Raw genomic sequence first — 288358 nt, forward strand, 5'->3', positions numbered from 1 at the left:
CACCAAGGAGATAAAACATTTCTTGGGTTGCTTTCAGGCCAGGCCCAGGGACCAGGTATGCTAGGCTCTTTCATACCAATCTCATCTCAGGTGACATTGCTTTTCCCTCCTCTGGGCTTTCGCAGGCTTCTGTCACCACCCTAGTCATCTGGGACTATGAGTCTGTTTATACCTGTCTCTTCTATTGCACTGAAGGTAGGGACAAGGCTAGAGCCAGCTTTGTGGCCCATCATAGGGCTGGACTTCCTGTTCAACCCCTCCACTTAGCACTAGAGATGCAAAGTCCCAAAGAGGGAAGACATGCCCAAAGTCACATACAGTCAGCTTCCTCCTCATCCCCTGGGCTGCCTCCCCTGTGGCAATGACATCCCAGAGGACAGTCCTGTCATTCCACTGATTCTAGGTGCCTGAAAGGAGGCTGCCTGAGCTGGCTCGTGTGCTCTGCAGCCTCAGTTTGGTTGGGGAGGTGCTGCTCAGAAGTCATCAACCCCTGGACCAACGTCCCCATAAGACTGCTGCTGCTGCTGCTACTGCTAAGTCGCTTCAGTCATGACCGACTCTGTGCGACCCCATAGACGGCAGCCCACCAGGCTCCTCCGTCCCTGGGATTCTCCAGGCAAGAACACTGGAGTGGGTTGCCATTTCCTCCTCCAATGCATGAAAGTGAAAAGTGAAAGTGAAGTCGCTCAGTCATGGACTGTAGCCTACCAGGCTCCTCTGTCCATGGGATTTTCCAGGCAAGAGTATTGGAGTGGGTTGCCATTTCCTTCTCCACCCCAAAAGACTAGTTTATGCTAAAAGTGTACACAGCCCTGAGCACCATGGGTTGGGGATGTCTGGTAACGTGCACAAGGGATGGATCCCACACCTAACCTGGCTGGCTTTCTGTAAGTACGTCCCCTTGGTCTCACTGTTCCTTGGCTTCCTGTCCATAACACAGTGCTACTGGCCTTCACCACCTGTGTCCTTCCCCATGATAACTACCTGACATCTCCAGAACTAGAAAAATCTCGCTTAATCATTGTCCACACCTCTGGCACTACAAGCAAGACCCTGGATGCCAGACTGCTTGAAGAATGGTCTTGGAACTTGGAATCTCTGAGTCGAGACCCAGGATGCCTGGGTACAAATCTGGTCCCCTCTGTGCCAGTCTCCTCATTCAACAAAGAGCCGAGTCACGGGCATGAGTGTGCAGGGGGCTCCGGAGCATGCAGGACCCTGCTCCCTGCCCTGCCAGCCTCCTAGGCCCAGAGCCCTGCCTGGGTTTGGTATGCAAATTCCCTCTGAACAAGATGACCCACTGCCCTGGTATTCTGTGCAAAGGGGCAGGACACACCTGTGGGAGGCCCCAGGTAGGGAAGAATCCCTCAGGCCCACCTCTGCCTTTGAACTGCCTTCACTTTCCCAGTTAGACAACTTTCCATATTATGTTGTTGTTGTTTAGTCACTAAGTTGTGCTTGACTCTTAGTGACTGCAGCACGCCAGGCTTCCCTGTCCCTCACCATCTCCCAGAGTTTGCTCAAATTCACGTCCACTGAGTTGGTGATGCTATCCAAACATCTCATCTTCTGCCGCCAACCCCCTACCCACCCCCCCCCACTTCTCCATATTATGTACATTGAGTTTTTAAAAAAATAATCTACATTGAGAATAAAGCTGTTGAATTGTTTGTTAAATTTCCGGGGTGCCATTCATTAAAAATAAGTCATCCTCTCTAAAGTTTAAAGTAAAGAGATTTTTCCTTGAGCAGAAGTTGATAACAGACAACTCTTCAGAAGCCAGTAACCTATACTAAATTTTAACTTTTTGTTATCTACTATTAATAAAGCACCTAAGAAATAATTCTCATTGGACCCTCACATGGTTCCACAAAATGTCAGGATGGACAATATCATTTTTCTCATTTGAAAAACCAAGGATTGGAAGCACATGAAATTTTGCAGGTTCAAACAACTCATAATGATGGAGTCATGACTACAGTCTAGATTCCTAACCTTTAAGTGCTCGTAAAATAAAATAATAAAGATCTTGAATTCTGCCATCAGAGAAAATGAGGTAGAAAACTGGCTGTGTTTTAATTGTTGGCAGACTCTGGACAAGTTATTTAACCTCTTCTCCAGTAATTTGTTTTTATCTTTAAAATAGGGACAATAGGGTCCACTTCATACCATGGACATGAGAATTAAATGAATGCTTACATGATGCTTGGCTTGTAACAAGTACTCAATAAATGCTTGTTAATGTAATAAGCCCTGTCCTACCCTATGGAGGCAGCTTCAGTAAAGTGGTCAAAGCTTGGCTTTGGAATGAGCCAGATGATTTCTGATTTATCACATGACCTTTATGTGAGTTCCTTCCCTGTAGACTCTTCTGGCCAGTTTTTTGGGGATACTGTAAGGGATACTCTGAAAATTAAAGTCTTGGTCTGCAGAAGAGAAGGCTTAAAAATTTATTTTATTCCACCTTGAACCTCTGCCAAAAAGTTTACTTACCAAGTATTGATTTCTTTACTCTGCATTTTGCCCCTTGTTTATACTTATTATTGTTGTTCAGTCACTCAGCTGCATCTGACTCTTTGCAAGCCCATGGAATCCAGCACACTACGCTTCCCTGTCCCCTCACCATCTCCTGGAGTTTGCTCAAACTCAGGTCCATTGAGTTGGTGATGTCATCCAACCATTTCAACTTCTTACACCCCGCTTCTCCTGCATCAGGGTCTTTTCCAATGAGTCGGCTCTTTGCATCAAATGGCTTAAGTTTTGGAGCTTCAGCTTCAGCATTGGTCCTTCCAATGAATATTCAGGGTTGATTTCCTTTAGGATTGGCTGGTTTGATCTCCTTGCAGTCCAAGGGACTCTCAAGAGCCTTCTCTAGCATCACAATTTGAAAATGTTTTTGTTTTTATAAGCCATATAATTCAACAAAGTATTACCAGAACCTAGTACAGTGCCTGCATCTTTTTAGACATCCAATAAATTCATGTTGAGCTATGTAGCTCATGCTGTAGGGAAGAGAATTCTCTGCAGCTCATGATGACCAGAGAAGACTTCAAGAAGGAGATGGTAGGATTTAAGTGCATGTTGAGTAATGTTTGGGAAAGATAGTTACCCCTGTGTGAATGGAGAATGATATTCAGGAGACCTGCTCATGATGAGAAGCAGCCCATAGAACCAACCTTTAAATATGGGCAAAAACGATGACTCTTGTAGAAGATCTAGAGGCAGTATTCTTCAAACCTGACCCAAGAAATATTGAGCGGTCCAAGACAGAAGTGATACATGGGACTTCCCTGGTGGTATGGTGGATAAGAATCCACTTGCCAATGTAGGTGGACACGGGTTTGATCCTTGATTCTTGAAGATTCCACATGCTGCAGAGCAACTAAGCCCTCATACACAACTTCTGAAAACCTAGAGCTAGCGCTCTGCAATAAGAGATGCCACCACAACGAGAAGCTCGACACGCTGCAACAAGTAGCTCCTGCTCTCTGCAACTGGAGAAAGTCCCTGCACAGCAACAAAGACCCGGAGGGACCAAAATAATAGTAATAACAATAAAATAAATTTTAAAAATAAAAGAAATGATACATATCCTGGAAGGAACCCAGGGAAAAGCGAGTTTCTAGTGGTGGTTTTAGAAATGGGAAAAAGCAAAAAAGTTATCTTCTTCATGTTTTGAAGGTGGTGGAAGAATGGTTTATTAGGCTGCATTCATAATTCTGATTTCTGATATAATAAAATTTGGTCAAAGCCAGGTTTCCTTCCATACGTTTTCCTTACTTTGATTTTAACTTTTCTGTTTGCATTAGAATCATTCCATTGATGTCAATATTATTCCATACATGTGTAGAAAGAAGCCTTGGAAACATTGCTATCTTGTAACTATAGGCTGCAACACTGTCAGAAGATAGCCTTTTTAACAACAGGAAAAAGTACAAAGGTGTTGGTATTCTCCTAGATGGTTATGTTGTCACTGGGGGTGTCAACAGGTGGGATCTTAGTTGGGGTGATAGACAAACAGCTTCAGATATTTCACTGAGCTTTCAACTCTGCCAGGCCCCTTGTCTACAGGTACAGTCCCTTATTGCTAAGCGAAGGCTATGTTTGGCCGGAGGAAAATGCTAAAGACGTGGACACTGTGGGTGCTGCCAGAGGTTTCTCAAGGGTGTGGGTCCAGGTGTCTTGATTTTGAAATATCCTTCTGAGGCTCCCTCCTACAGAGTGAGAGGACAATGACTGCTTTCTCTGTTTGTTCTCATGCTTGAACTAGAAAGGGATGAGGTTGATCTGAGAGTTTCAGGTGCCATTTTGACTACTTGTTTAAAAAGACTCTCTCTATTCATACACTCTCTTCTTTATTTCTTTTGTAAAAGCAACTCATGTCCAATGATCACCCTCTAGACCTTGTCACCATGAAGAACTTGAAATCTTCAACTCAGTCATCCTACCCTCTGGTGACAATGTCTTTGTCATTTACACTTCCATTTTCCATTCTGGGATCTTCAGAGAACTTGGAATTCCAGGACACTTTTCCTTTGTCTTCACCTATCAATTTTTCTCCCAATAATTCAACCTTCCCCTCCATCTGATTACATGATTCACATTCTAACATTTTCTTTGGCTGATAATCTACATCCCAATCTACTCTTACCCCTGCCTGTGAAATTCCAAGCATGGATGAATATCACGTTTTCAGCACTGTACCAGCAAAGTAAACTTCTACTCAATGCCTCCCCAACTTCCCCCTTGTTCTTAGAGCATTTTAACGCCTAATTCTGAAGGAAATATATGCCATCAACTAAGAGACCTCTTAACATCATGTTTAAGTCTAAAGAGTCGTCTGCATCCATACTCACTTTTCTCTTTTGATTCTTTTTTAAAGAAATGGTGTTCCTTTTTTTAAAGTTCATCTCTGTACCTGACAGGCCTTTGCTTCTTCACCTGTTAATGGGCCACCTCTCTCCTACCACATTTTCATTCCGTTCTTTCTATCAACCTTGCTTCAAGCTCTCCTGTTTTAAGATCAACAAAAGCTTCTACTGTTATCTTTCTTTCCTATTAAGTACATCTCTTTGAATGAGTGATCTACTCTCACCACTTTCAACAACCCCTTAGTCTTCATACTTTTCTATATGGCTTCTGCCTTTACAAGTCTATTATAATAAATTTGTTCTAAGAATTAGTGATTTCTTATAGTTAAATTCAATGGATAATTACTATTCCATATAGTTTTCGGTAGCATTTAACATTGCTCCTTTGTTCCTTCCTCTTGGAATCTTTCTTTCCTTGATACTGTGATACTACATTCTCCCGTTTTCTTTTTTCCTCTATTATTTTCCTTGCTGATTCTTCTTAAGCAGTCTCTTTTGCCAGCTTGCCATCTGTTGCCCATTTCTTACATGTTGGTGTCTCTAGGGGCTTTATCCTTCCGTTTCTTTACTACAGATACTCTTGCCAGTCAATCTCATTAAGTTCCATGGTTTGATTTTCCATCTGTATACTGATGACTCCCAAATCCACAGGTCTATTCCAGCAGCTCTTTTGAGTAACAGATTCATGCACACAGCTCCCCTTGTATTTCCACAGGGACGTATTTGCCTTAGTCTGCTCCTGCTATCATAGCAAAATACCATTGAATAGCTTCTTTTAAACAATACACATTTATTTTCTTATAGTAGTAGAGGCTAGAAGTCTGAGATCAGGGTGTCTACATGATTGGGTCCCAGTGGGCTCATCTGCTGATATCTTTTCACTAGGTTCTGGATGATCTATGATGGTGATCTGGAGAATCTTTTTCTTCCTTTTCTTATAAAGCCACAGTCCTTCAGATTAAGGTCCTACCCTTATATTCTCATTTAATCTTAAACATCTCCACAAAGGAAAGGCCCTATCTCCAGATACAGCCACACTGGAGGCTGAGCTTTAACATATGAATTTGGGTGTGTGGAGGAGGGGGATAATTCAGTCCAAAACAATGTCCAAGACTGAACTCATCAGTTTCATACTAAAATCTGATCCATTTCCTATGTTCTCAATTTTAGTGAACTGCACCAGAGATGGTATAATATAGAAATAAAGAAGTGGTTGCTAGAGCCAGTCTTCTTGGGCTCAAATCCAGGTTCTTATCTTATACTAACAAAATTGCCCTTGGGTTTCATGTTTTTCATCCATGAATGGGATTATTTTATAGTATCTGTCTTATAGGAGTATGATGAGCATTAAGTGAGTTATAATTGCTCACTTATAGCATTAAGTGAGTTGGTATAATCCTTGAAACAGTGCCAGGCACCTGGATTTAATTAGGAAAACAGCACTCAGGGCTTCCCAGGTTGCTCAGTGGGGAAGAATCAGCCAGCCAATGCAGGAGATATAGGTTCAATCCCTGGTTTGGGAGGATTCCAAATGTTGCCGTGCATCTAAGCTCTTGTGCCACAAGTATTGATCCTGTCCTCTTGAGCCTGGGAGCTGCAACTACTGAACCCATGTGCCACACAACTACTGAAGGCTGCATGACCTAGAACCCAGGCCCTGCAGCTAGAGAAGCCACAGTGAGAAGCCAGTGCACCCCAACTAGACAGTAGCCATGCTGTCTGCAACTAGAGAAGAAGCCCATGCAGCAATGAAGACCCAGCACAACCAAAAATGAATAAATAAAGTTAAAAAGTGCCTGGTAAACATCCACTATTATTATCATCTACCTAATGGATTAAACCAAATGCCTGCATGTCATCTTTGATCTCCTTTCTCTCTGTTGTTCAGTGGCTAAGTTGTGTCTAACTCTTGGCAACCCCATGGACTGCAGCACACCAGGCCTCCTTGTCCTTCACTGTCTCCCGGCCTCTGCTCAAACTCATGTTCATTGAGTTGATGATGCCATCCAAGTTTCTCATTCTCTGTCGCCCCCTTCCCCTCGTGACCTCAATCTTTCCCTTCTCTATTTATTTTCTCTCTAGCATTTCCTTAATTTCTGAGTTCTATAGTTTCCATTTCCTTAACATCCTGGAACTGATTCACACTCCATCCCCTTACCTTTTTCCCTGTCCAGGAACCACTACTCTTTCCTGAGTTGCTATGATAGCATATTGACTAGTCTTCCTTGGCTGACCTTCCAGGCTAGCCTTGCACAGTATACAGAGTGTTTTTTCAAAAATGCAAATCTCTTCATGTTAGTTCTTTGCCTATATCTATTAAATGATTCCCCCCAAATCTTTCTAATGATTTACAGACCTTTCACGATATTTCTATGCTTTACCACTGTTATCCTCATTTCTCTCCACTCATTAATTTTTACTCCACATGGTAGCTACACCTTAAACTATTTATTTTAAGGCAATACTTCCCAAGAAATTTTATAATATGCAGAAAGTGATATTGTATGTATGGCACATCGTGGTGAACCGACACGTTTACTTGTGTCTTAGGACAACTGGGCTGAGATCTCATCTAGAACCCTCAAGGGTAAGGGAATCAGGATTCAAACATATCTGTAACTCTTTCACAACATAGCAATTTAACTAGGGTACATTAGCTTGAAAGCTGGGTCTAATTACAGATTGCCACACCAGGGCCATGAATTCCACTGTCCCTTCCTAGAGTCTAATGTGTCTGTGTGTGTGTGTGCACGCGCGCGCTTAGCTGCCCAGTCATATTTGACTCTTCATGACCCCATGGACTGTAGCCCTCCAGGCTCCCCTGTCCATGGAATTTTCCAGGCAAGAATACTGGAGTGGGTTGCCATTTCCTCCTTCAGGGGATCTTCCTGACCCAGGGCGTGAACCCGTGTCTCCTGGATTGGCAGGTGGATTCTTTACTACTGAGCCATCAGGGAAGCCCCTCCTAGAGCCTAGAGCCACTACCCAAACTCCTCTTGAGTGCAGAATCTTCACATTCCGCTCTAGAGGGCCCTTCCTCCTGGAGCCCTCACTTGCCCTTCGTGTTTGTTTTTTTGGTTTGTTTTCCTTTCTGCTCCAAATAGCAGCTATGTATTCTCTTCCACGCTGCTGTTGTTGTTCAGTCATTAAGCCGTGTTCATCTCTTTGTAGCGCCATGGACTGACTGTAGCCCACCAGGCTCCTCTGTCCATGGAATTTCCCAGGCAAGAATACTGAATTGAGTTGCCGTTTCTTCCTCCAAGGGGTCTTGCCAACCTAAGAATCAAACCTGCATCTCTTATGTCCCTTGCATTGGCAAGAGGATTCTTTATCACTGAGCCACCAGGAAAACCCATCCCCTCTCATACCTTGTACAAAAACATGTTTCTGAGGAACTTCCACCATATAATAATAATTCAATAACAGATAAATGCTTAGGATCCAGTGGGAACATAGAAAAATCTGCAGAGTTTGTAAGAATCGGATAGTAGCATAAAATTAATTCTCAACAGTGCCTAAAAATTCTGACCAATGCTGTTACTTCTTATACTTAATTAGGTAGATTCTTCACTGACATGATAAAACAAACACTTTTTACATAATAAACCAACTCCCATTTTAGCCAATGCAATTGCCTACCTTAGGTACCAGCATAAACAAGCAAGATAATTGATTTCCTGAAATGAGGCAGCTGTAGCTCTGCCTAAGCCTGGTTTTTGGCAGCAGCACCAAAGTGAATCTAACTAAAAGGTAGATATTTACACTGTAGGTTCATTTTGGGGAAAAATCTACATGCTCCCAAGCATCAGAATCTCTATATACAAATGTAAATTCCATGATTATGTTCCAGAAATAAAGGTGTCTTAAATGCATGATTCTTTTACCGTTTTAGATTCTTGGCTCAAGCCTATTTCAAACTCTGTGAATAATGGAGAATTAGCTTGACATTTTAACATCTCTGTTCTTGGAAATAACAATGTTCCGTTAGTCCCAAAGTGCTTTCTAGAGATAACTCAGTTTCTCTAAATTTCATATCTTGTTACAACTTTGGGACTAATAATATAAAGACACAAACATAAATTAATCCCTGTTCTTCCTTTAAGCTAATTTACCTGATTTTTGAATTATAACCTATTTTTAAATAAAACTTTAACTTAAGAGGAACATTTGTGGTAGGAGAAAAGTGGTTATAGGAACTTAAGGTTATAAAGATAAACTCTTCAAAATGAGATAATTTGGGCTTTCTACTAATATATATCAAAATAATTTCTTTAATGGACTCAAATTACACAAGTAACAGCACAGGAAAATTTAAGAAAACTTATTAGGTAGAAAATTAAAGCCAACTAATTAGTTAACAAAATAGATTTGAAACCTTCTTTATTTCCCATATTGGCTGCACCACACAGTTGGCCAGGGAACTGAACCTGGGACTTGAACCTGGGCCATGACAGTGAAAGTTGAATCCTAACCATTAGGCCACCAGGGAATTCCCCAAACCTATTATTGCTTTAAGAGTCTGATTTGGGAGTTTCCTGGTGGTCCAGTGGTTGGGACTTGGAGCTTTCATGGCCATGGACCCTGTTTCGATCCCTGATCTGGGAACTAATAGCATGCAGGCTGTGTGGCACAGCAAACAAAAAATAAAGGTCCTTCCCTAGTAGCACAGTCAGTAAAGAATCTGCTTGCAGTGCAGGAGACCTGGGTTCGATCCCTGGGTTGGGAAGATCCCCTGGGGAAGGAAATGGCAACCTACTCCAGTATTCCTGCCTGGAAAATCCCATGGATGGAGGAACCTGGCTGGCTATAGTCCATGGGGTCACAAAGAGTTGGACACAACTGATCGACTAACACTGACCCTTGAAAAAGGAGAATATCGACCAGATGACACTCTGAGTCTCTCCCAGTGTTTTTCTCTTGGTGTCCGTCTCCCTTTAGGAAACTTTTCTCTGCACCCATCCTTCTTGACACCATATCCTCTTTTCTGACTTTCCCCTTAGCTGCTCACATATACAAGTGACCCAATCATCAAATAACGACAAACTAACATTCCTGGTCCCTACTTTCTGTTCTGGTCACCAGCCTATTTCCTTTTTCTCCTGAGCCATACTTACTAAAACGGCAACATTTCTCAGTCTTCTATATCTCCTCAACTTTCCTTTAATTTTCCACACCCTATAGTCTGCCTTTCACCTATTTTTATTGCTGAAACTGTGGTCAGTAATTTAAATGGACATCTTTTATTTCCATTAGCTAGGAAATTTATCTGAATCCTCTTCTGCCCTCCACAGCAACTTGATACTATGAATAACACCCCTACTTCTTGATTTTGGCCCTTAAAATGGTAAAAGGCAATGCCTCTGGATTCAGGCCCATCAGAAATGGTAGGACAAATGGTTGCTGATAAAATACCACACTCAACTGGACGGAGGACTGCAGTGCCATCTGTCCTAGTGTGGCCTTTGCAGCATCCAAGCCACCCCTCTCATTTTCCGATTGATTTCATGTTCCTAAAGGAGAGAACATGGAAAAGAGAAAAGAGAACCTGGTAGGGGAAGGGAATCGAGAAACTGTATGCGTGTGATTTGTGAGATTATTTTCTGTTCTATTTATTTATGGGCTTCCCTGGTGGCTCAGATGGCAAAGAATCCACCTGCAATGTAGGAGACCTAGTTTCAATCCCTGGGTTGGGAAGACACTCTGGAGAAGGGAGTAGCTACCCACTCCGGTATTCTTGCCTGGAGAATTCCATGGACAGCAGAGCCTGGTGGGCTATGGTCCATGGGGTCACAAAGAGTGGGACATGACTGAGTGATGAACACTTTCACTTTTCACTTTGTATTCCATTTGTTAGTCTAGGGTGAGCCGAGGTACACCCAGGTGCCAATATAACGCCCCAGGGCCACAAAGATGCTTCTATGGCCCCCACAGCAAATTCATGGAAACTATGTAAAATTATACTACCTATGACCAAAGACATTGGATTTATCTTCTTTAGTAAATTTATTGCCACTGCTAAAGACCTCCTTCTGTCCAAGAGTCTCATATGATTTATTCAAGCCTGCATCAATCTTGACTTCTCACTTAAATATTCCTTGTAAATTGAAGGGCTTGACTTTACATTTGAAACTGACAATGATTGCAACCTATTTCTCCCTCTTGAGCCTCCCTCCCCTCCCCTCATCCTACCACTATTCTTTCTAACTTTTCCTTAACGTGTTAATTGCTCACTCATATCTGACTCTTTGCAACCCCATGAACCATAGGCCGGCAGGCTCCTCTGTCCATGGGATTCTCCAGGCAAGAATACTGGGTGGGCAGTCATTCCCTTCTCCAAGGGATCTTCCTGACCCTGAGGTTGAGCCCTGGTCTCCTGCATTGCAGGTGGATTTTTTATCATCTGAGCCATCTGAGGGGAGCCCAACTTTCCCTTAATCATCCTTTATTTTTAGACTTATTAAATATTTTTTCTCAAAGTGTTTTTCTCAAAGTTCCCATTATTTTAACAATCTCCTTTTCTTTCTTTGTATCATCAATCCAGGCAAACTCATTGTTTTTATTCTGTTTTTATGGCTCCATCCCAGATCTGTCTTCCAAACTTCTGGCCAAGATGGCCCACTGAATATTAAACATATCTACTGTATGTCCAATGGAGCCCTCAAGTAAGCATAGCCAAAAGAGACTTCCTGTATTTTTGTCTCTGATAACACAGCAGACTGAGTTAGTAGGAAACCCTCTTAATTTAAAAAAAAAATGTGGTATAGAATACAAAAAAATATATCAACGTACTCTATACATGACTGCTCAAAACAAATAAAAAGAAAATCCAAGAAATGAAAAGAGCATTCACCGTCAGTAATAACAAGCTCATGCCTTTTCCAATATGTCCTTAGAAGATCTTGAATCTGACTATTTGCTTAATGATAACTAGCTGTTATTTTAATGTCTATGAAGAAAGCAGGGAATTCCCTACCGGTCCAGTGGTTAGAACTCTGTGCTTCCACTGCAGGGGGCCTGGAATTGATCCCTGGTCTGGTAACTAAGCTCCTGCATGCCTGATGGTATAGCCAAAAGAAAAAAGAAAAGAAGAAAGAAAGCAAACAAATAAAGCCTTGAACCTGCATGAGGCAAGCAAGCAGTTGAAAATGAGATGTATGCCTATAAGCAGGACACTGGAGAGAGTACCGCCTTGATGAGAAAGGGAACAGAGCAGGAAAAACACAGACACACATGGGAATTGTAAACTTGCCATGTGGAACACAGATGGTGCAGTAGTACCTCAGCTGAGAAGTAGTAAAAACTGGTTCTAGAACAGTAAAATAAGGAAATTATTGCAACATTTCAAAAACTAGGGGTACCTTGGATTCCTTAGAAAACAAGTCCTACTGAAGACAGTTCCACTATAAAACTAACAAACCACAAACTGGTGACTCAGGGGTTCAAGATTCATCTATCTGGAAACACTACCATCCTAAGAGTCTGTTCTTTCAACTGGATGGACAAAAGTGGGAGTGGAGAAAGTATTTGTTGTGGTTGTTTAGTTGCTAAGTCATGTCCAACTCTTTTGCAACCCCATGGACTACAGTCTGCCAGGTTCCTCTTCCCATGAGAATTTCCCAGCCAAGAATAATGGAGCGGGTTGCCATTTCCTTCTCCAGGGGATCTTCCTAACCCAGAGATCAAGCTGGCAACTTCTGCATTAGCATGCGGATTTTTTTACCTCTGAACCACCATCTGCTCTTAATTACCTTGGACTAGACTGACACATAACTTTTACCTATATTCCACAGTAAGAATTCATCATACGACACCACCTCGATACTTGTACCAATATTTAGCAGTGTGCCCAGAAGAACGTAATGGTTTTGTAAACATATAGCAATTATCTTTGCCACATTGTCCTATCAAATAGATCAGTAAGAGTTATTGATTCTGCCTTGGATATCAGTAACTGATCCATCTTCTTTTCCTTCTCCATGTCTTCAAGCTTGTTTAGACTGTCATCCTCTTTCACTTGGAATACTGCAATAACATTCTGACTTGTCCTATGACCTGATTCTCCCTACCATTGTTAAAATACTGTGGCTGTAAATAATACTAGCTCTAGATAACTTTGGAAAAATTGGGAACTTATTATACAGGGCTCTTTATTATCTTATGGACCCTGAAACAATAATAAAGCTAGGTCCAGGAAAGTTCTGGGAAAAGAAATTGAAAGGGTGTCAGGATTGCAGCCAATAGTCAGGTATTCCCTGTCGGCCTTTATTTTATTTGGCCTCTCTTTAAGAGAAAATTTTTTCTCCCAATTCACAGTGGGGTTTCCTATCTTTTTGGGGGCCAGCACCACGAGGCATGTGGGATCACTGTTTCCTGACCAGGGACCAAACCTGTACCCGCTGAGTTGGAAGCCCAGACCCTTAACCACTGGACTAGCAGGGAAGTTTATCTTAACATTGCAAAAAAATATTCAGTGTCTTTTCCATCCTCCTTTATGGCTCAGCTAGTAAAGAGTCCACCTGCAATGCAGGAGACCTGAGTGCCATCCCTGGGTTGGGAAGATCCCCTGGAGAAGGGAAAGGCTCCCCACTCCAGTATTCTGGCCTGGAGGATTCTGTGGACTGTATAGTCCATGGGGTCACAAAGAGTCAGACACGACTGAGCAACTTTCACTTTCACTTTCCCTTCAATATGCTACCACTCATAGACAGCTTTGGGGTGAAAGTATTTTTTTACGTCTGTCTTCTGTCTACAAGGGCTAGGACCAATCGAAGTCATCTACTTCTTTTTATCACCCATGGATCTGACCCTGATGTTTTATACAATCCAGGCAGAGTGATTGTTCAATAAATATTCAACAAACCAGTGAATGACCAGCAACATTATTCTATTTTATTCCATTCAGCATATTGTTAGCCACCTGTAATTTAAGAATTCATGTTCTGATTCAGTCAAATTTTTCATCCCTCAAGAAAAATTTGTCATGATGACTAAGCCTCAAAAGAAGGACAATTGCTCCCTTATTTTCTTGATTTTATGCTTCAGGACTTGTCTTATCTGGCTGTGGCATCATAAATCGTCTCCATCTCGTCCTCTGTTCAGCTTCGCAGACAGGTTCTGTGTATTTGCCTTCCTTGTAGATCTCTGTTAACTTGGAGCTTACTAAACACTTTTGCTCCACACCCACATATTAATTATTCTGATTTTCAAAATTCTTGTAAAAAAAAGGTACAATATGAATAAAATTCAGCTTATAGATGATTGTATAGTGTCTTAGGAACTATTTTATTTGCACTAACAACATGCATTTGTTCTTTGTTTGTTTTGGTTTTACAAAACAGCCCCATAAATAACTAAGGATGGAACTTTTTCCCCAAAGCTACCAAATCCCACATGATTTTGTTATCAGATCCCACAGGAGATGATTGTCTCATGTAGCATTCAGTGAAACAGCTTTCTTGGAAGCAAAAACAAATGTTGTCAAGAAAAAAATGGACTGCAGGCAAACCCCTGGCCATTGAAAACTGGCAGCTGCTGGGGAGCTGAAGGCCATTTTAAAGGAAACCCGGGGAAAAAGAGAAGTATTGCGGTATTTAAGGGCGAGGATTTGAGCTGAAGTTTTCAATGCCCTTGCTGATAAAAGGGAACCCTGACCATCATTGTCTCATGAAAATCTTCTAATTAATGAGTTAATTCGGGAGTATTTGAAATTCAATATGAGTATACAAGTCTGCCCCTCAGGAGATTCTGGTCAACCTGTGGTTCAATTGGACAGTTTCTCATCTGTGAACTAAGTGATTTTGAAGAATCAAAGGATAATACAATACCTCTTTTTTATCGAATTTCGCTCATTTCTTGCATGAAACTAAGGATAACATCCGAAATACGCTTCTAAAAGGGTCTTCAGCTGCCAAACTCAAATCTTGGCAGACAGTTTAGTGGAAGAAAGCAAATGGTCTCCCAACTAGGGACTGAACCCAAACCCTCACAGTGCAGGTGCAAAGTCCTGACCAGTGGACTGCCAGGGGATTCCCAGAATGAATATAAATCTTGACTGTTGTAATAAACTTTTAAGAAACATAAAAAAATAAAAACAAAAGAAAAATGGATTGTAAGTAAATTGTATGCCAGTTTTTATAAAAAGAAAAAAAAATGGAGCATGGTTTACAGGCAACATCAGTTGGTGGTAACAATTTTGAGGCTAAAACCAGACTACCCAAGATTAAGTCTAAACCTCCTAATTTTTTGGCTGTGGTACTTTAGGCAGGTTAATTTATCTATAAAAATAGATATGATAATAGTACCTACTTCAGAGTATCACAGTTTGTTAAAAGGATTAAATGATGTAATGGATGAACAGTATTTGGTAAACTGTTTAAATTTACAGTAAACACTTATGCCCACTGGAAAGGTAGAATGGGTGTTGGTATAGACCCCAACTCTGGACCCATGACACCAGAGTTCAAATCCCAGCTCTACCTTTTACTGACTACGCCACCTTGGGCAACTTCCCTAAATTCTCTGTGCTTTAGTTTTCTCATCTATTAAAATTGGGACCACAATAGTACCCGCCTCATAGAATTGTTGTATAGAATAAATGAATTAATGCTTGTAAAATGCTCAGTAAATTTGTTATAACTGAAAATTGCTTCTTGTTTGGGGAGATGCTCAAGATATTTTCCAGGGTTGAGTACTCATTACAGTTAAGCCTGACCAGTTTTATTGCTGTTTTCTTTGCAGTTGGCAAGTTGATATGTGTGTATTTAAATAAACTCCAATGTTTTCAAATAAATTTATCATTTTTATTGTTGACATTTATTAAACTCCAATTAAAGTTATTGACCTTACTCTAAGCAAAAAGAAGCTACAGAAAGGAATCATCAATGACTAAACTAGCATTCCATACAGAGCTACTCACCTACTCAGTAGGAGTGGCTTTTGTTACTAGAAACCAACATTTTCCTATTCTTGAAACTAATATTTTGGTCTGGGGTATCAGACAGATGCAGGTCGCTGCATCCCAGATTCATTCAAACCACTCCAGATCTGGTGTTTCTGTCCCTTTATCACCTGCAGTGTGCTAAGAAGGTGGACAGATGTGTGTTGCCCTGGGGGATTAAATATAAATAGATAGATGATAGATAGACAGATTTTCAGCTCCGCTATTTTATTTCAGATTTTTGGATGTGCTGGCTCTTCACTGCTGCGTGCAGTCTTTCTCTAGTTGCGGTGAGTGGGGCCCACTCCCTTGTTGTGGTGTGCGAGGTTCTCATTGCAGTGGTTTCTCGTGTTGCAGAGCACCAGTTCTAGGTCAATAAGCCTTCAGTAGTTGCAGCTCAGGGGGTCTAGAGCCAGGCTCAGGAGTTGTGGCACATGGACTTAATTGCCACGCAGGATGTGGCATCTTCCTGGACCAAGGGTGGAATCCGTGTCTCCTGTATCACCGTGCAGATTCTTATCCACTGTACCACCAGAGAAGCCCTTCAGCTCTGTTACTGAACAAAGCTATTTAAGCCAGTTAAATGCATGTCCCCCTTTCCCAAATAGTTCTCCAATTGAAAATATAAATGTAAAATTTTTATTTGAGTGTACGCTACATTTATCTGGAGTACTGAAATTCTGTAGTACAGGTCCATTTACGAACAAGTGCTGCTTTGGGGGAAGTAATCCTTCCAGAGATTCAGGTTAATGTAAATTATGTTTGCAGTTATGTAAATCACTTTTGAGATAAGGTCTTTCCTTCTATTGTTCTTCCTCTCTTTTCCCCTTTCTCTTTCCCTCTTTCCTTCCTTCAATCTCCATTCAGGTCACACTAACCTCTTTCCTCTTCCTGCAGCACACTAGACATGCCCACTTAGTCATCTATTTGGTTAACTCCCTCATAACTAAGGCCCGGCACATCCAAAGAAATAAATAAAATAAATAAATGTTTTTCAAAATGTATTATTTTCTTTTCTATCTTTGCATAATCAAAAATAAGGCAGAGACTAGGCAATAAAATTTCCTTTAATGAAAAAGGTGTCCTTGCTAACATATGCAGTTCCTCACTTGGAAAGACAGTGGGAAGTTGGTTGTTTCTTGCTGCTTATGTAAGACTTAAAGCTCAACATTCCAAAAAGAGATTGTGGCATCCGGTCTTATCACTTCATGGCAAATAGATGGGGAAAAACTGCAAGCAGTGACAGATTTTATATTCTTGGGCTCCAAAATCACTGTGGAATGTGACTACAGTCATGAAATTAAAAGACACTTGCTTCTTGGAAGGAAAGCTATGACAAACCTAGACAGCATATTAAAAAGCAGAGACATCATTTTGCTGACAAAGGTCCATATGGTTAAAGCTATGGTTTTTCCAGTTGTCATGTACGGAAGTGAGGGTTGGACCATAAAGAAGGCTGAACACTGAAGAATTGATACTTTTGAACTGAGGTGCTGGATAAAAGCCTCTTGAAAGTCCCTTGGACTGCAAGAAGATCAAACCAGTCAATCCTAAAGGAAATCAGTCTTGAATATTCATTGGAAGGACTGAAGCTGAAGCTGAAGTTCCAATACTGTGGCCACCTGATGTGAAGAGCTGACTCACTGGAAAAGACCCCAATGCTGGGAATAACTGAAGGCAGGAGGAAGAGTTGGACATGACTTAGCAACTGAACAACAACAACAAAAGGCTGATTGCAGACAGACTCTGACCTGAAGGACTGTATCTTTTCCTGTCTTGCTCTCTGGGCTCTGTAGGCAAGCCATCTATCCTGAGGGATCTTAAGAACCACATAAAATGATGAAAACCAGTCAGGACTTTCAGCACAGAGCAAGTACTATGAGATCTTGCACTCTGAAGCTTGAAAGGAATCTTAGAGTAATTTAGTAAAAGTCTCCATTTCTCAGATAAGGAGATTGAGATCCAGAGAAGGTAATGAGTTGCCCTCAGCCACATGGAAAGTATGTGGGCTGACATGAGCCTCGAGGCCAGTTTTCTTCTCTGGAAGTTAGTCTTCTCCTCCTTTGCCATTTTTGTTTACTCATCTTCTGCAAGGATCTATTGGCTGGTTTCATAATTGTGGAAGACAGCTCTGAGGTTAGCAATCACCCTTGTATCTATTGGAAATTCAGATCTTTAGCCAGGCTGGCATAGTGGAAACTGTGGATTCTAGAGTGAAATTCTAGTGCTGCCGCTTGCTAGCTGTGTGAGTTAGGGTAAATAACTTTATCTCTTTAGGTTCAGTTTCATCATATATAAAATATAAGCATCAGAGTTACTGTTTCCATCAATCCAGAATATTCAGTATGATTTGGTTCCTTCCCTCGCTTTGTTTCCCCTCCACAAAGTTCCATGTCTTTTGTCACAGCTTCTTGAAACAAAACACATTAATGTTATGAATATACTACTTTAAATGGTTGCCCTTGGGTATAAATCTAAGGGGAACTATACTTCTAAATAATCATTTAATAATTAATGCACATTTTCATTTTAGACAAGGCTGAGAGAAAACATCCCTGCTCTGTTTTTTGCTTGAGTTTGTAGTATAAGTGACCCTGAGTCTAGTTATAAAAGGCAACTGGAATGGTTTAATTATTCAGGTATAAATGCAAGACAAAGCCTGCTGCTGCTGCTAAGTCGCTTCAGTCGTGTCCGACTCTGTGCGACCCCGTAGACGGCAGCCCACCAAGCTCCTCTGTCCCTGGGATTTTCCAGGCAAGAGTACTGAAGTGGGGTGCCATTGCCTTCTCCAAGACATAGTCTAGATTCTTCTAATTCCTTTAATAAGCTCCTATGTTTTAGGAATTTGTGTTGTTTTTCTCAGAAAAAATGCCAACATTAAGCAAGTTGAAACTTTAGGCATACCTTGTTTTATTACACTTCCCTTTATTGTATTTTTTTTTAAATAAATCAAAGGTTTCCAGCAACCCAGAGTTCAGGATGTCTATCAGTACCATTTTCCCACAGCATTTATTCATTTTATATCTCTGTCATATTTTGGTAATTTTCAAACTATTTCAATTATTGCTATATTTGTTATGGTGATCTATGGTCAGTGATATTTGATGTTAATGTCATCAAAGGGACATTGGGTGCTCCACCCAACTGGCTATTCCCCCATCTCTCTCCCTTTCCTCAGGCCTCCCTATTCTCTGAGACACAATATTGAAATTAGGTCAATTAATAACCCTATGATAGTATCTAAGTGTTTAAGTGAAGGCAGGAGTCATATGTCTTCCACTTTAAATCAAAAGCCAGAAATACAATTAAGCTTAGTGAAGAAGCTATGTCAAAAGCCTAGCTGGCTGAAAGCCAGGCCTCTTCGACCAAACAGGTAGCCAAGTTTTAAATGCAAAGGAAAAGTTCTGTAAAGGAGATTGGAAGTGCTACTCTAGTGAACTCATGGATGATAAGAAAATGAAATCGTCTTATTGCTGATATGGAGAAAGTTTCAGTGGTCTGGATGGAAGATCAAACCAGTCACAACATTCCCTTAAAACAAAGCTTAATTCCAAGCAAGGCCCTAAATTTCAACTCTCCCAAAACAGAGGTGAGAAAGCTGCGGAAGGAAAGTTTGCAGGTGGCAGAGATTGGTTTATGAGGTTTTAAGGAAGAAGTCAATTCCATGCCATAAAAGTTCGAGGTGAAGCAGCAAGTCCTATTGCAGAAGCTGCAACAAGTTATCCAGATCTGACAAAGATCCTTAATGAAGAGGTACACTGAGCAGATTTTTCAATATAGATAGAACAGCTTTTATTGGAAGAGCAAGTTGTGTAGGACTTTCATAGTTAGAGAGAAGTCAGTGCTTGGCTTCAAACAGTTTCAAAAAAATAGGCTGACTCTTGTTTGGGGTGAATGCACCTGGTGACTTGAAGTCAATCCTCATTTACCACTCTGAAAATCCTAGGGCCCTTAAGAATTATGCTAAATCTACTCCGCCTGTGCTCTATAAATGCAACAACAAAGCCTGGATGACAACATACATGTTTACAACATGACTTACTATTTTAAGCCCACTGTTGAGACCTACTACTCAGAAAAAAAGAGGTCCTTATCAAAATACTTCTCATTGACAAGGCACCTGATCACCCAAGAGCTCTGACAGAGATGTACAATGAGATTAACGTTGTTTGCACGTCTGCCGACACAAAGTCCATTTTGTAACCCAAGACCAAGGAGTTATTTCAATATTCAGGTCTTTTAATTAAAGAAATACACTTTATTAGGCTATCGCTGCCATAGATGGTGATTTTCTCTGATGGATCTGGGCAAGTTTAGTGGAAAACCTTCTGGAAAGGATCCACCACTTTAGATGCCATGAAGATCATTTGTGATTCATGGGAAAAGGTCACAATATCAACATTGACAGACATTTATAATAAGCTGATTCCAACTCTCTTGGATTAGGTTTAAGATTGGAAGGGTTTAAGATTTCAGTGGAGGAAGTAACAGCAAATGTGGTAGAAATAACAGGAGACCTGACTTAGAAGTATAGCCTGAAGTTGTGACTGAATAGCCGCAATCTCATGATAAAACTTAAATGCGTGAGAAACTGCTTCTTATGGATGAGCAAAGAAAGCAGTTTCTTGAGGTGGAATTTACTCCTGGCGAAGGAGCTGTGAAGATTTTTGAAATGACAACAAAAGATTTAGAATATTACATACACTTAAAGCAGAAGCAGTAGTTTGAGAGGCTTGACTCCTATTTTGAAAGAAGTTCTACTGTGCGTAAAATGATCTCAAACAGCATTGCGTGCTGTAGAGGAATTGCTCATGAAAGAAAGAATCAATCAATGTGGCAAACTCCATTGTTGTCTAATTTTAATAAACTGTAACAGCCACCCCAACCTTTAGCAAACACCACCTTGATCAGTCAGCAGCTGTCAACATTAAGGCAACACCTTCCACCAGCCAAAAGATTATGACTTGCTGAAAGCTCAGATGATAGTGAGCTTTTTAAAAACTTTTATAACAAAACATTTTTTAATTAGGTATGTACATTGTTTTTTAGATGTAATGCTATTGCATACTTAATAGACTACAATGCAGTTAAACATACACTTTTACGTGCATGGGGAAACGGAGCAGTTCATGTGATTCACTTCTTTGCAATAACCATTTTAGGGCGGTGGTCTGAAGCTGAACCCACAATATCCCCAGGGGATGCCTGAAGGTCTTGCATGCTTCTTTGATTGTAAACATTGGGTACTGATTTATTGTTTCTTGATTTGAAAGGAATGTACAGAATGCAATCCTTACCTGTTTCTACTCAGTTTCTGTTTCTTAAAAGATACTTGTGTCTTAAGGCTTTCTTCTGTCTGGCTCCATCAGCTGGCCTTTATGTCTTCATCTTCTTTCTTCCCTTTTGCCAAGGAACAGGTTAACTTTTCATTTAATCTAAGCAAAAATAAAATTAAGCCTTCCCTTTTCTTTCACACACCATTCATGCATCATCTTTTTTATGTCCTTCCCTTGTTTTTCCTACTCTGAAGTCCATTAATACTCTAACCTCAGCCTCAAACCCTCCACTAAACTCTGCTTGTTAGATATTGGAGACACTGCTATTGCCAATGAGTCTCTCCAGTCCATTTACAGGTTGCTTTCTCCTTGTGCATTTGACACTCTTCCCTTTCTCTTAATTTTTTTTTTGAAAGCTTTTCTTGAAAACAAAACCCCAAATCTCATTTTAGAAAATATAAAGAAGCAAAAAGAAACAAAGATCACCCACATTCCATTACCTAAGACAAACTACCCAAAGCAGTCCACTATGAGCATACACACACAGACACACACACACACCCCTCGTACATCCTCCTCCTCCCCCCATGAGAATATGCTATTTATTATACTTGGTACTGTTTTTTCATTAATATATTGCAAACTTTGTTCCATGTCCAAAGACTTAATTATAATGGTATCAAAGTTTTAGAAGTTATTTTAAATTTTTGTTTAGTTTTGGCTGTGCTGTCTTCACTGCTGCTGGAAGGCTTCCTCCAGCCGCGGCGATCAGGGGCTGCTCTGCGTGGTGGTGCTTGGGCTTCCCACTGCGGCGGCCTCTCTGGTCGTGGAGCACAGGTCCTAGTCGAGCAGACTGCAGTACGTGTGGTGTGTGGGCTCACTTATCACAGCTCTGGGCTATAGAGCACAGGCTCAGTAGCTGTGACGCACACACGGGCTTAGTTGCCCTGTGGTATGTGGGATCTTTCCAGATTCGTGATTGAACCCACGTCTCCTGCATTGGCAGGTAGATTCTTTACCACTGAGCCATGAGGAAGCCCCTAGAAGTTATTTTAAAATGAACCAAATAAATCTAATGAGTAGTTTCTTCCACATTTTTTAGCTAATTGCACACAACGGTATGCAAACAACAACACGATAAAACACATATAGCTACATTTATATTATATCAGATGAAATTCTATGATAAAATAACACTAGAGATTAAAGTTCATTTTATAATGATTAGAATTAATTTCTTGATTTAATCCATCAGAAAAATGTATTAATATTTAATTATCATGCTAAGCAAACTGTAACCTCAACAACAGAAAAAGTAAAGTCGAAACTATAAAGAAACAGAAAAGTCCACAACCACAGGAAGACATTTTAACACATTTCTCACAGTATTTTGTAAAACAAACAGGCACATACAAAAAAATCAGTATGGAGATACAAGATTTGAATAATAAAAGTTAAAAATTACCTACTGAGCAAATATGGAACACGGCACACATGTGCAGAATAATGTATGTTTTGTAAGTACACATAAAGTACAAAAAGTTCACTGTATTCTAGGTCATAAAAGAATCTCAAAATTTCAAATACTAAAACATATCCTCTGACCTCATATTAAGCTATTGATACAGTTAATAATAGCTATTTTTTAATCCCCACATGTTTGGAAATTAATGTATAAATCAAGCACGAGTCAAAGGCAACTGCAAAATAATCACAATAAGCCCAGCTACCAGTTATCACCAGACTTCCCAGGTGGCGCTAGTGGTAATGCAGGAGCCCAAGAGATAGGGGTTCCATCCCTGGGTCAGGAAGATCCCCTGGAGGAGGGCATGGCAACCCACTCCAGTGTTCTTGCCTGGACAGAGGAACCTGGTGGGCTACAGTCCATGGGGTCGCAAAGAGTCGGAGAATTGAAGAAACTTGGCATGCGCATAACACTCATCATCAAGTGAGAGTGAGTGCTAGTCACTCAGTTGTGTCTGACTCTTTGCGACCCTGTGGATTGTAGCCCTCCAGGTTCCTCTGTCCGTGGGATTCTCCAGGCAAGAACATGGTTACAATTTTTCTTTTCTCTTGTGATAAAGACTTTTAAGATTTATTCTCCTAGCAACTTTCAAATCTGCTGAACAGTATTATTAACTCTGGTCACCATCCCCCTCACTGTAAAAATGGGAAGAGGAAGAGGAGGACGGAGCGGGGGTGCAGGGAGGAGGTGGGGGAGGAAGGAGTAGGGGAGGAGAAAAGGGGAACTGATAAGATGATTTGATTTCCCAGAGTTTCCCAGGCTGGCTCTTCTACTGGACTTCTCAGCTCTATAATTCAATAAATCCCCTTTTAAAATTAAGCCAGTTGAGCCAGGTTTCTGTCACTTGCAAACAAAAAGAGCCTTGATCCACTCAAGGGTTAAAGGCACAAAGCAGGAAGTGAGTAAGAACTCTCTGCTTTCCAACCTCATGTCTTATGTCTCTCTTCTGTTTCCTGCATTGGCAGGTGGGTTCTTTTACCCCTTGTGCCACCTGGGAAGCTGTATTATTTTTATAGTGATTATTGCAAAAAATAAACAAAGCCTGGTATACGTAGATATGGCAGTGTACTGCCACAAAAGATCCAGTGTCTCAAAGCAACAAAAAGAGCATAGATTCTCTCTTGTCTTTCCAGTCTGATAGAGGGAGGGAAAATGATTCCACACCCATGACATTTATTTTACAATCACATGATAACTCAATCTTTTTGAAGAACTTATCTATCTTATGAAAAAAATTCCTTTGAATACCTTTTACCCATAGTTTTATTGAGTGCTTTTTTTAATTATTAAATGAATTCTTTATGTATTCAGTATTAAAGATAGTAATCTTTTATACTATATGTTGTAAAAGTTTTAATTGTCATTGATACTTTTGATGTATAATTTTTTTTGATGTGTAATGTTAATTACTTATTTGTATGGATTCCTGCAGTGTTGTGACAATACAGCATTTTAGAAGTAGATTAAGAATATTAAGCAAATATGCCAAAGCTTAGACTGAGATTGGGTATTAAAAGGTAGAATATGTAACAGATAAAGTGCTCTGCCAATTGAGTGCTTTAGGCACTTAATATCAATATATCAAAATATATATATATCAATATATCAAAATATCAATATATCAATAAGGAGATACTGCATGTGTAAGAGCATTGAATTTAGAGTCGGAACTGAATCTCAGGGCTGCAATATGCTTGCTGTGTAACTTGGCTAGGTCAGTGCCTCTGCCCAGTGCGTTGAAAATTGCTACTTACATACAGTTAGGGGCATCCCTGGTGCTCCAGTGGTTGAGAATTTGCCTTCGATCCTTGGTGGGGGAACTAAGATCCCACATGCCTCCTGGCCTAAAACAAGCAAAAAAAATCAGAAGCAATATTGTTGCAAATTGAATAAAAGACTTTAGACATGGTCCACTTTAAAAAAAATTTAAAAAATACAACTAAAGTCTCTAGTTTATGCGGTCTTTTATCTCTTTAGAAAATAATTTCACTTGAGATTCAATCTGTAGAAAACTTAGAAATGTCAATATTACCAGCTGTAATGCAATCTTAATTTCTCACCTGTGTAAACAATAACTGTCTGGAGCATTCCTTTCACTAGATGGCAAATTTTTTCTGCATAACTTAGCTTTCCCTCAGTATCTACACAACTTACTTTTCAAGAAGAAGATAGCTAAAGCTAAAACAATGGCTATTATACCAGCAGAAGTAAGGCATTTCAAAAATCATGGTCTTAAACAATCTATTAATCTGGCGCACACAAATGTGTGCATTGTTGCTTTTATTTTTTTAATAAAATTTACTTTCTTTCTTTATTTTTGGCAACTAGACAGGAACTTGAACGCTGGGCCTTCAAATTAAAAGTCTAATGCACTACTTGCTGAGCTAGCCAGGCTGTGATGTTCATTTTAGATGTGTGGAAGGATTTAGAATTTCACCTAAACGTGAAACACACACACACACACACACACACACACATCTGTCAAATGATAGAGGTTTAAAGAGTCTTTTTAAAAAATGTATACACGCAAGACGTGTTTCCTCTTACAACTCAAAGACCTACCTGCCATAAACCAGATCTAGAGCTAGAGTTCTTAGGTGCTAAGTTAGAGGGCTTTTTGTAAAGTACTAACTAAAAACAGGAAAGGAAAAAAATACAGAAAAAATAAGAAAAATATTATGAATATTACACAAACTCTTTCAGATAATAAAAGATAATAGAGGTAGTATTTCCCAGCTAATTTTGTGAACTCTGTGTAATTCTGATACCAAAAGTGCTGAAGACATTACAAGAAAAGAAAAATTATATATTAACATTTCTTATACAAACAATTCTTAACAGAATATAAGCAAATCAAATATAGCGACAGAGAAAAGGCATAATACATTGTTGGTTTAATGTAAAAGTTCAACAATGTGATTTTAAATATTAATTAAGAAGAAAAGTTATATAATGCAAAAGATGAAGAAAAAGCATTTGTCAAATTTCAGCTCTAAATTATGATAAAAACTCTCTGCAAAATAAGAATAGATGAAAAAGTTATCAGAAAGGCATATATAAAAATTTCTAATATCATTCTTACTGATGAAATACTGGATGCTCTTCCTCAAGCATAGGGAGAAGGCATGGGTGGCCACATTTTTTTTTTTTTTAAAATAAGGTAGTTTTAGGCTTACAGAAAAATTGAGGAAGCTACAGAGACTCATATACCCCTGGTGCTGACTTATGCACAGCCTCCCCTATTAGCAATACCTCCCTCCAGAAAGGTATGATCTGTTACAATTCATAGACCTACACAGACACATCATATCACCCAAAGCCCATGCTTTACATCAGAATTCACTCTGGGTGTTGTACGTGCTACAGATTTTGATGAAAGTATAATCACATGTATCTATCACTGTAGCAGTGTACAGAATAATTTCATGGCTAAATATCCTCTGTACTCTCCCTATTCATCCTTCCTCCTTTCCCAAACTCCTGGCAACCACTGGTCCTTTTAATGTTTTGATAGTCTTCCTCTTTCCAGAATGTAATATAGTCTGAAGCATATACTATGTAGCTCTTTCAGATTGTCTTCTTTCATTTACCAATATGCATTTTAGGTTCCTGTATTCTATTCATGGTTTGAGCATATTTCTTTATTGCACTGAAAAGAAAATAAAGTGAAGTCACTCAGTCATATCCGACTCTTTGCAACCCCATGGACTGTAGCCTACCAGGCTCCTCCGTCCATGGGACTTTCCAGGCAAGAATACTGGAGTGGGTTGCCATTGCCTTCTCCAGGAGATGTTTCCGACCCAGGGGTTGAACCCATGTTTTCCACATTGTAGGCAGACGCTTTACTGTCTGAGCCTGAATAATATTCAGTTGCCTGGATGTATCACAGTTTATTTATACACTCATCTACCGAAGGACGAGGGCATCTTGGTTTCTTCCAAGTTTTGGCAATTATGAATAAAACTGCTATAAACATTCTTGTGTAGGTTTTCATGTGGCCATACATTCTCAACTCATTTTTGGTGAATGCCTAGGAGTGCAATTGCTAGATCATATTAGTTTTGGAAGAAACTGCCAAACTGTCTTCCAAAGTGACTGCACCACTTTGCATTCCCACCAGAAGTGAATGAGAGTTCCCACTGCTGCACATCCTCAGTAGCATTTGGAGTTGTCAGTGTTTAGGGTTATAATCGGTATAGTAGGTTATAATAGGTATAATATGCCTATAGGTATGTAATGATATCTAATTGCTTTAATTTGCAATTCCCTAATACTTTGGCCACCTGATGCAAAGAGCTGACTCATTGGAAAAGACCCTGATGCTGGGAAAGACTGAGGGCAGAAGGAGAAGGGGACAACAGAGGATGAGATGGTTGGATGGCATCATCGACTCTATGGACATGGGTTTGGGTGGACTCTGGGAGCTGGTGATGGACAGGGAGGCCTGGCGTGCTGCGGTTCATGGGGTCACAAAGAATCGGACACGACTGAGCTGAACCAAATGCCATTTGATGTTAAGTCTCTTTTCATATGCTTATTTTCCATCCATATATCTTCTTTGGTGAGGTGTCAGTTGAGGTTCTCTGTTTATTTTTAAAGTGAGGTTTTCATTTCCTTATTGTTGAGTTCCATGATTTCTTTGTATATTTTGAATAATAGTTCTTTATCAAATACATCTTTTTCAAATTTTTCTCCCAGTCTAATCTGCCTTCTTAGTCTCTTACAGGATGTCCACTTTTATAACTTTTATTTAAAGTTGTAATTGAGGTCCTATCTAGTGCAATACAGCAAGAAAAAGGAATAAAAGACATACAGATACAAAAGGAAACAATAAACCTCTCTCTGGGTGACATGTTTGAACTTGTAGAAATTCCTATGTCTATACAAAATCTACTAGAACTTACAGGTAAATTTAGCAATATTTTAGTATCAAAGCCAATATGCAAAACTAAACTGCATTTTCATGTTTTTAACATTGGAGAGTAAAATTTAAGATAGCATTTATTTCAAAATTATAAATACTTAGGAATAATGAACTGTAAGATTCAACATGACTAAATGTACAGTTGTCCTCAAATTGTTCTATTGATCTTTTTTTTTTTTGACAAATATACACTGCATTATTGATCTGTGGTTGCACTGGGTCTGTTGCTGCAGTGGGATTTCTCTACTTGTGGTGAGAAGGGGTTACTCTCTAGCTGCAGTGCATGGGCTGCTCATTGCAGTGGCTTCATCAGTTGTGGAAGATGGGCTCTAGGTGCACAGGCTTCAGTAGTTGCAACAGAGGGGCCCATTAGTTGTGGTGCAAGGGCTCTAGAGCACACGCTCTGTAGTTGCGGCACACCGGCTCAGTTGCTCTGTGGCATGTAGAATCTTCGAAACCAGGAATTGAACCTGTGTTCCCTGAATTGGCAGGCAGATTCTTATCCACTGCACCACTGTTAAAATCTGGTCTATTGATCTTTGTAATCACATTCTTAGCAGACTTTTTTAAAGTAGCAGTTGAGAAGATAACTGTAAAATTTGTGAAAGTAATTCAAAGAACCTAAAAAAAGCAAAAATTACTTTTAAAATAAATGGTGCTAAAACCAGTGGGTATCCATGTGGGGAAAATTAAAAAAAAAAAAAAGAAACACCAAAAAACAGACTTGACCTTTACCTCAAGTCATATGCAAACATTAATTTGAAATGAATGATAGTCCTAAATGCAAAAGCCAAAACTATGAAGCTCCTAGAAGAAAAAAGGGGAGTATACTTGCAAATTTGTATTGAGTAAGTATTTTCAGAAATGACACAGAAATAAAGGTAAATTTAAAAGAAATAATGATAAATTGAATGTTAATATTCAAAATTTCTGTTCATCAGGAGACATCACTAAGAAGATGAATATACACACCATAGGCAAGGAGAAAAATACTTGCAACACATATATTTGAGAAAAGGACTGGTATTCAGAATATAGAAAGTTAGCTACATTTCAATAATACAAAAATAACCAGCTAAGTATAAAAATGACTAGCAGACTTGCATATACTTCACAAAAAAGGTATACAAATGGTCAATAGGCACACGAAAATATGTTCAGCATCTTTAATCGTTAGAAAAATGCCAGTTAAAACTATCATGTGAAATAATTACATGTAGCCACTAGAAAGGTTGGGCTTCCCTGGTAGTTCAGACAGTAAAGAATGTGCCTGCAATGTGGGAGACCCAGGTTCGATCCCTGGGTCGGGAAGATCCCCTGGAGAAGGGAATGACCACCCATTCCAGTATTCTTGCCTGAAGAATTCCATGCACAGAGGAGCCTGGTGGGCTACAGTCCGTGGGGTTGCAAAGAGTCAGACACAATTGAGTGACTAACACTCACTCACTCACTAGAAACGCTAAAACAGAAAGACATAATCAAATGTTGATGAATGTGTAAAGCAAATAATAGAATATTGTTGGTGGAAGTGTAAAATGGTGTATCTATTTTGGAAAACTGGCAGTTTTTGAAACACTTAAACATACTTCTACCCTATGATCCAGCAAGTCCAGTTTTATTCAAGAGAAAGAATAATATGTCTAAGAAAACTTGTACAACAATATTCACAGTAGTTTTATTTCTAATAGGTCAAACCAGGAAACAGACTAGATTTCCAATAATGGAAGAATAGATAGACAAATATACAATGGGATACCACTCAGCTATAAAAAGGAATAAATTACAGATGCACACAGAAGTATTATACAGAATGAAAGAATCCTGACATAAAGGAATATATGTTTACATAAACTGGTAGTACAAAAAAATACTTTTTAATGGTGATGAAAAATATGAAAAAAAGCTATTCCTGCCGAAAAGCGATTGACTAGAAAGAGGCATAAGCAGAATTTTCCGGACCCATAAAAATGTTTTATATTTGGATAGGGTGTAGATTACATGAGCTAATCCATTTGTCAAAACTGTATCTTTGAAGTCTATCTACTTTGCTACAGTAAAATAAATCTCAATAAAAAAGGTTTAATAGCACAAACCAAATACTAATGGCAAACTGACATTCACAATACAAGATAAGTTTTTCTGTAGATATTCTACTAGGCAGGCAAACTGTCACAAAGAACTTTCCTTGACCCTCCCCACGTGGCCCAGTGGTAAAGAATCCACCTGCCAATGCAGGAGATGCCAATTTGATCCCTGGTTTGGGAATATCCCCTGGAGGAGGAAATGGCAACCCACTCCAGGATTCTTGCCTGGAAAATCCCATGGACAGAAGAGCCTGGCAGGCTACAGTCCATGGGGTCAAAAAGAGTTGGATACGACTGAGCGACTGAGCACCCCACAAAAATGCTTGACTTCCCCCATTCCAAACCTTTCAGGATTTTGTTTTCCTTTCTTCTTGTCCAGTATGAGACCTATGCAGAAGACAGTACAGCTGACATCCCCACTGGAGGTCAAGATATAGTCCACTTTAGTGAGTCAGTGGAAATGTGAGGATTATGTCATTTGTTCATATTGTTTTCTGATTCTACTAGTCTATCGTTACAAGCTAACTTCAACTCTGACTCAGCACACCTCTATTATATTACAAAATGCAGTTGCCCAATATTATCCAGGGATTGGTCACTGAGTCTGCTAAGACACATTTCTTCCTGGTCCATAGATTGCTACTCTTTCGTGATCACAGTGGTCTTTTGACATGACATTTCTTTTGCCGGAAATTTTAAGGTCACTAAACATATGTATAGTTTGTGATGCAGGTTTTTGTTATTAATAGAACAACTTGTTCTTGTTACTTTGATCCAGTGGTGTGCAAGGAGAAATGAATGGCAAGCTTTTCATTTCCTGGATTACAATAAAAATTCGACTTTAGTACACTCTCACATTTTTTTTAAATTACATTTTTCACGTTATTATTTACTCATTGTGTGAGATTGATGGAACAGTACTAACAAGTGGCCAGCAGCGCCATAAAAACTGCGCCCTAGGTTAATGGTATTTATGAACTCTGTCTTGGACAGTCTAAACCTTTTTTTCTTTTTTCATTTTGCACAGATTTAGTCTATAGAGAGAAGATTGGGAATTTGATTGCTGTAATTTCTGAGCATAGGCATTGATAAAAGAGACCGCATTTCCTACTGGATAAGTTTGACTATGGTACCAAAGTGCTCAGTATTACAACAGTTTCCAGGAGGCATTTCCTGTCTTTAGTGCGCTACGTAATATTGTTTAGGTTTTCAGTATGTGAGCAAACATTTGGAGACCTGAATTGTTTTGGTTACACAGTTAACAACCAGATAAATGAAGTGGGTTTTAAAGACTACTTATTCAACATCCTGTGAGAATAAAATGTTTGAGAGGTTCTTGTCTCCTGGCAATTCTTGTATTTATGAGTCTTTGAAGAGAGAAAAAAATTAAAAAATAAAAAATACATCACTGAATAAACTCAGGTGTAGCTGACCTGCTGTAATGACCTCTGTTAGAGATCTAGTTGGGGAAATTGGATTTGCCCGAAGCTTAAACTCCTGGGAATTATATGCTTGAAAGTTCTGGAACATATTTTCCATTCAACACTAAACACTATGGTTATTTTTTTTTTAATATTTATGTGTCTGGGCAGCCAAAACCTGATGAAACTGACTCCCAAGGTGTCGACAGATAAGGTTGGGTGAAAGGCAAGTAATTTAGACTTCATTCACATCATCTATCCCATTAACTCTGTTCCATGCCTTTCCTCAGTCCTTGCACCCCTACATTTTGTACATATTATTAGATTTCCACTAGCTAATATGTTGTATTTATTTTTATAACAGTTTTTAGATATAATTCATATACCACAAAATTCACTCTTTTAGTGTACATGCATGGTGGTTTTTCATACATTCTGAGAGATGTGTAACAATTACTAGAACCTAACTTTCAACATTTTAAGCATCCCCCAAAGAAACCCCATTGCCCATTAAGTAGTCACTCTACATATTCCTCTTTTTTTTTTTTTCATATTCCTCTTTTCCTCCAGCCTCTAGAGCTACTAATCTAATTTTGGTTTCTATGTATTTGTCTATTCTGGACATTTCATCTAAATAGAATCATATATTATTTGGTCCTTTGTAATTGATTTCTTTCACTTAATATATTTCTAAGACCCATACATGTTGTAGCATGTATCACTTCATTCACATTCATTGCTGGATAATATTTCATTGTATACCACATTTTGTTTATCCATTTATCAGGTTGATGGGCATTTGGGCTGTTTCCATGTTCTGACTGTAATGAATAAAACTAAATATGTATGAATTTTATGAATGAATATGTATGGATATTCATGTACGAGTCTTTTGTGAACCTCTTGAAAAATTTCTTTTGGTAGATACCTATGAGTGAAATTTCTAGGTAATATGAGAACTCTGAGTTTAACATTTTGAGAAACTACCAAATTGTTCTAAAAAGGGACTGCTTCATTTTACATTTCAGCCAGCATTATATGAGAGTTCTGATTTCTCCACACCCTTGTCAACACATGTTGTCATATTCAGAATCAGAAAAAGCCATAAGTTTGAATGAGGACTGTGAGGAAGAAAAGGGCAGTTAAGAAGGCTAGAGCCGAGGTGATCTGGAGTTAGGTCAGTCAGAACTTCCTAGAACATGTCAAGGAGTCTTCTCTTTACTTGAGAAGAAATGTATTACTTTTGAAGAGTTTCCCAAAGTGAGATAATGTGATAAGATTTATATTCTAATGAGCCCCCACAGATGGCTGGATCAATGGTAAGAAACAAACAGAAACTATATGGGAAACCAGATTGGGGGGGTACTCTATGAGACCTTGTTTGAATTACAGGTGGTGACAATGGAAAGCAAGAGAGGTATACATAGATTTAAGGGATATTTTTAAAGTAATATCAACAGACCCGAAAATGGAGGTATCAATGGTGACAATTGTCAAGGATGACTATCGAATGCATACGTCATTCACTGAGAAAGGCGGCACTAATCAGGTGTGAGACGAACGTTGTGGTTTTAAGTGCTGTCACACTGAGTTTGAGGTACCTTTGAGAAATCTAAGAGATGTCAAGTAAAGTTGGATACATAGGTCCAACTATGTATCTAAAATTCAAATTTTAGATAGCGTGAAAGGTAATCTGGGGGAAAGAATTTTAGTCTATAAAATCTTCTAAAGAGAAAAAAAAAACACCCTGCTTATTACAAAGAGTATCTTATCAAAATTAAGTACAGGACTATAGTCATTTACAAAGTTATAACAAATTTTCTACGCTTTCATGTGAGGATGTAAGAATAAAAGAAGACTATTACAAATTACTACCTAACTCCTTCAGAGAGCTTGGTCAAACTTTTTGACCAAGTTTGGCTCGGTCTCTTTCTTTCTTTCTTTTTTTTTTTAAACTTTTTAATTTGTATTGGAGTATAGCTGATTAACTATGTAGTGATAACTTCAGGTGGGCAACAAAGGGACTCAGCCTCACATATCCGTGTGTCTATTCTCCCCCAAACTCCCCTCCATCCAGGTTTTGGCTCTGTCACTTTAATCACGACTGTAGAAAATTCCTTCAACTTCTCTTCCCAACCCGCTAATTTTTTCTTTGTCTGATGGCCAAGTATTTTTATGCTGCATTCCAGAGCTGTGGTCATTTATGAGTTTGTGCTTGGGTCATGTGTGTTTCTGTTTGTGTTTTTCACACTTTTTCCTTCTATTATAAACTGGAGTATAGAGTAGCAAAAGTTTCTACTTACTAATAAAATTATGTAATCATAAATAAGCAAAAGACCCCTGAGCAAAAAATTAGAATTTCTCAAAGTAAAACTAAACAGAAATCCAATAGGTTGTGTATCTCAAGAATCTTTATAGTTGTATTACTATTGTACTTAGACTATCTGCTCGCTCACTGAACTCAGACTGCTTTCTGGTTTCCAAAACATCAGTAAACATTTACTTACCTTATTCTTTGTTAGGTTCTAAATCCCTTGGGTGGAACAGTCCCTTTCAAAAGATTCCTTATCAGCTCAGAGCCTCTGTGGGAGTTTGAATAGGAAGTCATAACTCATTTTAAATTATGTCATTTGGATTTACAAATGGAACTCTTGACAGGGTTCAACAATAGGAAATTTCACAGGAAGCCAGCATTTTAATTCAGCCAAGAGATGCTAATAGAGTGTTCTGTTAAACTTCAGTATTTGTTAATTTGGAAGGATGTTTTTATTTTATACTGCACAATAACTCAATTTCTATAGTTTAAAAATAAAACAGCTAAAGGAAGTTGCTGTGGAAATGAAGAAACAAGTAAGATAGTCTGAGTCATTCAGATCGGGTGAGAAAATCTAGAACTATATGTCAGATCTTCGTTCTTGATCTAAAACTCTTTCCATAGTGCCAAACAGTTTCAATAATTAGTAAGACTGTGGCATAAAGACTAGGGGCTGTGTATAAATGTGTTAGATACATCTCTACACAGTGCATCACAAGCTACCACTTGGTATTTTCGCCACTGCTTCTACCAGTCCCAAGCCCTTTCACCCAAACGATGTTTGAAATGTCATTCTATTTCATTTCTTTATACTCAAGTTTGTGTTTTTTAAAGGAACTTTCCTACACTGTTGATAAGAAACTGGGAAGACCCAGAGGGATGGGATGGGGAGGGAGGCGGGAGAGGGGATCGGGATGGGGAACACATGTAAATCCATGGCTGATTCATGTCAATGTATGGCAAAAACCATTACAATATTGTAAAGTAATTAGCCTCCAACTAATAAAAATAAATGAAAAAAAATAATTAAAGAAAAAAAAAGAATGTCAACTGACACAGCCACTATGGAGAACAGTATGGCGTTTCCTTAAAAAACTAAAAATCGAACTATGATGTGATCATGGGTCACATGATTCCACTCCTGGGCATATATCCAAAAAATAATTATTATTTAAAAAGATACATGCACCTCAATGTTCACCGCTGCACTAATTACAATAGCCAAGACATGGAAGCAACCTAAATGTCCATCAACAAATGAATGGATTTTAAAAAAATGTGATATATTTATATGATGTAGTATTACACAGCTATGAAAAGAATGAAATAATGCCATTTGCAACAACATGGATGGATCTAAGATTATTATACTAAGTGAAGTAAACCAGACAGAGAAAGACAAATACCATACAATGTCACTCATATGTGGAATCTTATATATATGTATATGTGTGTGTGTGTGTGTATATATATATATATATATATATGCACACAAATGAACTTATTTACAAAATAGAAATAGACCCACAGATGCAGAAAAGAAACTTATGGTTACCAAAAGGAAAAGAAAGTGGGGAAGGATAAATTAGGAGCTTAGACGTAACATATACACAACATTACTATATATAAAAGATAACCAGCAAGAACTTACTGTATAGTACAGGCAGCTATACTCAGTATTTTGTAATAACCTATAAAGGAAAATAATCTGAAAAAAAATGAGTGTATATACATATATACATATTTTGTGCAATGGGTCTTCGTCTGTGCTCTAATTGACGTGTATGGGCTTAGTTGCCCTGCTGTATGTGAGATCTTAGTTCCCTAATCAGGGCTCAAACCCACAGGCCCTGCATTGCAAAGCAGATTCTTAACCACTGGTCAACAGGGAAGTCCCCAAAAGGATATATTTCTTGATGCAAATGCTTTCAGGAATGGTAATCGTGGCTTGTTAGTACAGAATCCGCCTACAATGCAGGAGATACAGGAGACACAGGTACACTCTCCGGGTTGGGAAGTTCCCTGAAGGAGAAAATGGCCTGAAAAATCCCACGGAAAGAGGAGCTTGGTGGCTACAATCCAAAGGGTCTCAGAGTCAGAGACGACTGAGCGACTGAGCACACACAATCCTTCCAATACACTTTTATGTGACTCTATAAATCAGATAATATCCTCATGGAGTTGTTTGACCACTAGATGGTAAGAAATAAGTGTCTGCTGGGGTGGTGAGGAAGCCAGATCAGAGAAAGAGGCACCATGAATGAGGACAAGTGCAGAGGGGATCAGGTGACTGTGGACAGGCTTCACAGTAATCTTGCCTGAAATCAGGGCTTTAATTTTCTTATACAGCACATTCCTCACAAATCTTTTCATCTTTTATCAATTTCCATATTCCACGACCTCCAGTTAAGAGCCTCACAGACAACTCAATTCATAAAACAGATACAGATAAGCTCTGTGCAAATATCTCTCACTATGACCTCATATATCATGTCAGATGAAACATCCTTCCATTTAAGAAATACAGAACATTTTGAGCAGATATTATGAGAGGAAATAACAGAGAACCAGAGGTCTTACCCTTTGTTTCTGTTCCCATAACAGATTTGGTAATGATGGAAATGTCTTTTAAGCAAATGAGATTTTATACATTCAGACTAATTCTCCAAGTCAGGCTTCAACAGTACATGAACTGTGAACTTCCAGATGTTCAAGCTGGACTTAGAAAAGGCAGAGGAACCAGAGATCAAATTTCCAACATCCGCTGGATTATCGAAAAAACAAGAGAGCTTGAGAAAAATATACACTTTTGCTTTATTGACTATGCCAAAGCCTTTGACTGTGTGGACCACAACAAACTATGGAAAATTCTTCAAGAGATGAGAGTACCAGACCAACTTACCTACCTCTTGAGAAATCTGCATGCAGGTCAGGAAGCAACAGTTAGAACTGGACATGGGAAAGGAGTACGTCAAGGCTATATATTGTCACCCTGCTTGTTTAACTTATATGCAGGGTACATCATGAGAAATGCTGGGCTGGATGAAGCACAATCTGGAAACAAGATTGCTGGGAGAAATATCAATAACCTCAGATAGGCAGATGATACCACCTTTATGGCAGAAAGCGAAGAAGAACTAAAGGGCCTCTTGATGAAAGTGAAAGAGGAGAGTGAAAAAGTCAGCTTAAAACTTAACATTCAGAAAACTAAGATCATGGCATCTGGTCCCATCACTTCATAGCAAATAGATGGGGAAACAATGAAAACAGTGAAAGACTTTATTTTGGGGGCCTTCAAAACCATTGCAGATGGTGACTGCAGCCATGAAATTAAAAGATACTTGCTCCTTGGAAGAGAAGTTATGACCAACCTAGACAGCATATTAAAAAGCAGAGACATTACTTTGCCAACAAAAGTCTGTCTAGTCAAAGCTATGGTTTTTCCAGTAGTCACATATGGATGTGAGAGTAGGATTATGAAGAAAGCTGGGCACTGAAGAATTGATGCTTTTGAACTGTGGTGTTGGAGAAGACTCTTGAAAGTCCCTTGGACTGCAAGGAGATCCAACCAGTCCATCCTAAAGGAAATCAGTCCTGAATATTCATTGGAAGGACTGATGCTGAAGCTGAAATTCCAACACTTTGGCCACCTGATGCGAAGAACCAACTCATTTGAAAATACCCTGATGCTGGGAAAGATTGAAGGTAGAAGGAGGAGGGGATGACAGAGGAGGAGATGGTTGGATGGCATCACCGACTCAATGGACATGAGTTTGAGTAAACTTTGGGAGTTGGTGATGGACAGGGAGGCCTGGCATGCTGCAGTCCATAGGGTCACAAAAAGTCAGACACAACTGAGCGACTGAACTGTACTGAACTGATCTGATGATTTAACTCTGCATCATTGACATGTGAAACATGTTCAACTATTAGAAGGATGCAATAAAAGAGAAAGTGGAGTAGATAAAAAATATTCATCTCTCTAAAAAGAAATAATACAAATTAACTTACAAAACAGAAACAGACTCACAGACTTAGAGAAGGAACTTATGGCTGCCAGAGGGAAGGATAGAGGGAAGGGGTAATTAGGGAGTTTGGGATGGACATGTACACAGTGCAATATTTAAAATGGATAACCCACAAGGACCTACGGTATAGCACATGTAATTCTGCTCAATGTTATGTGGCAGTCTGGACGGGAGAGGAGTTTGGGAGAGAATGGATACATGCATATGTACGGCTGAGTCCCTTCACCATTCACCTGAAACGATCACAACATTGTTAATTTGCTATACCTCAACACAAAATAAAAAGAAAAAAAAAATTTATTCATGTGGAGTCACTGATGACATTATTGTTAAATAATTTTTTATTTGTTTATTTTTAAATTTTTATTGGAGTACCGTTGATTTACAATGTTGTGTTAGTTTCATGGTACAGCAAAGTGAATCAGTTATACATATAGTATATCCTCTCTTTTTCAGATTTGCTCCCTGTATAGGTTATTACAGAGTATAAGTAGAGTTCCCTGTGCTATACGGTAAGTTCTAATTAGTTATCTATTTTATATATAGTAGTGTGTATGTGTCAGTACCAATCTCCCGATTTATTCCTCTCCTCTTCTCCCTATGGGAACCACAAGTTTACTGTTAAATAATTTTAAAATAATGCCACATGATCAGTAATTACTGAGCTGGAAGATTCAGGAGTTGCCTAGTGTCTTTTCACATCTTGAAGTTGACCATAGCCATTGAGTAAATAATACATTTTTATTTACTCATAGTATTATAAGGTCAATACTATAATTTATAGTGTTATGAAGTTTCTGCCTTATTTTTTAAAAGATTCCTGTTTATTGTCTCTGAATTGCCTTATTGTGCTTTTCTTTACTTCTCTTCCCTTTCTTCTCCTTCCAATTTATTCCCTCTCCATTTCTCCTCCTCTTTTTTCTTGAACTGATCTACTCTTACAATCACACTATGTCAAGTTATTTGTCTATTCATAGATTCTTGTTTATTTTTTTTGCCTATATTTCCCCTTCTTGTATGTAGAAAATATTCTATGTGAAAGATAGTAAAATAAAGAAAACACCTTTTATTTTTATTACAGCTTTATAAAAAAAATCATGAATATTCTTATTTCATGAGTCTTCATGTTACAATGCAACCAAGGGTGTTATTGTCTAATGAGTTTGTAATACTTTAGCACAATCCATAGACACATATTCTACAAATAGTACATGATAGATGAAGGCAATTTTAATTGCAATATTATATAGTTATTGCATGATATTCAAAGCATTGAAATGTAGATCGTAATGTTGGACTTTGGTCAACACACCTGCAAATTTTTTTGTGTATCAAAACATGACAAAGACTAGTTCATTCCAGTTGTTTTTACTTGTTACCAGTTTGTTGTTTTAAGGACAATTAGACTGAAGGAAACGTGTAGAGATTTATCATGCATATAAGATGTTATTGCTCTGTTCATTTCATTTTTATTCATATTCTCCAGCTCTTCTCCCCATTGTCTTTAGGACTGTAGATATCTACATCCCCAAATTCACACCAAAGACTCCAAGCTGCCCAGTCTAACTAAAGATGCTATCATGTTTACTGAGTTCAATTAAAAAATATTTTAAGACAATATCTCTCATGCTATTTTTGTGCTTGCCAGGTAAGATTTTATCTGCTTGATGACATTCAATTTGTACAATTTGAACTGATTATATTTTTGGGAAATCTCTAGACACAGCTGTAATGTGATAAAATTCCAACAATTCTCAACTTCCTCTACATTTCAAATCCCTTTCCTCCTTAACCCTGGCTTATAGCAGACACTATTTCAAGAATATTAAAAACTCTTGAGTCTGTACTCCTAACAGTCCTATGATGTTGAGTGTTATCTTTTAGAGACTTAGAAAGATATTTGATTCTTGAATAGTTACCTAATACTCCAGACCTTGAAGATTATCAACTCAATGTTATTTAATTAGTCTTTTCAAGTATTTTTGTAAAATGTAAGGTTACTTCACTAAACTGTAAAAAATTACAAATATTTAAATATTACAGTGTATAAAAGCCTTTCAGTCTCCTCTGTCCATGGAATTCTCCAGGCAAGAATACTGGAGTGGGTGGCTATTCCATTCTCCAGGGAATCTTCCTGACTCAGGGATTGAATCCTGGTCTCCGGCATTGCAGGTGGATTTTTTACTGTCTGAGCCACCAAGGAAAGCCACATAAATATAAGCATATATATTATGTATGTATTTTACATGTGTATATAATAAATATATACATAATAAGTATATACACATTTCCAGTTTTATTGAGATATCCTCAAAGATGATGCATTAAAGTGCTGAACTCAATATGCCAGCAAATTTGAAAAACTCAGCAGTGGCTACAGGACTGGAAAAGGTCAGTTTTCATTCCAATCCCAAAGAAAGGCAATGCCAAAGAAAGCTAAAACTACTGCACAATTGCACTCGTCTCAAGTGCTAGCAAAGTAATGCTCAAAATTTTCCCAAGCTAGGTTTCAATACTGTGTAAATTGAGAACTTCCAAATGTTCAAACTGGATTTAGAAAAGGCAGAGGAACCAGAGACCAAATTGCCAACATCTGTTGGATCATAGAAAAAAGCAAGAGAATTCCAGAAAAACATCTATATCTGCTTCATTGACTACGCTAAAGCCTTTGACTGTGTGGATCACAACACACTGTGGAAAATTCTTTAAGAGATGGAAATACCAGACCACCTGATCCACCTCCTGAGAAATCTATATGCAGGTCAAGGAAACAACAGTGAGAACAGTACATGGAACAACAGACTGATTCCAAATAGTGAAAGGAGTACATCTAGGCTGTATTTTGTCACACTACTTATTTAACTTATATTAACTTAAATAAGGCAGAGTACATCACCCAAAATGCCAGGGTAGATGAAGCACAAGCTGGAATCAATATTGCTGGGAGAAATATGAATAACCTCAGATATGCCGATGACACCATCCTTATGGCAGAAAGCGAACAAGAAACTAAGGAACCTCTTGATGAAAGTGAAAGAGGAGAGTGAAAAAGTGGGCTTAAAACTCAACATTTAGAAAACTAAGATCATGGCATCTGGTCCCATCACTTCATAGCAAATAGATGGGGAAACAATGGAAACAGTGAGAGACTTTATTTTTGGGGGCTCCAAAATCACTGCAGATGGTGACTGCAGCCATGAAATTAAAAAATGCTTACTCCTTGGAAGAAAAGCTATGACAAACCTAGAGAACATATTAAAAATAGAGACATTACTTTGCCAACAAAGGTATGTCTAGCCAAAGCTATGATTTTTGCAGTAGTCATGTACAGATGTGAGAGTTGGACTATAAAGAACGCTGAGTGCCGAAGAATTGATGCTTTTGACTTGTGGTGTTGAAGACTCTTGAGAATCCCTAAGACTGCCAGGAGATCCAACCAATCCATCCTAAAGGAGATCAGTCCTGACTATTCATTGGAAGGACTGATGCCGAAGCTGAAACTCCAATACTTTGGCCACCTGATGCACAGAACTGACTAATTTGAAAAGACCCTGATGCTGGGAAAGATTGAAGGCAGGAGGAGAAGGGGATGACAGAGTATGAGATGGTTGGATGGCATCACCGACTTGATGGATGTGAGTTTGAGTAAGCTCCAGGAGTTGATTGTGGACAGGGAAGCCTGGTGCGATGCAGTCTACGGGGTCACAAAGATTCAGACACGACTGAGCCACTGAACTGAACTGAACTGAACTGAAATCACTGCAGATGGTGACTGCAGCCATGAAATTAAAAGATGCTTGCTTCTTGGAAGACAAGCAATGACAAACTTAGACAGCATATTAAAAAGCAGAGACATTACTTTGCCAATAAAGACCCATATAGTCAAAGCTGTGGTTCTTTTTCCAGTACTTCTGTATGGATGTGAAAGTTGGACCATAAAGAAAGCTAAGCATCGAAGAATTGCTGCTTTTGACTGTGGTGTTGGAGAAGATCCTGGGAATCCCTTGGACTGCAAGGAGATCAAACCAGTCAAATCAGTTCTGAATAGTCATTAGAAGGACTGATTCTGGAGCTAAAGCTCCAATACTTTGATGACCTGATGCGAAGAACTGACTCACTGGAAAAGACTCTGATGCTGGGTAAGATTGAAGGCAGGAGGAGAAGGGGATGGCAGAGGATGAGTTGGTTGGATGGCATCACCCACTCGATGGACATGAGCTTGAGTAAGCTCTGGGAGTTGATGATGGACAGGGAAGCCTGGCGTACTGCAGTCCCTGGGGTTGCAAATAGTCGAACATGACTGAGTGACTGAACTGAACTAATAGCTTTAAGGTGTACAACATGGTAATTTGGCTACATACATCATGAAATGATTACCACAGTAGGTTTAGTGAGGACTCATCATCTCATATAGAAACAACATCAAAGCAATAGGAAAAAAAAATTTCCCTATGATGAAAAATTTGAGGATTTATTATGTTTTAATATAAAATTAATATACCATGCAACATTAAAATTATTTATTGAAACATGTTCTTTGGTTGTCTTCTGGAGTCTAAACAAGCCCACAGTTGAACAGTTGAATAAAATAAAAAGGAATATAAATAAATGAGAAGAAATTATGAAACATGGCTGGTACATCAAAAGAAAAAGAATTAAATTTAGTTAGTTAAAAACATATTGGAACTTCCCTGATGGTCTAGTGGTTAAGATTCCAAATTTCCTCTGCACCTGGCATGGTATTGATCCCTGGTCAGGGAACTAAGATATCCCTCATGCCTCATGGCATGGCCTAAAAAAAAAGAAATCAGTGATCACTTACTAATTAGGTTGGATTCACCACATAGTCCATCAATTTGTTTCCTTCACTTTATTATATTATTATTATAACAACAATAACAAACCTTGAATGGAGAGGAAGTTATTACAGGCAAAACATGGAAGCACATACAAAAGAAATGCCCAATAAAGTGCCTACATGACCATAGATTGTAAAATGCTGGAAGATACTGATGATGTAGTCTCTTTATGTTCCTCACTTGCCCTGCAGACCAAAGGAATACTTCACTTGGGATATATCCTAAATCTCCTTTTTGATGGCATATTTGAGGAAGGTCAGGAGAGACTGTCTTATCTTTATTGAACTCGAAGAGAATATGTTTTGTGTTTTTTTTTAAAGATATCAAAATATTAAGAACTCTAAGAAAAAAGTATCAAGCAAAAATAGTTTTTTACCATTGTTTCTTGTATATTTTATTCAAGATAAAATTAAGAATAATTGTCAAACATCACTCCTACTTCTTCCTTAGCTCTCTGACTGTGAGGTTGCTTTCCTTATTGGAAAGATTTTTTGTTTTTTCCAACCAGTTATAACTTTTCTTTCTCATTTGGGATTCTGAGAGACAGGCCTCTTCTTTTCTCCCATAGAAATATTAGATCAGCCAGTGACATCTTGTTGTTCTCCTCTTCTTCCACGTGAAAGAAGAAACTTGTATAGAAAATGGCTGAGACCGTTGCTACAGATGTATTTGATGGAATTTTCTAAGAGTCTTCTGGAATATCTCCCAATGCAGAGATGTGGAGACCAGACATTCCTGGGTAGTAATGTTATGAAATAACTCTTGTTCACTTCCAGCCACTGCTCACATTGCCTTGATCTGTCCTCCATGAGGGAAGTTTTATTCATTCATCCATTCATTTATGTATGTATTTTTCATTTTCACTGAAGCATAGTTGATTTACAATGTTGGGTTAGTTTCTGTTGAATAGCAAAGTGAATTTGTTATGCATATACATACATCTACTCTTTTTAATTTTTTATATTTTTATTTTATTCTTTTTCAAATTCTTTTCCCATCTGGGTTGTTACACAGTATTGAGCAGAGTTCCTTATGCTCTACAGTAAGGTCCTTTTTGGTTATCCATTTTAAACATAGCAGTATGTACGTGACAATCCCAAATTTCCTTCCCCCATCCCTTTCCTCGGTAACCATGTTTGTTCTCTAAATCTGTGTATCCACTCTTTTTTATTCTTTTCCCACATAGATCATTACACAGTATTGAGGAGAGTTCCCTGTGCTATACAATAGGTACTTATTCGTTGTCTGTTTTATGTATTATTATAGTGTGAATATGTCAATCCTAATTGAAGTTTTGAAAGTAACATTTCTGTCACTTTGTACTAACCCTTTGGGACAAGACGCTTTGCTGAGTGTCTGACATACACTGGTTGGGCACCTACAACATTTCTCCAATCATGGGATCATGCTGTTAAAGGCAGGTGCCGAGTGTGGCTATGTCTTTATTCCTGCTGTTACCACCTGGTCCAGCTCCTTACTTCTCAGATGGAATACTTTAACATTCTATAAATGAAAAAGTATGAGTATTCAAGACACATAGATCAGGGAGAGCTTTGAAATGAGAGCAGATTTTGGATTCCTTCAGCCTAAAGTCCTTAGGGCAGAAGAAATAGTGGAGTTGAACGGAGGAGAGGGAGGCACTGGCGAAGATGAAACTTAAAAAAATAAAATTATCAAAAAAAAAAAAATAAAATAAAATTATCTATTTGGCTGCACCAGATCAAAATCTATAGTTGTGGCACTGGAACTCTTAGTCGCAGCATGTGGGATCTAGTCCCCTGACCAGGGATCAAATCTTGGCCCCTTGCATTGGGAGCTCAGAGTCTTAGCTACTGGACCACTAGGGAAGTCCCAGCCCAGGTGAAACGTGTGTAGTCATTAACATCTTTCATTCTAATTCCTTTGCATTCTACTTTTTATTGCCTACAACACTTTTCAAAGAAGGGGCCATCTATGGATTACATTGGTTACTCGTAGAAGTGAAGAGATTGATGGGAATGAGTGCATATACTTCTTTACTTATTTTCAGGTCTATTCCTCTTTCCTTAATGAGAGATGAGATTAAATTGTGTGGTCCCAGTGGGTACCAGAAAGAATAAATACTGCTGAAGTTGAGGGGATAATAATGAATAGGAGTTTGGAGAGCCTTTAAAACAAACATCTAAGCTTCTCATTTGGAAATTTTGCTCATTGCTGTTTGTTGTTAACTTTTGGAGATAAAAATAATTTTGTCTGGCTTTTCTGAAACAATATCGCTGAAACCATGATGTGAACTACGAGTATCTGAACTCACTGATGTCTTGGGGTATCATAAAATGTGCTGGAAATGAATAAGCCACATTTTTTTCCAAAATAGTCTATAAATTAAAGTATTTACGAAAGTGCACCAGAGACCCCATTCAGAACAAGGGAGCCGCCTGCACAATTATCCTGAGTGAGGTTTTCCTACTCAGTATGTTGTCAGAGGCCTGGGTCCTCGTAACAGGATTTTGCAATTTGGTAATTCCCTTGGGAAAAAAGGAAATAATAATGTTGTTACTCTTTAACCATGGACAAGTTTTGAAATGACTGAATAGAGCTTTCAGAAACATAATCAACTATGCTGTTTCAAGGCTGGACATGGTTATTACGCAGTCATTTTCTGAAGGGCATACAAGGTTATTCACACCATTGCCTCTTGATTACCTACTCTCCCTAGCCCCTGGTTGTTGTATTTTAACCAATATCCACACTGGACACACATAAGAGTGGAGATTTTGAGTGCAATATAAGTGCTTTGAAATAACTAGTTTCTAGCAACGTGAACATAAATCACCCAGGATGTGAACTTTCTTTCAAACATATAATGAATCAATTTGTCATTATAATATCACCAGGCACCTAATATTTTTACTTTTCACAGTTTCAGGTTTTGTCATCTATGTTGAATAGATAGAAAATATATATTACTTAGGTTGACTGTGTGTATATAGGTAAATTATTGGATGCAAAGGTAGGATAAAATTAAAACAATTCTGTGCCATACTTATAGATTCCTTTTCTTTGGAAATATTCACCTTTGTTCTGTAGAGAAGCGAAATTTGCCACCCCCAAATATCTTTTCAGTATGGATAATATTTTGAGCTGAAAATAATCAAGGCCAAAAAACAGAAAGAAACTTTGATCTCCCCTCTAACTGCTTAGAAGAATTTAAGTTAGAATTTAAGTTAGAAGAATTTAGAAAGAAGGTCTATTCCTCAAATAGAGCTACCCCTGGACATATTTGCAAAGAGTTGGGTTAAATGAGCTTCCCTGAGGGCTCAGTGGTAAAGAATCTGCCTGCCAATGCAGGAGATGTAGGTTCCATCCCTGGGTCAGGAAGATCTCCTATAAGAAATAGCGACTCACTCCAGTATTCTTGCCAGGGAAATCCCATGGACAGAGGAGCATGGTGGGCTAGAGTCTGTGGGGTTGCAAAAGAGTTGGATGCGACTTCGTGAACAAGCACCACCACCACCAACAGGGACTAAATATGGTGGGGGAAACTTCAGGTAGGGCCTGGAGATCAGAGGCCGCTCTGTGTCTCCTTGTCTCCCATGGCTCAGCATGCTTTTGTTTACCAAACATTTGTTTGTCCACCTCCATGTAAATTACCTTCCTCCTACTTGAGGTTCCAAACCACTACTTCCTCTTTTGTATTTAGCTGAAGGTAGTATTTAAGTGACTTGCTTATCCATTTTAGTAACTTGCTCAGTCTTGGGGTATCTTTCCCATAAATACACCTTATTAAACTTCTGTTAGTTAATCTGTCTCCTGTCTTTAAAAAAAATAATTTCATAGATTGATTGATTTTATTTTTGGCTGTGCTGGGTCTTCATCGCTTTGTGCAGGCTTTCTCTGGTTGCGGTGTGTGGATTTCTCATTGTGGTGACTTCTCTTGTTGCAGAGCACAGGCCTAGTTGCTCCAAGGCATGTGGGATATGTCTTGGACCAGGGATCAAACCCATGTTCCCTGCATTGGTAGGCAGATTCTTACCCACTGCACCACCATGGAAGTCCCCGTTTCATGTCATTTTAATTTTTAGACCTGTCAAAAGAACCTAGAAAGAGAAGAATTTCTCCCTCCCTGACAGTTTAAAAGTTCATGAATTATACCAAGCCACCCCTGGATCCAGACTGCCTGGCCCACTTGAGGAGGAAAATAACCAAGCTGATGAAAACTGCTTCTGCAGTCAAAGTCATGACAGGGTCAGAGCTGTGTTTATCTATAAACGCAGAAGACAGTACATAATTAACTTAATTTCTACATTCTCTTAAACACAGGAGTTGCTAAAGTTGATTGAGTTGCAGTCATCTGGGGGAATCAGTCGTTGGTGAGGACAACTGTCCAGATCCTAGCTGTGACAACAGAAAGCATAGCCCAGCATCCTGGTTTCCATTAGTGCACAGAGTGAGTAGAAGAGTGCAGGCTTTCCCCTTACTAGCTCCTTCAAATAGCTTTTTGCCCCATGAATTTTTTTAAGACTTTAAAAAATTGCAGGGTTGGGGAGGGAAGAATTGGGAGTTTGGGATTTGCAGATGCAAGCTATTATATACAGGATAGGTAAACAACCAGGTCCTATTGTATAGCACAAGGAACTATACTCAACATCCCCTGATAAACCATAATGGAAAATAATATGAAAAACAATGTATATGTGTGTATAACTGAATCACTTTGCTGTACACTCTAAATCAACTATACTTTAATAATATTTTAAAAAATAAATTTTAAAATAAAATTAAAAAGAAACAAATTGCAAGCTGTTTTATATTTGCCTCTAAATAAGCATTTCAAATATCTTCTTTTTTTTTAAGCAATTAAAAATGGCAAAATCTCCTAAAGCCATCTCTTCCACACTCATTCCTTACCTGAACTGATACACTTGCCCTGACTGTGTGACTCTTTACCAGCCTCCCATACGATATGTTGTGCCAAGATGCAACTCTATAGCATGATTTGTGTCTCTTAATACTTGACTTAAATTTTATTGAGGAAAACTTTGCTTATTTATTAGCAACAACCACTATTCTAAAGTTCTTCTATAGTTACAGTCTGTAATGCTACATATCACTTGAGGAATTCTATAGTTTTTCCTGGGCTGACTGATTTTTTTCTGCTTTTTAAAAATTTTTTTTAAAGAATGAGAAATTTGCTTCGATTCTGTTTTAAAATAAGTTGATTTTTGTGACAGTGATTAAAACCTAAGGACACGTTTGTAAAATATAAGCTGAGAATTTTAAATAATTTTGTTGCAATATTGTGATTTATAAGAAATATTTATATTTGGTCATATATGTGTGTGAGTGCTGTGTACTCAGTCACTCCAGTCATGTCTGACTCTGCGATCCCATGGGCCATACCTCACCAGGCTCCTCTGTCCATGGGATTCTCCAGGCAAGAATATTGGAATAGGTTGCCATTCCCTTCTCCAGGGACTCTCTCTGACACAGGGATCGAACCCTGGTCATATATATATTTTTGGTTAAATATGTTTCTCATATATATTTTGTTTTCATGTATGGTTTCTGACTCATAATTCTCAAACCCTTTGAAATTTCCTGAAAAATAAGAGTATCTTTGGGAGTATCTTTGTTAATCATAATTGCTCTCTTGTGCTCAGTTCCTGAAAATGCTTCTTTGACCCAAAGGTGAAATGGGTAAAATGGGTGTCTTGCTATTCCCAACAGGCTCTAAATAAGCATTTTAAATTTGTTCTTTTAACAATTAAAATTTAAAAATCTCTGAAAGCCCTCTGTTCATCACACATTCCTTATCCGGTCATAACAAGTTCTTATAAGAACACTTCCATGTACCACTGTGTCAGGCCCCATGCTCCACAAGGACAACGCCTCCTTGTGTGGGACCCCCTCCCCACCTCCTTACCACTGTATGTTGCTCTTTGTCTGGCTGGCTCATATCCTTTAATATCCTTTGTAATAAATCAGTGATTGAGTGAGTAAATGGACTTTCTTGAATCCTGTGCGCCATTCTAACAAGCTAATGAAACCCAAGGATGGGGTCGTAGGAACCTTTGATTTATTACCAGTTGGGCAGAAGCACAGGTAACCAGTTGGACCTGACGCTGACATCTGAAGTGGAGGGGGTTACTGCGGAACTGAGTTCTTTACCAGTGGAATCTGATTCAATCTCCAGTTAGATAGGGCCAGAAATCAATTCATCTGAGAATTGCTCATTGGTTTGGGAGAGCCCTTCAACCCCCACCCTGCCCACACACAGATGGGAACTGAGTCCAGGAACAAAATTTATTTATGCAGCAATATATTAATTTTCTACAGAAGTCTAGAAAGATAGTTCTGAAAACCATAAGGACACATTAGATGAATGCTGCTGCTGCTGCTAAGTCTCTTCAGTCGTGTCCGACCCTGTGCGACCCCATGGACGGTAGCCCACCAGGCTCCTCTGTCCCTGAGATTCTGCAGGCAAGAATACTGGAGTGGGTTGCCATGTCCTTCTCCTATGCATGCATGCATGCTAAGTCTCTTCAGTCGTGTCCGACTCTGTGCGACCCCATGGACGGTAGACCACCAGGCTCCTCTGTCCCTGAGATTCTGCAGGCAAGAATACTGGAGTGGGTTGCCATGTCCTTCTCCTATGCATGCATGCATGCTAAGTCTCTTCAGTCGTGTCCGACTCTGTGCGACCCCATGGACAGCAGCCCACCAGGCTCCTCTGTCCACGGAATTCTCTAGGCAAGAATACTGGAGTGGGTTGCCATTTTAGAAGGGAATAAAATGAGAAGGGTCATGGTTGTCCTGGATGAATTTCATTGGAATGCTTTGTTCATTCAAAGATCTCTTCTCCAACTACAGGAGCTTAAAGGACGTCAAGAAGGCTGGTGAAGTGACACCCCCTGCTGACCTGTGAGAGAATGCTATGTCATTTCCCTGCGTTTCATCTGACAGGCCTTTTTCCTGGAGATGATGATGATGGAGGACACATTATGTTCCATCCTCCCAGGTTACAATGAAAATCAGTAACTGCAGGTAAGTTTAGAGGTTGATTGGGACCTTTGATCCTTTTTTCTGATATTCTAATGATTTATTCTGATCCTTTGCTCTTAGAGTCTATGACACCAAAACTGTCCTGTAATTTGACTCATTCTAGCCAGGAATTTGCTGTCTTGGAATTCTACTATACTGACAGCTCTAGATAATCTTAAGTCATTTAGGCCAGTATTATTAGATCAGTTTTACAGAACAAGAAACTAACTTTTAGCAAACAAGATAAATAAAATGGTATAGAGCCAAGTCTAGAGAAACGTTTTCCATTTGTTGTTTTTTCTTTATTACTTAGACTATCTAGATTAGTGTGGTTGTTACTCATTGATGTCTCCATGAGACCTAAAACTCTTCTATTTTCCAATGGCAAAAAGTGCCTTTTTTCCAAATGCCCTCTTACTAGCCACTTCCATAGGAGAATGTCTGACTGAACAATCCTTCTTAATAACTCTTGCCGTAGAATTTGAGCAGGTTTTGGGTTTTCTTTTAATGGTCCCAGACCTGAAGTCATTTTACATACTTTAAAATTCTTCCTTTAATACTCCAGCACCCCAAAAGTTAGTGATTTGCATTATGCACCACAAAATAGCAAACCGTGGACTAGAATCTAATTCTAAGCTTAAATACATTTCTTGAGGCTAGAAACTGGGTCTTCCTAAAATTGAAGTGAAAGAGGAGAGTGAAAAAGTTGGCTTAAAGCTTAACATTCAGAAAACTAACATCATGGCATCTGGTCCCATCACCTCATGGGAAATAGATGGGGAAACAGTGGAAACAGTGTCAGACTTCATTTTTTGGGGGCTCCAAAATCACTGTGGATGGTGACTACAGCCATGAAATTAAAAGACGCTTACTCCTTGGAAGGAAAGTTATGACCAACCTAGATAGCATATTAAAAAGCAGAGACATTACTTTGCCAACAAAGGTCTGTCTGGTCAAGGCCATGGTTTTTCCAGTGGTCATGTATGGATGTGAGAGTTGGACTATAAAGAAAGCTGAGCACTGAAGAATTGATGTTTTTGAACTGTGGTGTTGGAGAAGACTCTTGAGAGTCCCTTGGACTGCAAGAAGATCCAACCAGTCCATCCTGAAGGAGATCAGTCCTGGGTGTTCATTGGAAGGACTGATGCAGAAGCTGAAACTCCAGTACTTTGGCCACCTCATGTGAAGAGTTGACTCATTGGAAAAGACCCTGATGCTGGGAGGGATTGAGGGCAGGAGGAGAAGGGGACGACAGAGGATGAGATGGTTGGATGGCATCACCGACTCGATGGGCATGAGTTTGAGTGAACTCCGGGAGTTTGTGATGGACAGGGAGGCCAGGTGTGCTGCGATTCATGGGGTCTCAAAGAGTCGGACACGACTGAGCAACTGAACTGAACTGAACTGAAAATTGTTGTAACGCCAAGTAGGCATAATTCTCTTTAAAATCCTTGGTTAATTGTTTTGCCAGTGGGAGAAACTGGTGCTAAGAACTGGGGAAATTTCATTCTACTTACAGTCCCACAAAAATGTTGGTTTATTACAGTTTACCAGTGAATATCATTTAAAAGTATATACTTTAGATTTCAAGTTACTGAGAGAGCAATACGACAAAGCTACAGTAATCAAAATAGCATGGTACTGGCACAAAAACAGACATACAGATTAATGGAACAGAATGGAGAGGCAGAAATAAGCCCACACAGACAAAGTCAGTTAATCCCCAACAAAGGAAGCAAGAATGTACAGTGGAGAAAAGAAAAACTCTTCAGCAATCAGTGTTGAGAAAATTGTACAGCAACATGCAAAAGAATCAAACAAGATTACTTTCTTATTCCATGCATAAAAATAAACTCAAACTGGACCTAAATGTAAGATCTAAAACCCTAAAGCTCCTGGAAGAAAACAAAGGCACACATTATTTGGTGTTGATCTTAGCAATAGTTTTTTGGATATACATCCTCAGGAAAGGGAAACAAAAGTGAAAATTTTAAAAATGGGATCATGTCAAACTAAAAAGCTTTCGTACAGTGAAGGAAACTATCAACAAAACAAAAAAGCTGCCTATTGAATGGGAGATTTTTGCAAATGATATATGCAATAAGGGGTTCATATCCAAAATATACAGAACACTCATATAATTCAACATCAAAATAACAAATAACCTGATTAAATAATGAGTAAAAGGAAAGAATAGACATTTTTCCAAAGAAGACACACAGATGGACAACAGGAACATTAAAAGATGGTCAGCATCACTAATCATCAAGGAAATGCAAATCAAAACCACAATGAGATATCACCTTACACCTGTCGTAATGATTATTATCAAAAAGATAACAAATCACAAGTATAGACGAAGATGTGGAGAAAAGAAAACTCTTGTACACTGTTGGTGGGACTATTGGTGCAGCCACTACGGAAAACAGTATGAAAGTTCCTAAAAAAATTAGTTTGCTGTAGTCCCATTTGTTTATTTTTGCTTTTGTTTCCCTTGCCTGGGGAGATACATCCAAAAAAGTATTGCTAAGACTAATGCCAGAGAATCAATCCAGCCAATTTATTCCTGGATATTTATACAAAGGGAAAAAAATTAATTCTAAATGATACATGCACCACTAGGTTCACTGCAGCTTTATTTACAACAGCCAAGATATGGAAAGTAACTAAGTGGCTGTAATAGACACATGGATAAAGAAGATGTAGACTATATAGTTTCAGTCATGAAAAACATAGTCTTGCCATTTGTGAAAACATGATAGATAGACCTAGAAGGTATTATCCTAAGTGAAATAAGTTTAACAGAGAAAGACAAATACTGCATGATCTCACTTACATGTGAATCTAAAAAACAAAACAAATGAACAAACATAACTAAACAGAAGCAGAATCATAGGTACAAAGACCAAGTAAGTGGTTGCCAGACAGGAGGGGCTGGAGAGAGGAGAGAAATAGGTAAGGGGGATTGAGAAGTACAGACTTCCAGTTACAAAATGAATGATGGCTACAAAATGTACATTATGGGAAATATAGTCAATACTTATACAGTATCTTTGTATAGTGGTAGATGGTAACTAGACTTAACATGGTGATCATCTTGAAATGGACAGAAATATTGAATCACTATGTTGCATACTAGGATCAAATATAGTGTCGTAGGTCAATTGTAAGGCAAAAACAAACAAAACTCATACATAAATAGATCAGATATATGCCTGTTAATGCAGGAGACATAGGAGATATGGGTTTAATCCCTGGGTAGGGAAGATCCCCTGGAGGAGGAAATGGAAACCCACTCTAGAATTCTTGCCTGGGAAATCCTGTGGACAGAGGAGTCTGGTGGGCTGCAGTAAATGGGGTTGCAAAGAGTTGGACATAACTGTGCATGGGGTAAGAGGCGGGAGAATTGGATGAAGGTGGGCAAATGGCATAAACTTCCAGTTATAAGATAAACAAGTACTATGGATGTAATGTACAACATGGTAAATATTATTAACACTACTGTATGTTATATGACATTTAAGGGAGCAAATCCTGAGTTCTCATCACAAGCGGAAAAAAATCTGTATTTTTTCTATATCTTTAATTTTGAATCCATATGAGATGATGAATATTCTCTACACTTTTCATGATAATCATTTTGGGATGTATGTGAGTCAAATCATTATACCATACACTTCAAACTTACACAGGGCTGTATGTCCATTTTCTCAATGAAACTGTACGGGAAAAGAGTTGCTGAGAGCATTTACTGGACGTATTTTGTTAAAAAGTATTACATTCTTCCACTTCAACACAATTAAAATTCTCATTGAAGTAAAAATGACATCACATCCAGATTTAAAATAACTCAGTGCTTAGAATAGGTCCTGGCATGTAGGAAAAGTCCATAAGCATCAGCTACTATCAGATATTCTAAAGCAACAGTACTTAGGGGGTCCCCAAAATCCTATATAGAAGTCCACAAGGAGAAACATTTTCATAACAATGCTAGGGTATTAATCGCCCATCATTCATTTAACCGTTGTGTTTAGTCACTAAGTTGGGTCTGACTCTTTTGCAGCCCCCTGGACTGAAACCTGCCAGGCTCCTCTGTCCATGGGATTTCTCAGGCAAGAAGACTGGAGTGGGTTGCCATTTCCTTCTCAGGGAATCTTCCTGACCCAGGGGTCAAACCCGCATCTAGGGTGGCTGGTGGATTCTTTACTGCTGAGCCACCAGCAAAGCCCTATTTAACCATTACTAGAAATCACTGTACTCTTCACCGCTAGGACTAATACTCATTATAGTCACTGAATCCTTTACTGCCACACAATCTCAGTTAAAAAAAAATGTCACCATTACTTAAAAATGCCCTTTATGAAGTAGTAAAACATAATGATTTTGTTATTAATAAACCTCAACTTTTGAGTATATTCCTTTTTAATATTTTGCATGATATAAACAGAACACATAAAACACTTCTATTCCCTGAATATGATGGTGTCTCAAGGAAAAAGCATGCATACAGTTGTCTGAGTTTTGAGATAAAATAGTCACATTTTTTAATAAACTACCATTTTTTTAATTGAAAGGCCCACTGACTGACAGATTGTGGTTATTTTGACTTTAATTTTCGGCATTCACTCTCTCAAAAATTAATGAAGTGACACCATCACCTCAAGGAAAACAGCTAACAGTGTTTGTTGACAATAACACTTGAAGTTTCATATGAAAATCAGAATTTTGGAAAACTTATATCCAGCACTGTGAGCTTAACAGTTTCCAAATACTTAAACAATTTTCTGATGAGATAGGTAGTCATATTAACAAATGTGACCTTTCATTTTCTATAATGAAGTGTGCCAATGTTTTACAGAGTGTGTGACTCAATCAACCAATATTTTCCAAAGACAAACACATGTGCCACAAAATCATGCATGAGTAGAAAAACCTATTCAAACATAAGACAAGCCAATACATTTGAATATTTAAAAAAGTACAAAAAGTTTATTGATTTTGGTTTCAGAGTCCACATTTCAACTCACATTTAAGAAACTACCACTTCCTATATTGTGGTGTGGTAGCAAAGGTAATTGTTTGTTTAATTTCATTTATTTATGTGTTTTTGGCTGTGCCGTGTTTTTCATTATTTTTTTTTTCTTGCTGCACATGAAATTTCTCTAGTTTTGGTGAGCAGGAGCTATTCTCTAGTTGCAGTGCGCAGGCTTCTCATTGTGGTGTCTTCTCTTCTTGCAAGAGCAAGTGCCCTAGAGAGTGGGTTCAGTAGCACAAGGGCTCAGTTGCTCCATGGCATGTGGAATCTTTCCAGAGCAGGGATCGACCTGCATTGGCAAGTGGATTCTTAATCACTGCACAACCAGGGAAGTCCAAAGGTAATTGTTAAAGAGCTATTAAAATATTTCTCTTTTCCCAATGGCATATCTGAGTGAAGCTGGATTTTCTTCATCTACCCTAACTGAAGCAATATATTGCAATGGACAGACCAGAGATAGTACAAGAATCTAGACATCCTCTCTTCAGCCAGACAGTACAGAAATTTGCAAAAATGTCCAATAATGCTACTCTTCCCACTAATTTTTTTTTTGGCTGGAGAATCTTATTTGTCCCTAAAATATATATTTATGTTCTTATTAATGAAGCTATTATTCTTATTTTTAGATGAATATATAGATAATTGTCTTAAATGTTTCTGTTTTAGTGGCAAATGCTTTGGTTTCCTCATATGTAAAATGGGCAAGGTAATACCATCCATTTCACAGGATCATTGTAGGATCAAAGAAGAGAACATTCCCTAACAATGGTAAATATCCATAAGAATGTTATTATTATTGTTATAACTATTATCATTACTTTTTTTTCATGCATGTATGTATTTTTATATCCTCAATTAGATTACAAGCTTTTGAAAGCAAACTATTGAGTCACTCTTTACTTCAATATTCCTCCTTGGTTACTGGTATGTAATAAAAATTTGAATAAGGCTTATTGAATGCATGAATAAATTTTTGCAAAAACGGAATTAAGAGGGCTGTGGCAATACATAAATACATTTTTGTTGGGTTAAGAGAGAAAATCCAGGGTGGCAGTCTAGTAATGTGAAGATTATACTCCTTTCGTTGAGAGATTGCCTCATTGTGATGAAAGTAGTCTTACTACTGAAATCTTTTGAGCCACAAGAATTTTTAAAGGATTCCAAGATAAATAATTCATAGCTCCTTAAGGGAGACTGAGGTCAAAATTCTACAGGGAAAGAATGAACCCAAAAAGAAGAGACTTGAGTATGAATCAACATGAAAAATAGAACTATAACAGAAAATGGTGGTTTGGGATTACTTGCTAAGTCATCTCTGACTCTTGCAATCCCATGGACTATAGCCTGCTAGGCTCCACTGTCATGGGATTCTCCAGGCAAGAATACCCGAGTCCTGGACCCAGGAATCAAACCCGAGTCTCCTGTGTTGCAGGCAGATTCTTTACCGACTGAACTATGAGAGAAGCCCATAATATAAAATAAGTTTAGCTAAATTCCGGGACAGTAGTTTACCTCTCATACAAAATAATGTAAAAGAGATTCAAGTCATCTATATCAATGGTCCCCAACCCTCCAGGCACCAAGGATTGGTTTCACAGAAGACGACTTGTCTACGGACTGGAGAATGAGGGTAACGCTCTTGGGATGATTTTCATAAGGAGCACGCAATCTAGATCTCTCACAGCTGCAGTTCACACCAGGTTTCAAGCTCCTGTGAGTAGTGTCTTCTGCACTGGCTTGTGGATTCTTTCCCACCAGCACCACCTGGGAAGCCGGGTCTGTATAGTTAAGCTCTTAATACTCAATCAACTGAACGATTGGCAGGTTATATGAAGAAAAGCTATGACCAACCTAGACAGCATATTAAAAAGCAGAGGCATTACTTGGCCAACAAAGGTCCACCTAGTCAAAGCTACAGTTTATCCAGTAGTCATGTATGGATGTGAGAGTTGGACCATAAAGAAAGCTGAGCACCCAAGAATTGATGCTTTTGAACTGTGATGTTGGAGAAGACTCCTGAGAGTCCTTTGGACTGCAAGAAGATCAAACCAGTCCATCCTAAAGGAAATCAACACTGAATATTCACTGGAAGGACTGATGCTGAAGCTGAAGTTCCAATACTTTGGCCACCTGATGCGATGAACCAACTCATTAGAAAAGACCCTGATGCTGGGAAAGACTGAAGGCAGGAGGAGAAGGGGATGACAGAGGATGAAATGGTTGGATGGCATGAGCTTGAGCAAATTCTGGGAGATAGTGAAGGACAGGGAAGCCTGGCATGCTGCAGTCCATGGGGTTGCAGAGTCGGACACAACTGAGCGACTGAACAACAACAATGAAGGTTTATGGTTCTATAAGGAAACCAATGTTAGACGAATAAATTTTCAGTGCTTTCAGAATTACAAGAAATCGTCTTAAGTTTCTAATAAGAAAATACCATCTTGAGTTAATATAACTAAAATTAAATTCTGATCCAATGAGAATATTCAAGGTTAAGATCAGGCTTATAAGAAAAGGAGTACAGCACCATACATGTGTATGTAAGTGGGAATAGAGAAGAGCAAATGGACCTCATAAACACAGGGATCAAATGAGTATGATCCAACCAGAGGATGCACCCAACAGAATAATATCCTGCCTGTCTCCTTCTCATTGCCTTTTTACAAACTTAATAGCTGGACCTTTTTGACACCTACTGCTTGGCTCTGCTTCAGACTCTGGAACCAAATTAAGGAAAACATAATAAGCACTAAAATAATAGTTTGTTAGGTCAGCCTCCAGTAAAAAATGTTGCTAATTTCTCTCTGACTTTGAGAATTACCTAGTTCTTCTGCCTCTTACTATGATTGAAGTGGGCCCCTCCTTTGTTTCCCCTCCTGCTAAGCCCTGGCTGAGTTGGGGTCTTATACAGTAACACGTTACTTTTCACCACTTATCTGTCACAAACATATCATTGATTCTTCTAAATCTGGGGTCTTTTTGCCTGCCACACAATATGGGAAAATAAATTACAAAACTGTAAACAAGCTACATTGAAAAAGCACCTAAAATATTACAAATTTGCTTTTCTGCCTATTGAAGAAAGAATGGACTTTCTGTAATAACAAGTAAAAGAAAGCTAAGAACAGTGGACCTTTGATATTTTGGTGCTGAAGCAATGATACCCACAAGCACAGCCATCTAGAACTGACCCACTGAGCAAGCACAGTCCATCTCTGTGACAATTCCACGGAAGCCAAAGCAGTGGGTCCAGCACTTCAGGGTCACAGTCTAAGCTGTTGGTGGAGTGAAAGAGCTAAGCTGTGCTCCACAACAACCTTTGGAAACATGATTAATTTATTTTGGTCTTCAGTGACATTAAAAATAAATTCATATTCTAAAGCTAAGATAATGACTTGTGTTAAGGGACAAGGATAAACATTAGTAAGTTTGGCTGAATGATGACAACTAAATGCTGTTGGCTAAAATAGAGGGGTGGAATTGCTTATTTAACAAAGTATGAGTTAAGGATTGGGATGGGGAAGATAATGGATGATCTTCAGTTATAGGCGTATGTGGATCTAGGGTCTTTTATGGCAACCAGTGGGGTAGATCATAAAGAGAAAACTAGGAGTTAACTGAAAGAAAAAGGGAATCTTATTGGCTTTGAGAGTCTGGAGAGCTTATTGGCTTTTAGAGTCAGTTGATAGAGATATTCATTCATCCATTCATTAATCTTATATTTACTGATAATTTTCTATGTTTCAAAAAATGGTCTGGGCACTGTGGATGCAACAGGGAGTAAAACAGACATAGCTTTAAACTTCATGGAACTTACATCTTAGTGGAAAGAGTCAGAAACAGACAGTAAACACATGGGGAAAACATACCAGATAACAATTGCAATGCAGAAATTAAAGTGAATATTATGAAAGAGACTTTGAGTTTTTCTTTTAAATCTGGGGATGGAGAAGGGAGGTGAGTAGGGGAGGGCCCTTTGAAGATGTGATATTTAAGCAAAGACCTGATGTCAAGAAGGAGCCACACACATACCCTGAGGGATGTGGGGCTGAAATGAACCCAGTCTGGTGGAAAAATTCCAGCAGACAGACTAATTCCGAAACCCTGGGAGGCCAACGTGGCCAAGAAGGAGTAGACAAGAAACAAACGGCTAAGCAAGCAGGATAAGGACCCTGTGAGGAAGGAAGGGAGGAACTTAAACCACGATTCTGAGGTGTACAGAAGCAGAGAACCAGTTCAGAGAGAATATGTCCAGAGCTGGGTATGGGGGTAGGTGTGGGGTTCAGTCACGGATAAACCGGGCAAAGTTAGAATTCAGTACAGCCTGCTATAAGTAAGGAAGCAGAAGTTAACTTGGATCTGAGGCAGTGTTTTCCGGTGGAGATCTCTATAATAATAACCACACTGACAACCACATTGTCACAGTAATCTACCCATATACCTCTGACAGCCTTTTGCTCTCTGATTGCCTTTACAACTTTAACTCATTTTTTCCTGTTGATTAAAATCAGGTGTCCCATTCTCTTGACCCATACTTCAAAATTTTAAGCATTTATTTACTTACTCATTTGGCTGCACTGTCTTAGTTATGACACGCAGGCTCTTTTGTCGCAATGCACGGACTCTAGTTGTGTCTCGCGGGCTTCAGAGCACAGAGGCTCGGTAGTGCTGGCATTTGGGCTTAGTGGCTCTGGGTATGTGTGATATGTGTGATCTTAGTTCCCTGACCTAAGGGATCAAACCTGAGTCCCTGCATTGCAAGGTGAATTCTTAAGCACTGCACCACCAGGGAAGTCCCTCAACTTTCGAATTTTAGTTGAGTTTAAGATTCTACCCTCAGGGATCCACTAACGCACAGTGTACTACCATTCTCATATAGGTGCATTGCTTTATGTTTATATTTTTACATTTTGATACTATGTGAGTTTTTTCAGGGTGAGGGACTACGTTTTATTCTTTATATTACAAACAGCTGACATAATGTCTGGCACAAGAAAGTATTCAATATATTTGCTTAAATAAATGAATTTAAAAATGAGTAGATGATGGCTTATTCAAATCCTTTGTAAAATCAAGCAGGGCAAATATATAAGATTAAAGCTGTTAAAAGTGTGAGTATGTTTAATACATGCCAGGTGCTATACTTGTGTTGTTGTTGTTCACATGCGACTCTTTGCGACCCCATGGACTGCAGGTTTCCCTGTCCTTCACTGTCTCCTAAAGTTTGCTAGAACGAATGTCCACTGATTCAGTGATGCCACCCAAAAATCTCATACTTTCATTATGTCTGTTAATTCTCACAGCAAGTCAATGTGGTGGAGAGGGAAATCATTTACAAACTGCAGCTCAGAACGAATAAAGAGCAGCAGCAAGGTCATACAGGTGTATGGGCAAGGCTGGGAAACAATGTCTAGGTTCTTTCCACTGCTGTGCTTATCTTATCCAGTTAGCCCAAGGTCACAGCAAGGATGGTGTTGAACTCACAGACATGTGTGCAAGCAGGGGAATTTTCTGTCCCGGGTGCAGATAGTTCCTGATTGCTATGAATGTTTTCATTTTACTAGGCAATGGAGAAGTATTTAAGATTTTAAGTGATACAATAACATGTAATATGCTATGATGGAAATGATCTTTGAGATAATTATTTTCATTGCTTTGGCTACTTTGTACAGGCTGACCCAATAGAGAGATCAGTTGGTGCTTATCACAGATCTCCTATATGAGGAATTATGGAGAATTAGAATAGAAGCTGTAGAACTAGAAAAGAAAAGAATAATATAGAAGATATTAAGTAGGGAAAAAAAAATGACAGAATCTCATTAAATGTAGGATAACATGGAGAGAGTTCTGACAAATTTAACTCTAGGAATATGAGCCTATGGATCTTAAGAGCACTAGGGAATTTGGAATAGAATCCAATTTTAGGAATGTGCTAAGGGCTGCTTAAAATTCAGTACATTTTTAAGGTATCCTAATGGTTCACTTGGGCTTCCCCAGTGACTCAATGGTAAAGAACTTGCCTGCAATGCAGGAGATGCAGGTTTGATCCCTGAGTCAGGAAGATCTCCTGGAGAAGGAAATGGCAACCAACTCCAATATTCTTGCCTGGAAAATCCCATGGACAGAAGAGCCTGGGGGGCTATAGTCCACAAGGTCACAGAAGTGTTGGATATGACTTAGTGACTAAAGAATAAAATGATCTCTTTATATATCATGGACTGGGTGAATGTAAGTTAGAGCACAATTCATGTCTCAGTTCCTCATATTCAAATTGATGAGAATTTTCTTAGGTGATTTTGAAGGTCATTGTCCCCTAAATTTGTAAGTTTCTTGTGAATTGAGGCAGTTTCCTTCTTTTACATGCCCCTCCCCTTCCTTCCCTCTTTTTATTTCAAAATGATGATCCTGAAAGTGACCATTATCTGGATGAACAAATATGTTTAAAAACAAGTATATAATCAGAAATTTCCCCCAGGTTTTACACACAATAGTGAATTATTTTAGTTTTCAAGGCCTGAAAATGTTTGTGATTGCTTCTTCTCCTCAGTAAGCATTGCTCCACACAACTGCCTACCATTTTTTCTTTTTAAAAATTTAAACATTTAAATTTAAATGACAACTTAATCCATAGTTATGAGATGGTCTTCTATTGTGGTTTCCTTTTCCTCCACAGTAATTATTTGACAAAACACTTTTTCTGTTTACTTGCAACCATTTCACCATATCACATCCTCAGAAATGACTAAGAAGCCCTACCGTCATCAATCATCCTGTTGAGGTATGTGGCAGAGTCTTAAGACTTCATTCTAGAACCTTAATATGAGAAATAGAAGCATACTAGCTTGTGTCATTTATGGTCCTGTGTTCATTGCATCTTATCTTAAAAAAAATAAACCAGAATTTTGGAAGCATAACTCAGAATTTGGTAACACAAAGAAGAAGAAATGTTACAGGAAAACATGTTATCATATATTAAATGCAGAGTAGTAAACCTTGGAAAATGGGATACTGATTCATCACATTGTCTCCTGGATGAATTAAGATCAGTTATTAAAACTAATAGAATAGAAAATAATCTGACAAAAGAGCTTAGAAAGCTAAGAACAGAGAATTCATTCATTGAAAATATTTATAGAGTTAATTAATAAATTATTGAGTTAACTTAATAAATAAGTTAATATCAACTTATTTAGGTATCATGCTTTACATTGGTTCTATCAGTCAGCTCAGTCACTTAGTTGTGTCTAACTCTTAGCAACCCAATGAACTGCAGCACACCAGGCCTCCCTGTCCATCACCAACTCCCGGAGTCCACCCAAACCCATGTCCATTGAGTAGGTGATGCCATCCAACCATCTCATCCTCTGTTGTTGCCTTCTCCTCCTGCCTTCAGTCTTTCCCAGCATCAGGGTCTTTTCAAATGAGTCAGTTCTTTGCATCAGGTGACCAAAGTATTGGAGTTTCAGCTTCAACATCAGTCCTTCCAATGAATATCCAGGACTGATCTCCTTTAGGACGGAGTGGTTGGATCTCCTTGCAGTCCAAGGGACTCTCAGGAGTCTTCTCCAACACCACAGTTCAAAGCATTAATTCTTTGGTGCTCAGCTTTCTTTATAGTCCAACTCTCACATCCATACATGACTAGAAAAACCATAGCCTTGACTAGACGGACCTTTGTTGACAAACTAATGTCTCTGCTTTTTAATATGCTGTCTAGGTTGGTCACAACTTTCCTTCCAAGGAGCAAGTGTCTTTTAATTTCATGGCTGCAGTTAGCACCTGCAGTGATTTTGGAGCCCCCCAAAAATAAAGTCTCTCACTGTTTCCACTGTTTCCCCATCTATTTGCCATGAAGTGATGGGACCAGATGCCATGATCTTTGTTTTTTGAATGTTGAGTTTTAAGGCAATTTTTTTCACTCTCCTCTTTCACTTTCATCAAGAGGCTCTTTAGTTCTTCTTCACTTTCTGCCATAAGGGTGGTGTCATCTGCATATCTGAGGTTATTGATATTTCTCCTGGCAATCTTGATTCCAGCTTGTGTTTCATCCAGCCCAGCGCTTCTCATGATGTACTCTGCCTATCAGTTAAATAAGCAGGGTGACAATATACAGCCTTGATGTACTCCTACCTATTTGGAACTGGTCTGTTGTTCCATTTCCAGTTCTAACTGTTGCTTCCTGACCTGCATACAGATTTCTCAAGAGGCAGGTCAGGTGGTCTGGTATTCCCATCTCTTTCAGAATTTTCCACAGTTTGTTGTGATCCACACAGTTAAAGACTTTGGCATAGTCAATAAAGCAAAAGTAGATGTTTTTGGAACTCTTTTAACTTACATGCAGAGTATATCATGAGAAACGCTGAGCTGGAAGAAGCACAAGCTGGAATCAAGATTGCTGGGAGAAATATCAATAATCTCAGATATGCAGATGACACCACCCTTATGGCAGAGAGGGAAGAGGAACTAAAAAGCCTCTTGATGAAAGTAAAAGAGGAGAATGAAAAAGTTGCCTTAAAGCTTAACATTCAGAAAACTAAGATCATGGCATCTGGTCCCATCACTTCATAGGAAATAGATGGGGAAACAGTGTCAGACTTTATTTTTGGGGGGCTCCAAAATCACTGCAGATGGTGATTGCAGCCATGGAATTAAAAGATACTTACTCCTTGGAAGGAAAGTTATGACCAACCTAGACAGCATATTAAAAAGCAGAGACATTACTTTGCCAACAAAGGTCCATCTAGTCAAGGCTATGGTTTTTCCAGTAGTCATGTATGGATGTGAGAGTTGGACTATAAAGAAAGCTGAGCGCCAAAGAATTAATGCTTTTGAACTTTGGTGTTGGAGAAGACTCCTGAGAGTCCCTTGGACTGCAAGAAAATCCAACCAGTCCATCCTAAAGGAGATCAGCCCTGGGTGTTCATTAGAAGGACTGATGTTGAAGCTGAAACTCTAATAATTTGGCCACCTCATGTGAAGAGTTGACTCACTGGAAAAGACCCTGATGCAGGGAAGGATTGGGGGCGGGAGGAGAAGGGGACGACAGAGGATGAGATGGCTGGATGGCATCACCGACTTGATGGACATTGGTTTGGGTAGACTCTGGGAGTTTATGTAGCCTGGAAAGTCTTCTTTCTTGATGACAACACTCATTGTGAGATTGTAAATGTTTGTGTTGCTAGAAGCATTTTAAGAAAGCAAGATTTTCTAGCCTTTCTGGAAAGGGTTCAAAATTTTGGTTCTCAGACCTTTGGATATCAGGGATCAAAAATTATTTATCTCTCCCCTCCAAAAAACAAAACAAAGCAATAACCCCAATAAAAATTTGGATTGCTATTTTTAACGCTAATTTTTTAAAAAATTTACTTTATTAATGATTTTTATATTGGATTTTTTTTTGCCACACCCCACAGCATGCAGGATTTCAGTTCCCTAACCAGGGACTGAACCCACACCCCACGCAGCACAAGTGTGGAATCCTAGACACCGGATGGCCAGGAAAGTCCCTAACACCAAAATTCAAAGAGTATAAAATCTCACAGTAAATAGTAAGGCTTCTTATTCCTGTGAAAGGACAGTTAATAACATTTTTGTGTATATGATTTTTCTAGTTATGGTATAGTTCACAAAGCTATAATGTTTTGTCTTATTCACAATGGCCCAAAAACTGAATTTGTGTATGCCTCAGTTCTACCTACCAGAGAGACAGGATAAAAACCAGTGTTGCCTTTACTTGTGGATCAAACATACCCTAAGTCAGTTAAGGGCTTGAAATACACCTTAGGTCCACAGCTGTGTCTTTTAGGATAGACTAGAAGGGGCTTGGGGCTTTCCTGGTGGCTTAGTGATAGAAAAATCTGCCTGCCAATGCAGGGAATGCAGGTTTGATCTCTGGGTCCGGAAGATCTCCTGCAGAAGGAAAAGACAACCCACTCCAGTATTCTTGTCTGGGAAATCCCATGGACTGAGGGGCCTGGCGGGCTATGTATGGGGTCTCAGGCCATGGGGTTGCAAATAATCAGATATGACTGAGTCACTAAATAGCATCATCGACCAGGGGATTAACCTTTCTTACCCAGAAAGCAGCATTAGTTGCTTATGCGCTGGAAAACATCAGATGTTTCTGAGTTTTCCTTTGTTTGATAGCTACTAGATTTGTAAATTTACCTCTGGGAGACACAACACAATTCTGATGAGTCATCGTGCTTTCATTTAAGGGTGCTGAAAAGTAATCCCAGAATAGGAACAGAAACTTAAAACCTCTTATTTTAAGACTTCCGTGACTTGTGGCATTTTTCTAAGGAACTGACACATAAAATAGCTGCATATATAGTAATTTATATTGAAAATATTTAGAAAATAAAGATCCAGTGAGTGAGCATCTCTGAAAATGTTTATTGACATTATATTTTCACTTTCCTTTTATTCTTAGCTAAAATAGTTCATCTGGTGGAAAAGAGCTTTGGAAACATAAACATGTAATTTCCATCTCTATATAAAGCAGGCTTAAGAAGGTCTATGTGTTTAGTCTTTACCTGGAGAGGAACATACAAGCATCCCTCTACTAGCCCACCAAGAAGAGTATTTCCAGAAATTTGAACTTCCTGCTTCCTTCATCATTTCTTACATATTTTAGAGCAAAATAAATGCTATTATTATTAGCTAAAATCATGCCTACGTACAATGTTGGTCAAACTTGTTTTAAGTTATCCATGTTAAAAGAAAGAGAAAAAAAACAATTAAAAACCCATGGGCTTTGAAATCAGGAAGACTTGAATCTGGATCTCCACTCTAACACTTAGTAACTTAACCTTGGGCAATTTAGGGAAACTGTGCCTTAGTCTTTCATTTATATGGGCATATTATTAATTATTAATTAATGTGGATAATACCTTTTCGCAATGCAACTGAACATGAATGAAAGAGCATCAGTATGTTTTCTGGACCCTCAATAAATGATTGCTATTCTCTTCTCAAGTTCATTCTTCCAGTTCTAGTATCTAATGCTTCATTTCCACTTAGATCCCTTTGAATATATAGGATGGTGGACATCCATCTGCCTGATCTAGAATGTTCTCCACAAGGAAACATGCAAATGTTAATTTTCCCATTGCTTCTCAAATCAAAGCTTGCCTCTTTGATTAATTCTGGATTTCAATTGAGTTTTAGTTACAAAAAATTTATCAAAGCACTGTTTATAACAGTGAAAAGTTGGAAACAGCATACCCTAAAATACTTATCCTTTAAAAAATTCTAGTGTACCATATATTGTAATTCTACACAATTGTTAAAAATTGTCATGTTAAATATTTCCAACATGCTGTGAATAGGGAGAAATAGAAATAAAACAATGTATACAGTATAATGATATGAAAAAGCACATGTACAGGCATAGAATAAAAAACGAGAATGATAATACAACAAATGTTAACCATTGTTAACTCTGGGTGTTAGGGTGTATGATTTCTAATTTTTTCTTCTGTATAACTAGGCCAGTGGCTATGACTTCTATAAGCCAGGATGTAAGAAGTATCACGTTTCTTCTATTTTTATAGTCAAACTGTTGAATTTCCAGTACTGTTGAAACTTATTTCCTCTTAAAATTCTCCAAGTTTGTGCAAATGTCCTGTGGATATTGTAAAGTTCCAAACTTTTTAATAGAATCTTCAGCTTTTGGCATATTCTCATCATCTATGATAAGCCCAGCATGCCTTTAAATCTAAGAATTGTTCTCGTGCCTCTGTGCCAAGTTTGAGTCCTGTGAACTCCTGCAGATATAGTCCAATGTTAACCCCATCATTGTGCATTTTGTAATCCCAAATCTCTTCATTCTTCCTCAAATTGTTTTTCTCATTTCTTTTTTTGGTGGTGCCACATGGCATGTGGCATCTTAGTTCCCAGACCAGGAATCGAACCCATGCCCCTTGCAATGGAAGCCCTGGGATGGTAGAATCTTAATTACTGGACCACCAGGGAAGTCCTGTTTTTCTCATTTTCACATGGTAAAAGTGGCTCCCACCAAGAATAAACTGGCTTTCTTGTTTAAGAATTAATTCATGATGTGTGTAAATTTAAAGATAAAATCTAAAAATACATGATCAAATGCATACTATTGTGTATCACTGTGTATTACTTATGTACTACTATGTAATAATATCTATTACTTACTATGTATAAGGTGCTAAAGTCCTTATAGAGTCTCTGCACAGATGTACAGAACAGACTTTTGGACTCTGTGGGAGAAGGTGAGGGTGGGATGTTTCGAGAGAACAGCATGTATATTATCTATGGTGAAACAGATCACCAGCCCAGGTGGGATGCATGAGACAAGTGCTCGGGCCTGGTGCACTGGGAAGACCCAGAGGAATCGGGTGGAGAGGGAGGTGGGAGGGGGGATCGGGATGGGGAATACATGTAACTCCATGGCTGATTCATGTCAATGTATGACAAAACCCACTGCGATGTGAAGTAATTAGCCTCCAACTAATAAAAATAAATGAAAAAAAAAATTAAAAAAAATAAATAGAGTCTCTGAACCAGCAATCCTACACAAATGATCTTATATCATGCTGCCAGGTAGCCATTCTGCAGAAGTCTTGATACCTGCTCTTTATCTGAGGCATGGGTCTACCAATTCTCTGTAAATAGATAAATCAACTGGATCCCTTCTACCTTGTCTTCATGTTTGCTCCCTTTCATAATTCCCTACAAGAGTTTGTGCTTTTCAAACATAGTTGGGAAAAGGCATGGAGGAAAGTGGGGAGTCCACAGCAGTAATCTCCATGCTTTATGGTGGTTGCTTTTACTTCTTAAAAGATTTTTTTATTAAGGGAACACAAAATCATGACTTGGAATAAAAAAGAAAAAAATACCCACAATCATGAGGGTTAAACACAAAAGGATGGAACATATACTTTTCTAAACATTCAACAATGGAATTGTTACCTTTCTAATGTGAAATTTTTTAAAAAAAGTTATCAGGGACCAAAGAAAGCAGCTGTAGACAAAAACTCAGAAACGTTTCAATTTCCTATTTATTTGGGAGCTTTTTCTTTGGCTTCTAAGGCTCAATTAATTTATCTGTGAATTTGTTGTTGTTCAGTCTCTTAAGCTGTGTCTGACCCTTTTCCGACCCTATGGACCACAGCATGCCAGGCTCCTCTGTCCTCCACTATCTCCCAGAGTTGGCTTGACTTCATGTCCACTGAGTCAGTGATGCTATTTAACCAAATGTGAACAAGTAATGGGAAATGGCTATAGATATGTAATTTGAGGTCAAAGATTTGGTTAAACATTGATGTTCAATTTTGGGTAAATCTACTTTACAAGGTTGGGGTCATGCTGCCAAGACCCCCTTAATCTCAGGGTTTACACTCCATCAGAAGACCTCAGTACCCTAGAGTCTTAAAGAAGAGTTTCTTCTTTAAGCAATCATGTCTGCCCCTCTGAGGACTTAAAAGCAGAGGATACATTTTATAATCCTAAATCTCTTTGTTCCCTAAATTGTTTTTCACAACTTTCAGATGGCAAAACTGATCCCAACTAAGAATAAACTGACTTAACTTGTTCAGGCATAAATATATGAAGTAAGAGGCAATTTGGAGATTATATCTTCAGTTGCTCAGTCGTGTCCAACTCATTGCTTAATTCTTAATAAAACACTATTAAATACATACCATGTATAAGACATTAAGTCTCTAGATTGAGTGTCTGAATCATCCATCTGATACAGATTATCTTCTCATATCAAATGGCTTGGTTTATTCCTGTAGCTGAGTTTTTGTCAAATTGCCTCAACCTAGTCTTTCCCATTTTGATAAGTCTCCTCCCTTGGGAGTTGACCATTCCTTTTTGACACAGTAATAATTCTGGTTTTCCCCTCCCCACATTACAGTCCCCATTCTTCCGTCTCTGCTGCTATCTTCCTAAATACCAGGTTAATAATGTCATTCCCTTACTAGGCCAAGAAACCAACACCCATCTCTGACAATCAACTACCAAATTCAAAGTAAAACAGTGTAACTAGCTACTTCCATCATTTAATAGTTGAGAAGTTTCTTTTTTTGAATTTGCCACATTTGTTTATTCTCTTTTTAAAAAAATTTTCTTTGTTGTTGAAGTATAGTTGATTTACAGTGTCTTGGCTAGTTTCAAAAAGTGATTCGGTTATACATGTCTATCTATTCTTTTTCATATTCCTTTCCCTTATAGATTATTGCAAAATATTGAGGATAGTTCCCTGTGCTATATAGTAGGTGCTTGTTGGTTACCTATTTATATGTGGTAGTGTGTACATGTTAATCCCAAACTCCTAAATTATCCCCCTTCTTCCACTTTGGTGATACCTAGAAGGTTTCTTTCTTTCTTTCTTTCTTTTTTTTTTTTTGATTAATTCATTTTGGGCTGTGCTGGGTCTACATTGCTTTGGTGAGGGCTTTCTCTAGTTGTGGCAAGCAGTGGGGTTGGGGGGAGGCTATTCTCCCTTGTGGTGCATGGGCCTCTTATTGAGGTGGCTTCTCTTTTGCCGAGCACAGGCTCTAGGGCGCTTGGGCTCAGTGGTCAGGGATTGAAGGCCCTCAAGCTTGGGCTTAGTTACCCCTCAGCATGTGGAATTTTCCTGGACCAAGGATCAAAACTTGGTCCCCTGTGTGCCCTGCATTGGCAGGTGGATTCCTATCCACTGTACCACCAGACAAGTCCAGGAAGTTTCTTCTTCATCACAGGAAAATGTCTAAATTCCTCCATCTGTTTTTCATGAACTTTTAAAGTCTGACCCTTAGTGTACATTTCTGAACTGCTTTCTTCACAAGCTCTTCTCCTTTCTTAGAACTACCTTTATGCTTCCTCTCAATCGTTAATTCCTCCCTTTATCTTTGCTGCTTAAATTGATCACAGCTACCCACCAAAATCCAACCCTAGTTTCATGGCCCAGTTTGGATTTCAGACTTGATTTAGTGCTTTCTTGTCTCTTCCTTACTGTCGTATTTTTTGTTCAAGACACTCGTAATTGCTTTTGGTCATATATGTCTTTCACGGTTCATGTGACAATACAGGTTTCTATGCTTGTACTTGTTGGTTCTGTCTGAAACTTTCCTCTCACATGGTTTCATGGTTTGTTGGCATATTCTCATCTTTCAAGTCAAAATGTATCCTCAGAGCAGCCTTTTCTGGACATGTTTTTATTTTTCTTTGTCATTATCATGTTTAACTTGCTCCTTGTCTCCTGCATGCACTAGGATGTAACCTCCATGAAAATATGGACATTGTTCACTCTATCCAGTGCCTAACCACACGTTAGGCACAGGGTGAGTAGGCAAGACCTCTGGGGACTATGGAGCCCTTGGTAAAGTTGGGTTATGTTTCCAGGAATTCTCAGGCCCAATCTTGGCATAGAGGCAGGGTAAACGGGTCTTATTTCCAAGGGGTGAAGTGACTTGGCTACTTTGATAGTAATTCTGTGCTTACTGAGTTTAATTTTTGCTTCCCCAAGTGTATTACAAAATTTGTAAAGGATTTCCTAGCACGGACATTTAAAAACTGTTGTGAATGAGGGACCAAATGAATGAATCATATTAATTGGGTGAACTGATGCTGTTTACTAAACACACATTAAATCCAAAGAGAATGATGTATGAGAGTTGGTGGAACATTCCAAAATAATGACGATATATAACTTAAGTCATGGGTTTATTACAAATAGCAGAATGGCTGTTAAGGAAAGTAAATAGAACTATCTAGAAAGCCAAATGAAAAGGAGAATGTTTTTCTAGAACTATTATTTATAGCAAAATAATCATACCTTCTTCTTTCTTCCTATTTTAGTGATAAAGGAAAATATTATCTGATATTTCAATGCTTTCTTTAGATTTAGCAATTTATAAGTGACAATGGACATACAACTGTTTAGGATATTAGCCTAAAATTTTATTTTTAATTCAATTACTGGACCACTGCCATTTTCAGGAAAGCAAAAGTACTTCAGTAAGGTATTAATTAGGGAATGTTTAAATTTGTTGAATCAGCACTGTTTTCTTTAATAGTCCTGTCTATATGTAGAAAACAGTTGGATCATTTTGTTAATTTGGAATGAGTTAGATTAGCAGACATTTTTTTAATAACTTCTGGATTTTTGTTATTGTGGTTATAAATGATCAAATTTTACTCTATCCAAAAAAATAAACTTGGGACTAACTGGACTTTAAGGCTAAATTATAAATGTAATGAAATTAAAATTTGTTATGTGACTATTTTTGTTATTTGGGTGAGGATCAAGAGTTGTCTTTGTTGTGTTTCCAATCAGAGAAAGACTATATATGTTCTTTACCTATATAAAGAATGAATGAAACATATCTTTCCAAAGAGAAAATGTTGGTCTTGACAATATATTTAAAAAGTCAAATAGCAAAGGTGCTTTTGAGATGCTTAGTCACTGGTTTTATAAACATAAATATAGAAATGCTATTACCATTCTCTAATGGAAACCCTCTACTGACATCATCAGAGCTCAGTTAATTGAGGAACTCTGGACATTTGCTTAGCAGTAATTCTTCCTAATCAAGATTGCCTTCAGAGCAAAAGACATGGATTCAACCTCTTGTGTGACTGCCAGTACATTTAAATTCCAAAGGCACAAGAATTTTTAAATCCCTATAAAGTGTCTGCAAGTCAGTTTCTGAGCTGCGTGACTGGGTTTGTGCCCATTCTGACAGAATGGCTGAAATTAGACATAAGCTTACTTTACCAAATTTAGCGGGATCTTGAAGAGCAGAAAATAGCTTGTACATTATTGCCCAAGTAAGTAAAATGCATTAGGACCACTTGGTTTTGTCAGAAGTTCCTGAACAGGTTCTACTGTGTATTAAGTCATACGAATCACTGAAAATATGATTCCATTTGTACAATATAAATTTTTAAGTCAGGGATTTCACTGACTTGGGATAGGCTGAAAAGATGGTCAAACAACACTTGCTCTAAGAGATGGCATGATACACTGAAATAACTGTCAGACAGATTTGGATTGAAATCCTGGTTTCACTACTGATTTTGTGTGCTTAGGGTTCTAAATAAGGACAATAATGCCTAATTTAATGAATACAGTGTTAATGATACTGCAAATGTAGTGATAAAACAAAGTATGTGGCCCAGTATTGGCTCTAGATAAGGAGCAGCAATGATATTACCACTGCTTTATTTGGTATAGTTGCTATTGTTGTTTAGTTGCTAAGTTGTGTCTGACTCTGTGACCACATGGACTGTAGCACATCAAGCTTACTTGTCCTCCCCTATTTCCCAGAGTTTGCTCAAACTCATGTCTATTGAGTCGGTAATGCTATACTATTATTTGGTATAGCTCTCTTAATGTATTCTAAAAAAAAAACATTGAGGAGGAAAAAGTTTCATAAAGTAGTAGTAATCTGCCTAATATGTTCAATTAAAAAAACAGTTATTGAGAGAAAAATATTACTTTCATTTTTTAGGTCAAAATATTGATGCAAACATATGGGTACAGTAAATGTACATTGAAAGTATAGATGATAACCCCTAGTAGGTATTTAGCTACTAAAAGAGAATTCTTATTGTTCATAAATATACTCTCCCTATATCTGTGCTTTCATCATTACTTTTAATTTTTATTTATTTTTAAAAATACTGATTTATTTTGGCTGCACCATGCAAAGTCTCGGCCCCCTGACCAGGGATTAAACCCAGACCATGGTGGTGAAGCTCAGAATTCTAACCACTAGGCCAGAGAACTAACCGGAGAACTCCCATGATATCTAATTTTTAAATTAACTGTAAATGTATTTTAATTAGGGTTCATTTCACCCTTGTCTCTGATTAGCTTCATATTTCCAGGCATTTTATTAGTGTGTGTGTGGGGGTAGGATGGGGTGGGGGGTATAGGGCTTCCCTGGTGGATCAGCAATAAAGAATCTGCCTGCCAATGCCTGCCAATGTAGGAGACACTGGTTTGATCCCTGGATCAGGAAGATCCCCTGGAGAAGGAAATGGCAACCCACTCCACTGTTCTTGCCTGGAAAGTCCTATGGGCAGAGGAGCCTGGCCAGCTACAGTCTGTGGGGTCACAAACAGTCAGACATGACTTAACAACTAAACAACAACAACAACCTAGGGGCATACAGAAAAATAAACTATTTCTTCTTTAGTGATGACGAAAACGGCAGTGACAAGTAGGGTGCTAACTGGGTGTTAGGTTTAAGACATCTTTGAACCTAGTATCATCAATAACAAATTCAACAAACATCCTTTGAAAAAAAAAAAAAAAAAAAAACATCCTTTGAGTTCCTAATATGTTATAGACTTTGTGTGGAAAAAGGGTTTGCTAAAATTAAGGTTTGTTTCTTACCATCATGGAGCATAAAATATTTTTTCTTGGACAGCCAAGTGTGATACAAATTTATCAGTGTTTAATAAGTGTTCATATTGAAATTGAAAGAATAATTCTGCTGGAAAAGGGAGTGGGTAGAGAGACTTCTCAGCCAAGGTATAATTAAGGTAAGCCTGGCAGAATAAGTAGGTTTATTTTAGTAGAATTTAAGAGAAAGTTGTGCTAGGAGATTAGTTTCTGTGGCAGTCTGAATGAAAGATTAGTCAGTTAATTAGTTGGATGCCAAAAAACCCTCACAGGTGAGAATTACTTTCATTTTCTTTGATTGCGGTGTCTTATTAACTTGATTTTGTTAATACATAAAGAGAGGAATGACTCATTAATTATATTCACAGAAAAACAGTGACAATACCAATTTATTGTTTTACTATCACTATTGTTGCATTATGGACTAGAACACCCAAGTGAAGCAGTATATGAGAGGGAAATATTATTATAAGTAAATTGGTTAACTGGTGACAATTTAGAACCTTCTCTGTTCTATCTGCAATCTATATTAGATTCCTCTATTCAGGTCTCTCTAAAAGCATCCTGTGTTGGCTAATAATTTTCATTGGATGTATGGATTTAAACTATCAAATAGTATCTTATTCCTTAAGTCCAAGGTCATGGGAGACAGATCATTTTCATGTGCTTAGAATACAGGAAAGGTGAAGTAGAAGTAGTGAAAAAGAGAATAGAAACCAACTGCACATAAAGGAAGAAAAATCAGTCATGAAAACATTAGAGTTTTCTTTTCTGCTTTTTAAGCCATGAATTATGACAAGTAGCTACTTTCTTTTAGTTAATTCGGCAAGTTCTTAGGCTGTTCTTTTTTCTTACTTATCTAGTGATTAAATTACCTTATTATCTTCAGTCTAAATTTTTCAAAATTTTCATAATTAATGGTAAAGGATCTGAAACTTAATAACTAGTAATAATGCATAAGGTGGGATTGGACTTAAAGAGGCTACTACATACAATATTGCTCAGTTTCAGATGGGCCCACCTGTATTCCTTCTAACAAATCTTCTTGATGGGCAGGCCCAGTACATAGGATGAGTAACAGTCTTCACACCTAATTCATCCTATATATCGAGACAGGCTATGAAAGCAGGGGCTGTATTACCTAAGGTGGAGATTCTTGGAACTAGTAGGCTAATGTTGGAAATATTTTTGGAGGAACTAGGACAAAGCGAGGATAGCCAGTTTGAATAGGCATCATTCATCAAGGAGTCTATGTAAACAATGAGATCATAGGTAGGGAGCCAAACTGAATAGAATGTGGGCAATGGGAGGTGATCTGACATCCATTCCAGAGAGGAAGAGACATACATGCAGTAGATTATTCACTATAAGGATGGCACTAAGTCAGCCTGATTTAGTAGGGCTGAAAAGAGGCGAACATCTGCCCATACATTAAAAAAAATTAATTTATGTATTTTAATAGGAAGCTAATTACCTTACAATATAGTAGTGGGTTTTGCCACACATTCACATGAAGCAGCCACGGTGTACACGTGTCCTCCATCCTGAACCCCGTCCCACCTCCCTCCCCATCCCATCCCTCAGGTCATCCCAGTGCACCAGCCCTGAGCGCCCTGTCTCATGCATCGAACCTGGACTAGTGAACTGTTTCACATATGGTAATATACATGCTTCAGTGCTATTCTCTCAAATCACCCCACCCTTTCCTTCTCCCACAGAGTCCAAAAGTCTGTTCTTTACATCTGTGTCTCCTTTGCTGTCTCGCATATAGGGTCATCATTACCATCTTTCTAAATTCCATATATATGCGTTAATATACACCAATATGCATATTAGTGTTTCTCTTTCTGACTTACTTCACTCTGTATAATAGGCTCCAGTTTCATCCACCTCATTAGTACTGATTCAAATGCATTCTTTTTAATGGCTGAGTAATATTCCATTGTGTATATGTACCACAGCTTTCTCATCCACTCGTCTGCCACTGGGCATTTAGGTTGCATCCATGTCCTGGCTATTGTAAACAGTGCTTCAGTGAACATTGGGATACATGTGTCTCTTTCAATTCTGGTTTCCTCAGTGTGTATGCCCAGAAGTGGGATTGCTGGGTCACATGGCAGTTCTATTTCCAGTTTTTAAAGGAATCTCCACACTGTTCTCCATAGTGGCTGTACTAGTTTGCATTCCCTCCAACAGTGTAAGAAGCGTTCCCTTTTCTCCACACCCTCTCCAGCATTTATTGTTTGTAGACTTTTTGATAGCAGCCATTCTGACCGGCGTGAGATGGTACCTCATTGTGGTTTTGATTTGCATTTCTCTGATAATGAGTGATGTTGAGCATCTTTTCATGTGTTTGTTAGTCATCTGTATGTCTTCTTTGGAGAAATGTCTGTTTAGTTCTTTGGCCCATTTTTTGATTGGGTCGTTTATTTTTCTGGAATTGAGCTGCATGAGCTGCTTGTTTATTTTTGAGATTAATTATTTGTCAGTTACTTCGTTTGCCCATACATTTTGTTTGCTTGTTTTGCCATACTGTGTAGTACGTGGAAGCTCCCCAATAAGGGATCAAAACCATGCCCTCTGCAGTGGAAGCATAGCATTTCAAACCACGGGACCACCAAGGAAGTCCTCCCCATATGTTTTAACTCTAATCATAACATATCCTGAAATTCTCTTTAAAAACATTTAATCAAAACTTTTTTGATTAAATGTTTTTAAAGATGTATGGATGTGAGAGTTGGACCATAAAGAAGGCTGAGTGCCAAAAAATTGATGCTTTCAAACTGTGGCGTTGGAGAAGATTCTTGAGAGTCCTTTGGACTGCAAGAAGATCAAACCAGTCAATCCTAAAGGAAATCAGTCCTGAATATTCACTGGAAGGACTGATGCTGACTGAAACTCCAATACTTTGGCCACCTGATCCGAAGAGCTGACTCATTAGAAAAGACCCTGATGCTGGGAAAGATTGAAGGCAGGTCGAGAAGGGGACAACAGAAGACAGGATGGTTGGATGATATCACTGACTCAGTGGACATGAGTTTGAGTAAACTCTGGGAGATGGGGAAGGACAGGGAAGCCTGGCGTGCTGGAGTCCATAGGCTGCAAGAAGTCAGACATGACTAAGTGATTGAACAACAGAATCAAAACTTTTATCTTCAACAGGTTACACACTGTTGGCTATCCCCTCCAAATACTGAGGTACAACTTTTATTATCAAACTGATCTGAGCATGGTGAAGCTGCTTTTCAAAGGAGCCTGTCTTCACAAGAGTCTTAGGATGTGTGCCCTGCGAAACATACTCTTTCTTTACCTTGGGAAAAAGGTAAAAAAAAAAAATAGTAGTGTGCTCTCTGTTCCTCCACTTAGCATACTTAATCTTTCAGAAATTCAGAATCTTCTTTGGAAAGCAAAAGATCTTGACTTTCTGAGACACCACAGACCTTTTTTTTAGGAAGGAGAGATTGATGATATAGCAGTTTGAATTTATGGGAGAAAATCAAGACTAAAAGGAGGTGGATCTTGGGCTACAGAAAGCAAATAATCCAGAAGATTTAATGACAGCATCTGCAGGAGTTATATTCTTTGAAACTGTTTTAAAAGGGTGTGCTCAATATGAAAGATAAAACCTAGAGCTTGTTATACAGAGTGAAGTAAGTCAGAAAGAGAAAAACAAAATTCATATATTAACGCATATATGGAATCTAGAGAAATGGTAGTGATGAACCTATCTGTGGGGGAAGGAATAGAGACGCAGACATAGAGAACAAGCTTATGGATACAGTGGGGAAGGACTAGGTGTGATGAACTGAGAGAATAGCGTTGAAACATATATACTACCATATGTAGTATGCCATAGACATATGCCATAGACAGCTAATGGCAAATTACTGTGTAACAGAGGGAGCTCAACATGGTATTCTGTGACAACCTCCGAGGGGGGATGCAGTAGCCGGTGGGAGGAAGTTTCAAGAGAGAGGGGACATGTGTATACTTATGGCTGATTCACACTGTTGTATGGCAGAAGCCAACACAGCACTGTAAAGCAATTATCCTCCAATTAAAAAGAAATTTTAAAAAGACCAAATTAGAAGATCCTGTGTTTGAAAAACAAGATATATTAAATGAATATGTCAGTCTTTAAAGACACTAATTGATTCTTACGGAATTTGGATAAATTTAATCTATATACCTTCTTTGTGACATCGGGTATTTGAATTTACTTTGCATATTTCTGATTCAACCTGATTTGATTCCCCCCCCCCTAAATCTCAACATGTGTATTACATTCTTTGATGTGTCTTTAATCTTAAATTTACAAACACGTGGTTATTAACTGGCCTTTGATGTTTGGGGAGGAAATATTTAAATGGATTTCATTTTTAAAGTGGTGTAAAAGTTCATCTCCAAAATCTATAGCCTATATTTTAGGTTCGTTATAAGCTTTGCCTTTGTAAAGAGGAAAAAAAAATGCTCTGGCTTATTCATCTTTTCAATTGAGTTCTTGCTTAGAAAAAAAAGGAGGAAGCAGTAGCTACTTAGGGACAAGAAGTACTTTCAAACACACAGGCACACACAGCATCCATGAAATTTAGAACTGGTTAATTTACATTTTCCTTGCGCGCGCTGGCTGACTTCGGACTCCTAGTTCTAAAAAGTAAACATTTACATTTAAGATGTTAGCTCCTCCGAGAACAGCGCTTTCCCTGCCTTCCTCTTTAATTCCACCTTAACGCATCTGCAAAGACGAGAGGAAACCAGCCCACATTTTAGCCCCTCCCACCAAGGATAAGACTTGAACTTCTCTCTGGTCCCGGGCTAAGAAAGGATCCTGACCGAAAACTAGAGGCGTAAAGGAGCCCGAAGGATCTCATTGTAACTCTGGGAACTGTAAGCAATCTATTTACTCTCCCCCCACCCCCAGCCCCACCCCCGCTCGCTCCAGGTCTCTCTCCCACTCTCGCTAACTTTTAGTTCCTACCTTGCTTGGAAGGAAGAAGGGACGGAGGGAAGACCAGGAGTCACCGCTCTCTCGAAAGTCTGCCTGTCCTCTGCCTTTTGCAATGAGACGCAGATCGGGGGCCTTAATTTCCTTCTAACAAATGCCAGTTTGCTTTCCGGGGTCTAGATGCACTGTGGAGTCCGAGATAAGGCGTTTCCTTCATTTACAGCCCGGAAAGAAAGCTAACGTTCAGAACCGCGGCGAGGTGGCTCTAGATAGAGCTCCACGTGAGGCCACCCGGTGGTGGCCAATGCCCATACTCCTGCGACCTGCCGTTTGACAGCCCTGAGGATCTTGAGCGAAGGAATTTATCGACTCATTTAAGGTTTAATTGAAACACCGTCATTTCTGTCACTTATGCAAAGCGTACCTGGGTATTTAATGTGTGGCAGTGTTATGCGAAAAGACAGACAACATTGAAAAACTAATCTTACAATGACTGGCCTTCTGATTCGTCCTTCTAAGTTGCTGAACATGCCAGGAGGGCAGAGCTTGAAACTAGATGTGGAAAAGATGTGCTCAAATAAGAAAGTTAAGTTTTGAGTGTGAACACTATTTTAGTAATTTCGTATTGAAAGCATTTGTTAAAAAAAAATTAGAAAGCCACTTGGATTTGAAATGATAGTGGTTTAACTTATTTAAGTCTCCTATATTGTACTCATTTTAGTCTTAGAAATGACCTCAAAAAGTAAAACAAGAAATGGTCTTCAGGTTGGTTGATGACATAAGCACTTACTCATCTAAGGGAGATGGAGGTACTGGAGGCAGACTATCTGGATGTATGTCAATTTCACGCTATGATATTTGCATGTATAACCTTTTGGATTCAAGGGGAATTTCTGTCTTTTTGTTTGTTTGTTTGTTTTGTTTTTATTTATTTATTTTTTTCATTTATTTTTATTAGTTGGAGGCTAATTACTTTACAATATTGTAGTGGTTTTTGTCATACATTGACATGAATCAGCCATGGATTTACATGTATTTCTGTTGCACAAATTTGAAATTGTGGCCTAAGAGATGTTTGCAGGGAAGAGTAATGAAACAAATCTTGCTCAAGAGTCTTGAAATTATATTCCAGATATCTCTAGACCTTGCTGGTCAAGTTGAATATTGGGATTAACCAACAGGTATTTGATTCTTTCATTGTGCAAAGAAAGAGTTAAATTTTCATTTAAGCAATAATTGTGAAATGCACAGAGAAGTGTTTAATCTGCATTTGCTCAAAACTGCTTTACAAACTTCCTGTAGGGGAAGCACATTTCATGGGACAAGAAACTAAGAAATCTATTTAATAATTTTCCTTTTCTCAATTAAACATGAATGAAAAATATCTCAAAAGTGACTTGCAATGTTAATTTTTTTTTTTTTTTTTTACATTCTACATTTATCAGCTTCTTGCTAACAGTACCTGATAAAGCTTATCCCACAGAGGTAATTTGCCTGTGTTTTTAACCCATCAGCATCATTCCTAGTGTTTGCTTAGAAAGCAAAGTCATAAAGACCAAATCATTTGCTTATTAAAAAAATATGTTCCAGGAATAAAAAAGAGGAAGACAGAATTAGCTGTGGTTCCATTTCCTCTCTTATGCCTTTTATTTACCATTAGTTTTTTCCTTCCTCTTGCTTGCAGAGTTAAGCTTTAGTCATTCTCATCCTTCTTTTTTATTTTCCCAGACGCTTTAACAAATCTTATGAAAGCTATAGACCCCTTCCCCGAATAATGACATATGCTCCTGTAAAATGCACAAATTTTTAAACATCTTTAGGAATTTCAGATTCTCCAAATGATTCATGTCATGTGAAAACATAGTATTTCTTAGAATTTTGGAGTTTTCTGACAGTATAAAATAATTAGCAAATTATTTCACATGTAAGAGAACTGCCTTATAGTAAATATTGCATTTATTCATTTAGTGTTTCAGAACTCTAAATAATTAGTGTAATGGAAAAACTACTTGCCTGGAAATCAAATGACCTACATTCTAGACTCCACTCCAATAGTAATTAGCTGTACAATCTTAAGCTTGCCATTTTTTTGTAACATCTGATATTTCTTATCGCCAAATGCAACCAGTAAAACATAATAGGGAAGTAAGATACATGTTATTTTCTTAGTAGATTGTAGGAAGTCTATATTTGCAACTTTTGCTCCAGAATTCTTAATGACATTTCCCAGCATAATTATGTTTTATCATATTCTTATTTATTGCAAAGATAATTCATGCTTATTGTTTAAATCTTGTCAAATATAGAAATTACAAAGAAGAAAAGGAAAACTGTACATATAGTCCCCTAAGGGGTAACTACTTTTAAAATATCATTTATTCAATCAGAAATATTTATTGAGTAACTAGCATGCATCAACATAGAGACAAGGAATTCAAGTATATACATCTCTTTATATTTCTAGACATTTTTCTATAATACATTCATTCATATGTATATACAAGGTTGTGATCACACTTGTTAAAAGATAAACTGAGGCATATTAAAAATTTTTTAGTTTATTTGAAGAAAAAGTGATCGGCATGGAGCAGTGTCCAACCAGAAGTGGTTGGGGGTGCTTCACTGACTCTATGTGAGGGAGAGATTTTATAGAGGAAAAGCAGAAGCAGAGTAAGGAATTTATTGATTGGCTACAGCTTAAAGCTTAGTAGGCTGTTTCTGAATGATTGTCCTTAGTTTTTGATTTTGTAACATTGAGGCATTTGCTGGCTTAGATTTTGGTTTGCTGATGCAGGTTGTATTAGGGTCACCTTAGTCTAGTGACATCCGTGTTTAATTAGTTTAACGCGCTGTTCATGCTGTTTCGTAACATGCTTCTCCTCAATCATGAAATTTTCTCTCCAGACATTTTTATAGTCTTTAGTTTTCCTTTAATACTCATTCATGTAATAAACAAATATTACTGAGCCCTCCTATGTGTCAGGCACTATGCAAGTGATGGCAATCTAGCCATGAGCCAGAGAGTATGGATCTAAGATCTAATTTTTTGTTGATGGAAATTCTGTGTTGGCTGATTATAAATTGCTAGATCTTTATATGGATTAAATTTTTCTGCTGTTCTTAATAGTGTTTCACTTAGGACCTCTGAGTATGAATGTTTGTTTATTTCATTTGGATAGATTTTTAAAAATTTATTTGTTTATTTATTTAGTTTTGGTTGTGCTGGGTCTTCATTGCTATGTGCCAGCTTTCTCTAGTTGCAGCGAGCAGGGGCTACTCTTCGTTGCAGTGGTTGGGCTTCTCATTGGTGGGGCCTCTCTCGTCTTGGAGCACAGGCTCCGGAGCATGAAGGCTCAGTAGTTGCAGCACTAGGGCTTCAGCAGTCATGGCGCACCGGCTTAGTTGCTCTGTGGCGTGTGGAATCTTCTGGACAGGGATCGAACCAGTCTCGCCTGCGTTGGTAGCTGGATTCTTATCTCCTGTGCCACCAGGGAAGTCCTGGATAGATTCTTGAAATGTATTTTTCAAGTTCTATTAAAAGTTCTCCTAAGGACAGGTGAGATCGTTAAGTCAAAAGCTTTATCAAAATGTCCTTTTGTCAACTAAAAGATTAATAATAATATTTATTGAGTAGAGGGTTTAAAAAATATTCAGTAAAATATTGGGGAGTGCTAGTTATTATTTTTGTCATCTTTCTGTTGATAAATATTGTATCCGTTTATAAATAGAATAAGAGTATAATTTCCCTAAGCCAACATGATGTTAATATTCAAACAGAACAAATAACAGAAAATCAAAAAACTGAAACAATTGTTATATGAAAATGGTTTCTTGTTTAAATTTGCATTTCTTTCAGAAATAAGATTGAACGGTTTTCATGGCAGCCTCTTCTGTGTCTGTGTTTATGAATTGCCTCTTTTAATATGATTTTTAAATCTTTTTTTTCAGTTTTAATTTCTAATATGGTAAATATCAATGGATATCACTTATATAATCAAAGGCCCTTTCAGGTCCTCAATAATTCTGAAGAGTGTTAGGGGTCTTAACATTAAAGGTCAAATTTTGAAATGGAAATAGAAATTCTGTAAACATTGCTTTTTTCGAGTTTAGAGGATTGTTCATATTGTTTCCTGATAACTTTTCTTAAAACGTGGGTGAGATGCATAGAAAAATGAAAGCAAGTTATTTTTATTCTCATAGACTGTCATTTTCTACAAAATCAGGGAAGTAGAAGAGGTTTCCGAGAAGTGGGCCAAAACTTTTGTAGAATCTCCCACAGCTTTAGGAACGTCCAGACTTGCTTAATGCAGAGAAGATGGAGACAGGACTAAGGGTTATAGATGATTCTTTCTAAAGGCTCTGTAAGAAAAACGGTGTCCATGTTTGTCAAGAACCAATTTAGAAACAATGAATTTAAGCTTTAGCCATTCATCTTCTACTCCTTGGCCGCTAGGGCAGTGACAGTTGGGAGAACCAAAGAGTTGGTTCTGGAGTTCTTTCCAAAGAAAACAGTGCAACAGAGCTGATTTTGTTGCTGTCTTTTGATCCCACCACACACCTGAGAAAAAGAGATGTGCCCAAATTTTGCTACCCTTGCCAGTGTGTGATTCTCACTTATTTTTGGATTCTCTTTGATTCCTGGTCCACCCTTAGAACATTCTTTGAAAATATAATTTATTTCTCCATCATACAAACATAAAATAAGCTTAAATAACTTGGTGCTCTCCATAAGCTGATTTATGAAGCTGCACCACCAGTTTGATTGCTTATTGAATGAGTTGCAATAGCTTTAGTGAAGCTCAGTAATCGTCTGTAAGTGATCCCTGTCAGAGTTTAGTAACCACTGAGTCAAAGATGAAGGGCTGAGACCACGTTGCACTCATTTCCCTTCCTTTCCCCTTTCGCAGGGAGGCGAGTGCACTTGTAAATCAACTGCTCCCTTTTCCTTAATCTTCCTCATTTGCTTGACTTCTGAAGTCTGCAGGGAAGTTTATGCATTTTAGGTAATAGTCTGTTTTGAGTTAGAAAACAAATATCCATAATATGTGTGAGTTCAGTCTTCCATAATATGAAAACCTCATTTTTATAACACCGAGCTTTGTTTTTCATTTCATTTAATTTACAAACTATTTTCTGATTACCTAGTTTGAAACAAAATATCAGAGGGACAATAATACCTTTTGTTTGCATAGCATTTTGTGGCTTATAAAGAGATTGCTTAAAAACTTTGTTTACATAATAACCACATAAATTAGCAGAGCAGATATTCACATTTTACAAATGTGAAAGAGGTATTTACAGGTAAATACCATAAGTCTCTTATATATAAACCTTCAAGTTGTGAACTTGCAAAGATGCGAACATATGTCACAGCCCCTGTATGTCAGCTGTTATACCATACTACCGTACATTTCAAAGTACTATACAGTAAGATTTAAAATGTTTTCTTTATTTTGTGTTGTTTTTTTATGTATATATTATTTGTGTGACAAATATTATTCATATAAACCCATTACAATACAGTATTATATAGTCACTTGTGTTAATTGGGTACCTAGGCTAACTTTGTTGGACTTATGCATATGCTCTTGGAATAGAACTAGTTCATATGTTGGGGACTTGCTCTAGCTTTCTTAGTATCCAAGTCTTATGATTTTCATTTTGATGTATTTTGTATGCTTCAATTGACTAATTGATTTGTTTATATTTCCAGTTTTGATGCATGTTATTTAAGGCTGTCAACCTCTTCCTGTTTGTGTTAACATCAGAAAAATTATAGGGGGAGAACTAGAAAGTACACATCCCAACAGTTCCCCTATTAACTACTCTGTTGTTATAATGGGATTACTGATTGACATAATAGAGGAAGTTGCATAAACATTTAAGAATGATTGAAGAAATAGTATATGATTTATTTATTTGTTGAATTAGCTCCTTTTTAATTAAAAATTTTTTTTTCCTTTTTTTCCCCTCATTTAATTAATTTATTTATTTTTGCCTGAGCTACCGCAGGGCATGTGGAATCTTGTTTTTCTGACTAGGGATTGAATTTGCACCCTTTGCATTGGAAGCGCAGAGTCTTAACCACTGGACTGCCAGGGAAGTCTCAAGAAGTATTATATAATTTGGAATTTCTTACTTTGTAACTATTTAGCATTGTATAGAGATATATGCTACTTTAAGAAAATAGGGTATATGCAGTTTAATCCAAAAATACAAAATAGACATATTATGAGTTGTGCAAAAAACACTAATTCTACTAAAGGTTTTACTTTTATTTGGTAATAGAGCATTCTTTTAGAATATTCTGAGTACAACCTGCAGAACCTATAGTTCTTTTGGCCTTATTAACATTGGTGGTTAGCTTAAAGCATTTGTATCAAAATAGTTACTCTGACTTTGGATTTATCATTTGTATGAAAAACTCATCATTATTTTACCTTTCCAAACAACTCAGTAGCTTACCTAAACTAGATTTTTTTTTTTTTCTGGAGTAAAAATCAACTTTAGGTATAGAGTGGCTTATTATTACACATATATATATAAAACTTCATCGTAAATAATACACAGCAGATCATGTTTGACTGCTAGATGAAACTGCACTTGACGTGTTAGGTCAGCAGGTAGCTCCTGAATTTTGGTCAGTAAACTGACACGCTTCCTATTTGCCCCATACTTTTATGTCCACAGCTTCAACAAAATAAGTAAGTTGATTGCCATACCTCAGCAGTAAATTGAGACGTTAGACCCTTTATGTATTCTTGCGAGATTCTTGCACTTGTAATTGTAGAAGAGACAGTGTCTGCCTGGGATTGTTTAAGGGGAGATACATGGTATCTGTAAGTTTTCTTCAGCCTCTTCTTGGCATGCTGTATCTTAATTCCCCAATCAGGAATCAAACTGATTCCTCCAGCAGCGGAAGCGTTGGAGTCTTAACCACTGGAATGCCAGAATGTCCCGAGGTGCTCATTTTTTATTTCTTGAAACAAAAAGGTAGCCCATTTTGTGGTCTTTTTATATGTAGTTGATGCAATATTATGTGAGTATTATGATGCAATATTATGTGAGAGTGAATGTGTGTATACGTGCTCAGTCGTGTCCCACTCTTTCCAACCCCATGGACTGTAGCCTGCTAAGCTCCTCTGTCCATGGAATTTTCCAGGCAAGAATCCTGGAGGGAGTTGCCATTTCCTCCTCCAGGGGATCTTCCCCACCCAGGGATCTAACTCATGTCTCTTGTGTCTCCTGCATTAGCCTGCAGATTCTTTACCACTAGCACCACCTGTCCAGTAAGGAAAGTAACTTAGACCAATTAAGTAAGAATTTCTAGAACAGCATCCTGGGGGAAAGAATCTAGAGATGTGTATGGTTATGAGGATATACTAGATTCCTGCGTTTTTAATTAAGATATCTTAGTATCCATCAATCCCTGTTATTATCTACCACTTACAGGTATCAACTTTCTTTTCATGCAACTGTCATGAAGAAGTGGCAGATGAGTTTAAAACTGGTTGAGGTTATATGAACTTAGATCTCAAAGAGACAATTTTAGGGAATTTCTGTAGTTCATGGAACAGTTTTCAAAATCATTGCTTTCAGTGTGAATGGGAATTCATGTTCAAATATAACTTCAGAATATCATTATATCATTGATAAGTGTGCTCTTAACATATTTTAGGATGATTTCTCACAGCGAAAATTCTAATTTAAAAAGATTTCTTAATTAAAAATTTAGTTGCAAAATATTAAGATGTGTGGTACTTATTTTTTGAGGCAATGACAACCAAGGGTTTATATTTAAAATGTATAAAAGTTCACAGTGTTTATATGAGATTTTTTTTCTTATTTTTATCACTAATGACCCCTCTGTTGTCAGTGAAAAGCAATAAAAGAACCAATTTTGTGAGACTCATTCAGTGTTTGCAGAAAATTTTACTGTCTGCTTAAAAATTTTACTGTCTGCTTAAATTATGTGTTAAATTGATAAATTGGCTTGGTTGATTAATACCTTATGAGCTGTTGTCACAATGAAAAGAGCACTCCTGTAGAAATTATAATTTTCTGTGAAGAAAAGAATTTCTAGATACTGTTCATGGGTATGATTTGATCCCTGGGTTGGGACAATCCCCTGGAGGAGGGCATGGCAACCCACTCCAGTATTCTTCTCTGGAGAATTCCAGGGAAGAGCTGGAGCCTGGTGGGCTACAGCCCATGTGGTGGCAAAGAGTCGGACAGGATTGAAGTGACTTAGCACACACACACACATTCATTAGTATGTGTAACATACCTAAGAAAAGAGTAGGAAATATGTACCTTTTTTTAATTCTTAGAAGAAGAAGAGGTATTACAGAAAGCATCTTAGATAGTCTGTACTCTCTTTTTCACTTAAGAATTTTACCTGCTGGTCAAGGGGAAAAAAAGGCAGATGCTAGTATTATCCAGGAATGTTTGATCTCTGGGCTATGCACATTTTTTCCTTAACGAATTCAGTATGTTTCAATTAGTACTAACTACATGCTAGGTACTGTGCTACGTTTATGACATACCTGAATAAAGAGTTAATTCCTTCTTGGAGGAGAGAGATAATAATTAGGCAAATGATAAATAATAAGAGGAGCAAATGGACTTTATTAATACAGGCTAACCTGGGGAGGTGAAGGAAAGGTTTCCTGGGGAGGTAAATTTAAACTGGGATGTGAGGGTTGAGAAGCCAGGCATGAAAGGGGAAGAGATTGAGGGTGGTGGAGCTCAGATGGGAGCTTCAGACAGAGAACAGCATTTGCAAATAAGCCTGCAAAGGAACAACCAAGAAATCCAATGGAAAACCAGTAGTTAGGATGATGCCATGGAACCAAGGAAGCAAAGTGGTTCCAGAGAAACAGGATGGGAAAGTTGACAACCACATTTGAAAACTTGGAAGTCATTCAGTTCAGTTCAGTTCAGTTGCTCAGTCATGTCCGACTCTTTGCGACCCCATGAATCGCAGCACGCCAGGCCTCCCTGTCCATCACAAACTCCCAGAGTCTACCCAAACCCATGTCTATCGAGTTGGTGATGCCATCCGGCCATCTCATCCTCTGTTGTCCCCTTCTCCTCCTGCCCCCAATTCCTCCTAGCATCAGGGCCTTTTCCAATGAGTCAGCTCTTCGCATCAGGTGGCCAAAGTATTGGACTTCCAGCTTCAACATCAGTTTTTCCAATGAAAATCCAGGACTGATCTCCTTTAGGATGGACTGGTTGGATCTCCTTGCAGTCCAAGGGACTCTCAAGAGTCTTCTCCAATACCACAGTTCAAAAGCATCAATTTTTTTGGTGCTCAGCTTTCTTCACAGTCCAACTTTCACATCCATACATGACCACTGGGAAAAACCATAGCCTTGACTAGATGGACCTTTGTTGGCAAAGTAATGTCTCTGCTTTTTAACTTGCTATCTAGGTTGGTCATAACTTTCCTTCCAAGGAGTAAGCGCCTTTCAATTTTATGGAAGTCATTAGTGGTCTTAATAAGAGCAGTTCCAGTGAAGTGGTGGGGATTCAATGAGATGGCAGAGGGGATGGGAGGTAAGGACTCTGAGGACATGGATAGATACACCGTGAGCAAATGGCCCTTTCAAGAAATCTGTCCATGAAACACAACATAAAAATGGAGACATACTCTTGGCAGAAACTTGAGAAGTTATGTTGGGGCATCTTTGGTACTGACGTGGTCGTAGAGTGTAGAAGTGGGAGTTTGTCTTTTGAGAGACACCAGACATGTTCACTGGTGGAAGAAGGGGGTGGAAAAACATCCAGGGAGAAGGCAATCTTCGATACTGGAAAACAGGTCGGAAGGGATTTTTTTTTCAGCTTTATTTGGTAATTTATTGATATTTTAATAGTAACCATAATTGTTAAAGCAAGTGGTGTATTCCAACTATTTTTTTTTAAGTGGAAACATGAAGGGAAAAGGAATGTGAAGTCAGGGGGAGACTAACAAAGTTTGCCAATCAGATGATCTAGTAGAAAGTAAAGTTTGATAACTTAGAAAAGAAAGGCATGGCCATTAGAGGGAAGTACCTGAGGAAAACAGAGGGATTTTGTGTTTAGAAGCCACCTATGGGTCACAACAGGAGGAGGAACTCTGCCTCCTTCATGACAGGGGGAAGGAGAACCCGAGTGCCTGGCAGAGGAGTTTGCAGAGTCACTGGTGGGAAGATGGGGAACTTCCCCCTGCCGCCTTCTGCTTCTTCAGTGAAGGGAAATGAGGTCACAGCCAAGAGTGAGGATGGAGTCAGGTGAGAGACTGGAAGGGGAGAAGAAAGTCTTTCTAGTGTTGGCATACAAGGGCCCCAGAACAATTTAGAAAGATGCTGTGTAGTCGTGAGAACATCTCTGAGATTCGAGAAAGTGAACCTAAGATTAAAAACCAGTTTGCCAGGTTAGGTGGTTTTTCTCCAGCTATGTTTAAATGCTAGGAGCAAGCCTAGAGAAGCGAGAATGGCCTTAAGTTTTTCTGGAGAGGTTTGTTTTGTTTTGTTTCAGCGGGAGTGAAAGAAATCTAGAAAGAGTGAAATCTTTAAAGAGTGAAAGAAAATCTAGAAATCCTTAAAATAAACCACCAAATACACAAAGCAAATAAAACAAAACACCTTAGACAAAAATACATAGAAATTCATGAGCTTGTAGAATACACATCCTTTTTTCTAGGGTAATTATTAACTAGTAGGGAGTAGTCACAAATTAGCTTGATTTCCAGCATCTGATTGGCAAGGATTGAGTCTTTGTTCTTTTAAACTCTTGGATTCTGGGCCTAGCCAACTGGTAGGCCTGGTTCTCTACTTCAGAGACTTTACCTATTTCTATACTTCAGTGCCTTTACCTATTTCCAGGAGCCATCCTGCTGGGCTCTTTTTCCTTCCTAGTTGATAGATTGTTGAGTTCTAAATGTTTAACCGTTGCCTTGCCTACCTTTCTTGGATGTCTCGCTGGGTTCTTGTGTATGGTTTATATCTTACTCCTCAACTCCTGCAAGCTCCTAAGGCCACCTCAGTGCTCCCTTGAAGACAGTGGTTATAGACTTGGAACCATTACAACTGTGCAATGTAAAGAGAGCTGAAACATTTAGTAATTGTAATCCACCATTGAAAAGAACGGTCTTTTCATGTACACACTGCTATATTTAGAATGGATAACCAACAAGGGTCTACTGGACAGCACAGGGAACTCTGCTCAATGTTACAGAGGCAGCCTGGATGGAATGGGAGTTGGAGGGAGAATGGATACATGTATACATATGGCTGAGTCCCTCCGCTGTTCACCGTGAACTATCACAACGTTGTTATCAGCTACACCCCAATATGAAATACAAAGTTTTATAAAGATTTTAAAAAAAAGAAATACTGACTCTTGTATTTCCTCAACGTTTAATGAATTTTTGATTCAATAGCCATTTTTCATAAATACTTTTATTGAAGTGCTCTAGTTTTTTACTGCTGATGGCCAGGTGCTTCCATGAATGGAAGCAGTGAATCTCTGTGTGTCAGGCTGGGCAGGGAGATGTGGAGAGGAAGCTCGTTGTGATCAGATGAACTTGAGTTTGCTTCTGGCTCGGATGTTTCTCAGATACACTGCCTGGCACTCAGGAGATGCCTCTTTGTCCTCCTTCCCTCCTTATTTCAATGACACATGTCTAACATGTGTTGGAAAGTCATCCTGGACTTTATTCCTGGTGCTGCCCATATTTCCTTAGGCTGTGGTATAGTTATCAAACTTCTTCCTGTCCAAAATGAAGGGAGGAGAGTAACTTTGCTTTTGGTAATTTTGCATTTTCACAAACCCACTGAGGCTTTATATCTCATGAGCAGAAGCTCAACCGAAACATTCTTATCAGTTTTATTAATGTTCCTGTCTCTGTTCTCTGCTGTTGATCAAAGGTTGAGGAAATGTAAACTTCTTAATTTGAAGCAAATGAGTATTTCTAGCTCATTTCAACCTATGCTTATTATGAGTGTGTGTGTTAGCTGCGCAGTCATGTCTGACTCTTTGCAACCCCATGGACAGCAGGCCCCCAGCCTTCTCTGTCCATGGGCTTTTTCAGGCAAGAATACTGGAGGGGGTTGCCATTTCCTTTTCCATGCGCTTATTATATGTAACCCCCAAATATTCAGGTTGGGTTTACATGTTTATTACAGTGCTAGCAGATGTAGTACAAAAGCAATTTTGTTTTCTATTTTCTACCCCTTTTGGTTGTGTACGTTCTTCTGTCTTCAAAAATTTTACATTGAACTTTAGAATTGCATGGGTATACTCCACAGAGGTAGCGAGAGAAAATGCAAGCCTTCAAAGCATGCATAAATACCATTTAAGAGGCCTACTACACTGCATAGATTCCATGTATTTCAATGTAATTGGTTTCCTTTGTAACCTAGTGTTTTTATTTTAAGAATTTTTCAGTGTCAGACTATATCATGGGGTCTGTAGGCTTCACCAGACTGCCAAAGAGATCCAAGACACAAAACATATTAAGGGCTCCTGAGAATTCCTCCTCAGATGCACACTTCCTATGAACAGAGTTCTTAATCTTGCAAAAGACTAAATTTCTGAATTATTTCAAAAGTGAATTGTCATTTACAGTGTCTTAAAGCCCCTTCTAAAACTTCTTACAACCTGAAAACAGAATGATGAACTTGAATTCATATTAAGTGTTACACAATCCAGGATTTGTAGAACGCTCATGTCATGGTTCGTGGTTTAGCTTCCCAGTAACCCATGAGATGGGTGGGTATACCGTGCCTCTGATCTTCCACAACTCCTTCTATTTTTTCTTTCATTTTTTTTCCACTTCGAGATCATAGTCAGCATCCCAGTTTTAATTATGAGATCAACCTCAGTGGCTGCTTTAAATAGTTACAGTGTGAGTTGAAAAGTAAAACTTCTCCAGAATGTTATAACTCATCCAGTAATAAAATGGCTTTCATGAAACACTGAAGCCAGCATGACGGTTTTCCTGGGGGTTTTCCCTGGACTGTTTTCTTTAGAAAAAGATATGGCTTTCCCTGCTGTGGCAATCTTGAGTACGTCATAAAAAAAGGCAGCAATTAAGGAGGGAGTGGAGCCCTCAACAAAACACAGATACACTCTAGGGGGACATATTTACAAACCGTCTGGTCTGGAGGGAGAAAATTGTAGAAATAAATGCACTTTTCAAAACCCATTCCTTTTCCTGGCATTTTGTGCCACTTTGTTAGGTATAGTTAAGAAGTGTTAATACTGATTCCTCTCCATGATCAGTTTCTTTTAAGTAAAAGGTGGAACATTTTCTGAAAATGAGCATAATATAGTTTGTTCAATGTCAGTGAGACATTATTCCATAGTGGTCTGTGTGGGGAAGAAAATTTTTAGAAACTTTTTTTTTCATATTTTATTTTTGGAGTACAGTTGCTTTACAATATGATATTAGTTTCTGTTGTACATCCAAGTGAACCAGCTATATGTATACAGGTATTTCTTCCCTCTTAAGCTTCCTTCCCCACCTCCACCTCCCCTCATCCCACGACTTAAGATCATTACAGAGCACCAAGTTGAACTCTCTTGTTCAGCAGGTTCCCATTAGCTGTCTATTTTGCCCATGGTAGTGTATATATGTTGGTGCTACTCTCAGGTCATCCCATCCTCCCCTTCCTTTTCTGTGTCCACACATCCTTTGTCTACATCTGAGTCTCTATTCCTGACCTGAAAATAGATTGATCTGTACAATTTTTCTAGATTCCGTATATGTATATATATGATGTTTTTATCTTTCTGACTTACTTCACTCTGTATGATAGACTCTAGGTCCATTGTGAGAAGAGGAATTTTTAAAAAACCATCCATGTAGGGTTTGAAGTCAGCATCTAATAACTATGATTCAAATCTAAAAAAGTATAAAAGATGAAAATGGCTCTTTTCAAGCTTTATTTAACCAATCACAGAGAGAAACTCAGTTATTCCTCTCCTTCAGATTCATATCTTAAGCCTGCTTCACACCACCAAAAAATAGCTTAGCAACTTAAAATAGTGGTCAAACTAAGTTGTATATAAATGCTCTTTTAATTTTGGCTCTACTACCTTTTTAGCCTGAGTGTTTCGGGGGTGTGGGGGGTGGAGGGAGAGGAGGGAAAGGGATGCTGAAAGGGTGTAAAGGGCCCCAGCTTGAGAGTGCAAGATGAGTTCAGCTGTTTCCCTAACTGGGTGAACTCTAGGTTTGTTTATATCTTTAGACCTCAGCTTACAAATGAGCACACGGTCTGTCTAGCTGGTGATTATGACTGCTTCTTTTTTGTGATCTTAAAATAGAGCCCAAGTGGCTCCTTATTTTTTGCCACCAAAGAGGTGAAACAATGGAAAAATAACAGTAAACTGTGAGGAGACATTATTGCTTTTTCGTAATGCAGCGTGTGAAACTGGGCTAGCCAGTTTTCTGGTCATTAAAATAGTTTTGCACTTCCCACTTATGAAGGGGTAAAATAAACTACATTATGCATTGTGTCTCACTTAAGTACACTCTGTGTGTGTGTGTGTGTGTGTGTGTGTGTGTGTGTGTGTGTGTGTGTGTGTGTGTGCGCGCGCACCTATGGGGTGTGCTTTCAAAGCAACCTGATGAGGGAGGCTGGTCTATCTAAACAATGCTCTCTTCTTTATCTCCTCACAGTGCTAGTTTAGGTGCCTATTTTATGACTTCTGGACCTCTCTGCTGGTTGCTCCTCCCTTCTCAAATGCCACTTTTTTCCATTAACAATTGTATGCTTATTTCTTTCTCTGTTGCATTTATGTTACTGAACTGTGATGTTGACTAATCTGTGCCCCTCCCAATTCATATGTTAAAGTCCTAACCACCACCCCCGACCCAAGCCCTGAGAATGTGACTGCTTTTGGAGATTAGGTCTTTGAAGAGATGACCGAGTTAAACGAGGCCCTCAGGATGGGCCCCCATCAGACTGACTGGTGTTATTATAAGAAGGGGCTTCCCTGGTGACTCAGATGGTAAAGAATCTGCATGCAATGCAAGAGACCTGGATTTGATCCCTACATCGGGAAGATCCCCTGGAGAAGGGTATGGCAACCCACTCCAGTATTGTTGCCTGGAGAATTCCAGGCAAGAGGACAGAGGAACCTCGTGGACTATGGTTCATGGGGTGGCAAAGATTTGGACACTCAAAGAGACACCAGGGGAACATGGGTACAGAGGAAAGACCATGTGTGGATTCAGGGAGAAGATGGCATCTTCAAACCAAGAAGAAAGGCATCAGAAGAAGCCAAACCTGGGACTTCCCCGGTGGTCCAGTGGTTAAGAATTCACCTTCCTATGCAGGGCACACGGGTTCAATCCTTGGTTAGCGAGCTAAGACCCCACATGCTGTAGGGCAAGTAAATCTGTGTACTGCAAGTATTGATCCCTTGCAGTCTAGAGCCCTTGCACCACAAGAGAAGCCAGAGGTACAACTAGAGACTCTCACTTACTGCAGTTAAGATACAGCACAGCCACAAAACCCCACACCTGCTGGGCATTTTGATCTCAGTCTTCTGGCCTCTAAATCTGTCAGAACATACCTTTCTGTTGTTTAAGCCATGTAGGTTGTGGTGCTTTATTCCAGTAGCCCTGGCAAATGGATACAAGGTGTCACTTCCACTGCGTCCCCTTCCTCTGCCTGTGCTGTGGGCTCTTCTGTAGAATGGCAGGATGATGTGGAAAGAGACTTTGGTATGAGTTAGAGGGTTAGGATTCTAGGGCCAGCTCAACATTTGTCAGCCGGATGAGCTGGGAAACATTTCTTAGTCTTTCTGGAAGTCAGTACTCTCTTGTAGAGTATATGGGGGCCCATCTGCCTCAGTTTGAGTTGTCAGTGATTTTTAAACTGATTTTAAACACTCACCCTTTATTTCTAAAATGGCAATAGCAATCCCTCTCTTATTATGAAGACAAAACAGGATGGTATATATAAATGACTTAGCACAGCATCACTGGCATCTAGCAAATGTTTAATGTGAACTTTGAAGATTAAGTATTTAAATTAGTAATTGCTGAGTTATTTTCCGGCTTGTCATCCCAGGTTCTATGATTAAGTTCTCCTTCTTCTTAACTATTACTCAACGCAGAACCTCATCTATGGTTTAATCAGTTTTCCCCTGTACTCCATACAAATTCCCAAGTTTGTTCATTCATCCTTTAATAAATATTAGTTGGGTGATCACTTGAGGTCCAACAAGAATACAGGGAGAAGGAGACAGAAGTTTCCTCTTGTTGCTCACAGCTTGAGGAGACATACCCTCTAATCATAGTAGTAGAGTACATAACGCTGTGGTAAGAGATATCCAGGAGAAATCCAGGGTCCTAACCATGTAGAGAAAGAGGCGGTTCACTTCAGAGAGTGAGTTTATGCAGAATCCTGAAGGACAGGCAGAGGCTATGCTGTACTGAAGGCATGTGGGCGAGGAAGTCCCTGGTAGTCCAGTGGTTAAAACTCTGTGCTTACACTGCCAAGGGCCCTGGGCTTGAGTCCTTGATCCAGGAACTAAGATCTCACAGACCCATGCGTGGCAAGGCCAAGAAGGTATTTGGGGAGGGTAGGAAGGTTGTGGGCGGCATTTTGGAGGGGCTGGGTAGCTCCGATGAGAGCCTGAGATGGGATCGGCATCTCCACTGTGGCTGTAGCTTGCTATTCATGACCTTTTCCCACAGCACATGTTTTCATCCCCCCCTTTCTAGACATCTGCGCCCTTTCCTGGTTTCAAATATCAGCTCAGTTTTTTGCCTTCTCCCGCAAGCCTTGTCTGTTTTAAACCACATGACTTTCTCTGTTCTGAAGCTCCAGTAGATTTTCCATATAAGCTTGTCTGAGTAAATAATGAACTTTCAATAATACAAATTTGAGAGACAAAGAAGCAGTGTCAGTGGTCTAGGAATAAAAACAGAGTGGAAAAAGTCAATTCAAAAGGAATAGTGTGGCTGAACATCAGTGAGGGAGCAGGCATCTCACTGCGGGGCCCGTGAGGCACACAACAAGCTCTTGGTTTCCTGGCTTGAGAAATAGACCCAGTTCATGATCTGTGCCTTTGTACCTGAGGACATGCTTTTCCATTTCCTTGGAAATGGAGAGTTGTTTTAACAGATTTTGTGTGTGTGTGTGTGTTTAATTATTTAATTTTGGGTTGCACTGTGTCTTTGTGGCTGCACAGGCTTTCTCTTGTTGAGGGGGGCAGGGGGTACTCTGTACTGTGGTCTGAGGGCTTCTTGCAGTGACTTCTCTCATTGCAGAGCACAGGCTCTAGGCGTATGGACTTCAGTAGTTGTGGTACACAGGCTTAGTTGTTCCAGCTCACGTGGAATCTCCCTGGACCAGGAATTGAACCTGTGTCCTCTGCATTGGAAGGCAGACTGTTATCCAGTGTACCATCAGGGAAGTCCTTGTATTCAAATTAAGGTACAGCCTAAGAGACAGGCTTCCCAGGTGGCTCAGTGGTAAGGAATCTGCCTGCCAATGCAGGCAATACAGGGCATACAGGTTTGATCCCTGGGTTGGGAAGATCACTTTGGAGAAGAAAATGGTAACCCTCTCCAGTATTCTTTTCTGGAAAATCCCATGGGCAGAGAAGTCTGGTGGGCTGTACTCCATAGGGTTGCAGAGAATTGGACATGACTTAGTGACTTAGCACACACTCACAGCCTGAGAGACAGTTTGAATTTAAAGCAGCTCATTTACTTAATTCTTATTGTTTCTTCATTCTTCTGTGTCTGTTAGTGATGTCTAACTCTTTTCTTAGCCTAGGTTTTAGAAAAGCAACAGCAAAATAATTTAAAGACTTAAAACTTTACTGATGTCTTAGTAACTGTGTATGTGTGTGTGTGTTTATATTTATGGATGATGATGGAAACAGTAATGCACTACTCTTAATGCTTTTAGAACATCTTTCTATATCCAGAATAATGGAGAAAGCTTTGAATTTGGAAGCAGATAAATCAGAGTTATACATATATATATATATATACACACACATACACACATATATGTATGCATATGCTTCTGCTGCTGCTAAGTCGCTTCAGTTGTGTCCGATTCTGTGCGATCCCATAGATGACAGCCCACCAGGCTCCCCCATCCCTGGCATCCTCCAGGCAAGAACACTGGAGTGGGTTGCCATTTCCTTCTCCAATGAAAGTGAAAAGTGAAAGTGAAGTCGCATATACATACATATAATTTAATGGGTCAGAAATAGCAGTACTTTTTAATCTCCATTAAAACTTATTTTTGAGTATGACAAATACAGTCTTTATAGAAAAGATGTTCATCAAATTTGCCTACTTGAGTTTCTTAGAAATCTTCATAGAGCCAAATAAATCTCAGGAATTTGGGAGAAGGCATCAGTTTCATACCTAATAATAACAAATTATAATTTTGTATACTTATGACTTCCTAGGTATTGTGCATAATTATTGACATACATTTCTTCAATTCGTCCTCCCATTGCCTGTGTGAGGTGTGGGAAACATTTCTCCCATGTTACCAATAAAAAAACTACTATATTTGTGTGGAGGATCCACAAACTGCACCCATATAGGACAGTAAACTTAGTCAATATTGTGTGTGTTCTGAAGAGTCTATCCACTGTCTGCTCCCCACCTCTGTCCCTCTCATCAGGTCTGTTTAGTCCCTAAGACACAACAATCTTGAAATTAGACCAATTAATAGGTCCTTTAAGTGTTCACACGAAAGGAAAGGTCATGTGTCTCTCACTTTAAATAAAACACTAGAAATAAGGTTAAGCTTAGTGAGGAAGATATGTTGAAAGTTGAGATGGGCCAGAAGCTAGGCCTCTTGTGCCAGAGTTAGCTTAAGTTGTGAAATGCACAGGAAAAGTTCTTGAGGAAATTAAAAATGCTACTCTAGTGAGCACATGAATGATAAGAAAGCAAGACGGCCAACAGCCTTACTGCTGATATGGAGAAAGTTTCAGTGGTCTGGATGAAAGATCCAATTAACTACAAAGTTTAATTCAACCAAAGCCTAATGGTGAGCAGGGCTCTAACTCTCTTCAGTTTTATGAGGATTGAGAGAGGTGAGGACATTGCAGAAGAAAAGTTTGAATCTAGCAGAGCTTGGTTCTTGAGGTTTCAGTAAAGAAGACATGTGCATGGTGAGGCAGCAAGTACTCATGTAGAAGCTACAGTAAATTATCCAAAGGGTCTAGCTAAGGTGATCACTGAAGGTGGCTAAACAATGGATTTTCAGTGGCGATGAAATGACCTTCTATTGGAAGAAGATGCTATTTAGGACTTCAGTATCTAGAGAGGAGAAGTCATTGACTGACTTTAAAGTTTCAAAGGACAGGCTGATTTTACAGTTAGGGACTAAACGCATCTGGTGATTTTAGGTTGAAGCCAATGCTCATTTACCATTCCAAAAATCCTAGGGCCCTTAAGAATCTACTCTGCTGTGCTCTATAAAGGGAACAACAAAGCCTGGTGACAGCATATCTGTTTACAACATGATTTATTGAATATTTTAAGCCTACTATTGAGACCTACTTCTTGAAACAAAGGCCTTTGAAAATATTACTACTGTTCATTGACAATGCAGTTATTACCCAAGAGCTCAGATAGAGATGAAATTAATGTTGTTTTTATGCCTCTTGACACAGCATCCATTTATTTGACTCAAGTCTTATTCTTTAAGAAGTAAATTTTATATGGCGATTGCTGCCTCTGATTGGTCTGGGCAAAGTCAACTGAAAACCTTATAAAAGATTCTCTGTTCTGGATGCCATGAAGGACATTTGTGATTCATGGAAAGAGGTCACAATATCAACATTCACTGAAGTTTATGAGAAGTTGATTCCAACCCTCAAGGATGACTTTGAGGGGTTCAAGATTTCAGTGGAGTAAATAACTGTGGTGGAAATACTAAGAGAACTAGAACTAGAAGGGAGCCTGAAGATGTGACTGAATTGCTATTTGTGTCTGATTGATAAAACTTGAAAGGATGAGGAGTTGCTTCTTATGGATGAGCAAAGTGTTTTCTTAAGGTTGAATCTACTCCTGGTGAGGATGCTGTGAAGGCTGTTGAAATGATAGTAAAACAATTAAGATATTATATAAACTTAGTTGATAAAGCAGTAGCAAGGTTTGAGAGGATTGATTCCAATTTTGAAAGAAGTCCTACTCTGGGTAAAATGCTCTCAAATATCAGTGCATGCTACAGAGAAATTGTGCTTGTGAGGAAGAATTAATTGATGCATCAAACTTCATTGTTGTCTCATTCTAAATAATTTGCTACACACACACAAAAGAAACTGCCATAGTCATCCCAGCCTTCAGAAACCACCATCCTGGTCAGTCAGCAGCCATCAACATTGAGGTGGGACTCTCCACGAGCAAAAGATTATGACTCACTAAAGGCAAACTATTCAATATCACAGTAATCAAAGTATGTGCCCCAACCACTAGTGCTGAAGAAGCTAAAGTTGAATGATTCTATGATACCTATAAGACCTTCTAGAACTAACATCAGAAAAAGACGTCCTTCTAGCTCAGTTGGTAAAGAATCCACCTGCAATGCAGGAGACCCTGGTTTGATTCCTGGTTCAGGAGTATCCACTGGAGAAGGGATAGGCTAGCCACTCCAGTATTCTTGGGACTCCCTTGTGGGTTAGCTGGGAAAGAATCCACCTGCGATGTGGGAGACCTGAGTTCGATCCCTGGGTTGGGAAGATCCCCTGGAGAAGGGAAAGGCTATCCACTCCAGTATTCTGGCCTGGAGAATTCCATGAACTGTATAGTCCACAGGGTCACAAAGAGTTGGACATGACTGATTGACTTTCACTCTCATCATAGGGGACTGGAATGCAAAAGTAGGAAGTCAAGAGATACCTGGAGTAACAGGCAAGTTTGGCCTTGGAGTACAAAAAGAATCAGGTCAAAGGCTAACAGAGTTCTGCCAAGAGAATGCACTGGTCTTAGCAAACACCCTCTTCCAACAATACAAGAGACAACTCTACACATGGACATCACCAGCTGGTCAATACCGAAATCAGATTGATTGTATTCTTCACAGACAAAGACGGAGAAGCTCTATACAGTCAGTGAAAACAAGATTGGGAGCTGACTGTGGCTCAGATCATGAACTCATTGCCAAATTCAGACTTAAATTGAAGAAAGTAGGGGAAACCACTAGACCATCCAGGTATGATCTAAATCATATCCCTTATGATTATACAGTGGAAGTGACAAATAGATTCAAGGGATTATATCTGATAGAGTGCCTAAAGAACTATGGACAAAGGTTCGTGACATTGTACAGGAGGCAGGGATCAAGACTATCCCCAGGAAAAAGTAAAGCAAAAAGGCAAAGTGGTTGTCTGAGGAGGCCTTACAAATAGCTGAAAAAAGGAGAGAAGCTAAAGGCAAAGAAGAAAAGGAAAGATATATCCATCTGAATGCAGAGTTTAAGAATAGCAAGGAGAGATAAGAAAGCCTTCCTCAGTGATCAATGTAAAGAAATAGAGGAAAACAACAGAATGGGAAACTGGAGATCTTTTCAAGAAAATTAGAGATACCAAAGGAACATTTCATGCAAAGATGGGGACAATAAAGGACAGAAATGTTATAGACCTAACAGAAGCAGAAGAAATTAAGAAGAGGTGACAAGAATACACAGAAGAACTATACAAAAAATACCTTAATGACAAAGATGGCCATGATGGTGTGATCACTCACCTAGAGCCAGACATCCTGGAATGCAGAGTCAAGTGGGCCTTAGGAAGCATCACTACAAACAAAGCTAGTGGAGGTGATGAAATTCCAGCTGAGCTATTTCAAATCCTCAGTGATGATGTTGTAAAAGTGCTGCAATCAATATGCCAGCAAATTTGGAAAACTCAGAAGTGGCCACAGGACTGGGAAAGGTCAGTTTTCATTCCAATCCCAAAGAAAGGCAATGCCAAAGAATGTTCACCCTACTGCACATTGCACTCATCTCACACATTAGCAAAATAATGCTCAAAATTCTCCAAGCCAGGCGTCAATAGTACATGAAGAGAGAACTTCCAGATGTTCAAGCTGATTTTAGAAAAGCTGGAGGAACCAAAGATCAAATTGCCAACATCCACTGGATCATAGAAAATGCAAGAGAATTCCAGAAAAAAATCTACTTCTGCTTCACTGACTATGCTAAAGCTTTTGATTGTGTGGATCACAACAAACTGTGGAAAATTCTTCAAGAGACGGCAGTACCAGACCACTTTACCTTCCTCCTGAGAAACTTGTATGCAGGTCAAGAAGCAACTCTTAGAACCAGACACAGAACAACAGACTGGTTCCAAATTGGGAAAGGAGTATGTCAAGGCTGTATATTGTCACCCTGTTTATTTAACTTACATGCAGAGTACCTCATGTGAAATGCTGGGCTGGATGAAGCACTAGCTGGAATCAAGATTGCCAGGAGAAATATCAGTAAACTCAAATATGCAGATGATAAGACTGTAGTGGCAGAAAGAGAGGAGAAACTGAAGAGATTCTTGATGAAGGGGAAAGAGGAAAGTAAGAAAGCTGGCTTAAAACTCAACATTAAAAAAACTAAGATCTTGGCATCCGGTCCTATCACTTCATGGCAAATAGATGGGGAAACAATTGAAATAGTGAGAGACTTTATTTCCTTGGGCTCTAAAATCACTGCAGATTGTGACTGAAGCCATGAAGTTAAAAGATGTTAGCTCCTTGGAAGAAAAGCTATGACCAACCTAGACAGCATATTAAAAAGCAGAGACATTACTTTGCCAACAAAGGTCCATCTAGTCAAAGCTATGGTTTTTCCAGTAGTCATGTATGGGTGTGAGAGCTGGACCATAAAGAAGGCTGAGTGCCAAATAATTGATGCTTCTGAACTGTGGTGTTGGAGAAGACTGAGAGTCCCTTGGACTGCAAGGAGATCAAACCAGTCAATCTTAAAGGAAATCAGGCCTGAATATTCATTGGAAGGACTGATACTGAAGCTGAACCTCCAATACTTTGGCCACCTGATGCGAGGAACTGGCTCATTAGAAAATACCCTGATGCTGGGACTGATTGAAGGCAGGAGGAGAAGGGGACAACAGAGGATGAGATGGTTGGATGTCATCATCGATTTGGTGGACATGAGTTTGAGCAATTTCCGGAGTTGGTGAAGGACAGGGAAGCCTGTGTGCTGCAGTCCATGGTGTCGCAAAGAGTCTGACATGACCGAGCAACTGAACTGAATTGGAAGGCTGAGATGCTAGTTAGCAATAAAGTATTTTAAATTAAGGTTTGTACATTGTTCTTTGGATACAATGCTACTGCACACTTAATAGACTACATTACAGTTTAAATATAACTTTAATATGCACTGGAAAACTAAAGCATTTTTGTGCTTAGTTTTATTGAAATATTACCTTTGTTGTGGTGGTCTGGAACCAAACTTGCAATATCTCTGAAGTATGTCCATGATTGGGCTTCCCTGGTGCTAAGACAGTAAAGAATCCACCTGCAATGCAGGAGACGTGGGTTTGATCCCTGGGTCAGGAAGTTTCCCTGGAGAAGTAAATGGCTATGCACTCCAGTATTCTTGCCTGAAGGATTCCATGGACAGGGGAGCCTGGAGGGCTACAGTCCATGGGATCCCAAAGAGTCGGACACGACTGAGTGACTACACCTTCAATTCACCTTCACATGTCCATGATAACCCCTTGTTTTCCTGTTTCCCGTAATTCTAGACAGGGAAAAGTATTAGTCAGTCCTGTGCCTGACTCTTTGCCATCCCATGCACTGTGCCCTGCCGAACTTGTCTGTCCATGAAATTCTCCAGGCAATAATACTGGAGTGGGTTGCCTTTGCTTCTCCAGGGGATCTTCCCCACCCAGGGATTGAACCTGGGTCTCCTGCATGGTGCAGATTCTTTACTGCCTGAACCACCAGAGAAGCCAGTAGGTGGGGAAAAAGAATGACAAAACCTTCTAGTCTGTGGGTATTTTTTTTTTCACCTTCCAAAGAGAAGTCCATCTCTCCTGCCAACATGACTAACAGGGTTTTGGACAGACCTCACACTATGAAGCCTTCACTGAAAGCCAATAGTTACGTCGCACAGGCAAGTGTGTGTTGAAGAGTGTATCTGCATTTCCCCCTCATTAGTGTTCAGGAAGTATCTAATTACAGGGAAGGGGGGAAGGTAAAGAATAAAAGAAACTATTTGTTGCTTCAAGACTTAAAAGACTGTACACTCACCAAGATTGGTTATTTAGCTTAATTAGTAAAAACAGCCCTCCCCGCCCCCCACCACTCCAAATTGCTGTTTTATAAGCATTCATGAGAGTGGTTATGCAAACTAGTTGCAATAATATTTCCAGGCTATGCTAGTTGCAGGGGGTGGGGGAGTGGCATTTTCTCAGTGATTAATGTGGCTAGGTGGACAGAAATGTCATAATTCCACGGAAACTGAAGATATCTATTGCTGCTATTAACAGTGTAGGGAGGTAAAAGGGATGAATGGGTGCCTATTTGTAATTGGAACTGAAAATGTCATCACTGTCTGGCAATAATAACCAATGATATTTTTTGGAAGAAAGTGAACCTTACCCAAGAGTTTTCCCATATGACTGATGTTGCTTCTTTAAGTTTGGAATGAAAATTGTATGTATAAATTGCACCTATTCACATATAGTGGACTTTTAAGATATATTTTTTATTTTGAAATAATCTAAGTTAAGAAACAGCAAAAACTGCCATTTCCATATATTCATTACCCAGATTTCCCCAATATAATATCTTATATTGTTCAGTCGCTAAGTCGTGTCGGACTCTTTATGACCCCGTGGACTGTAGCACACCCAGCTTCCCTGTCCTTCACCATCTCCCACAGTTTGCTCAAACCCATGTCCATTGAGTCAGTGGTGCCATTCAACCATCTCATCCTCTGGTGTCCCCTTCTCCTCCTGCTTTCAATCTTTCCCAGCATCAGGGTCTTTTCCAGTGAGTCAGCTCTTCGCATCAGGTGGCCAAAGTATTGAAGCTTCAGCTTCAGCATCAGTCCTTCCAATGAATATTCAGGGTTTCTTTTCTTTAGGCTTGACTGGTTTGATCTCCTTGCTCATCAGTGAACTCTAAAGAGTCTTCTCCAGCACCATAGTTTGAAAGCATCAGTTCTTCGGTGCTCAGCCTTCTTTATGGTTTAACTCTACATCTGTACATGACTACTGGAAAAACCATAGACCGGGGCGGTTAGCTATTGTATGCATGTTTCCAATTTTTGGCTTTAATATGGAGAGAGCCTCTATCTAGGTCCTGAGGCAGGATACAGTAGTGACAGACGTGGTGAAGAGTTAGGTGGTAAGCACAGGGGTTATGAATGGAGTTGCTAGAAATGGAAAGAGGAAGTAAAGTTGCTGAAACCAAACTTTGGGCACCAGCAACAAATTTCCTCTAAACATTTTGAGTACTAGTCTCACTCCTTCTCGGATTTCACTTGTTCTGCTTTTTTTCTGTTAAAATTAGAGATGGATATTTAACATCCTTTTACATTAAGAATAGTTTGGAATGAAAAAGAGGGACATCAAAAGAGAGTACCAGTACTATCCTGTGAATTTCCTTCATACATAAACCTGAAATCATGTAATATTTATCCATCCATCCACCCATCTATCCAACAAATATTTATCCTCAACCTACTATATTTTAGGCACAGCGCTATGCAGTAGGGATGGATAACTCTATGAACAAGATAAATATGGTCACTGACTTTATGCATCTTTAGTTCTCTCAGGAAAGGCAGACATTGTGTAAGTGCAATGAAAGACTTGAAAACGAAGTACCAGGTACAAATGAAACCGGGAACAGGCAAACCAAATATATTCTGAACATCATGCAAGTCTTCTCAGTAGAGGTGACATTTAAGCTGAGTCCTGGAGAGTAGATGAGCTATATCTAGGTGAATAATGGTTGCTTCCATGGCCTTGCATGATCTGCTCCTCCCCATATCTCCAAACTCATCATGAGCCACTTTTACTCTTGCTCACCATTCACCAGCCAGTGTCTTCTCTCAGTTCCTCAAACGGCCTGCCTGGAACTCTAAATTCTAAACTCACTCCTCCTCACCCGCTATAGTTGCTCCTTTACTGAGACCAAGTTCCCAGTTATTCTCTAGTTTCACTTGCTTGTTTCCATCATTTTGTACAGTGCTATTTCTAATCTCTTAAAATTTCATTTAACTGCTTTCAAATTAAACTGGTACTTTAGAATGAACAAATCATTTATTTTAAATCATCAGCATTAAAAGTGGAAATTTAACATGAATATGTTTTTAAAACTCTTAACACATAGCCAAAATGAAAAGCATTCCTTTTTTTAAATTGTGAATGTGTGTAGTACTGATCCAATTAAGAAAACAAACAATAGTATGTGACTGTTGATTATAAATAGCACAAAAATAATTTTAATTTTCCATGATTTCAATAAATTTCTCATGAAGTACTTGGCAAATGCAAAAAAAAAAAAATCCTGGAGTTTCCTAATAATTACTCACAGAATAAATTTGAACAAATATGGAAAGTAAGCAGTAATAGCAGAATATGTTTATCCTTTTCTAAGCTATGTGTGTATACCCACACGTACAAACAATTAGGGAGCTCAATCCACACAAGTCCCCTTGGGTAGAGTCACATCCATCATCATTTAAATCTTGTAAATGCATCCAAGAAAAGGCTTAACAATAAGGATTGTTTATTTTGTAGGTTTTAAAGAAGCTAGAGTGCCAAAGAAGACTTTTGAAGTGTGAAGAGATTTCTCGTAATTGAAACCAACATGTCATTTATAGATCCTTATCAACACATTATAGTAAGTCATTTTCTGCTTATATATTCTTCTGGGAGTGGGTCAGACATACTTTTGTGCATGAGTATCGCTGAGGTTGCTCTTTCAGTGTCAGTTACAAATTGGCATTTGCCATCTACCTACCTTTGCAAGTATTAAATCATGTGCTTCTGCTGACCTTCAACCACCCCCTGAAAGGAGTTCAGGGTAGAGAGTATAAATGAGGCAGATGGAGAGTATAAATGTGCTGGAGGTGGGGAGGGGGAACTGGCAGGACAGGTCATTAGATATTTTCAGGAGCCCATTTTATGAGCCTAATTCTTGTATCTTCCATATCTAAAAAAGCATTAAAGTCCTTCATGGTGACAACTGCTCCTTGTGACTAACAACACCTTCACAAGACTAGTAGAAACCTTCTGGAGAATATGTGCTTGACTGCATGTATTCACCCTTCACCAAAATCACATATATACTGACCTCTTTGGAGCAGGTTCTTAGAGCTATCTGAGGTTCTGTCTCCTGGGTTGCAATCCTCATTTTGCCCCAAATAAAACTTAGCTTGCAGCTTTCTTTTAAGTGGACAAAAGTACAAAAATCTATGAAAAGTTTTACATTTTTTAATGAAAATCATATGAACTTAACTGTGATTCAAATAAGGTAGAATCCATAATAAAACTAACTCATCTCTTTGTTTTATCACTGTAAGTTTCCAGAAAAGAGGGATTTGGAAGGGAAAATACCAAAATATCTGTAATAGTATCGAATGTTCATGAAACAATAAAAAGTGTAGTTATCACTTAGCAGTTGTCAACCTGTACCCTTCATATGAAATGACAGAGAGCTAAAATAATTATTGCATTAAGGACTATACTTTGGTATGCATTTTCAGGGTAATTAATTTTGTAAACTATCCTTTAGTTAGATATATTTTATGTGCTCAATCTCTCAGTCATGTCTGACTCTTTGTGACCCTATGCACTGTAGCCCACCAGGCTCCTCTGTCCATGGGATTTTCCAGGCAAGAGTAATGGAGTGAGTTGCCATTTCCTATTCCAAGAGATCTTTCCACCCCAGGGACTGAACCTACACCTTCTGTATCTCCAACATTGGCAGGCAGATTTTTTATCACCAACACCACCTGGGAAGCCCAAGATATATTTAAACAAACTCTTTTAAGGTTGGGTTATTTTTAGTAAAAAGTTGAGTGTTTCAGATTTTAGTGTGGAACTTTTCAAATTCCATTAGAAGTGTGCTCTCTCTTCTGATCAAAGAAGCAGAGGAGAAAAAGTTTCTTTCCTAAGTTTAACCCTTGAGATCCAGTAAGATTTATATAGACTAGAAATAGTTTTTATGGATATTAAGGAATAATACAAAGCCTCATTTCTGTTTAAATTGAACCTGAAGCTCCCACAAGCTGCCATCCTCTCTCTCTGCTTGGACAGCAAGGATTAATGTACTGTAACTTTTTGTAGTTCTTTCTTACATTCACAACTTGAATCATTGAAAGCTGTATTCAGCTTTTCTACTTCACAAAAAGGTCTAATCATCAAGGACCTCTTTGCTACTGAATTAAATAGATTCTTCAGGTACCCCTCACCCCCATCTCTGCTGGTCATTCTCTTCTTCTTAAAACTCCTGAAAAGTTATTATTATTTTTTTGCAAGCTTCTTTTAATGTTTGATCCTTTTTTAAAGAACAGAAGTGTAAGATATATAAAGTACGTAAATTTTAATTGTTCAGCTTGATGGATTTTTGCACGTGTATTTCACCCATGAAACCATCATCCAGATAAAGGTATGCATTATAAGTACCCTGAAAGAGTTGCTCATGTCCCTTCCAGTCGATAAGCTCCACAAAACTAACCAGTAATTTTTCTTTTATTACCAAGGATCAGTTTTCCTGTTCTTGACCCTCATTAGAGGCCTGCATTCCACTCTTTGTGAGATTCATTCATGCTATTGTGAGTAGCACAGTTCCACACTTGGAGAAGGAAATGGCAACCCACTCCAGTACTCTTGTCTGGAAAATCCCATGGGCAGAGGAGCCTGGTAGGATGCAGTCCTTGGGGTCGCGAAGAGTGGACTCTACTGAGCGACTTCACTTTCACTTTCTTTTCACATTGCCGTGCAGTATCTCATTATTTGGATACTGTGCTCACGCGTGCCAAGTCTATTCATTCATGTCTGACTCTTTGCGACCCTGTGAATGGTAACTCACTAGACTCATCAGTCCCTGGGGATTCTCCAAGCAAGAATACTGGAGTGGGTTGCCATGCCTTCCTTCAGGGGATCTTCCCGACGCAGGGATCGAACTGACGTCTCTTAAGTCTCCTGCATTGGCAGGTGGGTTCTTTACCACTAGCGCCACCTGGAAAGCCCTGAATACAGTATACTGCAAATCACTTATCTAGTCCACTGATAACCCTCATGCCCTCACTAAATGGCAATGGTACCTTTGCTAATCAGGCAGTGTATGATTTGGTTTCTTTTCAGTTCTATTGGTCTTTGTTTGCCCCAATACCAATCTACTTTAATGTCTATGGCTTTGAAATGGTAGTGTAAATTCTCCAACTTTTTCTTCTTTGAGATTCCTTGTCTTTTTTTAGGCTTCTGCATTTCCATATAAGTTTTGAAATCACTCTGTCAACTCACACACACACACACACACACACACACAAATGCTGGGATTTTTATTAGAACTGAAATTATTTTGTAGGTAATTTAGGGGAGAGATGACATGATAATAATATTGAATCTTCCAATCCATTTGCAGTATATGAAGCGTTAGTTTCACAGTCATGTCCAACTCTGTGCGACAGTATGGACTGTAAGCCCACCAGGCTCGTCTGTCTATGGGATTTTCCAGGCAAGAATATTGGAGTGGGTTGCCATTCCCTTTTCCAGGGGGTCTTCCAGATCCAGGGATCGAACCTGGGTCTCCTGCATTGCAGGCAGATTCTTTACCGTCTGGGCCACTAGGGGAGCCCTCAATGCATGAAGCTAATGTTACACTAGAAACTAAAATACTAATGTTTCATTTATACAGAAATAATTTTTGCAGATGCAGCAAACTTACGAAATTTCTTTATTAATTCTAATAGTTTGTAGGTTCTTTTAGATTTTTAACTTACACATTCCTGCTATTGGTGAATAATTCCAGTTTTATTTCTTCCTTTTTAATTTTTAATGTTCATTTATTTTTCCACTTTACTGATTGTAGACCATCTATTTTAGGTATAGCTTACAAGTTTGAAAATATTTTATTTTCATAATTGTTAATTAAAAGCATTTTCTAAATTTTATTATGATTTATTTTTTGACACATAGATTAAACATTTATTTCTTAATTTTCAAACATTTGGTAATTTTTTTGTTTCTCTTTGTCATTAATTTCTAATCTCATCCCTTTCTGTTCAGAAAATATACCCTATAATTTTTGCTGTTTCAATTTTTACATGAGATGCCCTCACACATTGTCTGTTCTGGTAAAGGTTCTATGTACAACAATGTGTTCCATATTCAACTTTTGCTTTATGAATTTTTAAGATACATTATTAATGCACATAAGTTTTGAATTGTATATATCTCTGTTTAACTGATATTTTATCATTATAATAGGTCTTTTTTATCTCATTATTGGAGACTGAATTTTTGCTTTGTCTTTTATTAAAATAGTCCCTTTTAGTTTCTTTGATAAGTACATCCTTTTGCTTTCAATTTATATTTTCCTTATATTTAATGCGTGGTTCTTGTAAAAAGCATATAATCAAGGTTTAATTTGAGATAATCTTTGTTTCCTGAAACAATATCCTACATTCCTTCCAGCATTATTGTTTTTTGTAGATGAATTTAAACAATGAAGCTAGGTTCTTTTTAACTGATTTTTCATAATGATGACATTTCTATATTTTTTGTGCAAATTAGTTTTTTTCCTCACTCTACCATCTCAAGATATATGGATAATTTCTGTAATTCAAAGAATGCAATCAAAGTGTTCATTGATGAACACTTTGGCACTTGAAACTGAGAAGAAAGATAAGGTTAAAGTGTATAACCCTGAGCTTGAGACGAAGACCAATGATAATTCTAAATCTTAACATTTGGACTTTGAATTCACTCTGTCTCCAGATCTATTTTAATATTTTTTTTCTGAGCACTTATCATCATTTATTTTATTTTTTAATTTTTATGTTTTTGGTTGCACCATGCAGCCTGTAGGATCTTAGTTCCCAGACCAGGAATTGAACCTAGGCCCTTGGCAATGAGAGTGTGGAGTTCTAACCACTGAACTGCCAGGGAATTTCCTTTATCATAATTTATTGAATGCCCATTGTGTTCTAGTCCCGGTCGGTAGGCGCTGGGAATCAAAATAATCCCTGAATTGAGCTTATAGTGCTATATTAGTGCTCAGTCACTTAGTCGTGTCCAAATTGAGCTTATATCTGGCAGACAAACAATCTATAATAATCGTAATGACTCTGATAGGAGATGATGAAGATTACTCTGGGAATATACAATGTGAATAACTAATAACAGGAACCTTTCTGGAATTCCCTGAGACAGTGACATGTAAGCACAGACTTGAAGGTTAGGAAAAGAGCGAGAAAATGACAGGATTGGGAAGGGCATGTGTGAAGTAAGTAGTCTGGAGGTAAGACAGTACATGCCATGAGGAAATGAAAGAAGGTAGGTACGTTTGGAGGATAATGCATTTTGAAAAACATTATTATTTCAAATGACCTTCTCTTTTCTACCTTATTTGACCAGGACTTGCTATTAACGCCTGTGCAGTCCCCATGTGTCTCTTGGCAGCTGACCATGTTAACTGGCCATTTAGTTTCTCTTTTTTTTAACAAGGGATAACATATTTAAAATCAAACCGTATCTGGGTATTTTAAGGCTCATTTCTGTCACCTTTCCTTGCAGATTTTGTTAACTGTAGTCAGATACGTAGGTCATAATAACTATTGTTCTCTGTCCCTCTGTCACTCAGTTGTGTCCAACTCCTTGCGACTCCATGGACTGTGGCCCGCCAGGCTCCTCTGTCCATGGAATTCTCCAGGCAAGCATACTGGAGTGGGTTGCCATTCCCTTCTCCAGGGAATCTTCCTGACCCAGGGATCGAACTCGGGTCTCCCATATTGCAGGCGTAGTTTTTGCTGCTGGAGCCAGCAGGGAAGCCCAGTAATTACTTATATGGCACCTTAATATGATGAAATATGCCAAAGCCACATATCTGTGTCACATTTTCCTTGACCTTCCCCAGCATCAAAACTGGACGCTCCATCAACATTCCAATGTATAGCCCTTTTCTTTTTAAAAACTTTTTATTTTATATTGGAATATAGCCAGTTAACAATATTATGATAGCTTCAGGTGGACAGCAAAGGGACTCAGCCATACATATTCATGTATCCATTCTCCCCTTAAACTCCCCTTCCATCCAGGCTGCCACATAACATTGAGCAGAGTTCCCTGTGATTGTATAACCCTTTTCAGTACAGAGGATCCTAAGAGCTTTCTGGTATTATTCATGCATGTTTTTGTTACGTGTTTAAAAAACAAAAACAAACAACTATGCGTGTGTGTGTGTGTGTGTGTGTGTAAATTGCTTTTGTGACAAAATTTCCTGCTCTAGTTTTCACAGAAAGATACTTTTCACAATATATAGGTGAGTGCACTCAACACAGAACAATTTTATTAAAAAGGAGAGATGTGGAAAGCTAAGCCAACTTACTCGTAGTGAAGGGTGCCAGATGGGCCAATGCAGTTTCATCTGCCTCAAGGCAGTGAAGATTGGACTCATCTTCACCATACCTGTGATGCAGGGACATGTTGGAGAATCCTGTGGGCTGATACAGCAAGTTCTCGTTTCCAGCGGTGCCAACTTTTAAGAATGGAGGAGAAAGTGGAGTAACACATCTATGGCAGAATGCAATGTCCATATGTCTAGAGTTATTCTGAGGTTCTGTCCCATCTGAAGGGTCTTTGTCTCCACAGTCTACTGAAGTTGTGCTGGATCAGGAAGATATCAGTGTTACAAAGATAGATCAAATATAAAATATTCATAAAAAAAATTCCATCTTTTTACTCTGAAGGGATGAGTCACTTCCCTGGAGTGAAAAAATCCGGAGTTCTTCCCACCATCTATTAGCAATGGAGGGCCAGTGCCCCACATCCAAGGAAAACTGAGGTTGTGTCCACACTGAGGTCAACCACCTGGGTATGTGAGCATGACTGCCTGCTAAAATACAGGGACCTTTGAAAAAGGTCATTGTAGGATGACTGGAAATGTTACCGAAAAAGTACAAAGCTATTATTCTAGATTATTATGGTAACATGAGGGGTGGGGGAAACCACTGAGTAGGTCATCAAAGAACTAGTGTTTTAGTGGTAATTCCAGACTTCAGTTACGTGCTCTTGAGCACTTAAACTTTTAGCTGCTTCACATGTAGTATGAATAGTACCTGTATGTCTGTTCCACAGGGCTTTATAAATAATAAATCATTATATACATAAGTATTCTTTAGAAACTTAGTAAGGTAAGATATTTCCAGGGGGCAGCAGGAGGTGAGATACTGCTGTTGGGAAATCAGAAATATAAAGGTGCCAAAACTATTACAGAAGTGCCAGCACAGTGCACAAAGGAATAATGAGTTTTATGGCAATAGCATATTTTTGGTGAGCACTAACAAATTCTAGCAAAGTGAGGAAGAGGATGGTTAATGATATGCTTTTGCTGTTTTTCTGATGCCAGCCGTTCCCTGCCACAAGCCTCCCATTGGAGGCAAAAGTGTGTGTGCTTAAAGTAATGTCCGTATTTCTGCTTCTTCACCACAGAGCACAGGCTGGGAATCCCTGTGTAAACCAGAAGTAAAGCAGGTTTACTTCTTAGTTCTTGAATTTTGATTTGGTTCTTTTTCAAAACTTCTGAGCCATTTTTTTTTTAATAGTTTGAAGTTTAATATAATCATACTGAAGTTTGACTTCAATTTCCTTAAACATGCTAAGTGTAGTTTCACTGTTTCATGGAGAGAACTGTTTCTGTGCCTGTTAATTTATTGTGCTGGTTTGGAGCCTTGGTGTGATACCTCCTCGTGTTCCTAATTACCTTTGATTTTGCTGAACATCATTATAATGAAAAATCATCTCTAGAAATAATTCTTCAGAATTTCATTGGTTTCCGTCAGGCTTCTCGGGAAGCTAGCAGTCTGGGATAAAGGTAATCCCAGTTTCAGGTTACTTGTTCTTTGGGTTTCCTGAATGACATTAAAACTGGCCGACTGTACGGGGTAGGGGGCATTGTACAAAGTTATTCCTATGGCGCAGTCTGTGGAGTCTTAGGCTTGAAACAAAAGAGTTGTTTACTAGGTTCTTTATCCCTAGAAGGCTCCTAATCCCTCAGCTTCTCAGCCTCCTCCTCTTTGGATCAGCAAATGTCCTGTGGTCAAACTGCTCATCCCTGTGTTTCTCTGCACTTCTTGATCTCTGTTATGGGAATTAAGGATTCCTATCTTGTTAGTTCTTTGTTACTGTAATAGTCAGGATCTCTGATTAGAAACAGAACCAAAAGGAGATAGATAGAATGTCTTAATTTGTTTGGGCTGCTTCCCTGGTGACTCTGATGGTAAAGAATCTGCCTGCAGTGTGGGAGACCTGGGTTTGATCCTAGGGTTAAGAAGATCTCTTGGAGAAGGAAATGGCAACCCACTCCAGTATTCCACTCTAGTATTCCACTCCAACCCACTCTAGTATTCTAGTATTCTTACCTGGAGACTCCCCAGGGACAGAGAAGCCTGGCAGGCTGCAGTCCATGGGGTCGCAAAGAGTTGGACACAACTGAGCGACTAAGCGCAAAGCACTGCACAGTACTGGAGACTGGTTGGCTTATAAACAATAGAAACTTATTCCTCACATTTATGGAGTCTGAGAAGTCCAAGATTGAGACACGAGCATGGTTGTATTTGATGAGGGCCTGGTTCATAGCTGCAGTGTCCACTCTGTGGATGGGGCAAAGAATTTCTCTCAGTTCAGTTCTTTCATAAAGGCACTTATCCATTCATGTTTTTTTTTTTTTCTTCCCAAATGTCCCATCTTCTAATACCATCATCTTTGAGGGTTTAGAATGTCAACATGTATTTTGGGGGGGACACAAACATTCAGACTATAACAGATTGATCTAACCATGGCGATATATTGCGAAGAATTGTGTGATGAGGTTATGGAGACTGAAAGTCCCATATCTGCCATCAGCAACCTGGAGACCCAGGACAGACAGCAGTGTAATTCAGTTTAAGGCAGGAGATAAAAGGAGATGTCTCAGCTCAAGCAGTGAGATGGGGGAAAAGTTCTTTCTTTTTTTATTTATTTATTTATGTATTTTTCATTTATTTTTACTAGTTGGAGGCTAATTACTTCACAACATTGCAGTGGATTTTGTCATACATTGACATGAATCAGCCATGGAGTTACATGTATTCCCCATCCCGATCCCCCCTCCCACCTCCTTCTCCACCGGATTCCTCTGGGTCTTCCCAGTGCACCAGGCCTGAGCACTTGTCTCATGCATCCCACCTGGGCTGGTGATCTGTTTCACTATAGATAATATACATGCTGTTTTCTCAAAACATCCCACCCTCGCCTTCTCCCACAGAGTCCAAAAGTCTGTTCTGTACATCTGTGTCTCTTTTTCTGTTTTGCATATAGGGTTATCATTACCATCTTTCTAAATTCCATATATATGTGTTAGTATGCTGTAATGTTCTTTATCTTTCTGGCTTACTTCACTCTGTATAATGGGCTCCTGTTTCATCCATCTCATTAGGACTGGTTCAAATGAATTCTTTTTAATGGCTGAGTAATATTCCATGGTGTATATGTACCACAGCTTCCTTATCCATTCGTCTGCTGATGGGCATCTAGGTTGCTTCCATGTCCTGGCTATTATAAACAGTGCTGCAATGAACATTGGGCTGCACGTGTCTCTTTCAGATCTGGTTTCCTCAGTGTGTATGCCCAGAAGTGGTATTGCTGGGTCATATGGCAGTTCTATTTCCAGTTTTTTAAGAAATCTCCACACTGTTCTCCATAGTGGCTGTACTAGCTTGCATTCCCACCAACAGTGTAAGAGGGTTCCCTTTTCTCCACACCCTCTCCAGCATTTATTGCTTGTAGACTTTTGGATAGCAGCCATCCTGACTGGTGTGTAATGGTACCTCATTGTGGTTTTGATTTGCATTTCTCTGATAATGAGTGATGTTGAGCATCTTTTCATGTGCTTGTTAGCCATCTGTATGTCTTCTTTGGAGAAATGTCTGTTTAGTTCTTTGGCCCATTTTTTGATTGGGTCATTTATTTTTCTGGAATTGAGCTTCAGGAGTTGCTTGTATATTTTTGAGATTAATCCTTTGTCTGTTTCTTCATTTGCTATTATTTTCTCCCAATCTGAGGGCTGTCTTTTCACCTTACTTATAGTTTCCTTTGTAGTGCAAAAGCTTTTAAGTTTCATTAGGTCCCATTTGTTTATTTTTGCTTTTATTTCCAATATTCTGGGAGGTGGGTCATAGAGGATCCTGCTGTCATTTATGTCGGAGAGTGTTTTGCCTATGTTCTCCTCTAAGAGTTTTATAGTTTCTGGTCTTACATTTAGATCTTTAATTCATTTTGAGTTTATTTTTGTGTATGGTGTTAGAAAGTGTTCTAGTTTCATTCTTTTACAAGTGGTTGACCAGTTTTCCTAGCACCACTTGTTGAAAAGGTTGTCTTTTTTCCATTGTATATCCTTGCCTCCTTTGTCGAAGATAAGGTGTCCATAGGTTCGTGGACTTATCTCTGGGCTTTCTATTCTGTTCCATTGATCTATATTTCTGTCTTTGTGCCAGTACCATACTGTCTTGATGACTGTGGCTTTGTAGTAGAGTCTGAAGTCAGGCAGGTTGATTCCTCCAGTTCCATTCTTCTTTCTCAAGATTACTTTGGCTATTCGAGGTTTTTTGTATTTCCATACAAATTGTGAAATTCTTTGGTCTAGTTCTGTGAAAAATACCGTTGGTAGCTTGATACGGATTGCATTGAATCTATAGATTGCTTTGGGTAGAATAGCGATTTTGACAATATTGATTCTTCCAATCCATGAACACGGTATGTTTCTCCATCTGTTTGTGTCCTCTTTGATTTCTTTCATCAGTGTTTTATAGTTTTCTATGTATAGGTCTTTTGTTTCTTTAGGTAGATGTACTCCTAAGTATTTTATTCTTTTTGTTGCAATAGTGAATGGTATTGTTTCCTTAATTTCTGTTTCTGTTTTTTCATTGTTAGTGTATAGGAATGCAAGGGATTTCTCTGTGTTAATTTTATATCCTGCAACTTTACTATATTCATTGATTAGCTCTAGTAATTTTCTGGAAGAGTCTTTAGGGTTTTCTATGTAGAGGATCATGTCATCTGCAAACAGCGAGAGTTTCACTTCTTCTTTTCCTATCTGGATTCCTTTTACTTCTTTTTCTGCTCTGATTGCTGTGGCCAAAACTTCCAAAACTATGTTGAATAGTAGTGGTGAGAGTGGGCACCCTTGTCTTGTTCCTGATTTTAGGGGAAATGCTTTCAATTTTTCACCATTGAGGGTAATGCTTGCTGTGGGTTTGTCATATATAGCTTTTATTATGTTGAGGTATGTTCCTTCCATTCCTGCTTTCTGGAGAGTTTTAATCATAAATGAGTGTTGAATTTTGTCAAAGGCTTTCTCTGCATCTATTGAGATAATCATATGGTTTTTATCTTTCAATTTGTTAATGTGGTGTATTACATTGATTGATTTGCAGATATTAAAGAATCCTTGCATTCCTGGGATAAAGCCCACTTGGTCATGGTGTATGATTTTTTTAATATGTTGTTGGATTCTGTTTGCTAGAATTTTGTTAAGGATTTTTGCATCTATGTTCATCAGTGATATTGGCCTGTAGTTTTCTTTTTTTTGTGGCATCTTTGTCTGGTTTTGGTATTAGGGTGATGGTGGCCTCATAGAATGAGTTTGGAAGTTTACCTTCCTCTGCAATTTTCTGGAAGAGTTTGAGTAAGATAGGTGTTAGCTCTTCTCTAAATTTTTGGTAGAATTCAGCTGTGAAGCCATCTGGTCCTGGGCTTTTGTTTGCTGGAAGATTTCTGATTACAGTTTCGATTTCCTTGCTTGTGATGGGTCTGTTAAGATCTTCTATTTCTTCCTGGTTCAGTTTTGGAAAGTTATACTTTTCTAAGAATTTGTCCATTTCATCCAAGTTGTCCATTTTATTGGCATAGAGCTGCTGGTAGTAGTCTCTTATGATCCTTTGTATTTCAGTGTTGTCTGTTGTGATCTCTCCATTTTCATTTCTAATTTTGTTAATTTGGTTCTTCTCTGTTTCTTAATGAGTCTTGCTAATGGTTTGTCAATTTTGTTTATTTTTTCAAAAAACCAGCTTTTAGCTTTGTTGATTTTTGCTATGGTCTCTTTAGTTTCTTTTGCATTTATTTCTGCCCTAATTTTTAAGATTTCTTTCCTTCTACTAACCCTGGGGTTCTTCATTTCTTCCTTCTCTAATTGCTTTAGGTGTAGAGTTAGGTTATTTATTTGGCTTTTTTCTTGTTTCTTGATGTAAGCCTGTAATGCTATGAACCTTCCCCTTAGCACTGCTTTTACAGTGTCCCATCGGTTTTGGGTTGTTGCATTTTCATTTTCATTGATTTCTATGCATATTTTGATTTCTTTTTTGATTTCTTCTATGATTTGTTGATTATGCAGAAGCGTGTTATTTAGCCTCCATATGTTTGATTTTTTAAAAAATTTTTTCCCTGTAACTGAGATGTAATCTTACTGCAGTGTGGTCAGAAAAGATGACTGGAATGATTTCAATTTTTTTGAATTTTCCAAGACCAGATTTATGGCCCAGGATGTGATCTATTCTGGAGAAGGTTCCGTGTGCACTTGAGAAAAAGGTGAAGTTGATTGTTTTGGGGTGAAATGTCCTATAGATATCAATTAGGTCTAGCTGGTCCATTGTGTCATTTAAGGTTTGTGTTTCCGTGTTAATTTTCTGTTTAGTTGATCTATCCATAGTTGTGAGTGGGGTATTAAAGTCTCCCACTATTATTCTGTTACTATTAATTTCCTCTTTCATACTCATTAGCGTTTGCCGTACATATTGCGGTGCTCCTATGTTGGGTGCATATATATTTATAATTGTTATATCTTCTTCTTGGATTGATCCTTTGATCATTATGTAGTGTCCTTCTTTGTCTCTTTTCACATCCTTTATTTGAAAGTCTATTTTATCTGATATGAGTATTGCGACTCCTGCTTTCTTTTGGTCTCCGTTTGCGTGAAATATTTTTTTCCAGCCCTTCACTTTTAGTCTGTATGTGTCTCTTGTTTTGAGGTGGGTCTCTTGTAGACAGCATATATAGGGGTCTTGTTTTTGTATCCATTCAGCCAATCTTTGTCTTTTGGTTGGGGCATTCAACCCATTTACATTTAAGGTGATTATTGATAGGTGTGGTCCCGTTGCCATTTACTTTGTTATTTTGGGTTCACGTTTATACAACCTTTCTGCATTTCCTGTCTAGAGAAGATCCTTTAGCATTTGTTGAAGAGCTGGTTTGGTGGTGCTGAATTCTCTCAGCTTTTGCTTGTCTGTAAAGCTTTTGAATTCTCCTTCATATCTGAATGAGATCGTTGCTGGATATAGTAATCTAGGTTGTAGGTTATTCTCTTTCATTACTTTAAGTATGTCCTGCCATTCCCTTCTGGCCTGGAGGGTTTCTATTGATAGATCAGCTGTTATCCTTATGGGAATCCCTTTGTGTGTTATTTGTTGTTTCTCCCTTGCTGCTTTTAACATTTGTTCTTTGTGTTTGATCTTTGTTAATTTGATTAATATGTGTCTTGGGGTGTTTCACCTTGGGTTTATCCTGTTTGGGACTCTCTGGGTTTCTTGGACTTGGGTGGCTATTTCCTTCCCCATTTTAGGGAAGTTTTCAGCTATTATCTCCTCATGTATTTTCCTCATGTAGTATTTTCTCATGGCCTTTCTTTTTGTCTTCTTCTTCTGGGATTCCTATGATTCGAATGTTGGGGTGTTTCACATTGTCCCAGAGGTCCCTGAGGTTGTCCTCATTTCTTTTGATTCTTTTTTCTTTTTTCCTCTCTGCTTCATTTATTTCCACCATTTTATCTTCTACCTCACTTATCCTATCTTCTGTCTCCGTTATTCTACTCTTGGTTCCCTCCAGAGTGTTTTTGATCTCATTTATTGCATTATTCATTTTTAATTGACTCTTTATCAAACATTTCTTGCATCTTCTCAATTTTTGTCTCCAGGATATTTATCTGTAACTCCATTTTGTTTTCAAGATTTTGGATCATCTTTATTATCATTATTCTAAATTCTTTTTCAGGTAGATTCCCTATCTCCTCCTCTTTTGTTTGACTTGGTGGGCATTTTTCATGTTCCTTTACCTGTTGGGTATTTCTCTGCCTTTTCATCTTGTTTAGATTGCTGTGTCTGGAGTGGGCTTTCTGTATTCTGGGGGTCTGTGGTTCCTTTTTATTGTGGAGGTTTTACCCAGTGGGTGGGGTTGGACGATTGGCTTGTCAAGGTTTCCTGGTTAGGGAAGTTTGCGTCAGTGTTCTGGTGCATGGAACTAGATTTCTTCTCTCTGGAGTGCAATGGAGTGCCCAGTAATGAGTTTTGAGATGGGTCTATGTGTTAGGTGTGACCTTGGGCAGCCTGTATGTTGACTCTCAGGGCTATGTTCCTGCGTTGCTGGAGAATTTGTGTGGTATGTCTTGCTCTAAAACTTATTGGCTCTTGGGTGGTGGTTGGTTTCAGTGTAGGTATGGAGGCTTTTGGACAGTCTCTTATTACTTAAAGTTCCATGTAGTCAGGAGTTTTCTGGTGTTCTCAGGTTTTGGGCTTAAGTCTCCTGCCTCTGGATTTCAGTTTTATTCTTCCAGTAGTCTCAAGACTTCTCCAACTATACAGCACTGATAATAAAACTTCTAGGTTAATGGTGAAAAGATTCTCCCCCGTGAGGGACACCAGAGAGGTTCACAGAGTTACATGAAGAAGAGGAGAGGGAGGAGGGAGATAGAGATGAGCAGGAGGAGAAAAAAGGGGACTCAAGAGGAGAGAGACAGATCTACGCAGTTGTCTGTTCCCAGAGTGTTCTCCATAGCCCAGACACCCACAAAGATTCACAGAATTGGATTGGGAAGAGAAGAGGAAAAGAGGAAATAGAGGTGTTCTGAGGTAGAAAACAGAGAGTCAAGACTGGGAGAGAGTAATCAACACACTCCTGAATAAAAATGGGAACTGAATATTGGATTCTTAAATGTCCACAATTTATATCATATACTGAAAAACAAAAATTAAAAATCTAGAGTAGAGGTTAGACTCTTAAAAATACAATATTAAAAACAAAAACCAAAACATGCACAAAAAAATTTAGAAATATATATGAAGTTTGGTTTAAAAATAGGGCTTCTCTTTTTTTTTTGTAAGGTTATAGTGTAATGAAAATGAAAATTAAGGAGTAGTAGAGGAGTAATAGAGGACTCTAAAAGGAAATAAGAGAAAAAGAAAAATAGAAAATAGAAGAGAAAAAGGAAAAAAAAAAACAAGAAAAAAAATTTTTCCTAATTAAAAAAATCATAAAAATCTATGAAAATGAAAGTTAAGGAGTAATGGGGGAGTAATAGGGAATTTTAAAAGAAAATAAAAGAGAAAAAAGAAAAAAAGAAAATTTTTTTTTTTTTTTTTTACTTAAAAGTAAAAATATATCTAGGAATTTCTCTGGAGCTGTTGCGGTCAGTGTGGGTTTGGTTCAGTTTCAGATAGCTCCTCGTTCCAGCTTACACTTCTCGATATCTACAGGCCCCCTCCGGTGTAGTCAGTGTTACCTACAGGGATTTTAATCTGTTGCACTGGTCCCTTCTGAAGCGGTTCCCTTTGTTTATTTGGCTTCTGTTTGCCGTCTCTTCAGTGCCCAATTTCTGCCCTGACACAGTCGGGCGGAGGTGTTCTCTTATTCACGTTGCTAGTTCCGTCGTGCTGCGGGGAGGGGCTGGCGCTGCTTTCCCTGCCTACGCTGCTCAGGCTCCCAGCTGCTCTATATGGAGCGTGCCCTGTGCTGCGCGCAGTTCCAGCCCTCGGGTGTTCCACAAAAGCGCGGAACAAAAAGCTGCGCCTGCTTTTTGTGCCTACCCCATCGGAGCAGCTCAGGCAGCCAGAAGCTTGACGGGCGCGCTGTCCCCGGGTGCGGTGCGCCTTCTCCCCTCCGCCGCGCTCCCAGTCTCAGTTTCCGCCGCGCCAGTCGGGTGTGTGCACCTTCTCCCCTCCGCGTCCCCAGACCCAGTTCCCGCCAGCGCCGGTTGGGTGCGTGCGCCCTGTGTTTAGCCACGACCCTCCTGGCGGATGTCGACCATCCAGAATCTCAGGAGGTCTTTCATTAGAAACTGGAGGCCTGTTTGCAGTGCGGTAGGGGATGCGGTCCTTGGGGCCGAGCCTGCCCCTTTCCCCTCCCCCCTGCCTCCGACGGGGCTGGGCCGGTCTGCAGCCTGCGAGCTCTTCTCTGGACTTGCTCGGTCCCTTTGTTCTGCGAATGGCAGGCAGTGTGTTTGGGCCAGTTAATTATCTCTCTCTCTCTTGCTATCCCACAGTTTAAGTTGGTAACTCACAAAAGCTCCCTCCAATTGTCCTCAGGGCACTCAGGCCCAGTCCTTACCCTAGGCAATGCTGCCCGCTCCTCTCCGTTCTGCCCCCACTTGGTGGTGGTGGATGCGGGCGTCTGGGGTACTTTTCTGCTGGGAGTTGCTTTTAGGCACGTAATCTGTGGGTTTTATTTATTGTTCCCCTCCCAGTCAGGTTGCCCTCTGAGATTCAAAAACTTCCCCCAGACCAGCCAGTGCGAGGGTTTCCTGGTGTTTGGAAACTTCCTCTATTAAGACTCCCTTCCCGGGATGGCGTCCTTAGCTCTTTTGTCTCTCTTTTTATCTTTTATATTTTGTCCTACCTCCTTTCGAAGACAATGGGTTGCTTTTCTGGGCGCCTGATGACCTCAGCTAACGATCAGAAGTTGTTTTGTGAAGTTTGCTCTGCGTTCAATTATTCTTTTGATGAATTTGTAGGAGAGAAAGTGGTCTCCCTGTCCTATTCCTCCGCCATCTTGGCTCCTCCCTTGGGAAAAGTTCTTTCTTTTATTCTTTTCAGGCCCTCAACAGATTGGATGATGCCAACCCACACTGGAGGTGGCAATTTCCTTTCCCAACTCCAGTGATTCAAGTACTCATCTTATCCGCAGACACCCTCATAGACACACACAGAAATGATGTTTAATCTGGGCACTTTGTGGCCAAGTTGACAAATGAAATTAAACATCACAGTTACTTTTAGGAAAATGCTTACTTACCTTGTAAAACCTCATTCAGTTTTTATTTATTTTCTGTGGGAAGTGGTAACTCAGATTATTTAGTCTGCAACCATCACAAGTGGAATTCAATGTCTTCCTTTTACTCTAAATCCGTTGTGCCTCTAGATAATTCCAAAAAGATAATCATCTCATCTTAAAAGATTTCCACAGATGGTAAAATTATCCCCCAAACTTGATATTCAATATTGCCTTGTGTGAAATTCTAATGTTGGAATCTGGGTTTGTAACAGGGGACCCTTGAGAAATCCCATGTAGTTGGTAATATTATAGTTGCCATTTTACAGATGAGGAAACCGAGGCTGCAAGGGGTTCCCAGACTTAGTTCCAACATGTGTGTGAAGGCTTCTCCACATCAACAAACAATTCTTAGACACTAGCAGAGTGACCAAGAATTCAACTCAATTCTATGATTATAAAATGCATAATTATATAATTATAAAATTGTTATGGTGATATATGTATATTTGATTATCTGAATAACCAAATATATATACATTTCTTATAAATCATAGCATTGCAAGGGTAGAAAATGAAGATGGAAAGTACAAAACACTATATTGTAAATTCCTTCTGACCTTTGCCTATGTCTTTTAGATATTAATCACTTTACAATTAATGCTTAAGGGAAAGAACATGTAAGACAAAGAGGTTTTTTAACAAGTCCCTTAAAATAAGGGTATATTATCCAAAATATTATCTGTAAATATATTCATATTTCCAAGTCTGTTGGGTCTACTAGACTTAAAGTTCACTGCTAAAAATCATCAGTGCAAAGACATCTTAGATTTGAATGAACATGACATATCACGTAGGTCAGTAATTCTAAAACAAATAAGTATCTGACACCCAAAGCACTTTAAGGACTTATGGGGAGAACTTTTCAAGAGCACTTTTCTTGTGTTCTAGTGAGCCCCTCCAAGAGGAGAAAGGTATATATATACTTCACAGGCCTTAACTTAGTCATAATTACTCCTAGGAGAGTGTAGATTTTTTTCAGAATTATTGCTACCTGAAAACTGGGTGAATGTTGAACCAAAAGACACAATCAAGCAAAAGATCAAGAGAAGGAAGGATTTACTATTTGTGGCAAGTAAGGAGAATGCCAGGATTCTTTCCCAAAATAGTGTCTTCCAAACTGCAAAATTGGGGAAGTTTTAAGCTCAGAGTACATGCATCTTCATGAAGGGGCTTGAGCCTTTAGTTTGGCATAATTGTAGCAAAGATTGACAGAGTCCAAGCTTTTGTTGACTGAAGTCACAAAGGCTAGAAAAGATGAACATCATCTTAAAAGGTCAATATCATCTTCCCTTAGGTTCCAGTTGATCTGGTGGTTGACAGCTTCAGGCTTATCTCTACCATTGAAATAGAACTAGGAGTCTTAACAACTGATATATTATCTTGCTTTTGTTATTTCTCTTGCCTGATAATAATCCTTTTTCCCTGCATTCATTTGTTCCCTTAAGATCATTAATTGCTGAGACCTGTTCAAGGGCAAGCATTGAGGCCAGGCTTAGATCCCTAAATGGCTCAGGCCAAAAATGGCTTCTCTTATGTCATGAAAGTCATACCTGACTCTCTCTCTGGGACTCCCCCAAACCTATCTGCTTACAGTATTGAGAGAGGGGGAAAAAGCTAATGTTAAAAAAATTTTTTGTGTGTGTTGTCTTATAGCTGGGTAATTACCATTTGACTAGAATTTATATCAATTAATATTTGGGTGATTATTTACTTTTTATATTTTGAAGATATTAGAGTCACAATACATTCATGGTGAATATCATTAAATGAGTATTTTAGATCCAAGTTGTCACTATCAATTTTTTAAATTTGGTACTGGTTTCACTGCTAGAGCAGTCCCAGTAATCCTAATTAAAACAAGACCTAACATCTTCTAATTTCAGTGAAAATGAGCTCTACTTGAATATTTAAAGATGTGTATATTATAATGTAATGTTATTACTCTATTTGACATATATAATACTTACTGTGCAAGTGGAAAGTTTCTTGTTCATGAGGGAGAGGAAATGCAAGTCATATTTCTGATTATAATTTTCCTTATTGATGTCTGATAAAGTTAAATTTTGTTGCCAAATTTGGTGTTTTGGACATTAGGGTAATTTGTACATATAGCCAATCCATGACTAATAGTTCTTAAAGCAAGTTTAGATAGAACTGTTGATTTTAAATAAACTGATTGCTCTTTTCTTTAAAAAATGTGCAAGAAGAATGCACAAGGTCTGTGCCTCTTAAATGTATCAGAATGAAATCACACTAGGATGTGACATTGAAAATAAGTATCTTATCTAAACAAGCATCTTGACTCTTGGATGACATCAATGCAGCAATTCTTTTTAAAATTGCTGAGATCTGTTTGAAGTTGCCTGTGGCTGATTACAGTGATCACGATCTCTGTGTTCAGTATTGAGATTCTGTAGTCCTTACCATCCTAATAGCCTTTAGCTTTAATTTGAGTTAAAATCAGGCAATGGCAGTTGAACAGAAAAAAAAAAAAAAAGTATGTGCAGAATCTACCTTCTCTTCCATCAGATTTGTTTTATGATTGTTCTTTGGTTCTGTTGTACCCGGATCGCGGAATTCCACCAAACACCACAGGAGCCGCGGATCGATGCAAAAACAGTGAGAAACTTTATTACAAGCTCGAGCAGGGACTCTCTTCACACAAAGGGGAAGGAGCCCCCAGTGAAAGCCGCGAATCATTTTTATACTGTATAGCAGGGGAAGAGGGAAGGGAAGCTTAAGGGGATTGGTTAATTCTTACTGTGCAGCAGGGGAAGCGGGAAGGGAAGCTTAAGGGGATTGGTCAATTCTTCAACTAAGGATGTCTTGTTAGCTACTGATTGGTGGGTTAGAGTAAGGGGGGGGTGAGGGACTTTCCTGTCCTCCCTTGATTGGCTCCTTGAGTTTCTTTTTCTTTAAATTTCGTTTTCTCTCCTCGGAGGGGGTTTTATTCAAAATGGCGGTGCTATCCTAAAACAGAGTCGTTTGGGTTTCACATTTCACAGTTCTTCTTTGTAACAGTAGAACTTTCAACAGATTAGGATAATCATCAAATTGATTTTGTATAAACTGATTAGTTCTTTTTTCCCAATCATTTTAGTTACAGAGGTCAGTATAATTCTCCAGAATGAATTTAATGCAGTAGCAGTTTTCATGATGACTTAGAAATTGTAGTTGTGGGAAAAAAAAAAACAAAAAACAGGGGGTGGGGATCATGATTTGCACTATGAAAAAGATTTTGGATAAGGAAAGATACTGAGTAAGGTAATCCAAGACCTGAAGGCAAGGCTTAATCTTGGTGACTGAGTCAGGGCATTGAGCTTATATTTGACGTCTCACTTGAAATATGGCATCCTTTTGTTGACTACCAAGTAGCATTGCGCTGAGTCATTAGGTTCCCCACCGCACCACAGGGAACACTGGTTTTGTATTCAATAACATATTTCCTCTGGCATCATTCCTAAGACATAACCAAAAGCCTCTTATCCAAGTTAGAAGCTAGCCTAGTCCATACTAGTTTGAAATTATTTGTGATATTGGCTCCAGGAAACATGGCTCTTTACGGCACTTAAAAAGAGCATAGTTTTGACACTCTTGTTTTGAAGGTAATTTACTGGTCATCTGAAGATTTGTGATGCCTCCAAAATTAACTTATAAAAACCAAGAAAGTGGTTGCTCCTTATCTTCTGTGAGCAGTGTGCAAATTCATATATACAAGTTCTGATTGTAGTTAGTAAGATAGAATTGAGGCTAATGGAAATAAAAACAGATTAAAATGGAGAGTTGAATGATAGAGAAAATTACTCAATTACTAGAGAGACTTTAGATTAACTTCAGATATAATAGACTAGATTATAACTATCAGTAACACTTTAATAAATGGAAGTAGCCCTTTCTTACTATCATGAATCAGTGTTCGTATTATTATTCTCTGTAAGTAAAGGAATATAGAAAGAATAAAGACACTGGGGACAGGAAGACTGGTTTCTAATTCAATTTTAGCTTTTATTGTCTGTGAGATACTGGAAATTACTTACTATCTCAGAATCTCACTTATTCATCTGTAAATATATATAGTAACATCTATTTTGTAGGATTATTGGGAAACAGAATTTGCACCTATTAGAATATTTAACATATGGTTCATTTGCAATGAATCCTTACAATAACAATATCATCTCTTTGCACATGTTATTAGTAAACATTTGACATGAGTACATTTGTAGCAATTTCAAAAATTGTGTTAAATAATAGATGAGTATTGATAATCATTTTTATCTTACAGGGAAGGTTTTAGACATTTGAAAAATCTTGTGGTATTTAAAGTTCTAGGATATGAAAAAAAGAGCCTAGATGGTTTGGGGAGTATGTGCTATTTAATATTATATATGATAATTGTTATTGAAAAGTTCTCTTTAGTGGAGAAATCTAATCCATAAACAGGGTTTTCTTTTTTTTTTCATAAACAGGGTTTTCAAGAGCCTTTACTTATTCTTGTTCAGGCTCAGACATCATTTGTCTGGAATCTTTCTGTTTTTTTTCTTTTTTGCATGTGGATGTCTAGTTGTTCCAGCACCATGTGTTGAAAAGTCTTTGTTTTTTTCCTTTGTATTACCTTAGTTCCTTTGTAAAAGTCATTTGACTATTTGTGGCTTGGTCTATTTTTGGGTTCTGTATTCTGTTCCATGGATCTATTTGTCTATTTTTTCATCAATACCATACTGTTCTGATTACACTAGCTGTTATTATTTTACTGATGTCTAATTCCATTGTGAGAATAGACATTGAATTTTTGTTCCATGTGAGCTTAAGAATAATATGTATTCTGCTGCTGTTGGATGAAGTAGTTTATAGTTATCAATTATGTCTAGTTGATTGATGATTTGTTGAGTTCAACTCTGTCAATACTGATTTTCTGCCTGCTGGATCTATTCATTTCCAATAAAGGGGTATTGAAGTCTCAACTTACGATAGTGGATTCTTAATCTCTTTCTTCTTTCTTTTGGTCATGCCAAAGACATGCAACTTCTTAGTTTCCTGACCAGGAATGAACCTGTGTCCCATGCAGTCGAAGCACGGAGTCCTAACCCATGGACCACCAGGGAATTCCTTCGATTCTCTTTCTCTCTCTCTTCCTTTTTTTTTTTTTTTGGTGGGAGGAGTGGTGTGATTTTTGGTAGTAGTATAAGACAATATGCCTGTTTTTAGGCATTCACCTTTTTATGATTGATAATTTCATTTATGTGGAATAACTTTGGCCCTTCAGAGCTCTTCTGAATATGGAAGGTATTTCTGTTTGACAATAATCTTGAATAAGAATTATCTTGAAAGATTTTATATGCTTCTGTCTTTTTAAACAAGGTATGCTTATTCATAACTTCATCTCATCTTGATGTTGTTGTAAATCTGAACATAAATTACTCTGTTGATAGAGTGATAGCTTCAGAAATTTTTGAATACTTTATAACATTTACTTCTATATTTCACTACTGCTGGTTCTTTTGAATCTGTTCTTTAATTTTTTTTCCTGCCTCCTTGCTTTTAGACTCACTTCTTAGTATTGTCAGTTTCTTAGCTTCTTTTAATTAGTTATGGACTTTTCAACCAGTTTAGCAAGCCTATTAAAATTATGAAAAGTAGGGGTAACTTGGGTTTCCCAGGTGGGTCAGTGGTAAAGAATCTGCCTGCCAATGCAGGAGACACGGATTTGATCCCTGGGTCGGGAATGGCAACCCACTCCAGTATTCTTGTCTGGAAAATCCCATGGACAAAAGAAGCCTGGTGAGCTACAGTCCATGGGGTTGCAAAGAGTTGGCTATGACTGAGCACATGAGAGCACGCATGTGCATACACACACACACACAAACATATACAGTAGTAACTTATAAATGTGAAAGTGAAAGTGATGTCACTCAGTCGTGTCCGACTCTTTGCAATCCCATGGACTGTAACCTACCAGGCTTCTCCATTCATGGGATTTTCCAGGCAAGGGTACTGGAGTGCTTGCCATTTCCTTCTCCAGGGGGTCTTCCCGACCCAGGAATAGAACCTGGGTTTCCTGCATTGCTGGCAGATGCTTTACCCTCTAAGCCACCAGGGAAGTTTTTGAGTCTCTCCTAAAACAAAAATACTTGAACTTTAGATAAAGACTGTAATCTTTTCAGTTGCTCAGAGAATTTTGTGAATTCCTGCTTTCCCATTCTGCTTTGGTGAGTAGAATTGTTTGAGAACTAATTTCCAGTTAAGTGTTTAATAAAGTCTTCTACCTGTTAATATTTCCTATGTGCATACAAGCTCTTAGGCTAGTAGAAAGTTTTGACATTGTCATGTATGGTTTTAACAGATATGTTAAAATTAAGTGGTTTGCTGGTTATTGTTTTAGATCCAAAGGATTTTGAAAACTGCTCTGGAAATGTTATACCAAAAAAAGGAGGGGGGGTTTATTGAACAGTAACAATAAGAACAAGCAAATTTAGATAATGCAAACATCTTCCTCTGAACTTCAGCTTTCTAAGGCAGGTCTTACTTATCACCCAGTACAAAGCCTGATTGTACACCGAGAAAGCCTGCAGTCCTTATTTACATTTTTCCTCAGGGCTTGATAAACCCTGTAAAGTAGGGACTGCAAAGCTGTCCTAGCAGTCAAGCTGTAGGGACATTTTAAAGCATGATCTAAATGTCTCAGTCCTCTGTGCTACAGAGAGGAGAGGATCAAAAAAGGAAGAATCTCAAGATCAAAGAATGTTTCTGGTATGCATGTTACTTCCTTTCTACTGGAATATTTTCAATTTGTCTCAAGGAAGGAATGAGAACAATTTGCTTGAATCCTATATTTCAGGTTTGTTTTAAATTCATTATCGTTTATTTTCTTCCAGGTGGAGCACCATTATTCCCACAAGTTCACAGTAGTGGTGCTGCGTGCCACAAAAGTGACAAAGGGAACCTTTGGTGACATGCGTAAGTTCCCTTATTTGCTCTTCTGTTGAAAATACGTAAATATGATTCACTCTTCAGTGGCTTGAGTTCCTTGACAAGCCAGGGGCTGTCCCTTCTTCAGATGTGGTTATCTTTGTCTACAGCTTTGAATGCTAATATTTTGAATGGTTCTCTGATGCTCTGTTATCTGTTGGCATAGTGTTCTACGTTGACTTTACATCAGTTGCGAGTTCAGTTCAGTTCAGTTGCTCAGTCGTGTCTGACTCTTTTCGACCCCATGAACTGCAGCATGCCAGGCCTCCCTGTCCATCACCAACTCCCGGAGTCCACCCAAACCCATATCCATTGAGTTGGTGATGCCATCCAACCATCTCATTCTCTGTCGTCCCCTTCTCCTCCTGCCCTCAATCTTTCCCAGCATCAGGGTCTTTTCCAGTGAGTCATTTCTTCACATCAGGTGGTCAAAGTTGCGAGTACTTGGAGTCAGATAAAATGACTGTCCTATGATATACAGAGTTTCGGATTTCAAAGACATTTGTACTCTCCTTTGAGGACTGAGTCAAGACTTTAAATTAGCTGCCTCTGTGAGATATTGTGCCTATAGGATTTTTTTTACAATGCAGTTTATCTAATTCTTACTCCTTTAAGTTGTGTTTTTTGTGTGTGAAAATAGCTATAGAAACTGGTGTGGGACAGTTTGAAATGATGTGAACGAAAGCCTGAGGATAATTTTGAATTAACTTGTTGGCAGTATCCTTCTCTATGTTTTAAAATGCAGTTTTCAAAAAAAAAAAAATGCAGTTTTCCTGGTTAATCTTACCATTCAAACGACTGGGAGTCATGGATGTGGGAATACAAAGAAAAATGAATAAATACTGTGACGCTGAGTTGGGTAAAGTTGATTGTAGATTATTGCTAAAATATAGAAATGGCAATCTACCTCTCAGAACGGGTTCTGAGGAAAGAATGGAGATTGCCATTAATCAGTCTGGGAAACAGGGAAGTCTTTCCTGTTGAAATGGCATTTAAACTGGTACTTGAAGGAGGAGGATCTAGTGCTCAGAGCAGGGAGAGTCTCAAGCAAGGAAAACAGCATATTCAAGGGTGAGAGAAAGGCAGAGTACTTGTGGGGTCGTGAGCTGTTAGACACACAGCAAGGTGAAGGAGAACGAGACTAATTCAACAAGGCTGCACTTTTATCAGAAATGCAGCAGGAAGAACTTGATGGCATTTGAGTCACAAGTCACATGATTGGCCCTTTATTTTAAAAAATATTTGTTTTGCTTATGGTTGCTGGGAGGGGGGGAAGGATGGCGGGAAAAGATAGTTAAGGAATTTGGGAGGGACGTGGGCCCACTGCTATATTTAAAATGGATAACAAACAAGCTTCTACTGCATAACACAGGGAACTCTGCTCAATGTTATGTGGCAGCCAGGATGAGAGGAGGGTATGGGGGAGAATCGATACCTGTATAATTATGGCTGAGTCCTTTCGCTGCCCACCTGAAATTGTCACAACACTGTTGGTCGGCTATACTCCAACATGAAATAAAAAGTTTAAAAAAATGATCTTGCCATAGTATGTTAAATATATTGGAGGTGACTTTAGAATATACTTTTTATATTTAAAAATAGGAGTGACTTGAGCTTGTTGAAATCACAATGAAAATGGGCCACGAGAGAGAGAGAGAGAGAGTTTAAATACTAAGGAATGAAGAATTTGAGCTCAAGCCTTCAGTGATTGAAGAAGAGTGTCCAGGAAGTCAGTGAAAGTTGGAAATAAGGGGGTGACCAGGAGGTGGGATCTGATGAGCAGTGCTTCTCAGGAGACATGATGGAACAAGGAGAATTTCTTTACATCTAATCTGGATCAGGGATTTATTTTCTAAATTTTATCTCATACACTGATATACTTCAATTAATCATGCCTCTGCCAATGTTTTTATTGTTATTCTTCTTTTGCTTTTAATACTATGAATTTTCATCAATTCAATGAGAGTTCACTAGAAGAAACATATCTGTGAAAAAGAAGCCAGATCAGAGGCCATATTTAAAATCTGGTAACCCTGTGACCTTGAGAAAGGCACATGCCTTACAACTCTGGAGGTTGTACTGTTAGAAAAGTCATTTATAATTCGACTAAAGGCTATGTCAGTGACTCATCAGCCATGCAAGTTGCTGACCTAATTTGACTTTAAAAAATTTAGTTATCTCTTATACAAAGTAGTATGGGCTTCCTGGGTGGCTCAGTGGTAAAGAGTTCGCCTGCCAAAGAAGGAGACACAAGAGACGTGGGTTCAATCCCTGGGTCGGGAAGTAGGAACTACTTACCTTGGAGTAGGAACTGGCAACCCACTCCCATATTCTCGCCTGGAAAATTCCATGGACAGAGGATCCTGGAAGGCTATAGTCCTTGGGTTTGCAAAGAGTCAGACACAACTGAGCACACACACATAAAGTAGCAGCGTCCTTTTCTGTTATATCAGTTCAGAACTCTGTCCTAGAGAGACAATGAGCTTTACTGTGCTTGAGGTGAAGTGACCAGCAGTTCAAATTCTACTGTGAATCTCTTCAACTAGTAGGGATCTGATTTCTTATCAGTCAGTACTTTCTCCATAATCCTCAGGCACTTTGGCAGTGCTTATTTGTTGTAGTTCTGGAGAAGGAAATGGCAAGCCACTCCAGTATTCTTGCCTGGAGAATCCCATTGACAGAGGAGCCTGGAAGGCCATGGTCTATGGGGTTGCAAGAGTCAGACACGACTGAGCGACTAAGCGCACACACACACATTTATTGTAGTTAGGACTGGAAAGAGAATACTGCCACAAATGTCATTTTAAACCTACTTGAGTTGATATTGCTAACATTATTCAAAAATAAACATGAGACATTGATTCATCTCACAAAATAGCCAACAGGTATGTTTTGGATCCCCATAGTGTATACAGCACAGGTTGGACTCCTGATTTCCAGAAAGCTTGTTATTTATTTATTTACTTATTTATTTGTTGGCCATGCCAGATGCCTTGTGGGATCTTAGTTCCCTGACCAGGGATTGAACCCAGGCCCACAGCAGTGAAAGTCTCGAGTCCTAACCTCTGGACCACCAGGGAATTCTACCCATGAAAAGAATAGCCACCTGACATTAATCACTACCGGAGGAGGGACTGTGTTGTGAGATTCTCTTAACATTTTTAAACAGCATTTGTCATTTGACTTTATCTTGCTTGAGTTATAATCTTTTTTTGAGGGGGAGGAATTGTTGCCACCCCTTGATGTCACCTTGATGAGTTTACAGAAAGAGAGTCTTAGAGAAATAAATTCAATAATAAGGGTTGGTAAGAAAAAGTAGAGGGACAATACACAGTGTCAAACTGTTTTTGAGAAGTTGTAGGTGATTATTGTGAGAAAAGCCATGTGCTGACCTGAGCTGTCACTTTAAGAGTTTTGATGGCGTTGCTTGGTCAGCTTGATCCATACAAACTCTGTTTACCTAGTAAACAGAGTTTGGCATGTTTGTGCTTAGGAGTTCTTTAAAGATAGTCAAGGATAGAACTATAAAAAATGTCCTAAGATCTGCAAAGGATGACAGGAAACTACGCCCACTTCTGTTGTTGATAGTGTCTACATTTATTTAAAAAGGCAAATTTCCATATAGTTTTGCATGTTGGTAGAGAAGCATGACTGATTGCTATTGGGTTTTTCAGTTTTTCCTGGGCATGTGGCAGCTGTCTCAAGGATGCCACTTGAATCAAATAGCTGACATCTCACAAAATACCTATATCTGATTTTTTTTTTAATCTAATACTAAGATTGTATCTATTTTTTATTTTGTCCCTTGTAAAGTCCTCCTATTCTAACTAATTTCATTTCGGAATACCATCCCGCGTTGCTAAAACATCATCATAGCATCAGGAGCACCCCACAATCTCTCTTGAGAGGAGTAAGAGCTGACGTTTGAATCATAACATCTCACTCATTTCCTTTTTTAAGTTTTTTTTAACCTCAGAGCACTGGGCCAGCCAAGGACAAGACAGCCCCTTCCCAGACATCGCTGTTAATCTCAGTGTTCAGATGTATCATGAATACCCAGGGCTTCAGGGCCAGCCTTTCCCTGCCTTCTTATGCTCATGCCACAGGAAGACGTAGTCTGAAGTTCAGACACGCACCTGACTCACCCTGTTGTTGCTCGGTTGCTAAGTCGTGTCCGACTCTCTGTGACCATATGGACTGCAGCACGCCAGACTCCTCTGTGCTCCACTCGCTGCTGGAATTTGCTCAAATTCATGTCCATGGAGTCGGTGACTCACCATAGACTTATTTTTAAAAAAGCACTTTGCATTAACTTGACCTGACCAGGAGCCGATCAGTCGTGCCAGTGCCAAGCATTGGTTGGATTAGTTAATATTATATTAAATATTATATTCAACTCTGTATTTTGCATTGCTCCTTTCCTCTTCTAACAGAAGATAATATATTTGTAGAATGAGCACAGCGACAGTACAATTTCACTTGGTTATTTAGTTTCCTTTATGCAGTATGAAACAAAGCACACATCCCTGGCCACGAATCTCATTTTATAACCAAATAAGATAGCTGGCACAAATGCTGTAGCTCCTTCGTTGAATTTCTGTTCCTTTAAAAAAGTTGGGGAAAACAGATCATGTATGATAACAGGTGATAATGGAGGCTTGTCCCAGAATTCAGAACTAGGTCGATGAAATCATTGACTAGGATGAAATCCCTAAGGATGATATCAGGTAATAAATATCATAGTGTTGTTGAAACAATAAAATACCCTATCAATGCTCAACATTTTTAATATCCTAATTATGCACATGTACTGTGAATTCTTGTCTTGTTGGATGCTGGACTCTTTACAAAATTAGCATCATAAACATTAGGGCTTCTCAGGACAGTTATAGAAATGCTGGTAGATCTTTCAGCATTCAGGAGACAACTAAGCTTAATGCCGATGTTTAAACTCTATGAAGAAAATAAAAAATACCTGGGTGAATTGTGAACTCATTGTATTTAAACCAATTTTTACAAGTTCTTCCTGCTTAATATTTTAAGGAACCTTTTCAAGGTTCTTTTTTTTTTTTTTAAGGATTCCACACTTTAATTTTTCATAATGTCTTTGTCTATGGGTAATGTGTATTTTATTTCAGATAAACTCAGCAAGATCTCCATCAAATTCCTCATTTTTAAATAGCAGATCTGAGGCTGACCTAATCGCTCCAGATAGTGCTTCTCATACTTTAATGTGGCTATGAATCACCAGGGGATATTGTCCAACATGCAGATTCTGATTCAGAAGGTCTGGGGAGTAGATTCTAACACACAAATGATGCGGACATTGCCCATCTATAGACTGCATTTGGGGAGGCAGGGTCTAGGCAATTTCTTTTATGTTGCTTATTCTGAGTCTGGGGCTTCTCAGGTGGTTCAGTGGGTAAAGAATACACCCGCAGCGCAGGAGATGCAGGAGACGGGGGTTTGATCCCTGGATCAGGAAGATCCCCTGAAGGAGGGCATGGCAACCCATTCCAGTATTCTTGCCTGGAGAATCCCCATGGACAGAGGAGCCTGGTGGGCTACAGTCCATGGGGTCGCAAAGAATCAAACACAACTGAGTGACTAACACACACACATCCCGAGTCCGCTGTGCTTAAAAGCTCGGAGAAATGAAAAAACATCAAAACTTTTAAGTATTCCAAAATCGGCAAAGATTCTAATGTTTTGGGGTTTCTGCTGATTTGCCTTTTCTTAAATGAAATAACCATGAACACTTTAATACTTTTTATTTTTAAAATTCCTATAAAGGATTAATTACATGACTCAATATATTATCCTTGAGAAAAATGATAGAAATAAACACAAACATCTTAAATGTCCACCACAATTATATTATGAAGTTCTGAAATTTTTAATATGATTGCATGATCATTCTAGATGAAAGCAATGAAGAGAGTAAGGCATCTATTTTTACCATTTCAAAGGTCAGCGTACACACTTAAGGTGAAATGATTGAACGAATGGAAGGTACTGTATACCTGTACAAATATAGTGCAGTCTTTCTCTCATGTACATAGATATACTCTCCCTGTCATATATACAAATTTACTTTTCCTCTCATATACACAAATATATTCTCTATAAATATTTTAATACAGTTTAATGCTCCCTCAACTTAGTAATCTGTGACTTTATTAAGGACATTTCTAAGAACCCAGGCAGGGTAAATTTAGGTACTCTGCTTTTCTTTGCTGTAACATGGTGAAATACTATTTCTCTCTCTGCAAAAAGCTTTGACTGAGACGTGTACTCGAAGTGTGTTGACTGCAGGAAGTTTGGATAAATGCTTATCATTACTGAGAACTTGGCTGTTCTTCACAAAAGAAGTTTCAATTGTCATCTTATTGTCAAAGAATGCATAAAAACATGGTTATTCAAAAGGAATGGAAGACTTCTAAAATATTCTGGACCACCTGACTTCTTGTGGGGATTCAGTAAGATCTTTGGATTTGTACCCCTTGGTGGTCTGTGGGGAGAGGAAACACACACACTTGTGGCTTCACTCCTACTTTCTGGGGTGGTGTGGAGTTGAGGATGAATCAACAACAGTACTGATGCAGGGCTTGTGACCTGGAGCCTGCAAGTGGAGCATCTTTAAGATGGTTTGAACTAAACTAAACGTAGAGTTTGTTTACACCTATTCATATGTAAAATAGGCATCACGTACTAATTGTTTTCAAGTGTTCAATTCCTTTTGAATCGTTCTGTGCTGCCTTTTATGTTTTTCAGTCCTATGGAGTAATTACTCTGAGTTCACACATCTCTGTGTAGTGAAACGACTCTTCTCCACACTAATCAAGTCCATAAAATTTCATCTTTTATGATTTTTCTAAGCCACATTAACTTTGGCTCTGAGCCCCTGGCTCACAGATTAGGTGGGGGATTATGGGTGGTCTCTCCCTCCTGGGGGTCCTTCAGGTAATTTAGTCACTTAGTGCTGAGTTTCTCTTGCGACCCCATGGACTGCAGCTCACCAGGTTCCTCTCCTCATGGGATTCTCCAGGCAAGAATACTGGAGTGGGTAGTCATGCCCTTCTCCAGGGGAGCTTCTTGACTCAAGAGTTCAAATCCAGGTCTCTTGCATTGCAGGTGGATTCTGTACCCTCTTGAATCACCAGGGAAGCCCTCGGGTACTTTGAGTTGCCTGTAAATCAGGAGTGGGGCCTGCCATAAGCCTTGGCTGCTGTCGTTGGTATCAAACCTTCAGCTAAATGTTGTTTGCATGGATCCGGGCTTTCCACTTGGACAGGCACTAGGATATGTCTCAGAGCAGTCTTTCTGGTGATTACAGGCCACACCAGAGAAAGACTCTCCTCCTGTGCTCAGGGCTGCCGTGCTTACAGATCGGACTCCGTGACCATCCCGTAGTCATCATGCTGTGCCCAGTACAGCAGAAGCATGACTTGTCAACTCTTGTAGAAACTTCAGAAAATCGAAACTCATTTGAGCTTTAGGACAGGTAGCCCTCTTAACTCCAGTTTTGTCTCTCCAAAGCAGCAGTCTGAATCCTGTTACCTCTAGACCATCCAGAGGATTAAACTTCTTCAAAGGATGTGACTCCCAACACAAAGTGTTAATAATTCCCTGGGAAAGGCAGTCAGAACTCATCCTTGCTATTTGTAAATGTTGGGGCGAGAGGCATGGTGTTGGGTCTGTATGTAGAGAAACATTACCTATTCAGTCTTTTGAGAATCTTCATTAGCAGCAAGGGCAATGTTGAAATTACTATGAAAATACATTATCCTCTCCGGTAGCCATTTAAAAAAAATTTTTTTTTTGCCACACCATAGGGGATCTTAATTCATGACCATAAGGGATCTTGATTCCCAAACCAGGGCTCGACCTCAGACCTCCGATAATGGAAGCAGGGATTCTTAACCACTGGACCACCAAGAAAGTCCTTTCCTCTAGCCATCCTTGAGTTCCACAGTGATCAGAATCTCCAGGGAGGAGGCAGGATGTATTTATGAAAGAACCTGGTCATCAGGGGCAAAACGCTACTCATTAGTCTTGTGTCTTCAGGCAAGTTTCCTCTGTCTTTTTTTTTCTCATCTTAAAGATGTTGAGAGAATTCAGTGAGTTGATATATGTGATGCATTTATATGCCTCATGCATAGTAATTACTCAATGAATATTATATATTATTGTTAAAATAATTTTGGATATGAATGTAAGAAGACATTAATTTCTTCAACATAATCTTTAAATGAATCAAAGAATTTTCTATTTAGGTAGACTGTGCACTTGATATAATTTTCAGTTTTTTATCTTGGAAACAGGAAATTTCCATTCTGAATTTCTGTGTTGACCAGATGATTGGATCCTTCCCCCCACTCCACCCCCATACTGGTCTTTTTTTTTTTTAATTTATTTATTTTTTGATTGAAGGATAATTGTTTTACAGAATTTTTTCTGCTTTTTTTTTTTTTCTTTTTCATCTCAAGAGAAATGGTGGAATGGTGCTTCCACTGTCTTGTTGATACTCTTGGGCACAATTCACTCCTTTGGTGCCTTGACAACTGTCCAGACCTCTGTTTAACACTCATCACATGCAGAAATTCCCTAGTGGTCCAGTGGTTAGGACTCTGTGCTTCCACTGCAGGGGGCCAGTGTTCAATCCCTGGTGTGGGAACTAAGATCCTACAAGCCACATGGTGTGACCCCCCAGTGAAACAAAAACAACCCCCTCCCACAAAATACTTGTCACATGTTCTTGTAAGGCAGGGGCCTATTTCTTAATTTTTAGAAAATAAGTGCTTGAGTCTGGAAGATCTCAGAGAATTTTGGATGAATGAATAAAATGCATAAATATGTATAACTATACCTCTTTTCTTGGATATTGCTTCCTTTTTTGCCTCACTAGAGAGAGAATGGAGAATGCTATGAATGGAGGAGCCTGGTACGCTGTAGTCCATGGTGTCGCTAAGAGTCGGACAGGACTAGGCGACTTCACTTTCACTTTTCACTTCCCTGAATTGGAGAAGGCAATGGCAACCCACTCCAGTGTTCTTGCCTGGAGAATCCCAGGGATGGGGGAGCCTGGTGGGCTGTTGTCTATGGGGTCGCACAGAGTCGGGCATGGCTGAAGCGACTTAGCAGCAGCAGCAGCAGAGAGAGAATTAAAAAAACAATTTCATACTGCATTTTTGTAGATTATAAACACTTCTGCTCTTTTTATCCATAGCTATCCAAAATCTTCATGGGTTTCAAACTTGGATTGATTTATAACATAATTAATCTTTTCTTGGATTAATTATGGAACTGCAAATACTTCTTTTTATAAATGGCACTGCTGTTGTCATCTCTTCTGAATCAAACTTTTTCCTAACATCAGTTGTGATTGAACATGAATTTTGGTTTACTAAATATTTTTGTAATATTTTTGAGTATCCACCCATGACTCTAAAAATTCTGAAATTATTTCCCAATGGGCTGTTTATGGAAAATAATTTCAAGATGAGCAAAGTATTCCGGAACACACACATCTGTCTCTTATCTCTTATCTAGTATTTTCTATGTGGTAGGAAAATAGAAATGTATTAGAAAGGCTTTGTTGTTCCGAACTTAATTAGAATGTCATGCAATTTATTAAGTTGTCAAATGGTTTTGTGAGTATGGTTAGTCTTTTCCTCTCTATCTAAATGTCAATGGAAGTTTTTGTTTGTTTACAGGTATATATTTGTGTGTTTTAGGTAAATGTAGTGAATGATACTATTTTATGATATTTTGTTAACATCAATGGATCCTTGGTGGATTTTACCACGTTTATTCAATAAATGGATAAATGGAGATATATTCCATTTATCCATGGAGATAAATGCAGCTATATTCCAGAGGTATATTTGGCGGCCATGCTTTTGTGAGATAGTTTATTGGCAGGTTCCTGTCAAGGTGAAGAGTATATTACCAGTAGTAGTAGGGACATAACCCATCTGTTCTCTTTTTATTTTTTTAAGACCTATCAGTAATGGATCCTACTCAACTAGTCTTCCAGGGAATTCCCTCATTTAGTTCTTTATTATATATATATCTTATACTTAAGCTTCTTCATCTTAAAAAACTTTTTATGTTTTTCATGTTCTTTAACATCTCAATGTTCTACAAAGTATCTTTAATTTTCTAAAGTTAAAGGAAAAAAACCTAATTTTTAAAACCATTTTTACTGCTGAGTGATGATAACCTTATTTTTATGTGCTAAATAGACGCTGTTTGTCTAAAATCATATACCACTTCTATTAATATATTGAACTGCTATGATTAGTATCTAGTGAAATTAAATTAGAAAACAGGTTAAATGTTTCTTAAATTTCCAAAGAAAAGCATACTGTTCAAGTTTTCATTTCAAAAAGAGTAGCTCTGCTGGTCTAAAATTTATGGAAGGACACTTATCATATATATTATTTTAGTATATTTAATATTTTAACTTTTTTCTTAAAGTTGTATGATGCAGAGATTGAAATGACTAAAGTTAAAGTTCACTGAGATCTGGTATGAGGGGTTTTGTAGATTTTACTACTCTTTGGAAGCACTTTTACCTTCTCATTCCTCATTTGATGTATCAGTATGTTTTTCATAAAATATTTTAGATAAAATCCTAGACAAAATTATTTTAAGTTGGTGTTCAAAGGGTAATCTAAACCTCCAGATGCAAAATGAAATAACAGTTCTGAAATTTCAACTTTGGAAAAGAAATGTTACACGTAACCCAGTGCTTATCCCAGCATTATTAATGTCATCAATGTATGCTGAGCATCTGTTGCGGACTCAGTACTCATTCAGTGTCTTGAAGAAGGACAAAAGAAATGAAGGCGGTATTTATGGTAGATCCCTTTTTAGAGTGCCTGTTTCATACCAGTGAGGAAACTTGGGCTAGTGTTTTAAACACTGACTCTGTCAGGAACTGACTTGCTTAGATTCACATCTCTCTTCTCCTTCATTAACCATGTGAGTTTGAGCAAGTTACTTAGCTTTCCTAAGTCTCAATTTCCTTAGCTGTTCAGTGTGGGATAATAATTGTAGCTTCCTCCTAGATATTTTTGAATTGAAGTATAGTTGATTTACAATGTTGTGTTAGTTTCAGGTGTATAGCACAGAGACTCAGTTATGCATGCATGTGTTTGCTTGCTTAGTCTCTCAGTCGTGTCCAACTCTTAGGGACCCCATGGACTGTAGCCCGCCAGGCTCCTCTGTCCATGGGATTCCCCAGGCCAGAATACTGGAGTGGGTTGCCATTTCCTCCTCCAGGGGATCTTCCTGACCCAGGGATTGAACTCGAGTCTCCCGCTTCTCCTTCATTGCAAGCGGATTCTTTACAGCTGAATCAATTAGGCACACACACACACACACACACACACACACATATATGATTTTTTCAGATTCTTTTCCCTTAGAGGTTATTACAAAGTGTTCCCTGTGCTATATAGGAGGTCCTTGTTGGTTATTTATTTTATATATATTAATGGTAGTGTGTTTATGTTAACCTTAAGCTAATTTATCTTTCCTCCCTCCTAAACTTTTTTTAATGAGGATTAAATGAGATTATGAAATGCTTAGAAAAGTGCTTGATGCATAATGTACACAATTTTTTTGTTAAATGAATAAACAAAAATGCTAAGCAGAGTTCTTAGGATTTTCTATTTCATATGCTCATTTCTGTAACACTGTGAAATATGTAATGTTGTTAATTTTACCAGTGTAGGGATTTGTTTAAAGACATTAAATGAAAAGCCCAAAGTCACACAACTGTTCTGTTTTGGGGCGAGAACTCAAACCTGTCTCACGCTGATGTCTGTTCGTGCAGCAGCTTTGCCTTTAAGCTATTTGTGACCTAGTTGGGAAGATGAAATAGATGAGTGTAAATAGCTCAGAGATTGTGTGTGTAGATTACACAGTATTACTAATTTTGAAAAGTGTTGACAGTAAGCTTCTGAGAAGGCTTTACAGCTTGAATAGAGGTGGAGATGAGTTTTATAACTTAAGTAGAGTTTTAATGCCTTGAATGGATATGGGTGTGGGACATTTCAATTTGGAAAAAAAATAAGGAAATATTTTTAAAATGGGATTGACATAATCCATCTAATTATACTACTTAGGGAATTCGGCTAATTTCTACCAAGAATAAATATCAGACAGCAGGTATAATGCCCTCTAGTGCAGTGGTTCTAAACTGGTGATTAGTTTTGGCCCCAGGCACACTGGGAAATGTCTGGAGACATTTTTATCTTGATTTATTTTTTATTTTAATTTTTAATTTATTTGACCACCCTGTGAGGCATGTAGGATACTAGTTCCCTGACCAGGGATCAAACCTGCACCCCTTGCATTGGAAGCATGAAGTCTTAACTATCAGACCACCAGGGAAGTCCCTGGAGACATTTTTAGTTGTCACAATTGGGAGATCCTGCTGTCTTCTAGTGGGTGGAGGTCACAGACAGTGCCCAGAGCAAAGGATTATCTACCTTCAAATGTCAGTAATGTCAAAGTTAAGAACTCTTGTTTTAATGAAAAAGAATTATTCTTACATAGAGTGGAATTACATATACATATAATATATTGATAAATCCACATAGCTAAAATTAATTATATAAATATATTAATATGATTTATAATAACTACATAAGAATTTCTAGAGATTTACTCTCTCCTATCTACAGGGATTCCAAGAAACATCCCTAGTTTATGAATCTTTAAAACGTTCCAAGCAGAAATACTGATAACAGAAGTATTTTTGTTTTCTTCCAAAAAGGTATCATAGAGATTTAAGTAAGAGGGAAATGCAGGCAACAGCAAAACTTGCTGTTCTGTTTTAGATCTATGCTTATCTTTCTTTGGGTCATATTCCATGTATCTTTATTCTTTCATCAACACCAGCGTTCTTTATAAGAAGTCATTTTTGCTATACGCCAATGGTAGCTTGCTTCGTTACTTTAGTAAGTCAGTTGTTAGTACAAAATGTACCAAGTCAACTGTGAGTAGATGTTACTGGGCTTTCTTTCTGACATCTATTTGGCTGATGGTACATTCTGATAGTTTCATGTTCATTTCAAAAGGAAACATGTGATGCTGAGAAGACACAGTGAAAGATCAGAGGCTGTGAGAAAAAAAGAAAATTAAAAAATAGGAGGTGTTCAAATTGGAGACTCTGCCTGATAAAGGGATCCCCAAACAGTGTTAATAAAATGGCTTCATAATTTCAAATGAAGAAAAAGCATTCTATAATTATTTGAGTTCCTAGACAATGCTGCCTTAATTATAAGGATTTTGCACGTCTCTCAAATGGCAACCCACTCCAGTGTTCTTGCCTGGAGAATCCCAGGGACAGAGGAGCCTGGTGGGCTGCCATCTACGGGGTCGCACAGAGTCAGACACAACTGAAGCGACTTAGCAACAGCACCAGCAGCAACTCCAGTATATACAGAATCACTGTCAAAGATCTGTTTTACTAAACCACATCGAATTCTTCACTAACTTTTCCAGCTTCTGCATTTCCAGCAATTTGCAGGGGTTGCCCTTCAACACCTATAGCCATAACAATTCTAATTTTGAATCCATTCTGAAGGGAGTAGGGGCTGCTACTCATAAACCCTTGGCACTTTGCCCTATTTTTTGAGTTATTAAGGAAGGCACTCTGGGATTTGAAGATTTTCTTATTTATTCATTTATATTTGTGTTTAGTACTTGGAAATAAAAGTTAGATACAAATGCACTTGGAAAAAAATAACTGACACTGATATTTGTGTATTAAAATACAAATAAATGGGGTAGGACAAAGTACTAGGATGTATGAAACATACTAACAAAGAGTAGAAAGAAATTAGAGAGGAGAGATGGTTGTGCCTATAATAAAAGTCACCACTTTTACAGTATTGCTGAGAACTAGTTAAAGATTATGTGGAATTATTTTTGTTTTATGAAGATGAGGCCACTAGGAGACATGATTGGCAGTGCCCAATGTAACCCGAGAGGAAAATAGAAATGGACTTATGAACTAGATAAGGGAAGCATAGAGAGAACAGCTCATTCCATGCATCTTTTAAGTGTACAGTCTTTGGACCCTTATCTTGGATAGTCTTAGGACAAGGACAAAGATTTGAATAATCTTTAGTTATGAATGACTAGTGTTTAGTTATCAGCTAAACTGTCCAATGAAAACACAATGATATGCTTAAGTAAAAGAGAAGCAATGTTCTCTTGGATAGAACAGATGCTTCTGCCATCAATGTGACCGTGCAGTGTGTTTGAAATGTGTGGACTCCAGAGATGCTCCATGGCCTGAATGTTCTAGTGCCTGTTGGAGGAGGGTCACTGACCAGAAAGAAACCTGGTGTCCAGTGGCAGAGGCCCTGGTAGGCCTGTTATCACAGTGGTTAGACTTGCAATGAGGGTCAAAAGTGTTTCATGAAGACAAGTATGGCAGCATTACAGAGAGTGGCTTGAATGTGGGAAGATAAGCAGCAAAGAAAATTGTGTGACTAGTCCAGGTGACTTAGTTGAACTGGGTAAGGGACATTTTGAGAGGAACTGAGGAGCCAGCATGTTAAAGGTGAAATAGGTAAAAGTTGGAAACAGGAGCTATGAGGAAAAGAGAGCAACTCTCAAACAGCTAGAAATGATGGTACTATTCAATAAAAATAAGAAAGTCAGGAAAAAGAACATGTTTTTATTTTAGTTTCTTGGGTTTTGTTTTGCTTTGTTTTTTCTTTCCTTTTGCATTTAGGGAAAAAATTTCAAAATGGACTATTTAGCAATAGGTAATATATGGTTGTGTAATCAAAAATCTTATATTTGTCATTTCCTCAAGGCTGCAAGGAGGAATGTATGATGACTGCCATTTAAACCTGAAGATAATGGCTTTAGAGGATCTGAGAATAGTTATACTGTAGGACTGATATGTGCTGTGTGTCTTGAAGGGTGCACATTGGGTATTCTTAAGACTGTATGGGACTTCCCTGGTGGTCCGGTGGTGAGAACTCTGTCCATCCCCTGCAGGGGACATGGGTTTGCTTCCTGGTCAGGGAAATAAGATTCCCACATGCTGTGTGATAGGGCGACAAATAAACCCCAAAACTGTATAAATAGCTGTGATAATTCCTTTTCAAATGGTTTTGACTATGTGAGCTCTACATTTTTTAAAGAGTTCAGTTTCTTCCAAAACATTCTAATGGAGATGTGTAAGATCAGTGAAGAGAAAGTCCATAGTTTAGTGGTAAGCTGGGGGTAAAAGATTTCAGATACAATGAGGAAACAGAGATGTAGTTAGGGAATCAGAAAAAAAAAGATATTTTGAACAGAAAAGAAGATAATTGCATAAAGGGCATTGCATATGTGCCAAATCAAATGAAAATTGAGAAAAAAAAACTTATTGAATTTTACATTGAAGTTATGATAGGCGTATGGTGACTGTCAAGAGTTGATGAGGGGAGGAGGTCGATATAGAGAAATATTTGTTTAAAAGTACACACTTCCAGTTATAAGAAGAATAAGTTCTGGGGCTCTTATGTACAGCATGCTGAGTGTAGTTAATAACATTGTATTATGTTTATGGGACTTCCCTGGTAGTCCAGTGGCTAAGACTCTGTGCCCCCAATGCTGGGGACATGAGTTCCATCCTTGGTCAGGGAACTAGATTCCACATGCCACAACTAAGACCTGGCACCGTCAAATAAATAAATACATCTAAAATTAAAAAAAAAAATACTTGTAGTATATTCCTGAAATTAGCTAAGAGAGTAGATCTTAAATGTTTTTACCACAAAAAAGAAAAGGCAGTTATGCTAGGAAATGGAGGTGTTAACTAGCTCAACTGTGGTAATCATTTGGCAGTAGGTATGTGTAGCAAATAATCATATTGTATCCCTCAAACTTACACAGTGTCATTTGTCAATTACATCTCAACAAAACTGCAAAATAAGAGAGAATAGACTGATTATGGTAATAAAATAAGGCAGAGCATAATAGGTTAGGAGTTTATGGCTAATGGGCCTTAGAAGCAGTAAATATAAACTATATTATTTTTCCAAAAATTTGACGAAAGAGAAGAAAAATCTTGAGGAATTGGCAGAATCAATTAAAATTGTGTGTTTTTTTTTTTGAATAATCAATGTTTGTTTATATTTATAAGTTGAAAGGAAGCAGCCATGCCCAAGCAAATATTTACAGGTTACATTTGGGGTTGGGGATAAATAAATGAGAAATCTCTGAGAGGAGGTGGAATAGTCTGAAATTGAGAAAAGAGTATATGGAAACTTTTTCTTCTAAGACATCAGGGAAGAATTTAAGTATGAATAAATACAATTTCCTACTATAAATATATTTTTTAAATTGTGAGGGATGGGGAAGAGAAACTAGAAGAGAGCATTTAATCCTCTACTTCTTGTTTTCCTAGTGAAGTGTGAACCCGAATTGTTTTCTGAGATGAGAAATAGTGAGTAGTATAGGTGACTGGAGAAAAGCAGTAAATGTTTGAACAACTACATGGAGGATGGAAATAAAAAAGAATAGGGATTAGTTATATGTTTATTCAAGTTAATAGTTAAATGATCATTGGACTATGCTGAAGTAACTAACAGTGGAGCTTTCCTGTCTCCTAAGAGCAATTTAGAAAATACAGATTAAATTAATTTTTTAAATGTCTGAAAGATTGAAAAGCCTCTGAGTCAACTAAGATTTGAGGGACTAAGATCTCAGTGAGAAGAAAAGTCATTGAATTAGGTCCAGTATTCTGCTAGCCACTTCCCACTCAATCCACTGTGGAATCTCAGTGGGTGTGGGGGTGATGGGGATGTGAGATGTGGCCAAGTGGTGAAGAAGCAGGGAATCCACTAGAACTTTGGCAATCTCAAAGGACTTGGGGAATATGAAAGCTGGATTTCAGAACCAAGTCAGTTAGGGTTTGAGGGGCAAGATCCCCGAGAGAAGGGAAGCATAGAGAAGCCTGGAAGTCAGCACCTTCACCATGTGTAGCAGCCAAATCTGTAATTTATACAAGGCAACAGGCTAAGAAGCCAACAGAAAATATGAGAAAAGCAAAGCAGTGTTGTTGGCAGTATCATAGTGCTAAGAGGAAAAGAAAAATGGCTATCAGAACTGCCAAATAAAAGGGGCCAAGGACACACCCCAGGCTCTCAGTTGAGAGGTTTTGGATGAGAGTGGATAAGAAGTAGACTGAACTTTAAGTCAAGTCAGTTTTTGATTTAAGTCGTCAGTTTTTTATTAAATTGAGCAGATTCAACCCATTCTCACTGCTTGCCAGAGAATAAGATGGGTCTCTGAGGAGGTAGATCTAGCTCCTCCACAATTCTTCATGAAAAGTTCTGGGCATTCAGTCAAGAATTGCCCGGTAGACCAAAAAAACAAGATCAGAAATAAATAGATCCCTGAGTACTGGATATGAACTTTAACTAAGATTAATATGTTCAAGAAAATAGATGGCAAAATAGATGTTCAAGAAAATAGATGGAGAATTCTACCAGGGATCCAGATGCATAGAAAAAAAGCAAATAGAAAATTTGAAACTCAAAACACACTAAATGAAAATCGAAGTTCAGTAGATGGGTTTGCCATAGTTTGAAGGCAGTTGAAAAGAGAGAATTAGTAAACTGAATAGGCCAGTAGAAAGTATCCAGACTAAAATACAGAGAACAAAATGTGAAATAAAATATAGATTATAGTATAATGAATATCTGGGGTATGATTTAAAAATCTCTGGGGAAGAGAAAGAGAATGGGGCAGAAATAATATTTGAAGATATAATGGCTGAGAATTTTCTGTCACTGATAAAAATGCTGTTATGAACTCAAGGGTAAATACAAAAAAAATCAGATATTACGCATATTGCATTAAAACTGTTGAAAACTAAAGGCAAAGAAAAAACATCCTAAAAGCATCCAGAGGGGAAAAGATATATTCAGAATAGCAAGAGCTGACTCATTGGAAAAGACCCTGATGCTGGAAAAGATTGACAGCAGGAGGAGAAAGGGGCAACAGCGGATAAGATGGTTAGATGGTATCACGACTCAATGGACGTGAGTTTGAACAAACTCTGGGAGATGGTGAAGGACAGGGAAGCCTGGCGTGCTGCAGTCCATGGGGTCGCAAAGAGTCAGACACAACTGAGCGACTGAACAAGAGAAAAGAAAAGAACTGAAAGTAAATCCCTCAACAGACCAGATAGAAGCCGTGAGGTAACAGAATGACATTTTTTAAGTGCTGAAATAAAATAATAATAATAATTTACAGTATAATAATTTACTATAAAATATAATAATTATCATAATAATTTATTATAAAGCTATTATTTATTATAAACTGTAATACTGTAATAACACTAATTGAATTTGTACAAGCTTAAATGAATACAGTAGACAGTCTGTAAGTCCATACACACTTATACAACCACTTGATTAATGAAATGTTTATATTGTAGTATTAGGGTTAAAGGCAGCATTTCTAATAAGTAATGCCAAGTTTATTGGACAAAATTTTGAGTATGTCTTTTACTCAAGAATGTATCCAACAGATCAAAAGAAACACATAAAGAATTATTCAACCTCAGATAGTCATGCAAGATGTGTGAATTTAATCTATAGTGAGATATTGTTACAAATCCATCAGATGTTTAAAATTGCAAAACTGACAATGTTAAATATGGAGTATGATTTCTGCCATGTGAGTATTAACATCAGGATGTACAAAGACATAATAACTCCACATCCAAGTAATTGAATTCTTAGGAATTTCACATCAGAAACATAAAAATGTGTGCACCAAATGTCACGTCTAAGAATGTTCGTAGCAGCACCATTAGTAATGGCCCAAAGTAGAAACAATCCAATGTCCACTAACGGTGGAATGGATAAATATTTTATGAAATGCTCAAACAGTAAAACAGTTTACATTAATAATTAATGAGTGTGTTATTCTACACATGTCAATATGGATGAATCTCACAAACTTAATGGTGAGCAGAGTAAGCTAGACTGATATGTACAGGAGTACATACTGTTCTTGATTCTATGTATATAAGGATAAAAATAAAAGTAAAAATATTCTCTAGTGACAAAAGAAGGGTAATGGTCACCCTTTTGGAGGAGATGGGGAAGGCTTTTGGAGTACTGATATTATTCTGTATCTCTATCCGGGTGGTGGTATCATGGATGAGTTCATTTTATGAAAATTCAGCAAAATGTATGGTTAAAATCATCTATTAATAATTTTTTCTGCATCTGTCTTATCCTTCAATAAAAATATTACATTAAGAAAGGAACTAAACTGTTACTGAAATTCATATGTTTATAGTGGAGCTAACCATCGCTTTCCCAGGGCTTATATCAGTAAATGAGCCGGCATAGTGCAGGGAGTGCTGAAGAAGTCTGAGCCCGAATTGATGCATTCAAACCGTGGTGCTGGAGAAGACTCTTGAGTCCCTTGTACAGCAAGGAGATCAAAAAGGAAATCAATCCTAAAGTCAATCCTAAAGGAAATCAACCCTGGATATCCATTGAAAGGATTGTTGCTGAAGCTTCAATACTTTGGCCACCTGATATGAAGAGCTGACTCTCTGGAAAAGATCCTGGTGTTGGGAAAGATTGAGGGCAGGAGGAGAGGGGGTTGGCAGAGGATGAGGAGGTTAGATAGCATCACCAACTCAACAGACATTAATTTGAACAACCTCTGGGAGATAGGGAAGTACAGAAGAGCCTGGTGTGCAGTCCATGGGGTTGCAAAGAGTCAGACGTGACTTAGCAACTGAACAACAAAAAGCGTGGGAATAGTGAAAAGGTTGGCATCATAAAAAAGTTTATTTTTTTAAATCTTTAAGTTTAAAAGCTGTAAATTCTCCAATTATTATTCCTAAATCATAAATGTTTAAAGGAGTGACCCCATTGGAGAATAGTATTCAGAGTCATTTTTTCAACAAATTATTATTTAATTTTTGGTCTTACTATGGCATTCATACTTTGGTGGCAACTGAAGCAGAACACTTGAATGTTAGTCTATCACCTTAAATAGAGTGCCAGCTCACACACCCTCATGTACTTTATTCTTGGATTTGTTTTCATTTGGTCACTTGAAAATGTATTTAATGGCTAGAGAGAAACAGACATGAATTAATTTGTTGTGCTTAATATAGTCCACAGGCAGAATAACTCCATGACGAAGGTTGGTGAGCTTGTTGACTTCTCAATGCCAAAATGTTTCTATTTTCTGTGGGTGTTATTAAACCATTGTTCTTTATTTGATTGTCATGTGTGTGCTATCTGCTCAGTCGTGTTTGACTCTTTGCAACCCCACAGACTATAGCCCATGAGGCTCCTCTGTCCACAGAATTCTCCAGGCAAGAATACTGGAGTGGGTTGCCGTTTCCTTCTCCAGGGGATCTTCCAGACCCAGGAGCCGAACCCAGGTCCCCTGCATTGCAGGTGGATTCTTTACCATCTGAGCTACCAGGGAAGCCCGTGATACATGATTGTCATAATGTACTTTAAACCCCACTTTTCAAACATGTGTGCCTAAGTATCATCTGATGAAGTTGTAAAAATGCAGATTTCCAGGTCCATGCTGAAGACTCTGAAAATGCAAGGTGTCTGCATTTTAACACTCCAGGTGATTTTGTGAAGATGCTTTAGTGGACTGTGTTTTGGGAAACACTGCTTTAAGCTCACTGTCAGTGGATTGCAGCTATTCAGAATGGGATTTTTTTTGTTTTTGTTTTTAATTTATTTGGCTGCATTGGGTCTTAGATGCAGCACTTGGCCCTTTTGTTGCATCATGCAGGATCTTTTGTTGTGGTGCACAGACTCTCAGATGTGGCATGTAGGCTCGGTAATTGCAGCTCATGGGCTTAGTTGCTCAGAGGCATGTAGGATCTTAGTTCCCTGGCCAGATATCCAACCTGAGTCCTCTGCATTGAAAAGTGAATTCTTAACCACTGAACCACCAGAGAAGTCCCCAAAATGGGATATTTTGCTGTAGATTTGGGGGAGACTTTTCCTTTCGTTTGTTTGTTTGTTTGTTTTGCTGCATATATCACATGAATTGTAACATTATGGGGCATCTTTGAGCTTCACCAGTGGCTCAGCAGTAAAGAATCCACCTACAATGCAGGAGACTCTGGAGAGTCGGATTTGATCCCTAGGTCAGGAAGATCCCATGGAAGAGGACATGGCAATCAAATCCAGTATTCTTGCCCGGGAAGTCCCATGAACAGGGGAGCCTGGTGGACTATAGTCCACGGGCTGCAGAGTCGGACACGACTGAGCGACTAAGCACAGCACATGGACCAGCATTATTTGAAGCAAAGGGTTTAAGGTGCTGCTGAGCAAGGTGGGTGTGAGAAGCAAATGGAGCATATTTAAAATCAAACTTGGAGTGTCGAAGCTGCCACCAGCTCCTGGGATGAATCATATAATGTCATCATATGACTCAGACAAAACTGAAATGACAGATGGCCTTGTTATGACTTTAGGCGGGCACTCCTTCAGCTACTGAAGTTTATGAGAAGTTTTACAACCCGGGAATTCTGAGGTTATTTCTGATGCGTGTAGTTTCATGTCATCTTTATGGGAGCGAAAAAAAAGATCTGTATCTCACATCCCCAACATTTTTGTTAGTCACGATTCAAACAAAAGGATACGATGTAAGAAAGTCTGAGCCCACACATTGCATCTTTACCACCCATTTCGTTGGAGCTAATCAAGGTGAAGCTGAATCAGTGACTCAACACCCTGTTAATCCGATAGGCCTTAATTCACAAAGGCATGAAATAAAGTTTTTTTTCATGTGTTTCACTTTCTTCTCCCCTTAATGCATTTCTAGGAATTACTCTATAAAGTATGGCTAAGTTTTGCTGCCAAAAATGGACTGATGTCCCCTTTCAAAGCTTCCTGCCAATGAAGATTATAGATTTTTTTTTTAAAGTGAGCTGAGATATGTGATTCTCTTAACCCAATTTTAAAATAGCCTCTTAAAACTTCCTTTCATCCTGTGTTGTCCACCACCGCTACAGCTGTTTCTTAACTTGCAAAGATAAGCAATGATGCCGATTTCAGTATCACGGTTTGCATCTGTCGGTGGTTTTCCACTGTCTAGCAGCCTTTGATGTCTCCTCTTTGATGTGTCTTATTAATGAAGCAAAACTAGAAAAACCACCAGTCTTGACAAAACTTTTAGAGTATTGACTGTATTCAAAAGTAAAAATAAGAATCTAAAATGACAAATTTGCACTCGATTTCAATTTTTTTCTTTTTAAAAAAATGTCTGTTGGACTTTCCTGGTTGTCCAGTGGTTACAACTGCACTGCCAATGCAAGGGGCATGGGTCACTTCCTGACTGGGGAACTAAATTCCTCATGCCATGTGGCATGGCCAAAAGATTTAAAAAAAAATCTGCCGATGTTCTGATATATAAACACAGGGCTGGCATCATGTTGTGTGGTATTTTCTTAATTATTTTGCAAGAGTTAGAATCTGGAAAAGCATATGACCCAAGGAGAGTCCAAAATGACAAGATGGTAATATCACTAGTTGATTCATGCCGCTTCAATTTGCTGCTTCCTGCCCCTATCTAGTTCCTCACAAAGAACTTCACTTTCTACTTTCTCTTTCTTGTTTGAGTGGAGAAAAACTGTCCCTCCTCTTTTTCAAAGATTCAAATAAAGATCAAACCACATAAGGCCATTTCTCCACCTACGATTTAACATTATGTATGTGTAACGACCTGGGTGACTGAGTTACTAGTCACTAGTTTAGTGTATCTGCTTGTCTTCCTTGCCTCTAAAATTAGGCTGTTAGCATTTGACTCACTTCCATGTTTCAAATCTGCATTTTCATGTTTGGCTCCCTCAAACTGCTTCTTGATGGGCAGTCCCTGACGTTCAGTAGGCACCCAAATATTTGTTGAATGAATGGATGATGTTTACCATGTTTACTTCCCCTTCCTGGCATACTTTTTGTTTTCAAGATTAGCTTTTGCTTGGCTTTTTGTTTTCCAATATTTTCTTCTTGTTAAATTGCTAAGTTGGGTCTGAGTCTTTATGACCCCAGGGACTGTAACCCACCAGACTCCTCTGTCCATGAGATTTCCCAGGCAAGAATACTGGAGTGGGTTGCCATTTCCTTCTTCATTTCTAATATTTCGGGGGTTGGGGGGGGGAAAGAGTGTTAGTCCCATAAAAAACTAAACTTACGGGATGAGGAAGGGCTACATTTTTTTACATTTAATGTGAAGTGCCAGTGCATATTCTCTTTGAAAGTATGTACTTCTACTCAGAAAAGGAAAGGTATTTTTCTTTATAATCTTCCACCTCATGCTAGTCTAATAATTTTATTTAGTTATTTTTGGCTGCTTTGGGTCTTCTTTGCGGCATGTGGGCTTTCTCTAGTTGTGGTCTGATTGCAGTGCATGGAATTCTCATTGCAGACGCTTCTCTTGTTGTGGAGCACAGGCTCTAGGGTTAGGGGCTTCAACAGCTGTGGCTCTCAGACTCCTTAGTTGTGACACCTGGGCTCTAGAATACAGGCTTTGTAGTTGTGGTTCATGGACTTATTTGCCCCACAGCATGTGGAATCTTCACAGACCAGCAATCAGACCTGTATTCCCTGCATTGGTAGGTGGATTTTCAACCACTGGACCACTGGAGAAGTCCTCTACTTGCTATTCTAAATATGTAGTTTTATTTGTGGTTTGCAACCCTGAGCACTGGTGACATGGCAGAAACATGGCTAAGGAAAAGGAACGGTCGTCTCTTGGTTGAGGAGTGGGTTGAGTCCCCTCGTAGCATGTCCTTCTCTTCTTTGGCCCATTTTCTCTTGCCATCCTTCCTGTCTAGTCTCCTGTTTTCTAATTTGTCTACTATTGATCTGTCGAGAGAAAAAAGCATCAAGTTAGAAATTGCTATATATAAATGTTTTAAACCAATACATTGTGTACCTTACACAATGTTATATATCAGTTATATCTCAATATGAAGAAATACATAAATTCAATGAAAATAACTAGCTATTTCCTTCTCTCTAAAATAAAGATATCAAAAGTGTGAACAGACATGACCTCCTCAGGTCAACTGAGTAATTGTTTAAAAATGCAGATCCCCAATCTCACTATAGATCTGATTATGGGTCTTATGGAATGAGGGTCATAGTTTTGTGTATTTAATCAAAACCCTAGGCATTTATCTTATACTCTCAGTTTTAAGACTCAGCTGCCCTTGACCAATGATGCATAAACTCCAAGTGGAAAAATTAACTAAATGACAATCCCAAAGGCTTATTCTTCATTTGTAGGTCTTCTAACTTAACAGTTAAAAAAAAAAAAAAAAAGCCCACTTAAAAAGTCTGATGACCACAGAGAAGAACTGTGATGGACATCAATTACATTATTTGACCATAACTATTGTAAAAGGACAAAGTATATTTTTAAAAATTGTTTTAAAAATTATTCAAAAAATTATTCTTTGAAAGCCAGTTATTTAAGAACTATTGTTTTTGCTTTTCCTTTGTTTACAATTTTTGCATCTTTTTTTGGTGAACTTCTGCACCTCTCTCTCTCACTTCCTACCCTTACCCTCTTTCTGTTTCCACTCTCCCTCTCTTCCCTTCCTCCTGTCTCCCTTCTTCTCCAAAACTCCTTTCTAGCTCCTCTTTCCTTGGCAAGCCACCCGTTATGATCACATCTTTAGCACTTAGGAGCGTGATTTCATTGAGAGAATGGCCGTTGCAGTTGCGTCTTGCTCTGATACTTACTAGCTGTGTGATATTAACATTTCTCATTTCTTGTCGTCTCAACACTAAAAGTACTTTATAGTGCTGTTTTGTGAGATTAGAATGAGATTCATGCATGTGAAGTGCTCAGCAGATATCCTGTCAGTCATCATTCGATGGCTGGTTTTCGTGGTTATGAGTTATAATGGCCACACAGGAGAGGATGTGTTAAAGAGAAAAATCAAGTCCTTAGGTTAGGAGACCTTAAATATTGTGATAGTTGTTAGATTCTGAAGATACAAAGAGGAGTTCCTAACCTCAAGTTGTTCACAGTCTTGTAGGAAAAGTGCAGTAGTGTAAGATTCAGAGGAGCCACTAAAGAGAGAATGATCAATGTTTCCACACACAGAGTCAGTTGCCTTGCTATTAAAAATATATATAGAGAGAGGGAGGAAATTTAAACAGTTCAATGCAGTTATTTCTCTCAGTTTAAAGTGATACCCATATCATGTCCTGACTCAGTGGGTCTTTACATGCAACAGAAAAAGCTGTCACTTCCTTGATACACTCACTTCCATCTGATTGAGTACCGCTATAATAAATATAGAAATATGTATTGACTACTATTGTAAATGCCTCCCCTTAGAGTTTTTCAGTGTACAACCTGTACAACCATCCAAGGCATCCTTATAACTATAAACAGTATTTATGTCACACTGGCTTTCATTATTTGGTTTGGCAAATAACATAGTTGGGTAATTTTTCTAATATAAACAATCATGATGATCCTGAGCTCATAATCTTGTCACCATGTAGTCCTGTGGTAGAGGTTATGTTGTGGTTAGCTAAAAGAGATTGTTATCATTGTCTGTAGTTGGACTGAGATGTTGATTGCAGTGGTCTAGACAGTCAGAGGAATTCTGAATAGATCACCTAATAAATGATTCCCTCACAAAGGACTGTTAGGAAGTCCAGGGGTGTAATATGTAGAAAGTATATAACCTACAATGTTCTTCCATTATATATTATTTGGTCTCAGACATTTCAAATATGTAATTGTAGATTCATTGAAAATAACCTGATAACACATGTCGATAAAAAAAAAGAGAATTTAATCACATTTTTGCTTCCTTCTCACTTGTGTTTACTGTCTACAGTTGACACTCCAGACCCCTATGTGGAACTTTTCATCTCTTCAACCCCTGACAGCAGGAAGAGAACAAGACACTTCAATAATGACATAAACCCTGTGTGGAATGAGACCTTTGAATTTATTTTGGATCCTAATCAGGAAAATGTTTTAGAGGTAAGTGAGTCATTGGGGGATAGTGGGTCAGTGGGGGTCAAGTGAGTCATTGGGGGGGTGGTTATCTTCAAGTTGAGCTTGAAAGCATCACATTTTTCCTCTCACTGCCTTCATTCTTCTCGGGTAGGCAGCTGGAGTCCAGCTGGCAGTATACGGTAGATGAGCTTCTAGCTGCCACACATCAAGCTATGTGAGTGTCCAAATGCAGGAGTTAGGTGGGGCTAGAGTCTTTAATCCTCACCATGTAGTTTGCTACAGTCCATGGGGTCACAAGAGTCAGACGTGATTTAGTGACTAAACCATGCCAATCAATTGCACTTTGGAGAAAACATTCTTTCTGTTTTAAAAGGGGGGATCCAAGTACAAAGGATGAAATATTGCCAATTGATTAGGACGTCAAAGTAAGTTAACTTTATTAGCTTCAATTTGAAATACTTAGCTTTAAAATAAGTTCACATAGATCTTTTCCAACAGTTGCAAGCGTTTTCTACATTAACTTCTTTCTCATATTCCAAAATAGCGTTTCCTCTGAGAGGGGAGAAATTTCATTTTTCAAAATATGATAATGAATAGGTCAATCACAAAAGTGAAAAAGTGAATGATTATGTTAGAAACTCAGAAAGAAAAGACAAAGTATTATTACTAGTAGAATATTTAGGATTTCAAATGACTATTAAATATTATTTGAAAAATTTCACTTTTTTTAAGTATGGTGGAGATTTTAGATACAATTTCCAAAGATCCCAGAAAAAGTTGATACCTGTGCTCTATTTTTTACTCTCTACAGATCACATTAATGGACGCCAATTATGTTATGGATGAAACTCTTGGGACAACAACGTTTCCAATATCTTCTATGAAAGTGGGAGAGAAGAAACAGGTTCCTTTTATTTTCAATCAAGTAAGCAACACAACAGGATTATTTTTCAACCTCATGTCAGATAAAATCTAGTTAATCTGTAAAGTTGGAGTTTAATGTTTGGAAATCCTCTTCCTTCCTTTCTTTTTTTCTTAGGTGTGCTGCATTTCTGAGATTTCAATAATTTTTTTTAAGAATAATAAGACTCTAGAAAAATTATTTACACTGAGAAAACATTAGATTCTTTTTACAGGAAACTTACTTTTACAGGAAACTAGTATTTTACAATAAGAAATGTAAGCAACTGGTAAACCAGGATTCAGAAAGCATGTCACTGCATTAATTTATTCTTGTTGGGTGCAGCTCAGTGTTTTTGTCCCTTCAAATGACTTTCCAAATCTCTCTCCTCTCACTCAAATGTACATATGCCTTAATCTTACCTCCTTTCCTAATAGTTACCATCCCGAATTATCTCTTTCTTCCTGAACCTCCATGATAATTACATGTTGTTCATTGGGACTGAATCTTTTAACCTCTTCAAACTAAAATCCTGTAGGCCAGGAATTTAGAATAGTGGTCATGCATGCTTAAGAACTGACTTAAGCCCTGAGGACTACTTGACCAGCTCATCCAATCAGAGGAACCCTGGTGCATTGTGAACACTACGGTCGCACACTCCCCACTGATCCCTTTAGCTGCTCCAGGAAGCATGTCTTCTATATATTTTCTGTCCAGTGCCAAGAGATACACTGGCCACATTTTAAAGTTATTTCATTCATATTTCACTCTTTCAAGTGTTTACTGGAGTCTACCCATCATTGTGTTGTGTTCAAGGCATCTAAAGAAGAAGAAGATATAGGAAGCTCTTCCCTCAATTATCTTCATCTGGGGCAGAGGTGAGGTAGAGGTTGGGAAAGCAAATAGATACAGGGAGATATATGTGATGAAAAGAAACCACCACACAGCAAGATTAAGCATCAGTGAGGAATATACAGAGTGCAGTGGGAAGACAGAATAAAGAAAGATGGTGTTATGAGAGGAGGCCAGGTGTGGATCCATATCAGTAGGTGATTTTGAGCAGGTCAAACCGTGAACATAGCTGTTAACACCTTGTCATTTGAAGCCAGGTTGTTTGGTGTTTAAATCCCACCTTTGTTTCTTACCATCCATTTCATCCTGGCAAAATCACTTAGCTTCTCTGAATGTCAATTTACTCATCTGTGAAGTGGAGATCCCTGGAGAAGGAAATGGCAGTGGGTTGGGCAGATCCCCTGGAGTAGGAAATGGCACCCCACTCCAGTATTCTTGCCTGGAAAATTCGGTTCACAGAGGAGCATGGTGGGCTGCAGTCCATGAGGTCTCAAAGAGTTGGACATGACTGACTGAGCATGCAAAGTGGAGATAATATCTCACAGGAGAATCACTATGATTAAATGAGTTGCTTCTATTTATCTATATAATTTATATATAATATATAGAATAGATTGTAATGCATATTACATTTAAATGCAATCTGATATAATTATTACTTATATTTATATAATTTTGTATGAAATATGATCATATATTAGTGTATACGTTAAGTATATAACAGTACATATAAAATGTGCTCAGTCGTGGCCAACTCTTTGAGGCCCCGTGGACTGCAGCCTGTCAGGCTCCTCTGCCCACGGAATTTTCCAGACAAGAATACTGGAGTGGGGTGCCATTTCTTACTCCAGGGGATCTGCCCAACCCAGGGATCAAACCCACATTTCTTTCATCTCCTGCATTGTCAGGCAGATTCTTTACCACTAGCACCACGTGGGAAGCCCATATATAAAATATATAACAATAATTGATTATAAAAATATGTATAATATTCGCATAGATTAGCCATCCATACATATAATACTCAGTGGCTCATACATGTGTGTGTGTGCCTGTTAAACAATATGTATGTTTGTAAAAAGCTGGATTTCAGTAGGCAGAGAAGCAGTTATGAGCATTCTAGTTTCTAGTAGAAACTGCCAAGGCATGGAATCTTGAAAGAAGAAAGCAAGCCGAGGCATGACAAGTTACACAGCTTGGCAGGTACCTGCTGGTAGGCAGTGAGTTGAGAGTTAGAGATGGTTAAAGGTTAATATTACCTACGCATGTTACTAAGGTCAGTTCTCAACAGACCCTTGTTGAGGGCTTTGTAAGCATGACTGGCATTTCCAAAATGGAACGGTTTTTTCTGCTTTTCAGTCTGTGACTCAAAGATTGATTTTAAGAGAGGAAACTGTAGGAAAATATGCATCACCTCTCCTGTCATTTCCTATGCTCAGGTGTGTGATTGCCGGGCTCTGAAACAGACTTTCTGCGTTCTTGAATTTTGAGTAGCTTATATAATTATTTTCTTTACCGTGCTTGAAAAAACAGTTGGCCAAGCAACTTTTTTTTTTTCATTACACCATTCTCCAGAGTCCTTTGTAGTTTCAATCTGAGAGAGAGTTCTTTTTTTTTAAATTAATTTATTTTTAAAGAATTATTTCTTTATTTTTGGCAGCACTGGGTCTTCATTGTTGCCAGCTAGCTTTTCTCTAGTTACAGCGAGCAGGGGCTAGTCTCTAATTCTGATGTGCAGGCTTCTTGTTGTGGGGGCTTCTCTTGTTGCTGAGCGTGGGCTCTGAGAGCATGGGCTCGGTAGCACGGCCTCGGTACTTGTGGCACATAAGCTTAGTTGCTCTGAGGCATATGGGATCTTCCCAGTCCAGGGCTGGAACCTGCGCCTGCTGCACTGGGAGCGCTGAGTCTCAACCACTGGACCGCCAGGGAAAGTCCCTCCATTAACTTATTTCTAGATACTTTTAAATTCATGAATTTCTATGCACTAGAAAGAATGTCTTGCTTATCACTTGACTGTTTTTACCCAGAAGTTTTCAATGCTTCCCCTTTACAGATATGGAAAATGATAATTTAATAATTAAAATCTAATGATAATGTAATAGTGATATCTAATGAAAATGATAATGTAATAATTTAAGAAATCTTTTTCATGCATCTTTGAAGTATTGACCTAACCATAGCTTATTTTTTAATATGAGAATCTGAGTCTTTACAGTGTACCTAAAACTTTGCTTCATATCAGGAAAGCTATCAAAAGTTTCATTTTCAAGGAACTAATAGTCTGTTTGGAGAAGGAGTAAACATTATGATAAGCTGATTAAGTAGTAGAATAAGCAGTCTCATGACACACCTATTCATTGATTTATTTATTCAATACTGATTGTGTTCCAGGGAATATTCTAGGTGGTGGGCAGACAGCAGAGGACATGGTAGATGATGGTTCCTGGGGAGCTTGCATGTTGATGGGGAAAGTAAATAGGTACCAAGAAACAAAAGGATAATCAACATAATATAAGCCAGTGATAAATACTATGGGGAAAATAAAATAGAGGGGTGTGATAGAGAACAGCTGGTGGGCAATGGAGTTTATATAGTCAAAAAAGGCCTTTCAAAGGTATTATTGTTTTTAAATTTTCTTATCAAAATTTTCAAGCATATATAATGTTGAAATATTTTTACATTGGACATCCATATAAATGCTACCTAGATTCTACAATTAACATTTTATTCTTTTTGCTTTTCACATATCTTTCTATCTGTCCATCCATCAAACCATCTTGATACATACTTATGTATGTATGTGTATATATATATATATATATATTTTGTGGCCATAATAAGGCTCGTGAAATCTTAGTTCCCTGACTGGGGATCAAACCCAGCCTCTTGGCAGTGAAACTATGGTGTCCTAACCACTGAGCATTCAGGAAAGTCTCCATCTTGATACATTTGAAAACAAACTGCAGGTCAAGAGGGATGGGACATATGTATACCTATTGCTGATTCATGTTGATGTTTGGCAGAAACCAACACAATTCTGTAAAGCAATTATCCTTCAATTAAAAAATAAATAAATTTATAATTAAAAAATAAAGTAGACTGCAGGCAACAGCCTGTTTCATCCCTAAACACACTTCAGCACATCAGTAACTAGAGTTCAAGATTTATGAATTGCAATGCAAGTACAAAATAAATCATGTAGACAATGTATAAAATGAGAATTATAAGAATTATTCATCCTTTTATACAATTTGCAAATAACAATGGAGCACCTACTGTGTGCATAGTCTTTAGGCATTACCTATTCAGCAATACACAAACAAACAGGAATCCCTCCCCTCCTGGAACTCATATTCTATTGAATTGGTCAAAAAGTTTGTTTAGGTTAGTCCCCTAACAGCATACAGAAAACCCGAATGAAGTTTTTGCCTAACCCAATACCTAGTAAGATAAATAAGTAAAGGATACCTATGTTGGATAGAGAGCTAAATAAATCAAGGAAGGAGGAGGGGAGTAGGCATATGTCTGTGAAGAGGGTTGCAAATGCATTTCCAAAAATGTGACTAAGAACAGCATCTGTGATGATATCTGAAGGCAGAAGGCGCTCGGAGTGGGAAGGTCTTGAAGCAGAGGTTTGCCTGACTTGTTGAGAACAGCGAGAGGAAGAGCGTGGCTGGAGCACAGTCGTAGGGAGGGTGGCCGGAAATGAGGACGGGCGTGTGGTCACAGTGGACCCTTGTGGGTCAATGGTGGGGGCTTGCTCTTAAAGGAAGGATATGGTTGGGTCACTGAAAGGTCAGAAGGCCATTCCGGTGGAGAGAAGAGTCCTGGACCTTTGTTCACAGTTCCAGGACTAGAAAGGACAAGAATGTTCAGGAAATGGTGTTTAGACAAGTGCCAGTGGGGGTGGGGTGGGGGTGGGAAGGGCATTCATGTGTGAAGGAAGGTACGTGGAGATCAAACCTCAGCAGGGCTCAAATTCAAGATGCTGAAATTTGAGTATTATCTTACTGATATCAGTGAGTCATGGAAGGGTTTTGACCAGGTCATGGGGGAATTTAGAGCAAACAGGATTTGGCTTTTTCTTCAGAAGTATTACTAAGTCAAAAGTTGATAGGTAAAGATATAGAATGTTTGATATTGAAAACAAGAAGGTTGATATAGCTTTAACAGACTAGCTCTGTTGAAAGTGGCAGGTATAGATGTAAAGAATACAGGGTGACATGAGCAAAAAATAAGTGTGGCATTACCTTTAATGTGTTGAGACAAAGAAAATGGAATGATTGCTCAGTGACAGAATCAGCTGAAGTTGGAAAGCAGGAAGTTCTTCAGCTTTTCCTGGGACTATGATTTATCATTCAATTCAATTTTAGAATGCTCTCTCTCTCTTTTCTTCTTCTTTTTTTTTTTTTTTTTTGAGGGAGAAAACCAATTTGAGCCCACAGTTTTGTTTCCCAGCTAACATTCATAAAACCTGAGTTAGGCTGTGCTTGTTGGAATCATAAGTTTGGAGAGAGTCAGAGTTGTCTTGCGAGCGAGTCTGGTGAGACGTGCAGATTTTCAGACCCTAGGCTCAGTCAGACAGACAGCCGTCTGGGTTGGACTCATGATTTGGCTACTTATTCACTGCATGATGTTGGATGAATTTTTTTTTTCTTTTAGCCATGCACTTCTATTTGTGAAGCAGAGTTATATGTAGTACCTACCTCTAAAGGTTGTGGTTATGGTTAAATGAGTTTATAGATGGAAACTTTTAGAGCAGTGCCTGGCCCACTAAGCACCAAATAAATATTAAATATTCTCATTATAATTTTACTGGCTGGATTGAAGTATTTCTCAAGTGCTTCATGAACCTGACTTAACTATTACTCTTGCTGATTTGAACTTACTGACCGAAATGAACTTCTTTATATACAGGTAGAGACTGTACATTTAGTGATCATTGTTTCAACCCAGTTCAGAATCAAAACTGCTCTAGTCACCCATTACTGAATATATCAAGTGCGGTGTTTGTTGCAGTATCCCATTTTTAAGTGGAAAGATAGGGTTTCTTCCAAATTTAGTATGTTTTGTGTAAGCAAAATCACCCACTTCAAGAAAATCATGAACATGCTAAGGTTTTGAAGTTAGATGGGTAAAAATTACACTTTTTCAATTCTCTAGATAAATCTTTATCTTGGCCAATACTCTGAGGAAGGTGGTCTCAGATTTCCCACTGTATGGTGTTTCAATTGGACATATTTATTTATAAGTTAGTGTTATTGTTTTAAAATAGCCATATTTCATGGTTTCTGTGGTATCTTAACTTTGACTGAATGTTTTCTTTGGTTATTGCGCATTCCTGACTGCAACTTGAAGATGAATGAGAGAGTCCTATGGAAAAGATAGTGACAAAATTAAGAAAAGCTAGTTTTGATGGTGAGTTAGTATCAGAATGATTGCATTGGAAAACTGTGTATTGATATGTGAAGGCAAAGACTACGATTTAGCACAGTGAATGAGACAGAGCAGAATTTGGAGGGAAAGCAAGAGAAATATAAAATTTTGTGAGAAATTTGGGAGATCTTCAGCTAAGATGTGAATGCCATTGTATTAAAATAGGGCAGAGTTCAGACATAGGCCAAACAATTCCTGACTTTATGAGAGAACGCATTTGTATTTTGGCATGCTAGCAATGGAAACTTACGTGAATCTATTTTGATACTTCTACAATTTATAACTTTTAAACTTCAGGGCATCTGAGAATGCCCTTGCATCCTTGGGATCCTCTTCTGGATCGAAGCTTCATCAAGGACTAGGACACTTTCAGTCTATTTAATGTTACTTATCTGACCTGACAGGCATCAGATACTTTCATTTTTGAAAGAATGGATAAATGAATGCCCTTGTGGGAAACACAGAAAACCTGAAAAGTGCTCAGACGAGCATAATGAAAGTAAATGAAGTTTAAAAAAGAGAAAAACTTAAGAGCATGAGAGACTCCCATTTGAAAAAGAGTAGTATTTTGGTTTCATAGTAGTGCTTTAGGAAGTCTGGTTTATTGTATGATAGCTGACAGTTACACAGTTCTTTCTGAATTTCCAGTGTCCACGTTAAAAAAAGGGAATTTATGGAAAAAGAGACTATTGTCAAATGTAAACAGGAAAACTCTGTGATAAAGTGAAACATGGCCACAAAAATAATAGTGTATTTGTTTGCCTTTCAAATCTTTTAAGACTGTCTGGGATATTTTGGGAGGTACAACAGCTCTGAATTCTTGGGTGATGGATTATATGATTCCTGGTAGTGAAAGCAAATTTAATTTTATTAAGAAACTGTATTTGTTAGCAAGACTTACTGTGGTGATCCTATTGCAATATATACAGATACCAAATCATTGTTATGTACCTGAAACTAATATAATGGTATGTGGAATTATATCTCAATTAAAAAATGTTAGTTTACAGTGATATAAAAAAATCATATGTATTTTAAAAAAATGCTTTTAGCAGTGTATCATTCAACTTTAAACATGCAAAATTTATTTAGCTGTGACTTGTATTGGTGAGATTATAATTTCCCCTCTGCACCTGGATTGCCTACTTTTTTACATCCACATCCAATTCCTTCTTCATAGGATGAAGTTACAGTTTATACAAACATGATTCTTTGTAAAAATGACCCTTATTTGTTGATATAATTTTTTTGTTATCTTGCCTAGGTCAGGTAAATACAGATAAATTAGAAAATATCATGTCAGTCTCTTGAAAGATGTAATGATTATTGAGTCAACATGGTGATAAGCTGCTCTTTGTTTCTTACAAGGGGGTAAAATGAGTAAAGTACTTAGAAGGGATCAGAATTCAAAATAAGTTTTATTGAAAGTAAAGTCTGTAAATACTGGAGTGTTATAATAAGTGATGGTGTGGCATATTTGAAGAGCTCTTTACTAACAGAATAGATTTTCAAGTTAAAACTTATTTGACTGTGTGTATCCTTTGGAAATAATTTTAAAGGACTTTCTTAATGCTGGGCACTATGCTTACTATATTCGCTTTATTATTTCAAAATAACCCTGGGGAGTTTACAAGAGAATTAGTGGGTTAAATACCTTAAAAATTATTTTTAAGTCTGAAATGACTTTAAAAAATAGTTTCTTATCTATAGTTCCCCTCCCCTGACTGCCCCAACTGAACATCTTCCCCTGTAAGCATCTAAAACTGTTTTATACTGTGAAATTCAAAAAAGAGATTGTTGTTTCCCCCTAGAATATGCAGTAGCCTGCTTTTTATATTAGTAATTCCTAGAAGAGGTGGACTTCTCTTCATTGTTCTGACTAAGTGTATTTAGGGGTTGAGGAGACCAGGGAGATTTGACCACCTTTCCTTTTAATAGCCTTGCTAATGCAAGCAACCTGGAAGAGGGTGATGCAGAACTGCTTCATGCAGTGTGTGGGAAGGAGTTTTCAATAGTTGTTTAATGCCTCATAGGAAGTACATATTTTTGTAGCTCTTTTATCTGTAATGATATGTTCCAGGTGAAAGATGCAGAGAGATTGTGAATGTCCATCTTCATAGCATGTCTGAACATAGAGCATCAAGTGGGAGAATTTAAAATTTCTTCCAGGTTGTGGGTGGTCCTCTGGGGCAATACATGGAAGTAAGGACCTGAATCCATGTGACAAGGACCATGGCAGCACCTTCTATAATACTCCAAATTTCAGAAAAGTCATGTCTTCTCTTCTCTCCTCCTGCCTTCGTTTAAAGAGTCTTCTCAGTCTGTCTAGGATCATGAGTGTCTTAGCCAAGAAATGTTGCATTTGGATGTAGAAGGGACATTCTCATGGAGAAAATAAATATGACCATAAACAGAGCAGTTAATTTTCCTTCTATTATTGTTGGGACAAGTAAGCATTAGATATATTCAGGCATCAGATGTTTTTAAATTTAAAATATTTAGAGATCTACCAGTTGAGAAGCCAGCTTTTTTCCACTTTCTATCACGAGGTGTCATATTGAATTAGGAAGCCCATCCCAACTTTGAATCTTTCCATGAGTTAGAAAACTCCGTATTGTAATCTTGTTCTTTTAATTTCCATTCTTTCTTGGGGCTTTTGCCCTTTGTAGATAAAAACAGTAAATCTAGTCTCATTTTAATATCAGTTTTCATGTATTCTTTTTTTAAACAAGCAGACTGTGTTATATCCACTTGTTTTTCTTACTAAATATCTAAAGAATTAAACTCACTCAGTGTAAAATGCTTTCCAAACCCCTCTTTGGGAAAGACTCCATTTGGAATGTGGAAATAGAAATGTGCTGAAATGTGGTCTGAGCAGTGCTTTCCTTGATAGAATGCACAGCAATTACATAAATTGTTTATAAGCCAATCACCTTTTTGATTTAAAACTGAATTACAATTTATCTAGGTACGCATAATTCCATTTGTACTGGGATTCTTGATTATTTTATCAACTTCAGAGTAATACTGAGTATTCATAGAATTCCTTATGAGAACTGCTGTGTGGGTGGGACCAGCCTATGATTTTTTCCTCTAGTAGCAATGAAATGTTTCTTGACTGGAAATGATACCTTATTTGCTCCTCTTCCACACACACATGCACAGTAATTCAACAGATACTTATTGATTGTATGTTGTATGCCAAACACTGTAATGAACTTGTAATAGAGACCTACTTAAGACAGAGCTTACAATCTAGTGGGAGAGGCAAATTTTTGTACAGATAATTTCCATGCCTTTTTCTTACTCATAAAATTCAGTACTGAGAGTTATCCATGAGCTTTTTTTAACATTTTGGAAAGCTCCGTCTAGTTTGTTTTATTCCATCTCCTGAAACCAAAAAAAGAAAAAGTCAATAATCTGCAGCATTTTGTGTTGGCTCAAAAAATATCCTCTTCCCATTTTAAGAGGCATATCCTACTTCTGTTCTATTTAAAGGTATTCAGCACATTCATTCAAACTATATTCTTAAGGTAACTGATGTAATAAAAATAATAGCACCAGCTTACAATTGTGCAGCAAACTTTGAAACATTTTCTCATTTGGTTCTCGTAACCATCTAAAGCTACATCATTTATCACTCATGGCAGGGATAATATTGAGAAGGTCTTTCTATACAATAGATTTATAGTCTCTGGAAAGACATTTTTAATATGCCTTTTCTCGTGGATGTTAGTCATTCTTTTCTTCATTAAACCCAAATCGGCCTGTTGGAAGGATAGAGTCCTCCCAGAAGTTTGGTTGGTTCACACAGTATTGAAGAAATAAAAACTTGAGCCCCACGTCCCAGTTTGAGAAGTTTCTTACACTGACCACAGTTGGCTGGCCCCCAGGTCTTGCTGTCCACCCTGGACAGGCATTCTGTCTTTGGTTTACTACAGCGTACATTTGTCACAAATGCGCAATTGTGACCTTTTCATCCAGGTTTTCTTTAACTTTGGCCCCTGATTTTGAGGCCTGGGGATAGCCCCTAAATAATGGTACACATCTCTGTAGTTTTAAATCTCAGGAAATTTTTATGATTTTTGAAAAATGATTTTTAAATGCACTGCTTTTTTTTGATGAAAGAGGATAACAACCCTATCAACGCAATTGTTATGCTTGTTAAAATCATGTATAGGACTTCTCTGGTGGTCCAGTGCTAAAGACCCTGCCCTTCCACTGTAGGGATGAAGGTTCATGCCTTACAGTGGGATCGCTGTTCAGGGAACTGTGATCCCACATACCCCATGGCACAGCCAAAAAGTAAAAGAAAAGAATGATTATAAAGTAGGCTTAGCTCATGAAAAAATAGCAAAGAATTATTTACTGAAATACACCTATAATTTAGGATCTTAATAGAGCTATAGTACTTTTATTTTTAACGTAGTTTTAGGTTAAAAGTCATCTGTCACTCAAAAATTATTTTGACTTTGTTTGCATTATATATAACACACATCCATTTTATGACCTACCTGACTAATTTGTCTGTTCTAGGTCACTGAAATGATTCTGGAAATGTCTCTTGAAGTTTGGTAAGTGCATTTATTTCATTGGATGGAAAATATTGTGAGTGATCCACTGATTTTAATTGTTAAACATTATGCTTTTAATATATTAAGTAAAAAAAATATATGAAGTAATTCTGACAGCTTTATCAAAAATGTGCACGAAATGTACTTTGCATTTCTTTAGCTCTCTCCTATTAGCTATAGCATTAAAAAAAAAAAAAACAACTAATATTCTTTGCTTGAGTTTCCGATAATTTGGTGGTTAAATCATAATTGTCAGAAGAGCCTTTAGAAAGGGCCCTCCATCAAGTTAAGTATCTATTCCCATAGAGATAAATACAGCTATTGAAGGTGATTTTTCATTGTTGATTCAGATGGATATTAAAAAACACGAAAGTGAACAGGAAACTCTAAGAGGAGACACTGAAATTGAGACTGCCTTTGTTCATAATGATCAGCAGGAAACAAATGATTACGTTCCATGATGTGTGTTGTTCTTTCAAAGTGGCCTCCAATAATGAATGCTGGAAATTCAATTTATTTATTTTCAAATGGTGAGACTTAGGGGAGTCAGGCCTGCCTTGAGAATAAGTTCATCTCTCACCTAAGACTGAGGTCAATAGATGCTACCTTCCTCAAGGTCTCTGCATCCCTTTGAAGTGGGTTTTTACCAAAGTTACTAATGCTGCTGCTGCTGCTGCTAAGCCACTTCAGCCGTGTCCGACTCTGTGCGACCCCATAGACGGCAGCCCACCAGGCTCCCCCGTCCCTGGGATTCTCCAGGCAAGAACCCTGGAGTGGGTTGCTATTTCCTTTTCCAATGCTTGAAAGTGAAAAGTGAAAGTGAAGTCGCTCAGTCGTGTCTGACTCTTAGCGACCCCGTGGACTGCAGCCCACCAGGCTCTTCTGTCCATGGGATTTTCCAGGCAAGAGTACTGGAGTGGGTGCCATTGCCTTCTCCAACATGAACACCACAAAATTAGTGTAATATTTAAATCTTATAACTTGCTAAATGAATGATTATGGATACATTGACATTGGGTTTATATATTTTTCTTATTTTGATCCCTGGATAATGTTGATTCAACTTAGAGAATTATTACATAAGTTACTGCTGCCCTTCAGTATATATCAGGATGTATCAAAGGACAGTCCAACTTTTTTACGTCTGTTATTTTGCATACATCGATTCTCGCTTATAAGTGATATATTTTGGCATGAGATTAGAAATATTTTTGTTACTTGACTATGAAAGTAATGCTATTCATTTTAATGGGAAATGGTCTCCATTGGTGTAATTAGGACACTATTAGCTTTAACAAAGCAGAATTGTCAAAAATAATGTAGGAAAAATACCTCAGCTAAATAGTATACATAGGTCCCAAAGCAATTTACTATATATTTACAGTAAACTTCAATCAAAGTCTAGTTTTATGTGTTAATTTGTCTTGACTCTAAAATGAAATGCTCTTTAAAGAAAAACTCAATGGAATGTCTTCAATTAAATAAAAAATAGAATCAGGAAAGAAATTAATTAGAGAGCTTAAAGATAGTACAGAAGATATGAACCATACTTCTGTTACTATATTTGCAAAATTATTCAAAATGTTTTGAATTTTCTTTTACATATTTTCATACTGATATCTTCTAAACATCTATGGTCATTGCTTTACTTGTAGATCTTTTAAAAATCAATCTTCTTGTGCTTAATGTAAGATAATGATCAGTATAGTGTATTACAAGGAACATGAGTTGTAGAATGAGAAGTCCTGGATTTAAATATCTGCTTGCTAATTTTGTTAACAGTTGAAATATTTCTAATCACTCTTTTACTTATTTGTAAAATAAAAGTACTTTATAAGTGTATCTATTGTGACAATTTAATGAGGTGTTCTTTCTAAAGAGCATGTCTTACAGGAAACTTTTCCACATGTTTGTGGTGATACTGCTTGTAGTAGTTAAAAAAAATGGACATAACACCAATACTTATGGATACATAAATTGTGCAATAATCACATAATGAAAATGCCTCAGAGTAGTAAAGATATTTGTATTAGTTCTACTTATAAACACAAATGAATCCTCAAAAAAAAGTTCAGTGGAAAAAGTGATTTGCAGAATACATCTGGTTGATAGCATTTACACAAAATATTAAAAACCTATAAAACGACTCTTGATATTTAGACCTAAATGTATAAGGTAAGATTATAAATAAGTACATCAGAAAAAGAAAGAGCAAGTTGAAGATGGTGGTTACCTGTGAGGAACAGAAGAGGAGATAAAACTGAGGAGTGTCCCTTGGATGTTGCTGTGATAAGATACAATAGCATTGTTTTATAGTTTATTTCAGATCCCCTCCTTGGAAACGGCTTGAGGGAAGAAGTGAGAATATATCAGTGTAGTTACAGGGGTTGTGGGAACTGGATGATGTATAACAAGGCTATAGACTTGAGGACATTAGTTTATTATCTCTGTTTTATATACAGTTCATCCCCAGACCTCCGGTTTAGTATGGCTCTATGTGACCAAGAGAAAGCTTTCAGACAACAGAGAAAGGAAAACATAAAGGAAAACATGAAGAAACTCCTGGGTCCAAAGAATAGTGAAGGCTTACATTCTACACGTGATGTGAGTTGGAAATTTTTCAAAATGTTTTTGCAATTTAATAACAATTTTGTTTGTACTTTCTCTCAAACTCCTCTCAAATGTGAAGATATTGAGACTGAGTATTATTTCTCTATCTTTCTAAGGTAAGGTGAGTGTTTTATAAATGGAAACTCTTTGAGGAAGATCATCACAAGGACTGCCCATATTTGGTAGTATTTATCAGATGTAATTTTTAAAAGAAGCATAGTCATACTGATGCACAAACGAGATGTTCATTTCATTTGTAGGAAAAGTTTAACCTGTAAACGGGTCATTGAATTCATTTTAATACAAACTAAGATTAAATAATTGTGGAAATTATCATTACTGAACCAGAACAAAAAGTTCTAAATCTTAATGACAACAATAAACAAAATTTTTTTCTTAAAAGACATGAATAGGGGAGATAAAAGGAAATGTTTCAAGTTATTACTATTTCATAGCAGGGAGTGAAAAGATATCCAAAGTTGACCAGGTAGTTAAAACAATGATCTCCACATGTGAATATTTTTCATGATTCTAATTATAGAGAGATGTTAAAATTTAAGAAGTTTGTCAATGAATATTGAAAGTACAGTCCTTCAATTGTACTTTAACTCCTTTTTCTTCCCTTAAATTCCAGCAAAGTAAATGGCATTTATTTTATTCAGTAACATATTATACAATCCAGTTTTTGTCTGTTTATCTACTTACCCCTTCTCTGATTTATGTATGTAAGTATGTATGTACGTATGTATCTACCTATCTACCTGCCCACCTACCTATCTACCAATCCATCCATCCATCTGTTGGTCTATTCTTCTTTCTGAAATCTACCAAATAAATTCCTGCCATGGTTAATAATTCTGTATTATATATTTTAAAGTTGCTAAGGGTAGATATTAAAAGTCTTTATCACAAGAAAAATTTTTATAACTATGTACAGGGATGAATATTAGCTAGACTTATTGTGGTGATAGTTTCACAGTATATACAAATAACAAATCATTATGTTGTACACCTAAAGCAGTTATAAGATATGTCAATCATACCTCAATGAAACAACTTTAAAAAAAGTGCTGTAGTCATGCTCATCAAATGATAATAATGGGATTTCTTCTTAACGGCATATCAGGTAATATTTTTTACTTATTGTTTTGAGCTTTTCTGTTAAGTGAATATTTTAGATGAATATAATTTACTTTTAGAAAGACATTAAATGCATAAAAGTGAAAGTCGCTCAGTTGTGTCTGACTCTTTGAGACCCCATGGACTGTATAGTCCATGGAATTCTCCAGGCCAGAGTACTGGAGTGGGTAGCCTTTCCCTTCTCCAGCAGATCTTCCCAACCCGGGGATCGAACCCAGGTCTCCTGCATTGCAGGTGTATTCTTTACCAGCTGAACAACAAGGGAAGCCAAAGAATACTGGAGTGGGTAGCTTTTCCCTTCTCCGGGGGATCTTCCTGACACAGGAATCGAACTGGGGGTCTCCTGCATTGCAGGTGGATTCTTTACCAACTAAGCTATTAGAGAAGCCCCTATTAAATGTATAAGTCAATATATATCTATAAGCATGCATATTTATCCCCATGCATATACTCACAGACCAGGGATTCCAGATTATTGTAAATTAAGGACCAAATGCAATTGCAAATGAGAGAGAAATTCTGAGTAAGGGGACCAGATGTGTACCTGCTCCATATGTGATGACAGAGTATCTACCTGTGTTTCTAGATGGGTGTTGGGGTCAAAAGCTGGTCTGCTGATGCTGAAATGGCTTTGCTATGATAGGCGCAAACTATAAGATAAGATGTTGCTGATGGGGAGTTTTTGCTAAAAGGAAGCGTGGAGGAGGAGCAAAACTTCCATGGATGTTTCTATTTAAGAAAAAATGAGGGACTTCTCTCAGTCCTTCATATTGTGGTTGACTGTTGTCTCAGTTAACGTGACTTCCCTGGTGGCTCAGACGGTAAAGCGTCTGCCTACAATGCGGGAGGCCTGGGTTCAATCCCTGGGTCAGGAAGATTCCCCTGGAGAAGGAAATAGCAACCCACTTCAGCATTCTTGCCTGGAAAATCCTGCAGACGGAGGAGCCTAGTAGGCCATAGTCCAAGGGGTCACAAAGAGTTGGACACAACTGAGCGACTTCACTTTTTTCACTTTTCATTGTCTCAGTCAATAAATCCTTGAAGACACATCCTTGACTACATATTACTCAGAAGTTTCTGGCTTCTTGGGATGTCTTTATGATTTTGCTTTCTACAATAATCCTTTCATCAGCAGTTCTACACCTTCTTTTTGTCCCCATCCTTGGCTGGCACTGTTATATCCTTGGAGCAGAGAAATGATATTTCAAGTTATTTTTCATTTTTGCCATTTGTCATTTGTTGAGACATTGTGCTAGGAACTGAAGGTGAACAAAGCTGAAATGGTTAATACCAAACAGTCACTTTCCTTAGTGAGGTTTAAAGCCTCGCTGGGGAGGAAGACATTTAAGCAGGTAAAAAGTGATGGAAATGGGTACCTCTGTTAATTTATGGCTACCAGCTTCATTTGGGAGACTCTTTCTGGCTGTCTAGGTGCTTCCTCACCTAGTTGCTTTCCATTTATTTGCAAATGGAATAAGAATGTTTCTCATTCCCAGCTGCTGACCCACCCTCTGGCTCCCTCACAACGGATAGACTGGCCTGCTAATCTGGGAAATGAAAGTCATGAGATGACAGATCTTTCATTTCTTGCCAGAGGATTGACATATTCCATAGCCCGGGCTTAGCCTTTGCCACTTCCCTCTGAGTTCAGTTCATGCCTTTTCTCTCCAATTCAGTCGCGTCACACCACAGATAGGATTGCAAACCCTGATTAGGAACCCCAACATAGCAACTTCCCAGTTTTCCCAGCGCCCCTCTCCACCTCTATTGTTGGCCTCAACCTCTGCATGAACTTTTCCTATAAAAACACACCTATGCTCTAAACTCTGATACATTTAGAAAAAAAAAAAAAAAACAGAACCAGAAAAATCCCCCTGGAATGGACGTTCCCTTCTCTTTTCCGCTCTGCTTCTCTCCTTATCTTCACAAACTTTTCCACAGTTTCCTACACAATCTCATTCTCCTTTCTTGCTTCCCTCAGGCTTCTGCCCTCAGGACTCTACTGCAGTGACTCCACTAGTCCCCAGGACCAAAGGATCTTTGGTGCAAAAGGATCTTCTGGCTCTGTCTTAAACCTAATTCTATAGCTGCAAATGACTCAGGTTTTCTGCTATTTGAAGCATTCCCTCTCCTTCACTTACCATCATCTCTCTTTTTTAAAAATTAGTTTTTATCAGAGTATAGCCACTTTACAATGTTGTGTAAGTTTCTACTGTCCAGCGAAATGAACCAGCCATATACATACCGTATATCCTCTCCCTTTCAGGCTTCCTCCCCATCCAGGTCACCACAGTGCATCAAGTAGAGTTCCCTCTGCTATTTGGGCTTCCCTGGTGGCTCAAGAATCTGCCTGCAATGCAGGAGACCCTGGTTCCATTCAGTAGGTTCTCATTAGTTACCTATTTTATCCGTAATATCAATAGGGTCTGTGTGTCATTACCAATCTCCCAAGTGTTCTCCCCCTTTCTCTCCCTTGGCATCTGTATGTCTGCTATCTTCTCTTTATTTTCATCATGCCTATTTGGTTCCCTTTACCAGATCTTCTTTCTCTGTGCATTATTTAATTATGAGTTGTTCGATACTCAGCCCCAAGCCATTTTTCTCTGCATTCTGCACTCTTAAGAATTTTCTCTCTCTTCCATGCGTCACCCAACAACACCTTTGGGCTAAGAACCTTCACGTTTCTCAGTGACTTAGAACCTCCTTTGTGGTCTTCAGACCTGAATATCGGTATCTCCTTTTTCTGATTCACTCATTTGTATTCCTCACATCTCACACTCAGCAAATCTGAATCCGAACATCAAATCCTCTCCTCCTTACAGTTCTACTGATGCTTGTCCTCGTCCTTTCCATTTTCTGTTCACACTGAAATCTGAATGATCTTTCCAAAACACAAATCTGATTTTACCAAACTCAAGCTTAAAATCCTTCCCCTGCTCTTAGGACTGGCCTCAAAGCATCTTTCCAGCTTCATGTGTTGCTGTGCGTGCGAAGTCACTTCAGTCGTGTCCAACTCTTTGTGACCCTTGTGAACTGTAGCTCACTGAGCTCCTCCGTCCATGGGATTTCCCAGGCAAGAATCCTAGAGTGGGTTGCTGTGCCTTCCTCCAGGAGATCTTCCCAATCCAGGGATCTAACCTGTGTCTCTTATGTCTCCTGCACTGGCAGGCGGGTTCTTTACCATCATCACCACTTGGGAAGTAAAGTGTACAGCAAAGTGTGGACTTCCCTGCTGATTTGGTGGTTAAGACACCCATGTGTTCCTAGTTCATCCCAAATCGCCTCCACCCCCTCCACCGATTATCTCTTGGTTCCAGATCTCGGCAGAACCCTTTCCCAGTTTGCATTTCTTGTGTGCACATTGTTGCTTCTGTCTGCCTTTGCCTCCCCCATCCCCCCTTCCTCCACCCACCCCCTTTTCAGTGAACTTACAGCCTCTCAGTCTTGTATCGGAACATGTGTTACTCAAGCAGTCTTCATCATTTGCTCCTCCATCCTTCTCTCTCTCCCCCTGGGTCCAAGTTAGGTCTCTCAGTCATGTTCTTTTATAGCGCAGATATGTACATTATCTTCTCTGAATTTCCCTCAATCAAACTTTTAAAATACTATATTCATTTAATGTCTGTTTTTTTTTCTGTTAGAATATAATTTTCATGACGAGTACAGCAGTGTCTGTGTTACTCACCTTTATATTCCCAGCACCAGCTCAGCTCCTATAGCTTGCAGTAGACCCTCAGTAAATCTGGTGTTGTAATGAAAACAGGAAGGAAGGGGGCAAGGCACAGCCTTTAAAAGAATGACATAGCCATAAGATACGACAAAAAAAAGAACCAACTAGGTCCAAGGTGGTCAAATATTCGACTTCCAGTGGACCTTGAGCCTTATCGTACGCTCGTCGTAATAGTTAACTAAATGGCATGCCCACCAGCGCCGTGACAGTTCTGAGGCTAACCATCAAAGGCCAGAAAGTGGGCCGTGGCATCACTGCTGGAAATCTCTGCCCCTTCCTCCAGATAATTGGAATAATCCCCCCACTGATTCGCCTATGAAATTACCTGGCCCGTTAAAACTAACCACACTATTTTTCAGTGCTCCCTAGCTTTCTGAGATGGCTCATACTTGGTGGAGTGTGTTTTTCTCTAAATAAATCCACTTCCTACCTATCAGTTTGTACCTCACTGATTTCTTTCACAATGAGACATCAAGAACCTCAAATTCATCAGGAACAGTAAGAGTCAGGGCACACATGTAGGCCGTGGTTTGGCATTTCAGCCAGGGGATGGGTTCACCAGAGAGAGAGAGCAGGGGCTCGTAGCTGAGGACTATTTGATCAGGTTATTGGGGAGGAGGGGGTTTCTCAGGTGGTGCTAGTGGTAAAGAACCCGCCTTCTGAGGCAGGAGCTTCAGGAGGTGCGGGTTCAATGCTTGGGTTGGGAAGATCCCCTGGAGAAGGGAATGGCAACCTACTCCAGTATTCTTGCCTGGAGAATCCCATGGACAGAGGTACAGTCTGACTCTTACAAAGAGTCAGACACGACTGCGTGACTAACACACACTGGGGAGGAGACAGGTTTGGATGAAAAGATCACAGTTTGAAGGGTTGAATTGAAAGTCTGTGGGGCACATTGCCACAAAAGTCCAGTGGCCTTTGGTCATAGGTTTTCCTTTTCAAAAGGAAAGTTGCTGCCTCATCTCCTAGGCACTCCTGTTGTGAAAAGGAGTCTTTCTGGGAAAATGAAATTTGGCCTACTATTCATACATATTGACTTTTCTGCAGCAGATGGAGAATGAGGTAATTATGCTTCTCTCTGGGCTAGTCTTCAAAAATATTAAACTCATGTTTTTAGTAGTCATTCCTAGAATTAAAACTTTTGATGTTTTGGTTGAGACTTTTTTCTCTTGGCAGAAATCATCCACTTAGATGTATTCAGCACCACCCATTCCCATAACACAGTATCATTTTCCTATTTTGTGTTTCTCCTGGGCCAAGGGCCTCTTAAGTTCCCATTTCCCTTGCTCCCTGCCAAGATCTTCACCTTCGATTCAGTACTGGCTAGTTGGCCTCCTGAAGGTAAAAGGAGCAGACTGCTATAGCAGTTTGTCTAAGATGGAACAGTCCTACTCAATATGCAGAGATGGTGCCTGTCTTGTTCCCAGTTTTCAACAAATATTTTGCAGCATCCAGTTTAGGACAGCAATGTTGACTTAAAATGTAGAATGAATTTTGCAGAAGGAATTTGGGTCCCTTGCTTCTTCCCTGTGTTTCACTTGTAAAATAGAGACAATGTCTCTTATTCAACTAAAAGGATGAGTATAAAGGCTTGTAAAGCAGGCCAAATAATGTGTAAGGCACATCTTGGTTACTTACTACTATAGTAGCACTTAATACAATAGTAGCTATTAAACCAATATGTGGGTATTGCTGTTATATAACACCCCAGGGCAATGTCAAATTCAATAAAACCTTAGCTTTCCTGCTTGGATAATGCTGTGTCTAGTCATTCAGTCGTGTCTGACTCTGCGAGTCCATGGGCTGTAGCCCGCCGGGCTCATCTGTCCGTGGAGATTCTCCAGGAAGAATACTGGAGTGGGTTGCCATGCCCTCCTCCAGGGGATCTTCCCAACCCAGGGATCAAACCTGCATTGCAGGTGGATTCTTTAACATCTGAGCCACTTGAATAAATCAAATAGTTAACGTTTCGAGTAACCCAAGAGTTTCTTCTCAGCACTCAGACTTAAAAAAAAAATTATTCTTGATAATAAAAAGTTCTAAAATGTATTGATTTTAGTCATTTGGGTGAAAAGTTTCTAAAGAGCCTAACTCTTTGCCCAGACTGAAGTGGTTTGAAATGCTCTCATGTTCGCAGCCTTTGCGATCAACTGCCATTTCTCCAAGCTCTATGTATCCCACAAAAGTAATTTCTTCAAATCATCCCTTTCTCTTTCAACTTTGTTTTTGTGGAATTAAAATCTGATAAGCAAGCTTGTTGTTGGAACAGTGTCTCTGATGAATATAATTCCTCCATAAATAAAAAGGGCTGAGGTCTTTCCTGTGAGTAAGATCTGTGACACTTTGTGTGTGGGAATTTTGGTCATATTTGGATTATTTAAAGGCCAGTTCTTTTAAATGTTCTTGTTCCAAAATAGCTTTTAATCAGATGACGTTTCCAGATTAGAGTCTCTTATTTGAAGAGTAATGCTACTTAACAGTTTTCATGTCCCCACAAAACTGACTATACAGAGAGCAAGAACTGGTTAGGGGACCCAGATTTGAAATTAAAATAGGGAAATGAGAGAAGGAAATTTTGCTTCAACTTTCATAGACGAATAAAGAAGGAAATGTTTCTTCTCAAGGCAGAATATAAGGGATATACAGATAGATAACTTTGTATGAAAATAGGAGTATAAGTAGTTCTTAAATAATATATACTATTATCTAGAATACTATTCTCTACTTGTTTGTCAGATAAATTAAGTGAAAAACTAGAGAAAGAAGAGAATGTCTAGTGACAGAGGGGGAGAAAAAAGCCAAATAGTTTCAAAGAAGGAGGTAATAAAAATCAACCTTGGTTTGTCAATAAGAATTTTTATTTCTTTGTTTAGTCTATTTCCTCATTAATAATATTCTTCCTCTTGCTTCCACCTTCCTTATGACAATAGCACTTCCCTGTGTCAATTCTTATTTCCTTTAGTCATAAACGTGGTTGGACAATCAGTTGGAACTCCCCTTAGCTAGTTTTGAATGGGGTCCAAAACTAGAGAAGGCTCTGCGATAAGACTCAGTTAAGTTGTGAGCTGCTCTGCCCTGGGGGCCATATGACCATTCAGATCTGTTGCTGCTTGAAGTGTATGTGGCAGATAGGACTGCTCTTTGCCTGCTGGGGTAGGTACTTGTAGGTGATTTGCAGCACAGGCACCTTGGGTACAAGACCTTGCCATCCTCTTTGACTAACTACTATCCTTTGGAAAAGTAGCTTTTGGCCTGCTTACTGGGACTTAGTAGAGATTGCATGCTTAACTATGAGTGACCGAGTTATCACGTGACCTCAGCTGACCATCATGTTATCTGACCCACCGAGCCATAAAGTTGGGTGTACACAGATGCACTCCATCATACTATACAAGTGTTATATATGAACTCAGGCTGACCAGGCCCTGAAGATACACATAAATTCCATGAAGAAGTGGCCCAAATGCCCATGTGTCCCACTTTTGTTACCCTAACTTCTCTTTCCTGTCCTGCATCCAGATCCTCATGGGGGAGATACCTACAGTCAGTTGACAAGAGGAGAGAACACTTGTTTCTTGTTACAGGCGATTTTGCATAGTATTTCGGTACCACCTGAAAGAGGATAGCTGCAGGACCCCAGCCCCTTTCTGGGATACCCTTGAAGGAAAGTTGTGCAGGGAAATCTTCCCAGAGGGCAGAGTTATAAGAGTGCACCGAGTCTTTCATTTTGCTTGGTTGGGGAAATGGCCAGACATGAAATTATATACTGATACATGGCCTGTGGCCAATGGTTGGGCTGCTTGGTTAGTGACTTTAAAAGAACAGAATTAGAAAACAGATGACAAAAAAGGAAAAGATTGTACAGAGGTATATAAATTGATCTTTCTGAATGGATGGAAAAAAGCTGTGTCCCAGGTCTATGCCCACCAGAGAGTGGCCTTAGCAGAGAAGGATTTTAATAATGAAGTATATAAGATGAACTGTTCTGTGGATACCAGTCAGTTTCTTTCACAAGTCTCCCCATTCACCACCCAATAGGATCATGAGAAAAGTGGCCATCATGGCAGGGATGGAGGTTATGCTTGGATTCAGCAGTGTGGGTGTCCATCTGCCAAGGCTGAACTGGCTACAGCAGCTGCTAAGCAAGTGCTCAGTCAGCCAGCAGCAGAGACCAACTCAGTCCCCAGCATGGCATCATTGCTATGGGTCATCAGTGGCAGATGGATTACACCAGACTGCTGCCATCATGGAAGGGGCAATGTTTTGTGTTTACCTGAATAAACACTTATTCTGGATTCAAATTTGCCTTCCCTGCACTCAAGAATTTTGCCAAAACTACCATCTGTAGACATACAAAATGCCTTATTTAGTGTCACAATATTCTATACAGTGTTGCTTCTGATCAAGGAAATCATCTCACAGCAGATGAAGTATGGCGATGAGCCATGTCACGGGCTTTACCTGCCTTACCATCTTCCCCACCATCACGAAGTAGCTAGTTTGATGGAATGGTAGAATACCCTTTGAAGACTCAGTTATAGTGCCAGCTCAGTGGCAATACCTTGCAGACCTGGAATATCATTTTCTGGGAGGTTTAAATCCTCTGAACCAGCATCCAAAATTGGTGCTATTTATCCCCAGGATTCACGACTGCAAGAGTGGAAGTGGTTCCACTCACTATTACCCCTAGTGATCCACAGCAAAATATTTGTTTTCTGTCTGCATGACCTTATACTCTTCTGACTTAGAGGTCTTAATTCTGAGGAAGGAATGCTTCCACCGAAAGTGCAACAATGATTCCACTGAACTATAATTTAAGACTGCCCCCTGACCTTTTTGGGCTCCTCTTTACTCAGCAGGTAAAGAAGGGAACTACTATCCTGGTGGGGGTGATTGATTCCTGACTATTAAAGAGGAATTGGATTACTCTATGATGTGGTAAGGAAGAGTATATCTGAGATACAAGAGATCCTCTGTGGTGTCTGTCTGTTAATATTACCATGCCCTGAGTTACATCAATGGAAAACTCTAAGAACCCAATCCAGGAAGGACTGCTAATGACCCAGAACTTTCAGAAATGAAGGTTAGATCACCGACCAGCTGAGGTGCGAGTTGAAAGCAAAGAAAATACAGAATGGATAGTGATAGGAGGTAGTTATAAATACCAGCTATTACCAGATGACTGAAATAAGATTGTATTTGCCATGAATATTTCTCCCTTAATTTATTATGAATGTGTGTGTGTGCGTGCATGCACACACAGAATTACAAAAACAGATTCATATTTAAGTTATGAGGTATCAAAGAGAAGAATAAGCATATTTAAGGACTTTGCATTCTTTTCTGGGGAAAGGATTAGTGCATTTCCAGTTGCACACAGGATATCCGTGTCATGTTAGCTAGGAGTGTGACCTTGTTGTCTTTATTTGGAGATTGAAGTGAAAGTGAAGTCACTCAGTCAGTCGTGTCTGACTCTTTGTGACCCCATGGACTTAGCCAGCCAGGCTCCTCCACCCATGGGAGTTTCCAGGCAAGAATACTGGAATGGGTTGCCATTTCCTTCTCCAGGAGATCTTCCTGACCCAGGGATTGAACCCGGGTCTCCTGCACTGTAGGCAGACACTTTACCGTCTGAGCCACCAGGGAAGTCCCTTACTTGGAGATTTAAGTATGGTTAAAGGGATGCATATGGCTGCTAAGTTAAGAAGGGGTAGACTTGTGATAGTCAATTTTCATCAGTGTGGAGGATTTTTTTTATTTGATTAGTATTTATTTATTTATTTGGCTGCCCAGGTATTACTTGTAGCACACGGAATCTTTAGTTGCTGTGTAAGAATTCTCGGTCACAGCATGTGGGAACTAGTTCCCTGATCAGGAATCAAACCTGAGCCCCCTGCATTGGGAACATGAAGTCTTAGCCATTGGACCACCAGGGAAGTCCCTTGATTGATATTTAAATCAGTGAAATTTGAATAATCAAGTTGTCATCTATAATGTGGGTGGGCCCCACCTAATCAGTTGAAGGTCTAACTAGAACGAAAGGATCAACCTTACCAAGCAAGAGAGAATTCTCCAACTGACTCGGGCCTCACCTGAGTCATCAGCTCTCTTGGTTCCTTACCTATTGGCATTTGGACTACAACTGCAAATCTGGACTTGTCATTCTTCATAATTGCATGAGTCACTTTCATACATAGATAGATAGATTACCTTCCTACCTACCTACCTACCTACTGGTTCCATTTCTTTGGAGAACTCTGTCTAATACAGGAGCCAAGAAGGCAAAAGTCTTATATAATTGTTGGAACTTAAAATCTATTAAAACATAAAATAAAAAAAAATCCTTGAGCATTTTCAAATTTTATTTTGCAAAGGAGGAAATTAATAATATCCGCAAGCCCATGCATGAGGATAATTTAATCAAAACACATGGTTTTTGGTAAATAAAATTCATTTCCTGTAATCGTATGACAGAAGTATGAGAAATATTCATTGATATCATTTATACACAAATATTGGTGCAATTAAGTCTAAATATAATCTAAAATTTCACAGCAACTTTTATTTGTTTCATTTTTTTAGACTTAGAGCCAAGACTAACATCTGCACCTTATAAGTCCCCCATTATTCTTTGTAAGTTATTTCAGAATGACTACCACTATGGAAACATCCAAAGTTAGTCTTTATTCATTACATAAAATTGTGCTGGCGTATGAAGTGATGCCTAAATCTGAAATGTGACTTAGGGAATTCCCTGGTGGACTGTGCTTTCACTGCTGAGGGTGCAGGTTCAATCCCTGGTCAGGAAGATCCCAGCAGCAATGATCCATGGCAAAAAAAAAAAAAATGTAATTTAGCTAAATACCAAATGGTTTCTCTCAACAAGGATTACTCTCTTCTTTTTGAGTAATGGGGAAAAGGAAAGAGCATGAGTTATGTGTCCATGACTCCGCATCTCACATTCTGATTGTCAGCAATATGGATGCAGATATGGTATAATGTGTGCACTTAAATACCTCCTCATTTGAGACATGAAAATAATAATAATCTCCTTTTGAGGAGGTTTCCTAGGTGGCGCAGTTGGTAAAGAATCCGGTTGCCAGTGCAGGAGTTAAAAGAGACACAAGTTTGATATTTGGATCAGGAAGATCTCCTGGAGTAGGAAACGGCAACCCACTCCAGTATTCTTGCCTGGAGAATTTCATGGACAGAGAAGCCTGGTGGGCTACAGTCCATGGGTTGTAAAGAGTCAGACACAACTGAACACACACACACACAAGATTAAATGAAATAAATTTTCTTCAGAAGTCTAAATATTCTTTCTTTTTATAGTTAATAAAAATTTTAATTTTATATTTTAAAAATGCATATTCTGTATGACTTATAGGGTCCAGAATGTTACCAGTGGCAAAAATTTTATTAATCCTACCTCCAAATGTTATGTTTTTCAAAGAGGGTTTCCTTTGCTAAGGTCGCTGTAGTTACGGGGGAATCTTTCCGAGTGGAGCACAGTGAATTTAAAACTTTGGAATCTGACAAACCCAGCTTTAAATTCACAGGACACCACTTTCTGGCTTTATGACAGTGGACAAGTGATGTTTCTTGTGTTTCAATGCCTTGTACCCCAATGTTCATTGCAGCACTGTTTATAATAGCCAGGATGTGGAAGCATCCTAGATGTCCATCAGCAGATGAATGGATAAGAAAGCTGTGGTACAAATACACAGTGGAATATTACTCAGCCATTAAAAATACATTTGAATCAGTTCTAATGAGGTGGATGAAACTGGAGCCTATTATACAGAGTGAAGTAAGCCAGAAAGAAAAACACCAATACAGTATACTAACACATATATATGGAATTTAGAAAGATGGTAACAATAACCCTGTATGCGAGACAGCAAAAGAGACACAGATGTATTGAACAGTCTTTTGGACTCTGGGAGAGGGCGAGGGTGGGATGATATGGGAGAATAGCATTGAAACTTGTAAAATATCATATGTGAAACAAATTGCCAGTCCAGGTTCGATGCATGAGACAGGGTGCTCGGGTCTGGTGCACTGGGATGACCCAGAGGGATGGGATGGGGAGGGAGGTGGGAGGGGGGTTCAGGATGGGGAACACATGTACACCCATGGCAGATTCAAGTCAATGTATGGCAAAACCAATACAATATTGTAAAGTAAAATAAATAAATAAATAATAAATAAAATGGCAATAAGACATATCTCATAGAATTGCAAAAATTAAATGATGCACAAAAACATAGTAATTCATGTGCAATAAATAAGGTTGTAAATTCTGTACAGTTCAATTATTTCATTATTTAATTTTTATATGCAAATAATATGGCCTTTCCTTTCAACTGATAGCAATCCAAATTTCTGACCTGAAAACCTCTTTAGGGTTACTGTAAAGCAGTGATGAAAATTGAGTTACATGAATCCCAGTTTAATAAGTGGCTGTTTTCAGAAAATTCCTAACGTAAGATTGTCATCCATAAGTATGTGTTGGGCTCCTGGCATGAGAAGAAGGACATCTGGGGAATTGTTTTCTTAGGATTAAAGAAGTCTTACATTCAACTTTCCAACTTCTCTTATGAAATTTCTGTTTGAACAATATTGTAGGTTTTGTATTCTATGTTGAAATGAAATAGTGTTACCTGTTACTTTTACTCTGAACTACCTTATTTGTATTGGGCTTAACATTATTTTCAATAACACAGTGTTGCAAATAACCAAATCAACAGACTTAAAAACCCCCACAGACTTAAAAACCTCCTTCTACAATATCAACCCTGATATTTTTTTCCCTTTAAAGTCTTTCATAATCTTTTTTTTGTAGCTCCCTAGTATAGTCCTACTACTAAGACTGATCTTTGCATCTCAGAATCACATACCTTTTCTTATTTGTGGCTATCTTAACCTGACCTTAGATCTAGTGTTTTGCACATAGTAACAGTAAATGGTTTATTATTATCATTATTATTATAGTACCTATAAACTCAGCCTTTCATTCAAGGCCTAACTCAAATCACTTCTCCTAATTTCTAATCTGGCATCCTTACAACTACTCTTAATACTGTATTATACTCCTTTCACCCACTTTATAACCCACTTTAGTTTCTTATTTTAGCTTTCATCCCTCTCCATAGAAGTTTTTCAGAACTTATATATTTTACTTGATTTACAATTTAATACTATGTTTCAGAGCATTCTGTTCATCTAAATATACACAGGTTCAAAGCCATTTCAGTTGCTTCATTGCACTGTGTTTTCATGAATGAGGGCTTCAGTTGGCTTGAAATTTGATAGTCACCAAGTACTGCAGAAGAGCCCCGGATTAGGAAATCAGTTCTGGTTGTGTTGCCATTCACTGTTCTACCTCCAGTAAGACCTAACCTCTGTAGACTTCCCTTTCTATATGTAAGAATTCTATAACCTTTTTGGTCCTTTTAGTTCTCAAATAATGATGTCACGAATATCTGTATTTATCCCATTGGTGAGTGAACACCCAAGCATTAGGATTTAAGTGCTTGAAACTCAATGCAAGTTATTCTCATAAGTTTTTTTTTTAATTTATTTTTATTAGTTGGAGGCTAATTACTTTACAATATATTTTTAAATTCAAACTGTTGCTATATCTAATATCATATAGTCTCTGGAAAACTCCATTTTCCATTCATGAGAAAATGAGAATGAAAAAAGGAAGGTAAGATCTTCTTGTTATTGTGAAAAGACTTTTGACTTTGTGGGTCCCCTGAAAGCTATGCACACGTGAGGTAAGGCATGCTACCAGGGCCGAGGGTACAGCTCTTGACTCAACTGTGCTACTTACTGGTTGCATGACTCTACACAAGTTTTCCAAAGAAACACACTTGCATTTCAGTCATGTTACAGTCTATGCCTCTCTGTTTCACTGCAAGTACTCTTCATTGGCCTATGCTGTTCCCATTCCCCAGAACAGCCTTCTCCCTTGTCTTTATACCTCCCTAAGGAATACTTTTGCATCTTTAACATCAAGCTCAGGTTTCTTTGGCTGTGAAGCTTTCTCCACCACTCCAATCCTTCTGATTGGAACTGACCATACCTTCTGGACCTGATGTGCTGCCAACCTGTAGCACTTGACTTTGATAAGACATGCTACCAGGGCCGAGGGTGTGACTCTTGACTCAACGCTGCTACTTACTGGTTGCATGACTCTACACAAGTTTTCAAGGCCTGGATTTCCTCACTTGTAAAATGAAACTCTCATAGGGATTTCCTGAGGATTACATAAGGCAATGTCTATAAAATATTGAGAGCAATTCCTACCAGATAATAAGAGCTCAGTGAATGTCATCTGTTCCTTTTGTTGTTGTTGTTGTTGTAATGACTATTACATTTCTGCCTCACTTAAATTAACTGTATTCCCCAGATCCACTGTGGGGATGCCTGAAACACAAAGGCCACTTAATCAGATTGATGAGTGAATTAAAGAAAGAAGAAATAAATTTTATATGTCTTTAAGATGATTATGTTCTTTTTGATGGCTTAAATAATAGCATATTTTTTGAAGTAGGTCAGCATAAAGGATCGCTAAGAATTCTGGACCAAGAAGGCAAGGTGCTTACTCAACTACAGATTACCAGCTAATAGATCTTATATAAGTATAGCATCCTTTCAGAACTTCCATCTGCAAAATGCTCAAATACTATTTTTGCTCAATTTTGAAAGGACCAGTTAAAACAAAAAGTATACCCACAAGCAAGCCCCAAAGAGGCAAAGAGTCAAGAAAATATAAAGGACTGCTGTTGCTATTATTATTGTTTTCAAATAGGGTTAGTTGACCGTTTTAATAATGTCTGCTTTCTAACAGACATTAATTCTTGATTTTCTTAAACAATATTTTATTTTTAACAGTTAGATAATATCAAAATATGAGTGAGCTTATAATTCCTTATTGCCAAATGTGGGACATATCAAAATGGAAATGAGAAGGACCCATTTTATGGTTTTATTTGATAAATGAGCCTGTGTTTCATCATTACAGGTACCCGTGGTGGCCATCCTGGGCTCCGGCGGGGGATTCCGAGCCATGGTAGGATTCTCTGGTGTGATGAAGGCTCTGTATGAGTCGGGGATTCTGGACTGTGCTACCTACATTGCTGGTCTTTCTGGATCCACATGGTTAGTATGCATTTTACATCTTGGGTTTATCATCCTAAATGCTTAGCATTTATCTACCTGGAACCAGAAGAGAGTGTTTTAAAAGTTGACATTAATTTCCAATTACTGAAACATTCCAGCTTGATGCAGAAATTTGTTTCTTAAAAATATTTTTAAGGCAAATTCATACCTATTGATGACTCTCATCATACGTTTCTCCCTTTAAATCCATTTGTGACTTAAAATGTAATAGTTAAACATAAAACAAAAAATAGATCAATTGAAATAATTCTATAGAAATATCTCATAAGTGGAATAACGTACTCCACCCATAATTAATTTAATCTTCCTATAATTTACTGATTTGTAATCTTGCAGTGATGATGTCTAAGTCTACATGATTCACTAGGTATTCATTTTCTTCTTTAGGGCAAATAGAGTGAAATGCAAGATACTTTAGTATACAAAAGAAGGAAAACAACTTTTGAATGAATAAATGCAATAAATTTCAGTGATTTATATCTGACTAATTATGAAATTAATCCTTTAAATGTATCTAAGTTCAGCTAAATTTGGATAGAGTTAAGGCATCAGTATGTATAATATTTGTAAATATTTGTATACTGTAGGTCTGCCTTTTCAAAAATATATTCGTAAAACATTCTCAAAGATGATACTTTGCACCTTTTGGTTTGCTCACCTCACACAAGCACATTGAAAATCAAGTGTCTTGCTTAGCTGTCCCAAATAAAAGTATCACCTATTACAGAATGGTTTATAAGGCCTTTTAGTCATTCAGCCTGTGGTAAAACTTATCTTATATAATATTGTATTGTATGTAATTATATAACATAAGTATCATATAAGTATATATTATATAATTACAATATATATGTAATAATATATATTATGTATGTCTGTATTTTAAAATTTCTGTATCTTCTCACCCCATGAGTTGGCTATGAGCTTCTTCATTTTTCAAGCAAAGAAAATATGACTCAGAAGTCAAGTGATTTGTCCAAATCATAGCAGAGCCAACATAGAAACTCAGGGTTTCCATCCCCTATTCTGGATTCTTTCAACTCAACCGTAACCTTCTCTTGTACAGCTATCTATTCTACCTAGAGAGTCACACTTAAAGAATCTATAGTTTCTTAAATATTTTGAACCAGATTCTGTAGCTGAAAAACAGGAACCTAGAACCATGATTGCCATCTATTTTGTCTGTCCCCTCAACATGATTTATCTCTTTTGAAAGAAGGGTGTAGCCCATCATTATTCCTTCCCTTGAAGGAAAGAGCAGGCACTTGCCTGTTTAATGAGTAATATGAATATGATGGAAAAATTTAGACCCTTAGATTAACTTCACCTACTCAAGCATTTTATTATTACTCTTCAGATAATTTTCTTTATCTATTCATTATTTTTTTTAGATCCCTGTGGTCCAGCACTGACTAATACATTGCAAGAAACTTGTCTTCTTAAACTCATCTAATAGAGAAAGACCAAACCTTCAGTGTTATTTGCAGGGTGTAATGGTGTATATTTGGGCTTAATTAGAGCTGCAGTTATTGCTTTGGTTATAAATTTAGGGACACATCTAAAATCCTCTGTCAGGGTTCTGAAAAAAAATAATCAAGGGAATTTTAAATATTACAGCCCAATCATTTAAATGTTGTAGGTAACCGTTTTATACATACAACATTTCTGCTCTATCCATCAGTGTCTGATTTCCTCAGATTAGCCTTCTTTTATTTGTTCTGTCTCCTTAAAGGTTGTGTACTCCTGAGGGCTTCCCAGATGGCTCAATAGGTAAAGAATCTATGTGCAGTGGAGGAGACACAGGAGATGTGGGTTCGATCCCTAGGGTGGGAAGATTCCCCGGAGAAGGGCATGGCAACCCACTCCGGTATTCTTGCCTGGAGAATCCCACGGACAGAGGAGCCTGGTGGGCTGCAGTCCATAGGGTCGTAGAGTCAGACATGAATAAAGTAACTGAGCATGCACGTGCATGCACTCCTAAAATTCTTACAATCCTTTTTTACCTGGAGACCACATCATTTCCAAATATAATGGTGTCTTTTGAAGTTATTTTCCTTGACTTTTGCAGGGGATCTGGGAGGATGAGGTTGGGAATTGAGACATTTCATACATTGAATTGTCACTCTTTCAGATCCCACCTATCTTGCTCCCCCCCCAACCCCGCCACCATCCTCTCTGATTGCTCTCTCTTCATTGTTGTCTTTTCTACTTCTACTACTTTTCCCCTTAAAATGAACTTTTCTCCAGAACCTCCCTTTAGTTCCATTATATTTACACATCTTCCCTTGGTAATTTCACCACCTTCTATCACTTGAGTTATTATCATCAGTCATTTCATTTGTAGATCTCCAAAACATCCAAAAAGTTAGTGGCCCCCCCCCCCCCCCAAAAAAAGGGGAGAAGAAGAAGAAAGCAAACCTTAATAGACAAGGCAAAGTATCTAAGGGTGGAGAGTGCTTCACAAGTAGTGGGTATTTTAATAGAGCAAAAATCTGTGAGAAGCTTCACTTACAACTGGGTTTAGAGTTTTCATGGTTTTAGCAAAAATTAAAGTAGATAAAGTAAATGAAGGGCACCTTTGACCATGAAATTACCAATAAGAAATGAATACAATATGAAAGGAAAAAAGGTGGGAATGTGAACCTCAGTAGGAGCCATTTACTATTTCAAGAAGAGGAATATAGGACCCAGGAAATGTTTTTGTTTGGTTTTCAGAATATAAGAGACTAGAGTGTTTTTGTAGAAGTCTGAGGTAAAGGAAATAGTGTAGAGGGATAGATGAATAAAGAAACAGATGATCACGGATAGAAAGAGGCTTGGGCAGAGACAGGATAGGGACAAGATAAAAAACTGTCAACCATGGAGAAGACATACTTCTTGAGACAAAAGAAAAAGTGGCCAGGATGATTCATATTAACAATTTTCTTATGAAAAGTATAGGGGAGAAGGTAGACGGTTCTAATGAAGGGATTCAGAGAGACTTGGAAAAATAAATTACCCTCTTGTGTAAGTTTTTATATTCTGCTGATACATGACCATTGCCTGGCACAAGTTAGGTAATACGGGACTCTCTGGAGAAGGCTGGGACCTCCCATCATGTTTTCTGTGATCATAGAAGAGAACTTTATGTAAGACAAAAGCTTCTCTTGTAATTGCTGCTACCTTTGTAGTAATTATTCCTGAAATTATTTTTGGACGATGGTTGTTGTTCATTAAATAGAAACATTAGCCAACCAGGAGGACTGGCCTGAGTGAAGGAGTGGCAGGAACCCTGCATTCTCTCCCTGGGTGAACACAATGCTCTCCCTCAGCACAGCTGTTCCTTTGGAGTATCAAGGGGCTGGGGATTTTTTTCTCCTTTTTTAAATTAATAAATTAATTTTTATTGGAGCAGAGTTGCTTTACAATGTTGCGTTAGTTTTGCTGTATAGCAAAGTGAATCACCTATTCGTATACATATATCCCCTCTTTTTTTCCTTAGATTTCTTGCCTATTTAGGTCAGCCCTGAGCATTGAGTAGAGTTTCCTGTGCTACATAGTAGGTTCTCATTGGTTATCAGTTTTATGCATACTATCAATAATGTAGGTATGTCAACCCCAATCTCCCAATTTATCCCAACCCTTTCTTCCCTCCCTTTGTGTCCCTGTGTTTACTCTCTACATCTATATCTTTATTTCTGGTCTACAAATAAGATGTTCAATACCAACTTTTTAGAGTCTGCCTGTATGCATTAATATACTATACTTTTGACTTACTTCACTCTGTGTGATAGTCTCCAGGTCCATCCATGTCCCTACAAACGATCCAGTTTCATTCCTTTTTATAGTTTGAATAATATTCCGTTGTATATGTATGCTTCATCTTCTTTACTCATTCCTCTGTTGATGAACATCCAGGTTACTGCCATGTCCTGGCTATTGTGAATACTGCTTCAGTGAACCATGTCTTTTGGAATTATGATTTTCTCCGGGTATCTGCCCAGTAGTGGGATTGCTAGACTATTGGATATTGACTGCTGTATTTGTGTGGCATTATCATTGAAAGGAAAAATGAGAGCTGTTCTGTGCCTATAGACCATAAGACCTGATTTGAAGCTATAAGATGGAATTCAAGAATGAAAACTTTCAGTTTAACAGTGTGAAGAATTTGTGGGACATTGAAAAGTGAGCCAATTTTAATAGAAATTGACCCATAAGAAATGATAGACTAAAAGATAAAGAGTATGTTAGAAAAAATATGTTGTTTGAGGTGGGGAATATGCTTATTCTGTATGCTAATGAACCTCTCCCACTTGTCATATATTTAATGACTAAATGAAGATTTACATAAGTAATTACATTTTGGGGAAAATTAATGTAAGAATTTCTCTAGGGTTTCAGGATATTTGCTTCAGTGTTGAGGGCCTTGTTAAGACATGTGCAGCATTAGTTGCATATGAGAATTACTTCTGGAACTTTTTTAAGCACAGAAATTCTAAATCTTTATCCCTGAAGATTATGATTAGGAAGGTCCTGAGGCACCAGGCACTAATGTTTTAAAACATCAACTCTGTGATTTGGCATCAGGAATTGAGCTGAGAATTCCTTGCTGTCTGGAATAATTTTAAGTTGTGTTTTTAAATTTGTATTTAGCCTAAAATGCATTCATATGAAGAGAATGAGGTGTCCCATCATATAAATATGTTGAAAAACATAAAGGTGAATAGAAAAGTTAAAAAAAAAAGTTATTTAAGGAAAATTGGCCGTTGCCTTCTATTCCATTTTTAGCCATCACCAAAGCAAAAATTCAAGTCATAGATGTCACTGCAATGATGTCATCAAATGTCTATCCAATTCACACTTGTTAATTCTAAGGGAAATGGGCTAATCAATACTGAGCAAGCAGAGGACATTAGCTCCAGAGCAAATGGTTGAGGTGTTCTAGGTCTTTCTGTCTTTCTATGGGACTTGTATACTTGAGCCAACCTTCTCATGAGAGAGGAAGAAAGAAAGGGGAAAGAGACTCCCCATGTGAATGAGATAACTTCAACCTTTAGATAGGAGAAAATGGACTGCAGCCATTCTACGTGGAGCAAAAACAGAGAATTGAGCTGACATCCATGTACGTTTGACCTTTGATAAAGACCTGCCTCTGAAATCGTGGCACAGAGTCCTAGATTTTGAGCAATTCTTTAATCTAAGAGGAAGGATTTTCAATCTAGATCCAATGGCTAACACTGGGAGGAAGGAACAAGAAAAGCGGAAGCTCCAGATTTTTCTGGAGGAAATTTATGAGGCTAAGGTGCTTGTTAAAATCATACATTGATTCATTTAAAGACCAAGTAAATATAGAGAAGTCTTAAGTAATGTAAATGAGATTTGAATAATTGCGTCTTTCTGCTGAACTATTAAAAACAACTTCCAATAGCAGAATTATCATATTGTTTCCTTTTCACCTACCTTTGAAAAATTATTCTGTGGCTGAATTGATTTATACTGACATCAAGTGTTTGATTCGTTTCCTTTTCCTTATTTTTAATCCTGCTTCATTAAGGAAATGATTTAATGTAGCTTTACACATAAAGTAAAAGTGGATTTCATACAATATAGAAGTGGGAAAAAAGTTTCAATATATGTGTGTTGCATGTGTGTGTGTGTATATATATAACTATAAATTAAATTAAAAATTCATGCTGTAACCTGTAGCTTCAGGAGGCTTGAGACATAGGCTTGGGTTTAAGTTTTCTAGAATTCAAGGCTAAATCCAAACTATGCATAGTTATATAATATACATTTTTTATAAGTAAAGGGCAAGCCAGCGGTCCGTGGATATAGAACTTATTCTTGATAGTAAGTAAGAACCAGTAAATAATTTCTTAATGTTATCATAAAGGATGAAACACATGAATAGTTCCAGAACTAATCACTTAGAGACTCAAAGAGAATTTTTATTGTTCTATTTTTATTGTATCTTTAAATGTAAACCAGTATTATTACACCAATATGTGCATTTATTGAAAAGTATGAAGTGGTCCAGAATTGGATCATTGTTCATATAGATGAATCATGTAGTAGACCTTGGAGTAGCTATAGAAATGAATGGACTTTCCATCTTTCTAGCAACATCAGCTATGTTTTTAGAAGATATTTGTTGATTATACCAGGCTTGAGTTCAGAGTAAGCCTGTTTGATTTATCTTTGTTGTTTTTGTGTTCAGTCTCTAAGTTGTGTCTGACTCTTTGTGACCCCATGGACTGCAGCATGCCAGGTTCCCCTGCCCTTCACTATCTCCTGGATTTTGCTCAGATTCATGTCCATGAGTCAGTGATACTATTGCATGTTATGAGAAATGTTAAGAATCCAGTTTGTGTAATAAAGATCTTTTAAGAATTTTAAATTTTTTTGCAGAGCGTATGTTTCATGTTTGGTCTATAATCACTCTCCTTTTGTTAAGTTATAGTTAATCTCAGTCTGCCTCTAACTCTGAATCCAGCAAAAAATTTCAATTCAATGTGTAGTGGGAATTATTTGGTCTCTAAGACCTGAAATCATTTTAAAGATTTTTTAAGAAATAAAACCTATCAAGGGAGAGGACAAATTTAAATCTGAGTTCTTCTGTTATTAACTGGGGAACTGTGAACATGTTATTTAAATTCATCAATCCTCTGCTTATCTTTAAAATAGAAGAATTATTTTAAGCTATCACAAGTCTTCAAGACAATAGCTTAGGAGCAATTAGCCTGCTCAGGCCTAGAACATACCAGAGTTAGTTTTCTCCCCTGCATGAAGGGAAGATAAATCACTGTGATGGCAATTTGACTTGAATATAAGGAAACAAGAGTTTTAAATATATTTACTATATTCTCTTCGGTTGGATGGAGTGGTGGAATATTTCATTATTTTTGTGCTTTCTGTTCAACAGTTCAAAACACCATGCTTGTCATATACTAGGCATTGGCTAATTATTGAGATAAAAACAGATATAAATAAGTAAAGTTTTCCCTGATGGTGATCACAACTATTTAAGGGAGACAGTTAAGAAAACTAATAATTAATATTTAGTATGAGAACTACAGTAGTAAAGATACTGGTTTCCAGGAAGATTGTAACTTCATTTATCATCTCAGTATCAAATACTAAGAGATATGTTGATTTCCAGCATCACCTTAAGTGGCCAAATGGCTGGTGCCAGAATCTTCACAAGAAAACATTTACCTGCCAGCACTATTCTCTCTAGGATTTCACCGTTAGATTTGTATGCTCAGAAATTCTGACATTTACAGTTGGCAAGACTTGGGATTTTTGTCTCGTTGGCCAATGGACAATTAAAACAAAAACCACATGTATCAGGAGAATTAGGCATTCACAATAGCCTGGATAGCACATTCTCTACCTATAGATAATCACCATGGAAAGTGAAATTATCAGATTGCTTGGCTAGTATTATATACAGGAAAAAATAAAAGTGAAGTGTTAATCACTCAGTCATGACCAACTCTTTGGGAACCCATAGATTATAGCCCACCAGGCTCCTCTGTCCATGGATTTCTCCAGGCAAGAGTACTGGAGTGGTTTGCCATTTCCTTCTCCAGGGGATCTTTCTGACCCAGGGGTTAAATCCAGGTTTCCTGCATTACAGGCAAGTTCTTTATTGTCTGAGCCACCAGGGAAGTCCATTATATCCAGAAAAGTCCATTTATTCACATGGCTCTCAATGTGTTCTGTTATCAGTGTCTGATGGTCAGATAGGGATGCCCATACCTGGAGAATAGAGAGTGGAGAGTTGGCCCAGTAGGTATTCTCTCCTCTGGACTATGTGAGGGAAGTCCAGTGTTTCCTCTGAGACCTCCCCTTTACGTCTATTGTAGACCGGCTATTTTCTGAATGATGCATTCTTTTCTTAAATGAGTTAATATCTTCAATCAGAAGATCAGTTAATCAACTACTTCCGTTATTCTTTCTTTTTGTGATAGCAGAGATGCCTGCTTTCTTTGGAGACTACTTGCTATGTGATGCCCTTTATCTTTACTGATTATCTTTTATTTTCTTTACAGGTATATGTCAACCTTATATTCTCACCCTGATTTTCCAGAGAAAGGGCCAGCAGAGATTAACGAAGAGCTAATGAAAAATGTCAGCCACAACCCTCTGTTACTTCTGACACCACAGAAAATTAAAAGATATGTTGAGTCTTTATGGAGGAAAAAAAGTTCTGGACAACCTGTCACCTTTACTGATATCTTCGGGATGTTAATAGGAGAAACACTAATTCACAATGTAAGCTCTGTCTCAGTCTACAATCCTTTTAATACAAGAAGACAATGTATATCATGTTTTTAAATAAAACAAAATGTGATGCATTTTTGTAAAAGTCAGTTGACTCCCATTATCCTATAAACATGCACTGAGTACCTACTCCCTGCAGATATAACTCTTCTACATTTCACGCCACAGTTGTGCCTACTAATTTATTCTAGCTATATGTGTCAACTATATGTTGTTGTTGTTATTGGCTGTGCTGCTTGGCTTATGGGATCTTAGTTCCCCAACCACAGATAGAACCCACACTCTCAGCAGTTTGAGTGAGGAGTCCTAACCCCTGGACTTCCAGGGAACTCCCCATGTGTCAGTTTGGATGGATAGGTAAATACTTTTGTATTCTTTTTCTTTAGAAAGCTACACATTTTAATCCTCAACTGCTCATTCTGCCCAAGTAGCAATATTTTTAGATAAAGAAGTGAATAAAAGTAATATTTAAGTGGCAGAGGAAGAATGGAGGTTGCCTGGAAAAAGCCAGAAAAAAAGGAATGAATCACATGGAAGAAACACATTTGACACATGATCATAGGGTGATATTTTATCTGAAGATAAAGTAGGCAGGTGGAGCCTGTGCCAGAGAATCTGGGGGCTAAATTCCTTCTAGGCTCCATTGCTGCCAAATCATTTTCCAGTTCAAATGTCAACATGGTCCCCAGAGTCATGGCTGTTTTTTAGAATGAGGATAATTACTTCCAGTGAGCTTTTATTTTTTTTCAGGATCAGAGATTTCTAGGTAATAATAAGGCTAATTTTTATCATAAAAGTTTTAAGGGTCTTGATTGGAAGCACTATTTTACATAGATTTTTTTTCTTATCTGTAACAGTTTATATATGTAAAACCTTTTCTTTCTTCTGTGAACAGAGAATGAACACTACCTTGAGTAGTTTGAAGGAAAAAGTCAATACTGGACAGTGTCCTTTGCCTCTTTTCACCTGTCTCCATGTCAAACCCGATGTCTCAGAACTGATGTTTGCAGGTATGGAATTTCCTCTTGCAAAGCATTTCCTGGAAACTTGGAACTGTGGTTCTTAATGATTTGCTTTAGAGGAAGATCATAAGCAATTTTAGTTGCTTATTTTAATATATTTTCTGTAACATAAAAACATCTGAAAATCTAAGAATGTTTTACACTAGATAACTTTCTGGTTGTAGAGATATCCTATGAAACTAGTTACTAATATATCTTCATTCAAATCAGTGGGAAAGGAGATATAAAAAAGTAATTCATGAATGTAGTCAATAGTCAATCTTAATTATCCATTTGTCAAGGATTTTTAACAAAACAGCTTGCCTGTTTTAGGCAATGCTTATCTTTTTTCTTGCTGCTTATCTGTTCATTGAGTTGGGTAACATGTCATATGTTTATCATTTAAAACTCTATTCTAATTTTTATAATTTAGCACCTTAAAAGTACCAGTCTCTATTTGTGACAGATGGTGAATAAAATGCCTCAGTCTGTTAAGTCTCAGATATAAACATTTACTTCTTCTGTAGCTCTGCTTCTTGGTGAGTGCTCTCAGAACAATGACTCTCTACTTCTTTCTGGGGACCACTGTTCTTAGTTTGCAATATGGTAGCATCTATGACTGGCTGGTAGGGTTCATTATATTTTTAGGAAAAGCACCTCAGTGACATTAGTCACATCCTGAGCTTAAAAAACTATTGTGGAAAAAAAAATATTGTGAATGGCATGAAATTAATTCCAGATTTATATCTAGAATTCTTTTGCATTTTTTCCAAGTCCTACTTTTTCTTCAACTGACTACCCTCAAGCAAGATTTGGAATAGTTTATAAAAGCAGTACACCTGGAAATCATTCATTCAACAAGTGTTTATCAATTATCTTGACTAAAATGTTTCTCATGCATATGGTTCAGAAAGCACTTATCATATTTATTATCTTATTCAATATTAACTATAACCTAGGGAGGGAGGGAGATATATTGAGCATTGCTTCAAAGAAGGAAAAACAAAATTTCAGAAAGATTCAATGATTGCCACATACAAGGTAAGTAAAGAGCTAAGAATTGGTCTTGAAATACTTTGTTCCTTTTATGAAAATATTGATTTCTCTGATTGCTGATGATGTAGAATGTAGTGCTCCAGGCATGAAGTATGAACTCTCCTCCCCTCCACAGGAATCTGTTTGAGAAATTTACGGCAGTTATTAAAGAAGTTAAGGCAAAAGAAGAACAGAATGTTACTATGCACTGTTTCTTTTTTTGAACCAAATTATGTGATATCTTTTAGCCTGTTTCCTCATCTGTTAAAGTGAAGATGAGAATCTCATAGTTTTTGCTAAATAAATGAGATAAACTATGTAAAGAACTTAATTGTAAGCCCAAACGAAGTTTCAGTAAATCTTAACAAATTGGAATCTTCTGTGAAAACTGTATGAGAAAAGTTAGAGGTCTGGATTTTAAAGATGAATTGATTTGTATATGAAAGCAAATTTAGTTGTCAGATGGGGATTAAAACATTCAATTTTATTCTAGGATATCCTAGGATTCTAGGATAATCATGGCATACTCAGCAGTAGTAAGGAACCATATTTTGTGAAAGAGATCATTGTTGTTGTCAACTGTTCAGTCACGTCCAACTCTTTGCAACCCCATGGACTGCAGTATGCCAGGCTTCCCTGTCCTTCACCATCTCCTGAAACTTGCTCAAACTCATGTCCATTGAGTCAGTGATGCCATCAACCATCTCATCCGCTCTTGTCCCTTCTCCTCCTGCCTTCAATCTTTCCCAGTATCAGGGCCTTTTCCAATGAGTTGGCTCTCCATATCAGGTGGCCAAAGTATTGGAGCTTCAGCTTCAGCATCAGTCCTTCCAATGAATATTCAGGGTTGATGTCCATTAGGATTGACTGGTTGGATCTCCTTGCAGTCCAAAGGACTTTTAAGAGTCTTCTCCAGCACCACAGTTCAAATGCATCAGTTCTTCAGCACTCAGCCTTCTGTATGGTTCAACTCTCACATCCTTACGTGACTACTGGAAAAACCTTAGCTTTGGCTAGATGGACCTTTTTTGGCAAAATAATGCCTCTGCTTTTTAATATGCTGTCTAAGTTGGTCATAGGTTTTCTTCCAAGGAGCAAGCATCTTTTAATTTCATGGCTGCAGTCACCATCTGCAGTGATTTTGGAATCTAAGAAATAAAGTCTGTCACTGTTTCCATTGTTTCCCCATCTATTTGCCATGAAGTGATGGGGCCAAATGCCATGATCTTAGTTTTTTGAATATTGAATGTAAGTCAGTTTTTTAACTCTCTCTTTCCCCTTCATGAAAAGGTTCTTCAGTTCCTCTTTGCTTTCTGCCATTAGGGTGATGTCATCTGCATTTTGAGTTTATTGATATTTCTCCTGGCAGTCTTGATTCCAGCTTGTGCTTCATCCAGTCCATCATTTTGCATGATGTACTCTGCATACAAGTTAAATAAGCAGGGTGACAATATACAGCCTTGATGTACTCCTTTCCCAATTTGGAACCAGTCTGTTGTTCTGTGTCTGGTTCTAACTGTTGCTTCTTGACCTGCATACAAATTTCTCAGGAGGCAGGTAAGGTGGTCTGGTATTCCCATCTCTTTAAGAATTTTCCATGGTTTTTGTGATCCACACAATCAAAGGCTTTAGTGTAGTCAATGAAGCAGAAGTAGATGTTTTTCTATGATTCTCTTGTTTTTTCTGTGATCCAACGGATGTTGGCAATTTGATCTCTGGTTCCTGTGCCGTTTCTAAATCCAGCTTGTACATCTAGAACTTCTCTCAATTTACGTTCTATCATAAATGAAAAGAAAAGGTCATGATAAATTGTTGTTGCTGTTTTGTTTGTTTGTTTTCCTTTAGCTGATGTCTTGTGAAGTCTTGGAATGCTTGGAAATTGGTTGGTAAATATACACCTTGAGTGGGTCTCTTAATCTCGCTGATTCTTATTTTCATTATTAAAAAGGATATTAATAAGTCAGTTTTATCTTACAGAGCTATTAAGACAATTGAATGAGGTATGGATAATACTGATGTGAAAAAGAGATATTAAAATATAATAGTTTTATTATTACTGTTATGATTCTTAGGGCATTTTCACAGTTGACTCTTTATTCTGAACTTCCAGTCAGTGGCCATTCTCAAGAGAAAATCTCAGTAAAATAATTAAAGAAGGAATAATATTTTAGCTAGTGAATATTTTTGATTCATCTAGAGTCGGAAAAGGCTATTTATGTTCAGTTGGTAGTCTTTCAACATGAACGTGCCTGATTTGGGCCAGCTGCCTAACAGATATTGTTACCAAGATAAGACAAGCCTCATTAACCCTCATTGTTAAGCTCCTGTGATAAGGAGGTTCAAGCGGTTTCTTCCAACAGAGTTGTACAAAACCATGAAGCATTAGTTGTGTGGATCTTGTACTCAGATAAGACATTCAAAGGGGCATGTTATGAATGTTCAAAGAGCTTGAGTTGTGGGGAAAAAAAAAAGAGGCATGTCTGTACTTTATGCCTTTAAAATTTCCTTGGATTAAAATGGATTGGCTATTCAGGAAAAAAGTTAAAATATTATTTGAATTATATTATACAAAGTCAAAGATCCCAGTTGTCTTAGCTTACAGAAGTTTTATCAACTTTATTTCAATAATACTAGAGAATGTTTTTCTTCCCTCTTAGAAAAGTTTTGAACATTTTCACCTTTTGAAGACTTTAAACAAATAAACGTCAGTTGTTTAAATGGTAACATATTTTTGACTCCTCTACTTCACTATATTTCTGACAGGATTTCAACCTTTAATTTGCATTGTCTGTGAATTGCAATTACTGAGCACAATTTACAACTTCACATCATGTTAAGTCCCTTAACAGACATTACAGAAGAAACACATAGTGCTCTTCCTCAAGAAGATTCCATTCCTATTAGCAAGAAAAATACACGTAGAACACTGTTGTCTGTTAGAGTATATAGACCTGACATAAAGTGTAAGATACTAGAGATTTAGTGCAGTTGTAAGAAAGACTTCATAAAGGTGGTAGAACTCGGGTTCAAGTTGAACTTGGAAAGATCTACCAATTGGGGGTGAAACATCATCTTTGCGTAAAACAGTATAAGAAAATGCTCAGAAGGGAAGCCAAAGGTGTGTTTCAGGGAGCAATAAAAAGACACTAGATTTGGTTAATGTATGAACTGGTGAAGAATAGGTGGTATATTTGGAAAAACCATTAGTGTCAAGCTATAGAAAGATTTGACTTCCAGATAGAAATGTTTTTATTCAGTCATGGTAAGGGGAAACATTTAATGATTTTTGGTAGGAAGTTATTTACCTTGTGTTTTTGAAAAAAAGTATTTTGATAGTTCATATGGGTAGATTGGCACAGAAGGAAACTGAAAGCAGTGGTGTTACTATGTTTTTGTAAATAAGGGCTTAGAACTAGGGAGATACTGATAAGGAAAGAGAGGAGAAGATGGATGTGAAAAGCTTAAATATTACCAGTGAAATGTGTGATGGATGGATGGATTTGATGTGAGTGGGTATGAGAGTGATTTCAGTTAAGATTTTTTTCTGGGCTGTGATAGCATGGTTTATAGAAACAGGTGAGCTATACCAGGAAGAAAGGTGATGAATTCCTTTCCACACAAGTGTAGTGGAATGTGATGACAGAATACCCAAGGGTAAATGCACAACAGGGAGTTGGAGATGAATAGATGGAGGTTCATGAGAGAAGTTCAAGTTTGAAATGTCCAAATTCATCATCAGAGAAATAGTAGTCAAAATAGCATGATGACTTCTTCAGTAAGGATCAGAGAGCAAATCTGCCTCTTAAAAATGTCTCTCTTTACTGTGTGCACAAAACCACAGCATTAATCAAGAGATTGCTGGAGAAGTAGGAACCAGGAAATCTTTGTTTTAGTACTGTGGATAAGGGTGTGAAACTCACAGATAAGAAATTACTTGTAGTGATATAGAAAGTTTCCTAATGGTCTGTGATTCACTGCTAGTCATGTCTCACTAACCCCATGTAAATCATTATAAAACATACCACTTTGTCATGAAGGGTATATGTGCCATTTGGCTTTGATGTGAAATGAATTGCATTGTGTTCTCATCACAATTGTGGTTTATAACTTGTTTCACAAAAGTAGAACATTCTATATTATTGAGTAAATAATAAAAACAAACATATCCATGATTTTTTCCCCAAAACTTTGAGGATAGATGTTTTAAAATTCAGAATATTTTAGATTTTGAAGTTAAAAAAATATACTTACACTATATATTATATATGCTTATACTATATATTACATAATGCCCCATTGGGGTCTTATAATTAAATAATGATTTCTTCAGTGGGATGTATTGATATTCACATTGAGTGGGATATGTAAAGATTAAGCCTCATGTAAAGATTAAAAGACTGGTTTTCTACTAAATGAATTCAGGGCCAATTTTACCACCAGATGAATAGCAAAGGAATTGCAAAATCCAGTGTGAATTTTGGAGTTATTTGGATTTCAGATTGTTAGATAAGGGGTTAGAGACATGCAAAAATTTTACAAAGGGGAAAACTGGGATGAAAAAGGAGGACAGAGGGTTTGGGGTTGGGCAGGGATGCATGGTAGTTGGATTCCATAGAAAATGGTCAACAAAGACTTTGAACTAAAGGGTAAGAAGGAGCAAGCCTTATGATTACAGAAGGAAATAGTGAGCATAAGGGCTGCAAGGTGGGAATGGGCTTGGTCTCTTGGAGGAAATTAAGAAAGTATGTGGCTGAAGTGGAATAAGCTAGACAAAATGTGCTAGGAGATTGTTTAGAACATGGGTCAGTTAGGGAACATGAGCGAGACCATCGTGAACACTTCTCGACCGTGTTTTTATATCAATAAATAAGAAGTCATTGGAAAGTTTTCAACTGGCATTAGTATGCTGTGATTTGTATCTTTAAAAATTCATTCTGGCAACAGGGTATCTAAAAGATAGTAGGGGAATAGAGAAAATGTTTTAAGAGGCTATTATGAAGATCCAGGAGAGCGTATGGCAGCTTATACCAGTATGGTCTTGGTGAACAAATGGATCACTAGCCAGTTTCTAACCACATCTGATGATAGAGCCTACAGAACTTGATTTTTTTTTCTCTTTGAGATATAAGATAAAAAAGACCATCAAGAATAATCCTAGTGATTTCCCTGGCAGGCCAATAGTTAAGTGATCGTCTTCCAATGCCGGGGGTGTGAGTTCAATATCTTGTCGGGGAGCTGAGATCACACATGCCTTGTGGCCAAAAAAGCAATATTTAGCAATCTTGTAACAAATTTAATAAAGACTTTAAAAATGTTCCATGTTAAAAAAAACCCTAAACTCTAAAAAAGAGTTATTCTAAAATGTGGTATGGATGGCATGGATGGTGGTATGAATATATGAAAAGAAGTACCATTTACGAAGAAGGGGAAAAGTGAGAGACTGACAAGGAAGTGGGAGCCAGAGCTAGGAATTCTGTTTGGATAGATTAAGACTCAGATGATTTTTAGACATAGTTATAACCACAGGAATACATGAAATATAAGAGTGGCTACTATTTACTGAGTGATTAAAATGTACTATGTCCTCTTCTAAGTTCTTTAAGTTTCTTAACTCATTGGTTCTTCCCCCAAATCTTGCAAACTATCTACTGATTTTATTCGCATTTTACGGATTAAGAAACTAAGACACAAAGAACAAGTAATCTACCCAAAGCTGCATAGTTAGTAAACAACACAACAGAATTTGAGCCCAAATTTCTGGCTGCAGAGCCTCTGTTCTGAGAAAATAAGCTGTTGGCTCTATTCCTATGCATTTCTGAATATATACAATATAAAAACTTTGCATTATAATCTTAAGAGTTAGAATAATGGTTAATAAGCAAAATTAAGGAAAGATGAAGAAAACGCAAATGTTAGACACCACTTTCTTCCATTTTTATAGTCTGCTTCCATTATCAGAAAGAGTTTCATTTCTTTTGTCTCCTTCATGGATTTTAAACGTCTGAGTCAGCAGTTTTAAAACTGTCTAATTAAGATGGACTTTATAAAAGATACCTGAGTTTTTAAATGCCAAAGGGTATTCAATTTGTGCAAATAAGGAATCCTTTTGTGTTCTCATCTTATTCATCTATGAACTTCCCCCCCAATTTCTATATAATGTCATACACATGGTTGTTCATTGTTGTTCAGTCACTAAGACGTGTCTCTTTGCGGCCCCATGGATTGCAGCATGCCAGATTTCCCCACCCTTCACTATTTCCTGGATTTGCTCAGACTCATGTCCATTGTGTCAATGATGCCATCCAACCATCTCATCCTCTGTCACCCCCTTCTCCTCCCGTGATGACTCAGACGGTAAAGAATCTGCCTGCACTGTAGGAGACCCAGGCTCAATCCTTGGGTGGGGAAGATCCCCTGGAGAAGGGAATGGCTACCCACTTCAGTATTCCTGCCTGGAGGATTTCATGGACAGAGGAACCTGGCAGGCTACAGTCGATGGGGTTGCAGAGAGTCAGACACAATTGAGTGACTAACACTTTCACTTTCATATACATGATAGATATTTGTTAATTTTTAAAAATATTTTACATGAATGAGGATAATTATGCCAGTGTTGGAGTAATCTGTGTGTATATCTCTGTAGTATTTTTCTACTAATGGATTGCATTTTTAAAAATCATTTCAGATTGGGTTGAATTTAGTCCGTTTGAGATTGGCATGGCTAAATATGGTACTTTTATGGCGCCTGACTTATTTGGAAGCAAATTTTTTATGGGAACAGTTGTAAAGAAATACGAAGAAAACCCCTTGCATTTCTTAATGGGTAAGTGGTCTAAATCTACCATGAGTTTGTTTGACTGTTTTAAATCTTGGTTCATTCTAAGTCATACTCTGTTTTTGCTCTCCTTTAGGTGTCTGGGGTAGTGCCTTTTCTATATTGTTCAACAGAGTCTTGGGAGTTTCTGGATCACAAAGTAAAGGCTCCACAATGGAAGAAGAACTAGGTATTGTAAAAAGATGCTTGCATTGATAATAATTATGCTATATTGATAAACTTCATTAACATATACATATAAAGTTACATCTTCATAAAATTGTAATTATTCTAATTACAGCATAATTATTTGTTAAAAATATATGCTTTTGCCTCTTAACTATTGTTTTGACATTGAAGTTGTGGAGTTCATAGAAACTACTGATTCCTAAGAATCTTTTTTTTTTTTTTGCCACTTTATTTTTCTAATTGAAGGATATTTGCTTTACAGAATTTTGTGGTTTTCTGTCATACATCAACAAGAATCAGCCATAGGTACACTCATGTCCCCTCCCTCCCAAACTTCCCTTCCGTTTCCCTCCCCACCCACGCTGCTAGATTGTCACAGAGCCCTTGTTTGAGTTCCCTGTGTCATATGGCAAATTCCGTTGGCTATCTGTTTTACACATGGTAATGTAAGTTTCCATGTTACTCTCTCCACACATCTCACCCTCTCTCTCCTCTCCCCGCCAGTGTCCTTAGGTCTGTTTTCTATGTCTGTTTCTCCATTGCTGCCCTGAAAAGAAATTTGTCAGTAACATCTTTCTAGAGTCCATATACTTATATGATCTATGTATATGATATTTATATTTCTCTTTTTTATTTACTTCACTCTGTATAATAGGCTCCAGGTTCGTCTACCTCATTAGAACTGATCAAATGCATTTGTTTTTATTGCTGAGTAGTATTCCAGTGTATATATCTACAGTGGAATCAATTTTACTAGAGCATTTTTATTCCTTTTAGTTATTATATATCAAAACATACTATTTGTATTAGAGAATACAAGTGGTCCCTGACTTACTATGGTTCAACTGGCAATTTTTTGACTTTACGATATTGTAAAAGTGATATTACTCAGTAGAAACCATACTTCAGATTTTGAGTTTTGATCTTTTTCAGGCTAGCGATAAGCAGTACGATACTCCCTCCCAACAGCAAGCTGCCACTCCCAGTCACATCAGCCACACAATCACAATGGTAAACAACCCAAATACTTAAAACCATTCTGCACCCTATCAAGCATTCTGTTTTTCACTTTCAGTACAGCATTCTATAAATTATGTGAGCTCTTCAACATTTACTGTAAAGTACTGTAGGCTGAATGTAAGTTTCTGAGCATGTTTAAGGTAGGCTAGACTAAGCTGAGGTGTTCAGTAGATTAGATGTATTAAATGCATGCCTGATGCAGCTAACAAAATGTTCAGCTTACAGTAGGCTTATCGGGATGTAACTCCATTGTAAGTCAAGGGAGATCTGTTCTCCTTTTATGAATAAGGGCAGCTTTTGGAAGATTAGATTTATCAACAGTGTGACACTTAAATTCAAGCTTGATAGTTTATTTGCCTCTTAAATACTACCTCATTAGAATTCTGTTAGCTTCTTATAGCTAATTCATACCAAAAACATGAAAAAAATATTTCAAATCACAGCTAATAAATTACCACTAATAATTTTCTTCAAATCTAACTCACGAGCCCATAATAAATTAAAAGTAATTTTTATACAACTTGAAAAAGTAGACAAACTCAATTGAGGACCAGTAGTTTTCATTTGTTATAATATTAATGCCATAGAAACATGTTATCTTTCATGAATAAATTTGATTTACACAAAACATACATTTAGGATCTCTCGGGTACATTGCCATCTGTATCATAGTCAACACTGAATTTTTGTTATGACTATTTTGACTGGAAGTAGTAAGGATCAGGGGAATGCTGAATTTGAATTTGGGGCCAGCCCAGTAGGGTCTGGGGAGAAGGATCCTGGAGATTATCAACAAAGTACCTCCTTACCTCCTCTTCTGTGCCTCTGAAGTATCCCACATCTATTTCAGAGTTAACAGAACAACATAAATGACTTTTTCAACAATCTCTTTGAAAAATACTTGCATGTTAACAACTTACTGTAGGATTGTTTTCTAACAAGCTGTCCTTAGTTATTGCAGACAATGACAGTTGTTTTAATAAGTTCTATATGCAAACAAAAATACAATTATAACTTTAATTGATGTACGCCAACTTGACTTTCAAGAAGTGTGAAGTCACTATTCCTGCAAGAGTTGATTTTCAATATGTGAAATATATATATTAAGTGCAGCAATTTTCTATAGTCCTTAATATTTTGGGTGTAATTCTTAATAAATAATGTGAAAGTGATCTTATGATTTCCCTAGAGTGAAAGACTAGAATAAAAATAAAAGCAACCAAAGAGGTACTTTGTCCTTTAACTTGCTTCTGTCTTCTGAGCATCATCCAGGGAACAAGCAGCCAAGGTTGGTGGAACTTAACCACAGAGCCACATGCTCCTAAGGGTAACTGCAAGGCAAAGTGTTTAGTGCTGAAATGCTCTGACTTGACTTATTTTAATGAACATTGTATCCCAGATGAATATCCTGTTCTCACCTAATTTTGTAGGTAAAATAAACTCTTTTCTAAGTTATGTGAAGATTTCAGGCAAGAAAAAAAAAAAAAAAAGGAAAGAAAAAGAACAGAATTACTGCCTCTTGTGAGGCTTGCTTCTCTGTGCTCTTCTCTCTTGAATAATCCAGATAAACCCACAGTTTGTTGCTTTTTCCTCCTAAGACAGGAAGACAGTAGGACTGGAACACACAGCTGAGGGTGGGTGAGACAATAGCTCAAGGCCGAGGAAAAGGAGAATGTTTATACTCAGTATTCTTGAGAATATTCTTTGTTGTTAGATGTCCCCTTTGAGACCAGAGGTTGGCAGCTTGTTTACTTTCACTGTGTGTCAGAATTAAGGGGAATATTGTGTCCTGAGAACCCCCAGCCGGCAGGATGCATGTTACCTCAGATTAGGGAAGGGTTTCCAGGAATGAGACCAGAGAGGTGAGTGACTGAGGGGAATCTCAGGACTCCTGGTGACTCTTTCATCCATTGGCCAGCTAAAGTCTGCCTCTTAGAGGGATGTTCAGAGGTGGTTTTAGTTTCATTTTCCTCTCTTTCAAAGAAAGATTTTAAGGTCAATTGGAGTGTAATATGGGCAAGCCAAATGTTATACCCATATTTTTCTGAGTTTAAAAGCTCAAATGGTTCTATCACTGAAAATTATAAATTTGAAGTCAGTCAAAAAAATAAAAATTCTATTGACTAATAGAAGGGGAAAAAAAGTCACTCTACAGAAAAAGATTTCATGTAAATGTCACCCCAAAGTTTAATTTTTCTATAAATGATGATAATAAAATTGTGTATTCCATAATTTGTGTACTTTTTTACTTGAAAAAAAGAGAGCTAGGTATAATGCTAAATTTTACTCTTTTCTTTAAGGCTTTATGGTTTCTATTTTAGTTTTTATAACTGTTCTCTTAATACATTCTGAGGAAGCACAAATCGAAACCAAAACACACATTTCAATAGATGATATTCATTATTATAAAAAAAAAAGCCCCCTCATATTAGTAACCATTCATCTTAGTAAAACTGTTGCAGCCATTGTAGATTTTGGCTTTACCCTATATTGACTTTCATAAACAACATTTCAACATATTTAATTAAAGAAAAATGTATCTTTTGGGTAATAAGAATTCTATAATCAAGCTGTTCTTCCTGTAAGAATTAATATAAACAAAAATTCTCCCCTTTAAATCACATATGAATAAATTCTAAACTAATTTTTCATGCTCTGGAAAATTTTGTTTTCAAATGAGAAATTTGAAAAATACTAGTAAATCTAATACATTTGAATTTACTAAATTGATCTAGATTTACACTGATTAATCTAGTTGAGCTCACTGTGGTTTTGCTGAGAGTACTTCCTTATAGTAAATTTCACTGTGAGTCTTGACACCTGAGATTCTTTCATTGTTTTGTTTTCTTTTCGCAGAAAATATTACAGCAAAGCATATTGTGAGTAATGATAGCTCAGACAGTGATGACGAATCACAAGAACCCAAAGGTAAGACAGCTGGAAACTTCTCTGGCAGAACTGCATTAGGAAAGACTGAATGTTTTGTCTGATTTTCTCACTCAAGATACTAATGGTAGTTTCTGCTTAAGGCTCTAAGTGATAGAATTGTAGCTTTCAATTCAGAGAGAGAATCAATGCCATATATGCAATAAAATATGCAACATATAAGTATGCCTTATTTCATTTATTTTATATACCCCAAACATTTTATCAGTTGAACAGAGAACAAACTGAGATGGTATAACAGAAATACCAAATTCTGTGTTAAATCTGATTAGAGCACTAGGTTTCTAAGCATAGAAATGGTGATGTGGGAACATTTTTATGTAGCTTTAAAAAACTAAAATTTCATCCTTTAAAATGTTATTATTAAGTAACATTTGAAAAATTAAGTTCTCACTCCATTCCTGAGCTTTATCCCATTGCCAAAATTCTCTCTCTGAAAAGGGATCAGTGATGGAGTAGATTTATTGAGAACTTTTTGTTTCATGTATCGCTTTGTTGTGTAAATGAGTTCTTTTACACCTTGACAAGGCAGTTTTCACCTTGTGTGGAACATGATAGTCCGTGTGGAGTCAGGGAAGAGCTGTGGAAAAGATCTGGCATATTTGTTGCAATTGTTATGTGGTAAAATGGAATGATTTTATATTTGGGCAGAGCCATTTGGGCAAATGTTCCCAACAGCTCAAAAACCAAAAAAAAAAAAAAAGAAAAAACAAGGAGAAGATTTTACAACAACTAGATGAACATGTCCTGTTATAGTTTGAATAAAATCATCTAGATTTTAAAAAGAGATTAAATACTTTTTTGTCCAAAAGTTAATGAACTCCATCAGCTAAGGTAAGGCTATTAGAAGAGGCTGTTTTATCTTTGCTGGATCAACACTGAAATTAAAGTTCTCTTTTCATAGCCAGGCTGTTATTTTTCAGTTTTGTTCAGGTCTTTTTTCTTCTATTTTGAATTTCCTTTTGATGAAGAGGGATAGAAAAAAATGATGGACAGCATATGCCTACCACTCATAGAATTAATTTTGTATTGATGTTGGGACCATCAAGTGGATTAATAATGGTTTATTGATTATGTAAATTGCCAAAATCATCAGTACATTTGATAACCTCTGCCAGTACTGGCAGATTATCTTAAAGCTGGGAAGCTCAAGGACCCTCTGAATATGGCTGCTTTGGTTTCAATACCAGCCAACATTAGAGAATGATATTTAGGGTGTTTTTGAGGATTTCTTATTAGCTCTTAATATTCTTTTTTCTTTTTAAATAACATATATTTATTAGAGTGGTTTGAGACTCACAGCAAAATTGAGCAAGTAGTACAGTTAATTCCCATATATTCCCTGTATCCACACACATTGCCTCCACCACTTTCAACATCCTGTACTAGAGAGGTACATTTATTACAGTCAATGAACCTATACTGACCCATCATTATCACCCAAAGTCTAAGCTTTCGAGTTCACTCTTGATACTGTGCGTTCTACAGGTTTTCACAAACGTATAATGACACATATCTAACATTATTGTGTCATAAGAGTAGTTTCACTACCCTTAAAATTCTCTGTGCTCTAAATATCCCTCTGCTTCCCACCCCCCACCCCCCTGGCAACTCCATCTTTTTACTGTCTCCATCATTTTGCCTTTCTGGAATGTCGTCTAGTTGGAATAATACAATGGATAAACTTTTCAGATTGGCTTCCTTTGCTTAGTAATATGCATTTAAGTTTCCTCCATGTCTTTTCATGGCTTCATTTCTCTTTAGCATTGAATAGTATTTCATTATCTGGGTATTATTACACAGTTTATCCATTCACCTACTGAAGAACATCTTGGTGGCTTTCAAATTTGGGCAATTATGACTGGCATTGTTATAAATATCTATGTTCAGATTTTTATGTGCATATAAGTTTTCAACTCCTTTGGGTAAAAATGAAGGAGAGTGATTGCAGTATCATTTGCTACGAGTATAATTAAGTTTTGTAAGAAACTTCCAAAGAGGTTGTACCACTTTGCTTTTCCACCATCCGTGTTTGAGTGTCCTGTTGTTTCACATTCTAACCAGCATTTGGTGTTGTCTGTTTTGGATTTTGACATTTCTAATAGGTGTGTAGTGTCATCTCGGTTTTATTTGCATCTCCCTGATGACATGTGATGAAACATCTTTTCATAAATGTACTTGTCATCTATATTTTTTTTTAAGATTTTTTTTATGTGGACCATTTTTAAAATCTTTATTGAATTTGTTACAATATTGCTTTCTCTCCTGCTTGGTCTTTTGGCCTGGAGGTATGTGGTATCTTACTTACCCGACCAGGGATTGAACTTGCACGCCTGCACTGGAGAGTGAAGTCCTGACCATTGGACTGCAAGGGAAGTCCCCGAGAGGTCTTTTTTGGCAAGGTGTATGTTAAGGTCTTTTGCCCATTTTTAAATCAGGATGTTTGTTTCCTTATTGTTGAGTTTGAAAGTGTCCTACTTTGTACATTTTGGGTAACACCCCATCATCAGATGAGTCTTTTGCAAATATTTTCTCCCAGCCTGTGCCTTGTCTTCTTCTCTTGAGGCTTCTTTGTATTTAGTCAAGTGATTTTGAACACAATTTTTAGGCATTTTCAACTTCAGTTGTTTCAAATCTACACTGGCATCATTTTGCTTCCTCTTACAGAATTGCTGTAATCATAAAAGTAGCAAATGCATACAAAGGGCTTTAAATTGTGAAAGGCTAATAAATAGAAATTTACTATTCATATTAAAGCTAATAAGCAAATATGTCATTTATGTTATCTTGTTGCCATTTCCAAATATGTCATGTGGAAGGTAGATCCATTGCTGGTATAGAAGTGAGATAAATTTAATAACAACAACAGTGATGATGAAAAAGGAAAAGAAGAGGAAGTAGCAAATCTTTGGAAAATAATTGAGTATCTTATTCATATCCTGTGTAACTGAAGAGATAAATCATTTATTTTAAAGCTTGATTTGTTCTAGTGAAAGATTTTATTTGTCATATTTGGCATTAGAAAAGTGTGGGAGTAGAAAAGAGAGTATAATTGTTTTTTCATGACTGTGCAGTCATCTGGATTGGTTATGGAGAGAAAGAGCCCTTCACTTACTGAGCTCAGTTAAGCTAATCTTTTGAAGATATTATGGTTTTATGTGTGTTTAGTTAGCATTTATTGAAAATTATGAAGTTTGAATATAGATTCTCTTTTTCCTCTCTCAATACACACACACATATAAATTTATATATGCATACATATTTATATTCAAAGTTCCCAGAAATCTGAACAGAAGTGTTCTAGGTAAGGGGATTATCCTCTACTATACAATGTTCTTAGATTTAAGTTATGAATGAGGAATGCTGCTGCTGCTACAACTACTTCTACTACCGACTAGTGTTTACTGAGAATTTAATGTAGGCCAGGCACCTTTCTAAGAAATTTGCATGAATGCATTAACTTAGTTTATCCTCATAACAACCCAATGAGGTTTACTGATGAGGAAATGAATACTGAAAAGGGTCAATTAGCTAGTAAACAGTGGAGAGAGGATTGGAATCTGGGCAGTCTGATTCTGGAACCAGTGCTCTAAAATAATGACACAATGTGGCTTCCCAGTAGTAGTGACGAGTGCATCGATTTTAAGGAAAAAGTCATTGAAAACTGCTTCTTTTGGAGGATTGTCGAATTTTAAGCCATTTTAAAACATAAACTTAAATTACAGACTTTTAAGCCCCAAACTTTATAAGCAAGAATGCAATGACATTTCAGAAGGTGTTTATAGAGAAGCAAATATATGTTGAATCCTTCAACTGGCTGCTGTCAGTTTGCATGATTTCTGGATGTTTATTAAACCTGACAGGGAAGGAAACTTGGGAAAGGAAGGGGATTAGCTACTATGGATATTCCCTCTTATGCATAGCCATAGCCAAGAAAAGGAAGAAAAGAATTGGGGAAAGGGAAAAAAAATGGAAAATAGAAGTTTCTCTGGAAATCAAAGAATAAGCCAAGTAACACCGTCAAGAATATAGCCTTTAGACTTTCTATAGGTAAAGGGTAGGAAGAAAGAAACATGAAGTTGCTCAGTTGTGTCCGACTCTTTGCGACCCCATAGATTGTAGCCTACTAGGCTTCTCCATCCATGGGATTTTCCAGGCAAGAGTACTGGAGTGGGCTGCCATTTCCTTCTCCAGAGGATCTTCCCGACCCAGGGGTCAACCTGGGTCTCCCGCATTGTAGGCAGATGCTTTTACTGTCTGAGCTACCAGGGAAGTCAGTAAAGGTAAGAACAATTTAAGAACAAAAATGATTAACTGAAATATTGACTGTATTAATTTACATGAATAAACATGTGTTGAATCAAAAACTGGAGGGATTTCCTTGGCAGTTCAGTGGTTAAGACTCTGTGCTTTCACTGCAGGGGGCATGGGTTCAATCCCTGGTCAGGGAACTGAGAGCCTGCATTCCCCTAATGTTAACACTCCATAGACCAAATATCTTTTTTCATTTTTATGGATTTTGGACAATGTACAATGATCTTTTTCCTTAGGCACTGAAAATGAAGAAGCAGAAAGGGACTATCAAAATGATAATCAAGCAAGTTGGGTCCAACGTATGCTCATGGCCTTGGTGAGTGACTCAGCTTTGTTCAATACCAGAGAAGGACGTGCCGGGAAGGTGCACAACTTCATGCTGGGCTTGAATCTCAATACATCCTATCCGATGTCTCCTTTGAGAGACTTTACCATGCAAGAGTCCCTGGATGAAGATGAATTGGATACCGCTGTGGCCGGTAGGTAACAAAGTGTAACCCACGGAGGCTAATTCAAGAGATTGTTCTTCCTTCTCTGGGGAGGAGCATTTTAATTATTGTTACTAGTAACTCATTTATAATCCAATTTTAAAACATACATTTAATGGGGGGAGGGAATTCCCTGGTGGCTCAGATGGTAAGGAGTTTGCCTGCAATGTGGGAGACCTGGGTTCGATCCCTGGATCCAGATGAGCCACTGGAGAAGGAAATGGCAACCCACTCCAGTATTCTTCCCTGGAGAATCCCATGGATGAAGGAGCCTGGCAGGCTACAGTCCATGGGGTCGCAAAGAGTCAGACACGACGGAGCGACTTCACTTTCTTTTCTTTTTAATGGGGGAAAGACTATGAATTATTGGTTTTTTGGAAGAAAAAATACACTGGACAGGAAACGGCATCGTCGTGTCAGCATAAACAATTTTCATTGGAATATTGAGAGGGACTTTGCTTCCCTGTGTTGGTCAAGGCTCACTCACTGGAAACAGGAAACCCTCTCACTTGTTTAAGCGATAGGGGTTTAAAGAATGGAATTGGGTGCTTACAAAACTGTTCTGAGGCGTGGAGGAGCAAGCTCCAGGCTAAGCATCTAGGAATGATTCCAAAAAAACTTCAGAATCACCCCCATAAACGCCCCCACAACAGTGCTTGGCAATAGAAATAGCACAAACGCAGTCTCTGTCTCGTTTCCTCCTTCAAATCTCATGTGGGTGTTTCTCCTTGGCGAAGGAAGGAAGTCTCAGCAGACCCAGAGCTGCGCGGGAATCTTCTGTGTGAAGAGCAGTAATGCCTGCCCTCTAGGGGCAGAGTCAGCTGGGTTTACCTATTTGCAGCGTCCCTCCAGCTACTGAATTTTTAAAAATTTATTTTTAATTGGAAGATAATTGCTTTACAATATTGTGTTAGTTCCTGCCGAACTGTCAACATGAATCAGCCATAGGTATACATGTGTCCCCTCTCTCTTGGACCTTCCTCCCACCCCCACCACATCTCACCCCTCTAGCTTGTCACAGAGCGCCAGGTTTGAGTCCCCTGCTTCATACATCAAACTCCCACTGGCTGTCTATTTTACATATGGTAATGTGTATGTTTCAGTGTTAACTCCTTCCATTCGTCCCTCTCTCTCCTCCCACGGTTCTCTCTGCCTCTCCATTGCTGCCCTGCAAATAGGCTCATCAGTACTGTCTTTCTGGACCCCATGGAGTTCCTGTTATAAAGAGTGAAGTGAAGTCAGAAAGAGAAAAAGAAATATCATATATTAACAAGCTATTGAATTTGTCCCTCCAGTTCTCCGAAAGATTAGGTAACTTTCTTAAGGCCCCTTAAGGATCTCATTAAGAACCCACTCACTTTCAGGATTGTCAGTTAGCCAAACTAAAGAATACTTCCCTCGATTCTTCATTTCCATGGGTATTCCAAATTAAAAGGTAAATTTGCCTTGGTGACTAATCACTACATAATCATCTTTCTTATAATGCTCCTGTCATCGTAAACTTTTTCTACTTCATCATGTCATCTTGTTTCCCTTAACTGCCCAAATGTCATTTTTCAATCATTACTGCCTAAGAACATTGACAGGAGGCTAAGAAAATGTAAATGGAAAATTTTCCAAAAAACTTTCTGCTACTCTTTGTTGAAGGATTCTATCTATATTTGTCAAAATTAGGACATGGCTTTAGATCTTTTTGTTTAGGTAATGCTGTTTGTTTGTTGCTTGAGTTTAAGGGAAATTGCAGAAGCAAAATTTACCCCTGTTTTTAAACAAGAGAAGTGGAAACTCAATATATTTTGCATTATGTTTGTGACATCAAAGTCTAGGATATGAGATATATCTGATTATAAACCTGCCATGCAAATCCTTTCATATGAACTATAATAAAAGTCTATGAATATTTGTGATAAAGTCAGTGTCTCTTTTTAAATTCATCCAAAATAAAAACCCTTGACCGTACAATGATGTTATTTGTGTGTGTGTTACTTATGATTTTACTTATTGCTATTGCAATACCAGTTAAAATGCATCTTCTTTAGAAACTTCGGCTTTATAGATGAGTGATGATAGGCTTAAAAAAAAAAAAAAAAAACAACTTAGCCGCACAGAGCATTTAGAACCAGAAAGAATCATTAGTATTTTACTCCATAGAAAAGGAAGGTCCAAGGAGACAGCATCATGTTTGCCTAGAATTGCTCAACTGAACTGGAATTGGGACACTTGAATAGGCCTCTTGACATTGCTCAGAAGCCTTTCCCTTCTGCTCACTCCCTTCCTCATAGCCTTTGGTTTTATTAGTCATTGTCTTGCTGATGTAAAAATGGAAGTTTCCTTGTGTGTACTTATTACATCTGTTTTATGTTACTACTTTGATCTTTCTGTGGTTTACACAGCACGGGCTCTGCACTCAACATTTTAACAACTTCCTGGTGATTTCACAGTAGATTTGGAAGTGTTAGGGTTGCTAAGTAAAGCACAGTGCTCAGTTAAATTTGAATTTCAATTCGTATATATATATATATATATAGAGAGAGAGAGAGAGAGAAAGAATATAAGTACACTCCTTTGTAACATTTGGGACATTCTCGTATAAAAATCATTTGCTATTTATCTGAAATTCAAATCTGACATCCTACATTTTTATTAGATTAATTTGGTACCCTTAGGAAGTGTGCCTCTTATTTCAGATTGTTCTTCATTTTCATCTTTCTTCTTTTCATCCTAAAATATGATAATGCATATTTTAATACTGCAATTAAAATATGATATTAAATAGACTAAATATTTCTTTTGTTGGGAAATTTTGATTTGTTCTAACCTAAACTTATTAAAGTGTTAGTCGCTCAGTTGTGTCTGACTCTGCAGCTTCAGGGACTGTAGTCCATGGAATTCTCCAGGCAAGAATACTGGAGTGGGTAACCATCCCTTTCTCTAGGATGTCTTCCTGACCGAGGGATCAAACCTGGGTCTCTTGCATGGCAGGCAGATTCTTCACTGTCTGAGCCACCAGGGAAGCCCAAAATTATTTTAAAGTAATGAACTTTGGAAGGAACTTTAAATATTGTCAGTGAATATCTCATCAAATTATACTTGTTATTTTGTATTTAGCTGATTGAAAAAATGTGTGCAGAATGTTGACTAGTCAAAAATCTAGTCAGATGAGTGACAAGTTCATTCAAATTTATTGTTTATAAACCAACATTATTAAAAATGACTACATTTTAGACTAAATGTACTAAATTGATTAGTACTTTTTCAGATAAAACTTTTACCAAGATCGACTCCATTTATCTCCTTCTGGTTATTTCCAGGGTTATTTCCAAGTTTTAGAATGATTGTGTGTTTGGAATGAAAAGTTAAAAGGTTTAGCATAAATGGTAGTCAAATTGGTTCATAAAGTCTTCATTAAAAGTTTTATTTATCATATAGTTAAAACACCACAATTTAATTAAAACACTAAGGTTATTCCTCTTTTATCTTATATTTAGAGTTTTTTGTATTATCTATATAGTATATTGGGAAAATGCACGTTTACTTTACTATTTTAACAGATTAAAATTTGAGCATCTTGAAACAATCAACCTAAAATGAGAAAAAGTTAGTGTGCTATTTTTTGTGCTTATTACTTCACCTTGCAGTCCCTCTTTTGAAAACAAGAGAAATCAGATGATAAAATCCCCTTCATTTGTTTACTTCAAAATAGTTGTATACCTGTGGAAACTAATTTTGGATAAGCTGATCATTAGTTACGTGACTTCTTTCCTGTTTACTTTTGTGTTTGTTATCTTCTGCAACACACGCCATCTGGAATAAGAAATCAAGACATGAGTTCATCTAGGGACGAGTCCAAAACACAAACATCCAAATATTTGTGCATTATAAATGGAATCTGTTGATGTATTTGTAAAATGACCATGATAAAATTTTCATAGCAGAATCGCTTTAAGGAAATGGTTCATAGTTATAAAGCAGAGCATGTTTCCATACCCATCAAAGAATCTGATTCACTCATCCACAGGTTTGGAAACCATGTATGCTTTCATTTATGGGATGATGTTCTTTCATAGTGGCACTTATCAAACTTTCTATAGCATTTTAGTGGGTGGTAATAAATAGGGATCAAGTTCAAATAAGTTTGGTAAAACTAACAACTCCATCTCCCTCTTCACAATGCAATGGGATGCTCCAATGAATTTGAGAAGTCCTACTTAAAGGCTGCTCAAGTATAGTACTTTAAAAGCAGACTGGCTGTATTTGAATCCCATTTGTGTCATTTGTTAGTTGGACAGTCCTGTGCCATTACTTAGCATAACCTCAGTAAACAATAAGAGAGAAGTGGAGTGAAACTAAAAACCAGCACCCTGCTCCCGGTGAACCTGTAGGTTAGTGAGTATGCAACAGTCCTTACTGTTTACCCCAAAGGTTGACTTTAAAATAGAAGTAGTTGTTAACTGTCTTATAGAGTTATCATCAGGATTAAGTAGCATCCCCTCTAAAAAGTGCTGTTAGTCAAAGGCATAGTAAGGAAAATAGGGCACGCACGTTATAATTTGCTGTTGCTTTAAGTTGATGAATCTTGTATTTCTCAAACCTATTTAATCATGCAACTCATTTTTTTACATAGACTATCTGGTAATATCTTGCAAAACTGTATTTTTTATAACACAGTTAAGAAACATTGTTTCCTGTCAGTTTAGGTGGATAGTTGGAATCGTGGTGGTTAGCCACATGGCAGAGCTGTGAGTCGGTCTACATCAAGATTTTCCTCTCAGATGTAACCTTGGATTTAAAAGAGGGCAAAAGAGACTGTCAGTTTCATGATGAGAGGGAGCAAATCAAGTAAATTAAGAGAGAAAGAGTCTGTTACTGGTTAGTCTTTTAGCTGAAATTTAAAGCATCAGTTTATGAAACCAAAAAATTTATTTGTGAATTATCATTGTAGTTTTTTTATTAGGAAAAATCACTGCATTGTAAATAAATATTCCCATTAATGTTTTTAATTTTTTATGCTCTTTGTGAAATATGCATATCAATGTGGTTTTCGTGACTGATAGATGCGTATGTAGATTACCTCTGTGCATTGCAGTTATTGTGTTTTTAAATTACCCATTTCAAAATTCCTTAGTCTTATGGCTGTGCCACTCACTTTCTGAAGTGACATTGTGGCACTGTGTATAGGCTTTAGACTTCATGGACCAGGTTTTGAATCTTGCTTCTTACTGTGTTAAACTGGACCTATTAGGGCCTCATTTCCTTATCTTTAAAATGATATAAATGATATTTCCTTTGTCTTCTGGTAAATCTTATATATGAAATTACTAATATATGGGCTTCCCAGGTGGCTCAGTGATAAAGAATCTGCCTGCAATGTAGGAGACACAGATGCAATCCCTGGCTCAAGAAGATCCCATGAAGAAGGAAATGGCAACCCACTCCAGTATTCTTGCCTGGGAAATCACATGGACAGAGGAGCCTGGAGGGCTACAGTCCATGAAGTTGCTAAGAGTCAGACACAGCTAAGCGACAGAGCACTACTACTATACAATATATTCTATACACTCAAATAAAGCTGCTTTTAGGAGGAATAAAAATACCCAAAGAAAAATTTTCCTGCTTCTTAGTAAAATATTTTAAAACTTACACAGACTCACAGTTGTTTACCTTATAAAACTGTTAAACAATAAAAATTTCAGATGGATAGATGTTAAAGTTGGGTTTGAGACTAGGGATTGAGCCCATGTCCCCTGCATTGGAAGGCAGAATCTTAACTGCTGGACTAGCAAGAAAGCCCCTGAATCTGGTCTTAAATTCTCCTTCTCAGAGAGGTCTCTCCTGACCATCTACCTGAAGCTCTTCCCTATCCTGCTGGTGTTGTGGTTGTTCAGTCACCAAGTCATATCCATGGTTTTGCAGCCCATGGCCTATAGCCCACCAGGCTCTGCAGTCCATGGGATTTCCCAGGCAAGAATACTGGAGCGGGTAGCCGTTTCCTTCTTCAGGGGATCTCCCCGGATCAGGGATCAAACCCATGTCTCCTGCACTGGCAGGTGGCTTGTTTACCATTGAGTCACCAGAGAAGCACCCCCCACCCCCCGCCGATCCTATTACCCTCTATTATTTTTTTCATTCCTTTGATCAGTGCCTGAACCATCTTTTAATATATTTGTTTACTGATTTACCAGCAGTGTGCTCTCTTGGAGCAGAGTGTGCATCTCTTGTTCAGCACTTAAGTAGTGCCTAAAGAGTAGCAGACAATGTGTGTTTGCTCAATTGACTGGACTATTCTCCTGGACTTCCATATCCTAGAGAGATGCTTGTGGGATCCTTCAGACTCTGCCACTCCCTAGTTAGGCTGCTTTAGAGATGAATTTCATCTCTATTTCATCCATTTATAGTATCCTCTATCTCACATGTCTGTTCTAAGTCTTAAACAAGATGATGCCTGAGGACGTGTTTTTAAACCAGTAAAGACCTATGTAATGGAAGTAATCCTAGGACAGGGCTCATGGTATACAACTTAAACTTACTCCCAGGGCCTGGGCCTTGCTTGCATTTTCAATGTTTTGTCCCACTTAATTCTCACAGCAGAGGTTTCCCTGGCAGTCGAGTGGTTAAGACCCAGGGGGCGCAGGTTTGATCCCTGGTCTAGGAATTAAGATCCCACATGTCTCATGACCAAAAAACCAAAACTTAAAACAGAAGCAATATTATAACAAATTCAAAAAAGATTTTTAAAATGGTCCATATAAAAAAAAAATCTTAAAGAAATTCCCCACATCACTCTTATTGATAGAATCTTTTACTCTGATATTACAGATGAAGAGTCTCCAAGGCCTGAGGGCCTAGCCATATGGAATTCTTCTCACATATTTACATAACAAATAGTTTTAAATTCTAAATAATGCTAAGTGATCATTTAATCCATTCTGTTTATTTCTTTCCTTTTTAAAGATCCTGATGAATTTGAGCAGATATATGAGCCTTTGGATGTCAAAAGCAAAAAGATTCACGTGGTGGACAGTGGCCTCACATTTAACCTTCCATACCCCTTGATCCTGAGACCTCAGAGGGGAGTTGATCTCATCATCTCCTTTGACTTTTCTGCAAGACCAAGTGACTCCAGCCCTCCGTTCAAGGTAAGGAGAATTTATATCGCATCCATTGTCTGCCACATCCTTTTGCATGTCTTGTAGCCATTTTAGTCTTCTGGACTCTGATTTCTTATCCGGTTAGCCTATTTTCTACATTTTTAGGAGTAATATTTCTAAAACACAGATGTGATTCAATCACTTTTCCACTTAACAAAGCCTTTATTTCATTTCCCAAGCTTCATTCAAGTTCGTAGTCCTGAGCAGGATAAGAACAGTGCAATATATCTGAAGTTCAGGAAGCAAATTAGGCTGAAATTTGAGAATCAGCAGGTAAAACATAAGTAAAGCCAAGTAAAGCCATGCATGGGCTTCCCTGGTAGCTCAGTTGGTAAAGAATCTGCCTGGGACACAGGAGACCCCAGTTCCATCCCTGGGTCAGGAAGATCCCCTGGAGAAGGGACAGACTACCTGCTCCAGTATTCTTGGGCTTCCTTGGTGGCTCAGCTGGTAGAGAATCCGCCTGCAATGCGGGAGACCTGGGTTCAGTCCCTGGGTTGGAAAGATCTCCTGGAGAAGGGAAAGGCTACCCACTCCAGTATTCTGGCCTGGAGAATTCCATGGACTGTAGAGTCAGACACAACTGAACGACTTTTACTCTCACTTTTCAAAGCTATGCATGGGGAATGTATACTCATGAGGAGAGAAGAGGACATGAAATAGTATCTTGATGATTCAGCAGCAGCATCTGGGGAAAAGGACAAAAACGAAGGACGTATACAGTGTTATAAAACTAACTGAAGATATTTAACAACAAGATGTCTTTGGTTAAGTGGATGAGAGCAGTTTCAATAGGGCTGAGAGGGCAGATGTCACACTGCAGTGATTTGAAGGTTAAGAGGAAGTTAAGGAAATGGAGACAATCCTATAAACCATTCCAGGGAGAAGGAAATGGACTATATCTGCAGGAGGATGTGGGGAATAGGAAAATTGCATGTGTGTGGAGGGGTGGGTTGGAAATCCTTGAGTGTGTTTAACTGTTTTGATGTCTAGGACTTGTGAATGAAGCAATGTTGTGGAAGAAGGAGAGATGACGTATACAATAGCATCACATCCCTGGGAGATTATAGGGGTGGAGAGTGGAAGGGAGATACAAAAACACCAATGGAGAGGAGTCTAGATACATCCATATTGGGACAAGAGAGAAGGAGGGTATTGTGTGTGGATTGGAGGTTAGCTGTAGGCACAGAGATGGGAAGACGGAAAAGCACTCACGCGATGACTTCTAACTCTTAGAGGAATTTGTTGTCAGCACTATCTTTTGAGTAGAGAGGAGGTAGACCAGGGCTACAAGGATAGCAAGTCTGCCTGTCTGAAGAAACAAGGAAAATTTCTAACTAGGGTCATGTGGAAAAATTGCTGGGAAGCATCTAAGTGAGACATGAATGTTGTTTGTCGCCTTGACTTCAAACTTCCTTTCAGTATAGCTCAAGTATTACTTTTCTTGACCTCCACAAGTATAGTTTTAGTACGAAAGACTTAGTAAATTCTCCTAACATAGCAAGTTTCATATTGTACTGTCTATATTTGTTTGCATACATATTGCTTCCACTCTCTGTGAACTCCTTGGAGACTAGAACATTAACTTGTGTGTGTGTGTGTGTGTGTGTGTGTGTGTGTGTGTGTGTATTTGTGTTTTGTTTTAATCATTTGACTCTAATTGCTTTATAAGTGCTAGCCCAAATAATGGTATGTAGGATATGTTTTATGGGTAAGTGAATGAAATGTTATAATAGAGATGAAGTTGCTATCTCTGTTTCATAGATTAAGAAACAGATACTCATAGAGATTAAGTGAAACATTTCACAATCTCCCAACTACGAAGAGTTGGTGATAAGGACCCAGGTCCTTGGACTTGTTTTCATTTCTATTGTACGTAATTAAAATGTTCTCAAGACCCAATAATGGTTATAATAACTCTTTAACATATATAACCTTCTTATTTTAAAAGTGCTTTCATATTTCATCTTTTTGATGTAGTTAGTAGTATTCAGAGAAGGAAACAAGGATTGATGAGACAAGAAACCTCATCACGCCAAGAAATTAAATAAGATAATGGGTGAAAGTTCTTCCCATTAAGCCATTAAGAATCTGCTTGAAATGCAGGAGACATGGGTTTACTCCCTGGGTTGGGAAGATTCCCCTGCAGTAGGAAATGGCAACCCATTCCAGTATTCTTGCTTGGAAAATCCCATGGACAGAGGAACTCGGCAGGCTGCAGTCCATGGTGGTCATAGAAGAGTCGGATATGACTAAGTGACTAAACAACAACAATGGGTGAAAAGAACATAGCCCAGGGGACTTCCCCAGGGGTCCAGTGATTAAGACTTGCCTTCTAATGCATGGGGCATGGGTTCCATCCCTGGTTGGGGAACTAAGATCCCGCATGCCTCAGGCCAAAAACCAAACATAAAACAGAAGCAATATTGTAACAAGTTCAACAAAGACTTTAAAAACCATCCACCTCAAAAAAAAAAAAATAAAATAAAATAAAATAAAAAGAACATAGCCCAGGATCTGGCTGGGGAAATAGTAGGTAAGTAATGGTCAAAGTGGACCAGGTTCCAAGGATCCAGGATGAGACTCTAACGCTCTTTTCACTTCACTAGCTACCTGGCTTTATATATACTATGTATATTCTTTTTTCTGTGCTGTGTGCAGTGGTTAGTGGTAAAACGTGGTCCTTGATGTCTAAAACATTTTAGCAGGTGGGGAGACTTCGAAACCCAAGTCATTTGGAAGGAAATTGAGAAATTTTCTTGTTAAGTAGTTATTTGGGTTTATGTAACTATGTATATTATGTAGACTTATACAACTATGTGTATTGGTCTTCCTTGGTGGCTCAGTGGTAAAGAATCCACCTGCCAATGGTTCAGGAAGAATCTAATTCAGTAAGATCCCCTGGAGAAGGAAATGGCAACCCACTCTAGTGTTCTTGCCTGGAAAATCCCATGGACAGAGGAGCCTGGTGGGCTACAGTCCATGACATCACAAAAGAGTTGGACCTGACTTAGTAATTAAACAACAACAACAACTATGTGTGTTATAGGAGATCCATTCAAAAATAGATTGGTGTGTTCTGGAGTAGATAAGGAGGGAAATAAGTGAAATAGGATGAAAATGGTACAGAAATGGCAATAAACACATCTGAGGAGTGATCTGATTAAAGTGATAAATTTTACACTCCCATTAGGAGGGCTGTAAAGAAGAATTTATGGTTGGATGATAGCAAATGGAAAATCAGTGAAGGATTTCCAGCAGACAAATGACTTCATGAAATTGGAATTTTAGAATGATTAATCTGATAACAGAAAATAGGATGAATTGGAGGATGGAGAACAAAAGGTTAAAATTAAGAGGGATTTACTGTAATGTAAGTGTAGGACAGTGAAGTATGCACCAGGAAGGGTGACTGTGAAAACCAAGAGCAGGATTTGGTGATGGATGAGCAGCAATGGGGAGGTGAGTTTCAATGCATGACTCCACTGTGATAATTTAGGAGCTCATTCTGGAGGTGGAAGAACCTGATTATTCAGTTCACCAATGGAAGTGTAAAATGTCAAAGTCATCATTTTATACATGAATCAGAGCTCCACTACCTTAATGAACTTATATTAGAAGGTTTTAGAATTTTACTTTGTACCTCTGAAAAGAGCCATTGTACTTTATTGTAGTTTTTAAACATACTTTGATTCACTATTTCTGATTAAAAAGCATAGTCATAAAAATACACCAAGTGCTTCTGCTATTCATAGACAATAGCTGCTGATATTTTGTTTTTATTTTCTTCTCTCTTCATTGCATTTGTGCATACATATGTGCATATGTGTGTGTATCAACACCAGGGTCATATATTTTTGCAATCTGCTTCTTTCTTCTTAAAGTTACATTGTAAGCATTTTCCTATGCCATTCAGTATTTTTAGAACATAATTTTAAACACAAAATTATATCTCTATATATGAATAAGCAAGAATTTATTATCAGTGCTCTGTTTTCAACTTTTAGATTATTGCTATCTTGTCAATTCTTTCTTCTAGTTGTCATCTTTGCACATGAATCTTTAATCACACTTTTTCTTATTCCCTTACTTAGATTCTTAGATATGTATATGTTAAGATTTTTAATAAGCATTTCCAGATCACTTTCCCAAAAAGCTGCACCAGTTTATATTACTATATTAGATTGTACAGGCAAATCCTTGTTTTACATGGTTTTACTGGCATGGAAAAATATTACAGCTGTTTATGCTCATAGATGTGCTTTAGAATTATTTTATCAATTCCTTACACCTTATGCTCTTCCTCCTATGTGAATATATCATTTAACTATTGGTTTGGTGTAGCATGAAGCCTATCATTCTGGAAATAGTGAACTGTATTTTCAGAGACTTAATATAAAAGAAATTGTAATATATTATATATGATACATTTTCCTCTAAAAATGGACTTCAGAAAATTCAAAGTGAGTGAAATGAAACTTTCAGTCTCACTTGGAATATTGAAAATGATTTTTTAAACTTATGAGTATTGTTATATAGATTGTCATTATAATAATATGCATTTAAATATAGATTTAAAAGATTCCTCAGATATAATTTTTAAATTAATAAAAATATTTTAAAAATACTATTCATACTAAAGTGGAATACTTATTATAGGTATACTACGTACCAAGTTACTTCAGTCATATCCGACTTTTGTGACCCCATGGACTAGGCTTCCAGACTCCTCTGTTCATGGGATTCTCCAGGCAAGAATATTGGAGTGGGTTGCCATGCCCTCTTCCAGGGATCTTCCCAACCCGAGGACTGAACTCAGGTGTCCTGTGTCTCCTCCACTGCAGGAAAATTCTTTACTCCTGAGCCATAAAAATGGAATTGTACATAGAAGTTTTTGATAGCAGGGAAGTTCCAATGCAATACCTGGATATATGCGATATGATTTTTTAAGGTGATTAAATAATGAATAATTTTCTATTTGGGTGGTTTGTCTGGTGGCTCAGTGGAATCTGCCTGTCAGTGATGGAGATGTGAGTTCAGTCCCTAGGTCGGGAAGATCCCTTGAAGAAGGAAATGGCAACTCACGGCAGTGTTCTTGCCTGGAAAATCTGATGGACAGAGGAGCCTGGTGGGCTACAGTCCATGGGGCTACAAAGAGTCAGATACAACTTAATGACTAAACAGCAATGACACCAACAAATGTTCTATTTGTGAGACTGAAATTGGATACCATTTGAAGTTAAGGAGTAGAGCATAAATCCTGAGCAAAAATTTACAGCCAGTAACTATGTTTCTTAGGCATTTCATAAATATAGTTAAATCTCAGATTTTGTCAGGGAGATATAGAATGATGGATATCATGCCTTTGATAAAAGCAACACAGTTCATATTATACCTACTTTATAACTAGCCTAGAAAGTTCATGACGTCAATGTCAGTGATAATGAAGGATTTTGTTTTTTGTAGATTAGTGGCTACACACTCTAATAATAGTCCAAATATACAGAACCTCATAACTCTAAATAGTGTTATTAATTGATTTAAGAAAAAATAATTTTGGGTTTCAATTTATCAAGTTTTTTTGTTACCATTTAATAACTTAGATATATGTGATACAAATTTAGTTTACCTGTAGGGTTCATCCAAGATAAATTTTAATAAGATTTATTCTTCATATTGGTCATAAAAATAAGACAGTACCTTCATAGTCAAGTCTGCAAAATAAGTAGGTTGAATTTAAGGTAGGGGAAAAAAGCTTTGGATGTTTTGAGGAATAAGCAAGGAATATAGGGAAGTTCAGAGTTTACCATTGTAGGTATTTTCCTTTAGCTTATAAAGTTTTATGTAGAGTAATGGATTTGGATTTTTATGCCATAAACTATGTTACTTTATATTATGCTGCCATATATTGGACATGAATCTAGCTGTTTTTCAGTGTCCTTTTAAATGCTTAGTGGCTGGAAGCCGGAACAATGAGTTCATCCTCTTAAAAATAAAAGGAAAGAAAGAAAGAAGGAGAAAAGGAGAGAAGGAAGCAATGAGGGAAGGGGGAAAGGACAAGAGAATTAAAAGGAAATTTGAAAGTAGCTAGTCTTTACAAATTATAGAAGTAATGTATCTAAGTTAACTTTATCAAGGTCAAAATTTCATTTACCCACAAAAAGGGGCTTCCTTTATTCCAAAAGAATCCATCTGCAATGCAGGAGACCTGGGTTTTTTGAACCCTGGATTGGGAAGATTTCCCGAAGAAGGGAATTGCAACCTACTCCAGTACTCTTGCCTGGAAAATCCCATTGACAGAAGAGCCCTTTGGGCTACAGTCCATGGGGTCACAAGAGTCGGACACAATTTAGTGATTAAACCACCACCACAAATAATATAAAAAAGAATCTGTGTTTTTCAACACTAACTTGATTTATTTGTTGACATTATGGCATGCTCCTTGGTTTAGAACTTCTGTATACGTTGTACTTAGATTGTTAAGTTGGGTTAAACCACCAGGGCCAAACCAGTCTGAGTGTTAGCTCTGTTGGGCATCAGTCCAACAGGGCTGATGAAGGCAAGTGCATGTTACTGAGCGAAGCCTTTATAGGCTTCCTGCTTAAGTCTGTTTTCTGGGGTTATAGCAGCAAAATTGCCACAAACAACAGAAATGTATTCATATCTCACAGTTCTGGAGACCAGAAATCAAGATCAAGGTGTCTTCAGGGCCACACTCCCTCCAAAAGCTCTACAGGAGAATTCTTCCTTGTCTTTTCCAGTTTCCAGTGGTTCCAGGCTTTCCTTGACTTGTGGCTACATCACTCCAATCTCAGCCTCCGTCTTCCTAGGGCCTCCTCTGTGTTTGTGCGTTTTCATAAGAACATTCATCACTGGATTTTATGGCCCACCCAGCTAATCCACAGTGATCTCATCTTCAGACCCTTAACTTAATTACACTTATAAAAACCGCTTCTAATGAGGTTGCATTCACAGGTCCTGGGGGGTTAGGGCAGAGACTTATCTTTGGAGGGCCACCATTCGACCCACTACACCTGTTTGGTCATGGAGGATTAGAGGCCTTGTCATGAGGAAATATACCCAACATTAATTTCTCCTTGAATATTTTTGTGAATGTATAGTAACCTCTCAGTGAAGAAGAACTAAGGAGAAATGTAAAGTACTCTGTACACTGTTAGATATAGAAAATTATTTTTGTGCCTATTGCATTGTAAAGCTCTGGGATCCTAGCCCTTTCTTTGAAAGTGAGAATGATCATAACCACAAAATAATGAATTCTAAATTGTTGTTTCTATCCATTGTATCTTACGTTAGTTCCTTCAAAAATTTTCTAGATTCTGTAAATTTATTTGCACAGTTATACTCCTCTAGCCATTCTAAAAAATAGACTTTAAAAAATGAGAAAACACATGCCCTAGGTATATAGAGAAAAAAAACTCGTTTCCTCTGGAGAAAAGCTAATTTATTATATATATACATATATAATAAATTTAAAGTATATATTTATCTACATGTATAAATAAATAAAATGGCATATATATGCCATTCACACTATAGTTCGTACATATTTTTATATTATGCAGATTGTTTTTCCTATCTTTCAAAGTGTTTTAGTACTCTTAGATGAGTATAAACATCCTACAAAGTATCTCTTTGAAGGATACTTTCAACTTTTTATCTTCACAGAAAATCATTTTAGTTAATGCTATGTAAATTTACCATGAATTTGTCTGTGGAAATCTGAGGTGTCAAGCAGTAACCGAAATGGATGGTTAGAGCTCAGTTCTGCTGTAATTTGTGGAATAGCAATTTTTTTGCTCACTGCATTCTTTTAAAATGCGCTTTTCAAACTTGTCTGTTCCACTCATAGTTGTGTCACTGTTTCTCAGCCTTTACGAACAGTGAAACGAGACAGCAGAGAGGAGACGGTTTTTCCATCCTGTAATCACTGCCTTTATAGCCATCGGGTTTTAATCCTTTCCACATCAGGCTCATATAAGGAAAGGGAAAGTTTCCATCACTTCCTGATTCCTGCATAAAATATCTATCTAAAAATAGCTTGGTCTTTTACCTCACGCAATTCCCTTTTCCTCTTTCTCCACACATTCACACGTCGTTGGTCATATCCTTGAGTCATGTTTGTAAACACTGGAGAGCCCTTTCTTTCCCTTTTCTCATGCAGTTCCACAGTGTGAACTTTTGGTTTTATTTTGATGTTGAATAATCATCAATGAATAACTGTGAACAGTGCTGGACAAGAGATAACAGGCTGAATAACTCAACTGAACAGGAAGAAAAAGGATTTAGAGATAAGGTGTCTCAAGTTTCAAACACGCAACTGTCCCTGTGTATGTATGTGATTTTCAGTGAAATATAATCACATTTAGCTTGACAGTTTATGGAACAAATGTTTTAATATAAATCTGTTTTCCCAGATTTTTATTTCTCAGTAAATGGCATTGAGAGAGTCGATCAACTTAATGTTCACGACACTCCAGAAGCATCAGGAACAGTGAAAGCTCAATGAAAAGCATTTTTTTTTCTAAATTTAAGGTGCTATTTTAAAGGAACTATTTTCTTAACTAGGTTAACACAGCTTTGCAAAGCAATTTTCATCCAATTAAAAAATAATTTATGGGGGAAAACTCACAAATAAGTAAATAGTTTTCTTAAATATAAATTACTGAGTTTATAAAAATACATGATCTTGCTTAATCCTCACAGCAAAGCTCGGGAAGATAGTAGTATCAACTTTATTTTACAGCTCATTTATTTACAAATGAGTTGCTGAGAAATAAGAACAGCTGAAATGTAGATAAACTGGGATTGTGTGTGTGTGCTCAGTCACTCAGTCGTGACCGACTCTCTGCGACGTGATGGACTGCAGCCCTCCAGGCTCTTCTGTCCATGGATTTTCCAGCAAGAATACTGGAGTGGGTTGCCATTTCCTTCTCCAGGAGATCTCCCCAACCCAGGGATTGAACCCGGGTCTCCCGCATTGCAGGCAGACACTTTACCATCTGAGCCACCAGGAAAGTCCAAGTATTCGAGGATAGCGCCTCTCTTATGCCTGGAACATAGGTGCTCAGTCATAATGTTGAGTAAATTCATATACACTGTGAGGAAATAGTCCAGGTATGCTGCAAAATCTCATGGCAAATAAATACTTTCCTCATGGCAGTTGCCACAGTTTTAAACCTAAAGGGTTGTTTGACTACTGTCCCTCATCCACCAGGCTACATACACCTTGTAAGAACAAGAGTGTTACTCACCGTTATGTCCCCACTTCCTAGCATAGAGCTTAGATTGACGACTAATGATTATCACTGAAGGAATCAATGTGATGACAAGAGTAGTTTAAAAAAAAAACTTAAGATGGTAGTGATCATTTCTCTAAAACTTCTGCTCTCAGGGATTCCCTAATACTGTTGCTCTCTCTCTCTTCCTGCTTCTTTTCTTTCTTCACTTTTCCCCCTTCCAAATCTTTTCCTCTCTTTACTGACTTTTATTTGGCCAACATGCATAGAGAAAGGAATACGTGTCAGGCATGCTACTAACTGCTGCACTCATGTTAATTGATTTAATTCTAATAGCAGTCTTATGAGATATGTATTATTACCATCTTTATTTTATATTTGAGGGTGTTGGGGGCAGCGGCCTCAGGGAACATACCCAAGGTCCCAGCGCGTGCACTTTAACTCAGGCAGTCAGGCCCCAGAGTCTGTGCTTTCCCCGCTGCCGCGGTCTGTTTTTTACTTGTCGCCTGTGCCTTTAAGCTGCATTTCAATAGAAATAAGCTCTATTCACTGCACCCCTCTGTATTGATTTATGCTCTCCAGTTTGAATTAATTATATTTTTGTGCTTACCCTGTGTTAGTCATCCTTGATGTGAAAACAAACCTAAAACCTCAGTAGTCAACAGCAAACATGTACTTCTTGGTCATGTTACATGTCAACAGAACAGCTTCTTTTCATAAAAAGAAGCAAGAAAAAAGAAGCTAATTCAGAGCAGCTCAAATGATTTTGCATTCATAAGATGTATTCATTTTTAATCAGTTTTGTGGAGAATATGCAGGTTAAAATTCAGTAACAGAGTGCTCCTCATTCTGCCTCAACAGATTTTTTTAACTTTGAAGGGTTAAAAAACATTCACGTGGCTTGTAAATGCCCAGAACCCATTGTTGTTGTTGTTTAGTCGCTCAGTTGTGTCCAACTCTTGCGATTCATGGGATTTCGAGGCAGGAATACTGGAGTGAGTGGCCACTTCTTACTCCGGCTTTCTTCCCTGAGCCTCCTTTTTGCAGGCAGAGTCTTTACCACTGAGCCACCGGGAGAGCCTGCCCAGAATCTCTGGCAATTGCCTCAGTGTAATTTCAGTCAGCTCAGTTCATTCATAGTATTCCCAATGCCTCCTATGGAACTAGCCTTATATAAAGAACTAAAAAAAATGATCGTGAGTTTGTTTATGGGGTAATTTTGTATTTTTTGAGATTGATAAGTTTCTTAAGAACAGGATTGTTACTCATCTCTAGCAAGAAGCATACTAACACATCGTAGGTAGCTAATGAATAGTGAATGATGAGCAGAGCAGCTGAACACATGATCTTTCCCTCTCTTCCATAGGAACTTCTACTTGCAGAAAAGTGGGCTAAAATGAACAAGCTCCCCTTTCCAAAGATTGATCCTTATGTGTTTGATCGAGAAGGACTGAAGGAATGCTATGTTTTTAAACCCAAGAATCCTGATGTCGAGAAAGATTGCCCGACTATCATTCACTTTGTTCTGGCCAACATCAGCTTCAGAAAGTACAAGGCTCCAGGTACATCGGGAGTTACAGTCTGTAAGGCAGAAAGCTGATAAAGCGTAAGAATGACATTCAGGCAGTTCATTCTGGCACTGCCATACCAGCTGTTACAACATTGAACACTTCCTTCACCTTGGTAAATGGCCGCCGTCCTGAGACCCCAAGCACTCCCCCTCTTTCTCACCAGAGTCTCCTGAGTTCCTCACAATCCGGAAACCGAAGGGTGATTAACTAGCTCAATAAAGCCTCTGGGGCTTTACTCTGTAATCTCAGGTTATATTTGTTATGATGGATTGGTGCCCTTGTCATAGGCATTATTAAATATTTTGATTGCTACCTTCGTAAGGAAGGCCTTGTTTCAGAACAAATTGTGCAAAAAATTGTGGGAATGTTAACTGACCGTAAAAATTCATGAAATCTAGCAGTATAATATGGATAATAATTTCAGGTCACCATGTTACATTCCTTTAGAAAGAGAGAATCAAGTTCAAGTCACCGGCATTTTGTTTTGCCACAGCCAAAGGAGTCTATGGACTCTTCTATATCCTGGAAGATACTGATTAACAGAAGGAGAGCTAGAGATTGACCGGCAAGATACTAAATGCCTCAAAGTTATATTATTTTCAGACCAGAAAATGTAGCTGTTAAAGAAAAGATGAAAAAATAGTCATGGAAGATTTGAGACTATGGGGAGGAAAGTGATCTTTTTCTAGATAGTGGATGAAGTCAGAGAAAAGGTCAATAGAGGTGGAGGTTCTCCTGAGTCATATTTGAACACAAAAGAAGGAAGAATTAGCTGGAATTTTTAGTTATTGAACAGTGAAATACCTAAAGCATAGACAATTTTGAATTTTCTATCACTATTAGTTCTCAAAAACAGGTTGTGGAGGGGATTCTTGTGACATAAGGACAGTTAATTAATGTCTGGGTTTGGGTTCGACCAGAAGCAAATTCCAAGCAAAGGGTTCAAGTGCAAATAATTTATTTGGGTGAAGTTGGAAACCTTAGTAAGAGAGCTGAGAACTGCTAAAAGGAAGAAAGGCAGACAACAGAAGATGTGTTAGTAAGCCTGCTACCACAAGCAGAACCTGATCCTACTGGGAAACTCCAGGAAATGAAATGAAATCTATAGTTAGATCATGCTTTCCACTTACACGGCAGGTGGCAAGGGAACCAAGGAATTTATATAGAATACCATAGAGTCTTTGGTTGACTGCTTCCTGGGACAGAGTATTATTGACTGGAACTTCCAGCCTGCTGCTAATGAGCAAAACAGCCTTGAGCAGATACAGGGAGGGGTAGAAAGCCTTCAGGGCTTCCCAGGTGGCTCAGTGGTAAAGAGTCCACCTACCAAGCCGGAGACACAGGTTTGATCCCTGAGTTGGGAAGATCCCCTGGAGAAGGAAATGGTAACCCACTCCAGTATGCTTGCCTGGGAAATCCCATGGACAGAGGCACCTGGTGGGCCGCAGTCTGTGGGGCTGCAAAAGAGTCAGACACGACTTTGGAACTGAACAGGAGCAGCGGAAAGCCCTTAGGCACACAGATGCAGGTACTGGTGATTGGAAGGTGCCCAGTCAGAGTACACAGAAATGGTCAAGTCCAGGGTATGTGAGCAGAGGCCTCAGAGTGTGAACTAAGGATCGTATGATTCCTGAAGGGGCTCCCAGGCTGTGTTTATGGCTCTTTGTTTGTTTTATGCCCTGGACTTTAGAGATACTTTGTGGTTTTTGAAATAACATCATTTGAAACTCTTCTTATATTTAGGTGTTCCAAGAGAAACTAACGAAGAGAAAGAAATAGCTGATTTTGATATTTTTGATGACCCTGAATCACCATTTTCAACCTTCAACTTTCAATACCCAAATCAAGCATTTAAAAGGCTGCATGATCTCATGTACTTCAATACCCTGAACAACATTGATGTAAGTATCTCCTATGATCATTGACAATGTCAAATATTTCCATATCACACGAACATAGCAATACCTCATTTTAATTCATTAAAAATAACTTTTATGAATGATACCACCCCAAAATGTACCATTTTAATTTCTGTGAATTCTAGTAATCTCCAGAAGAACCCCATAAAATTCACAAATAAGGAACCCAGTACCTCCAAATTGGCAGAGCCCACATTTTATGCTATTGTTTGAAGGATTAGTTAATCCTCAGCTTCTTTCCCGAGGTATCTAGTAGGTTTATCATATGATAAAGTAAACTGTAAGTGGGAAGAAAAGTGATACAATGGAAATATGAGTAGAGAAGTGAGTGTTACCAGAAGTGTGATTAATCTGCAAAAATAGCATGAATTTTAATGAACAGACTCATGCTTTTAAATGTCTTTTTGTTTTTGTGGATCTTGGAAATGTCCCCTGAAGTAGCAGTCTCTCCAAGTTTAGCCCTCGAGATATCAAGTGTGCCTTGCTTTAGAAACATTAAAACAAGTCTTTCTCTTCAGTGTTATTCCTATCACGAGTATATCTGCTGCTAGGATTCTGTATCTGTGTAAAATTCTTTAGCTGCTAACTCACCATTTAGGACCACTGTTGTGTAATTGGAGTCATGTTGGCTTGTGGTTCCACATCACAGTGTCTGACAAATGATGATCAGTGGTAAAAGTCCAAGTTCATGAGTCTACTTGGATTTTGTACATTAGAAAAAAACATAAAAGAAAAAGAAAGAAAAATTAAATGAAGAGGAAAAGGCATCACACCCGATTTGCCAGTCCTTTTGGAGATTGTATGAATGGAGTAAAAGAACATACCATGTGTGAATGAGTCTTCTGTGCATATGAGATTACATTAGATTTTTGTAATCTTACTAGAATTCTGGCAACATTTAGTTTGCTTGTTTGTTTAGTTTGGTCTGAAACTAGTAATTATCGATTGTGTACAGTTGTAACAGTTATGCCATAATTTATTTATTAATCAATATCTTTAATTTTTTTAAACATATGAAAATTTCCCCAATAACCGTCAGTTTCTGCAGCTCCAAAGTGTTTCTTGTTAGTGTTCATTTGTGAATAATATGGGGCAGTTCAAGTAAAACATGAGTAGCAACATTTATAGTACATATCATTTTCTAAGTAGATTTATTCCTTTTCTTTTACCTTATTATTCAGTGAAAATCTGAAATCTGTATGCTACGTTGTTTCTGTGGTGATGGTGAAAATTTAAAGAACATTAAAAGAAAATCAACATTTTAATCTACGATTTTAGGGAGCAAACAGATATTCTCAGAATAGAGTTGTGTTTTATAAAACCTCATGCTGTTAAAACAAAAAAGAACTAAGGGTTAATAAAGTAATAATCCTATTTTTCCAGTATGAAGCCAGTAAACAAATAATCATATTGTCTTCTCATTGGGATGAAATGTATTAAACTTGGTCAGTTGTCCTCAAATGGATTTAAAAAATAGATTATAGGAATGTATAAATACCCATTGGACTTGGGAAAATAAAAGGATACATACACAAACATACAAGTATATCTGTATATCTATGTATGTGTATATATTCATGTGTATATATATGGCATATATATACATATATGTGTATATAATTTACACAACTTCATCTCTCTCATTGTTTTCAGTTCTGGTTTACATAAAACTCACTAAGCTATTTAGGGAATGATATAGTTCTATTTATATATTTTACAAACATTCTTCAAAGTATGAAGAATTCATCTTTGTTTGACACATAGGTGAAAAAGTTAGCACCTAAACAAACCCAGACTGAATCCCAAAATAACTGTCCTGACTTAGAGCTCATCAAACACAGATTTTTCACAAGCCATCCAATTAAGCATGTTTTAATTACTTCTAAGAACTTACCTGACACAGTAAGTAGAAGCAAGGTCATGGACTTTATATCATGTTTAGCTCTTAGATGGGCTATTTTTATGACTTTGAATAAGCTACTTAAACTTTTTGAGCCTCAATTTCCTCATCTCTGAAACAAGTGTAACAGTACCTATCATGGTGGCAGTAGTGAATTTTCAATCAGGTGATGGATGAACAAACAGTTCCCTGCAAGCCGAAGCTGCTTAATAACTGGGAAGAATACCTATGTGTGTCTATATCCTGCACCATGATGGATCTATGTCAAGACCTTTGCGAATGGTGAGAAGTAAGAATATAAACAAGTCAGTACAGGTAATAGCAGCCTGGGCAGTAAATGCATGTATTTTTGAAGGAATGAATTTAGGCTTCCCTCTTAAATTATATGGCCACTGAGATTTTTCTTGGGTGTGTATATGTGTGTGTGCGCCTCATACCCAGGTAAAACTTCCAGTTTTCACTGACATTTACCTCTCCTTTGATGACGCCCACTCCTTGTTTTTAACCAGGAAGATATATTTTATCAGAATCAAAGCTTCTTGATAAGTGATGAGAAATAAAGAAGAGCCGAACTCTGAGCTAGGTTGCTAGGTCATTAGGCTCAGTCATGAGCTAAGTCACTCGCTCCCAACACCATTTGACAAGAGTAAGTGAGTAATTCATACAACAGCATCACAGCACATGTTTACTTGCCATAGACTGGCTGAGTTGCTCACCAGCTGTGGACACTGTATATAAACTCTTCTCACGCACAGACGTCTGGCTGCCCGTCCCGTGGAGGCAGTTTTCAACTTTGTGGCCACCACCACTGTGACTTAAGGCGAATTTTCATCTTCGATTCACATTCCGACTTAAACCTTGACTCTGAAAAGACCAACCTGTCTCTGACAGCTATGTGCTTCATTGCTTCATTTTCCAGAGATCTCAGTGGGCCTGCTTCACTGAAGCTGAATTCCAGTTCATCTTAAGAAGCTTCTGTTTCTTTTCACTTTGTGACAGCAGGCTGGGTTTCTCATCAGGGTTTCTGCACTTACTCAGTCCTCCCAAATTCTTTCTCACTGAACGTTGCTCAAGCGCTTTTACAGTGGCAGCATATCAATTTTTTTTTTTTTTTGTCTTTTTGTCTGTCTTTTTTTAAGGAAACCTAACATATAGTGACTTACACTGGTACACAGGTGGTATGTGGAAAATGCAGAGGCTTTGGAGTCAGACCAAATTTGGTGCTCAAATTTTTGCTGTGTGACCTTGGGCATGTTGGTTAACTTTTCCAAACTTTACTTTCCTCATTTGTAAATGGAAGCAGTGATATATATTTTACAAGATCGGGATGAGGATTAAGTAAAAGAATATAATTTAAGAGCTTGGCATGTATGAGACACTCAATAAACTAAAATGGGTAATATTGATAAGGATGTTAATTTTTATCCGTGTTTATATGTATCTTCTGCTTTTAATTATAAATTTAAACCTTTTAAAAGCAATGGCTTGCCTTATTTACCTTGTATCCTCCAGAGATACTGATCACAATGGCCAGTACCAAAGTAAATATGTAATAAAATGTCCATGAATTATTTAGAAAATGTCATCAACTTACTGGCTGAAACTGTTGAAGAGTTTAATGTGATAGGAGAGTGGGTAGAGAGTGTCAGGATACAGGCCTCTGGAGGCAGATGCCTGACCCTGGAGTAACTCCATGAAATGCATGCTGACCAGGTAACGTGGTTACATGCTCTACCCATAAACTGCCACCTTGATCTGGAGGTAACACACCTTCCGAGGTTTCTTTTCCAGGAACTTGATGATTCAATTATCCCAGGAAAATTACTGTTACAGTCTCACTCGTTCAATGTATTAACTTAGCAGGCATGCTATAAAAACAGTGACAGTTTATTCAATAATACACCAATGCTGCATAATCATGAGCTTTTAAAATCCTTTCTCCAATGATCCTATAAAGTATTCAATATTAGGTGTTAACTAAAATGAAGAAAGGGCTTCCCTGGTGACTCAGCTGGTAAAGAATCCGCCTGCAATGCAGGAGACCTGGGTTCGATCCCTGGGTTGGGAAGATCCCCTGGAGAAGGGAAAGGCTACCGACTCCAATATTCTTGCCTGGAGAATTCCATGGACTATATAGTCCATGGGGTCACAAAGAGTTGGACACAACTGAGCAACTTTCACTTTTCACTCAAAATGAGGAAAAACATATATCTATAAGTATTTGTATCTACTTCTTTATTTGTTGATATTTCCTCATCATGTTAAGAGTATTTAGGTACAAGTTAAAGTTTTTATCTTTTACAAAATAATTTAGAAGTTTATTATATATCATAGCCTTTTAAAAGTGTGATATCTCTAGACATTTCTTTGTTTTTAAATTAAAGTATAGCTGATTTCCCTGGAGAAAGGAATGGCTACCCACGCCAGTATTCTTGCTGGAGAAGTCCATGGACAGAGGAGCCTGGTGGGCTACAATCCAAGAGACTGAACAGAGTCAGATACAACTGAAATGACAGCATGCACACACGCATAGCTGATTTACAATGTTAAAGTTCAAATTAGTTTCAAGTATATAGCACATTGATTCAGTTATATATATACACATATATGTGTACATATATATATATATATATATCTGTCTTTCTCTCTATATATATATATATGTACATATCTGTCTCTATATATATATATCCCTTTTCATGTTCTTTTCCCTTTTAGGTTACTACAAAATATTGAGTATAGTTCCCTGTGCAGTATACTAGGTCCTTGTTGGTTATCATGGCCTTAAATACTAGGCCCAAATTCATTTACCTTTAATGCTACCTATAATCTTTTTACATCTTATTTATTTATTAATTCAACACATATTTATTGACTGTATACTGTGCCAGGCACTGTTTTAGGAACTAAGGATAAATAATGCACAACATGAAAAGAACAAGGAAAAGTTTTGAGTGCTTGATATAAACCAGACACATCCTTTCCAAATCCTGAGCACTCAGAGCTGGCCTGTGAGGGAGGTGTTTTTATTTCTATGTGAGACAACTGAGTCGTGAATTATTGTGGCTGATTTCCGGAAGACACACAGTTTTGTTGAGGGGCTGAAATGGGGTCATAGGTTGTTTTGTTCTGTTTTTCCTCACTCTTTCCTCGCTTTTGAACCATCTGTCTCTCAAGCAGCCTTATTTCCTAGTTACTCCCTACACAGCCTCCTTTCCAGCCAGCCTACTTCCCAGATGTTTCCTGTGCATGCCTTCCGCCTCTGTGTGAAATTATCCTTTTACTGAGAAGACCCGCTCTTTCCACTCCAGGTATCAAATCCTGCTTGTCCTTCACCTCAGCTCAAGTCTCGTCCCCACGGGTTGAGCTTTATCCTATTTAATTTGATCTCCAGTGAGCACTTTCTGGACAGTCATTAATCTTACAAATATTTATTCTTTCCCTTCCGTGTTCTAAGTGCTGGAATCAAAAATGACAAGACTAATAAGGCCTTTGCTTTCATAACACTTCAGTTTTTATTCAGAAGGCAGGCATTAACCAGCAAATCCACAGTAATTTAGGCCAGACTATCCTCTTTCCTTTTGTTATATTTAGAAGTCTTCTTTCTCTGGCAGAATATACTGTAACTTTCTTTTGAGGCTCATTTAAAATTTTCTATTCTGAGAATTCAGTGCTTACTTGTGGAGTGTTTCCAATCTCATGTTTCTAAGTTTGTTCCTTTTGGGGAGTGATGACATTTTGCATGTTTTCTTACTTTTTGCCCTTATTGCCAAATATTTAAAGGATCTGGCAGATTGGGAGACCATTAAATGGCACCAGAAAGATGACCCGTGTCTTATTTGGGGATAGGTGATGGACAGGGAGGCCTGGCGTGCTACGGTTCATGGGGTCGCAAAGAGTCATACATGACTGAGCGACTGAACTGAACTGAACTGAACTGAACTGATGTGGATGGAGGAGGCTGAAATCTGAGGATCTGTGCTAGAATGACACTGATGGGAAGGATTGGAGTTTCAGTGATGTTCAGAGGGGACTGAAAAAATAAAAAGAGATGTAGACACTGTTTACAACGGAGGCTTCCCTGGTGACTCAGACGGTGAAAAATCTGCCTGCAATGCAGGAGACCCGGGTTTGATCCCTGGGTCGGGAAGATCCCCTACAGAAGGAAATGGCAACCCACTCCAGTATCCTTGCCTGGAGAATTCCATGGACTGGGGAGCCTGGCAAGCTACGGCCCACGGGATTGCAAAGAGTTGGACATGACTGAGTGACTATCTCCTATTTATAATTACTCCTACTCTAATGAGAAAATAGAAAGGCTCAAACATAACTTAATGCCTCTTTGAACATGTCTAGTTGTACCACGTATCATGCCAAAAGGTTTGAATTTAGCAACTGATGTAGTATTAAGCTTAGCCATTCCTGTTGATACATCACAACCAATGAGTATTTTCTGCAATAGTCTGAAATCCTGGTTAATGGTTTCATAGTGTTAATGTGCCCCCTAGTGGTTCAGCTTGCATATTCCAATTGCATGTGATTTGAGTTTTTCCGAGTTATAAATGTGGATATCCATTTTCCTTGATAAGAATGACCCTTTATTAAAAGTATCTGCCAGTTTCCACCTATGATAAACCCACTAATTTGTGATATTCATATTGTTGTTTTTGCTCGAACATTGATATTTTTTTTGTGTGCTCATGAATTCATTGTAAAGGGGTTGACTGCAGTCATTATCAATGTAATGTCCCCAGTGATCTTTTATATATTTTAAAGGTTTTTAGGTACTTGGGACGTAAATAGCTGATTTTTAATTTTACTTGGGTTCTCTGAAATGAGGGTTGGTATGTCTCATGTTGCTTTGGTGCTCTTTTCAGGAGAAACTAACTGAAAACTTGCTGACATGATTTCTAGAATGACAGTGAGATTAATTAAAATGAGACATAGTAGGGCACATTTGATAGTGGGATTGATTTGCTGACTTTTACCACAAAAAATCTGCTCTTGGCTATATATGGTGGGTTTATTTCTAGTAAATATTACAGCCTCCCACCTAAGGTAAAGCTCCTAAATTTTCTCATGTGTGGTTAGTGAAAATACCAACAATAAATAGATGCTAGTTGTGAAATGTTTCCTATATGCCAGGCATTAATAAATGATCTCCAGTTCCCACAAAAGCCCAGATTAATATTATTATTTCCATTTTAAAGAAGAAGAAATAGCCTGGGGGATATAAGTTAATTCCCCTTGATCTCCACAGCCAAGAAGTCCCTGTGCCTGGAGCCTGTCTAACAAGGTCTCCATTATAGACCTGAAGCCCCCTCTTCTATTTCTGTAGAATTATGTTTCCCTGACTCATGGGAAAGATGGGGTCAGTGGATATCTGCTTTACTTAAAAGACTCAGTAACATTTGAACTCATCTTTTTCAGTAGACAATTATATATATAATTATATATAGACTACAAAATTATAATTAAATTGTAACTTTTAATTATGATTATAAAATTATAATTAAATTGGAAAATTATAAAATAAAGCTAAAATTAAATTAAAATTATATATATAATTGTCTTCTGGAAAAAACTCATATAAAATTAAAAATTACAAAGCAAATAAAGGTGTCACATTCCCATGATAAATCCCTCTTCCTAGAACATGACAGTTTGTTTAAAGTTATCACTAGAGAACAGAGGGCCCTGCCCAGCAGGTCTCACATAAGTCACAGAAGATTAATGTAGGTTAGCATCACCCAAATCACACATTTCTCCCGGCTTGCCCATGGAGACTGGATGAGGAAATGGGAAATCCCTACACATCTCCAAGGCCAAGTGGGCCATACCAGCTCTGGGTGGGAGGAGCTATGATGTTGTAAACTTCTCAGACTTGCCTTATTTATAGATAGATAGACAGATGATAAGTGATAGATAGGTTATGAAGATAGATAGAGATATGTATATCTTGGCCAAACAACTATTTCAGTGAGTTCCGAATAACACTAATTATACATCTTTTGCCTCTATTTGCAGGTAATAAAGAATGCTATAGTCGAAAGCATCGAATATAGAAGGCAGAATCCGTCTCGTTGCTCTGTTTCCCTCAGTAGTGTTGAGGCAAGAAGATTCTTCAACAAGGAGTTTCTAAGCAAACCCACAGCATAGTTTTTGTACTGGAAAGGGTAGCAATTTCTGATGCAGAGGCAGTTTGAAATTCCACAACTGGATTTAAAAGCCCAGGACAGGTATTAGCACTGATCTTAAGAGACTGGTTGATACTTAAAGTTGCAGTTACTTAGCTGCATGAGAACAATACTTGTAAAACTTTGCTAGATTGACAGATGATGTCGATTTTGTAAAAATATAACTCAGCTACATTTTCTATCAGTATGAATTTCCTGATGCAAATGTAGGGACATATACTGTATTTTTTAGACATTCCTCACCAACTATCTATGTGTTCTCTTTTTAAAAAGGTGGTTCCTTTTTTAGAATATTTAACAGTTCAATCTTTAAAAGTAAGACTTTGTATTGTGTGTGAGTGTAATTCACTGACTGGATTTATTCATGCCATGAGACAACACTATTTTTTATTTATATATGCATATATGAAATAAATACATCTGTATACAAATAAACAAGCGGTAACTGAGTTTTTGTTATCTTTAATGAACTATTGCACTGTGGCTATGACAGATGCTCAGACTCACGGCTTTCAGAGACAAAAATTGTTAACCCTAAACTCAAATGTGAAACAACATTTTAAATCATGGTGATTTTTCTTAGACGAGAAAGTATGTGTTTTTTGAGCAAATGGTGTTTATTTATTCAGAATATAGGGAAAAAACATGTAACCCCTTCTAGTTTACTTTGCTGATACTATCCTATTTGTGCAACAGACAGCAGTTGACCTCAGAGAAAAATCCAGAAGAGTGACAAGTGCTGAATCTGAAAGACTTGTCTTAGGGACAGTCTGTATTGCATGACTGTGGCTTGTTACTGTTGAACCGCTAACATTCAGAGTTAGTATCCCAAATAGAAGGGCTTCCTCACTTTTCTTCCCCTGAGTCTACCATTCTTTAATCTCTCTGTTCATGTGTCTTTTTTCCTCTTACCCTTCATTCACGTTTCTACCTGTGAAGAAAGACAAGGTAACCGGAAGGGAACCCCTGAAAGTTCATTCGTTGGTTGATCCCTGCACATGGCGAATGATTGCCCTCTACAGGCCATCAGGCGTGTTGCAGGGTCTGGGGACAGCATCCGACAACAATGACGAAAGTGCCTACCTTCACCGACCTTGGGCTTCCCTGGTGGCTGAGGTGGCAAAGAATCTGCCTGCAATGCAGGAGACCCAGCTTCAATCACTTTCACACTTTGAAGGCCCTTACTTCCTAATGGAGATGACCAACAATAAACTGTACAAATAAGTCCCTAGAATGTTAGCCCCAGGGAAGATCACACTGAGATGGTTTGTTGCTGTTTAGTCGCTAAGTTGTGTCCAACTCTTTTGCAACCTCATTGACTGTAGCCCACCAGCCTCCTCTGTCCATGGGATTTCCCAGGCAAGAATACTGGAGCTGAGTGGGCAGGATCTGTGGATATTTAGGGGAAGAACACACCCGGCAGAGGGGATTGCAGATACATATGCTCTCAGGTAGAGCGCCAAGCATGTTCCAGGAATAAGAAAGAGACCAATGTGCCCAGAACAGAGTGGGAAATGTAAAAAATTAATTTTCACTTATTTTTTCAAGATGTGGCAATACTGTTTATATTTCATTTGTCTTTCAAAATACCCCCTGGGAAATAACAAGACCAGAAAGCTTCCCTTGTAGCTCAGTCAGTAAAGAATCTGCCTGCAATGCAAGAGACGTGAATTCAATTCCTGGGTCGGGAAGATTCCCTGGAGAAGGAAATGGCTAGCTTACTCCAGTATTCTTGCCTGGAGAATCCCATGGACAGAGCAGCCTGGCGGGCTACAGTCCATGGGGTCACAAGAGTCGGACATGACTTAGCGACCAAACCACCACCAGAGAGCTTAAGAGACTTGTCCAAGGTTACTGATGTCTGAGCTGGTGTCCCACGCCCTTGACTTCATGGCATTTGTATCATAACTGATGGTGCTTCCAAGAAATTTATTAGATGGAAACTTTAAAGACTAGTGATTATAAAACTGGAATGATCTAAGATCCTTGCTTTCTCTTTGTTCACAGGCTTCTGGTTTCTTAAATGCCATTACCTACAGAGGCTCCTTAACTAGTTCAGTGTTAACAATTTGTTCATTTATAAATTTGCTAGAGTTCTGATTTTATAAAAACGCATTTTGATGGCAAATTAAATCTATAAATGCATTTTTTCATCCTATCATCTCTGACTCAATGAATGGCTGATAAGTGAGATGTCCTCTTAGTCTTCCTGCAAACTGTCCACCTGCACCGGTAATTTTGGCTTAGTTCTTTGCTTTTTGACATAGGCATTTGCTTGTTGTTCATGTTCTTGACCGGGACCTACTTTACTTCACCCAATACAGGCTGACAAATTTCAGGTAACTGTTTTTTTGTTAAGTAATAAAAACACTAAGATAAAGTTTAGTGTGTGTGCATGTATATGTGTGTGTGTACCTAGACACATATTTCATTTCTATGAAAGAAAATTTTAGACACAAGTGCTTTATTCTGATATTGAAAACCTTCATAAAAAATTTTGGCAGTCATTCCTCTTTCTTTTCTTTTCCTCCTCCACTCTTTTTAATTCCTAGACTATTTCATCCTAAAGCCATCAGGTGGGGCAGAGACAGGTAGGCAGAGATGGTGATGGTCATGGAGCCACCATGAATCAAAGTAGGACATCAGAATAAGCACAGTGTCAGAAGACATCCAGGTAGAGGAAGAGTACTGATGATGAAAATGGAGATTAATTAAATGTATTAAGTGTAATGGAAGCCAGGTTTCTCATCTCAGAGGAAGAATGAAATTCCCAAAAAATATGCTCATGAAAACCAGAATGTACTCGGTAGTGTTAGGTTGAAATGGAAAGTATCAGCATCCTTAGCTCTGTCTACTTAATGCTGACAGAGCTCCTCCAGAGGGATCATCTGCAGGGAAAGTCTCTGAGTAGCACTGACTTCTCATGGTTCACCGATGCTTTTATTTAAAGGGTCACAATGGCAAATACTGTGCTGGATATGCTATTGCAATCCTGTTGATATTGTTGAGGCAGCATACTTCCCTATGACCATGTTGACCCAACAGGATGAATTATGTACTCTTACATAACTTTGTACGTTAACCAAGGGCAAAATTGCCAATATTTACACTGACAGTGGACATATTTTGAAGTAGTTCATGATTTTGGAATGTTGTGGAAGTAACATGTCTTCCTTACTTGCAGCAGAAATAAAATTTAAAATGGCCCTTATGGCCAGGAATTATGGAATACGACATTGTTACCTGCCATTTTAGCTCTTAGTAAGATTCTGGGGCATTCTACACTTGACTTTCTGGAAGCTAGAGGAAACCACCTTGCTAACCTTTCTACAGGATTACTTCCTTTCAAGGAACCATCAGCCGCCAGATCTCTGTCACGGTCTGAAGGGATATGTCCTCAAATGGTAACTTAAGAAAAATTAGCTAGAAAAACCCAGTTATTGGCCTCAGAAAAGGAAAATTAGATTGGAAATTCAAAAAAATACTGGTTTGGAAAAGGAGAACTACTGGTTCAGATCAAATAATAACCTACCCCTACTACAGGTGCTAAAACCCACCCCTCCCCCACTGTAAATGCATTCAAACCTTGACGTATTGACAAAATAAGAGGACTCCTGAATCAGTGCAGTGGGAGGAGGGGATGGGGAAACATTAACACGGCCAAAAGTGTGCCTGCCTCACTTGTTCTACCTGTCTGAAACACGACCCGAGGAAGCCTGATTGCACTGCTTCCTGGCATTTCAAACTGCCTATCTGACATTTCAAATTCGCCCATTTCAAAGGGACCATCCAAACTGGCAACTGGATGTCACACAACTTCCTCATTCAATGGGCATAATTTGTGTTAGTCACGGTCTGTGTGTTTTTGTGGGCTTCTCAGGCGGCTCAGTGATGAAGAATCCATCTGTCAATGCAGGAGACCGGGTTCGATCCCTGATTCGGGAAGATCCTCTGGAGGAGGAAACGGCAACCCGCTCCAGTATTCTTGCCTGGAGAATCCCTTGGACAGAGGAGCCTGGTGGGCTATAGTCCATGGGGTCATAAAAGAGTTGGACAGGACTCAGTGACTAAACAACAACAATGATGATCAGAAATGTTTAAAGGCTGCTGCTGCTAAGTCACTTCAGTCGTGTCTGACTCTGTGCGACCCCCTAGATGGCAGCCCACCAGGCTCCTCTGTCCCTGGGTTTCTCCAGGCAAGAACACTGGAGTGGGTTGCCATTGCCTTCTCCAATGCACGAAAGTGAAAAGTGAAAGTGAAGTCGCTCAGTCGTGTCCGACTCTTAGCGACCCCATGGACTGAAGCCTGCCAGGCTCCTCCATCCATGGGAGTTTCCAAGCAAAAGAGTACTGGAGTGGGGTGCCATTGCCTTCTTCAGTTTAAAGGCTACTTATTTTTAAAAGAGTAATCACACCACTTATTTTGTCTGGTGACTCTGTACCTGGGAAAGCATATTTTAGGGATTGGCACAGTATTTTTTGCTGATGGAATAATGCATGGTAAACAAAATAAATTCATTTTGAAGGATACATATGAAATGAAGACCCTTGTCATTAAGGAATTTATGATATTTTTGTTGAGTAAAAAAAGAAACAAATATGAAATACCTTTAGGATTTCTGAATTGTGTGCTAGTTATCATGTACATTTTGGGAAGGGCAAGAAGAATATGGACTTCAGCATTTACAGGTGGGTTCATGAAGCCATGCCCTGGAGAAGGAATTGGCAACCCATTCCAGTGTTCTTGCCTGGAGAATCCCATGGACTGGATGGAGGAGCCTGGTAGGCTACAGTCCACGGGGTCGCAAAGAGCCAGACACGACTGAGCGACTTCACTTTCATTAAGCCATGAGAACTTAGGAGAAAGTCCTAAGTCTGAGTAACTGCATGAATTGAGGTGCAGAGATGAAACAGCTTGGCCCACTGGTCAGCTATGAGGTAACTCCCTCCTGGCTTAGGGAGTGTGTGTTGATCAGCAGGTGGATGGAATGGGGACCACACAACTAGATGTAACTTACTTCCAAAGTCTGAAATTTCATATTTGCTGTTATGTTCAAAGGTGCTTGCTGCTGCTGCTGCTAAGCCGCTTCAGTCGTGTCCGAATCTGTGCGACCTTGTAGACGGGAGCCCACCAGGCTCTTCCATCCATGGGATTATCCAGGCAAGAGTACTGGAGTGGGTTGCCAGTTCCTTCTCCAATGCATGAAAGTGAGAAGTGAAAGTGAAGTTGCTCAGACGTGTCCAACTCTTAGCAACCCCATGGACTGCAGCCTACCAGGCTCCTCCGTCCACGGGATTTTCCAGGCTAGAGTACTGGCGTGGGTTGCCAGTGCCTTCTCCGCCAGAGGTGCTTATTACATTATTAAATACACATATGCAGGCATATATATGTACTTAGAAGAGAGCTATACATGGACCAGGCTTCCCAGGTGGCACTGGTGGTAGCCACCTGCTAATGCAGGAAACATAAGAGATGTGGGTTCGATCCCTGGGTGGGGAAGATCCCCTGGAGGAGGGCATGGCGACCCACTCCAGTATTCTTGCCTGGAGACTCCCGTGGACAGAGGAGTGTGGCAGGTTACAGTCCAGAGAGTCACACAGAGTTGGACACAATTGAAGTGACTTAGCACACATGCATGTATACATGGACCAATCATAAAAATGCCAGGAGCTAAGGATTAAGATGAAAACAATTCTGTGATCTTGAGGTCCTTATGGGAACAAAACAAAACAGAAATAAAAGCAAAAACACAGTAATGCTTTGCAAGCCCAATGATCCAAGAGCCTTACTTTATATACCCATTAATAAATGAGAAAATGGAGTATAGCTCCTGCGGTGAAAAGTAATCCTCCTCAAACCTGTAATTTGCTCCCATTTATTTCCCTGATAAATTGCAAGCAGATGTGATGTAAGTTATTGCTGAATCAAGATGAGAAATACCACTTTCTTGTGTGAAATTCCTGAGATCTAGGAGTCATTACACTGGCATTAAGTAGCCTATGCCGACTAATATGTTTTATTATGAAAACCTTCACATCTTTCAAATTCCAGACTTACTAAATCGATATGATTCATATCACATAAAGGATTCATAGCTTTACCAAGAGAGTTAATGTTAAGGCATCAAGAAAATGGAGCATTCAAACTGAATTGTCCTGATGAGGCAGTTTTTTGCATGACACCCTTGGGGTAAATTTCTTACACTGTTATGTTTTGTTTGCTCACCTATAAAAGGGGGAATAAGATTAAATGCTTTTATATTCTCATAAGATGACTATGACTATCAAATGATAAAGGGTGTATAAAAAGTTTAATTAATCTCCAAAATGTACAAGCAACACATGCAGCTCAATACCAGAAAAAAAAAAAAAAAAAAAAAAACCCAATCAAAAAGTGGGCAAAAGACCTAAACAGACATTTCTCCAAAGAAGACATACAGATGGCTAATAAACACATGAAAAGATGCTCAACATCACTCATTATTAGAGAAATGCAAATCAAAACCACAAGGTGAGATATCATCTCACACCAGTCACATCAAAAAGCCTACAAGCAGTAAATGCTGGAGGAGGTGTGGAGAAAAGGGAACCCTCTTACACTGTTGGTGGGAATGTTCACCGGTACAGCCGCTATGGACAGGAGTGTGGAGATTCCTTTAAAATCTTGGAATAGAACCGCCATCACTTCAGTTCAGTTCAGTTCAGTCGCCCAGTCATGTCCGACTCTTTGCGACCCCATGAATCACAGCACGCCAGGCCTCCCTGTCCATCACCAACTCCCGGAGTTTACTCAAACCCGTGTCCATCGAGTCCATATGACCCAGCAATCCCACTCGTGGGTATACATCCCAAGGAAACCAGAATTGAAAGAGGCACATGTATTCCAACGTTCATTGCAACAGTATTTACAATAGCTAGAACATGGAAGCAGCCTAGATGTCCATCAGCAGATGAATGGATAAGGAAGTCGTGGTACATATACACAATGGAATATTACTCAGCTATAGAAAGGAACACATTTGAGTCAGTTCTAATGAGGTGGATGAATCTGGAGCCTATTATACAGAGTGAAGGAAGTCAGAAAGAGAAGGACAAATACTGCACATTAATGAATATATATGGAATTTAGAAAAATGATTCCGATGGTCCTACATTCATGGCAGCAAGAGAGACACAGATATAAAGATTTGGACTCATTGGAGAAGGCAAGAGTGGATGATTTGAAAGAAGAGCACTGAAACGTGTACATTACCATATGTAAAATAGACGACCAGTGCAATTTTGATGCATGAAGCAGAGCACCCAAAGCCAGTGCCCTGGACAATCCAGAGGGATAGAGTGGGGAGGGAGGTGGGAGGGGGGTTCACGATGGAGGGGACACATGTATACCTGTTGCTGATTCATGTGGATGTATAGCAAAAACCATCACAATATTGTAAAGCAATTATCCTCCAATTAAAATTAATTAATTAAGAATTGACAGCAACAAAACTTTAACAGCTACAAGGTCTTTTTTTGAGACTTATTTTTTCTTTACAGAAGATATTTCCTCAAGAATCAAGAGACCAGGTATAAGACTTAATTGTTAGCACCCCAAATAACTGAAAATAAATGAGAAATTATTAAATATTGATGAATAACAAGATATTTAATCAGTATATAAAACTCATAAGAAACACTGAGAAATATATTTGCATGTAAGTGAATCACTTCATGGCAAATAGATGGGGAAAAAATGGAAACCACGACAGACTTTATTTTGGGGAGCTCCAAAATCACTGCAGATCGTGACTGCAGCCTGAAATTAAAAGATGCTTACTCCTTGGAAGAAAAGCTATGACCAACCTAGACAGCATATTAAAAGCAGAGACATTACTTTGCCAACAAATGTCCGTCTAGTCAAAGCTATGATTTTCCCAGTGGTCATGTATGGATGTGAGAGTTGGATTTATAAAGGAAACTGAGTGCTGAAGAATTGATGCTTTTGAACTGTGGTGTTGGAGAAGACTCTTGAGAGTCCCTTGGACTGCAAGGAGATCCAACCAGTCCATCCTAAAGGAAATCAGTCCTGAATATTCATTGGAAGGACTGATGCTGAAGCTGAAGCTTCAATACTTCGGCCACCTGATGCAAAGAACTGACTCACTGGAAAAGACCCTGATGCTGGGAAAGATTGAAGGCAAGAGGAGAAGGGGACGACAGAGGATGAGATGGTTGGGTGGCATCACAGACTTAATGGACATGAGTTTGAGCAAGCTCCGGGAGTTGGTGATGGACAGGGAGGCCCCGCGTGCTGCAGTCCACGGGGTCGAAGAGAGTCGGACACGACTGAGCAACTGAACTGACTGAAATTCTCGGTCTGACCACTAGATGGAAGCATTCTTCCAAAATTGTTCTACATTAGCAAGTCTTCATACTATAAAGAATCCGCCTGCAATGAGGGAGACCAGGGTTGGATCTCTCGATAGGGAAGATACCCTGGGGGAGGGTATGGCAACCCAGTCCAGTATTCTCGCCTGGAGAATCCCATGGACAGAGGAGACTGGTGGACTACAGTTCATGGGGTTGCAAAGAGTCCAACGCAGTTGAGTGACTAACACTGCCACGTCAATAGGTCTGTTAATGCACATATAGTTACATTTCTCTAGCGAGAAACAGAACTTCAGAGCATATCCTGCACTTAGAAAACATGTATAATATGTAATTGGATTGCAATAGTATAACACGTGTTTTTAAAAATGATTCAACCATCTTTTTGTTCATTTTGTTTGCTACTGTGAATAATTTAAAGATGCCCAGGAATAAAATGGAGTAATGAGAAAGACATAATGAAAATCTACAAGTGAATGATCTACCCAACACACTGGAGAATCGCCTTCCCATTTTTAACACATTCTCAGCCATGCCTTTATACATATTGTCCCTGGGCCTGTAATTTCTGCAAACTCCTAGCTTTTCCAGGTGCTAACTGCTCTCACATCTGGTCAAGGCTATGGTTTTTCCAGTGGTCATGTATAGATGTGAGAGTTGGATTGTGAAGAAAGCTGAGTGCCGAAGAATTGATGCTTTTGAATTATGGTATTGGAGAAGACTATTGAGAGTCCCTTGGACTGCAAGGAGATCCAACCGGTCCATCCTAAAAGAGATCAGTCCTGGGTGTTCATTGGAAGGACTGATGCTGGAGCTGAAACTCCAATACTTTGGCCACCTGATGCAAAGAACTGACTCATTGGAAAAGACTCTGATGCTGGGAGGGATTGAGGGCAGGAGGAGAAGGGGACGACGACAGAGGATGAGATGGTTGGGTGGCATCACCTACTCGATGGTCATGAGTTTGAGTAAACTCCGGGAGTTGGTGATGGACAGGGAGGCCTGGCGTGCTGCAGTCCAGGGGGTCGCAAAGAGTCAGACACGACTGAGCGACTGAACTGAACTGAACTGAACTGCTCTCAACTTTTTTCCTGACCTTCATCCTAAGGGCAAAAGAGGTCCATTTCTCCTCTATGGTTCTTTCCTTCACCTGCACTCCCGTGTTTGTCTGCACTATGGCACCCCCTATAGGTGACTGTCCTTTGGATGACTCAGGGACTGGTCAACAAGAGTTGTTAACGCCCAGAATTTCTTACATTGTTTTGTGAATGGGGAAATGCTCTTTAAAGCTGCTACGTTAATTTTATAACAATGTTGTAACATAAAAGGATGTAGATAACCTTATTTCAGAACTTGCTTGAACTCATTTCATGACTAATAACTAATGATAGGTATAAAAACAGATAGCCTTGAGTTACAGAATTTGAACAGGTCTGAACCACATATAGGAAATACACCGCTTGACTCCTTGGCAATGCTTTCAAGCACCTTTTATGAAATCACTGATGTCACCTGCTGCTCAAGGAGATGGTCTTCTAGCCAGTTTTAAAGAGCAAACATCTAAATTTATTACCATGTTAGGTCCTGTGAGATGTGAGTTATCTTCATCTCCTTTGTGTACAGTGTTTGGATTTTTTGAAGGTTTATCTAATATCAGAATTACTATCACATTATCCTTAAAGCGCACCTTCTGTAACTCCAGATCTGTTTTACTACATGTAATACATATGTTGTACTTAGTGGAGACTCTTTACTAAGCCAATAGCATTGTATCCCTAATTGATAGGATATCAGTAAGAATTGGATGATTATGCATTTTTTCAGACTGGTATAAAAACCTTAATTTTGAATGAGTTATTTAAAATGGACACTTTAGCTTAGGTTCCAGTTATCGGTTAATTGCATTTTGAAAAACAATGATTAAACTTCACCACATTATTGAAGCATTTTTATATTGTGGTGGTAGAAAGAAAATAATAAAACAGCTAACATGTATGGTACTTCACGGTCTGTAAAAAGGTATTTAACATACTATTTCATTTGATTGATAGGAGAGTCTCTAAAGACAAGCAAGGGGAGTAGGATTAATTTCTTTACGAAAAACAACTAAAAACTCATGCATTTAAGTGACCTGCTTACCACTATACAACTAATCAGAGATTAGCTTGCGGTCCTGGTCTCCTGACCTCTGACCCCACATGTTCTCATAATCATCCAAATGTACTGACTGTAAGCCAGAAACCCCTGTCTGATTTCTGTCACTTAAGTGCCATATAAAATTATACCTATACAGTTTGAATTTTATTCTCCTTGCTTGAAAAAAAATGAATATTACTATCTGTCTCTTCTGTTTGACAAGATTACTGTAAAGTCCCTCAAACCTGATAAGTCCTGTTTGAGGTATTAATGTGATTTCTGAAAAATATGTGTAGTAATTATCCTGTAGGCCTGTGAAGCCAAAATCATTAGTAATTGCAGTGGTGGTGGGGTGAGGTGTAGCATATCTTTTAGGTTATACAGGCATTTGCTTACATCATAGATTATTGAAAGCATAGAACTTGAAATCAGATAAAAGTAAAATTTAGTACTGCTCATCCATTTACCAGTAGTGTGACTTTTGGCCTTTAATTAATAATAACAAATCACCATATGTGTCTATTTTAAGAGAATTTTTAAGCTAAATGACTGACAGATTTAAATTTTTTATTTTAATGTGCAGTTATGGAAGAAACTTTAATAGCAACAAGGTAGTCCTATTTTAGCTTCAAAAAACTTTTTGGTCAAGTTTATATGAAATTAGGTACTATAACCACACTGTGGCACTCTTTACTAACTTATGACTTTTCAATTCACATTTTGTCAGTAAATTGTGCTGGTCAATGCAGTGCCATATTATTCCTGGGGAATTCATTGTATTTTCTTGCATATTCCTAAGTATCGTAATCATTTATTACAAGGTTTCATAAAGATTAATACAGTAATCCCACATAATTAAAAAGCAAAAAGATTATTTATTATCTTGACATTGTAACATCAAAATCACAAAACACTGTAGCTTCTTGCTTTTGATTGGGTAACAGTGTGTGTGTGGACCCACACAAAGCAACTTAGTAATGAAAGAACAAACTCAGTGCCATTCCAACAAACTACTTAATAACACTCCCCACAAAACCTAGCCTATCAAACAGATTTGGTTCCCAGGTGACTTCATTCCCAGAGGTGTGTTGCCATAATGTGCTATAGCTTGAGATGTTGAAAGTATGACCTACCAGGAAGAGAAATAAAACGGTAGCCTTAGCGGAGAGGAGATAAACCCAAGCAACAAACATTAACTGAGGACACTATCATAGTTAAACCATTGGAATCCATTAAACCCAGATGTGACCCACATCTCCCCAACAATAAGATGTTCAAACTTTTTTCCTACCAGAAGCTCTCCATGAATTATCTGGAAGAAGATTAGGCAGTGGTACTGGGAAAAATCTAGAACAATATGGACAGGAAGACATACGGGCTTGCTAGAGGGCAAAGCAGCTGGAAGAATGACTTCCTTAGGAAATCTAACCAAGAGAGACCCCAGTGGGGTAGAAAAGGTCAGTATGTCCCAATTTGCTTTGTCAAGCACCTAAGAGATACTTCTCCAACGGCTTCTATTGCATTTGGAACAATACCTGATGGCTAAAAGCCACCGCATGACTGGGCTACTTTTTTAACCTCATTTCCTATTATTTTCTTTTTTCTCCTGTAAATGTTCTCTTTCAGCCACGCAGTCTGGAAACTTACCAGGTCCTCTCTCACATCAGGACCTCTGCTCATCCTTTTCTTTGACTGGATTTTTTCTCACTCATATACTTGCTTAGTTAGTCTTCCCCACTTGAGAATACCATCACAGTGTGTAAAGTAGCAACCGTGGGCTACTGCCTGCTCCTCTTAGACTATTTTCCTCCATAGGACTCACCACCATTTGACATAAGGTACTATATAGGGTAGACTTCCCAAACAGCTCAGTGCTGAAGAATCTGCCTGCCAATGCAAGAGAAACCGGAGACGCAGTTTTGATCCCTGGATCAGGAAGATCCCTTGGAGGAGGAAATGGCAACCTACTCCAGTATTCATGCCAGGATAATCTCATAAACAAAGACTCCTGGTGGGGCTACAGTCTATGGGGTCGCAAAGAGTTGGACAAAACAGAGCATGCATGAAGACACAGACAATATAGTGTAGACGCTATGTATTTGGTTGATTTTCAGTTCCAAGATGGCAGCTTGCCTTGTCCCCTTTTGTAACCTCAGTGATCAGAATAGTAAATATTTATTGAAGGAATTATTGTGATTATTTTGCTAAAAGTGTGGACAGTTTTTTTCCTTCACATTGCCATTGAAGGACCATAACATATTCAACTGAATAAGTTTTGCACACAGACCATATATGCTAGAACAGTAGTAGGTATACAAGAGCAGTGATCAAGACTATGTCCTTCCAAGGACTTTGAGCAAGTAAACAGTTAGTTACAGTACAGAGTAATAAGAGGATTCATTTCCAAGGTGCTCTAGGGGAACATAATATGTGCACCCAGCCCAGGTCTAAAAAGTCAGAATACATATCCAAGAGGAGATGGCATCAAAGGGGGGCATGAAGGACAAGTAGAAATTAGCCAAACAAAGAGAAGAGGCTAGAATATTACAAACGTGCAAAAGGCAAGTTGTGCCAAATGAAAATCACATGAAAAAATATGTCTTAAAATTATCTTTTATTTCTCCTACTAACCAAGGATCTTGAGTTGCTAATATCTTAACAGACTCCCACTATGCATTTGAGTGGAATGTCTTCTCAATTTCCTGTTGCTTAAAAAGAGTCACTTCCTGACCTAGGGGGAGAGTCAAGTGTTGTGAACAACAGGCCTGGATTTGGAATCTTGCTTACTTAACAGCTGAGTGTTTGAGCCAAGTGTTCTAAGCCTGAATTTCCAATTGTAAAACAAGAATGCCATTACCCACTGCATTAGGTGGCTGTGAGCATTCACTAGTTCAAGCCAAAGATCCCACTGGAGGCCAGGAGGAAATTTAGAACTGGAGTTGCAGTTGCAAAGATGGGTAAGAACACTGCCCTTTTGGAGTTATACCCAATTTAAGTGTCTATGTGGGCTAGGGGGAGAAGCAGACATTTAACAAATAAATTTAAACAGAAGCAAGTGACATAGAAACAAGAACATGAGGACAAGATGAGATAGAGGAGTGGAGTGGGGGTTATTTTGGATCATGTGACCATGGATATTTTCTCAGAGGACATATAATTTCACTGAAAACCTAAGGAGTAGGAAGAAGCAATTGCAGGAATTTGTAGGGGATGGAATTCTAAGTAGAATCAACAACCAGTATTAAGGCCTGGGGCTGGTGTTTGAGGCAAAGAATGTACGGTGTATATTGGATGGAGGCGATGGATGCCCTATGCAGCTCATACCTAGGATGAGAGATCAGGTCAGGAGGGCAGGGGAGGATTAGATTAGGATCTTTCTGCCAGCTTTATGAAGGCATAATTAACAATAAAATTGTGATATATTTAAAGGGTGCAATGGGATGATTTGATATACATTGGGAAATGACTGCTATCAAGTTAACACATCTTTCATTTCACACACTAACCTTTTAATTTCTTTTTTGTTTGCTTGCTTTTTAGAAAATCATTTCTCTTCCCACTTTATTTTTTTAATGACTTTATTATTTATTTATTTTTGGCTGTGCTGGATCTCTGTTGCTGGGCACAGGCTTTCTAGATGCAGCGAGCATGGGCTTCTCACTGTGGTGGTTTCTCTTGTTGCAGAGAAGGGGTCTAGGGCACAGGGCTTCATTAGTCTTGGCTTCCAGGCTCTAGAGTACAGGTTCAGTAGTTGTTGTCCAGGGGCTTAGATGCCAAGGGGCATGTGGGATCTTCCCAGACCAGAGATCCAACTATTGTCTCCTGCACTGGCAGGCAGATTCTTTACCACTGAAGCCCTGCTTGCTTGTATTCAGTGAGAACACTTACTATCTACCCTGTTAGCAAATTTCAAGTACACTATAATCGCCTCTAGTGACTATGCTGTACATTAGATACTCAGAATGTTCTTAAGAATTAATATTCTTAATTACAGTGTCAATTCCATCTAACTATTTAGATGCCAGTAAGAGTTTATATTCCTTCCACGAAAGATCCTTATTTGGTTTACTGACCAAAACATCAAGGGATTGCAATTAGTCAAATTACCAGGAATTAAACAGTCATGTTTGTAGATTCACAGTCAATGATAAACACTTCACAATTTCAACATCACCGACAGCAACGCCGAGACACCAGTGATTATGTCAATTTTGAAGATGTTAAAACCTGAAAAAAGTGCACTTGATGAATGATGACATATGGAAAGTGAAAAGACAATCTAACTTGTGTAAACTGAACATTTCTTGAAAGTGAAGGTCGCTCAGTCATGTCTGAATCTTTGCAACCCCATGGACTATACAGACCATGGGATTCTCCAGGCTAGAATACAGGAGTGGGTAGCATTTCCCTTCTCCAGGAAATCTTCCCAACCCAGGAACTGAACCCAGGTCTCCTGCATTGCAGGTGGATTGTTTAACAACTGAGCTATCAGGGATATAGGTATATAATTTACTTTTCTTAGAAAAATAAGTGGCTCTGTATTACAAAGCTACCAAGCAGTGGAAATTCAAACTCAAACCTGGGATTCTGGCTCTTGAATCTTACATTTAAGTCTTTAAGCCATTTTTGAGTTTATATCTATATATGATGTGAGGGAAGGTTCTAATTTCTTTGATTTACATGAGGCTATCCTGGTGTCCCAACACCATTTGTTGAAGAGACTGTCTTTTTTCCATGGTATATCCATGCCTCCTTTGCTGAAGGTTAATTGACCACAGGCCTGTGGGTTTATTTCTGGGTTCTTTCTTCTGTTTCCTTCATCTGTATGTTTGTTTTTGTCATGTCAGCTTTTATTGGTTAGCACTTGTATATATTTTTATGTTAGAAATTTACTGAAAACTTTATCGTTATGTATCAGGTACATTTCTTTTAATTGGAATATATCTTGATTTTTAAAAAGTCTAGTTTCACAATTTTTTTTTTCCTGGAGAAATTAGTCTATTCAAATTGGTTATGTTTATTGAGGTCTTAGGTTTTATTTATTCCATTTTATTTAGTGCATTCTATTTGTTCCTTTCTGTGTTTTTGAAATTCCCTTTTCCCCAATTTTGTTCTTCCTACTAATTTGAGAGTTACACTTTTGTAATTTTATTCTTTTAATATTTGCTGATGTAGTTAGCAAATTCTATAGTCAACTAATATTTTTCACCATCCTGTCAATCAAGAAAAAGAACTTAAAATTCTGTATCCCAAATCATACTTCTCTCAATTGGTGACATTATTATCTAAAAATGCAGCCCACATATTGAACATTTTTATTATTGTTTTATATAGCCTACTTGTTCAATTTACTCAAGTTTAGCAGTGCTTTTTTTTGGCTCATAATATGAGTGGAATATTTGACCTTCAATCATTCTTCTTCATTCATTCATCCTTTGAAGATTCTTAGTGGAGCATCTTTGTGGTAATCTTGTTCAGTTTTTATTTACCAGTTTTTGGAAAACCTCTTTATTTCAGGCTTGATATTGGGAGATAGTTTCTTTGGATACAAATTTTTACATTGGAAGTTATTTTATCTTAGCATTTCAAATATTCTATCTATCTACAATAGTAGATCTTAAAAAATTTCAACAAATGTAGAAGAAACATAAGCTCAAAATTTGTAAATTTGCTAAACACACGAGAAACAAGTCACCATAAGCAAGATTAGCAGAAATCAAACTGAAAAATCAGACAAAAGTATTAAAAGTCTCAGATACAGGATATACTTCATATATTCAAAGAAAGAAAAAAAGGAATTTCAAGTATGGTAAAATTATGAGGCTATAAAAATTAACAAAGCAAATATCAAGAAACTACTTATACAAATAAATAATTGTTGGAAAAGTTGAAAAAACTCATTAAGCATGCTAAATTGAAGATTAGACAAAACCAAGGAGAAAATTAGTGAATTGGAGGATAATGTTAAGCTATTACACAAAATCTAACAGAGAGATAAAAATAAAGCAAATCAAAGAGAGAGTGAGAGAAATAAAAAAATAGATGAAAAAGAGCATATTCTGAACAAAAGAAAAGAATGAGTGAGGGAAAGCAACATGGGAAGAAAGAATGGCTGAGATTTTTCTCAGAATGAGAAAAAAAAAGCATCACAATTTAGATTCATGAATCTAAATGAACTCAATGAATAAGAAAAAAGAAATCTATATACAGGTTTTCTGCAGTGAAATTGAGAACCTCAAAGACAAACAAGAATATAAAAAGTACCAAAGAAACTATTAAGTAGAAAAGAAATTTTGAGGGCTGCCAAGTACATTTATGCAAGATGTATACTCCACACTTGTGGTTTTTCTATGAATTGTTTCCTTGGGAACTGAACAATGCTTATTCTGATCAGGCTTGTGCTGCATCCCAGTGTCTGCAAAAAGTGGTGACTAACTTGACAGCTGACTTGTCACTGGCAACAGTAAAAATGATATGTGGTGAGCTATTTAATAGCAACCTGGGAGGAATGTCAACCTGAATCTACTCCAGACTAAACTTTTGACTTGCATTTTTTGGGCCACATTCATAAAATTTGTGTCACATGAATATCATACAGTGGTTTATGACATTTAAGGCAGACATTTTTCTTTTCAATTCCAGTCTACTCAGAGCCAAATCTGAGACCGGAAGTCCCTTTCTTGTGGCTGCGTTTTACCTGGACCTTACATCCAGTGTAGAATCTTTGTGTATACCAGCTTCATGTAGCAGTCTCATTTTGATTTCTGTCTAGTCATACCTCTATATTTTTGTGGTTATTGAGTTGCAGACTCTAGACTACCTGGGATTATCAGAAATCATTAGTTAAGTAAGTGGTTTCTTTTTTATCCCTATGAGACAGCACTTCTTGTTTATTTTCACTAATTGTTCCCTTTTTGCCATAAACCACTACCGACTGGTCAGACCCTTTCCTGTGAAGTATTTAAAACTCTATAAACTTGCCTCTGTAACCAGATATTCCCACCTAGTTGTCCTTATTAGCTATTTTTTATGGTATCTCTAATAATTTGTGACTCTTACTAGCTTCCCTGTATTCTCCCAATTGATGACAAAGCCTTTAAGTACAGGAAGTGGTTTTTGTCTTTTTTTCAATTCATTTCTATGTCTCTAGGCCTCAGACAGTGTCTGGCTTATAATATTTTGGTGAATGAGTGACTGGATAATGAATGAATCCCATTCTTTTCTGGTTCTATACCTTTGCTCATACTGTCCCTGTGTTTGAGATATTCATTTTTTTTTTAATAGCTTCCATGTTGATTATCTGCCTCAGATGCTACTTCTTGCTCACAGCCTTATTTGAAAGGAATCTGTTCTGTATTGCCATGGTAATGAATTATTTTCACAAGGTCCTTGTCCCTTTATGCTTTGTTTTATAGGGACTGTTTCATTCATTTCTATGTTCCCCGCAGTACCTGATATAATGCTGTACTTCAGATAGATGCTTAATAAATGCTGCTTGATTTAACAGAAAAAATTGAGTCTAGATAGCAGACTCAACTTCAGGGTCAAATTTTAAACCACATTATCCTGACCATTTGTTTAGTCTCTTGTTCCAGATATCTTTCTCCCATCCCCAAATGTTTTCATATTGTTAGAAGCTCAAACTCTGGCGTTAATATTATGAATAGTAACAGTTTGTAGTATTTACTGAGTGCCTATCTTTGCCAGGCACTGTTCCAAGTGTCTCACATGTATTAAGCAGCGTAATCTTCCCCCAAAATGCAGTGGAAGATTTATCACTTTTAAAAATACAAACGCTCTAGAAAGTTTAAGGAACTGTGAATATTCCAAAAATAATGGAGCAGAAAATCAGCTTTATATTTGGATTTGATGAATGACTTTAAGTAACAAACTCTCTGTATTTTGGTACCCAAATCTGTAGAATTAGAATACTTTATTCTAGCTTTATGGTACTTTTGTTCCCCCAAATAATATTTTTATAACCTGCTTCTTTATCTAAGAAATGAGACTAACACTCACAATATTCTTCTGAAAATTAAGGTAATGCATTTAATAGATGCTAAAATGGTTCTTGACACACAATAAGTACCAAAATAATTCTTGTCAGTTTTGATCTGATGCAATAATCTCTTCATTTCTGGAATCTAAATTCATCTTCCAATGTTTGTTGTCACCAAACACAGATATTTCTTAAAATGTGAAAGTTGTTAAGAAGGTTGTTCATTACCACCTTTCTCAGTGACAGAGTACTTCTCAACTTCTCTTTAAGGAGGAATTTTGAGCCGTTAAAATTATGTGAATAGATTGCTTTATTTACTCTGTGCTAGAGGTCTTATGTTACGGACACCAACTAAGCCAAAAAATTGAAGATAAATAAGAATTTTCAAAGAAATTATAACAACATAGCCTAAATCTATACAATTATAGACTCCTCTGTCCTAAATAGAGTATTTGAAAAACTGTGAAAGTTGTTTTGACTTCCCACTTAAATTCAACCATTAATAGGATTGAGGGCTTAAAGCAAAATCAGTTTACCAAACACCCAGAAGAATAATTTTTACCCTTTGGGTACTGGGCAGTGTACTAAGTTTAATGGAGCCCTACAAAGAATTTAGTACCCATGATTCTATTCTCTTGACTATGTCCCCTGGGACCTCCCCCTCCAGCCAAAATGTTTATCAGCATAGTTTTTAAAGAATACATTCAGTATTTTCTTAAAAGAATTTCCAGAACTAATTGCCAAGAAAAGAAATCTGTTTCCATTTCTTACATGTGTTTCTGGCTTTGGAATAAGTGCTATCTATTCCCGTGGTTCCTTTTGATTCTAGTTTATGCCAAATGATTTTTGGAGTCTATTGCTTTTTCAGTCCATTGATTAAGGAAATAGAAGCAGAATCAGCACTGGCTCTAGGCTTAACTTTATCTCATTAATATTATATTCTATGCCTTATTTTTTTTGGTTCCAGAGTCTAGATAAAATTATGTCTGGTATAGGGGAGGCACTTAATAAGTATTTGTTAAATGAGTCAATAAAGGGTCATTTGTCAGTTGGAGATGTCATTCTCCCACCATCTCCTTTCTCATATCATCTCATTCAGATTCCTGACATTAGGTCTATTGTTCTGTCCTGCTCTTGACCTCAACTCACACATCTCTCTCTTTTCATCAAGAGGTGATAAAATTCCCCTTTCTTGCTTCTCATCATGGACTCTACTAAAAATTCCACATCCTGTATGATACAACTCCAGGACCTGTAATATCAATTAATTAATCAAATCCATTCTCCTTTATGATCTGCTATTGATTTTTTAGCTCTCTGATCACTCCAAATGCAGCTTTTCTGTTTAGCCCATTGATAATAACACTCTAAGACCACAACAAGCTGGCGGTCGGGGAGGGGAGTGATGTTGTTGGTGTGTGGATGTTTTTATACTTCCTCACAAATCTCACCTATTTCACTTTCAAATATGGTCACCTACCTCTCGAGTTTTGTATTATGATGCTAGAGGTCTGGGTTCTAATGATAAGACTGTTTTGCTTGTTCAAACATGTATAAGTCATGAAATAGTTTATCACATGAAAGTCTCTCTCCTCTGAAGCCATTTTCTAGCATCTGGAGGAGAGAGCCAATATACTAACTATGATTGACTGATTTTGCCTCTGAATACAGCTCAAAATTGTGAATGCTGATTGGTTTTTTGCTGCTGCTGTTGTTTTTTAAAGATGTATATAGTGCTCTTTATATACCAGGGAAAAGTAAAGTCAAAGTGTTAGTCACTCAGTCGTGTTTGACTGTTTGCAGCCCCATGGACTGTAGCCCACCAGGCTGCTCTGTCCATGAGATTTCCCAGGCAAGAATACTGGAATGGGTTGCTATTTTCTTCTCCAGGGGATCTTCTTAACCTAGGAATTGAACCAGTCATCTACTGATGACTGTCTGAGTCATCAGGGAAGCCCCATTATATACAAGTACCTGTTCCAAATATTAACCATTTGAAATTGAAGACAATTCTGTAAGATAGAAACCATTCCTGTGCTCATTTTACCGGTGTGGAAACAAACTTTTCTGAACCACAGAAAAAATAAGCAACGTGCTCAATGTTCCTTAGGTAGTAAGTGGCAGAGTTGGGCTATTGACCCAGGGGCCATTGCTCCAGCGCCCACATTCTAATGCTGCTCTGTTGCTCTTGGGAGTGAAGATTCTACTATCTTCAAGAGAATGACTGGAAATGTATTGTATTTGAAGGCTTAGATTCTTTTTTTCCTCCCTCCATAAATCACTCTCTTGTGCTTCACTGGTGGCTCAGCTGGTAAAGAATCCACCTGCAATGCAGGAGACCTGGGTTTGATCCCTGGGTTGGGAAGATCCCCTGGAGAAGAGAAAGGCTACCCACTCAAGTGTTCTGGCCTGGAGAATTCCATGAGGACAGTCCATGGGGTCACAGTCAGCCATGACTGAATGAATGACTTTCACTTTTTATATAAGAACAAAAGTGATTCTGGACTATTTCAAAGAAAAGGAATTTGTTGAAAAGATGTTCAGTTTGGTTCAGTTCAGTCGCTCAGTCATGTCCGACTCTTTGTGACCCAATGGACTGTAGCACACCAGGCCTCCCTGTCCATCACCAACTCCCGGAGCTTGCTCAAACTCATGTCCATCGAGTCTGTGATGCCATCCAACCATCTCATCCACTGTTGTCCCCTTCTTCTCCTGCCTTCAATCTTTCCCAGCATCAGGGTCTTTTCCAAGGAGTTCATTCTCTGCAGCAGGTGGCCAAAGTATTGAAGCTTCAGCTTCAACATCAGCATAAGTCCTTCCAATGAATATTCAGGACTGATTTCCTTTAGGATTGACTGGTTTGATCTCTTTTCAGTCCAAGGGACTCTCAAGAGTCTTCTCCAACACCACAGTTCAAAAGCATCAATTCTTCAGCACTCAGCTTTCTTTATAATCCAACTCTCACATCCATACATGACCACTGGAAAAACCACAGCCTTGACTAGACGGACCTTTGTTGGCAAAGTAATGTCTCTGCTTTCCAATATGCTGTTTAGGTTTGAAAGGATGTTGGGTAAATCAAATAATCATCAAGAATTCCAAAGAATTGGACTTGGTAATGTTTTGGGAAGAAGAGACGCCAAGGAGCCAAACCACGCCCTGAATCAGACCAGTGGAGATACTGTTGTTTCTGCCACTGCTACTGGACACAGTATGCCAAAGCTTTCTTGCTGGGCACCACTGCATCCCAAGTGTCCTTGTTGTTACCATGGAAACTTGACGCTGCTGCCGTGGCTCCTGCCAGGCCAGTGACTAAATGGAGTCCCCACTGTGCCTGCTTCTTCTGATTCAAGATCTGGTCAATCTAGTGCATCTAATTGATTAATCTTAGGTCACAGGACCATTCTGTGTCATATCCTCGCTCCATAGGAGACTGGGAAAGCAAGATCTTGTCTTCTAGGGTTGCAGAATTTGGAGGCTATCCTTATTGAGCATACTTTTACTGAAAATTTATTTTCTGTTTATGTGAAATTTAAATTTTCCTGGGCATTCTGTGTTTTTATTTGTTAAATCTGACAACCTTATTGCCTTCTTAATTTGTATATTTAGGAGAAAACAAAGATTCAAAAGTGGACAATTTTCAAAACATAGGGTAAGTTCTCTATTGAGAAGAAACAAAAAGATTAATATTTATGATACTCCTTTCTAATATTTTTACTTATAGTCACAGCGCAATAATGTTGCAGTAGGGAAAAAAATGTACTGGCATCAAAACAACACTCAAACTATAATCAGATTTTTTTTTACCAATTTTTTCCCCAATGTTGTATCACAACCAATTTAATTCTCTATAATTTGAGGTGATCATTTGGACAGCATGCTTTTATTACTAACATAAGCTTCCTTTTTTGACAGTAAATGGAACCCTCATTCTCAATCCCAAGGAAATTTCATTGTTGCAACCTGGTCAAGCTGTATAAATATACAAACATATTATACTGCAAAATGCATTAGTCAAGAAATATATGTCATAAAATTTCACTATATATCATTTACTGCTCTGTACTTTAGTGTCTCATCTTCATTTTCTGAAGTGAAATATCAATTTTTATGAAGATAATATTCACTAAAAATATTTTGGAAGCTCTTCTATAGATAAAAGTGATTTTGAATGTAAAAGTATTAACAGCTTAGAACAAAATAACTTACCCCATAATTCTCTTTAAATAAAACTTTCTGACAAGTTCATCCCAGAGCCAAAAAGAATAAAGTAATTGACAAAATATTTTATTTTGTTTGTAATTTTTTTACAAATTTTCACTTTATATGTCACATCTGTTGAATTTTAAGCCCTTTGGAAGGAGAGTTGGAAGTAAGGAAAAAGTCTAATAAACAGAACTCCAGCTAAAACTATAATCATAAAGAGAAATTTTTTATGATAACACTGCCATAATTATTTAGACTTCCTATATTGATTTGCTATGAAAATATAGATTTTTACCAATATCAAAGCATTCCATAATCATTGCTGGAAGAATTACCAATTTGATAAGTAATGAAAAGGCAACTCATTTGGACTTTAGCAGGAGAAAACAGTCTCTTAAAAAATTTATTTTTGTAATGAAAAAATAATAACATATTAGAGAATTCACATATGCAATTATTTGCTTACATACATTATTTAAATTTTTGTCTTTATCTATTCTCCAAAGCAAAACAGTAGATTAGATTTTTCAAACAGTGGTTTCATAACAGGAGAAATGATAGATAGTTAAGTAGTGGAGGAGTGTCACCTAGAGCCAGACATCCTGGAATGAGAAGTCAAGTGGGCCTTAGGAAGCATCACTATGAACAAAGCTAGTGGAGGTGATGGAATTTCAATTGAGCTGTTTCAAATCCTAAAAGATGATGTTGTGAAAGTGTTGCACTCAATATGCCAGCAAATTTGGAAAACTCAGCAGTGGCCACAGGACTGGAAAATGTCAGTTTTCATTCCAATCCCAAAGAAAGGCAATGCCAAAGAATGCTCAAACTACCGCACAGTTGCACTCATCTCACGTGCTAGCAAAGTAATGTTCAAAATTCTCCAAGCCAGGCTTCAACTATATGTGACTCATGAACTTCCAGATGTTCAAGTTGAGTTTAGAAAAGGCAAAGGAACCAGAGATCAAATTACCAACATCCGTTGGATCATCAAAAAAGCAAGCGAATACCAGAAAAACACCTACTTCTGCTTTATTGATTACGCCAAAGCCTCTGACTGTGTAGATCACAACAAACTGTGGAAGATTTTTCAAGAGATGGAAATATCAGACCACCTTACCTGTCTCCTGAGAAATCTGTAGGCAGGTCAAGAAGCAACAGAACTTGAGAGAGAACAACAGACTGGTTCCAAAGTGGGAAAGGAGTACGTCAAGGCTGTATACTGTTACCCTGCTTATTTAACTTATATGCAGAGTACATCATGCAAAATGCCAGGCTGGACGAAGCACAAGTTGAAATCAAGATTTCCAGGAGAAATATTATATGCAGGTGACAACACCCTTATGACAAAAAGCGAAGAAGAACTAAACAGCCTCTTGATGAACGTGGAAGAGGAGAGTGAAAAAGTTGGCTTAAAACTCAACATTTAGAAAACTAAGATCGTGGCATCTGGTCCCATAACTTCATGGCAAATAGATGGGGAAACAATGGAAACCATGAGAGACTTTACTTTTTTGGGCTCCAAAATCACTGCAGATGGTGACTGCAGCCATGAGATTAAATGATGCATGCTCCTTGGAAGAAAAGTTATGACCATCCTAGATAGCCTATTTATAAGCAGAGACATTACTGACAAAGGTCCATCTAGTCAAAGCTATGGTTTCTCCAGTAGTCATGTATGGATGTGAGAGTTGGACTATAAAGAAAGCTGAGCACTGAAGAATTGATGCGTTTGAACTGTGATGTTGGAGAAGGCTCTTGAGAGTCACTTGACCTGAAAGAAGATCAAACCAGTCAGTCCTAAAGGAAATTAGTCCTGAATTGGAAGGACTGATGCTGAAGCTGAAACTCCAATAATTTGACCACCTGATGAGAAGAACTGACACCTTGAAAAAGGCCCTGATGCTGGGAAAGATTGAAGGCAGGAGGAGAAGGGGACAACAGAGGATGAGATGGTTGGGTGGCATCACTGACTCGATGGACATGAATGAGTTTGAGTAAACTCCAGAGTTGGTGATGGACAGGGAGGCCTGGCATGCTGCAGATGATGGGGTCACAAAGAGTTGGCCACACTGACTGAACTGAACTGAACTGAAATAGTGAATATTTAACAGATAAATATCCTAGTTCATTCTTAAGCGTCTCTAGATTGTAGCAAAGATCCAGATAATGTTCCTGACAATTAATAAGCATGAATTCTGATTCTCAGTTACACATTATATTTTTCTGAATCTTACATATAGCTTTATTCCCCACATACAAGTATTTCATTTTCCTTTATTATACTCACAGAAAAAGCATCAAGCTAATGATATTTCAAGATCTTGAAAAATAGCTCTTCACATGATTTAAAATAGTTTTTTAAAAGCCACTTATTTAAATATCCTTTAAAATATTTGATTATTTACAGTTTATTGTTTTATAATAAATAAAATAAATATGTGATTATTAAAAATCCAGATAATACAAAAGCTACATGTTAAAAAATTACCATCTTCTGTTTACCAATCTCAGTAGATAACCACTGATAACAGTTTGATACGTAAGCTTGTACAATTCTCTCTAAGGATACACAAATAGCGCCAATAATAGCTGAATTTTAATCATTCGTTTAAAAAGTGAGATTCTACTATAATTTGTAGCTTTTTTAAATTTAAAAATGTTATATCATAAATGTTTCCCATGTAAGTGCATACATATCCACCTTACTCTTTTTAGCAGCTACATCACACATTATAGCTTTTATATAATTTGACATCAAAATTTTCTGATTAATAAATTGATTCACACTTGTAACACATTTAAGCAAGACAAAAATGTGCTTATTATGCTGTAATTAATCTAACCACTCGATATTAATGGGCATTTAGATTGCTTGCAGTTTTTTAGTGCCAGGAAATTCATGGAAAACATCTTTGTCTGTATAGGTTGTTACACTTGGGCGAGTAGGTCATTAATTTTAATATCTTGAGTAATTACTGCTACTGTTCAAATACAGACAGACCATACCTTGGATGGGCTTCCCAGGTGGCATGCATAACCCACTCCAGTATTCTTGCCTGGAGAATTCCATGGACAGAGGAACCTGGCAGGCTATAGTTCATGGGGCCACAGAGTCAGACATGACTGAGCACAAATGTGGTTATACCTTGGATATTTTATGCATAGACTTCCCTCAAGTATTTTAATCATATTACAAATCTTGATAGTGTCTATGAATCAGCAGCAGGTGAGATGGAGTGTATTTTTTTTTCCTCCTTTTTTCATACATGGGCACAACAGGAGATGAGATTTGAAGTCAGTAATGAGATGGTACATATATTATTCAGTCAACAGTGTTTTGACACTTAACACATGTATGTGTAAACACCTCCTCTTCCCCACAGGCGACAGCATCACGGCTAACCAGGGAAGCTGTTCGTTTCTATTTTTTTAAGAAATAGGATAGCTTCATCATGAAAATCAATCAACTCCTCTACCACTAGATTTGAGAAAGCCTTTGAAAACCCCCACATGCTCCTCAATCTTTTCTAAACTTTGCTTCCACTCCTCTGTCCTTGTCTTATCTTGCTTTTAAACCAGTGATGCTGTCAAAGAATACATAAACCAGCTATGAGCTGGAGTTTGCTTGGCCCAGGCTTAGAGCAGGATACACATTAAAACAACTTTTGTTGCCTCATCTCTTTGATTTGTAAAAGACCAATTTATTAACCACTCTAACCCTTTTGAAAATCTTTCCCCATTTCTCTTACCCTCATAGGCCTCAGACCATGAAACTTCATTCTCCCTCCAAAACTCTCTTTGACATCAGCCTGTTTGGGATCTTGGGTTTTTCTCCAGCTTGGGCTTCCCCAGTGGCTCAGATGGTAAAGAATCTGCATGCAATGCAGGAGATGCAGATATGACCCCTGGGTCAGGAAGGTCCCCTGGAGAAGGAAATGGCTACCCATTCCAGCATCCTTGCCTGGAGAATTCCACGGACAGGAGTCTGGCTGGCTACAGTCCTTGGGATCACAAAGAGTTGACCATGACTGAGCAACTAACACACTTTCTTTCACTTTGCTTTCTATATGCCACTGTTTGATTTTTCTAAATATAAATTTTCACTTTTTCTGCTGCAATACCTCTTCTCCGCTTCTCCTACTCTCCTTACCTTTCTCAGATTATCCCCAAATAGCACCGATATCGTTCGAAGAGTTTGATTCCTCTATCTTCATAACAAATTTGTGAGATGGGAACTATTATTATTCTCACTTTACCTATGAAAATATGGAGAAATTAAGTAACTTGCCTAAAGTTACACATCCAATGAGCAGCAAATCTGGAATTTAGATAGAAGCAATCTGCTTGTAAGAATGTAATTTATTAGCCTCTTTTCTGATCTTTTTTTGTATGTACAAGAAACATATACATTTTATTTAGGTCTGGCTCCATTTACCTTCCTTATTATGTATGGTCTATCAGTTCTTTCCAGTTGTGGGTAATGGAAAAATGCAATCCAAACCTCTTGAGAATAAAAATGGAAACTTAACGGTTCATGAACTTGAAAACTTATCCAGGAGTGAAGCTGGTTTCAGGTGCAGCCTAATTTCAGTCTCTAACAGTTCCATCAGAGATCTGACTTCCTGTCTTTGCTACTTTATGTGCCTTTGGCAGGTTGGTTTCACTCTCAAACTTTACACGATGGTCAGATGTTTGCAGTAGCTCAAGTTCAAATTCAGTTCTAAAGAGAGAGTCTCTTTTTTTGGTAGCTCTTGCCAAAGTTCTCTTATTCACTGTATTTGGGCCAGCTTTGGACACAGAGAGTGGAAGGGTGAATTCCCAAAGGAAAATCAAGATTGTTGTCAAAAGGAGAAGAAAAGTGATAGTTCTTATTTTCACCAATACTTCAACTGCAACACTGAACCTCCTAACTGCCCCTTTTTTATTCACTAGTATAATAATGTAGAACTTTTGACAAAGGACTCACTGTTTTTTCTTCTTCTATCCAAAGTTCTGCCTGTTGTCTAGGAGACCTCGATTTTCACATAGACAACCACCCAACAGTACTTTTTATTTCCTGGACTTAAATGGACCTTTATCTATATTCACTGAATACAAACTGTCTAAATAACATTTATGTGCTTAACTATTTGCATGCCATTTTCCTCCAGATTATGTGTTCTTTGAGGTTGGGTTGTATATCTTCATCCTATCATATTAGCTGCTGTGTCTATTAAATATGCACAAAACTAGTTGATACCCCTTTCAGCAACACCCTGGGTCTGGAGTGAAAAAGAGGACAGCTGGCAAACTTGTTGTGGCAAGACAAGGGAGGGAAACCACTGAAAATAGAGTTGGATTATTCTACCAATGGAATTCAGGATGACAAAGAGGGGACTTGCAGGGAAATTGAGAAAACAGGGAGTTATCTAGAAATTAAAAGTTGCGGTGAACTTGAAAAGGAGGGTTTAGTCAGAAAGAGTGAGACATGGAATGCAAGAAGTTGGTAGTTACAATTGGAGGTTTCATAGTTCAGTATTTCAAAAGTGAATCAAATTGGACAATGATGTAATTCATGCTAAAAGAACTTAGAATTGAGGAAATAAACCTGAATCGAGGTGAGGATCATTAGGAGGCAGCAGAACTTAGTTGCCAAAAACTCAGCTTTTGAGATCAGACAGAGTTGGATGTATATTTAATTCTCTTATTTAGCTCCTGTGCAAATGAAAAAAAAATTTAACCTTTATCTGTTTCCTCATCTTTAGATGAGACTAATATTTGTATTGGGCTATAAAATTAGATACAAATTGTTACTATCATTATAGTAGAGTGGATTGGAGAGCTATGATACAGAGGTCTTGAGCCAGTCAGATCTCCTTGGTGGACAGAAGAAGCCAATCTAGAGAGGAAAACAGTGAATCTGGTGCTAATATCCTTGTTAAACAGACAATTAAACTAAGCTGGTGTCAGCTAGAGAGATGAGGTTCAAAGAAGGAGCTTCTGTGAAATGAGGACAGTCACCAGAGGCCTGGAAACCACAGTGAGGAGCCAGGAGAATGTGAGTCTTCCCTGACAGCCTCCAGGTCAGGTAGAACACGACCAGCAGAAATACAGCTAGTTTTTGGTGTAATCAAACGTCATGAACACTAAAGAAGGGAGGAGGGTTCAAATGAAGGTGAAAACGAAATGAAATGAGAGCAGCAATGAGTGTGGGCAGCCAGATAAACTGACATTCACCATGCATTTGGACACTGCAGTGCCTCAGCACAAGTCAATAAAGAGTTTCACACTAAGGGAGTTGCAGAAAAAGCAATATCCTCAAAGAATCCAGATTCAGTTAAGGAAAGGAAATGGAGTGACCAATAGGTAAAAATCAAATATTCATTCCATTGCAAACTCATAAATTCCAACTCTTAAAACATTGTCCAGTGATCATTTGCTATTTTATTTCCCTTTTCTCCTGTTCATCCTGTGTCCTCCTTTACATTTATACTGCTCCAAGTAGATTTCTTTTTGGAAGAAGCAGAAGGAACATTTTGGTGTCTTAGGTGTCTTACGTCAGATCTCGAACCCACCCTAGTTCAAACAAATTACAATATGACATTCTTTGCCACAGGCTAAATATGTTCCAGAAATCTAGCCCTGATGTACTTGGAAAAATTGATACACTAAATTATTGATGGACAGTTTTTCATATTATTCTGAATCAGTTCATGACTTCTAGCTATTATGTTGAATGAAGAGGTCTATCAGTCATTGTATCAGAGTAGAAAGAGATTAGCTTCAAATGCCTCAGAACAACCAGAAGCTACTCACAGGAAAGTAGAATCAGACACGTTGATCATTTCCTCTGCCCCTCTTGAATATTATCTGCACAAAGAGTTACTAAAATAACTCATTTTTTTCCTTTATGGAAAGGCTAGGAATCACAGGTATTGCATATTAAATAGACTTCTTTAAAAGAAGTCCTTTCTTTTCACATTTGAATCTTCCTTTCTTCCTTCTCTAAAAAGGATGGTTATCTTTAGAACAAAGGACTAGTCATTTTCGGAGAGCATTTTGAATTATTAGAGTTCAGGAGTTAAATGTTTAGTATGAAAAAATATCTGTGGGTATAGTCGCTGATAGTAAGTGAGTGATAGTTGCTCAGTTTGTCCTGATAGGGAAATGGTTAACAAGAGATTTGGGTTTACAGATTTATCAGAAAACAACAACAATTCCTGTGGCTTCTGCTTGTCACTGCAAGAACAAACCGCTCCAGATTTTATTAGTAGAATATGATTGCTTTTGAATCTGATGTGATCTGTGGTAAGATCCCACATGAATATGCTGTGCTGCGCTAGTGGTTCAGTCATGTCTGACTCTTTGTGACCACATGGACTGTAGCCCACCAGGCTCCTCTGTCCATGGGATTCTCCAGGTAAGAATACTGGAGTGGGTTGCCATGCCCTCCTCCAGGGGATCTTCCCAACCCAGAGATCAAACCCAGGTTTCCCTCATTGCAGGCAGATTCTTCACCATCTAAGCTACTAGGGAAGCCCTCCCACATGAATATCTAGTATTAGTAGTTATCATTTTGAATACTACTATATACTATACTATCCTGCTTTTATAGGTGAAAAAATTGCAAGACAGAAAAGTTAAATAATTTATCCAAAGTAACACATTTAGTAAGCTGCAGATTCCGAATTCTAACCCTCACCGTTTCTCTTAGTTGTTATTGCTGCTGTTGTTTAGCATGTAAGTAGCATCTGAATCTTTTGCAACCCTATGGCCTATAGCCCTCCAGGCTTCTCTGTCCATGGGATTTCCCAGGCAAGAATACTGGAGTGGGTTGCCATTTCTTTCTCCAGGAAGGTTTCCTGACCCAGGGATCAAATCCACATCTCCTGCATTGACAAGCAGATTCTTCATCACTGAGGCACCTGGGAAGCTCTTTTCCCTCAGTACTATACTGCTTACAGGGCTTCCCAGGTAGCTCAGCGGGCAAAGAGTCCACCTGCAATGCAGAAGACATAGGACATGTGGATTCAATCCCTTGGCAACCCACTCCAGTATTCTTGCCTGGAGAACCCCATGGAAAGAGGAGCTTGGCGGGCTCTGGTCCATGGGGTGGCAAAGAGTTGGACATGACTGACTTGACTGAGCACGCATGCACATGCACGTACTGCTTATAATTAAAACGTGAATGATTTATTCCAGAAATAAAATTGCAAACATTATTATACTGAAAACCGTAACAGAAGACCAAACAAATTTTACAGGCATTTATTTAAATTAATGCTGATAGAGTAGAAAGATATCTGACCAGGTATTTACATTTAGATGATGATCTTTCCATTATTTTGAAAGAAAAAAGTTAAAGAAAAATGCACTATGACTTAATTTCCAAATAGTTTCTTTCCAAGCTTATGGTGAAAGGGAATGCTGCATTGGAAAATTCATAACATCAGTGAACAATTTGAATCAAATTAGACAGAATTTAGGAAGCAGAACAATTGGCTTCAAGACAAAATTTTTCCAACTATTTTCATATATCCTCAAGGAGTGGAACAGAATTACTGTGGGTTTACAGACCAGACATTTCCAGGCATGTTTTCTCATTCAGCCCTGTGGGTCTTAGGGGTCCATGATTTCCAGCCTATTCTCTCTGCTCCGAGCCTCTCTGACCTGAGACATCAAAGTAGCTGCTTTAATGTAATGTCCCAAGCCATTTTCCCAGCCTTGTCACCATTATCACGATCTCCATCAATTGTGCCTTCCCCCTAGCCACTTTTCACTCTGAGTTAGAACTTAACTTTTAGTATGGCATGTAGAATGAGTCTTTTACATAAATGATTTTGGAGGATAACAATTCTAAGTCATTCTTTGAAAATTAAATTATGATGACTTCAAGTGCAGTTCCAATAACACTAATTACTGAGAAAGGATCAATTTTAATACATTTAAGGATGCTCTTCTGCACCCCAAAGAGCTAAATGGTTAAACAAGTTCTTGTAAGACCTATAGTTCATTGTCATAATCAAAGTTTACCCTAGAGCAGACCAAAATGAGTTCCAACTCTCATGCATTACTGTATTGTTTCTGTGAGTTTTCCTGAGCAAGATGAACTCTATCACCTTCAGGAATCTCTCTCTCTTTCAAGAACATCTTTATGTTTTTCTTTTTAACTTTTTATTTTGTATTTATTCTGTATTTATCTTGTACTGTTAATGGCTGTGAGGGGTGCTGGCTGACAAGCCCATCTGAAGTCCTGATTGATCGTCAGCAAGGACTACCCGTCATGTCAAGAGGGTAGTCAGCAAGGACTACCCGTCATGTCAAGCCTCTGAGATGACATTAGTACCAGACACCGTTTGACTGCAACTTCAAGAAAGTCCATGGAACAAGAACTACTTTTTGCCCAGTCAACCAGCAGAATTGGAAGAGATAAGAAGTGATTGCTTCTGCTTTATGCTACTCTGTTCGGGGTGGTTATTATGCAAGATGTTAGAACTGGAGCCACCTAAATCAAAACCTTTCAAATAAAAGCAAATACCTAAATTGTACAAAATTATTGAAATTAAATTTTAATAATACGTATCTTGTAAAAATAGTGAAGAGGTTATAGTGCATAAGAAAAGTGATAGATGCACTTGTTCTATGTCTTCCCACTTAGCAGTCTTCCTTTTCAATAAATTACTAGGAGTGATAAACTTCTCTAGTATTGTGCCTCAGTCAGGACAACAGTCTTTCTTGTCTGTTAGTGCTCGGATTCAGAGCAGGGCAGCCACTTTTCCTGGGTTACTAGGATGGTCCCCATCTACGTATGTGTGGTCCCAGGGTTGTTATTGATGACTCCCCCATCGTTTGCTTTGCTTTCAAAAGTGTTCTAAATTGGACAATAGATTATATGGTCATGCTGATCTAAGGGAACCTAAAAAATACACAGTCAGGTAGGTCATTATTCTCGAAATTTTTCTCACCCACATTAAAACGATGGTTAATGTGTGAAATTGCTTTATGTTAATTAACCTAGTGAGACCCACATCCATAGGTCATGTCTGTGTAGAGAGTACAATGGCTAGGCTTCACCACATCATGGTCAGTGAACCCATGAACATTTGGGTTACATGGCTGTCCATCACAGTCATACTGAATTTATGAGGATTATCAGTGTCATGCTCTGATGAAGCAGGATTTGATATGTGGGCAACAATCAAGGGAGTACCAAGGACAGCATGCAAGATTCATTTGTTCCAGAAATACCATGGAAAGCTCACAGCTTCCTTCTATGAGGCATTGGTACATATTTTACAACAAGCAAGTAAAGAAGTAGGAGAAAATCTTGAAGTACTAAAGCTCGAAGCCATCATTTACTACCCAGACTGGATTCTTCCATGCTAAAGAAAATGGAACTAAAAGTCCAAAGTCAAGAGAGCTTGCAGAATACCAATATTAATCCTGTAGCCTTAGAAAATTTTATAAAGTGGCAAAATGAAAACAACCCTAAAAGGTTGTGCAGGAAGGAGGCCAGACAACTCTTTATCCTGCATTAACAGTATCCAGGGAAGAAAATTCCACTCTTTTTATCTTAGCAACCTGTTCCAAGGTCTAAAAATTTTTACAATTAGCGGAGTTCTGTTTAGTCACAGGCATACAGTTTTTCAAAGTGCTTTTGTATAAATCATCTCTGGCATAGGGTAGAAAAAACACACACACCTGACTGATTTTTTTTTTTTTTTTTTTTACTGAAACTGTATAGCTAAAACCTATGATACTTCTAGCTAGTTTTAAATTTCTTTCACGACATTCAAGTCTCTCACATTCCTCCTCCTTTTTAACATTTAGATCGTTTTAGATGAATGCCGGGAGCCAGCACACGAGATCCCACCCACGACAAGGTCGTGAGGAGGAGACCTGACAGGCAAGGCGGATCAGGACCTCAGGGATTTCGAAAAGCTGCCCCGGCGCTCACCTTAAAGGTGATCTCTGTCTTTCTTTTCTTTTTTTTTTTGGTTTTTCATATTCTTTTTTTTTTTTTTTTTTTTTAATTTTTTTCTCAATTCTCTCTTTTTTTTTTTTTTAATTTTTTTATTAGTTGGAGGCTAATTACTTCACAACATTTCAGTGGGTTTTGTCATACATTGACATGAATCAGCCATAGATTTACACTTATTCCCCATCCCGATCCCCCCTCCCACCTCCCTCTCCACTCGATTCCTCTGGGTCTTCCCAGTGTACCAGGCCCGAGCACTTGTCTCATGCATCCCACCTGGGCTGGTGATCTGTTTCACCATAGATAGTATACATGCTGTTCTTTTGAAATATCCCACCCTCACCTTCTCCCACAGAGTTCAAAAGTCTGTTCTGTATTTCTGTGTCTCTTTTTCTGTTTTGCATATAGGGTTATCATTACCATCTTTCTAAATTCCATATATATGTGTTAGTATGCTGTAATGTTCTTTATCTTTCTGGCTTACTTCACTCTGTATAAGGGGCTCCAGTTTCATCCATCTCATTAGGACTGGTTCAAATGAATTCTTTTTAATGGCTGAGTAATATTCCATGGTGTATATGTACCACAGCTTCCTTATCCATTCATCTGCTGATGGGCATCTAGGTTGCTTCCATGTCCTGGCTATTATAAACAGTGCTGCGATGAACATTGGGGTGCACATGTCTCTTTCAGATCTGGTTTCCTCAGTGTTTATGCCCAGAAGTGGGATTGCTGGGTCATATGGCAGTTCTATTTCCAGTTTTTTAAGGAATCTCCACACTGTTTTCCATAGCGGCTGTACTAGTTTGCATTCCCACCAACAGTGTAAGAGGGTTCCCTTTTCTCCACACCCTCTCCAGCATTTATTGCTTGTAGACTTTTGGATAGCAGCCATCCTGACTGGTGTGTAATGGTACCTCATTGTGGTTTTGATTTGCATTTCTCTAATAATGAGTGATGTTGAGCACCTTTTCATGTGTTTGTTAGCCATCTGTATGTCTTCTTTGGAGAAATGTCTGTTTAGTTCTCTGGCCCATTTTTTGATTGGGTCATTTATTTTTCTGGAATTAAGCTGCAGGAGTTGCTTGTATATTTTTGAGATTAATCCTTTGTCTGTTTCTTCATTTGCTATTATTTTCTCCCAATCTGACGGCTGTCTTTTCACCTTACTTATAGTTTCCTTTGTAGTGCAAAAGCTTTTAAGTTTCATTAGATCCCATTTGTTTAGTTTTGCTTTTATTTCCAATATTCTGGGAGGTGGGTCATAGAGGATCTTGCTGTGATTTATGTCAGAGAGTGTTTTGCCTATGTTCTCCTCTAGGAGTTTTATAGTTTCTGGTCTTACATTTAGATCTTTAACCCATTTTGAGTTTATTTTTGTGTATGGTGTTAGAAAGTGTTCTAGTTTCATTCTTTTGCAAGTGGTTGACCAGTTTTCCCAGCACCACTTGTTAAAGAGGTTGTCTTTTTTCCATTGTATATCCTTGCCTCCTTTGTCAAAGATAAGGTGTCCATAGGTTCGTGGATTTATCTCTGGGCTTTCTATTTTGTTCCATTGGTCTATATTTCTGTCTTTGTGCCAGTACCACACTGTCTTGATGACTGTGGCTTTGTAGTAGAGTCTGAAGTCAGGCAGGTTGATTCCTCCAGTTCCATTCTTCTTTCTCAAGATTACTTTGGCTATTCGAGGTTTTTTGTATTTCCATACAAATTGTGAAATTCTTTGGTCTAGTTCTGTGAAAAATACCGTTGGTAGCTTGATAGGGATTGCATTGAATCTATAGATTGCTTTGGGTAGAATAGCCATTTTGACAATATTGATTCTTCCAATCCATGAACACGGTATGTTTCTCCATCTGTTTGTGTCCTCTTTGATTTCTTTCATCAGTGTTTTATAGTTTTCTATGTATAGGTCTTTTGTTTCTTTAGGTAGATATACTCCTAAGTATTTTATTCTTTTTGTTGCAATGGTGAATGGTATTGTTTCCTTAATTTCTCTTTCTGTTTTTCATTGTTAGTATATAGGAATGCAAGGGATTTCTGTGTGTTAATTTTATATCCTGCAACTTTACTATATTCATTGATTAGTTCTAGTAATTTTCTGGAAGAGTCTTTAGGGTTTTCTATGTAGAGGATCATGTCATCTGCAAACAGTGAGAGTTTCACTTCTTCTTTTCCTATCTGGATTCCTTTTACTTCTTTTTCTGCTCTGATTGCTGTGGCCAAAACTTCCAACACTATGTTGAACAGTAGTGGTGAGAGTGGGCACCCTTGTCTTGTTCCTGATTTCAGGGGAAATGCTTTCAATTTTTCACCATTGAGGGTGATGCTTGCTGTGGGTTTGTCATATATAGCTTTTATTATGTTGAGGTATGTTCCTTCTATTCCTGCTTTTTGGAGAGTTTTAATCATAAATGAGTGTTGAATTTTGTCAAAGGCTTTCTCTGCATCTATTGAGATAATCATATGGTTTTTATCTTTCAATTTGTTAATGTGGTGTGTATTACATTGATTGATTTGCGGATATTGAAGAATCCTTGCATTCCTGGGATAAAGCCCACTTGGTCGTGGTGTATGATTTTTTTAATATGTTGTTGGATTCTGTTTGCTAGAATTTTGTTAAGGATTTTTGCATCTATGTTCATCAGTGATATTGGCCTGTAGTTTTCTTTTTTTGTGGCATCTTTGTCAGGTTTTGGAATTAGGGTGATGGTGGCCTCATAGAATGAGTTTGGAAGTTTACCTTCTTCTGCAATTTTCTGGAAGAGTTTGAGTAAGGTAGGTGTTAGCTCTTCTCTAAATTTTTGGTAGAATTCAGCTGTGAAGCCATCTGGTCCTGGGCTTTTGTTTGCTGGAAGATTTTTGATTACAGTTTCAATTTCCTTGCCTGTGATGGGTCTGTTAAGATCTTCTATTTCTTCCTGGTTCAGTTTTGGAAAGTTATACTTTTCTAAGAATTTGTCCATTTCATCCAAGTTGTCCATTTTATTGGCATAGAGCTGCTGGTAGTAGTCTCTTATGATCCTTTGTATTTCAGTGTTGTCTGTTATGATCTCTCCATTTTCATTTCTGATCTCTGTCTTTCTGATGCTTGCTATATTAGACTTCTCCCTAATTTCTGTGACACGGGTAGAAGGCCTTCCCCGATCTCTTTTCAAACAGAATCGACTTAGAACTTTAATTAATATGTCCGCCAGACAGTGGTATCCTGTAAGATTATCCAGGATGAAAGGAGTGTTTCAATTTAGACCCCTTTGCTGGCATTCTAGCCTGCTTGGCAAATGCGTACTAAGGCACATGACTGCTCACAACACCTTAATCATAAACAGCGTAAAGAACCTGATCACACAAAAGGCCCTAATAGGCACAGAGCCCTTCGGGGGTGAGGAAACCCTATTAGAGAACATAAAATATTATTCTAAAAGTGGTTATAGTTAAAGATTTAGAAAAATAAGAGTTTAGAATTGTTAATTTTAACCAGGAATGCTAAACAGGGGCTGCCTCACTGGAGCTGCAGAGTCTTTGGGTGGTAAACCTTTTAGATAAATTTAACTGATAACTTCTGCAAAAGGACTGACCTTTGTGTTCATTAAAGAACAGATTACGGGAAACAGCTTTGCATTCACCTAGGTCATAAAATGTCAATAGGCCCCAAGGCCAGAAGATAATGTACAAGACCCTCATAAACAAAGAAGCATACAGAAAACACCCTGGTTTCATGAAGAACAAGCTGATGTAATGTTAAACTATCTTCCCCTTAGAAATGTACTAATTTAGGGTATAAAAGCCTCGGTAAAAAATAAAGCATTGCCAGACCCTGCCAGACTCTGCTGCACCCCCCGTCTGGTCACTCTCTCTCTCTCTCTTTCTCTCTCTCTCCCTCGCAGACTTGGCCCTATCAAGGCTGGTCTCACGTCTCTCTCTCGCGGACACCGTTCATCCTGAGGGTATCCCGTGGATCCTGCCGAGGCTGGACCCCGGCAGATGAATTTTCAAATCACATACTTTCTTCAGCTCTCTGGTTCCTTCTGGCAAATGCTCAGAGGCCATGGTATCCATGCTTTTATCAAATGTTTTAATTCATTATTTTAATTTAATATAATTTCCCATTATTATAGGTGTGTAAGTGCAATCTTGAGAGTCCCTGGGACTGCAAGGAGATCAAATCAGTCAATCCTAAAGGAAATCAATCCTGATTATTTTTTGGAAGGACTGATGCTGAAGCTGAAACTCCAATACTTTGGTCACCTGATGAGAAGAACTGACTCATTGGAAAAGACCCTGATGCTTGGAAAGATTGAATGTGGGAGGAGAAAGGGACAACAGAAGATGAGATGGTTGGATGCCATCGCCGACTCTACGGACATGAGTGAGTAAACTCCATGAGTTGGTGATGGTCAGGGAAGCCTGGCATGCTGTAGTCCATGGGGTGGCAAAGAGTGACTGAGTGACTGAACTGAACTGAAGTGTCATCTGTGTGCGTATTTAGTCTCTAAGTCGTGTCTGACTCTATTGTGATTCCATGGACTGTAGCCTGCCAGTCTCCTCTGTCCACTGGATTCTCCAGGCAAGAATACTGGAGTACTTTGCTATCCTTCTCTAGGGCATATTCCTGAACCAGGGATCAAACCCACGTCTCCTGCAGGCAAATTCTTTACCACTGAACCACTGGGGAAGCCCAAGTGCAGTCTAGAGTATATTATCTTCCATGTGAATATGTTTATTAACAGAATATTATGATCATAGGGAATGATTAAATTCAAAATAATTGAAATGCTCTTAGCTTTTTGCTGTTTTCAAAGACCACTTCCTTCAGTTCAAATTTTAAATAACATTTTTCTAGTTTTCAATGTAGTTTTAAACTGTCTTAAGCATTTACATTTCTGTAAGTCTTCAAAAAATAACAAATACCCTAAAATAATGTATGTAAACTTGATACATACAATTAGATATAAATAAACAGTTGAAAATGATACACACACATATATTTAGTATATCCATATAGAATATATTGGGGCTTCCCTGGTGGCTCAGTGGTAAAGAATTAGCCTGCAATGGAGGCGATGCGGGAGACATGGGTCTGATCCCTGGGTTGGGAATATCCCATGAGGGCATGACTGGGGAGGCCACAGTCCATGAGGTCGCAAAGAGTCGGACACAACTGAAGTGGCCAAAAACTGAGCACATACAACGTATTAAATTGGAAGAACCTGGATATTACAACAAGAGAAGTAAAATTTGACCTGTTCACTATATTTGTGTTTTCTGAAAAATGACAAAATATATCACATAGAAAACTCTCTATTTATAAACATTGGTCCATATCTGCCAGGATTTGTAAACACCAAATATAGACTCAAAAGCATCTGCTTCAAACCTTATTCTTTTAGAAAGGCATTTTCTTATCCTTAGTGTTTTCCTCTATTGTTCAACGATATGGAGCAAGCTACACTTTTTCTAAAGGAGTTCACAGGCCAACACTATATGTGTCCACTTTTGGTTCTTTATTTATATTAGGAGATGATCATAAATAATAGAGCTGAGAAAGCGAGGAGCGGGAGCATCAACAGCACAGTGTTGGTAGGGAAGAGTGATTTATTTCTCCTTGTTAAACATCACTGTTGAAATCTGTCAAGCAACTTGATGGTCAACTATAAAAGTGTCAATAAATATGAGACCCAGGCCTCATGCTGGAGAATAACAGAGAAGAGTCAGGAAACACTCCTTTCCTTGGCAGAGATAATGAGGCACTCAGAGAGACATAATAGTTCCACCTGATTTTCTTCTATGCAGCTCCAAGTTCAAGGATAGCACTCTGCTCACTGTGGGAATAATACGAGCTTTGTAATAACTTTAGCCTAGGACTGTGTAATAGGATTAAAATGGTATCAAGTTTGTTTAGCTGAACAGCATGGACCAAGCTTGCACTGTGAATAGAGATCCTTACACCATGTTAGAGGAATTTCCTTAAGAACAAAGTGGGGGAAATGCAGAGGGAGGGAAGGGGATCAACTAGGAGACGGTGGAGATCAGGGCAGGTCATGGGGGAGGAAGTGAACTTAGAACCAGGGGATTCAGAGAAATTCTTGCTCATCTAGTGTAACCATGCCTGCATCCCCTTTCCAGACCTCCCCCTTTTCCTGCTTTTTATTCTGCTTTTTTTTTTTTTAATCCAAACTTCAGGGAAATCTCAACTTCCTGAATTTTTGCTCTTTCTTCTTGACCTTTATGGAATATTGAAATCGGAATCAGGCACACGATGATAATTTGAGGCTATAAGGATATAAAATTCATACTTTCTCATCTTAACCTTGAACCATAAGACACACACATACCAAAGTTATAATTTAATATGATTTTCCTATAGAGTTGTATGTGGTTTGAGAATAATAAATTTGGGGATCAAAATTTTTGGCTTTGTGTCCCAAATGTCAGGATTGGAATTTATGATCACCACAAATCCATTCTTCAAATAAAGAGGATTTGCTATTGTATTTTTATGACAATAGGAGACTTTCTATATAAACACAAGTCAGACAAATATTTATAGACTCTAGGCACTAATTAGTTGTTTAGAAAGTATACATAGTAGTGTAATTAATTAGTTATATGAAACGATAGAAAATGAGGTTGCCATAAATTAAATCTACTCCCACTGCCGGAAATTCACAACATGTGGATTGTGCTGAGGCATTTATGGTGGTCTGATCTTGATAGAAAAAAAGACAGAAGGGCAGGGCTTCCTATAATATTAATAGCAGCCCTGGAGGTGCCCTATATCACAGGTTTCTTGAATTCCATCAGGCTCCCCCCTGGTTCAATGCAAGTTTTAGCTTCTTTCTAAGAAGAGCAATTTCAATCTCATGAGTAGAAGTTGGGCTTTAAAGACTGATGCAATTGATGTGTAAAAATACTAACATTATAAGAGATATAAGTATTTTGAGGTCAAACGTTAGAGTTGAAAAGTGTTTAGAGATCATCTAGTCCTACTTGCTGCCCAACACATAGATCCCTTTCTTCCAGCTGTGGATCATAACTCATTTCACAGACTTTTGAGAATCTGATGAAAAGTATGGGCCATTGACCCCAAACACAGGTACATACAACCTAAAACTTTGCATTCAAACAATATATTTGAATCCATATGGCCATTTATTAAACAAATATTTATTATGTATCTATTGTGTATGTGTCAGGTATTCTCCTAGACATCTGGAAGGTATCAGTGAATCCCTGCCTTCCTCTAACTTAGGCTATCTTGTTCACCTTGCTGGATTTTCCCTGGTCTATATTTAATGTTTTGAACACTGGTGCCTAAATTTATACATTTCTGAAAAAGTCAAGAAAATAACTGACTGCTGAAACACGCTGTCCTTGCCAAGGTGTGAACTGTAAAAATAAGAGCTATGCCATTGTCCAGTGAGGGCTCCTTGCTGGATCCAAGAGGCCATCTGCTCAGTCTAACATGCTTTGTCATGCTTTGTCACACTCAGCAATCACACTCTTGAGGTCAAGTGTGTTTTCACTGAATAACCATCTGACAGGATGAATATGGTGATGTCTTACAGGGTTATTGTGAGGATTAATTGAGATGCTCTAGATAAAGCCTTTAGCACTAGTAATTTGGTATGACCTTAACCTTCTAGGGTTGTGAAGTCACTTTAAATATGGGCTAGCATTAATTAAAAAGAAAAATGATTCAAGCCAATGGATAGAATGAAGAAGTATAAAGAATGGTTTGATATGTATGTGTGTTTGTATGTTTAAAATTCACTTTACCATCTTTGCCAGAAATCGAAATGGTGGTTTAGAAGTGTATTTTCTCAACTTCTATATTTAACTGATTCCATCCTTTGGGACTTAATCACGCTAGACCTTATTTACAGATTTTCACAATTCCAAGGTCCTCAATAAATTAAAAATTGATCAGACATGTCTTAATGATCAATTAATTCTCCAGGTGCAATTATATCTTGACTTTGGCAATCAGCGGTATTCTATAATTGATTGCTCAAACATGTCCCATCTTGTTTATTTCAGATGCTCAAGTTCTCTAAATTTGAAGGGAAATTTTAGTGTCACTAATTTATTTGGTTCTCTGAAGTTTTACAAGTGGTCAATAATTGATGAAATGATCTGTCCTGTACCCCATCTTTCTCTATTTTCCCATCCATTTCAGGGCTTTCCAATGCTCAGCTAATTTATAGAAACTCCATAATTTCAAGCACAATGTTCAGATCTATGATAAACTGCATTTAATGGTGGACTGCCTTAGTGATAACTTTTGTTCTTCATTTAGTGTGATATGGCTATGAAATTTGGTAGAGAGATACAATCTGAAATTGGTAATTATCTTATAGTTTCATACTATGTTAGCTTGATCCTTATTCTGTTCATCTTTTCCTTCGTCTTCAGTTCTGTATCTTTATTTCATTCTAATCTATACTGTTCTAGTTTTTTAAAATGCAATTATCTAAACTTCCATTTAGAATGTAACTGACAAGTTAGAATCTATTAAAATGTTTAAATCACTACAGTCACCCTATGATTAGTAACACTTTTTTTCTCACTCTGTTCTTTATGTAGCACAGAGCCTGGCTCTTTAAATTTAATAATGTGATTGTCAGGTATAAATTGCCTTATAGCTTCTGCCTTATACAGTATGGCACCACTTTCAACAACTGATAATCCACAGCAAACATGAAACATCTGACATGTGTTTCATGACTCCTCTATTCTGAATGAGCTCAGACAACCTTCCCAAGAAGCCCAGGAGTCTGTGATACTGAATAGGAAGAAACCAAGGAGAAGGGTCAAGACAGTTTATCAGTCTTGGAAAGTAGATACAGAATCAGACAGGCAAAAGCTTCTCTAGTGTGAACATGTGCAAGTTTTGCAATCACATTATTAAATTTTGCATTAGCAGATTGCTTGAGGTATAGTTGCTTGATCAGCATGTGTCAGATATATTGGCAGCCACCTGCATTCCTTTTAAAATGCAACCCATAAAAATATCAGATCTAAGCCCAAGGCGAAACTGACACAGAGGTCTTCTCAAGCCAAATGATGGCAGAGAATATTAAGACAGGTCTTTTATGATTCAGAACAAGACTCCCCATCACGAAACTGCTTGGTGAGTAAGGCTAAATTGTTTCTTCTACTTTAAATGTAATATTTTCATACCACGCAGTGTCTTATAGCATTGAGAACTGAATGCCTATTATGTGTGTGACCAAGACATATGAAATGGAATAAATTTGTGTGTTTGCTCTGGCATCGAGAAAAGGCGTTTTTGCATCATTGTCTTTTTATTTTTATTTTTTTAATTTTTATTTTTCATTTATTTTTACTAGTTGGAGGCTAATTACCTCACAACATTGCAGTGGGTTTTGTCATACATTGACATGAATCAGCCATGGAGTTACATGTATTCCCCATCCCGATCCCCCCTCCCACCTCCCTCTCCACCCGATTCCTCTGGGTCTTCCCAGTGCACCAGGCCCGAGCACTTGTCTCATGTATCCCACCAGGGCTGGTGATCTGTTTCACTATAGATAATATACATGCTGTTCTCTCGAAACATCCCACCCTCACCTTCTCCCACAGAGTCCAAAAGTCTGTTCTGTACATCTGTGTCTCTTTTTCTGTTTTGCATATAGGGTTATCATTACCATCTTTCTAAATTCCATATATATGTGTTAGTATGCTGTAATGTTCTTTATCTTTCTGGCTTACTTCACTCTGTATAATGGGCTCCAGTTTCATCCATCTCATTAGAACTGATTCAAATGAATTCTTTTTAACAGCTGAGTAATATTCCATGGTTTTTAGAAGAAGCTGCTGTTTGTGTGTTCATCTGTGTCTTTTCTCAATGAACTCATGTTAGGTACATCTGTTGATGAACAACTGTGGCTCCTGTCTAAGGCTGCTGAGACTACTTAAGAATTTTGCCTTTTGGTTGGCCTGAAAATTTTTCCCTGACAGGACAATTCCACCTCCTATGGCCGCCACCAAGTGCCGGGTCACCATGGCGCACACATGCTAAGTCACTTCAGTTGTGTCTGACTCTTCTGAAACCATATAGACTGTAGCCCAGCAGGTCCTCTGTCCATGGGATTCTCCAGGCAAGAATAATGGAGTGGGTTACCATGCCCTCCTCCACGGAATCTTCCTGATCCAGGGATAGAACTCCCAGATGGGCTGTTTACCACTAGCGCCACCTGGGAAGCCATTGTCCTCATTTATCCACAAGCTATGGTAAAGCGTTTTCCTATTTTCCAGTTTGGAATCACTTCCCTCTTCAGTCCACAACAAAACACCTCATTGGACATTGCTCTGCATCTGATTCTTCGCAGACTCACCAGTGTGGACTGGTTTTACCAAAGTACTGGAAAATTATACACATTCTAAGATTCCATTCTTGCTGACTTTGTTATGTCATTGAATTGTAAAACTGAAAAAAATATTTTTAAAGTCATTAATTATATAAATTCAGAATGTTGTTTTACTCTTTCTGGAAGATTTTTAATTGAGATCTAGTCACTGCCATTAAACCACTAAATATAATGTGTATTGTTAGTACAAGAATCCTTGCCGGAAACATTCTACACCTAGATATCTACATGGCACACTCCTTCAATACCTCTGCCCAGTTATCATCTTTTCAGAAAGGCTATCTCTGACTCCCTAACTCCCACTACCAAGCTGACACCCCTTATTGACTCTGACTTGCCTTATTTTTGATATTAGTACACATTAGAATATGACCTAAACCTTTATCTGGGCTTTGTTTCATTCTTTGTTCTATTTCCAGATGCTGGAACTATGCCTGACTAGTAGGTGTTCAAAATATACATATTGATTAAATGAATAAATGAGACTACTTATTCATGGACACACACTCTAACCTGGAACCTTTCACCATAGTGCCCCTTTTGGTTCATTCTCCTTTTTGAGGATAAATGTCTCAGGGAACAGAGGGTTGCTCAAGTAACATAATTTAATGTTCATTTCTCAATCTGTAGTCTTGATAGAAATTAAGTTGGGGTATTCCATTACTGGAGAAATGTGATATATAAAGGATATCTGCTTCAGATTTATTACCTAACCCAACATAATTCTTTGTTCTAGTCCATTCCATCAATAAGTGGGTTGGACTGACCCTATGGATTAAATTACTTCTTGCCCAATTAGCATAATTAAGTAGGTGTCATGGTATGTGTTCAGTCCAGGACTGCAGAGATTTAAGCAAGAAGAAATTGGCTTAAAAGAAGTGGATGGATTTTATTAGTCATAGCAATAAATTTTCCTGATTATCACCGTGATTTAAAAAATACAAATCAAATAGGAACATTTGTTGTCTATTGAATCCTTAGTGTGTGCTGGCTTAGTGCAAAGAGGCTTCTATCTCACTCAGTACTCATGATCGTCAAGTGAAGGAGGTATTCCCATTTCCATTGAACAGATGAGGAAACAAAATTTTAAAGCACTGTATGAAAACTATCCTAGGGAAGAAGCTAGGACCTGGCAGAGATGTAATTCAAAATCTGATTCTCTCGATTTCAGATTCTGTCTTGATCTGCTTGATCGGCTGAGGCTATTGAAAAAGAACAAAATCACATCTACTTGAGGGAGCTCCATAAAATGATTAAATGGAATTGTCTTGAAAATAGAAAATAATACGACCTGTTTCAATTAAAAAAAATTCTTCCTCAGTGCTTGGTTCACACAGACTGCAACGCTGTGTTCTATCGTCCTCATAACCTGCCCCCTTTCACTCTGTGCTGAGTGCAATTTTGCTTGACAGACTGTCAGCAGAACAACTTTCTCAAGAACCATAAGACACTGTCAACTGAAAAGATGACATTAATAGCAGAAGTGGAAAGGAGGGCAATTTGTCTTATGTTTCAGTTTCAAGATAATAGACTGATACCATCAATGGGAAAGTTTATCTTAAACCTCTTCTCTCCTCATCCCACTCCTCTCCCCAAAATAGCATCTCTCACTCTAGACTTTCCAAAGTATTCTCTAAAAAGTAATCTTTTTGAAATTCTTGGACTTGGAGATAAAGTTTTTTTTTTTTTTTTAAAGAAGTAGACTATAAACTTGATCCATCAGTAGCCAGTCAAGGGCTTTCATCCATGAACTTGTTCTGGAGAGGGTCTTTTATATTTTAAGTGTTTTTTGACACTGAAAAATAAATCAGGAGACAACTTTATGGAAAAATGCTATCAGTGGAAAATGCAATTGGTGAGTGAGTTTGATCAATTTGATTTTAAAAGAAGGGAAAATCAAACAAGAATTTAAAAATACTCTTTGTTAGTCTTTTTAAAAAAAAAATTTTACTTGGCAAAACTATGGAGACAGTAAAAAGATCAGTGGTTGCCAGGGGCTCGAGTGAAAGGAGGAATAAGTAAGTAGAGCCTAGAGGATTTTAAAAGGAGTGAAAATACTAAATGATGGGTATATGACATTCTCCATCTGTCAAAACCCTTAGGATATACACCACCAATAGTGAACCCCAATGTAACCTGTGGACTTTAGGAAATAATGATGTGTCAGTGTAGGTTTATCAGCTGTAACAAATCCACCACTCTGATGGGGGATATTCTTTTTCATTTTTTAAATTTGAAGTGCAGTTGACGTATAATATTACATAAATTACAGGTGTACAACATAGTGATTCATAATTTTTAAATGCTATATTCCACCTATAGCTACTACAAAATGCTGCCTATATTCCCTGCATAGTGCAATACATCTTTGTAGCTTATTTATTTTACACATAATAGTTTGTGCCTTTTAACTTCTATCCCAATCTTGCACCTTCCCCTTTCCCTCTCCACTGATAACCGCTAGTTTGTTCTCTGTATCTGTGAGTCTCTTCTTTGTTATATTCACTAGTTTGTTGGGGGGGGGGGGGATGTTGATAAAGAGGGAGGCTGTGCCTGTGTGGAGACAGAGAGTATATGAGAAATCTCTGTACCTTCCTCTCAGTTTTGCTGTGAATCTTAAACTACTCTACAAATAGGTTTCAAAAAATGCAGTTTTTTTTTTTTTTTTTTGGTGACCTGAATGTGAAAGAAGTCCAAAAGGGAGGGGAAATATGTATATATATAGCTGATTTTTTTTTGCTATAGAAACTAATACAACATTGTAAAGCCACTATGCTCCAATAAAAATTAATTTTAAAATATATGTTTTTCTTCTGTTATTTAAGAAGATAAAGCAGCTTAGAGTGACCTGCAAAGTTTGCTGACAAAAAACTCCCTCTCTGATATAGATGCATTCTGACGGTCCCGGCCTGTCTATAAGGCTGCTTTCTGCCTGCGAAAGAGCTATAAAACCTTTGCTATAAAACCTGTATCTCTGGTAAGACCAACATCTGTTTAAAAAGATGAATGAGCTGGTAAGTAAGATATATATTTGTTGAAACTGAGAACTTATTCATAAACAGTACTAAAAATATCTCCACAACTTGACCCAGAAGCAAGATAACATCACTAAAAATGTCCTTGACAGAAATAAAAAAGTGATAAATAGCATTTTTGACAAAAAAATAGTCACTGGTGTTAATAATTTATATTTACTCTTTTATCTGTATTTTGATATACCATCTCTGTATTTAGGAACTTTTATTAAACATATCCTGAAATTAACACTTTTTTTGTATGAGACTGATGCAATGGACATGAACTTGGGCACACTTCTGGAGATGATGATGGACAGAGAGGCCTGGCCTGCTGCAGCCCATGGGGTCGCAAAGAGTTGGACATAACTGGGCGTCTGAACAACAACAATAAAGTAGAAGCTATTTAATAATTAAGGTCGCCTGCCTTATTTATATACTGACTGATAAATTATTGTTACAACTAGTCTTGTTGGTTTCCTATCACTATAGTAACAAATTGCCACAAACTCAAAGGTTTATTATATTCCAATCTGGAAGTCAGAAGTTCACAATGGATCAGCAGTGCTGTATTCCTCCTGGAGATTTTGAGGGAGAGCCTGGTTGCTTTTCTTTTCCAGCGTTTGAGTTGCGGTGGTTTGGTCACTAAGTTGTGTCCAACTTTTATGACCCCATGGACTGTAGCCCGCCAGGCTCGGCCACCTGCAATCCTTGGCTTGTGGTCCCTTCCTCCATCTTCAAAGCCAGCAGTCAGTGTGGCATCATCCAATCTCTCTTTCTCTACTTCCATTGTCACATCAGCTTTTGATCGACCCTGCTGCCTCCCTCTCATAAGGACCCTTGTGACCACATTGGGTCCACCCAGATATTCCAGGATACTTTCACAACTCAATGTCTTTAACATGGCTGTGAAGTCTCCATTGCAATGTGAGGTAACATATTCACATGTTCCAAGGATTAGGACATGCACATTTTGGTGGGGGGGGACCATTATTCTGTCTGCCACACTGAGCTGCTGGATATAGAAAGCTCCTGAAACCCAATCCAGTGGAGTCTAAACATGCCAAAATATTTTTAAGTTTTATTACATTACACAATTAATAATGAATACATAAATACATTCTCATTGTCAAATATGTAAAAATATTATGTTAACACCAAGTCTTACTTCACCATCACATTTAATGTCCAGGACCTTCCCTTCTGGTGACCATTATTATTTATTTGGCGGCATCAGGTCTTCATTGTCATGCAGGATCATTCGTGTGGAGTACAGACTCTCTAGCGGTGGCACTTGGGCTCTAGAGCGCGGGTTCAGCAGTTGCCACCCACAGGCTTAGCTGTTCCACAGCTTGTGGGATCTTAGTTCCTTGGCTAGGGATTGAATCCAGCCCCCTGCATTGCATGGTGGATTCTTAACCACTAGACCACCAGGGAAGTGCCCAAGTAGCCATTACTATCAATGAATATCATCTATGCTATGAGGCCTTTCTATATAGTTGCATAAACAAATGTCTCTATACAAAAATGGTACATAGTATTATTTTTTAAAGATATAAAGGATAATGTATATTCCCATATCCAAATAACATTTTCCCATAAGATACTAAAAGTTCAGAAAAAGGATATAATATGTTGGAGTATAATCATTTTGTTGATATATATGCTTATTTCTCTTTTTTTAAACAAGCAATTTTAACTGCTTAAAATTGGTGAAATACCTCATGCATATCTCTCTAGGCACACTACTAGAATGGGTCTCTAGAGATCTCCGGGGCTGGAAGTGGCAAGACATAGCAGATGTGCTTCAAGAAGTTCTGGTACATATATATATATATACATATATGTTTATATATATGAATATTGGTCAAAAAAAAGAATGAAATCGGGTCATTTTTAGTGATGTGGATGAACCCAGAATCTGTCATATAGAATGAAGTAAGTCAGAAAGTGAAGCACAAATATTGTATATTAATGCCTGGAAAAATGGTACCGATGAACCTATTTGCAGGGCAGGAATAGAGACACGGACACAGAGAATGGACTTGTGGACACAGCAGAGAAGAAGATGGTGGGACAAGTAGAAAGAATAGCATTGACATGTACACACTACCACGTGTAAAACAGATAGCTAGTGGGAAGCTGCCAGATAGCAGAGAGAGCTCAGCCTGGTGCTCTGTGATGACCTGGAGGAGCGGGGTGAGGTTGGGAAATGTGAGGGAGGTTCAAGGCGAGGGGGGGGGGTATGTGTATACATGTAGCCGATTCTTGTTGTCATACAGCAGAAACAAACACAAGGTTGTAAAACAATTATCCTCCAATTAAAAAAAAATCTGTGTGGGATGATCTGAGAGAATAGCATTGAAAGATATATATTATCAAGTGTGAAACAGATCGCCAGTCCAGGCTGGATGCATGAGACAAGTGCTCAGGGCTGGTGCACTGGGAAGACCCAGAGGGATGGGGTGGGGAGGGAGTTGGGAGGGGGGATCGGGATGGGGAACACATGTAAATCCATGGCTGATTCATGTCAATGTATGGCAAAAACCACTACAACATTGTAAAGTAATTAGCCTCCAACTAATAAAAATAAATGGAAAAAAAATTAAGATTACTGGATGCTTTAGAAAAATGTAACCACAATCTTTGAGAGGAAGCACATAGAAAGTTTTTAAAGCTTCAAGGTGATTCTAAAATAAAACAAGGGTTCAGAAGTATGGCATCAATGCCTACCTCAAGAGTTGTTAGTGTGCTGAAATTACACAATATTGTGGGAATCAATGATATGGTAATACATAAGAATGTTATCATTAATGAAAATATATTGAATGGGTAGGAAAAAAAAAATCTAACAAATACCACAAAGTTG

The 288358-nt window shown here is 38.1% G+C and overlaps 1 protein-coding gene and 1 pseudogene across 1 annotated transcript; both read left to right on the forward strand.

Moving 5' to 3' along the window:
* Window positions 1–14389: 14389 nt before the first annotated feature.
* LOC122707476 lies at window positions 14390–14763 on the forward strand (annotated as a pseudogene).
* A 62681-nt stretch (window positions 14764–77444) lies between these two features.
* PLA2G4A (phospholipase A2 group IVA) lies at window positions 77445–238848 on the forward strand. Its single transcript, XM_043923575.1, has 18 exons — window positions 77445–77559; window positions 104366–104468; window positions 127798–127879; window positions 153792–153940; window positions 154728–154841; window positions 165642–165679; window positions 168142–168283; window positions 184192–184328; window positions 192383–192605; window positions 193510–193624; window positions 201336–201473; window positions 201562–201654; window positions 205530–205601; window positions 210170–210412; window positions 217373–217557; window positions 228193–228388; window positions 230141–230298; window positions 238244–238848. The coding sequence occupies exons 2-18, from the start codon at window positions 104436–104438 to the stop codon at window positions 238373–238375; spliced, it is 2250 nt and encodes a 749-aa protein (XP_043779510.1). The 5' UTR covers window positions 77445–77559; window positions 104366–104435; the 3' UTR covers window positions 238376–238848.
* The last annotated feature ends 49510 nt before the right edge of the window (window positions 238849–288358 follow it).

Source organism: Cervus elaphus, chromosome 14 (assembly GCF_910594005.1).
Source record: "Cervus elaphus chromosome 14, mCerEla1.1, whole genome shotgun sequence".
In the NCBI taxonomy this organism is placed as follows: domain Eukaryota; kingdom Metazoa; phylum Chordata; class Mammalia; order Artiodactyla; family Cervidae; genus Cervus; species Cervus elaphus.

Excerpts from the sequence above, each read along its gene's own strand:
- PLA2G4A (XM_043923575.1), top strand. The coding sequence starts at position 104,436 with ATGTCATTTATAGATCCTTATCAACACATTATA. Across the intron at positions 217,558-228,192 it reads ACTCCAGCCCTCCGTTCAAG|GAACTTCTACTTGCAGAAAA; the intron begins GTAAGGAGAATT and ends TCTCTTCCATAG. Across the intron at positions 228,389-230,140 it reads CAGAAAGTACAAGGCTCCAG|GTGTTCCAAGAGAAACTAAC; the intron begins GTACATCGGGAG and ends TCTTATATTTAG.